This window comes from Chlorocebus sabaeus, chromosome 11 (assembly GCF_047675955.1).
Source record: "Chlorocebus sabaeus isolate Y175 chromosome 11, mChlSab1.0.hap1, whole genome shotgun sequence".
Taxonomy (NCBI): domain Eukaryota; kingdom Metazoa; phylum Chordata; class Mammalia; order Primates; family Cercopithecidae; genus Chlorocebus; species Chlorocebus sabaeus.
The window spans coordinates 110331951-110613900 of NC_132914.1; the positions used below are offsets into that span (position 1 = coordinate 110331951).

General features: G+C 50.0%; 7 protein-coding genes across 14 annotated transcripts in view; 3 read left to right on the forward strand and 4 right to left on the reverse strand.

Annotated features, from left to right (window-relative positions):
• Positions 1–2010: 2010 nt before the first annotated feature.
• Positions 2011–36519, reverse strand: DRC10 (dynein regulatory complex subunit 10). The gene is made up of 5 exons (XM_008004820.3): positions 36320–36519; positions 13251–14072; positions 6679–6912; positions 4181–4252; positions 2011–2564 (listed from the first exon to the last, which is right to left on the reverse strand). Exons 2-5 carry the CDS (start codon positions 13977–13979, stop codon positions 2250–2252), a joined length of 1350 nt encoding a protein of 449 aa, XP_008003011.3. The 5' UTR covers positions 13980–14072; positions 36320–36519; the 3' UTR covers positions 2011–2249.
• Positions 36520–36766: 247 nt separating this feature from the next.
• Positions 36767–113270, forward strand: TPCN1 (two pore segment channel 1). 6 transcript variants are annotated; one of them, XM_073021136.1, is made up of 29 exons: positions 36836–36940; positions 39862–39972; positions 42055–42291; positions 74794–74918; positions 81203–81379; positions 82874–82987; positions 83782–83912; positions 84795–84883; positions 87703–87737; positions 88280–88338; positions 88617–88716; positions 91647–91763; positions 91968–92092; positions 92927–92975; positions 93512–93575; positions 95128–95172; positions 99062–99118; positions 99199–99252; positions 100350–100422; positions 101800–101907; positions 102979–103050; positions 103576–103665; positions 104953–105068; positions 105793–105839; positions 106442–106510; positions 106706–106790; positions 107718–107857; positions 108050–108130; positions 110732–113270. In XM_073021136.1, the coding sequence occupies exons 3-29, from the start codon at positions 42180–42182 to the stop codon at positions 110846–110848; spliced, it is 2451 nt and encodes an 816-aa protein (XP_072877237.1). In that variant the 5' UTR covers positions 36836–36940; positions 39862–39972; positions 42055–42179; the 3' UTR covers positions 110849–113270. The 6 variants fall into 6 exon arrangements, 4 of the variants coding, with proteins under 4 accessions (XP_008003007.3, XP_072877237.1, XP_072877236.1 ...); XM_073021135.1 differs by having other exon boundaries at positions 36838–36940; positions 39859–39972; XM_008004816.3 differs by lacking the exon at positions 39862–39972 and having other exon boundaries at positions 36770–36940.
• A 185-nt stretch (positions 113271–113455) lies between these two features.
• Positions 113456–152011, reverse strand: SLC8B1 (solute carrier family 8 member B1). 2 transcript variants are annotated; one of them, XM_073021138.1, is made up of 16 exons: positions 151270–152010; positions 149544–149781; positions 137402–137554; positions 137262–137314; positions 137055–137113; positions 136813–136917; positions 136563–136730; positions 135418–135525; positions 133310–133369; positions 132893–133023; positions 132008–132149; positions 127093–127214; positions 124512–124665; positions 123324–123404; positions 121147–121211; positions 113456–114968 (listed from the first exon to the last, which is right to left on the reverse strand). In XM_073021138.1, the coding sequence occupies exons 2-16, from the start codon at positions 149697–149699 to the stop codon at positions 114771–114773; spliced, it is 1755 nt and encodes a 584-aa protein (XP_072877239.1). In that variant the 5' UTR covers positions 149700–149781; positions 151270–152010; the 3' UTR covers positions 113456–114770. The 2 variants fall into 2 exon arrangements, with proteins under 2 accessions (XP_072877239.1, XP_072877240.1); XM_073021139.1 differs by lacking the exon at positions 127093–127214 and having other exon boundaries at positions 151270–152011.
• Positions 152012–173208: 21197 nt separating this feature from the next.
• Positions 173209–202907, forward strand: PLBD2 (phospholipase B domain containing 2). 2 transcript variants are annotated; one of them, XM_073021140.1, is made up of 12 exons: positions 173209–173532; positions 181571–181664; positions 185423–185581; positions 187225–187325; positions 187535–187749; positions 193176–193273; positions 195580–195740; positions 196323–196421; positions 196687–196758; positions 198051–198203; positions 198855–199017; positions 199585–202907. In XM_073021140.1, the coding sequence occupies exons 1-12, from the start codon at positions 173243–173245 to the stop codon at positions 199750–199752; spliced, it is 1773 nt and encodes a 590-aa protein (XP_072877241.1). In that variant the 5' UTR covers positions 173209–173242; the 3' UTR covers positions 199753–202907. The 2 variants fall into 2 exon arrangements, with proteins under 2 accessions (XP_072877241.1, XP_072877242.1); XM_073021141.1 differs by having other exon boundaries at positions 196326–196421.
• A 1948-nt stretch (positions 202908–204855) lies between these two features.
• Positions 204856–216205, reverse strand: SDS (serine dehydratase). The gene is made up of 8 exons (XM_008004828.3): positions 216078–216205; positions 212069–212223; positions 211626–211665; positions 211221–211360; positions 211029–211120; positions 209667–209894; positions 206411–206535; positions 204856–205673 (listed from the first exon to the last, which is right to left on the reverse strand). Exons 2-8 carry the CDS (start codon positions 212219–212221, stop codon positions 205465–205467), a joined length of 987 nt encoding a protein of 328 aa, XP_008003019.3. The 5' UTR covers positions 212222–212223; positions 216078–216205; the 3' UTR covers positions 204856–205464.
• Positions 216206–234751: 18546 nt separating this feature from the next.
• SDSL (serine dehydratase like) lies at positions 234752–256064 on the forward strand. Its single transcript, XM_008004829.3, has 8 exons — positions 234752–234855; positions 240932–241126; positions 241390–241429; positions 242137–242276; positions 247260–247348; positions 248464–248691; positions 254541–254665; positions 255674–256064. Exons 2-8 carry the CDS (start codon positions 240953–240955, stop codon positions 255865–255867), a joined length of 990 nt encoding a protein of 329 aa, XP_008003020.2. The 5' UTR covers positions 234752–234855; positions 240932–240952; the 3' UTR covers positions 255868–256064.
• Positions 256065–279377: 23313 nt separating this feature from the next.
• LHX5 (LIM homeobox 5) overlaps positions 279378–281950 on the reverse strand; it is a 9771-nt gene continuing 7198 nt past the window's right edge. Inside the window, exon 5 of the mRNA XM_008004831.3 lies at positions 279378–280917. Coding sequence (XP_008003022.1) covers positions 280550–280917 — 368 coding nt within the window. The 3' untranslated portion in view covers positions 279378–280549. The remainder of the gene's footprint in view (positions 280918–281950) is intronic.

Sequence of the window (281950 nt, forward strand, 5' to 3'; positions counted from 1 at the left end):
ACAAAAGGGAAAAAAGAGTCACGAGTGGGCTGGTCTCAAACTCCTGGCCTGAAGTGATCCTCCTGCTTCAGCCTCCCAAAGTGCTGAGATTACAGGTGTGAGCCACCTTGCCCAGCTGCAATGTGCATTTTAAACATATAGAATGTTTAAGCTTCCTGGAACTTTCACAAACAATTAGTTACTTATGTCCAACTCAGTTTTTCCTGAAATATCCATTTCTCTTTTGCCTTCCCATCTTCCCCTTACTTTCCATAGACATAGGCCAGAAATACCTCTCTTTCCTGGCTGGGCATGGTGACTCACGCCTGTAATCCCAGCACTTTGGGAGGGGGAGGCCAAGGTGGGTGGATCACTTGAGGTCAGGAGCTTGAGACTAGCCTGGCAAACATGGCAAAACCCTGTTTCTACTAAAAATACAAAAATTAGCCCGGCATGGTGGCGCATGCCTGTAATCCCAGCTACTCGGGAGGCTGAGGCAGGAGAAATCACTTGAACCTGGGAGGCAGAGGCAGTAGTGAGCTGAGATCCAACCAGTGCACTCCAGCCTGAGCAACAGAGCAAGACTTAAAAAAAAAAAACCAAAAAACTCTGTTTCCTCCCAACTACAGTAAAATCTGGCAATAGCCCGAGGTAACACTAAAGGGTAACTGACACCAGGCTGTGGTGTATGTAAGGCAGTTGGGGGTGGTGAGGACGGGGGCAACTTACTCTCTACCATCTAAAGGGGGCTGCTGCTGCTGAGCCCTAGAAGATGTACAAGCCTGGGATATCTGGATGATTCGATTTTTTTTCCAGGAAAGGGAGAGTGCTGGATTTCTATGTGGTGGCCCTCAGTTTTTTAAATGCTGACAAATAATTTAAAAATAATTGTCCAGGCCAGGTGTGATGGCTCATGCCTGTATTCCCAGTACTTTGGGAGGCCTAGGCAGGAAGATTGCTTGAGGCCAGGAGTTTGAGACCAGCCTGGGCAACACAGTGAGACCCTGTCTCTCTAGCCACCTTTTTTTGTTTGTTTTGTTTTGTTTTATTTAGTCTTGCTGTGTCACTCAGGCTGGAGTGCAGTGGCACAATCTCAGCTCACTGCAATCTCCACCCTCCCAGACTCAGGCAATCCTCCTACCTCAGCCTCCCAAGTAGCTGGGACTACCAGCATGTGCCACCATGCTGGGCCAATTTTTTTATTTTTTATAGAGACAAAAAATAAAACATGGGGTTTTGCCATGTTTCCCAAGCTGGTCTCAAACTTCCGAGCTCAAGTGATTTGCCTGCCTCAGCCTCCCAAAGTGCTGCGAGTACAGGTGTAAGTAACCATGACTGGCCTAAACATTTTTTACATTTAAAAAAAAAAGAAAGTATTTTCTGGTGTTTTCCTGAAGCAGGTCATAAGACTCTCATGTGAGAGGTGCCCTCCCTATACCCTGAGGAAAGTTATATCCTTATTTCTGAAGACACAGGGACACAGAGAAGAATCTAAACACACAGGTCTTGCTAAATTTCCCCCAGCTTACTACCAGTAGATCATACCTTTTCTGCCCTATTATGTATCACCACAACTATCTACTCTTCATCAAATGTAGCGTAAAAGCGCACAGGCTCAACTGTTTCTTCGGGTCTACATTTCCTCATGAAGGCTCCGGTGTCATGTAAAACTTACATTAAATCAATTTATATGCTTTAAAAAAAAAAGTTGTTTTAAATAATTGTTCAGCTCCCTGGAATGTGAAGCTGGGGCTGCTGTGACCTCAGGACTCCCTCTGAGCTTTCACAGTGCTGGAGCGGGGGAAGTTGCAGGCAAATTAATCCCAGAACAGGGTTGGGGGCCGCCTGAAACCTGAGGCCCTGCCCCTCCTGGAGTTCCCTGCCTGCTTCTGTGCCCTCTATGGGCAGCTGGGACCCACACCCCACTGCCCTGGTGGGTGATGTGTCCATCATGGCCATGGCAGCTTCCGGGCTGCAGCTGGGGTCTGGTTGCCCAGTAAGGCTGAAGTAAGGAACCATCATCTCCGGGCTGACATCCCAGGCTGCACGCTCCTCGTGGAAACGCCATCTGTGAGCTGGACACACATAGTCCACAGCCCTGGGTAAAGAGATTTATTCATAGAGCGTTCCCTTCAATGCGGCTTCAAATACTTTTTAATTTATTAAATAAAAACATCATGAAAGCCATGAATCTAGTGCTCTCTATCCCGGTGGCTTCCTGGCCTGGTCTCTGGGAGGATAAAGGTCAGTAGCAGGCTGGGGTGGAGAGCTCATTTCTTGCCTTTGCCCTTCTCCTTGCCTTTCTGCTTGCCCTTCTCCTTGCCCTTTGCTTTGCCCTTGCCCCGCTTCTTCTTGGATCTGAGCAGGGAGCGCACCAGGTATCCCTTCCAAAAGGCCTGGATTAACGTGGCCGCCCGCACCATGCGCACCATCTCCTGCTCTGCCTCCATCCTTTTCTTGGAGTTGATCTCTCGTTCTTCCCGGATCTGCACAAACTCTTCCACCAGCACTTTGTGCCTCCGCTTCAGCTCCTCCAGAGCGATCTTCTCCTCCCTGTGAACAGCTTCCAGATCCTCCAACTCCTCCTGGGGCGAGGGGTGGGGCTGGGGTCACCATGCATAGAGCGCCTCCTCCCACCCTCCTCCCTAAGGCCCCCCACCCTTCCCAAATGGGCTTCTGCCCCAGCGATGCCCCTAAGCTAAGCTGTTCAGCATCTCGGTCCCAGTGAGGTGGATGGGGAGAGGGGATGGGCTCCATCCCAACTCTAGGAAAGACCCCATTGAAATAATTTCAGGAACAGGAAAAGAACACGGGCTTGTGAGTTGGGCAGACTTAGTTTTAAGTCCCAGCTCTGCCACACCTCAACTGACTTCACCTTTCAGGCTTCCGTTTTTCCTCATCTGAAACATGAGGACGATTCCAAACCCAGGGGCTGTTTCTAGGATTAAATGGCCTGATGGACACAATGTACTGGACATGATGCCAGGCACACAGTGGGGACACAAGAAATGGAGGCTGCTGCCATAAAAGCAGTCTGTTCCACAAGACACCAGAGGAGAAGGAACTTTCTCAAGCCTCAAACGGAGTTCCAGAGTTTTTCCTTATGTCTAACCATAGCCTCTCCTGCTGTCATTTACACCTGTTTTCCTTCCTTCCACTGACGTTTACCCAGCATCTACAAAAAGCAGAGCACTGCCAGAGAACACAGAGCTGGGTGGACAAGGTCCCTGCCCTCAACCAACCCACAACCCTCATGCGGCCCAGAGAAATGAGAGTCCCAGCCTGCAAAGCTCCCCTCTCCAGGCCCTGACAGTTGCCCAGGACAAGATTCTGACTTGCCCTCCTCTGAAGAGCACACCTGGCTTTGGCTCACTCTGGCTCGTGTTACCTCCAGTGCTCCCCAGGCTTCTCTGGCCTCTGGGTTGGAGCCATGGGCCACCAATGTTATCCCAGTGCTGGGTGAAGGGTTTGGGGGTGTCTCCATTTGAAGGTTCTCACCCCCTGAGCACTTCCTCCAGGCCAGACCCGATGCTGGGCACACACGCAGCTATGGTGTCTCACCCAATCCCTGCCAGGGTCCCAAGATGGTAATTACTGCCTCTGCTAATCAGATGCAGAAACGGGCTTGGGAAGGTCAAGTACCTTGCTTAAGGCCACACAACTGGCACATCTCAGGTGCTCAATAAAAACTGGCTGAGTGACTGAGTGACGCGGTAGAGGCAGGCTCCCATCTGAGTCTGTGGGGAGGAGCTCCAGCTTGTGGGGGTGCTGGCAGGAGCCCATCCAGAGGAGTATAGGATGTGGACACTAGATGGAGCCATGATCATTAGGCCCAGGGTCAGGCCCTTCTAGCCAGTCGCTTTTTTTTTTTTTTTTTTAATAGAGACTGGGTCTTGCTTTGTTGCCCAGGCTGGTCTTGAATTACTGAGCTCAAGCGATCCTCCCACCTCGGCCTCCCAACGTGCTGGGATTACAGGCATAAGCCACCACACCTGGCCTTGCAGCTTCTGGCTCTTTTCTTTCCCACCTCTCATTCTGCCCCAGGCTGGACAAACCATTTAAACAGAGGCAGGTGTTCCCCGCAGAGAGGCTCAGAACTTTGCCCACTCCATGGACCATCCCAAGGCTGCTCTTCCCATTCATCCCATTCCTGAAAGTCTTGGGAAAAGCACGAAAGAGAGACTTATTCAGCGACAAATACCTGCTTCTCACCCATCTCTGTATCATATTTCTGGATCCAGTTCTCGATTTCCGTTTCTACTTTATATTTCTTCTAGAAAAGATCCAATTTGTCATTGTTTGATGAAATATATTAACAATCAACAGCACTGAGCCCTCTGTGCATCACCAGGCCCTGTGGCAGGTGCTTGACATGCCTCGCCTATTGAATCCGCACAAGGAGGTTCTCTTTTCTCCATTTCACAGGCAAGGAAACTGAGGCTCAGACATGCTATCTCACTTGCCCAAGGTGACAGAGCTAATGGGTGGCAGACCCTGAATTTGAAACCAGCAGCCTGGTTCCAGGACATCCTAGGCAGAGGAAGCAGCAGGTGCAAAGGCCCTGAGGTAGGAACAAGCTTGTGTTGTTTAAAGGACAGAAATCGGCCTGGCGTGGTGGCTTACGCCTGTAATCCCAGCACTTTGGGAGGCTGAGGCAGGCAGGTCACTTGAGGCCAGGAGTTTGAGACCAGCCTGGCCAACATGCCAAAACCCCATCTCTACTAAAGATACAAAAATTAGCTGGGCATGATGATGCACGTCTGTAATCTCAGCTACTTGGGAGGCTGTTTCTTGAACCCAGGAGGCGGAGGTTGCAGTGAGCTGAGATCACGCCACCACACTCCAGCCTGGGTGACAGAGCGAGACTGTTTCAAAAAATAAAAATTAAAAAAAAAAAAAAAAAGGACAGAAATCGAGTCAGTGTGGCTGGAAGGGAGTGGTGAGCAGGGTAGTGGTCCCCAACAAGGTCCAAGGGAAAGGCTGTGTTACAGAGGGAGTGTCAGCAAGAGGAGGCTGTATTCTCAGGAAAGGGTGAGGTAAAGCCACTGGGTGATATAGATGCAGTGGAGGGACCTGATCTAATCTTGTTTTTAAAAGATTATTTCCACCATAAAAAGCAATGAAGCACTGATCCATGCTACAACATGGGTGAACCTTGAAAACACGGTGCTAAATAAAAGATTCCAGACACAACTGCCACAGAGGATTCCATTCATATGAAGTGTCGAGAATAGGTGAATCCACAGAGACAGAAAGCACATTAGTGATTGCAAGGGACAGGGGTAAGAAGAGAATGGGGAGTAACTTCTTAACGGATATGGAGTTTCATTTTGAGGTGATAATGTTTTGGAACTAGATAGAAGTGGTGGAATTGGGGTCGCACAACTTTGTGAATATACTAAATGACACTGAATTGCTCATTTTAAAATGGTTTCATATTATATAAGTTTCACCTAAATTAAAAATAAACAGGCTGGGCCAGTGGCTCATCCCAACCGTTTGGGAGGTTGCGGTGGGAATAGGAGAATTGCTTGAGGCCACAAGTTCTAGACCAGCCTGGGCAACATAGCAAAACCCTGATTCCACGAAAATTAAGAATTTTTTTTCTTTTGAGATGGAGTTTCACTCTGTTGCCCAGGCTGGAGTGCTGTGGTGCGATCTCGGCTCACTGCAACCATACCTCCTGAGTTCAAGCAATTCTCATGCCTCAGCCTCCCAAGTAGCCTGGATTACAGGTGCACGCCACCACGCCTGGCTAATTTTGTATTTTTAATAGAGACAGGGTTTCATCACATTGGCCAGGCAGGTCTTGAACTCCTGACCTCAGGAGATCCGTCCGCCTCGGTCTCCCAAAGTGCTGGGATTACAGGCGTGAGCCACCGCGCCCGGCCAATAATAATAATTTTTAATTAGCCAGACGTGGTGACATGCCCCAGTAGTCCCAGCTATTCACGAGGGCTGAGATGGGAGGATCGCTTGAGCCCAGGAGTTGGAGGCTGAAGTGAGCTATGATCACGCCACTGCACTCTGGCATGGGTGACAGAGTGAGACCCTGTCTCAAAATCAATCAATCAATCAACCTCTTAATCCTACAGAGCAAGAGCACTTAGCTTGGGCACCATGGATAGGCCAGCTTCAGGGGGTCTGGGCTCCCTGGGGAACTGTCCACTAGGATGTATATGTGCATCTGTGCCTTCTTGCTGGGGGAGAGGCCTGTGGCTTCCATCAGATGCTCAAGAGCGTGACACTAAGAGACTGGGGACAAGTATTAAAAAGGGTGCCTTTTACGAGGAAAGAGATTTGGAAGTTGGGTGTGTGCTAGGCCTGGGTCTTGGCTGAGATGATGAAGGCAAATGGTTTTGGGTTTTTTCAAGAGACAAGGTTTCACTCTCTTGCCCTGGCTGGAATGCAGTGGCGCAGTCGTGATTCACTGCAGCCTCCAAACTGCTGGGCTAAAGTGATCCTCCTGGCTTAGCCTCCCAAGTAGCTGGGACACATTGGCTCGGATTTGGGCCTTCCCTGCTCCTGTGCCCTTCCCCTCCACCACACCACTTCCTGAGTAGCTGGTGCAGCCCTGCCCTGCCCAACACTGCTGGACCTCCAGGAGTGATGGGACAGTCCCACCCGTCCCCCGCCCCAGGGGCCCCACCGGCCCATCCTCCCTGCTTCCCGCTTCCCACTTCCCACTTCCCGGGGCACCTTCCTCAGCGCCTGCTCCGCCTCCCGGTTCTCCATGACCAGGTTGTAAAACTGTGACTGCAGCTGCAGGATCTCCTGCTGGATCTTGGCTACCCTGGCCTGTGATGCCCGGAAATCGGCTTTCTGCTGCTTCTCGGCCTCCTGCTTAGTGCGAAGGAGGCTGTTCTCTGAGAACTTGAGCACCTGGTGCAAGTGGTTTTTCAGTTCTTGGATCACAAAGTTCTCCTTTTCCACCTGAGCCAGGAAGAGAAAGGGCTCTGTTAACACCTCCATGCCCAGCCGGGCACAGTGGCTCACACCTGTAATCCCAACACTTTGGGAGGCTGAGGCAGGTGGATCACCTGAGGTCAGTAGTTTGAGACCAGCCTGGCCAACATGATGAAATCCCATCTCTTCTAAAAATACAAAAATTAGCCGGGCATGGTGGTACATGCCTGTAATCCCAGCTACTCGAGAGGCTGAGGCAGGAGAATTGCTTGAACACGGGAAGTGGAGGTTGCAGTAAGTGGAGATATCACACCACTACACTGTAACTTGGGTGACAGAGTGAGACTCCATCTCAAGAAAAACCCTCCATACCAACTGACAGTCACCAGAGGCTGGCACCACTGCATCCTCCCTCGGGGCCAGGCATGCCACCTGGGTTATTATCTCTCTAATCGCACCCCCAACCCCGCAGTGGAGGTCAGGGACAGCCTGATAACAGACAAGAAAGCTGAGGCTCAAGGAGGTGGCTTCATCTGTCTGGGGTTGCCCAGCTCAACGGGGGCCTGAAGCTAGGTTTGTCTGACCTCGAGCCCACGTTCTTGGCCACCACTTTCTATTTCCTTGCACGAATGAAGGGTACAAGCTTGTTGGATTGAGGCCACAGGGGAGGACCGGGACAGCAGTGATCCTCCTCTTGGGGACACAGGAGGGGAGGCCCAGCTGGCAGACACTTGGTGGGGTGCATGAAGGTGTGCGATGAACACAGGCTGCAGGGATCACCACCAGGCTCTCTCCTGAGGGCCTATGCCTGGCTTGTCCCCTGCCTTGGGTGGATTCTCGAACAGGAATTGGGGTGGAGGATGAGACAGTTTTGTAAAGAAGCCCTCAAGGCTTCTTATATACACTAGAGTCTCCCTCTGAGCACAGTGGTGCTATGGCTGCTCACGTCACCTTGGGCTTGGGTCAGCTGGCAGCAGGCCTGCCGGGCATCTGCTCACCTCCTGCACACTGGGGGCAGGGAGGCAGCGCCTTTGGGGCAAGCCCATCCTGCAGGCAAGGCTTGAGGCACCAGGAGCTCGGAATATGACCGGCAGTCAGAGCTCTCTCCTTGTAGACTCCCCACACGTGCCTGATTGGTGTCTCCCCTCATTGTACACTGAGGTTCAATGACATGAAATTTGTCCACCTGGCAAAAATGGCATTTGACCCCAGGTCAGTCCAAGGTGAAGCCCCAAGCTGGTTCTAGCACCTGAATGAGACCAGCACGGCCACCTGTGTCCCTCTGCCTATTCCTAGATGATGCTCCTTCCACCTTACAAGTAACCTCACTGCCCGAGGGCTCAGCTGCCCGTCCTCTGTCCACTCAGCAAGTATACATCATGCCCCTCTTTTGGACAGGCTTACTAGGGACACAGTGGCAGGCTGAAAGAGACAAGGTCCCCTTTTCTTGTGGAGGAGCCAAACCTCTCAAGACCACACATACCACACACAGATATGTTATCCACAAAGTTGGGTGAATGTTACCAACAAAGTCAGATGAATGCTTTAAAGGACAACTTCAATGCGAAGTGCCCAACCCAGCACCAGGGAGGAGGGTAGTGAATAGCTTCCCAGGGCCTTGAACCTCTCATCAGTGGTGGGGGATAGAAACAGAAGGGCCTGTGACAGTGCAGCCTGGCTACCGCCCATGTCTGTTCTCCCCAGAGAGGCTGTGGGGTAGAATGTGGAACATAACACGGCCCGGTGACAGGTGGCAGGTCCTTCCTAGCAGCGCTCTCTGCTGGGTGTGGCTACAAGATGGGCGTGGAAGTTCTGTGTGCCACCTCCACATGTGTCCTTAAGGGGCAGAACCAAGCCCTCTCCTCCCCTTTCCTCCTTCCTGTTGGCTGGACTGGGGGCCACATGATGGGGAAAGCTGGAGCTGCCATCTTGGCCCACAGGCAGAAGTCCCACGTGGGGTCAGCAGGAAAGTCACATCGAAGAAGCCAGACCTCTGACAACTTGGGGAGCAGAGATGCCACACCAGCTCCGGTATTTCCACTACAGAGAAATATATTGCCGTCTTAACTAAGCCAAAGCTATTTTGGGTGTCTCTGTTATAGCAGCCAAATCTGTACTCACACATCATCTCACAGGATTTTTGTAAAGATTTAGAGAGAAAATGTATGTAAAACAAATACACTGTATGTGTCCAATATGACAATTATTATTAGGTTTGGGATCATGCTACCGTTTCTTTTTTTTTTTTTTTTTTTTTTGAGATAGGGTCTTGCTCCGTAGCCCAGGCTGGAGTACAGTGGTGCGATCTCAGCTCCCTGCAATCTCTGCCTTCTGGGCTCAAGTGATCCTCCCACGTCAGCCTCCTGAGTAGCTGGGACTACAGGTGTGCACCACCACACCCAGCTAATTTTGTCTTTTATGTAGAGACGGTGTTTCACCATGTTGCCCAGGCTGGTCTCGAACTCCTGAGTTAAAGTGATCCACCTGCCTTGGCCTCCCAAAGTGTTGGGATTACAGGTGTGAGCCACCACACTCCCATTTCCCTTCTTAAAAATTCTTCTAGCTGGTGTGATATGCCTATAATCCTAGCTACTCAGGAGGCTGAGGCTGGAGGATCCCTTGAAGCTAGGAGTTCAAGACCAGCCTGGGTAACAGAGTAAGACCCCATTTCTTTCCTTTCTTTTCTTTTCTCTTTTCTTCTCACCCTTTCTTTCCTTTCCTTCCTTCCTTCCTTTCTTTCTTTTAATTGAGACAGAGTCTCACTCTGTCACACAGGCTGGAATGTGATGGCACGATCTTGGCTCACTGCAACCTCCACTTCCTGGGTTCAAGTGATTCTCCTGCCTCAGCCTCCCAAGTAGCTGAGATTATAGGTGCCCGCCACCACACCCAGCTAATTTTTGTATTTTTAGTAGAGATGGGGTTTCACCATGCTGGTCAGGCTGGTCTCGAACTCCTGACCTTAGGTGGTCCACCCGCCTCGGCCTCCCAAAGTGCTGGGCTTATAGGCATTAGCCACTGCGCCCAACTAATTTTTTGTATTTTTTTTTAGTAGAGACAGGGTTTCGCCATGTTGGCCAGGCTGGTCTTGAACTCTTGACCTCAAGTGATCCATCCGCCTCAGCTTCCCAAAGTGCTGGGATTATAGATGTGAGCCACCACATCTGGCCAGAGACCCCATTTCCAAAAAAAGAAAAAAATTAGGCATGGTCACATGTGCCTGTAGTCACAGCTACTTGCGAGGCTGAGCCAGGGGGATTGCTTGAGCCCAGGAGTTCAAGGCCAGCCTGGGCAACATAGTGAGACCATGTCTCTACAAAACTTTAAAAAATTAGCCAAGAGTGGTGGCGCATGTCTGTAGTTTCAGCTACTCAAAAGGCTAAGGCAGGAGAATCGCCCAGGAGGTCAAGGCCACAGTGAGCTATGATCGTGCCACTGCACTCCAGCCTGGGTGACAGAGCAAGATCTTGTCTCTAACACTAAAAACTTCTAGAGACCAAATTCCTTGATTAGGTCTCCAGGCCCCATGTGATCTGTCTCCTTCCCCTGCTTTCCCAGCCCATCTTTCCCCTTCCCTCTAGCTCACTGGCATTCTCTGGGTTTCTGAACTAGCCACGCTTATTCCTATCTCATGACTGAGGTACACTCTACCCTCCACCTGGAACAGGGGTTGGCAAACTATGGCCCACAGGTCGAATCCAGCCAGTCACTTGTATTTGTAAGTAAAGTTTTGTTGGAACACTGCCCATTCATTTATATATTGTTTGTGGCTGCTTTCCCCCTATAACAGCAGAGCTGAGTTGAGTAATTGCAACAGACCATCTGGCCCACAAAGCCTAATGTATTTACTATCTAGCCCTTTGTAGAAAAAGTTGCGACCAAGTGCTGTGGCTCACACCTGTAATTCCAGCACTTTGGGAGGCTGAGGTGGGAGGATCACTTGAGACCAGAAGTTCAAGACCAGCCTGGCCAACATGGCAAAACTCTGTCTCTACTAAAGGATACAAAAATCATCCAGGCATGGTGGCACATGCCTGTAATCCCAGCTACTCAGGAGGCTGAGGCACAAGAATCACTTGAACCTGGGAGATGAAGGCTGCAGTAAGCTGAGATCACACCACTGTATTCCAGCTTGGGCATAGACTAAGATTGTCTCAGAAAAAAAAAAAAAAGTTTGCTACTCCGTAGCTTGGAAGGTTCTTCCTCACTGTACTTGCCTGGTTCACGCCCTCGCATTCTTCATATCTTGGCTTCAATGGCCCTGACCCTTTTGGTATAAGTTGAGTTCTCCTGTAACACTCCCTTATAGCACATTGTCCTTCTCAAAACTGTAATTAAATGAGTTTTTAATTCCTACCTTCCTTATTGTGAACTCCATGAGGCTGCAACCACATGGGCTTATTTATAAGACCTGGTACCTAGTAAGTACTTACAATAATTTGTGGAGTAAATGAATTTAAAAAAAGAAAGAAAGAAAGAAAAGCTATTTAGGCCAGGCGCAATCCCGGCACTTTGGGAGGCCAAGGCGGGCAGATCACTTGGGGTCAGGAATTCAAGACCAGCCTGGCCAACATGGTGAAACCTCATCTCTACTAAAAATAAAAAAATTAGTTGGGCATTGTGGCAAGCACCTGTAGTCCCAGCGACTCGGGAGGCTGAACCAGAATTGCTTGAACCCAGTATGTAGAAAATGAAATAAATAGAGGTTCCTCTTCAAAGGGACTTTCCTCCCAGTCTAATTCAGAATAGGTAGTAACCTCTCTTAGAACCAAAATTTACTCAAAGACCTGTGCTAATATTCTTCAATTCAGCTAGCTATAATAAAGAAATCAATAGGCCAGTCGCCATGGCTTACGCCTGTAATCTCAGCATTTTGGGAGGCCAAGGCGGGTGGATCACGAGGTCAGGAGATCGAGACCATCCTGGCTAATATGGTGAAACCCCGTCTCTACTAAAAATAAAAACAAAATAAAAATTAAAAAAATTAGCCAGGCATGGTGGCAGGCACCTGTAGTTGCAGCTACTCGGGAGGCTGAGGCGGGAGAATGGCGTTAACCCAGGAAGCAGAGCTTGCAGTGAACCGATATCGTGCCACTGTACTCCAGCCTGAGTGACAGAGCAACAGTCCGTCTCAAAAAAAAAAAAAAGAAAATAAGAAATCAATATACTCTGTTCTTAGCTCCCACATTTTAGCTTAGATATTTGCCCTGGCATACCTGAACCAGTCTGAGCAAGCATTAGGTGATAGCCTACTCGTCTTCCTTATTTGGAGGTGTTTTTCCCTCTCTCAGCATTCCAGAAGTTACTTCCTCTCTTCCTTTGTTCCCCTCTGCCTTTGCCTCTTTTGGGAAGTTCTAAGCTGCTAGCCAATCGGGTTGAGTACAGAATGTGAGGTCCGTTCCAGGCAATGGAAACTGGACACAGCAGAGGGTGGATGCGTCAGGTTATAAATGACCCTGTCTCTTCTGTTCACGTGTGCTCTCGTGGGAAGACTGCTAGTGAGTGGCACCCTTTCTGCAGAAAGTAAACTAGCCTTGCTGAGAGATCCTTTGTCTCAGTGTTGATTTTGGTGACACCAAGTATGCATTCCCAACACAGGAGGTGGAGGTTGCAGTGAACCAAGATATTGCCACTGCACTTTAGCCTGGGTGACACAGCAAGACTCCATCTTTTAAAAAAAAAAAAATCATGGGGGAGGCCGGGCACAGTGGCTCATGCCTGTAACCCCAGCACTTTGGGAGGCCAAGGCAGAAGGATCTCTTGAACCCAGAATTTCGAGACCAACCTGGGCAACGTAGCAAGAGCCCATCTTTACAAACAATCAAAAAATTAGCCAGCCATGGTGACACACACCTGTAGTCCCAGCTACTTGGGAGGGTGAGATGGGAGGATTGCTTGAGCCTGAAAGATGGAGGCTGCAGTGTGCTGTGATCATGCCACTGCACTCTAGCCTGGGCGACAGAGTGAGACCCTGTATCAAAAAATCAGTCAATCAATTGGCCAGGCGCAGTGGCCAGCACTTTGGGAGGCTGAGGCAGGAGGATCATTTGAGGTCAGGAGTTCCAGACCACCCTGGCCAACATGGCGAAAACCCATCTCTACTAAAAATACAAAAATTAGCTGGGCGTGGTTGTGTATGTCTGTAATCCCAGCTACTTGGGAGGCTGAGGTGGGAGAATCACTTGAACCCAGAAGGCAGAGGTTGCAGTGAGTTGAGATCATGCCACTGCACTCTGCCCTGGACAAAGAGCGAGACTACATCTTAAAAAAAAAAAAAAAAAAATCAATCATTGAGGAAAAACCCAACCAACAAAAAAGATTTGTGTCACTCCTTCAGTAATTTCAGCAGTACTATGAAACAATACCTCTGCATTCCTGTTCTTCATTCTCTCCGCCAATTCATTTTCAAGAGTATCGATGATTTGTTGGTTATTACTATTCTGTCTATTGATATCCTGTATGAACTGGGCCTTATCCCTCGCTTCCATGGGACTAGTGACTAGTTTTTCAAATAGGAAACCACGAAGCTCTATTAGGCTGTCAATAAAATTCTGGGCTTCTGCACTTCTACTCTGCGTCTGCATCTGCAGGAGCCTAGCAGCCTGTGGGTTGCTAAGCAAGAGTCTCAGGACATTCTTGGTGGAGTCTTTGATCTGCTGCGTAAGTGGTGAGAGGCTGGATTTCTGCAGCTCTATGGAAAGGAGGCGGTCTCTGAGCCACCCTTCCTCCTCAGCCTCTTCCTGCTCCTGCAATTGCCTTTCTTTCTCCTTCAGGCACCTGATGTTTTCCAGGAGGAGCTGGCAGAGATCCTCGTGCTCTCTCACTGCCCTCATGATGTCCTCCCCCAGCACCCCCTCCACATCCTCTCTGTTGGATGCCACATATGACAGCAGGGTCACCAGCTCCACCTTGTTGATCGCCTCATCCAGGATGGACATGATCCTTTTGGCCTCAATGGTGGTGAGTTTGGTCCTAGAGGGAACCAAGGGTTTTAGTGGGTCAGCTGGCCTTTTAGATGGGTCTGTCTTTGGCCCTATTCTGGTGACGGCAGGGGCCTGATACAAAGGGGCCATGGCAAGAATGTCTAAAGCCATCTTGTGAGCAGCCCTCTGTGCCTCTGTAGGTCCGCAGAGATGGAGACTTCGGTAGACTACTTGGGTTTCATGCTTTTATTGTCTCTGGCCATCCTGCAAAAGGAAGAGGTAGGTGTGAGTGTAGCTGTGCTGACATCTGTGCGGTTAGTGTGGCTGCAGAAACCACAACTGTTGACATTAAGAGTTCATCTTAGGTCCTCTGTCGCTTTTACACAGAACTTTTCTCTGGAAGCAGTTTTCAGCTTTGAGGGTGTTAGGGCCACAAGGGCAGGAAGACCAAGCCTGGAGGCGTCTCAGGCACATGTGTCAGGCAGGGACTAGCCAGGAAGACAGATGCCATTCTAAGGATTTAAAACCAGAGACTGGTTACCTCAGTGATGGGAGAGTTGAGAGGCCAACCAGGGGAAGACAAAGCCATCCCACAATTGTCAATGGCAGGAAGCCACTACATGAAGAGGTGGTGAGCCTGGGGCCCAGGGTCACCCAGGGGAAGCTTGAACTACAGCCATCAGTTCCCAGAGGAGCTAGAGACATTGCCGGAAATGCAGGTGAAAGAACGGTGGCAGTGGGGGAGGAGAAATACCTTGGTTTCTCTCTTTCTACTGCCCTTGGCCAAAACCAGCAGGAAACCAACTGACAAGGGAGCCTGGGCAATGGAACCGCAGGCGTCAGCCTAAGTCTGAGCAGGACAGGGACAGGGACAGGGCAGACAGTGGTTAAGACTAACAGGACTAGGAATGGCACATTTTCACTGATTTTAAAGTTGTTTTTTTTTGTTTTGTTTTTTTGTTTTTTTGAGACAGAGTCTTGCTCTGTCGCCCAGGCTGCAGTACAGTGGCACGATCTCGGCTCACTGCAACCTCCACCTCCTAGGTTCAAATGATTCTCCTGCCTCAGCCTCCTGAGCAGCTAAGACTGCAGGCGCACACCACCACGCCTGGCTAATTTTTGTATTTTTAGTAGAGACAGGGTTTTGCAATGTTGGCCAGGTTGGTCTCAAACTCCTGACCTCAGGTGATCCACCTGCCTTTGCCTCCCGAAATGCTGAGATTACAGGCCTGAGCCACCACGCCGGCCATTTTTAAGTACTGATTTTAAAAATTGGTGGCATGGATGGTGGTGAAATATAACTTTGAAATACAATTTAAAAAACCGTTTCACTAAATGCGATGTTGCATTCTGAATTGGATTCTGGAGTGGAAAAAGGACATTAGTGGAACTGGAGAAATCCAAATCCAAATCCAAATCTAGTCTAAAGTTTAGTTAATAGCATTGTACCAACATTAATTTTGTAGGCACTCTGTTACCCTGGCTGGAGTGCAGTGGTGTGACCATGGCTCACTCCAGCCTCAACCTACTGTGCTCAAGTGATCCTCCTGTCTCAGCCTCTCAGGTAGCTAGGACTACAGGTGCTCGATGCCTGGCTAATTTTTTAACTTTTTGTAGGGATGAGCTCCACTATGTTGCCCAGGCTGATTTTGAACTCCTAGGCTCAAGCAATCCTCCTACCTTAGCCTCCTAGTGTTGGGAATACAGACATGAGCCACCGTGACGGGCCTAATTTTGTGGTTTTCACAAACACATCAAGTTTATCTAAGATGTTAACATTAGGGGGAGCTGAATGGAGGGCATACAGGAACTCTCTGTACTATCTTTGCAACTTTTCTATAAATCTACATTTATTACAGAGTAAAAAGCTTAGCTAAAAGACTGTTTCAGGCCAGGCCTGGTAGCTCACACCTGTAATCACAGCACTTTGGGAGGCCAAGGCAGGCATATTACCTGAGGTCAGGAGTTCAAGACAAGCCTGGCCAATGTGGCGAAACTCCGTCTCCACTGAAAATACGAGAGAATGCCAGGCATGGTGGTGCGTGCCTGTTACTTGGGTTAATCCCAGTTACTTGGGAAGCTGAGGCATGAGAATCTCTTGAACCCAGGAGGTGGAGGTTGCAGTAAGCCAAGTTTGCATCACTGTACTCCAGCCTGGGCAACAGAATAAGACTCTGTTTCAAAAGATAGATAAGTAAATAAATAACTGTTTCAGAAAAATCTGTAGGGCAGAGATCAGTAATTTATATTGCTTTCATAGTACCATGGCTAAAAGTACTAGATTTTCACAGCCCCACTTGGGTTCAAATCCTTGCTGGGGGTCTCTGGGCTGCTCATTTAATCTTCCAGAGCTTAGGCTTCCTCAGCTGTAAAACAGGAGTCCTCAGGATCAATGAGAAGCTTCAGCACAGGGCCTGCATGCTGTAAAAGTTCAGTAAATAACTAATAGCATTAACACAGGAAAACGAAAATCCCAAATCCAGGACTTTAGTGATTTCTGATGCAACTATCAAACGAACACCTGCTGCCTTGGCCAGGCACAGGGGCTCACGCCTGTAATCCTAGCACTTTGGGAGGCTGAGGTGGGAGGATCGCTTGAGCCCAGAAGTTCAAGACCAGCCTGGGAAACATAGCAAGGCCTCATCTCTTAAAAAAAAAAAAAAAAAGAGAGAACACCTACTGCCCAGGATGTCTGTCCACCCGCCAACACCATGTCTCAGATGGACACCCACCATAACATCCCCATCCCTCACCATGATTCTTCTTCTCTTCCCCCTTATCCTGTTTGTTCTCCAGGTTAAGTATCAGCATATGACATCCCTATATACACCTGTTTATTTGTTTATTGTCTGTCTTTCCCCCCTCTCCTAAGAAGCAAAGCACCAATGAAAGCTGTAAGTTACTACTTACAGGTTACCTGTGCCACTTTTATTTTCATATTATCTGTAGATGTGAGAAATGTTTTGAAGAAAGAATCATTAGGACTTGATGAGTGAAAGAGTTTTGAGTTTGGGTGACTGGTAGAGAAAGATGGGGCCCTTAAGAAACTATGGCAGAAATTGGGAGAGGAAGTTTGGAGGGGAGAACAATGAGCTCACTTTTAAACTCATTGAGCTCTAGTTGCCGTACTGCAGTGGACAATGGTGTCTTGGCCTTCCCATGATCCATTTCCTCTTTTTTTTTTTTTTTTTTTTGACACAGGGTCTCACTCTGTCACCCAGGCTGGAGTGCAGTGGCACAATCATGGCTCACTGCAACTTCGACTTCCTGGGCTCAAACAGTCCTCCTGCCTCATGCTCCCAAGTAGCTGGTACTACAGGCACGTGCCACCATGCCCAGCTAATTATTGTATTTTTATTTGTGTAGAGATAGGGTCTCGCTGTGTTGCCCAGGAGAAGGAAGTGACACTTGAAGCCACAAAGATATCTTCAACTCACCAAACCAAAGAGCACACCAAGAGAATGGCAGGGAATCAAAGAAACACCTAAAGTGACTAAGAACGAAAAAGAAAGGCCAGATCAGGTGCTAAGGATGTTTAGTTCCTTGGCAAGGCAGAATGAATTCAAAATCAGTCCAGGTGTCATGGTTCACGCCTGTAATCCCAACACTTTGGGAGACTGAGGCAGGAGGATTGCTTGAGCACAGGAGTTTGAGGCTGCAGTGAGCTATGATCAGGCCACTGCACTTCAGCCTGAGCAACAGAGGGAGACCGTCTCTTAAAAAAAAAAAAACAAAAAAACAAAACAAAACAAAAAAACAACCAGAAGCCCCTTTGGGAGCAGAGGACTGAGGATTATCTTCAGTCACTTTGGTTCACACACACTTCCTGTTCCCTAATTAATCTCATGAGATCCTTTGAGGCTTTTCCTGAAGACAAAGTTTTAGGAGGCTGGGCATGGTGGTCACACCTGTAATCTCAGTACTTTGGGAGGCCAAGGAGGGAAGATTGCTTTAGCTCAGGAGTTCAAGATTAGCCTAGGCAACAAAATGAGACCTCTACAAAAAGTTAAAAAAAAGAAAATTAGGCCGTCACAGTGGCAGGTACCTGTAGTCTCCGCTATTTGGGGAGCTGAGGCAGGAGGACTGCTTGAGCCGGGGAGGTTGAGACTGCAGTGAGCCATGATTGCACCACTGCACTCCAGCCTGGGTGACAGAGCAAGACCCTATCTCTCCTCTTTTTTTTTTTTTAGCCGGAGTTTTGCTCTTGTCGCCCAGGCTGGAGTGCAATGGTGTGATGTTGGCTCACTGCAACCTCTGCCTCCCAGGTACAAGCAGTCTCCTGTCTCAGCCTCCCCAGTAGCTGGGATTACAGGCATGTGCCACCATGCTAGCCTAATTTTGTATTTTTAGTAGAGACAGGGTTTCAGCATGTTGACCAGGCTGGTCTCGAACTCCTCAGGTGATCTGCCCACCTCAGCCTCCCAAAGTGGTGGGATTACAGGTGTGAGCCACTGCGCCAGGCCTAGATCCTATCTCATAAGTGAAAAAAAAGTTTTAGGGACAGCCATGGAGCTTTCTCAGCCTCTCTGAGGATGAAGGATCTTTGCTCATGGCCACAGGATGAATGTGAACAAGGTAGTTAATGAATGCAGTCCTCTCCATTGTACCCCAAAGCTCTCAGGCATAAATCAAAACGCCTGAATTCTTCAGAGAATGCTGCTGGAAATGCAACATTATATGAAATGTTTCCAATTTGCTTTCAGCCAAATTACCTCTTTTGCTTTAAAGGGCAAACTTGTTTTCTTTGATTATGATGAGACCCATCAGTTCTTGACAGCTCATTTTCGTGAACAAGAAAAAGCCTGTGGAACTAGGATTGAGGGGAAATGCATCTGACTCTGACGACAAAAATGACTGGAGAATCTCTTTTCCTTGAATCCTAATATGATCATTTCAAGTCCTTTTTAATGCCACTAACCTTAATATTTAAATCATTTCCAACTTAAGCATCTCCTTTTAAAATTCCTGCCCTGAGAGTGAAGCAAATTGTTAATGGATGGGAAACTTTAATTGGATATTCCCTTTATTTGTCATTAATTCTGCTGATGAACTTCATAAATGGAAATATATCTTTATCATGCAAATTATACCTCATCTTCATTCAAACAGGCTTGTTGGATATTTTATTACTTTCACTCTTAGAATATTTTGAGGAAAAAAAAAGATTTGAACTAAATTATATATTTTTTCCCCCTGGAGAGAAGGAAAAAACCCAACACTTACAACTACCCTACAAATCCAAACGGGCACGTGGAAAAGTCAGAGGGTGTTAAAAAAAAAAAAAAAAAAAAAAAAACCCGAAACAACTGGAGTGTGGAAGATGGATTTTTCTCTCTCTTTTTAAATTTACTCTTAATTTAGGTTGTGGGGTACATGTGCAGGTTTGTTATACAGGTAAATTACATGTCATGGGGGTTTGGTGTACAGATTATTTCATCACCCAGGTAATAAGCACAATACCTGATAGGTAGTTTTTCCATCCTCGTCCAGATCTCATTTTAAGGAATACCATTTTAACATTAGCTAAGTAAGTTCTTGAGAACTTACTGTGTAGCAGACACTGTTCTGAATGCTATATACGAACTAATTCCTTTAATCCTTGCAAGAACCCTAGGAGGTAGGTGCTATTACCTCTATTTCACAGATGAAGAAAGGGAGACAGAGAGAGGTTAGATGATTCTAGTTAGTTTACAGCTAGGAAGTGACAGAGCCAGCACCCCATTAGCAGTAGTCTGTCCAGTCTCTTGATTTGAAGATTGACTTCTGGCCAGGCGCAGTGGCTCACGCCTGTAATGCCACCGCTTTGGGAGGCTGAGACAGGTTGATCACTTGAGGTCAGGAGTTTGAGACCAGCCTGGCCAACATAGTGAAACCCTATCCCTACTAAAAATACAAAAATTAGCTGGGTGTGGTGGTGGGCACCTGTGGAGGCTGAGGCGGAAGAATTTCTTGAACCTGGGAGACAGAGGTTGCAGTGAGCCAATATCACACCACTGCACTACAGCCTGGGTGACACAGTGAGATTGCGTCTCAAAAAAAACAAAACAAAAAACAAAAAAAACAAGGTCTTGCTATGTTGCCCAGGCTGGTCTTGAACTCCTGGGCTCAAGAGGAATTTTCTTTTTAGCCTCAGAAAGATCTCACTACCCTCCAAACCTCTAGCTTTCTTCGAACTCTGTATGTTTTATCTGAGTCTTTCAAGTTTAGAGAGGGGGAAAGGGAGGGGCTAGAAAGAAGCAATAGATTCATGATGAAACCTGCTATCCGAAGCAACTACTATACAGTAGGTGCTCAATACAGAAATCACTGTTGCGGTTGGGCTCGGTGTCTCACACCTGTAATTCCAGCACTTTGGCAGGCCAAGGCAGGTGGATTACCTGAGGTCAGGAGTTTGAGATCAGCCTGGGCAATATGGCAAAACTCCGTCTCTACTAAAAATACAAAAATTAGCCGGGTGTGGTAAAACATGTCTGTAATCCCACCTACTTGGGAGGCTGAGGCAGGAGAATCACTTGAACCGGGGAGATGGAGGTTGCAGTGAGCTGAGATCGCACCACTGTACACTCCAGTCTGGGTGACAGCGTGAGACTCCATCTCAAAAAAAAAAAAAAAGAAAAAGAAAAAAATCACTGTTGAATAAATGAGATGCCAAACCCAGATTTACCAATAGGCCTGTCTCCTCACTGGGAGATGCTGGCATAATAGGATAATGTTGTTTTGCAAAATATATATGTCCTGAATTGGAGTCAGAAAAGAGAGTCATATTTTCTTTTTTTTTTTTTTTTTGAGACGGAGTCTCGCTCTATTGCCCAGCCTGGAGTGCAGTGGCGCAATCTCCGCTTACTGCAAGCTCTGCCTCCCGGGTTCACGCCATCCTTCTGCCTCAGCCTCCCGAGTAGCTGGGACTACAGGTGCCCGCCACCACGCCTGGCTAATTTTTTACATTTTTAGTAGAGACGGGGTTTCACCATGTCAGCCAGGATTGTCTCGATCTCCTGACCTCATGATCCACCAGCCTCGGCCTCCCAAAGTGCTGGGATTACAGGCGTGAGCCACTGTGCCTGGCCAAGAGTTATATTTTCATGATAAAACTGTAGGCCAAGAATTGGCCTATGAATTGTTTTGCATCCCTTTACTCAGGGCTTGGAATTTTTTAAATAAAAGATTTAAATGTAATTAAGTTTTTACTTTTTCATAGTTGAGTGGTTTCTTTTTTTGCCTTTCTGTGACTAGTTTTGAACTATTACCCAATCCTCCTCTCTCGTTCTTTTTGAGAACCTGTGTTTTACGGTTTATAATTGGTCTGTAAAAGATTCCCAGGCTAGGGCTGCAGCAGTGAAAGCTGGAGGTATTGACAGATGGGACCCTGTTTGTAATGCTGCCTGGGTGGCTGTAGGCTCTAGGATTATCTGGTGCTTTGGAGACAGAGGACACGGGATAGTGACTCAGGTTGGGAGGGAATGTGCCCCCCTCCCCGGACAGATTTCTATGTTGCTGGTTATGATGAAATACTTTCCACTGGCCACAAGCTATATAGCCTTGGGCAAGTCCTCTTGATCTTCTGGGCTTTCATTTCCTCATTACTGAAGTGGAAACTAAAAACACATCTGGAATGCAATTCCAGCATCACACCACTTCCTGGCTGTGTGGCTTTGGGTAAGTCGATTAACCTCTCCAAGCTTTGGTGTTCTACCTGTGAAATGGGGACACAGCACTGTTGTGGGAATGAAATGAAATCCTTGCTCAAAAGTGTTACATTTTTATGACTTTTAGTACTACTTCAAAAATTATATGTTAATATCAAACACTTTAATATTTCTTAAAATAGATTATTCAACAAAATAATATGGTATATGTTTTTGTGTCAAAGGCTTTATAAACAGCCAAAACAGAAGCAGTTTTTACTCCTTTTTACTATTTCGTTTTTAATTTTGCTGGTTTCTACATTATTCATGTTCTCCTGTTAGTGACTGAAGAAGACTGAGTTCCCTTAAATCACTCCCTATTGTCCAGTCTCCCCTCCTTATCAATCAGTTCATCAGGAACTTTAATTCCTCTTTTGGTTACAGTGTCACTTTAGAAATGCTTATTTCTGGTTATATCTAACTGTAGACAGTATCACTTCGGCAGTTTCAGACAGAAAGATTTCCTAGTAGTGAATTTAGATTATTCTACCATCAACTTCTCCAACTTGAAAAAAATATTTAACTACTACACACCTATTAGAATGGCCAAAATCTAGAACACTGACAACTCCAAATGCTGGTGAGGACGTGAAGCAGAAAACTCTGTCATTGTTGGTGGGAATGCAACATGGTGCAGCCACTTTGGAAGACGGTTGTTTTCTTACAAATTTAAACCTGCTCTTACTGTACGATCCAGTAATTGCACTCCTTGGTGTTTACCCAAAGGAGTTGAAAATGCATGTCCACACAAAAACCTGCACACAAAAAATGCTTATGGATATTTATAGCAGCTTCATTCACAACTGCCAAAATTTGGGAGCAACCAAGATGTCCTTCAGGAACTGAATAGCTAAATAAACAGTAGTGCATCCAGACAATGGAATACAGGATTATTCAGCGTTAAAAAGAAATGAGCTGTCAAGCCATGAAAAGACATGGAAGAAACTTAAATGCATATCACTAAGTGAAAGAAGCCAATCTGAAGAAGCTGCATATGGTATCACTCTAACTATATGACATTCTGGCAAAGGCAAAACTATGGAGATAGTAAAAAGATCAGTGTTGTCTAAGGGCTGGGGGAAGGGAGGGATGAATAGGCAGAATAGGGAGGATTTTTAGGGAAGTGAAAATACTATGTACCTTACTACAATGATGGATACCATCGTTATACATTTATCCAAATTCACAGAATGTACACCACCAAGTGTGAACCCTTATCCCTTATGTAAACTATGGAATTTGGATGCTGCTGCTGATGTGTCAATGTAGGTTCATCAGCTGTAACAAATGCACCTCTCTGGTGGGGGAGGTTGATGGTGGTGCAGGCTGTTCATATGGGAATAGGGAGTATATGGGAACTCTCTCTACCTTTCTGTCAATTTTGCTGTGTATCTAAAACTGCTTAAAAAATAATATCTTAGGGTTGCAACCCTTTATGGGGCAGTGAAATCAATTTGCCGACTGGAACTCGTGTTAAAAATAAATGAAACAGGGTCAGGCACGGTGGCTCACGCCTGTAATCCCAGCACTTTGGGAGGCCGAGGCGGGTGGATCACCTGAGGTCAAGAGTTTAAGACCAGGCCAGGCGCAGTGGCTCACGCCTGTAATCCCAGCACTTTGGGAGGCCGAGACGGGAGGATCACGAGGTCAGGAGATCGAGACCATCCTGGCTAACACGGTGAAACCCCATCTCTACTAAAAATACAAAAAATTATCCAGGTGCGGTGGCGGGCGCCTGTAGTCCCAGCTACACGGGAGGCTGAGGCAGGAGAATGGCGTGAACCCGGGAGGTGGAGCTTGCAGTGAGCCAAGATTGCGCCATTGCACTCCAGCCTGGGCGACAGAGCAAGACTCCGTCTCAAAAAAAAAAAAAAAAAGAGTTCGAGACCAAGCCTGGCCAACATGGTGAAACCCCGTCTCTACTAAAAATACAAAAATTAGCAGCGCATGATGGCGGGCACCTGTAATCTCAGCTACCTGGTAGGCTGAGGCAGGAGAATTGCTTAGACCGGAGAGGCGTAGGTTGCAGTGAGCTGAGATTGCACCACTGCATTCCAGCCTGGGCAACAGAGAGGGGCTCTGTCTCAAAAACAAAACAAACAAAAAACAGCCTATCTCAAACCCCTCCTGCTCTCAGGCACTAACGTATAATGTTACTTTATGTCAGAAACCAACCCCCCATGAACAATTTCTCCCTGGATTAACAATTTCTCATTCTTTAGGTCTTAGCTCAATGGCTACCCCTTCTCAGACAGGAACACACAGCACTTTACAACCTGTGGAAACTCTCTCACCTTTCCTGCATGGTACTAATCACGCGTGTAATTTTTTTTTTACAGCTCTATTGAGGTGTAATTTACATTACCATAAAATTCACCCATTGTAAGTGTAAAACTCAATGACTATTTTTGTAAATGAATCTAAAGTTGCCACATCAGTTTTAGATACAATCCTGTTTTAGAACATTTCTATCACTCCCCCAAATTCCCATGAGCTAATCTGCAAACAATCTCTGTTTCCACTCACATTTTTTTGTTGTAGTTGTTTTGTTTTTGAGACTGAGTCTCGCTCTGTTGCCCAGGCTGGAGTACAGTGGCGTGATCTCGGCTCACTGCAACCTCCACCTTCCAGATTCAAGCAATTCTCGTGCCTCAGCCTCCCAAGTAGGTGGGATTACAGGTGCACGTCACCACGCTTGGCTAATTTTTGTGTTTTTAGGAGAGACAGGGTTTCACCATGTTGCCCAGGCTGGTCTTGAACTCCTGGCCTCAAGTGATCAACCTGCCTTGGCCTCCCAAAGTGCTGGGGATGCAGGCGTGAGCCACTGCCCCGGCCTCTACTCACATTTAACTTTCCTGGATAGTTCATATAAATGGGATCATGCAGTATGTAATTGTTTGCATCTGACTTTTTGCTTAGCACAATGGTTTTCAACCTGGGGCAACTTTGCCCTCCAGAAGACACTTGGCAATAATCAGAAGATGCATTTGCTTGTCACAGCTGAGAGAAGCTACTACTGGCATCTTGTGGGTAGAGGCTCATAATACTGCTAAATATCCTACAATTGGCAGGATAGTCCCCCATAACAAAGAATTATCTCACCCAAAATGTCAGTAGAGCTGAGGTTGAAAAATTCTGCCTTTTTTTTTTTTTTTTTTTTTTTTTGAGACAGAGTTTCCCTCTTGTTGCCCAGGCTGGAGTGCCATGGCGTGATCTTGCCTCCCTGCAACCTCTGCCTCCCGGGTTCAAGCGATTGTCCTGCCTCAGCATCCCGAGTAGCTGGGATTATAGGCATGTGCCACCATGCCCAGCTAATTTTTTTGTATTTTAGTAGAGATAGGGTTTCTCCATGTTGGTCAGGCTGGTCTCGAATTCCCTACCTCAGGTGATCCACCTGCCTCAGCCTCCCAGAGTGCTGGGATTTACAGGTGTGAGCCACCATGCCCAGCTGACTTTTTTTTTTTTAAATAGATAGGGTCTTACTCTGTCACCCAGGCTGGAGTGCAGCAGTGCAATCACGGCTCACTATAGCCTCGACCTCCCCAGGCTCAGGTGATCCTCCCACTTCAGCCTCCTGAATAGTTGGGACTACAGGTGCATGCCACCATGCCTGGCTAATTTTTGTATTTTTTGTAGAGATGGGGTCTCACTTTGTTGCCAGGCTGCTCTCAAACTCCTAAGCTCAAACGATTGTCCTGCCTTGGCCTTCCAAATTGCTGGGATTACAGGCGTGAGCTACTGGGCCAAAAACCCTCGACTTAATATGTTTTTGAGGTTCATCCAGGTTGTAGCAATTATTAGTATTTCATTCCTGTATAGAATTTTATTGCTGTATAGCATTCCATTCTATGGAAATATCACGAGTTGTTTATTCATTCACCTGTTGATGACATTTGGGTTGTTTCCAGTTTTGGGCTGTTAAGAGTGATGTTGCTAAGAACATTTATATTTAAGTCTTTGTGTAGACTTATGTTTTCACTTGGGGGGCACCTTCCTAAGAGTGGAATTGCTAGGTTATGTGTTAGTTTATTTTTCATTTGTTTTATTTATTTACTTATTTATTTTTTGAGACAGGGTCTCGCTCTGTCACACAGACTGGAGTGCAGTGGAGCAACCTCAGCTCACTGCAACCTCCGCCTCCTAGGTTCAAGTGATTCTCCTGCCTCAGCCTCCCAAGTAGCTGGGAATACAGGGGCCCGCCAGCATGCCCTGCTAATTTTTGTATTTTTAGTAGAGACGGGGTTTTGCTATGTTGGCCAGGCTGGTCTCGAACTCCTGACCTCAGGTGATCCACCTGCCTGTGCCTCCCACAGTGCTGGGATTACAGGCATGAGCCACTGTGCCTGGCCTATGTTTAACTTTTTAAGAAACTGCCAACTATATTTCAGATTGGTGGTACCAATTGGTATTCTGCTGTACCTACCAGCAATATATGAAAGCTAGTTTGTTTATTTATCTACATGATGATATTTGGGATTGTCTTTTTGATTTTTAAATGTCTACTCAACTCTTTTGCCCATTAAAAAAATTGAGTTGTCCTCTTGAGTTATAAGAGTTATTTTTATTTTCTACATACAAGTCTATTATAAGACACATGATTTGCAAATATTTCCTCCATGTCTGTGTCTGTGGCTGATCTTTTCATTTTCTTATGAAAATATCTTTTGAACCTCAAAGTTTTTCTTTTTTATATATTTTTTTGAGACAGGGTTTTTCACTCTGTGGCCCAGGCTGGAGTGCAGCAGTGCAATCATGGCTCACTGCAACCTCCGCCTCTTGGGTTCAAGCGATTCTTCCACCTCAGCCTTATTTATTTATTTATTTATTTATTTATTTATTTATTGCGATGGAGCCTCGCTCTATCACCCCGGGGTTCAAGCGATTCTTCCACCTCAGCCTTATTTATTTATTTATTTATTTATTTATTTATTTATTGCGATGGAGCCTCGCTCTATCACCCCGGCGGGAGTGCAGTGGCACCATCTCGGCTCACTGCAACCTCCACCACCCGGGTTCAAGAAATTCTCCTGCCTCTGTAGGAACCTAGTTTTTAGATTCCTTCCTGGGCAGGGGTCGTCGCGAGAGACCACTCGACACGGAAGTCACAGCGGAGAGATTTATTGCTAGCGCGCTAGGGTCCTATGTCCGAAGCTGGCCACAGGACCCCGAATGCCTAGTACAGACAGTTTATAAAGGTAAAAACCACAGAAACTCACAAAGCTTGAGGCGCAAGATGATTGGAGCAGGTTATGGTCTGAGCAAGGTGTCTTACTCTGATTAGTTGGTTTGAACCCGCGTGGGGTATTTCTCGGACTTGTCTTTCTGTTTGAGTTCCGGGAATTTTGGGTGGGTGTTTTGGATAGCCACATGGACGTTGGGCAGGTGCTTTAGATGGCCACCTGGTCATTGGGCGGGTGCTTTAGGGCCTGGTGTGGCTTTTCTAAGCTTTTTAAGTTTCTAAGTCTCTAAGTCTCTAAGTTTCTAAGTCTAAAGTTTCTAAGTCTCTAAGTTTCTAAGTCTCTAAGTTTCTAAGTCTCTAAGTTTCTAAGTTTTTGTGGCCTATTTTCATTCCCTCCTCTTTTTGTGCCTTAGAAGCTCAATCTTGAGCCTCCTCTTCTGTCCTGAGGTCCTGGTATTGTTGGGTCAGGACCATAGCGTGTACAATGTTTAATTTATCTTTAATAAAGGCGAGCAAGCGGTTAAGTATACACGGCTCGAAAGTCAGGATGAGCATGAGTAGGATAAGGGGGCCTAAGATAGTGGAGACTAAGGTGCTGAACCAAGGGGACTGGTTGTACCAGCTTTCAAACCAATTTTGTTGAGACTCTCTTTCTTTTCTTCGTTTGTCTAATCTTTCTCTTAGTTTTGCCATAGAATCTTTAACCACTCCTGAATGGTCTGCGTAAAAGCAACATTGTTCTTTGAGGGCTGCACAGAGCCCGCCTTCCTTTAAGAAGACAATTTCTAGTCCTCGCCGGTTTTGCAATACAACCTCAGACAGAGAGGTTAGAGATTCTTCAAGTTTTGAAATAGAGTGTTCTATGGCTCTAAGGTCCTCATCCATGGCTGTCCTAAGTTGTTGCAGATGGTAGCTACCACGTACTAAGGCTGCTGTTCCGGTCCCAACCCCGGCTGCTACCCCCACTCCTAGCATTACAGCGAGGGTGAGTGAGACAGGTTCCCTTTTGGGTCTACTATAAGCTTTCTGTTCATACCGGAGGTCAAAGGAGTCTCCAGAGTGATAGTATACCCGGGGAACAACCTGTACTAACACGCAGTAGTCTGTGCTGTGGTTAAACGCTGCTGTGGATACACAGGGAGTGAGTCCAGTGTTGCAAGCCCACCAGTCTGTCCCGGAAGGGACCAAATAGTGATTGGAACTAGGCACTGTCAGGGTCTGGTCACAGAGATGCTGATGGCTAGTGGGCACTTGGCCTATACAGGTTCCTGTCCCGGAAACCTCAGCCAGGGTCAGTTTTTTATGCTGTTCCCATACACATCCAGTTGGATTAGTGGAGTTGGTGAAATTATTAGTGGAGGCAATGCCCTCATAATAAAGGGGGCCTGTAGCTAGGCATAACCAGCAAGAGGAGGTGGATTCTGGGTTTGTCTGGTTCAAGGCAAAGTAAGAGCCCTTTATGAGATTAAGGAGCCTGTCACCTAAGCCCGGAGAACTCACGGGCAGAGTAGTGCCTTGAGGGGCCTTTGGCTGAGGGCCCTGAGGGGCCTCCGGCTGAGGGCTCTGAGGAGGCTGAGGGGCTTTTTTTTTTTTTTTTGAGACGGAGTCTCGCTCTGTCGCCCAGGCTGGAGTGCAGTGGCCGGATCTCAGCTCACTGCAAGCTCCGCCTCCCGGGTTTACGCCATTCTCCTGCCTCAGCCTCCCGAGTAGCTGGGACTACAGGCGCCCGCCACCTCGCCCGGCTAGTTTTTTGTATTTTTAGTAGAGACGGGGTTTCACCGTGTTAGCCGGGATGGTCTTGATCTCCTGACCTCGTGATCCGCCCGTCTCGGCCTCCCAAAGTGCTGGGATTACAGGCTTGAGCCACCGCGCCCGGCCAGCTGAGGGGCTTTTAATAAAACCTGGTTCGGCCCTATTGCGACAGGGGCTTCGATGGGGCTTACTATTAGCTGAATTCTGATAGGGACCCCAAACAATGGCTTTTGGTATAAATACAGGCCCCATATTAACCCTGATGTCCAGCGGGTATCAAACTTTGCTGCATCTTCAAATTTGATGCGGATTAAATTGCAATGGGCCGAATACCGAGTTCTGGTACAGGGCTGGACATAGGACATGGTTATGTACCAGGGTTTTGTGGCCCATTTCCATTCTCCATCATTAGTAGTTACACAAGACCAACTATAGCAATAGAGGTGGGTATATCCTCCACAGGTGGTTGCCATATTTCCGGTGCGGAATCCGGGGCAGGCATAAAACCCGTTTCGGCTGATTGACACCCTCCTAGCTTTTTCTCTGTCTTCTAGGGTGTCACTGCTGATATGGGTGCCTAATAGGGTCCCGGTGGGTCCAGTAAACCGATTTGGTCTTCTAGGATATTGGTCCCCTGTTAAAGCTATTTTATCTAGGTTGAAGTACAAATCCGGGAACCACGTACCTACTGGGGCTACATGTGAGGTTTCATTAAGAACTTCATGGGTATTAAAATTAGTTACTCTCCAGGTTAGGTTGAAAGGTTGGTGGGGGTTTCTGGTGTCAGCGACGCGGGGAAGGAGGGCTAGTAGTAAGCAAAGGGTTAGGTACGAGAGAGTCTTATCTTGAGGGGGTCCTCGGAGCGACGGAGTCTCCATGTCCCAGGTGGTCCGGGCGTCTCTGGAGCAGCCTTGGCGTGGGATGCGTGGATCCAAGTGGCGATTCCGTCAACCTTTATGGCTGTGGGTGTGGTTAGGAGAACAATGTAGGGTCCTTTCCACCAAGGCTCCAGTCCTTGAGAACGGTGTCGTCTAACGTAGACGGAGTCCCCCACCTGGAAAGGGTGGCCGGTCTGCGAATGTCCTGGCCGGTACAGTTCTGCCAAGGGGGCCCAGATTTGGGCCTGTACTGCTTGTAGTCCTTTTAGCCGGGCCTGCAGGTCAGTCTTAGAGTTGGAGGGAGAAAAGGAGTCAAGCAGGGTTGACAAAGGGGGAGGTCCTCCGTAGAGGATTTCATATGGAGTGAGCCCAAAGCAGTTAGGCGTATTTCGGGCTCTTAATAGAGCTAGCGATAGGAGGCGTCTCCAATCTTTTAAGCCAGTCTCTAAGGTCAATTTAGTAAGGGTCTCTTTTATTGTTCTATTCATTCTCTCTACCTGTCCTGAGCTCTGGGGTCTATAAGCACAATGCAATTTCCAATTAATCCCCAGTATCCTGGCTAGCCCCTGACTTACCTGGGAAACGAAGGCCGGCCCGTTGTCTGACCCAATTACCTTGGGAAGTCCAAACCTAGGAAAGATTTCTTCTAGAATCTTTTTGGCTACTATGTGTGCCGTTTCTTGTCGGGTGGGGTAGGCTTCTACCCATCCTGAAAAGGTATCTACAAACACCAGTAAGTACTTATACCCCGCATAGTGAGGTTTTACTTCAGTGAAGTCCACTTCCCAATAAGTCCCTGGGCGGCTGCCACGGGTTCGTATTCCTGCTGGCACTCGAGTAGCCCCAGCGTTTACCTGCCGGCAGACCTTACAGGCAGACGTCACCTGTTCTATTAGAGTACTAGCCCTAGGGATTAGAAAGTCAGTCTTTTCAAGTAACATTTTTAGTTTTCGGCTGCTCAAGTGTGTCCAGGCGTGCATCTGCTGGATCATAGCCAGGGCCTCCCGCTGTGGGAGGACTGTTTTTCCTCCTTTTTCCCAGTTTTTGGTGTCTAGGTTTTCTATAGCTCCTATGGCTTTGGCTTCCTCCCGGTCTTCTGAGGTGTAGGTGTGTCCAATGGTGATCTGGTCGGTTTCGTTGGGTTCTGTGGCTAAGGTTAGTATTTCTGCCATGGCGGCCTGCCTGGCCACTTGGTCTGCCTGTCTGTTCCCAACTGCGACCGGATCCTGCCCTTTCTGATGCCCGGGACAGTGGATTATGGCCACTTCTCGGGGGAGGAAGAGGGCTTTTAGTAAGGCAACTATTTCAGCTTTGTTCTTGATTTCTTTCCCTTCTGATGTTAGGAGCCCTCTTCTTTCATAAATACTCCCGTGGGTATGGGCCGTTGCAAAGGCATACCGACTGTCAGTATAAATATTAGCCCTTTTCCCCTTCGATAGCTCTAGGGCCTTTGTTAGTGCTATTAACTCAGCCTTTTGTGCAGACGTGCCAGGGGGCAGTGACTGTGCCCAAATGGTGGTGTGGCCATCTACCACTGCCGCTCCCGCCCTCCGGGTACCTGAGTCAAGATAGCTGCTGCCGTCTGTGTACCAAGTGTGGTCCGCATCTCGAAGTTCTTGGTCCTTAAGGTCTTCTCGCGTTCCGTGAGTTTCTGCCAATACCTGCCGACAGTCGTGTGGGCTTGGCTGGTCTTCTGGTACCGGCAGCAGCGTAGCAGGGTTTAGGGTGACCGGAGGGCCAAACTGGACACGGTCTGGGTCCAGTAGGAGGGCTTGGTAGTGGGTCAGGCGGGCGTTGGTGATCCACCGGTCCGGGGGCTGCCGCACTATGGCCTCTAGAGCATGTGGGGTAATGACAGTTAGTGGCTGCCCGAGGGTTAATTTGGCAGAGTCCTTGACCAGCATAGCAGTGGCTGCCATGATACGGAGGCACGGGGGCCATCCAGCTGCTACAGGGTCCAGCTTTTTAGATAGATACGCTACCGGTCTTTTCCAAGGCCCCAATTTTTGGGTCAGGACTCCTTTGGCAATTCCTTGCCTCTCATCTAAGAAGAGGGTGAAAGGTTTTGAGGTATCCGGTAACCCAAGGGCTGGGGCAGAGAGGAGTGCTTTCTTTAGAGTCTCAAAAGCCAACTGATGTTTCTCTTGCCAGGTAAAAGGGGTGCTTCCCTTGGTGAGGGTATAAAGGGGGGCGGCCAGTTCAGCGAAACCGGGTATCCACAAGCGACAGAACCCAGCAGTTCCCAGGAATTCACGCACCTCTCTGGGATTCTGGGGCAGTGGAATGCGAGCCACAGTCTCTATGCGCCCAGGGGTGAGCCACCTTTTTCCCTCACTCAGTATGTACCCCAGGTAGGTTAACTTGGTCTGACAAATTTGTGCCTTCTTGGCGGATGCCCGGTATCCTTTTTCACCCAGTTCCTGGAGTAGATGCCTAGTACCTTGCATGCAGGCTTCCTTTGTGGGGGCCGCCAGGAGGAGGTCATCTACATACTGGAGCAAGGTCACTTCTGGATGCTGGGTCCGGAAGTCGGTTAGGTCCCGGTGGAGAGCCTCATCGAAGAGAGTGGGAGAGTTCTTGAACCCTTGGGGAAGTCGGGTCCAGGTCAATTGGCCTGAGATTCCTCTCTCAGGGTCTTTCCACTCAAAGGCAAAGAGTTCCTGGCTTTGGAGGGCCAGGGGTAAACAAAAGAAGGCATCTTTTAAGTCCAGTACTGTATACCAGCTGTAGTCTGGTTTTAAGGTACTGAGCAAGTTGTAAGGATTGGGGACCGTGGGATGGATATCCATAGTTCTTTTGTTAATTTCTCTCAAATCTTGGACGGGCCTATAATCCTGGGTACCAGGCTTTTTTACTGGCAGAAGAGGAGTATTCCAGGGTGAGCGACAAGGTCGCAAAACTCCAAGTTCTAGAAATTTGATAATGTGCTGCTGAATACCCATATGAGCCTCTTGGCTCATGGGGTATTGTTTGATAGACACAGGCACCGCCGTGGGCTTTAGATCAATTATAATTGGGGCTTGACACTTGGCTAGCCCGAGTCCTCCCGTTTCTGCCCAAGCTTGGGGAAAATCTCGTAGCCAGACATCTGGGAGGCCAGTGACGACCGGAGCATCAAAAAGCCGGTGTTCGTCTCGTAGAGACACAGTTAAAATTTGGATGGGCTGGCCGTCTTGGTCTAACACTTGGGCCCCTTCCTCAGAGAAGTGAATTTGAGCTCCGAGCTCGGTCAAAAGATCTCTCCCTAGAAGGGGGTATGGGCATTCGGGCACCACCAAGAAGGAATGTGTTACCATTCCTTGTCCAAGATTAACTGTCCGGTGGTTGGTCCACTTGTGCAGTTTTCCCCCTGTTGCCCCTTGAACCCAAGAAGTACGAGAAGACAGGGGCCTGTTTGCCTTTGTCAACACCGAATGCTGGGCCCCTGTGTCCACCAGGAAGGTGGTGGGGTACCCCCCTACAGAGAGAGTTAACCGGGGCTCGGGGGGGGCTCCAGAGCCTTGACACCCCTATTCGCTGTCCTCACCTAAGGTGAGGACAGGGGCAGGTTTTTTCTGGTCCCCAGGACGCTTGGGGCAGTCCTTGATCCAATGCCCTCGTTCTTTGCAGTAGGCGCACTGGTCCTTGTCTACTTTTGGCCGCCTCCGCTTCTCCCCCTGTCTCCCTGGCCCTTTCTCTGTTACTACTGCCGCCAGGATTTTTGTTAAATACTTATCTCTCTTTTTATCTCTCCGATCCTCTCGTTCCTCCTGTTCTTTCGCTAGTCTGGCTTCCCTTTCCTCGGGAGTTTCTCTTTTATTATATACTTTTTCTGCCTCTCTGATTAATTCCTGTAATCCATAGGTCTGGATCCCATCTAATCTTTGGAGTTTCCCTTTAATATCTGGTGCTGCTTGGTCTATGAACGACATGGCCACGGTAGCCTTATGTTCTAGAGCCTCTGGATCAAATGGGGTATACATTCGGAACCCTTCCAGAAGTCTTTCCATAAAGGCTGCCGGGTTTTCGTCCTTTCCCTGAATTATGGTCCTTACCTTGGCCAAATTGGTGGGGCGTTTCCCTGCCCCCTTGAGACCCGCCAACAGAGCCTGGCGATAGATTCGGAGACTCTCCCTACCTGGTGCTGTCTCATAATCCCAGTCCGGGCGGGTGAGGGGAAATCCCTCGTCTATTTCGTTGGGGAGCTGGGTTGGAAGGCCTCCTGGCCCCGGCACATTTTTCCGGGCCTCCAGGAGGACTCGTTGCCTTTCTTCGGTGGTCAGAAGGACCTGCAAAAGCTGTTGACAATCATCCCAGGTAGGCTGGTGGGTGAGGAGAATGGATTCTATCAATGAGGTTAAGGCCTGAGGGTCTTCAGTCCACCGCAAGCGGAGACGAGGTGTTGGTGGCGGCGTTCTAGGGGTTAATTTGGGCGGGGTTGGAGAGGGAGGCGAGGTCGAGGAAGGGACCAATGAGGGGGCTGGAGAAAGAGTAGGGGCCGAGGGAGTAGTGGGAGGGATTGGGGATAGAGTAAGGGACGAGGGTGAAGCGTAAGGTGGAGGCCTCAGGAGGGGGTTGTGAGGAGGAGGAGGAGGCGGAGGGTCAAAAAGGAGGAGGTCTTGCTGAGTTCCATCAGGGAGGACTGGCTTAGGAGGATCCGGAGTCTGATTCTTTGGGGCTTCCACGGCAAGGAGGGTAGATTGGGACGGGGAGGGGGAATGGAAGAAGGGTTTCACCCAGGAAGGGGGGTTTCGGACCAAATCTTCCCAGGTGATTATATAGGCCACTTGGTCCTGGTGTCCTTGTGGCCCAGGATTCATCACTTTTGCTTTAACCTGTAAGATAATGGAGAGGTCAAATGTTCCGTCTTGGGGCCACCCAACATGGAGGGTTGGCCATTCAGACGAACAGAAAGTTTGCCATCGTCCTTTACGGACTTCCACGGAGAGATCGCGGGCTCGCGCCCGGACGTCAGGGAAGTGGGTCAAAGTCAAGGCTAAAGGAGTTGTTAGTGTCTGTCTCATAGTTTTGTCCAGAAAGTCACGCACACACAAGGACGAAATGACAACAATATACACAGTGACCAAACAAACACAGAGGAGCCGCGCGGCCGGAGAGTGGCGCCACAAGTTTACAAAAGATTCAGACGGCAGGGGCGACCTGCCTACCGATTTGAGGAGGCCAACAGAGTCGTCAGCTTTCCTCCCAACAACTGCCAGGGCGTCCCCCGGGGCGCAAGGGGGAAGGTACCAGACACGTCTGTCCCCCTTCCCCACTTGATTATTCAGACGGAGTACTCCTCAGAGCTAGCCGGCAAGACAGACAGAGCGAAACGAAAGTACCTGACAGAGTCCGTTCGTCCGGTCATCAGTCGGTGGCCCGGGCCAATTGGGTCTCTGCCGGAGGGGTCGAGGGTCCTCGGGCGACCCCGATTCCCGGCCAACGCACCAAATGTAGGAACCTAGTTTTTAGATTCCTTCCTGGGCAGGGGTCGTCACGAGAGACCACTCGACACGGAAGTCACAGCGGAGAGATTTATTGCTAGCGCGCTAGGGTCCTATGTCCGAAGCTGGCCACAGGACCCCGAATGCCTAGTACAGACAGTTTATAAAGGTAAAAACCACAGAAACTCACAAAGCTTGAGGCGCAAGATGATTGGAGCAGGTTATGGTCTGAGCAAGGTGTCTTACTCTGATTAGTTGGTTTGAACCCGCGTGGGGTATTTCTCGGACTTGTCTTTCTGTTTGAGTTCCGGGAATTTTGGATGGGTGTTTTGGATAGCCACATGGACGTTGGGCAGGTGCTTTAGATGGCCACCTGGTCATTGGGCGGGTGCTTTAGGGCCTGGTGTGGCTTTTCTAAGCTTTTTAAGTTTCTAAGTCTCTAAGTCTCTAAGTTTCTAAGTCTAAAGTTTCTAAGTCTCTAAGTTTCTAAGTCTCTAAGTTTCTAAGTTTCTAAGTTTTTGTGGCCTATTTTCACCTCAGCCTCCCGAGTAGCTGGGATCACAGGCATGCACCACCATGCCCAGCTAATTTTTGTATTTTTAGTAGAGACAGGGTTTCACCATGTTGGCCAGGCTGGTCTCAAACTCCTGGCCTCAGGTGATCCGCCGCTCGGCCTCCCAAATTGCTGGGATTGCAGGTTGAGCCACTGTGCCCAGCCCTCAGCCTCATTTAATCATCACAAGAAACTCTCTATCTTCAGTAGGTACAAAGAGATTACATTTTAAGGACGGAGATGGGAGATAAATTCCAAAGTTAGGACAAAGGCAAAAGTGGTATAATAAAAATTACCTAATTTATTTATTTATTTGGGACAGAGTCCTGCTCTGTTGCCAAGGATGGAGTGCAATGGCGCGATCTTGGCTTACTGCAACCTCGGTCTCCCGGGTTCAAGTGATTCTCGTGCCTTAGCCTCCCGAATAGCTGAGATTACAGGTGCACCACCATGCCCAGCTAATTTTTGTATTTTCAGTAGAGATGAGGTTTCACTATATTGGCCAGGCTGGTCTAGAACTCCTGACCTTAAGTGATCTGCCCGCCTTGGCCTCCCAAAGTACTGGGATTACAGGCGTGAGTCACCGCGCTAGGCAAAAACAACAACAACAACAACAAGAACAAACAAATAAAAACTACCTAATTTAAACACTTAAGTGAGATGGCCCGCTCACCGAGGAACGTATGGTCGTTGGGTGGAATGGGAGGGGACTTACAAACCCCCCTCCCACCCACAGCTCCCCTGTTTGACTTGAAATAAGTTAACTACGATGTGACTCTGCTTGACTGGTGTCCTCGTCGTTTTAGGGATGAGGGAGTGGGGCCACGAAGTGGGCAGGTAGAAGGGGAAGAATGGAGGCCGGCTCCCTGCAGGCTGTGGAGCGAGAGGTCCAGACTGAGGCAGAGGCTGAGGGACGGGGTCCTGAAGCTGAGACGGGATCGCAGCGGTGGCTACCAATTTCTCAGGGAGCCAAAGGACATCGGGCTGAACCCCATTCCACATCTCCCCCGATCCGCGACCCTTTCCCACCTGGTTACTCACCCGCTCTGACGGCTCCACGTTTCCCTAGCCACAGTTACCGCCGCGGTCCCAGCGTTGCGAGGTTACCCGCCAATCTCAGAAGGCGGGACTCTGTGTCTGACTGACCTTTCTTTTCACCATTCAATTTCTTGTTCCGCTCAATTGTCCCCACCTCCTGAAGTCTGACCAATCAGAAGCACTTCCATTTTGACCTTCCACCAATGGAAAGACTTGGGACTCCCTCTGGGTTGGACTCAACGAGTAAGGCGGGGGAGATGGGAGGAGAAAGGGGCGTGGATTCTTCGTCCCGCCCCTTCTTAAGGAGGCGGGCAGGGAGTACTGCCTCGGCTGCGGGCGAGACCTGCGGAAAGACGTGAGAATTGACCAATCAGAGCTCATCATGGTAGCCCAGTTAGCCAGTAGGACGCTGTGAAGGGGAAATGGGGCGGGGCCAGCGGGGTTGAGAGGACGGTAGGCGGCGGATGCGAGAGCTGGCGCAGCTACCCTGGTGGCGGTGGCTGAAGTGGCAGCGGCTGCGGCGGCTGCAACAGCTTCGGGCTCGGGGTTTTGGCGGCGGCGCCGGCGGGCTGGGCTGCGTGGTGCGGACCCCGGCGCGCGGTCCGGGTTGCCGGGGCGGCGCGTGTAAGAATCCGAGGGATGCGAGGACTTGGCCAGAGGGAGAGGGCAGGGATCAGGGTCAGAGGGCGCGGAGTAAGGGGTTGCGGCGCGACACTCTGGTGTGGGAGGTGGGCTGAATGGGTCCAGAGGGAGCGCGGGGAAGTCTCCGCCGCGCTTCTCTCCGTGCAGCCCGGGCCGGGGCTTTGCACCCTGTCTCCTCGCCCCCGACTTCTTGGGGCGACCCTCACGTGGGCGCCCAGCCAGGGGCTGGGAGCACGCGGAGCTGGAGCCAGCGCTCCTGCCTCCTCCTTGCTCCCTCCCTCTCTCTTCTCCGTGGCGCCCTCAGGTGACCCGGCAGGAGTCTCGTGCCCGGGACAGCCTGACCCGGGCGGACAGCGGGATGGCAGCTGGCCCTCTTCCCCTAGGCCCTTTCCCCAGGGCTGGCCATTTGGGTCCGCTGTAGAGGCAGAAGCAAGGCCCGTGGAGGGAACACTGGACCAGGACTCAGGAGTCCCGGGTTCTAGCCCCGCTCCTGCACTGTGTGACCTTGGGCAAGTCTCTTCCCCTCTCTGGACCTCATTTTTGTCTCGCTGGACAAATGACGTGTTTGAATTCAAAACAGGGTACTGGTTCTAGTCGTAGGTGTATATAGGGTCATGGTTAAGCAGGAAGGTTCCCTGATTCAGACTACCTGGGTTGAAACTTATAAGAGGCAAGTTAACCACTCCAAGATTCAATTTCCTCATTCGTAAAGTGGGGATATTAGCTAAGATAGGATTTTTCAACAGCAGCTCAATTAACAACATAATCCCCCGACTCCACTCACCAGCAATCCCCTCACTCCCAAGTTGTGACAAAGATGTCTCCAGACATTCCTGATGTCCCCGTGGGGGCAAAAATCACCCCAGTTGAAAGCCAATGGGCAAAGACAATACAGGCAGGCAAGCAGTCGTGTATTAAACAGTTAAACAACCGTGTCCAAGCGTTTGAATGCGAGGACTTTAATCTGTGGTGGCAGATACCATGAAAATTATGCATGGACCGCCCCCCCCGCCTCCTTTTTTTTTTTTTTTTTAGCCCATCATTAATGTTAGTATATTTTATGTGTGGCGCACGACAGTTCTTCCAGCGTGGCCCAGGGAAGCCAAAATGTTGGACAGCCGTGAGTTAAAACATAGAAACCACTAGCCATTATGATAATGGTAACATTAAGAAACCTCTTCTCTGTGAGTTAATAAATTCTCCTGCCTTCAAAGTAAATATGGGAGATAATTGTCAAAGCTGAGTAATGGATACAAGGAAGTCCACATATATATTCTCTGCACTTTTGAGTATGTTTGAAAATGTCTGTGGTAAAAAGTTAAACCAAAACGACAATACAACCATCATTCTTAAGACTGCCAAATAGTAGTGTCTCATCTGGGATTTCCTCTTCTGCCTCTCCACTGCTGAGATTTAAAAGCAAAATAAATCCCCAGATCTGGAGGAAACTTAAAAAAAAAATCTCACAGGAAGTGTGCTGGGCAGAGAGCTACCGGCTTAGCGGCAAGCAGAACGGTGTTTACTTTCGCTGCCTTGTTTCAAAAAGTTGTATCGTTCCCTGTGGATGCAGGCGGATTTGCTCAGCGTTGTTCCAGTGACTCGAGGAAGAAGTCAGTCACTCAGTTGCCATTGACTAGGTCAGTTAGGAGGCAAAATGGGTTGATCCCAGAGCCCACTGCTTGAGGAAGGAACTTGCTGCTGTTTGCAAGTTCAAAGGTCTGCAGTCAGATCTGCTGAGTGTTTTTTTTTGTGTGTTTTTGGTCTGTCTCAGCGGAAACGGGAATGTGCATAAATAGAAGCTGTAACAGGTTAGCTTGGAGTGTTTTACTTATTTAGTTATTTTTAAATTTTTAGTTTATTTATTTTTTGAGATGAATTCTCGCTCTGTCGCCCAGACTGGAGTGCAGTGGCATGATCTCAGCTCACTGCAGCCTCTGCCTCCTGGGTTCAAGTGATTCTCCTGTCTCAGGCTCCCCAGCAGCTGGGATTACAGGCATGAGCCACCCCAACTGGCTATTTTTTATATTTTTAGTAGAGACCAGGTTTCACCATGTTGGCCAGGCTGGTCTCGAATTCCTGACCTCAAGTGATCCACCTGCCTCGGCCTCTCAAAGTGCTGGGATCACAGGCATGAGCCACTGCACCCAGCTGCTCTGAGTGTTTTAAATTGAGAGTTAAGTATGAGCATTTTTACTGTATTAAAAAATACTCATCAGTTAAAAAAAAATACTCTTTTCCCCTTCCTGGGACACCTAAAGGTAAGAGAACAACTCCTATATAAAAATGGTATAAAAATGACACATTTTAGAAGTATGTTTCTAACTGTTCCTGAGAGGCTGCGTGGTAAAGCTGAAGTGAAAGATGTGTTTTAAATCTGTATATATGGGCAAGTACATATTGGTGATTGGAGCTAGATGCTGCCTAAATGCATGGCCCAGACTTCGAGGAATTATAGTGTAATGGCTAGGAATACAGGTTTGGAGTCACACCATAGTTGAAAGCTTGGCTTTTTTTTAGCTGTGGGTCCTTGGGCAGGATACGTAATCTCTCTGTGCCTGAAGTACCCACCACCCCCATCCTGTAATGGGGGGATAATAGGCCTGCCTATCTCATGGGGCTATAAAAAATTTTCAGTTAACTTTTACTTATGAAGTGCTAGTAGGGTCCCTCGTACATAGTAAGCACTCATTAAGTATTAACTATTATTATTAGTAGTATTTTTTTGAGACGGAGTCTCACTCTGTCGCCCAGGCTGGAGTGCTGTGGCGATCTGGGCTCACTGCAAGCTCCGCCTCCCGGGTTAACGCCATTCTTCTGCCTCAGCTGGGACTAGAGCTGAGTCCTGTAGCTGGGACTACAGGCGCCCGCCACTATGCCCGGCTAATTTTTTGTATTTTTAGTAGAGACGGGGTTTCATCGTGTTAGCCAGGATGGTCTGGATCTCCTGACCTCGTGATCCGCCCGCCTCGGCCTCCCAAAGTGCTGGGATTACAGGAGCGAGCCACCGCGCCCAGGCGAGTATTAACTATTATTTTAATGGTTGTATTTTTTGTCATTTTATTTTATTTTATTTTATTATTTATTTATCTGAGATGGAGTCTGACTCTGTTGCCCAAGCTGCAGTACAGTGGCACCATCTCAGCTCACTGCAACCCCTGCCTCCCGGGTTCAAGTGATTCTCCTGCCTCAGCCTACAGAATAGCTGGGATTATAGACGCATCCCACCACACCCAGCTAATTTTTGTATCTTTAGTAGAGACAGGGTTTCTCCATTTTGGCCAGGCTGGTCTTGAACTCCTGACCTCAAGTGAACCACCCATCTCTGCCTCCCAAAGTGCTGGGATTACAGACGTAAGCCACCGCACCCGGCCTTTTATTTTATTTTATTTTATTTTTTAGAGACGGGGTCTTATTCTGTTGCCCAGGCTAGATTGCAGTGGTGTGATCATAGCTCACTATAACCTCCAACTCCTGGGCTCAAGTGTTTCCGCCACCTCAGCCTCCCAAGTAGCTAGGCCTAAAGGCGTATGTCATCATGCTCAGCTAATTTAAATTTTTTATTTTGTAGAGATGGAGTCTTGCTACCTTGCCCAGGCTGGTCTTGAACTGCTAGGCTCAAGCAGTTCTCCCACCTTGACCTCCCAAAGTGCTGGGATTACAAGTGGGAGCTACTGTGCCCAGCCTATTTTTTTCTTTAAAGTCTTTACAAAACTTACAAGTAAATGTAAAGAGAAGTGGAGGTAGAACATATTAGCCTTAATCTCACTCTCCAGACAGAATTACCTTTAACTTTTCAGTATTTGTTCTTGCAGGGTTCCCCCCTCCGTATTTTAAGGCTATTATACTGTAATAGTTCTTTTATTCTATTTTTTAAAATTTATTTATTTATTTATTTTTTTTTTTTTGAGACAGAGTCTCACCCTGTCGCCCAGGCTGGACTACAGTGGCTTGATCTCGGCTCACTGCAACCTCCGCCTTTTGGGTTCAAGCAATTCTCCTGCCTCAGCTTCCTGAGTAGCTGGGATTACAGGCACGCACCACCCCGCCCAGCTAATTTTCGTATTTTTAGTAGAGATGGATTTTCACCATGTTGACCAGGCTGGTCTCGAACTCCTAACCTCAAGTGATCCACCCGCCTCGGCCTCCCAAAGTGCTGGGATTACAGGTGTCAGCCACCGCAGCCGGCCTAATTCTTTTACTTTTTAAGAGACAGGGTCTCGCTCTGTTGCCCAAGCCAGAGTGCAATGGTGCAGTTGTAGCTCACTGTAGCCTTGAACTCCTGGGCTCAAGTGAGCCTCCTGAGTAGCTGGGACTACAGGTGCATGCCATCTGCCCAGCTAATTTTATTTATTTATTTATTTATTTTTGTATTTTAAATATTTATTTTTTCTGTGCGTATGCTTACCCAACTGGCTTTTTTTTTTATTATTTTTTTTTTTATAGAGACAGGGTCTTACTGTATTACCCAGGCTGGTCTCAAATTCCTGGCCTTAATTGATCTTCCCACCACAGCCTTCCAAAATGCTGGGGTTACAGATTTGAGCCACCCCACTGGCCAATTTTTTTTTAATTGAGATATAATTTACCGTTTTATTATTATTTTTTAAATTAAGATATAATTTACCATTTTATTTAATTGAGATATAATTTACCATTTTATTATTTGTTTTGAGACAGGGCCTCTGTCACTTAAGCTGGAGTACAGTGGCACAATCTCTGCTCACTGCAGCTTCCACCTCCCGAGTTTAAGCAATTCTCATGCCTCAGTTTCCCGAGTACCTGGGATTACAGGCACCCACCACCAACCCCCAGCTAATTTTCTGTATTTTTAGTAGAGACAGGGTTTTGCTGTGTTGGCCAGGCTGGTCTCGAATTCCTGGCTCAAGTGATCCACCCACCTTGGCCTCCCAGAGTGCTGGGATTATAGGTGTGAGCCACTGCGCCTGACCCTAATTTACCATTTTAAAGAGTATACTTGAGTGGTTTTTATTCACGAGGTTGTGCAACCATCACCACTATCTAATTTCAGAATAGATTAATCAGTCATGGCTGTATTTTAATAATTATCTTTTGTTTTTTTAATTCCCAAACCCTAGATGATGCCTCTAATGGAGGAATTTCTGAGCAGCACCCCTGGCCCAGTGGCTTTGAAAGGGAGCTCAAACCAGAGACTATTTCAAGCCCTGGACATCATATCCTGAGGGCCACAGGAGAAGAGAACATGGCTGTGAGTTTGGATGACGACGTGCCACTCATCCTGACCTTGGATGAGGGTGGCAGTGCCCCACTGGCTCCCTCCAACGGCCTGGGCCGGGAAGAGCTACCTAGTAAAAGTAAGATGGTGGGTTGGGCTGCGGGGAACCCAGCTTTTCTGTTTCAGAGACTGAGAGGTGATAAGCGCTTTGTAGTCTGATAGTTGGGGTGTGTAACTTGTTGCCTGGCCCCACGTTTGAGCCCCAAGTTCTGATACAGAAACTACTCCTTGGGAGACTGTGGGTTTCTCCTTCCACACCCCCAGCTTGGCAGTGTTTCTGGGGGCCTAGCTGCCCTTCTTCATGCTCTCATTCCCTTATCCACCTTTCTGCCTTGCACCTGAGGTACCTTGGCCTGCCTGTGGATGCTTGGCGGGGACCTCAGGCCAACCTGCTTTGGCTGCCTTCCCTGCCCCATTCCTTGTTAAAAAAAAGAAACAGATTTCAACACCAGCCTCCGTCTGTCCTCATCTGAAACCGTTGGCAGGAAAGCAGCACTGCCCATATCTCTTTGCTCCATCTCAGTCCCCCCTTGCCCAGGACAGCGGGGAAGAGGGCGAGTGTTTTGTCATGATCTATTGATTTGAGGGCTTGGGGTTTTGCTTTGTCTTCCTCTGAACCAAAGCCTAGCACAAAGTGAACCCAAGTGCGGCAAGGAGCTTTAAATTTTTTTAATTTTAAATGTGTTTCTGGCAGAATGAGAGGCCTTGAAAACCTTTCTGGTTTTCATCCCGAAGCCATTTGTTTCAGTTGCTCAGGCCTTGGGCTCAGGAGAGGCTTAAAATAACTCGCCTTTTCTGGAGGGTCCTAAGACGTTGGGAAACAGTGCTTTAGAGTCTGCTTAGCAAATGGATGTTCCACCATCTGCCAGTGCTCCCCAGCCAGACAGAGATGTTTGGGGCCAAGGAGAGACGAGCCAGGCTCTCCCGTCTCCTTTGTCCGGGGAGAATTCGTTGAGTTGCAGGGAGTTCGGTGGCCTCCCCTGGGAACTGATGAAGGAGAGCAGTGTTTCCAGTGTTGTGAGTGTGGTGGGGAGCCCTGGCTGCCTAGAAACAGGCTTCTCTTTGCTTCACTGTGTTCACCCTCATCTAGGGTGGCAGAGCTGGGCTGCCCAGGAGGATTTGAACATAAACCTGATTCTTCCCCAAGTGCCACTCAGGGATGAGAAAGCAGTGGTTCCGATTTCAGACTGTCTGTTTGCTTTCTGAAATCCCTTTGCAAGGCTAGGCAGTATTTTCTCTATTTTATAGAGGAGGAAACTTTGGGTCAGAAAGGTCAAGTAACTTGTCTGAAGTCATACAGCCAGGAAATGGTTGAGCAGAGATTTGAACCAGCATCATCTGATTCCAGAATTTCCTTCCCCTTCTCCTCTTCCTTCCTTTATTTCTTCAGCTGCTCCTCCCTCTCCTTTTTTCTTCACCACCCTTAATAAATGTGAGTGCAGGCCAGGCGTGGTGGCTCCCACTTTTAATCCCAGCACTTTGGGAGGCCAAGGCAGGAAGATCACTTGAGCCCAGTGATTTTGAGTTCAAGAGCAACCTGGGCAACATAGCGAGACCTTGCTGTGCAAAAAAATTAAAAACTTAGCCGGGTATGGTGGTGTATGCCTGTAGTCCCAGCTAATCAAGAGGCTGAGGTGGGAGAATTGCTTGAACCCAGGAATTCGAGGTTGCAGTGGGCTATGACTGCACCACTGCATTCCAGCCTGGGCAACAGAGCAAGACCCTGTCTCAAAAAAATAAAAGGTGAATACAGGCCTTTAGCATTTATATTGTCTCCTCATATAACCCCAATATAGGGTTGTTATTATTATCTGTATTTTGCAAAGGAAGAGACAGGCTCAGAGAGGTTAAGTAACTTGTCCAAGGTCACACAGCTAGCAAGCAGTAAAGCCTGTCTGATCTTTCCTCCCACACCACAGTGGAAGGTGCTTTGGGGAAAGGGATGAAAGTGGTTGTGGCTCAGTTGCAGCTTTAGAGAGGAATGCTTCCTAGTGAGAGAGAGTGGTTGGCCTACTAAGGGTGTGACTTGTGTCTGGAAATAGCCAGGCTCAAGATTCTAAATGGGAGTCCTGGCTGTCATCATGAGTGTCACTTTTAAGTCCCTCCAACATGCCTGATACGATGGTGGGGTGTCCAGCTTTCCTGTGGGATGAAAGTGACAAGAGAGCAACCCAGTCCTGTGTCAAGATCAGGCTTTGAACATTGATGAATAGGAAATAGGCCAGAGACACAATAAGACGCCCCTTGGCTAGGCCACTAGCGAGGCTGCTTTTATCTTGGCAAAGTTAGTGGCTTACTTTGGTTTGTTTCTCAAGAATAAAGAAATGTATAACCAACTGCTGGGGTCCAGGGACATTGTGTTTCCTGCACAGCACATTAGCATCTTAGTTTCCTCTCTCAACTTCTTACTGGGTTGTTTTTTAAAACCTCAGTGACTCGGTATAATTCACCAAGCTTGACTGGGAAGAAGAGTAGGACCTGTGCAAGTAAACAAGAGATTTCAGAGGAAGCCTGCTCTGCCTTAGCGTAGGAGGCCTTTGCTATTTTGTGCTTGGATTTTGGCCTTGACCTTCTACCCCAGTGTCCCCCTGCCCCTGCTGTCTGAGGAGCAGTCCTTCAGTCCTTTTTTTTGAGACAGAGTCTCGCTCTGCTACCCAGGCTGGAGTGCAGTGGCACAATCTCGGCTCACTACAACCTCCGCCTCCCGGGTTCAAGCAATTCTCCTGCCTCAGCCTCCCAAGTAGCTGGGATTACAGGCATCAGCCACCACGCCCGGCTAATTTTTTTTGTATTTTTAGTGGAGATGGGGGTTTTACCATGGTGGCCAGGCTGGTCTTGAACTCCTGGCCTCAAGTGATCTGCCTGCCTTGGCCTCCCAAAGTGCTAGGATTATAGGCGTGAACCACTGCATCCGACCCTGAGGAGTCCATCTAAAACACAAGCCCACCCTGGTGGTTTCCCTGTTTTAAAGCTTCCTGGGACTTTCCCATCCCTCTGGGGGTGTTGGGGAGGGCAAGCTCTTCAGCTGGCAGATGAAGCCTTGCTGTTCTAGTGCCTTCTTGCTTGACCGGTCCCATTTCCTGCCTCAGTCCACAGCATCATACTGCATTTAGTTTGGTGAATCCCCTGTGCATTCTTAAACCTCCCCACCTTGCTGGCAAGTCGGTCTAGAATCCCTTTCTCAGCCTCTTGTTTGCTCGTGGCCTCTAGTTCTGTCTGGAAAATCCTGCTGATAACACCATCTCTTTGAAGCCTTCACTGAACTTCCCCTTCCTGACAGAGCTAATTACTCACTACCCTTTTCTGCTTCAGTATCTTGATTAGGCTTCCATTATTACAAGTAGATTATGGTGGAGTAATTACACATTTAACCATCTGATCACCAACTAGGCCCTGAAATCCATTCATCTTTTTTTTTTTTTTTTTTTTTTTGAGATGGAGTCTCACTCTGTCGCCCAGGCTGGAGTGCAGTGGCACCATCTCAGCTGACTGTAACCTCCACCTCCCAGGTTCAAGTGATCCTCCCACCTCAGCAGCTGGGATTACAGGCATGCGTCACCATGCCCAGCTAATTTTTGTATTTTCAGTAGAGACAGGGTTTCACCATGTTGGCCAGGCTGGTCTCAAATTCCTGACCTCGAGTGATCTGCCCGCCTCGGCCTCCCAAAGCGCTGGGATTACAGGCATGAGCCACCATACCTGGACCATTTATCTTTGTATCACATAGCTCAATGCCCACAGTATGTGGGTACTCAACAAATCGTGGTCAGAATCAATGTACTTGGATTTCTGGGGCCTCGCAGCTCATGGGAATGGCAGTCAGTGTGAGGACCCGAGTTAGAGGTGGGCAGCCTCCCTCCTGCCGCCTCTTCTCACCATTGCTTTGAGTCCCATTGCTCTCAGCACAGCTGAGTGTCCTGGTGGCTGCCATCATTGACCTTTGTCTTTGGTTGCTGTAAACCTTTGAAGTACTAAGGAGTTGGCAGAATGCAGATGCAGGCCATCCTCGGAGTTGGCAGTGACATGAGCATGGGCTACTGGGAACGAAGCAAGCTTTCTAAGGCTGAGTCACCATCAAGCCTGGCATTTGTTTTGGCCTAGCAGCTGCTGAGACCTTCTCAGCACTGTGCCTCCACGCTCCATGTCTGCTTGGGCACCCCTAACAAAACACCATGAACTGGTGGCTTAAATGACAGAAATCTGATTTCTCATGGGTCTGGAGGCTGGAAGTCCAAGACCAAGGTGTCAGCAGGTTTGGTTTCTTGCGAGGCCTCTTTCCTTGGCTTGCAAATGGTTGCCTTCTTGCTGTGTCCCCACGTGATTGTCCCTGAGTCTGTGTGTCCTCTTCTGATAAGGACACCGGTCCTATTGAATTAGGGCTCATCCATATGACCTTGTTTTACCTTAATCACCTTTAAAGGCCCTTTCTCCAAACACAGTCACATTCTGAACTACTGGGGGTTAGGACTTCAGCCTATGAATTTGAGGGGGACACAGTTCAGGCCATCACACTCCTACCCCTTCTTCAGAGGCAGGGGCCGAGGAATCTGGTTGTGCTGCCTATGACCTTTAACCCTATGTGAGGGCCTTATCCCTGTAGGAAATTGGAGGGTTTGGGTTTTTCTCCTTATATGGGCAATTGTGGATTTAATCCAAGACTCAGACATCTTTGGGCTCTAAGCGTGGCTGCTGCAGTGCTAATGAATGACTCACAGGCAGCACGGTGTCAGGTTGATAAAGGAGGCAGGTATGAGCAGAGGTATTTAAAGCCTGGAAACTAGGAATAACCTTGAAAACAGTCAGCGGGGCCACTGTTAGAGCGGTTTAGAGACAGACCACAGTCCACACCGTGTAGCAGGCGGTGGTCTCACCCACCATATTCAGGGAATCAGGACGAGTCTGAACGTAGTGGGCAGTCCAAGGAATTTCCCAGGGTACCTGTGGTCAGACTCAGCTCTGCCTTCTCCCTGCCTTTAAAGCCAACCGCTGCCTAAGATGGGCTGGACCATGTGCCTTTTCTGAGTGAGGGAAGGATTGGGCTCGGTGGGGCTGGCTGAGGTCTGAGCAGGATGCTCGGTCTCTGCTTTGGTACCAGGTTGTTTATGGTTTTCAGGTGACAGGTCCTGCAGCTAAGGCCCAAGGTCACAGCGCAGAAAGCCTACCCTCTCCCTTCTTCACGTCAATGCCTGGCACACCATCAGGAGTTCACTAAGACCCAGTGCAACCTCAGCAATGTGGAGGATCCCTGCCCCCTGGCAGGGGCCCCCATGTTGCACCCTGGTCCCCTTTTCAGGGTCTTCATGCAACCAGGGCGAGTTGGCACCAGGCTCAATCAAGGTGGGCCAGAGCTATTGGCTTCAGGGCCGCTGTAACTAGGAGGAGCTGGGAGAGATCCTCACCGGCTGGCACCAGAGGATAATCCACCCCGAGGCATGCACTCTGTCACTGATATCTGTGCTGTGGCTCTGCCTCTGACCAGATGGCCCCAGCATACTTGCCAAAGAGTGAAGAAGCCCAAGGGGCTTGCACAGCTTTTGTCACTTGTGATACCATGGTGGATGGAGTGGTTGAGCTGAGTATAGTGCTTAGCTGCTCCAAGCCTCAGCCTGCTCATCTGTAGAATGTGACCATGATGGCATCCACCAGTAGAGTCGTTGCGAGGGATTGAGTGAGATCATTGTGATCACATGGTCAGTGCTCAGCTGGTCATAGGCGTTATCATGCCAGAGACTGGGCTTTCTTGGAATATCCTCCATGAGCATAGGTCCTGAACCCAGGCCATGATTCAGATCCTTCTTGCCTCACTCCTGGCACAGCAGGTGGCCCCTGCCGAGCTGGGACGCCTCCATGTAGCAGCTGGAGACCAAGCAGCAATTTGATTTTCACAGGCTCCCACCGAGCTTGGGCATTTGGCTCTGCTGGAGTCATTCCCCTGGCTTTTACAGGGCCTCGCCAAGGCAGAGCGCTGGGTGTCACCAGACCAGCAGTGGCACCAATTAAAATGAGTAAGCATCCAGCATGCTGGGCAGGAACCTTGCAGCCGAGCCTTGGAGCTTTCACTTCCTCAGCCCTCCGCTTCTTCATTGGAGGGATCCTGTCTGTTGCCTTAGGCCCCCTGCCATGAGATGCCGTCTCTTCCCGTCCCCCTTTCCCCGCACATAAGACGCTGCCGCTCTAAATGGCAGTCGTGGCAGCTGGATGCAGGCTGGAGCACCTGCCACGCTCCTCCCCGCTCGCCTTGGGGAGGGCTGAGTTCATGTTTGCTCTGAGAGCGCTTCATGAGCCAGAACCGTGAACTTCTCAGCTTCCCCATTGGGGAGGGAATATGGGAGGGCTTGGATGGCTCACAGCAGCGTGCCGCTGGGGGCATCTGGTTGCAGTGCCCTCTGCAGGGAGGTTTCAAATGACAGCAAGGTAGCCCAGGAACAAACCTGGAGTGACATCAGTCTTGAAACGGCCCCCATGCTGCCTTCCTGCTCCAGGAGCCCCGGGCAGCTCTCCAGTCTTGCCCTTGGCTGGAGTGAATCCTCTGGTTCAGGCATCCTCTGACTGTCACCCTTCTCCCCACAGGCAGGTATGCCTGGGGAGGGTATGTGCCTGGGTCAGAGTATGTGCAGTCATAATCATGGCCTGTGGGTGTTGAGCCCTTGCCGTGTGTCAGGCGGTATCCAAAGCACTTGTTTTTGTTTTTGTTTTCGTTTTGAGATGGAGTCTCGCTCTGTCACCCAGGCTGGAGTGCAGTGGCGCAGTCTCGGCTCACTACCAGCTCCGCTTCCTGGGTTCATGCCATTCTCCTGTCTCAGCCTCCTGAGTAGCTGGGACTACAGGTGCCCGCCACCACACGTGGCTAAATTTTTGTATTTTTTTTGGTAGAGACGGGGTTTCACCATGTTAGCCAGGATGGTCTCGATCTCCTGACCTTGTGATCTGCCTGCCTCGACTTCCCAAAGTGCTGGGATTACAGACGTGAGCCACTGCGCCCAGCCCCAAAGCACTTTTGTGCTGCTGTCTATCATTTGGTCCTCCCTCACAGCAGATTTGGGAGGCCGTTACTTTCAATATCATCATAGAGAAGAGGAAACGGAGGCTCTCAGAGGTTGAAACTTACCCAAGGTCACGAAGCCACTTTGACTTCCTTGGAACCCATGTCTACTGACTCCAGAACTAGTCTCTTACCTAATATGCCCCCCACCGTGAGGTAGAGCTCTGTGGAAGAGGTAGCATTTTAGGCTGAATCTCTTTCTTTCCCAAAAGGAAGTTGGTTTCTATCTTTATCCTTTTTTTAAATTAAACTTTTATTTCCTCCAAGGCAATTATTCTAAATGGAGTTCCATACCTGGAGCTCCCTTTCATATTGTAAAAATAGCACAACTGATGGTGTTTCATTGTGAAGCTGTGTTGGATCATCCCAGAGAAGCTCCGAGACAGGGGAAGTGAACACCACACTACAGAGGACAGCCACGCTCTCACCATCTGCGGAAACTAGGCTTTTCCCCAGTGCACGCCTTTCCCCGATTCTTCTCTGCATAGAGACATTTGGTTGCTTTTTCCATCATGGTGGTTAGAACAAGAAAATTTGGGTGGAAAATGGGAGTTCTCAGGAGTCAAGATTTGGGCCTGGGAGAGGAAGGATGAGGAGGAGGAGTTTGGAGTGGGGCATGAAGGTAAACTCCCAAGGCCAGGTGGGCTTGCTGAGGGCAGTGACCCCTTGAGGTTGTTGACTCCCAGTGGCACGTGACCCTATATCCGGACCTACCTGGTAGAAGTCCCTGGACTGAGCCAGATATCCAAATTGGAGCCACTGGTGCTTGTGTTGCCTTTTGTACCGGATACCCGTTACGCCTTGTTTACTTTTTGTTGGAGATATTTATCTCCTTGTAAAAAGTGCAGTTCTTTCCCTACCCCAGTCATGAGGCTGTGACTCAGAGGAGGTATAAGGTCGTAGCATAAAATCTGAGAGCTGGGCCACCACGTGGCCTGCCGGGCCATGGGCATGCTGGGGACCGTGTGCACTCTCTGAAGGGACACTGTGACTTACTCTGGCTAATCGCTGTCGTATAGGATCACAGGCTGATTGCTAGCACATTTGCCAGTTTTTCAAAAGAAATTAGAACCTATATTTTTAATCAAAAGTCTTTTGATTCGTAAATAGTGGCAACCAATTCATACATGTCTTCAAAGTAGCCAGCTGAGTGAAATCTGGTCAGTAGGCTGCCCCTGCTCTCTCTGACATAGAACGTACCGATTCACCCTCTGTTTTCTGTTCAGAGAAGACTACTTCAAATTAAGGAAAAGAGTACAAAACCAACCAACAAACTCTCCATGGCCCCTGAGGTTATCTTCCTCTTCCAGTGGCTTCCAGTGGGAATCAGAACAGGTCAGGCTGTCTCCTCTTTGCCACTAAATGTTTTACCCAAAGAAAGACCAGATTTCATTTGACTTTGGAATCAAAGCTGGGGCTGGGGGGTGGAGGTGTCAAGCCAGGCCAGGCAAAGAGAGATTTGAAGTCAGGGCAGGTGGGCGCATCTCCCAGGAAACCCTGCGTCATTCTTTCCTGGTGATTCTTTCCTTCTTTGTTATGGTTCACATGAGTCTAGGGAGTACTCATTCTACGTTCTTCCTTCTTATCTTCATCCTACGCCATTTTGGACCCCTACCTTTTTTTAAAAGTGATTTGATTCGGGCTGTGACCCTTTTTTTTTTTTTTTTTTTGAGACAGAGTCTCTCTCTGTCACCCAGGCTGGAGTGCAGCAGCGCAATCTTGGCTCACTGCAAGCTCCACCTCTCGGGTTCACGCCATTCTCCTGCTTCAGCCTCCCGAGTAGCTGGGACTACAGGCGCCCGCCCGTGGTAAAAAATTACCATGCCCTGCTAATTTTTTTGTATTTTTAGTAGAGATGGGGTTTCACTGTGTTAGCCAGGATGGTCTCGATCTCCTGACTTTGTGATCCACCCGCCTTGGCCTCCCAAAGTGCTGGGATTACAGGTGTGAGCCACCGCACCCAGCCGGCTATCACCTTTTTTTGTTGTTGTTAGGTTTGACTTTGAGATGTGTAATAAAGATTCACGTGAGCATTAAAAGTTTTTTTAAAAAGTAATGGTTTTTTTTAAAAAGGAAAAAAACAGTGGTTTAATAGCTAGTCTTCTTTTTTCTCTAAATTGTCGCTTCCTTGTCAACTGAAAAACTAAGTCGAGTTATTAAAATGGCTGCACATTTAGGACTTAGAACAGCTGCCCTGAAAGTTAGAAGAAGTGCGTCAAATGTAGTTACAGCTTGGTCTGGTTGGCAGTGAGATGTGTATAGAACATGCTGCTTTTGTGGTGTATAACTCTAGAAGGGTTTAGGGGAGGTGGGCATGGCTTCCCAAGAAGGTGGAAGATGGGGGCAGGAGGAGATGGCATGGGTCTGCTTGGTGAGGGGTTGGGGTAGCATCCAGATTGGCTTTAGAGATTGGATTAAGCTTGAGTGTGCTGAGGGTCTAAGGAGATAAACAGGAAGTGAGAGACTCTCCCAGAAGAAAGGAACAGGGGAGGAAAGGTGTACATGTGCTGGAGTGGGTGGCACCTGAGTCAGAGGGTTGGGGTAAGAAAGGTTGGATCCAAATCTTGAGAGTCTTCTTGCTTGCACTCCTAGAGCCATACTGAAGAGGAGCTGGATCTTCATCCTGGGATGGAGGAAAAGCCCCAGGGCACTTTAAGCAGGGGAATGACCATTGTTTTTCAGGAGAGTATCTGAAAATTCATTCATGCTGCCCTGCCAAGAGCAGTTGGCAATGATGGCAAGACCAGGCAGTGTGGAGGTGGCCCAGGGACACGGGGTACCCGTTGTGTTTTTGCCCGAACAGTGTTTTAAGAGGCAGCGTAACCAAATAGTTGCTATGCAGATACAGCTTGGCATCTGAGTCTGCGTGCCCAAGCCCCCCATGTTTGTTACCTGCCTGGTGCCTGTAGGCATTTGAGTTTGTAGCCCCTGGTTGACTTCTGACGGTACAGCCCTTTGGCTGGAGACCACACAGCTCAGCCAGGGGAGTAGCAGAAGATCAACTATGGACAGGTGTGACTTAGGAAGAGGTGGGAGTTTGGGGTGCTGGGGAGAGGGACTGAACATCCCAGGGAGGGGAAATGGCATAGGCTGAAGTAAGGAGGGGGTTGCAGTGAGTCGAGATTGCCACTGCACTCCAGCCTGCCTGGTGACAGAGCAAGACCTTGTCTCACCAAAAAAAAAAAAAAAGTAGGAACTCTTCTGAGACTCTCACCCTGGACAGGGCCAGAGATTAGCATGCTGGGGGCAGATTGGATTTGGGGTATTGTTACACGAACTCTGGGGTCAGACCCACTGAGTTTGAGTCCAGTCCTCCCTTCTCCTGCTGGGACTTTGGGCAGATGATGTAACCTCTCTAAGCTTTGATTTCCTCATCTGTAAAATGACACTAATATTAGTGTTACCTTTTAAGACTGCTCTAAGGTTTATACAAGATAGCATGTCTCACACAACTAGCACAGTGCCTGGCTTATACCAGAATAAGCATTGGGTGGATGTCAGCCATTATAATTAGGGTCAGGGGTCAGAGCAGGCATATCCGTTTTATGGAGTGCCTAAAATGCCAATGGCAGAAGTTTGGACCTGGTTAAGTTGGGCATGGGAGCTGCTAAATGTGTTTGGGCCAGAAAGTACCTGATGACAGAGCATCATCCTGCTGACATCTTGCCCCCTCAGGATGCTGTCTCTAGCAGCTTTGATACACCCTGAGCTTAGCAACCCTGGAGTGGGTCAGCCCTGAATAGGGGTTACTTTTCCCCCTGGAGATTGGGAGGTGGATGGAGAGGAAACTGCCAGGCTGTTCTGCAGTAGTAGGAGCCAGATTTGGCATTTTTCTCTCTGTGTCTGTCTCTCTGACCAGTCACTGAACTTCCCCAGGTCCTGGAAGCTCAGCTCAGTTCCTACTTCTTTTTTTGTTTTTTCTTGAATCAGAGTCTTGCTTTGTTGCCCAGGCTGCAGTGCAGTGGCAGTCTCAGCTCACAGCAACCTCCACCTCCCAGGTTGAAGCAATTCTAGTGCCCCAACCTCCCCAGTAGCTGGGATTACAGGTGTGCACCATCACACCCTGTTAATTTTTTTGTATTTTTTAGTAGAGACAGAGTTTCACCACATTGGCCAGGCTGGTCTCAAACTCCTGACCTCAAGTGATCTGCCCGCCTCAGCCTCCCAAGGTGCTGGGATTATAGGCGTGAGCCACCATGCCTGGCCAGTCCTTACTTCTTAAAATGCACTCAGGAAGCATCTGGACAATGCTGAACAGATGAGGACTTCCACAGGCTCACCTGGCCTGGCGCCCGGCCCAGGAGGGTGCTCTTTGATGAGAAACATCCCAGCGGTATTGGGCACGGAGGAAGCAGCTAGTGAAAGAAAAGCAGGGCTGATGGGAGGAAGATGTTTGACTGTGCCCAGCCCTGTCACACGTCTCCCACTTTGCCCTTCCTAATCCCACCACACCCAGCTCTTAGGATCAGAAAGTACGTTGAAGTTCCAGGGCCACTCTCCTGAATAAAAAAGATGTGGCTGTTTCCGGCAGATAAGTTCCTGCTTTGTTCCAGTGCACTGACACATTCTCCTGAACAACCCATCTCGGGTTGATCAGGAAGTTCTTAGTCTGTTCAGACAGGCAGCCTGCCTCTCATTTTATCATCCTCCTTCACGATAAAGCCCTGATGTTCTGCCTTTCCCACTTAGTGGAGAAACCTATCCTCATAGCCACACTTCTGGTATTGAGGAATTGGCATCTTGGAATACAGCTTGGGTATTTGGATAACAAATTATTAAAAATATTCTGATCTCTTTGCCCACATATTTAGCTGTAGAAGCAAGCAGAGAGCATCATATTACTCCAGCAGCAGTGCCACTTTTTTTCCCTTAAAAAACATGATTTAGGGGTTCAGGGAACCTCCTAGTTTTGGTGGCTTCCTGCTTCAGTGGCATTTGGAAGACTTGCAGATATCTAGACTTGCAGATGTGTCCTGTGAGTGCCACGTGGGTGTGGCCCCTGCCTGGCAGCAATCTAGTAGCTGTATATTAGAGTGTCCTTTTTTGCTACCTTAAATGACCAAGTCTTCCCCAGAGCCATTCGTGCTATCTCTTGCTATCCACCTGCCTCAGCCTCCCAAAGTGCTGAGATTACAGGCGTGCGCCACCACGCCTGGCCCTTCCTGTTTTCTTTAGCTGAAGGCCTTTAGAGCCTTCCCTAACCCTTGAGAATAGTGGTTGTGTTTCCACAGCCTCTCCTTCTCCATGTATGCTGTTTACACCTCATTCTCTGCTCTTCACTGCACAGAGACCCACTCGCTCCCCAACACTGGGATGTAGTCGATTTGATGATTGAATCAGAGTTTGCTTTGTGCCATGATAGATTGTGAGAAAATGGAGTTTTGATGAATTAGGTAATTTAAAATATGGGTGGGAGCCAGGCGAGTGGTTCACCCTGTAATCCTAGCACTTTGGGAGACCAAGGCAAGAGGATCTCTTGAGGCCAGGAATCTGAGACCAGCTTGGACAACATAGTGAGACCCCATCTCTACAAAGAAGTTAAAAAAATTAGCCAGGTGTGGTGGTGCACACCTGTAGTCTCAGCTACTTGAGAGGCTGAGGCTTGAGGATTGCTTGAGCCCAGGAGTCTGAGGCTGCAGTGAGCCATGATCACACTACTGCACCCCAGCCTGGGCAACAGAGTAAGACTCTATCTCTAGAAATACATATATACATATATATTTCAAAATATAGATGGGAGGGCTAGGTTTGGCAGATAATCCTTTCATAGTGTGAATCATAGCCACTCTGTTTATCCAGCATCAAGCAGGGTTTTGGGAATCCTGGTCCCCCCAGTTAGGGCTTACCTGGTTTATGAGTTTCTTTCTTGTGTCTCGCTGATGCCTATTTGAGGTGACTAGGCAGGGCAGGGCAGGAAGGTAGAGGCCTAACCTGGTGTAATGCCTGGGTGTTAATGGCTGTTGTTTTAGGTGCTGATGTTTTACACAACTGTGCCTCTTTCTGGTAATACAAGTTTTGCAAAGGCAGGGACCATGTCTCTTCTACACATACTCTGGGCACAATAATAGACATAATAGAAGTTGCATATCTGGGAGTGAGTCACTGGTTTCCAAAAACATCCAGGGTCCCAGGTGACTGTCACAGCTAAACCAGCCCCTGGAGCCATTACAGGGTGACAAGGAGATTGATTCACATGTGATCAGATCGGAAGTAGCCCAGCAGGGCATGGCGTTGCTGCCCCTAGGAACAGCCTACTTTTTGGATGTTTAGATCTCTGCTTCCAGCTTTGAACTCCCCAGGAGCCCACACATGTCCTGTAATCGCCATATTAGCCCCGGGTGCTCAATCCCCACCTTCCTTCCGTCTGAGCTTCCCCGTCGCCTCCCTACCATTTGTAGACTACCCGTCTCTCTTTTTTATCTCTCTTGTTGTTAGATTGGGATTTTACTATTTTTTTTCCTAATTCTTTTAGCACTTGCTGAAAACCAGCTTGGGCAGAGCAACCTGTGCTCAGTGCTGGCTAATGGCTTGGAGCTGCTCCAAGCTGCCGGCTGCGCTGCCTTTCACTTGTGGGTGGTCGTCGACAAGCGTGATGTCTTCTCTCTGTGACTCTCAAGGGGCCTGTCTTCTTGCGGGCTCGGCTGTTCACACTTGGCTGGCCTGCCTGGTTGTTTGGAATTGCAGTTTTTACTGCACAGCCTGGAGCCAGTCTGGTAGCTTCAACAGGGCACAGATTTTATGAGTGCTAAAGTCCACTCAGCCTCCAGCCTAGTTGGCCCATTTGATTTTGTTGCATGTTGTTTTTCTCTATTTCCTCTTGGAGACCAGACACCGTCCAGAGTGTATGGAGACACAGAAGTCTAGAAATGGAAGTGGCTCGGGAGATTGTTAGACTGTGATGAATGTGTGTCTGCTGAGGAGTGATGGTACCTGCTGGTGTCTACAACAGTTAAACATTTTCTGAGTGTCGCTCAGTCGACTGCAAAGGATGGGGTTGAATTTCTGGCATCATCTCTTGATAGCTGAACATCCTTGAATGAGGAGCTAAGCTTGTTTTTTCCTAAGTTGCAGTTTCTTCATCGGTCAAATCAGTATATGAATGTCTGTAGTCAGTCTCAGCCCTTGAGTAAGTAATTGAAGGACTTTCTGCACCGAGGATGTGAACCTTTCCTCCGTTCTACCATTCCTGTTGTGTTGCAAGGAGAATTAATTGAAAATCAAGTAGCTCTATCTCCTGCTCATTCTTTTCTTTTTTTTTTTTTTGGAGACAGAATCTCACTCTCACCCAGGCTGGAGTGCAGAGGCACAATTTTGGCTCACTGCAACCTCGGCTTCCCAGGTTCAAGCAATTCTCCTGCCTCAGCCTCCCGAGTAGCTGGGATTACAGGCATCTGCCATCATGCCCGGCTAATTTTTGTATTTTTGTAGAGATGGGGTTTCACCATGTTGGCCAGGCTGGTCTTGAACTTCTGACCTCAGGTGATCCGCCCACCTCAGCCTCCCAAAGTGCTGGGATTACAGGCGTGAGCCACTGCCCCGGCCACTCCTGCTCATTCTTTAGGGTGGCTTCTTGATTTCCATTGTATTTTCCTTTATTCACAATGCTTCTTTGGGGCTGCTTTCCACACCGACAGAAAGGTAAACTGAAGCAAAAGGAAGGGAAGGCTAAAAGCAGTGCCTGGCCACTGACTGCATAGGAATTTGGGGCCCTGGAGAAGTGGCAGACCTAGGCCATCAAGCTCTCTGTGGGATGTAGCCATCCCCCAGCTGTCACTTCCCCAAGGTGCCCGTGCCTCATGGTCGCCTCACCCCTTGTTGCTCTTCTTCTGAACAAAGCTGCCTGCAGCAGCAGCAGATCCAGGTGCTAGGGCGTGGCCAGCGTTCATGGAAGCTGGGGCCAGCCAGCCTGCAGGTGTTCCTGGTTAAGGGCTAGAGCGGACGTTTGATCTGTGCTGAGTGGATGCCATCAGCTGACACATCAGTGACCTTCATGCAGCTTGAGTCTCAAGCCAGACTTGTTCTTCCGAGCACTGGCTTTCTGCTGACCTCTTGCAGGGGAACCAGAGAGCACCAGTGCACAGTGAAAAATGCCTTTAATCTCCATTTACTCTTCTCCGGCTCCCTTCCCTGTCCCTGGGTGTTTCACAATTAGCATTTCAGATGTTTCCAAGTGAATATGGAACAGATGTTTGCACAGGTGCTGTACTCTTCACTGGGTAAACAGTGGCGTTTGCGTGCCTCTGCGTGTGTGTGTGTGTGTGTATGTGACAGCAGGAAGCGTAGGTCCTTTACAAATGTTTTTTAAAGCATCTGAAACACTTTACACATGACGAGTGCTCAATAAATACTTAGTAAGTGAGTGAGCAGTGGCAGGGAAGGCCCTTTGTTTCATAATAAACCCAGTGGCATGGGAGCAGCAAGTACAATTCCAAGTTGGGTCTTGAAATTCATGGACTAAAGAAGAAGTCATGTCCTGCCTCACCAAGAAATTACCCATGGACATCTGGCAAACCATGGGGCATGCCGTAAGGATGAGACATAGTTCTCCATCTCAGGAAGGAGGATTAAACAATAAAAATGACCGTGGCGGCCCCTGGCAATTTAATCTGCCTCACGAACACTAGCTGGCCATGGCTCTGCTGGGAAAAGGAACTTGTGGTTTTGCCTGTGCAGAATGTTTGCAGATGGGTTAGGGAGTTAGCCAGGACTGACCTCCTTGGTTGTGTCTTTCCAAGTAGCACACCTGGTCAGGTTGCTCCACACTGTTAGTCCCCAGTGGCTCAAGTCCAGGCCCTTAGGATGGCTTTCCACCTGGCCTACACCCCCAGCCTTGTAGAAATAGTGGAGGGAAAGGCAAGGGCTTGGCTGCCAGTCATTTCCTCCCTCTATGACCTTGGGCAAGTCACTCAGCTTCTCTGGGCCTTAGTTTCCCCCTCTGTAAACTGGGGATAATAATCAAGTCTTGTTTGTAGGGCCTTTGTAAGCTTAGAATAATTAATTAACATAAAGCCCTTACCGTGTCTGGTGTGTGGTAAGTACTGAGTGCGAGCCGCGGCTGTTACCATTGTCCACTGCATCATCCTGGTCATTGGTCTCTGGCATTTTAAGCTTCAGAATTACGGAACCCTCTGCAGTTTTCCAGACGTGCCCTGCTGTTCAAGTCTCTGTGCTCTCTGAATGACCATCCTTGTTTCCGGAATGTGCCACTCACCCCATCCTTGTCCACCCTGTGAATACCTCCTCATCCCTCAGCCTTGAAATGCCAGCCCTGGCATCCCCTGAGTTCCTCCCTGCCACTGGCCACCAGCCCCCGTGGAGGGCCCTTGTCATCCCAGCCTGTTTTAGATCTCAGTGCACCAGAGTCACGATCCTTCGTCACCCACTGATGGAGAGTTCCATGAGGGCGAGGGCCATGGTTTCACCTTTTCTAATCCAGCACCTAGCACAATGCCTGGTATACAGTAAGTGCTGAATAAATGTCTCCTCAAATTAAACCACGTGTTTGTATATAGGCGGTCAGCCTTTTAAAACTACGTCTGGCTGGGCGCAGTGCCTCACACCTGTAATCCCAGCATTTTGGGAGGCTGAGGTGGGTGGATCACTTGATATCAGGAGTTCAAGACCAGTCTGGCCAACATGGTATAACCCCATCTCTACTAAAAATACAAAAATTAGCTGGGCATGATGGTAGGCACCTGTAGTCCCAGCTACTCGGGAGCCTGAGGCACAAGAATCACTTGAACCCGGGAGATGGAGGTTGCAGTGAGCCGAGATCGTGCCATTGTACTCTAGCCTGGGCAACGGAGCAGGACTGTGTCTCCAAAAAAAAAAAAAAAAAAAAAAAAACTACTACATCCTCCCTTTTTCTTCGCAAAATTACCATGTGATTTATTAAGACTAGAGGCCGGGCACAGACTCATGCCTGTAACCCCACTCCATGGGAAAGAGTGGCTCATCCCTATAATCCCAGCACTTTGGGAGGCCGAGGTGGGCGGATCACATGACGTCAGGATTTCAAGACCAGCCTGGCCAATTTTGTGAAACCATGTCTCTACTAAAAATACAAAAAACTAGCTGGGTGTGGTGGCGGGCGCCTGTAATCCCAGCTACTCAGGAGCTGAGGCAGGAGAATCACTTGAGTTTGAGAGGCGGAGGTTGCAGTGAGCTGAGATTGTGCCACTGCACTCCAGCCTGAGCAACAAGAGTGAGACTCCATCTCAAAAAAAAAAAAAAAAAAAAAAAAGATTAGAAAGGTGTTCTTGAGGCAATGTTTGCGACCTTAGGATGTCTGCTGTGAGTTCCTCATGTGGACAGTTAGGAAGTGGGCATCTCAGACTGCAGTCACTGCCCCTAGTGGTTTTGATGTGCTCATTTCCCAGCCCCTCTCCCTGCCTACATTCTTCACTGTCCCCCACCTCCCATGAGCCTGTTTCTGATCTGCACCCCTCCTGCCTTTCCACGTCATTCGCACTCCGTTTATAGAATTGCTCTCTGCTTCCTTGCCCCATCCCCGCCAGTTCCAGGCTCCCTGGGCCTGACCTCATGGATGACAGCGAATCCCTCTGGACTTGGCCACTTAGGTCCCTGTCAGGTGGCCGGAAACAGAGACTTTCACACCAGAGTCCCTCCCTCTAGAACAGGGCTTGACCCATGGTACTGCCCCGTTGAGCCTTTCTTTTTTCCTTTTCTCCTTTGACTTAAGCCTTTGGCAGGACAGATTTTGGGCTGGAGGCCAGCAATTCAACTGGGAGGGCTCCATGCCAGTTCTTGCCTTTCTGGAGGTCAGTGTATTTGCCCAGGGCTCTGCTTGGGTTTGGAGCTTTTACTAACATGTGTCGATAATGCGGGTCCACCTTCTACGCCGTCTTGCAACCAATTATCAGAGAGAGAAGGCCTGAGCAGGGGGATGTGCATTTTGCTTTCTTTCGGCATAGCATCTCATGCTAGATTTTTATCTGGGGGCCTTTGAAGAGCCAGCCGGCGCAGAAGCACGGTGGCGACGCTGTGCCTGGAAAACTCATCAGTGTCACTCTGGTTTATTTTCCTCTTTGAGCTCTTTCCCATGGAGTGGGGCTCTCAGTGACAACTGGCAAGCAGCGGGGCGGTTGCTTGTTGTCATTCTGGTAGGCACTGGTTTCCGGAGGGCTCCGAGTGCTTTGTGGGTATTCGCGTTTGTTTCTGCGATGCCTAGAGCACGGTTGGCACTGGTCCCAGTTTCTGGATGAAGAAACTGAGGCTCTGGGGATTAAGATCATGAACTGGGGGGAGGGGAGGCGGCATAGCTGGAGTGAACTTGGGTGTCCAGGGTTCCGTTTTGTCTCGTAGATGGTGTGTGAGGGTGTGTGTATGTGTACATTTGAGAATGTGTGAGGTTGTGTGTGTTTAAGAAAATGAGAATGAGGCTGGGCACGGTGGCTCATGCCTGTATTCCCAACACTCTGGGAGGCTGAGCGGGGTGGATGAATTGAGCCCAGAAGTTCAAGACCAGGCTGGGGAACATGGTGATGAAACCCTGTCTTTACAAAAAAATACAAAACATTAGCTGGGCATGGTGATGCATGCCAGTAGTTCCAACTACTTGGGAGGCTGAGGTGGGAGGGGATTGCTTGAACCCAGGAGGTAAAGGCTGCAGTGAGCCATGATTGCACCACTGCACTCCAACCAGGGCAACAGAATGAGACCCTGTCTCCAAAAAAAGAAAGAAAGAAAATGAGACTGAAAGGAGAGAGGTTAGAAACGGGGTAGGCCCCTCAGTATCACCCTTCCCGAGAACAGTCATTCTCTGCTTTTTCTGATCAGAGCTTCCTCCCAGGAGGGGCCCTTTATCCAAAGCAATCTCTGGCCCAGGCACCAAAGAAAGGCCCCAGTGGTTTACGCAGCCCAGGCTGCCTCCTGCGCTTGCTGGGTGGGAGGTGGGTCGTGGAAGCCTTCTCCTCCTGCCCACTCTTTCCTGCTCCTCTCCAGTGCATCTTTATGGCCGGCATATGGAAACTGTTTCTATTTATCCGGCACCACCAGGAAGCTGTTGCATGCTGTGCTCCAGCAAACGGAAACCTTGGATTCCCCCACAGGGTCATTTCCAATGTGGCGTGCAAATCAGCCAGCTGTTTCATGGGTGCGTCTGGGCCCTGTGACATCAGCATGGGGGAGTGTTACCATGTATGCAAACAGGTTATTCTGGTTTGTCCGCCTGTCCTGTGCACCAGGATGTCTCTCCTGCTTTGAGTCAGGGTTTGGGTTGTTGTTTTGTATTCTCCTGCCTGTCAGTTCAGCTGTTTCTTTCCACTCCTTCCCCTCCTCTGAGTGGTTTTATGTTCTCTCCTCCGGGCTGATTGCCAGGATTCAGGGAGGGAAGTTAAGGGGCTGGTGCCACATAAATCTTTAGTGGCCAAAGTCTGCGGGCCTGAAAGACTGTGCCTGTCCTCTTGGTCTGGTTTTCCCAAGAGAGCTGTCTGCCCAGGGCACCAGAAGGGCAGGACAAAATGTTTCCCTTCGTGGAACTTTCCCCAGAGGCCCAGAACAGAGATGCAGAATACAATCTTCCTGGTTGCCAAGAGTGTTCCTGCTCAGCCTCCTCTGGTCCTTTCTGAAACCTGCGTGTGGAGCTTGCTGGCTGCAGGAGGCAGGGAGACTGCAAATCCTGCCCACCTGCCCATGCTGCTGCTCATCTCCCTCCCTCCCATGTCTGGCCCGGTTGCCTTCCAGGAAAGGTGAACATGCAGAGGCAAGGGCTAGCTGCCGGCCTTCTGGAGGAGGCAGTGGAGGCCAGCTCCCTGACAGCCCCACGGTGAGGTCATCCTGTCTCCTCGAGCTGGGCCCCTGCGGTGTGCCCCGATCGATCCCTGCCTTTCCGGCTGGCCTGGAAGAACCCATTCTGCCCTGGGCAAGAACAGTGCCAAGGTCAGAGGCCACAGGTGTTGCTTCTTCCGTGGTCTGTAATGAGCACCGGTTGGAGAGGGCCAGCACCGGCACACAGAGGAAGGGGCTGGACTGGGGTGATGCGGGGTGAGCCTGCCTGGTCACTTTGTTGGCTAGGACACTTCCGGTGTTTTCTGTGCCTGGTACTCCGAAGATGCGAGTGCCAATCATTGACCAGGAGGTTCTGCCCAGGGTCTGTGGGCAGTAGGAGGTCAGAGCAAGGCACCAGGCCACTAGAGCAGGTGGGTGTGAACAACTGTTGGCATTCAAGGCTGCCCAGGTAGAGGTCCTGCAGCCAACCCAGTGGGCACAATGGGCTTCAGTGGGGCAGACTGTCTTCTAGCTTCACATATAGTGCTGACCTCTCAGGGCAGCTTGGGGCCCCTGCACGCCCTCTTACTTCCCACACGGAGGGTATTCATTTCGAGGAAGCTGGGCCTGCCGGGATTGGTTCCCCAGCAAGCAGGGGCTCATTCTCCCAGACACCACTCCATCTGTACTCACCGGCTCACACCCTGACTCACCAGGACTTGGCTATCAGCCCTGTCCCCTTTGATCTGCCCCTTCTGCCCCCTGCCTTCCCTCTTTCCTGGGCCTGAAATGTCCTCCTCAGGAAGCTGCCGAGCCTTGGAGCATACCTTCTGCGGGAACAACGCAGCACTTGGGGTGGGAGCATTTCCACTGCCTCTCTGGCTACTTCTGTAACCTCATAAGTGGGGAAGAGGATTAGACAGCAGACAGGGCAGGGGATTAGCACCCCACAAGGTGGCCCAGCTCCACCCAGCCCCTGCCATGCCCTGGACTTGGCTGGCACAGCTGCACTGCTGCATGAAGGCCACGTACGAAAGGAACAGAACGGAACTGTGGCTCCTTGCCTTCCATTTGCACCCTTTCTATAATCCCTAAATATGCACCCCAGTCGCTCGTGCCTGGGTGTGAAGGAGGCCCTTTGCGATCACCTGTGGCTTTCTTGAAAAGCCCCTGAATGGCCAGTGTCACCTCAGGCCTTTCGTCCCTTTCTCCATGTGGAGAAAAGAGTGATTGTGCTTTGCCTTTTGGGACCACATGAGCACACCAAGTCCTGTTTTCTGAGGTTGAGTGGTTAGAAGCACAGAGCAAAGTCTGCCCTGGGAGGGGGAGAATTCGCTATTCTTTCACCTTAGCTCTTGAGTCTTATTCTTCCCTGTCCCTTTCAAGGTTCTACCCTGAATTACTCTTACACAAAACAGCCCCTCTTCAGCAGACCGGTAAAAGAAGGGTTTTTACAAATACAAACTTACCACGTCACACCCCTTCCTAACACCCTTTGGTAATGCCCACTGCACCCCCAGTAGAGCCCACCCTCTTGCCTGAGGCCTGCCAGGCCCCATGGATGGCTCCTTGCTCTCCACCCTCCAGGCTGTGGCCATCCTTAAGTGCCCCACGGGGGTGTGTGGAATCTTCAGGGCAGGCAAGGCCTTCTATTTCACTTCAATTCAGACATGTTTGCTGACCCCTTACACATTGTATCCAACGCTGTTCTGGGGCCTGGGAACACCACAGTGACCAAAACAAAAGTCCCTGCCCTCTTGGAACTGACATTCCAGGTGGGGAAACAGGCCCACAAGTAAACAGATACCCTGTCAGGTGGTGACAGCCCCAGGAGGAAGCCTCAGCACTTTGAGGGGATGGAGTGATGTGGTCTCACCTTGTAGGGGAGGCCAAGGGTAGCCTTTGATAAGATGTTTCGGTGGAAACTGGAAGGTGTGAGGAAACAGCCAAAGACTGGGGAGGCAGAGGCCCCAAGGCAGAGTTCCAGACACGTTTCAGAACAACAAGGAGGCCAGCATGGCAGCAGCAAGGGGCAGGCGGGACGAGGTGACTTGGAGAGATCATGGGTCAGATTCCACGAGATCTTCCGATCAAGGGAGGCTGGGGCATGTTTCGGGCAGAGGAGTGATACCATTTGGCTTAGTGTTCTTGAGGATTATTGTTATATTAAACAAAAAAGTTTGCCTAAAAACCCACACACATGTGCACGCAACAGAGGATTTCTCTGACTGGTGTCAAGAATAGGCCACAGAGGGTAGAACAGAGAGGGACACAGAGAAGGGATTGTGTTGGTCCAGGGGAGAGGTGGTTTGGGTCACAGTGTGGCAGAGGAGCTGGTGAGAGCAAGGTCTCGTGAGCCAGGCACAGCCCCTATTTGTGGGCCTTTCAGCTGATTGTGGGAGGGGAGGAGCCTCCTGATTCCTGAGGCCCCTCCTGCCGCAAGATTCTCTGTTGGTGCAGCTGTTCCATGCAGCACCGGTACGGCCAGGAAAATGTGGTCTCAGTCACCCCAGGGCCTTCTCCTGCCCCCCAGTCACTTGTGGCCTGTAAGAGTGCATCCCAAGAGCCCTGGCCAGTGGAGGGACCATCTGTGCGAGAACCAGCCACGTGTTCTCTTTGATTTGGGTCATAGGTGCTAAGCCTGTCTCCCACCTGTATGCTGTCCATCAGAAGAGACAGCGGCCACTGTACCCCACGGCAGACAGTGGGTCAGCGGAGCTATCCCCTACGTTTCTCTAGTGAGAGATGAGTGGGAGATATTTGTATGAAGGAAAGCTCTGGATGGGGAGCCAGGAGGCCTGGGTGCTAGACCTGGTGCTGTAACCAGTTGGCCCTATACCACGGAGACATCCTGTTCCCTGCCCTCAGTTTCCCCGTCTCTAAAAGCTGGGCATTGAATTAGGTGGTCTCTAGGATCTGCTCCTGACCTGACAGTCGTTGCTCCTGAGACAGCAGCAGAAAGTGCCTACAATGCATGCAGGAGAGCTATGTAGCAGGGCTTCCCACACTCTGCGGCAGAGGACCTCTACTTCCATCAAACACAGCAAAAACGAAGTACTAGGAAAAGGAAGTGCCGCACAGTGCCACCTGCGGTGATGGCCTCTACACGCTGGCTCTGGTTCCTGGATGGTGCTCATCCCCAACCATCGCATACCATTCATGGACTGTGCAGACCACGTGGAATAACACCGCCCGCAGTTAGAGTGGTTCCAGGCACAGACCTCATTTATTCTCCAGCTCCATCACTTTCTAAATGTGGGAGCCCCTGGACAAACTGACCAATCTCTGTGCTTCTGTCCCATCACCTGTGAAATGGGGATACTGATGGTATCCACTTCCTAAGGTTGTTGCGAGGATGAAGTTATTTCACATATAAAGTGCTGAGAGTAGTGCCTGCCTCACAGAATTTGCTCCACATGTGTTTGTGTGTGTTCTTTTAGCTGAAGCTGAGCTGATGAGACTGGGGCTAGATTTGGGGGCTGCAGTTAATCGGGAGGTGGGAGAGGGACGCATGCGCTTAAAAAAAAGATGCCATTGCCCTCCCTAAGCAGTGAGGAAGTGTTTGTGGAAGGCTTTTGGAGCCATCAGGATCTAGGCAGCTGGGCCCTGCTCAGACTGTGTGTGGCACTGCCAATCCTCTGGGGCAGCTCCGCAGTTTGGAGCTCCTTCTGAAGCCATCTGCACCCACCTGCCTGCTCCCCTTGAAGTCACCACATACCTGTAAACATTTAGATGCCACAAGCTGCAGGGGCAGCTAGTCCACTGCTCACTGGCTGGTGAACCTTTTTGCTGTTGAAACTTCCATGACTAGTAGCTACAGAGCCTCTTTTTGAGGCCACGTGGTGATGGGGTACTCCACTCCCTCTGCAGACAGGTGCCCCTGGAGGGCAAGGGCTACCTAGTTCCTACAGTCCCCACTAAGGGTCCAGCACCTAGGAGCTGCCCTTGGGCAGGGACAACCCTGGGAATGTCTGCTAAACAAAGGAGTAGTTGAACAGGCCAGTTGTTGGTCTTAGAATATTTTCATTAAGAATTATTTCCCAGCCAGGCGCGGTGGCTCACACCTGTAATCCCAGCACTTTGGGAGGCCAAGGCAGTTGGATCACTTGAGGTCAGGAGTTCGGGACCAGCCTGGCCAACATGGTGAAACCCCGTCTCTTCCAAAAAATACAAAAATTAGCCAGGCGTGGTGGTGCACGCCTGTAGTCCCAGCTACTCAGGAGGCTGAAGCACGAGAATCGCTTGAACCTAGGAAGTAGAGGTTGTAGTGAGATGAGATTGTGCCGCTGCACTCCAGCCTGGGCAACAGAGCAAGACTCTGTCTCAAAAAAAAAAAAGAAAAAGAAAAAATGCATAAAAATTTAAAAATAAAAATAAAAGTATTATTTCCAGCCAGGTGCAGTGACTCACACCTATAATCCTAGAACTCTAGGAGGGAGGGCGAGGCAGGTGGATTGCTTGAGCCTAGGAGTTTGAGACCACCCTGAGCAACATGGCAAGACCCCATCTCTAAAAAAAAAAATAAAAGAAAGAAAAAATTAGCCAGGCATGGTGGCACATGCCTATAGTCCCAGCTACTCTGGAGGCCGAGGTGGGAGGATGGCTTGAGCCTGAGAGGTTGAGGCTGCAGTGAGCCATGATAGTGCCCCTGCACTCCAGCCTGGGCTCAGTAAAAAGAATTATTTCCAAATGGAGGCCAAGGACAGAGGATCGCCCAAGTCCAGGAATTTGAGTCCAGCTTAGGCAACATAGTGAGACCCTGTCTCTAAAACTAAAAATTTAAAAAAAAGGAAAGAGACTTATTTCCAACTCACAGATTATATTTAGGTTAAAATAACAAATACTTAGGTACCCAGTTCTAACGAAGCATGGCACTGACTTCTGTATTTTAATCCATCAAACCTGACAAAGTTAAAGCCCTCTCTGATGGTCCATCATTTCTAGTTATTAGAAAGCCCTTTCAGATCTAGCAGAAACACCCTGTGAAGTCCATTCCTGAGTTCTCGTTCCACCATTGGCAGCACTGCCACGTGTCTGCCCTCACCCACCAGCCACGTATGGTCTGTGGCCATGGGCTCACGTTTTGTCTCTGTGGCGCTCACTGTCCCGTGGAGGGGGCTCCAGCCAGCCCCCTGCATCCTTGGCACTCCATGGTCACCTGTTGCTGTCTGCGGCCAGCCCTGAGGCCCAGGCCCCAGCCACTCTGCTGTTAGGAGTTTGGTACAGGAATAGGGAAAAGGGAGAGGGCTGTAGCAGGAGCCGGCTCTAAAGATCCTCTCCTGTTGTTCCAAGGAGTCAGTCTTTTTCTGCGGGCAAGCCATGGAAGGATTTTAAGTAGCAGAGTGACACCATCAGACTTCGGCCTTACCCGATTGATTCATCCTGCCTCAAGGGGCCCAGGTCAGGTGGTCAGGAAAGGCCTGGACAGTGAGAGCGAGTCCAGGTTGCCGCAGGCTTTTAGGTGAAAGACAAGAGGCCCCAAAGACCTCTTGAGTAGAGATGAGAGGGAGGAGGAGGAGACCTTTCCAGACCTGGTGAGTTACAGGCCATGAGGAGTGAAAAAGAAGATGGGATTAAGATTTCTGGCTCTGGGGACTGTCCTCCCAGGGCAGCCAGAAGCCAGGTCCTTCCAGTCTCGGTGGTCCTTGTGGATTTCAGCTGAATGGAACTGTCCTTTGTGGCTTTGAAGGGTTATGTATCGGGGAAGAGGGACTATCTCTCACCCAAACCAGGACACCTAAAGATAGCAAAGGTTACCTGCTCCCCGGAGAAACCTGTTGCTGGGAGTGTCAGTGAGGCTTGTTAGCAAGGAATGGCCTGCACCATGGGATGCGTTGGGCCACCTGGTCCCAGGGGTGCGGTGGTATAAGTGGTGAGGGATGGGGGAGCTGTTGAGGAGGACCAGACGTACTCTCCCCACCAGGAATGGGTTGAGAGAGCTCCTGAGCACAAAGAGGAAGTTCCTGTCAATTCAAGGAGACCCCTGTGTGAGAAGAAGGGTGGGAAGGCTCCAAAGGGGGTCTTCACGGCAGCGGCTTACATAGACACTCCTGTCTAGTGTCGGGTAGGAGGATGGCACTAATGGCTGCTGCCATCTGTGCCAGCTAGCAGCTACCTGCCCCACTCCATCATTGTTATTTATATTACCTAGGACTCTGCTGTGTTGCCGGTGCCAGCCCCTGCTGGGGCATATGGAGGTCATGGAGGAGCAGCTACCTGCCCCACTCCATCATTGTTATTTATATTACCTAGGACTCTGCTGTGTTGCCGGTGCCAGCCCCTGCTGGGGCATATGGAGGTCATGGAGGACAGGGCATGGGCGCACGAGGACGCAGCTCCATCCGGCTGCTCGCCTGTGGCTTTTTCTGCTCAGGAGTCACGTTTTGGCTGGTGCTTCCCTGATCCATGGGAGCAGATTGAGGAAGGTGGTTTGACCTTCTCCTGCCTCTGCCTAGGGCTTAGTTCTTTCAGAAATGAGCATTGGGATCAGAGTAGGGAATGCTGCTCTGTTGCTATTGGGAAGACAAGGGTCAGAATTACCAAGTTCAAACTGCCCCCAGATGTCCCACCTCCTACTTGGAACTCCACTCTAGTGATGGAAATGTTAGTGTATTTTTGGTCCTTTTGGCACTAACTACCCTGTCATTCTTTTCGAGTTTCTGATTCTTGAGAGGCAAGTAGTCTACTGTTTGGGAGCTAGGCAGCCTAGTTTGGGATCCCAGCCCTGCTTCTCACTAGCAGCATGACCTGGGGAGGTTACTTAGCCTCTGTGCACCTTAGTTTCCTCAAGTCTGAGGTGGGAATAATATTACCTACTTTGCCGGGTTGTTGTAAGAACTAAGTGGGTTAATAGATAGATACAGGGTATTTAGATAGGTATCAGTTATCTGTTGATAACAATATTACCTTCTTCCCAGGGTTGTTGTAAGAACTAAGTGGGTTAATAGATGCAATGTATTTAGATAGGTGTCAGTTATCTGTTGCCCTTGTAACAAATCACTGCCCCAACAGAGTGCCTTAAGATGGCAACATTTATTTTGCTTGAGTTTGCAGTTTGAGCAGGGCTTGGTGGAGCTGCCTTTTTGCTGTTGTATGTAGCTGGGGCTGGAGGATCTATTTTTGAGATGGCTCCTTGATGTGGCAGAGAAGTTGGTGCTACCCCTTGGCTGGGTGCTCAGCTGGGCTGTGAACTGGGGCCTTGAGTCTTCTCTTTCCACCAGCTGCTTGGGCTTCCTTACAAAATGGTCGATCGGTTCCACAAGTGCCCCAAGAGAATAAGGTGAAAGTATTTTTATAACCTCAAAAGTCATGAGGTTCCCTGTTCTCTGTTAGTCACAGCAGTCATGAAGGCTCACCTGATTTCAAGAGGAAGAGAGACAGCTTCTATCTATGTATGGAAAAGTGGCAAGGTTCCAGAAGAGCGTGGTAGGTGAAAGATAATGCGGTGGCCATTTTTGGAAAATAAAATCTGCCATAGGATAGGTTTTGGCATACAGTAAACCTCAATAAATGTTCGCTACCAGTAGATTAAAATCATCATCTGCATTCCTCATTCCTGACTCCTCTTCCTTAGAGCGGGTGGTAGTACAGCATAGTGGTTAAGTGCATCTGCTCTGGAGGCAAGCTGCTAGGGGCCAAAGCCTGGTTCAGCCCTTACAGCTGTGTGATCTTGGACAGATTGCTTAACCTCTTGACAAATTTATTGAAAGATACAAACACCAAAGCTTTCTCAGTAAGAATAGAAAACCTGAGTGGCCCTATATGTACTGAAGAAGGTTAATACGTAATAAAAACTTCCCTAGAAAGAAAACTTCAGGCCCAGATAGCTTTCCTGGTGAACGCTATACATTAGGGAAGAAATAATATGAATTTGTCCCAAAGTCTTCCAGAAAATTGAAAAGGAGGAAATATTTTCTAGCACATTTTATGAGACCAGCATTACCTTGATACCCAAACCAGCAAAGACATCACAAGGAAAGAAACATCAGACCAACATTCTACGTGGATATAGATGCAAAAAATTTAAACAATTTTAGCAAATGCAATAATATATAAAAAGGATAATACATCATGACTAGAGGGACTTAGCTCAGGAATGCAGGATTGGTTTAATGTTCAAAAACCAATCATTGTAATTCACTATATTAACCAAAGGAGAAAGAAAAACCATATACAGACTGACTATCCCTTATCCAAAATGCTTGGGGCCAGAAGTATTTCTGATTTTTAATTTTTTTCAGATTTTGGAATATTTGCATTATACTTATTGGTTGAGTATTTCTAACCTGAAAATATGAAATCCAGAATGCTCCAGTGAGCATTTTCTTTGAGTGTCATGTTGGTACTCAAAGAGTATGGAATTTTGGAGCATTTGGATTTCAGATTTTCAGATTAGGGATACTCAAGCTGAAATCATCTCAAAGTAGACAAAGTATTTGACAAAATCCAGCACCTATTCATGGTAAGATCTCACAACAAACTAGGCATAGAAAGGAATTTCCTCAGCCTGATAAAGGGTATCTACGAGAAACTTCTAGCTTACATCATACTGAGTGGTGAAAAACTAAATGCTTTTCCCCTAAGATCAGGAATGAGACAAAGATATCCCTTCTTATCATTTTTGTTCAGTATTGTAAGGGAGGTTCTAAACAGTGCCATAAGGCAAGAAAAACAAAGGCATCTGGATTAGAAAGGAAGAAATAAAACTGTCCTTATTCTCAGACAACATGATCTTCTGTATAGAAAAGCCCATGACATTTACAAAAGAGGCTACTAGACCTTTTAAGTGAGCTTATCCAGGTTGCAGGATAGAAGGCCAATATATAAAAATTAGTTGTATTTCTGTATACTAACAACAAACAATTGGAAATTGAGATTAAAAGGCAACTTCATGTACAGCAGCATCGGAAATATGAAAGGCTTCGTGATAAATCTAACAAAAGATGTGTCAGGTCCATATACTGAAAGCTACAAAACATTACTAAGAGAAATTAAAGAAGATCAAAATAAACTGAGAGATATACCATATTCATGAGTTTTTAAGATGTCTCATTGATAGATTTTTTTTTTTTTTTTTTTTTTGAGACGGAGTCTGGCTCTGTCGCCCAGGCTGGAGTGCAGTGGCCGGATCTCAGCTCACTGCAAGCTCCGCCTCCTGGGTTTACGCCATTCTCCTGCCTCAGCCTCCCGAGTAGCTGGGACTACAGGCGCGGCCACCACGCCCGGCTAGTTTTTTGTATTTTTTTAGTAGAGACAGGGTTTCACCGTGTTAGCCAGGATGGTCTCGATCTCCTGACCTCGTGATCCGCCCGTCTCGGCCTCCCAAAGTGCTGGGATTACAGGCTTGAGCCACCGCGCCCAGCCCCATTGATAGATTTGACATAATTTCAATCAAATCCCAGCAGGCTTTTTTTAAGTAGAAATTGACTATTCATTTATTTGTTTGTTTATTTATTTATTTATCTATTTTGAGACAGAGTCTCATTCTGTAGCCCAAGCTGGAGTGCAGTGGCGCAATCTTGGCTCACTGCAGCCTCTACCTCCTGGGCTCATGTGAGTCTCATGCCTCAGCCTCCTGAGTAGCTGGGACTACAGGTGCGTGACACCATGCCTGGCTAATTTTTGTATTTTAGTAGAGACCAGCGGGGTTTCACTTTGTTGCCCAGGGTGGTCTCGAACTCCTGAGCTCAGGTGATCCACCTGCCTTGGCCTCCCAAATTGCTAGGATTACAGGCATGAGCCACTGTGCCTGGCCTGTTGTTATTGAGACAGGATCTTGCTCTGTCACCCAGGCTGGAATGCAGTAGCATGATCATAGCTCACTCTAGCCTTGACCTCTCAGGCTCAAGTAATCCTCCTACCTCAGCCTCCTGAGTAGCTGGGACTATAGGTGCAAGCTACCATGCCCAGCTGATTTTTATACTTTTTGTAGAGATGAGGTCTTAGTATGTTACCCAGACTGGTCTTTAACTCTTGACTTCAAGCAATCCATCCACCTCAGCCTCCCAAAGTGCTGGGATTATAGGCACATGCCACCATACCTGACTAATTTTTTTACTTTAAAAAAATTTTTTTTTGTAGAGATAGGGTCTCACTATATTCCCCAGGCTGGGTTTTTATTGATTGATTGATTGATTGGACTCCTAGACTAGGGACAAAGAAATTGACTAATTCTAAAGTTTATATGGAAGTTCAAAAGAACTGGGCTAGCCAAAACAACTTTGAAAAAAATGAACAAAGTTGGAGGATTAACACTACCTGGTTTTTTGGTGTTTTTTTTTTTTTTGAGACAGAGTCTCGCTCTGTCCCCCAGGCGGGATTGCAGTGGCGCAATCTCCGTTCACTGCAAGCTCCACCTCCTGGGTTCACGCCATTCTCCTGCCTCAGCCTCCCGAGTAGCTGGGACTACAGGTGCCTGCCACCACGCCTGGCTAATTTTTTTGTATTTTTAGCAGAGACGGGGTTTCACCATGTTAGCCAGGATGGTCTCGATCTCCTGACCTCGTGATCTGCCCACCTTGGCCTCCCAAAGTGCTGGGATTACAGGCGTGAACCACTGTGCCCTGCCAACATTTACCTGATTTTAAGACCTGTAAAGCCACAATAATCAAGGCATTGAGGTATTGATGTGAAATCTTTGTTTTTGTTTTTCTTTTTTAAAGACAGTGTCTTTCTGTGTTGTCCAGGTTGGCTTGAACTACCAGGCTAAGGTGATCCTCCCACCTCAGCCTTCTTAGCAGCTGGGACTACAGGCTTACACCACTGTGCCTTGATGTGGAATCTTTTTTATTTTAATTTTTTTGTAGAGACAGGATCTCACTGTGTTGCCCAGGCTAGTCTTGAACTCTTGGGCTCAAGTGATCCTCCCCGCCTTGGCCTGATGTGAAATCTTTATGACCAGGGGTTAGGCAAAGATTTCTCAGATATGATATCAAAAGTGTTAATCCATAAAAGAATAAATGGATAAGTTGGCCTTCATCAAAATTTGTAAAACTTCTGTTTCAATGACCTTTGTAAGGCGCTGTTAGAAAAGAATGAGAAGAGAAACCACAAAAGGGAAAAGATTTGCAAGTCATCATGTATCTGATAGACTTGTATCCAGAGTGTATAAAGGAGCTCTCAATTTAATAATAATAATAAACAAAGAAAAAGGTGAAAGATCTGGACACTTCAAAGAAGATACACAAATGGTAAATAAACATGTGGAAAGATGTGCAGCATTATTGTTAGGAAAATGGATGTGCCTGGTCCTGGTTGCTCATGACTGGCAATTCAAGATCAGAAGGACCTTTTGCAACCCAGCAGGCCTTTGAGCCCTGTCAGTTTCCTGTCCCTTGCATGGTTGTAAGCCTTACACATTTGCTTCCTGCCAACTGTGCAAATCCCAGTATCAAAACATTAGTTTTTTGGTTTTTTGGTTTTTTTTTTTTTTGAGACGGAGTCTCGCTCTGTCCCCCAGGCTAGAGTGGTGGCGCAATTTTGGCTCACTGCAACCTCTGCCTCCCAGGTTCAAGTGATTCTCATGCCTCAGCCTCCTGAGTAGCTGGGATTACAGGCACCTGCCACCATGCCTGGCTACTTTTTGTATTTTTAGTAGAGTTGGAGTTTCGTCATGTTGGCCATGCTGGTCTTGAACACCCGACCTCAGGTGATCCGTCCACCTTGGCCTCCCAAAGTGCTGGGATTACAGGTGTGAGCCACCGTGCTCAGCCCAAAACATTAGATTCTTTATCTTCCTTCAGGTGGATCATTTACAATGCGGATTTACAGATTTCTCTCAGATTCACTTCTTCCCAATGAATACATCATTTCTTGGTGCCGTTGTTTACTGTGTGTATCAGTAGTCTCAGGATTATTGTGACAAACCCAACTCAGACTCAAATGGGATCTCTTTATCAGCTTGGATTTTGGAAATTAAGGGGTAGATTTCAGGCACAGCTGAATTCCAGAGGTGCAGCTGGTGTTAGTGTTACCTCTTGGTTATTGTTTTGTTCTCTGCTGACTTCCTTCTCAGGCAAGTTTTCCCCATGCGGTGGCAGAGGCAGCCGCGAGCAACAACAGGGAAAGAGCCCCTCCTTCCTAATTGGCCCAGGAACAGTTTCAAGTTCAGCTGTCACCGGCCGGACTTGGGTCAGCAGCCATGCCTGAACCAATCCCTGGGCCCAGGGGAGACGAGGGGCTCATTGCCAGGCCCAGGTCACCTGCCCGGGAGCCAGGGGTGGAGTCGGCCAGAGCCAAACAATGTGGACAGAGAGCAAGGAGGGGATGTTCTACCCAGACAGATGGCCCAGTGTTGCTGGGGGAGGAGGGCGTGGCTGTCAGCAGGGAAGAGCAACAGATGGCCCTGCACCAGGGAACAAATCCAGTTGTTTTTAATTTTTAACTAAGTAGGATGTTAATATGCTTCCAAAAGTCAAAGGATTCAAAAAGGGTCCATCTACACTATTCCTTATAGCCCTTGTAGGACGACTGATTTCATTGACTTCTCATTTTTCTTTCCTGTGTTTCTTTTGGTAAAGATAAGTTGATGTATTTATGTTTCTTTGTTTCCTCCCTTTTGTACACATTAGAGAGCATACTATTTGTACTCTTTTGTACTTGCTTTTTTCACTTATCAAGAGAAAGGAAAACATTTGTAACCAGCTGTGCTAATTCTTGCCGTTATCAGTACACAGCATGGAGGTTGATTTGAAGATGACGGGATGTCCATGTGAGCATGTGAAGGGACTGCCAGGCTTTTCTTCTGCCGAACGGTGTCTTTATGCCCTTAAGCCTGGGTGCCAAGTGAATCTCTCTCCTCTTCCAATGCAGATGGCGGCAGCTATGCCATCCACGACTCCCAGGTCCCCAGTCTCAGCTCTGAGGGCGGGAGTTCCCCCTCCAGCCCCGCACACAACTGGGAGATGAATTACCAAGAGGCAGCAATCTACCTCCAGGTGAGTATCTCCAGTCAGGCCCTGGCGGTTCTCTGCACCTATTGGTGGGGTGGGGCAGCCAGGACTCTGTTAGGTGCCCAGAAATTCAGTTCCAGTGGCGGTTCATGCTGCTGCTGCTCGTGTGTGAGCTTCAGGTTCGTAAGATGGGCTGGCTGACCTGACTGTGCTCATAGGGGAAAACTGCCGTGCACCAGCTTGTCTTCAGGCCCCTGTTTGGGGCTGTGCTAACCCCCACAATTTCTGGAGTCTGTCCACTCGGCCTTCCCTGCCACCCTCCCTCTTCTCAGGGCACACTGAGAGGCCACATTCTCAGGAGGGAATTCTTTACATACTGAATGCTGTAGCTTTATTCCTGTTTAACTTGTTGCTGCTTTCCTGTTTGCCATTTTAGAATTTTTTTTTTTTTTTAATATTTTTGTGTGAAAGGTGAAAGTAATACATGCTTATTACAATAAATTTAGATACAAAAAAGAATGAAGAAACATTCGCCTAAGGCAGTCACTGTCAACATTATTTCCTTCCAGGTTAAAAAAAAAAAAATGTGGCCGGGCGCGGTGGCTCACGCCTGTAATCCCAGCACTTTGGGAGGCCGAGGCGGGCGGATCACAAGGTCAGGAGATCGAGACCATGGTGAAACCCCGTCTCTACTAAAAAATAGAAAAAAATTAGCCGGGCGCAGTGGCGGGCGCCTGTAGTCCCAGCTACTCGGGAGGCTGAGGTAGGAGAATGGCGTGAACCCGGGAGGTGGAGCTTGCAGTGAGCCGAGATTGCGCCACTGCACTCCAGCCTGGGCGACAGAGCGAGACTCCGTCTCAAAAAAAAAAAAAAAATGTGCTATAAGAATAATATATCTGTTTTCCAAAAAAGTCATATGGTATGTGCAATTTTAGATTCTGCTTTTTTTTTTTTCTTTTTTTCTTTTTTTGAAGACAGTCTTATTCCATCACCCAGGCTGGAGTTGGATTGTAGTGGCTTGATCTTGGCTCATTGCAACCTCTGCCTCCCGGGTTCAAGCGAGTCTCCTGCCTCAGCCTCTGGAGTAGCTGGGATCACAGGCACGTGCCACTATGCCTGGCTAATTTTTGTATTTTTAGTAGAGATGGGGTTTCGCCATGTTGGCCAGGCTGGTCTTGAACTCTTGACCTCAGGTGATCTGCCCACCTCAGCCTCCCAAATGGTTGGCGTTACAGGCATGAGCCACCACACCTGGCTATTTAAATAGCTTTAAATTATATCAGGTAAATTATCCTAATTTACTTAACCTGATAATCTTGAATATTTTCCCTTATTGTAAATTATAATCCAAGGACAATCTATACATAGCACCCCCACCCCCTTACATCTAGGATTATTTTACTAGGAAAGTAAAAGAAATGGGAAGTCTAAGAAATGGAATGACCGGGTAGAAGGAATCAACAGTTTTTAGGTCCTTGATGTTTATCATGGAATCCTCTCCACAGGAAGTATTGCCTCTTTACTGACGGGCCCACTGGCGGTGACATTTTAACCTTAATCTTGCCAATCTTGTCACTGTAAGATTTCAGTTTCTGGTTTGCATTAAGAGTTTGGATGAGGAAATAGACTTTTTCTTAAATGCATTCACATCATAATTTTCCCTAATCTTTCTTACCTGAATCATTTCTCCACTGCAAGTATTTGTTTTGTCATTTAAAAAAGATTTAGTGAAATTCAAGTCTGGGCAACATGGCGAATCCATCTCTGGAAAAACTACAAAAATTAGCCAGGCGTGGCACGTGTACCCTCTAGTCCCAGCTGCTTGCGAGACTGAGGTGAAGGTGTCGCCTGACTCTGGGAAGTTGAGGCTTCAGTGAGCCATGTTTGTGTCACTGCACTTCAGCCTGGGTGACAAAATGAGACCCTGTCTAAAAAAAAGAAAAAAGATGTAATGAAATTTAGACATTTGTCTGATGGTTGTTCAATCGTCTGTTTCTCATACGTTCATGCAGCATCATATACACCTAAACGATTGTGTTTTGTTTCAAGTTAAGGCAACAGAATGTTTTAGGAAAATTGTCCCAAGCTCAGGCATGCTTGTTAATGATCTAGCGAGGATGTCTTTTGCACATCGCCTTCTCTGAGGCTAGATAAGAGCGTGGGATTGGTCAGAACACAGACTTAGAATAGCTGAAGCTCTAAGGATCCTGATCATTCCTCCTTTTCCTAAGCAGGTGAGGACATTGGTAATGAAAATATGAGACTTTAGGCCGGGCGCGGTGGCTCGTGCCTGTAATCCCAGCACTTTGGGAGGCCGAGGCGGGTGGATCACGAGGTCAGGAGATCGAGACTATCCTGGCTAACATGGTGAAACCCTGTCTCTACTAAAAATACAAAAAACTAGCCGGGCGTGGTGGTGGGCACCTGTAGTCCCAGCTACTTGGGAGGCTGAGGCGGGAGAATGGCGTGAACCCGGGAGGCGGAGCTTGCAGTGAGCTGAGATCACGCCACTGCACTCCAGCCTGGGAGACACAGCGAGACTCCGTCTCAAAAAAAAAAAAGAAAAAAGAAAATATGAGACTTTAAAGGGCACCTGCTAATCTTTGTAACAAGCCTCTGAGGCTGCAGTGATCATCTCCCACTTTACAGATGTGGTGACTGAGACTCAGAGGGGCCAGATGATGCCCAAGGCCACTCAGCTAGGGAGTTGCAGAGCTCCACATTTAAACTGTTTAGCCTCCAGATGATATTTTTTATTCTGTGTGCTGTTGCATCACTTATGAACTGACCATGTGCATCTCCTTGAAAATGGGCCATGTATTTGTGGAAAAAAGCAGTTATGGAACAGCTGGTGTTGTATGATCATTTTAAATTGATGTCATACAGCAGCATATGCATGCGGGTATGTATGTGTACAGGTATCTATACATATCTGGAAAGTTGTTTATATATTAAAGATGATTATCTCTGGCTGATGGAATTTTTACTACCTTACAAATTTAAATCGTTTAAATTATTTTACCAAAAATGCATTTTTTTTAAAAAAAGTAAGAAAAACTTGGATTTCCTTGAACAGTCACAGTCATTCACAGCTGTTCCTGGAGGATGAGATGGCCTGTTTTTGTTGAGACAGACTCTCACTCTATTGCCCACGCTGGAGTACAGTGGCGCGATCTCGGCTCACTGCAACCTCCTTCCAGGTTCAAGCGATTCTCCTGCCTCAGCCACCCAGGTAACTGGGATTACAGGCACCTGCCACCACGCCCGGCTAATTTTTGTATTTTTAGTAGAGACGGGGTTTCACCATGTTGGCCAGGCTGGTCTCAAACTCCTGACCTCAAGTGATCCACCCGCTTAAGCCTCCCAAAGTGCCGGGATGACAGGTGTGAGCCTCTGCCCGGCTCAAGATGGCCTGCCTTTCCACACTTGCAGCCAGGCTATAGGTCCTGCAGTGAGCCAGGTTGCTGGTGTGTGTGGATAATTGGCCCTCGCTGCTTTGAGGGTGTCCGGTGCCTGCAGTTTCCCCTCTTCCCACATTTTACCTGTTACCTGTTAACTCACTCATCCTCTGGAGCCACGTGCTCAGCAGTCCTGGTGCCTTTGAAACAGTACTCATTTCTATGTGGACTTGGACCCCAGGGAGCAGACAGCAAAGGCCTAGAAGTCGCTACAACTGGCCTTCCTTATTTTTCCAAATCTAGTTTATGATCAGCAGCCAGGAAACAGGGTCGATGTTCTCTTGAGTTTTCTTCAGAATCCAGTGCCATGGGTGATATTTCCATCTGTTGGTGGAGACCTCATTCCCCTCATGTCTTCTGGGACGATTCCAAGTCCTAGAGTTAAAATCTGAGCCCCCATGTCAGTGGTTCTTCTAGCGAGACCTTCATTCCTGGCTATTTGTTGGAAGAAATTGCCCAAGAAATACATTTTTTTTTTTTTTTTAGTTATTGAAACCAGAAGCTTCCCAGGCCACTGTATGTGGCCCCCTGCCCACTGCCGTGGCCATGGAGGTGGTAGTGAAAACCACAGCCCTGCACAGAACACAGAACCATGTTCAACTTACCCTCTGTTGACTGCCAAGGTGTTTGCTCCCTTTGACATGCCTACCCCTGCCAGGTTTGCTGCTGGGGCTGCGGTTTGCCTCGATTTTTTGCTAATGAGGAGAGCAGTTTATCCAGCTTCAGGGAAGTGACTCACTCACAGTCACTCTGCAAACTGCAAGCAGGGCCTTTCCCAGAATAAGTTTGTGAGAATGGGCCGAGCATGGTGGCTCACACTTGTAATCCCAGCACTTTGGGAGGCTGAGGTAGGCGGATCACTTGAGCTCAGGAGTTCAAGACCAGCCTGGGCCACATGGTGAAACACCATCTCTACTAAAAATACAAAAATTAGCCAGGTGTGGTGGTGTGCACTTGTCATTCCAGCTACCCAGGAGGCTGAGGCAAGAGAATTGCTTGAACCCAGGAGGCGGAGGTTGCAGTGAGCTGAGATTGTACCACTGCATTCCAGCCTAGGTGACACAGGAAGACTCTGTCTCAAAAAAAAAAGAAAAAAAATATTACATAACATATAAATATATCAAAATATCACATTGTACCCCATATACAATTATTATTTGTCAATTGAAACAAGGTAGGGTATGGGGAATCCTGAATTAAGTAAATGTATAGTAGCAATACGCCACTGTGCAGCTCCTTTTTTTTTGGAGACAGGGGCCCAGGCTGGAGTATAGAGTATAATAGTGTTCAAGTGATTCCCCTGTCTCAGCCTCCCAAGTGGCTGGGACCACAGGCACATGCCACCATACCCGGCTAATTTTTGTATTTTTAGTAGAGATGAGGTTTCACCATGTTGGCCAGGCTGGTCTCGAACTCCTGACCTCAGGTGATCCATGTGCCTCAGCCTCCCAAAGTGCTGGGATTACAGGCATGAGCCACTGTGCCTGTTCTGGGTAGCTCTTGAAGGGCGTTAAAGGGTCTGACTAGGCAGGGTTATTGGCTTCCTTTTTTCTGGTAATGTTCATATAACATGATAATAGCAAATACCTGTAGTGAGCTGACTGTGTGGCAGACACCACTCTAAGTGCCTTTCAAATGTCCTCACTTTCCTTCTTCACAACAGCCCCGGGAGGAAGCACTAATGTTAGTGCCTTTACCGTTGAAGAAGCTGAGCCTCAAGGGCGAAGGAACCTTCCCAGCATTCCTCAGGGAAGGAGTAGAAAGCCAAGGTTCAGCTCATGTGGTTCCTCTCAGGCTCTTTACACTGAGCTCTTTTTTCTTTTTCTTTTTTTTTTTTTTAGACAGAGTCTCGCTCTGTTGCCCAGGCTGGAGTGCAGTGGCACGATCTCGGCTCACTGCAAGCTCCGCCTCCCGGGTTCATGCCATTCTCCTGCCTCAGCCTCCTCAGTAGCTGGGACTATGGGCGCCCACCACCACACCCGGCTAATTTGTTTGTATTTTTAGTAGAGACGGGGTTTCACCTTGTTAGCCAGGATGATCTCGATCTCCTGACCTCTTGATCCACCCGCCTCGTCCTCCCAAAGTGCTGGGATTACAGGCGTGAGCCGCCGAGCCTGGCCTCTGAGCTCTTTACACTCTGCTGGGCACTCCTAGAGGGAGAACTTGGCCTCTGAGGGGACTGGACATGCCTGTTTCTCTTTACCTCCTCCTAGGACCTTTCTTCTTTTTTTTCTTTTTCTTTTTCTTTTTCTTTTTTTTTGAGACCAGATCTTGCTCTGTGATCCAGGTTGGAGTACAGTGTCATGATCTTGGCTCACTGCAGGTTTGACCTCCCGGGCTCAAGTGATTCTCCCATCTCAGCCTCCTAAGTAGCTGGCACCAGGGGTCTCACCTTGTTGCCCAGGCTGGTCTCAAACTCATGGGCTCAAGCAATCCTCCTGGGAGCCTCAGCCTCCCAAAGTGCTGTGATTACAGGCATGAGCCATGGCACCCAGCCCCTCCCCTCTTTTTTAAGAGATGGGGTCTTGCTGTGTTGCCCAGGCTAGACTTGAACTCCTGGCTCAAGGGATCTTCCCGCCTTGGTCTCTGGAGTAGCTGGGATGTCACTACACCTGGCTGTCTCAGGACCCTTTAGTTCCTCCAAGTGGTTTTTAAGAAGCAGCAAGTCTCTTGAGCCCATCAGCAGGCAGGAGTGAGACTTGACCACCATGAGATTTGCGAAGATCATTTTGATTTCCCAGCGTCTTCTGTCTCTGGCTTGAATCTCTCCTCGCCTGCCTGGGTCCTTCCTTTCCTCCCCTGCCCATGGTTCCTCCTTGGCGCTGGACAGGTCTCCAGGCTCACATGCCCACACTGCTCTCATCTTTTCAGGAAGGCGAGAACAATGACAAGTTCTTCACCCACCCCAAGGATGCCAAGGCGCTGGCGGCCTACCTCTTTGCACACAATCACCTCTTCTACCTGATGGAGCTGGCCACGGCCCTGCTGCTGCTGCTGCTCTCCCTGTGCGAGGCCCCCGCCGTCCCTGCGCTCCGGCTCGGCATCTACGTGAGCACACATGCTCCTCACATGGGGGGCTGGGAGCCACGGCTTTCAGGGCAAACGACAGAACCCCAAAAAGGAACATACTGGGAGGACAAACACTGCAAACAGACTTAAAACAGAGAGATACCAGGCGGTCATAGAGGCCTTGGGAGCCGAAATGCCTGGGTGTCCCTGCTGGAGTGAATGGCCTTCAGCCAGTCTCTCTGGGATTCTGCCCACCAGTACATTCCAGGGAGGGGAAGTGTCCCAGGCCCTGCTCAGAACCAGTGCCCACACCTTGTCTCTGGGTGGGGAGGGCACCCAGTGGATAGTCCCACTACTCTGTCTCCAGCCTCAAAGGAGAAGGCATTTGGGTGTGGTCACCATGGGAGGCGGAGATGTTTCCTGGGCAGCTCCAGCCCCTCAGATGTCCCCACACCTAGGCCCAGCCATCATTCAGTGGGGGCCAGAGCAGGTGTGGAGCTGTGCTTGTTCCCTTCTCAAGGAGTGTTCGGGAGGCATGGAAGCAAGGAAGGAAGCCTGTGCCTGTTGAGTTAGGAAGCACTCATCCAGCCTGGCCTCTGAGGCCCTCCATGACTCAGTTTTCCTTCCTGTTTCTCCTTCTTCGTGCCCGAAAGTCACAGCTCCAGCCAGTCTGTGTTTCTTCCTCTGCACACCTCCACCACTCTGTCCCCTGTGCTGGAGTCCATCTTCCCGTCCCTTCACTCTGTCAGTTCCTGCCCACTGGAATGTCCACAGGCCCCGAACCTCCCCACCCCCGGGAGGAGGAGCTCTCTCATGTCTGTTTCCCGGAAGCACTTGACTTCCCTGCTGGGAAGGTTTTCCAGCTGAGGGTTTTCCCTGTCTTGTCCTTTTGTCCAGAATGAGGATGAGAGTTTTAGGGGCTGCTCTCTGCTTGACAGTCCTTGTTTTTTTGACAATCAGATTTTATTTCTTAAGTTCTTAATTGATGCTTTCTTAGTGTCTTTCATAGATTTTTTGTATATTACATGAAATCCCTCTTAGAACAAGGCTAGATATTAAATTTTATCTTATCTTGTTTTTCTTACTTTTTTTTTTTTTCTTTTTGAGACTGAGTCTCCCTCTGTTGCCCAGGCTGGTGTGCAGTGGCACCATCTCGGCTCACTGCAACATCTGTCTCCTGGGCTCAAGCGATTCTCCTGCCTCAGCCTCCTGAGTAGCTGGGGTTACAGGTGTGCGCCACCTCGCCCAGCTAATTTGTGTTTCTTACAACTTACAAACTTCAGGCTCCTTCCTGATTTTTCATCATTTGGACCAGCATGTCAGTTTCCTGGATATCAAGTTTATGTTTAGTTGTTCTGGGGAAGGCTCCGTGACCAAGGCTTTGTCTTTAGGCATGCAGGGCCAGGTTTTTGTAACTCTGGTGTGTGTTGGGAGGATGTCCTGGGGTACTTCCAGGTCCTGGGAGGATTGGGCAATGAGGAATGGCCGTGGGCTGGGCTGGCTATGACACATCCCCACACCCTCTGGTCTCAGGTCCACGCCACCCTGGAGCTATTCGCCCTGATGGTGGTAGTGTTTGAACTCTGCATGAAGTTACGCTGGCTGGGCCTCCACACCTTCATCCGGCACAAGCGGACCATGGTCAAGGTGATGTGTCCGCCCATCTGTCCCTCCCCTTGCAGCCTTTTCTCCCATGCACCTTCAAACCTGTCTCTTTGGTACAATTCAGAATCCACCATGGACCCAGTCCATGCTTAGAGGTGTCACCCTAGGGTCCTTGTCCTGACCACGCCCTCAGCCTTGCCGGTGCCCTAGATGTTGTGGTGATGCCAGCAGTAGCTAATGTGATGGGGTGTTTAGTACCTGCCAGGCACTGGCGCAGTCACCTTGGAGAGAGGTGCGCTGTTCTCCCTGTTTTACATTCATCTGGAGACATGGGGTTCACACCCAGCTCTGCCCACTGCGCCCGGGCTCACCTGTCCCTAGTGTTGTGCGTTTTTTATCTGTGCCGCAGAGAGTGGCGTGAGTAGGAGCACGTCAAGGTGGCACTTTGTAGTGTGTGGAGCATGTGTGCTACTCTAGGAGAGTGTAGCCAAGTAAGCGGAGCTGAAGAGGAGCTGCAGGCCCCGGGATCCCTGATGTGAGTAGGGAGGGCTGATCGAGGGGGCCTGGCAGAGTGGCAGTTTTGCCTCCTCAGTGGATACCAGCAGTCATGCTTCCCTTCAGCTCATTCTCCTGGTGCCACACACCTGAGCCAGCAGCTGGAGTTTTTTTCTTCTGGGGCTGCCTGATGTTGGCAGGAAGTGTGAGAGAGGGCTGGAGAGAAGAAGAGGCCTCCTGAGGCCAGAGTGGGCGCTGCCTCTCCAGCCCCCGATTCTAGGTAATGCAGGATGACGGCTGGGCTGCAGGGCCTGACGGTGCTCCATGCCTGCTACCCGCAGACCTCGGTGCTGGTGGTGCAGTTTGTCGAGGCCATCGTGGTGTTGGTACGGCAGATGTCCCATGTGCGGGTGACCCGAGCACTGCGCTGCATTTTCCTGGTGGACTGTCGGTATTGCGGAGGCGTCCGGCGGTAAGGCCCGGGTTGGAAGCTGGGCAGACAGTCACTATCCTGGCATGGCCTGACCTCTGGGCTGGTGGGGCAAGAGCTTGTGAGTCAGTTAGTGATGACGTCGACCCTGCATGCTGGTGGGAGTACACACACACTCACTCTCCCTCTGCCATTCCACCCACGCACAGGAGAAGGCGATATTCCTGCCGCAGTGTAGGTTTGCGGCCTCTGGGTCCAGGGCTTTTTCCCATCTTTTCTGCAGCCTTCCAGAGCTGCTTCCTCGCTCTATGCGTGTTATCTACCCAAATGCAGGCAGCTCAGCAGCATCCATGTGACACAAGCAGACTCTCCTGCCATCTCCACTGAGGCTGTGGGACCAAACTCAAACCAGACCAAGCCTCAACTGAGATTTATTTTGGGAGATGCAATCTGGAAAATTTCTTGGCTGGTCTACTGTTGCTGAGAGTGGGCTTGTAATTCATTCTTTGTGCCCATCTGCAAAGCTAGAAACAGGACTTGTCCTTGAAACAGGCCCAGTGTCCCAGGACTAAGTGGCCTTGAAATGTCTTCATGCCTTCCACATCCTGCTCATGGAAACTGACCTTTGCGCCCAAAGTGATGCCCTTGACCTTCTGTTCTGTTCCCTGTTTGCAGGGCACTTGCCTCCTTGGGCCGTCACCAGGTGGAGGTGGCTGTGTGCTACACCTGCCCCAGTTCTTCCCCGCCACCCACTAAGTGGGGGTCTCAAGCCACTTTAGGAAAAAATGAAGCATGATGTCACACCAGGGTATGGCAGGGTTTAGTATTTCGAGTCAGAAGCACTAGGCCCCATCTCAACAAGGAGGAGTCCCAGACAGCCCGCCCCAGCTGGCACCTCCTCTGAGCTGGCCCATCTCTCCCCAGCAACCTGCGGCAGATCTTCCAGTCCCTGCCGCCCTTCATGGACATCCTCCTGCTGCTGCTGTTCTTCATGATCATCTTCGCCATCCTCGGTGAGTTCCTACTTCTCAGGCCTAGGCGCACTCAAAAAGCATGTTCACAGTGGATGAAGAATTATTTTGGGCCTGGCACAATGGCTCACGCTTATAATCCTAGCATTTTGGGAGGCCGAGGTGGGCAGATAACCTAGGTCAGGAGTTTGAGGCCAGCCTGGTCAACATGGTGAAATCCAGTCTCTACTAAAAATACAAAAATTAGCTGGGCGTGGGTGGCACACGCCTGTAATCCCAGCTACTTGGGAGGCTGAGGCAGGAGAATTGCTTGAACCCGGGATGCCAAGGTTGCAGTGAGCTGAGATCGTACCACTGCTTTCCAGCCTGGGCAACAACAGAGTAAGTGAGACTTTGTCTCAAAAAAAAAAAGAGAAGAAAAATTATTTTGACAGTGCCTTAGTCCTTTTGGACTGCTATAACAAAATGCCATAGACTGCATGGCTTATAAGCAACAAAAGTTTATTTCTTCCTGACTGGGTGGCTTATAAACAACAGAAGTTTGTTTCTTCCTGTTCTGGAGGCTGTGAAATCTGGAAGTCCAAGGTCAAGGGCCAGCCGTGGGTGTCTGGTGAGGGCCTGTTCCCTGATCCATAGGTGGTGCCTTCTGGCTGTGTCCTCACGTGGTGGAAGGTGACAGGCAGCTCTCTGGGACCTCTTTTTTTTTTTTTTTTTTTTTGAGACGGAGTCTCACCCTGTCACCCAGGCTGGAGTGCAGTGGCGCGATCTCGGCTCACTGCAACCTCCGCCTCCCAGGTTCAAGTGATTGTCCTGCCTCAGCCTCCCGAGTAACTGGGACTACAGGCACCCACCACCACACCCAGCTAATTTTCGTACTCTTAGCAGAGACGGGGTCTCATCATATTGGCCAGGCTGGTCACCAACTCCTGACCTTGTGATCTGCCTGCCTCGGCCTCCCAAAGTGCTGGGATTACAGGTGTGGGCCACTGTGCCCAGCCTCTGGGACCTCTTTTATATGGGCACTAATCCCATTCGGGGGGACTTCACACTCATGACCTCTTCACCTCCAACAGCCCCCACCTCCTAACACCCTCAATTTGGGGATTAGATTTCAACGTAGGGATTGGGGCGGGGAACACAAACATTCAGACCAGAGCAGGTAGTTTCAGAAATTCAGAAAGATTTTAAAAATACGCCAGGCATGGTGTCTCATGCCGATTGTCCCACCATTTTGGGAGGCTGAGGCAGGCAGATCGCTTGAGTCCAGGAGTTCGAGACCAGCGCGAGACCCCATCTCTGCCAAAAAAAAAAAACAAAAACAGGAATTAGCTGGGCATGGTGGTGTGTGACATGCTCCTGTGGTCCCTGCTACTCAGGAGGTGAGGCAGGAGGATCACCTGAGCATGGGGAGACAGAGGTTGCAGTGAGCTGTGATGGTGCCACTGCATTCCAGCCTGGGTGACACAGCAAGACCCTGTCTCAAAATAAATAAATAATAATAACATGAACACCCATGGACCTACCATCCAGTTTAGGAAATGAAGCCTTAGAATAAAATGGAAGGCACGTTTGTGACCTTTAGTGATCATGATTCCCGCTTTCCACAAAGGTACCTGCTGTCCTAAGCTTATCATTCCCATGCACTTCTTTATATTTTGTTTCACATTTACGTTTCCCCAAGTGACAAAGAAATGATAAAGCTTTACATACTTAAAAAAGTCTCTAAGTGGTTATATAATATGAGTGTCCACTTCTACACATTACTCTTTCGCTCAATACTGTGTTTCTGAAATTTATTCCTGTTGATACATGTAGATGCCGTATATTCATTTTCACTGGAGCGGAGCAAGTATGCCAAAGCTTGTTAATCTGCTCTTCTGTTGGACGTTTTTCTTATCACAAATCCCACCGCAGTGAACACTCCTGTGTGTTTCCTGGTGCTCACGCTTGAGAGTTTCTCAAAGGCACTTGCCTGGGCCCTGAGAGACGGCAAGCTTCAGCTTCACTGGGTACAGCAGGGTCACAGGCTGCTCATTCAGGAGAGCTTGGTTTTTCACATGGGGCTGACTGTGATAGCCACAGAGTCACAGGGCGTAGACCTTGGAAGCCCTGGCACTCAGCTGGGAAAGCCAAGGTCCTTTCACCAGGACTCCGCAGATGGCGAAGACAGTGGGACTCCAGAGCCCTGACTCTGAGGCTAGAGCCAGGCCCCACCCCTCCTGGCCCTCATGACTGCTTTGTCCTGAGTCATGGCTCTCACTTCCTCCCACCCGCCATCCCACTCTTGGTAGAATTTTGTTTGTGCTTCTCCAGGGGTAGGGCTGATTTCCCCTAAGGGCAGAGTTCCTCCCTTTTCCCACTCAGGATTTCAGGGACTCAGGGAGTGGTCCATTCCTGAAGGGAGGAAGTGAATGGCATTCCCACCCTGGGACCCTGGCTGCAGGGGAGCAGCGGATCCCTTTGGAATTTTACTCAGCTGTCATGATCTCAGAACCTGAGATTGCAAAACAGCAGCCTGGATTCCAGATCCAGCCAACAGATGGGTTTTTGTTTGGTCTGAAAACTTGGAGCCAGCATTTTAAAATTAGATTTTACACAAAAATACAGACTTCCCCTCTTTTGAAAGAACAGAGCTGATAGTGCCCAGCACATTGCTGTAGAGCGGCAAGCGTCTGGTGCCTGCAGCCCTGCTCCCTTTCAACACAGCATGTGTTCTTGGGGTGCTGTGGTCCCCAACAGTCCCTGCTGCTCTTCCTGACCTGCTGCATTCATTTGCCTGTATTTGTCCGGTCCTTTTCACACCAGGTTTTGGGACCTCTGCTCTAATCCTTTCGTTTATCTGTGTTTCCACCCGCTTCTAGGTTTCTACTTGTTCTCCCCTAACCCTTCAGACCCCGTAAGTAATTGGCACATTTGTCTGTCTCTTCTTTTATGGAGGACTTTTCCCTCAGACAGGGTCACCAGCGTGACCCTGTAGCCATGTGGGAAAGGGGGGCCCTGCCTGGTTTCTCATCATAGCTTGTGTGTGCACCGCACGTGGGAGTTCCCGTCACTCAGACTTGACCACTTCCTTCCTTGAGAGCTGGGGATCCCCTTTTCTGTCCTTCAAAGGGGTGCCACCAGGATCAGGTTTGGACCGTTGAAATATTTTGGCAGAGGAGTAGTGGCGGAGAGCCAGACGAATGGCCCAGACATGTGATTCCCTAGAAAAAAGTCCCCCCAAGTCAATAGTCTGCTTCTGCCAGAAACATCGGGTGCAGGAAAGGGGAGGCCTCTGGACTGCGTATTTGCTCTTTCCTCTGCCTCCCTCAGGGATTCCTTGAGAGATGCAAGAGCGGGCGTGGCAGGGTGCGCCAGGTGGCCCATCGCAGCCTGTTCCTGGCAGCCGTGTGCTCTTGGCTGGTCCCGACCTCTCCTCTGCCCCCTCTTCCCTTGCAGTACTTCAGCACCCTGGAGAACAGCATCGTCAGTCTGTTTGTCCTTCTGACCACAGCCAAGTAAGTGCAGACTCTGCCTTGCCTTTGGTCCTCTGCTGCTGCGCTGGGGTCTCCTCCTCTTTTCTGCAAAGTATATTCCACATCCCAGCACAGGCAGGTGCTGTGGTGCCATTGGGAGATGGGGTTGGCCCACTGAGCATGAAGCCCAGGGGTGAGAGTAGGGGAACCAGGGTTGGAGGCTGGGAAGGCGAACAAGGAGCTGTCCTCTGCAAGGCATGTGCTCTGAGAGGATGGAGACAGGCAAATACAGCACGCCGGGTCACCCTCTGCAAATACAGTTTCCCAGATGTGATGATGCCCTCCTACTCCCGGAACCCCTGGTCCTGTGTCTTCTTCATCGTGTACCTCTCCATTGAGCTGTACTTCATCATGAACCTGGTGAGTGACTGTGCTTCAGGCTATATGCTGAAGCAGCCTGCTCCTACCCACACAGCGCTGGGCGCCATGGGAGTGGAGAAGTGGGGACTGCTTTCCGCCTCTCAGGGCAGAACGCTGGGGCAGGAAGTCCCAGATTCACAGTCAGGTGCGGTGTTGCAGGGAATGCCCTGTCAGGACTTCAGGAGTTCAGCCAGTTGCTGGGGGTGGTGTCCTCACCAGGGCAGTGCTGCTGCTGCTGATAGTGCTGGATGTTAAACCCAGGCGACCCTGGGACCTTTGCATTCTTACATCAGAAATAGACAGTTGACCCTCAGTGTCCACAGGGATTGTTTGCAGGACCCCTTGTAGGTGTGAAGATCCACAGATGTTCAAGTCCCTTGTCTAAAATGGCAGAGTATTTGCAGATAACCTATGCACATTCATCCTCTCATATATTTTAAATTATCCTGCATTACCTATAACACCTAATACAATGTAAAAGCTATGTAAATAGTTGTTATACTGGGCTGGGCAGGGTGGCTCACGCCTTTAATCCCAGCATTTTGGGAGGCCAAGGTGGGTGGATCATTTGAAGTCAGGAGTTCAAGACCAGCCTGGCCAACATGGTGAAACCCTGTCTCTACTTGCGAAAATTAGCTGGGTGTGGTGGTGGGCGCCTGTAATCCCATCTACTCGGGAGGCTGAGGCGGAAGAATTGCTTGAACCCAGGAGGTGGAAGTTACTGTGAACCAAGATCATGCCATTGCACTCCAGCCTGGGTGACAGAGCGAGATTCCGTATTAAAAAAAAAAAAATTGTTTTACTATATTGTTTAGGGGATAATGACAAGAAAAAGAAGGCTGTACATGTACGGTACAGATGCAACCATCCTTTTATTTTTGGAATATTTTTGATTTCCAGTTGTTTGAATCCATGGATGCAGAACTCACAGATATGGAAGGCCAACTATATTATAATAACTGTAAAAGCTGGCATTTAGTAAGCCTTAGCCACTTGGCACTATGCAAAGTGCTTTACATATAAGGATGAAATAATTTAATAAATAAACACAACCCTGGAGGTAGTGAGTATGGTTCTCGAAGTGCAGATGAAGAGACTGAGGGTCAGAGTGACAGTGTGATTTGCCGACGGCTGCGTAGCTTGGAGTGGCCAGGCCCATTCCAGAGCCCTGTTCCTAACCACTCTGTTCAGTTGCACTCATATGCCAGAAATGTCTTGTGTATTTCTACCTCATTTATCAGGAACCATCAGAAAATCCGGTATAGAACACGTTCTGTGAAGGAGAACGTAAAGCGCCTGTGCTCAAAGAACTTTGAGGGTATTTGTGGAGGCGCAGACAGCCGCCAGGAATGTCCCAGCCATCATAGATCACATCCGACACCAGGCTGTTAGGCTGGTGCTCAGACCACACATCCATGGCAGGACTAACGGGAAGAGGCTTCCGATCGAGTCTTGTGTTTATTTTTATGCTTCCGCAGAGCATTCTCACACCAGTCACCACAGTCAGGCCCAGTATAGAAATGAAAATCATCTTCTCTAGGTAGACATGTGAAATCTAAAAAATTTTAAGTCCTTTTTTTTTTTTTTTTTTGGTGAGATGGAGTCTCGCTCTGTAACCCAGGCTGGAGTACAGTGGCGCAGTCTTGGCTCACTGCAACCTCTACCTCCCAGGTTCAAGTGATTCTCCTGCCTCAGCCTCCTGAGTAGCTGGGATTATAGGCATACGCACTTGCCACTACACCTGACTAATTTTTGTATTTTTAGGAGAGACAGGGTTTTGCCATGTTGGTCAGGCTGGTCTCAAACTCCTGACCTCAGGTGATCTGCCCGACTCAACCTCCCAAAGTGCTGGGATTACAGGTGTGAGCCACAGCGCCTGGCCAAAATTAAGTCTTAAAAAGGAGAAAATATATTCTTGTTTTAATTCCTCGAAACCAAGAAGAAATATGTTGAGTACTTCTTTGTATTTGATTTAATTTGTAATATATTTAGAGCTGTGAGAATTTAGGGCAACAGTCAACAAAGTACGGCCTGCTGGCCAAATTTGGCCCACAGCCTGTGTTTGTAAATACACAGGGACACAGTCATGCCCATTTGTTTATGTATAGTATGTGGCTGATCACATGATATGACCACAGGTTAGTAGTTGCAGCAGAGATCATTTGACCTCCAGAGCCTAAAACAGTTGCTGTTGAACGCTTTACAGAAAAAGCGTGCTGACCTTTGATCCACAGGGAAAAAATGGGGGACCAGTTTGAGGGAAAGGACCAGAGAGTTTCCCTTAAAACATTTTTAAAGACAGAGAAAGTGTTTCTAAAAAGGATTCTTTCAAGTTCTTCCCCCACCTTCCATCCCCCTCTGATAAGCTAACTTTGGTATTAGCCAACTCTAGAACGTTATTTCCTTGCTTGCAGAGCCTCTCACTCCCCCTTTTCCTGGGCCACACGTGAAGCAGTGAAGGAGAAGTACAAAGAGGGCAGGAGGAGGAAGGGTACTTCTGGCTCGGAGGTCAGGAGGGCAGTGGGCAGGCAGCCTCCTCCTGCCACTGGCCAGAGTCAGACTGGGCTCGGAACCCAGATGCGCCCCTCTTGCTACTCTATCCTCCCCTGGCTTGCCCCTGCCCAGCCTGGGACAAGCTGGAACTGGGGAAGGGAGTGTGGGAAAGTGGAGGGGAACCTGGGAAAGATTGAGTAACAATGCCTTCATGTATCTGAAGAGGGAAATTTACAAGAGGAACAAAGGGCTTGCCTCTGTTGAGACTTGGGAGACCGACTTCCTACCCCATGAGGTGCAGGCAAAAGGGTCTCCCCAGGGCCTCTCTGGGTTGGCTGGATGAGAGCCCTGCCTAAATGATGAACCCATGCCCCCCTGCACCCCCTGCGCCAGCCACTCACGGCCCTGAACCAGGGCTCTGTGCTTCTCTCCCACAGCTTCTGGCTGTGGTGTTCGACACCTTCAATGACATTGAGAAACGCAAGTTCAAGTCGTTGCTACTGCACAAGCGAACCGCCATCCAGCATGCCTACCGCCTGCTCGTCAGCCAGAGGGTAGGAGCCATGGGCCAGGGAGGGGCTTGGTCCCTGTCCTCCCTCTCTTGCCCAGAGCAGCCCCTAAGCATGGCCAGGCCAGCAACTTTGGAAACCAGGAACCCTGCCCTTGGAAGAATGAACAGAGCTGGAGTGGATCTGGAGTGGGTGCCCCAAGGGAAAGGGAGTAGTCTGGGTTCCACACTGCTCCTCCCTCTCCCCCAGAGGCCCGCCGGCATCTCCTACAGGCAGTTTGAAGGCCTCATGCGCTTCTACAAGCCCCGGATGAGTGCCAGGGAGCGCTATCTTACCTTCAAGGCCCTGAATCAGAACAACACACCTCTGCTCAGGTAAGAGCAGGTGCCTGGTAGGGGCAGCGTGACCAGACAAGGCGTTCATGTCTAGAGTGAACCAGGGCATGTGAAGGCCGTGGAGGTGGGCAGGCCTATAGGCTTGTCAGAGACTTCAGTTTCCTCCACAGAGATGTTTATCCATGTGGACTTACAGACTGGATTCACCAGGATTCCTTTTGCAAGTGACAAAAGTCCAACACAAATCCAATTCAAACTGACTTGAGAAAAAAGGAGCTCATGGAGTGGACTGGCCCAGCTGCTGGCCCTCGAACCCCCAGTGGGGTAGGATAGTCCCATGTGAGCCAGGTGGACAGAGAGGGGTGAATATACTTCCCCCATCCCCTGCACACACCTGGCTCGGCCGCAGAGAACTGACCCTAGATCTCCAGGGGCAGGATTGGTCTTCCAGGCTGTTGATGACCAAGCCCTGTCCACAGCAGCCTGCTGTGGAGCTGAGAACAAGCCCTGTTTGAGCTGAGCTTGAGTCCCAGGTGTTACATTAAGGCCCCTGCTAAAAGGCGAAGTTTCTGTCCTCGTAAGAATCCTAGTACTCCAGCAGCTGCCTCTCCAGGGCACTGACACTGTCCGTAGTTAGTGCAGTCGATGGAGACTAAGTGGATTACATATTCGTAGTACCTCAGGGTCAGAGGAGATCCAAACAATCGCAGGTAAAGGATCCCCCAGCACTGCTGTGCTGGGACTCACACGGTGTCCCCTCCCTTCCTCCTACCCTCACCCTGTAAAGGTGTCCATAGGCAGGCAAGTAAGAGAAGCAAAGCTCAGTGGAACTATGTTCTGATATTTTGTCCCTTTTTATTTTGCTTTTGGCAGCCTAAAGGACTTTTACGATATCTACGAAGTTGCAGCTTTGAAGTGGAAGGTGAGTTCTCCTCTGAGACCATAGAAGGAGTAGACAGACAGGTCCCCAGGTGGGGCAGTGAGAAGCAGGGACACCCCAAGATCGAGCTCTCTCCCTGCTACAGCAGCTCAACCCCCAGCTTGGCATGGTACACTTCAGGGATCACAGGTGGCCCCCAGCCCCCAAATCTGCCCTTACATTTGTGACATAGTGTCATGGTTAACAGCACCCAATCTCACTTAGACCCCATTAGTCACTGTGTGACATCAGGCAGGTTGCTGAGCCTTTCTGAGCCTTGTTTTGCCTGGGAAGTGGCATAATGATAATCCCTACTGACAAAGCTAATTTCAGGACTATACTAAAATAATGCCTCTGCATGGCACATTGTAAATGCTTGGTACACACTGGCTGGCTGTGTTGTCAGATAGATCCCTGAAGGTTAACATTGTTCCCCAGTTTAGCAGGGTGAACAGGAAAGGAAGCCAGCATCCTGGCTCCAGGGCACGGCTCTGGTCCCTGGCCCTGACACCCTCCCTCTTGGTCCTGTTGTCTACCAGGCCAAGAAAAACAGAGAGCACTGGTTTGATGAGCTTCCCAGGACGGCGCTCCTCATCTTCAAAGGTAAGTGGGTTTGAATATGGCAGGTGTTGGCAGCTGGGGGCTGATGGAAGTTTTCAGAGACCGCAGAGGAGCATCTGAGGAGAGGTTCAGACAGGTGTGTGTGTGTGTGTCTGAATGTGTGTGTGAAGAGACAGCGTGATTACCCCAGCAGGGAGGTAAGCGTGGTAGGAAGCAGATTAGGAGAGAAATGGGTAACTTAACCCAACCAAAATGGGTAACTTAACCCAACCAAGACATTTGGGGAATTTTTCTTTTTTCATACAAAAGCAAAGATATTCATTGAAGAAACTTGAAAGTGAGATAATTAGAAGTAAATGGAAATTTACCACCCAGATAACCACTGTTAATTCTCTCATGTGTTTCCCTCCGTGCCGTTTTTCTATGCATTTTTAAAACAATAGGGTGACATTATATATTCTATTCTGTTATCTACCTTTTCATCCAATTTTTTATATATATATATATATGTATTTTTTTTTTTTTTTTTTTTGAGATGGAGTCTTGCTCTGTCGCTCAGGCTGGAGTGCAGTGGTGCGATCTCAGCTCACTGCAGCCTCCGCCTCCCAGGTTCAAGTGATTCTCCTGCCTCAGCCTCCTGAGTAGCTGGGACTACAGGCACTTGCCACCGTGCCTGGCTAATTCTGTGTGTGTGTGTTTTTAGTAGAGACAGGGTTTCACCATGCTGGCCAGGCTGGTCTTGAACTCCTGACCTCGTGATCTGCCTGTCTTGGCCTTCCAAAGTGCTGGGATTACAGGAGTGAGCCACCATGCCCAGCCCCAGTAATATATTTTTACCCTCCTCTTATGACAGGATATATACTTACTTTGCATGACCCCTTGAATAACGCTTGTGTAGTGTAAAGTTTGAAAATTTGAAATTGGGTGCTTATATTATTAACCTGACAATTGCCCGTTAATTTCATGCCAGTTTCAGCAGTGGTCAGCAGAGCTTTGCCTTGCTCTATCTCGATTCCAGGTTGCTCAGCCTCTCCCCAGAGCAGCTGCAGTCAGTGCAGTCTTGTCTGGGGTTCTGAACAGAAGTGTGGGTACCACTCTTTGAGTAGGACCCTCCTTTCTTAACCTCTGGGCTAAAGACCATGCTTACCTGCATGCACAAAGAATGTGGTAGGTGGTCGCACCTGCCCAGAAGGAGATAATAATAATAAAGGATACGGGGCCCGGCACGGTGGCTCACGCCTGTAATCCCAGCACTTTGGGAGGTTAAGGTGAGCGGATCAAGAGGTCAGGAGATCGAGACCATCCTGGCTAACACGGTGAAACCCCGTCTCTACTAAAAATGCAAAAAATTAGCCGGGCGTGGTGGCGGGCACCTGTAGTCCCAGCTACTCAGGAGGCTGAGGCAGGAGAATGGCATGAACCTGGGAGGCGGAGCTTGCGGTGAGCCGAGATCACACCACCGCACTCCAGCCTGGGCGACAGAGCAAGACTCCGTCTCAAAAAAATAAAATAAAATAAAAAATAAAAAATGAAGGATACAGTAGGGGAAACAAGTGCATAAATTTACATTTTAACAAGTCTTTTCTTCAAATAGGCATTAATATCCTTGTGAAGTCCAAGGCCTTCCAGTATTTCATGTGTAAGTATGAAATATCTCCACTCTAGGCCACTTTCCCCCTGAGTCCTTTGCTGTTCTAGAAGCAGGAGAGGCAAGAGATTGGTCCTAGAATCTTGTGTTTGACTTTTTACTGTGGGGAATTCTCAGCATGTATAAAATTGGAGAAAACATTACCACACGCATCCCCGTGCCCGTCACCCATCTGTATCCTCACTCCGGCTCATCATCCCCTCTAGCCCTAGATTTTTTGGAAGCAAATTCCAGAACTACAGAGTTGATTGGTCGATATGTCTCTTGAGTTTGTTTTAATCTCTAGGCTCCTCTTCCTCCCCTCATGCAGTATTTAGGTGAGGAAGCAGGATTTGGGTTTTGTGTGTTCCTCTGTTGCCCTTTCCTGGAATTTGGTAGTTCTATCTAGAGCTATGCTGTGCAGTGTGGAAGCCATTGGCCACATGCGGCCATTTACATTTAAGCTAATTAAAATGAAAAAATCAGCTTAGCAGTCACATTCCAAGTGCTTAATAGCCATAAATGGCTAATGACTACCAATTGGATGGTGCAGATAAGAAAATTTTCATTGTCACGAAAATTCCCTTGGACAGTACTAACCTAGAGGCTTGATCCAATTTGGTCTTTCCAAGGAGCTCTGGTTCCTTTTAGTAGGAGATGGTGTTAGAGACACAATTCGAGGCGTTGAGTGCTTGTTGCTTGGGTTGGTCATTGTTTCTAGGCCTTCCCATGGACAGAACTAGGGTTTTGTTTCTTTAAAGATAAACTGTTGTGAGTTCATGCTGATACTTCACATTCAGGCCTGCAGGGATTTTAAGATTAAGAATCTAGATGTGTAAGACTGATTTCATGAATCTTACACATCTAGATTCTCAATCCTTTTTTTTTTTTTTTTTTTTGTGAGACAGAGTCTCATTTAGTCTCTCAGGCTAGCGTGATCTCGGCTCACTGCAACCTCCACCTCCCGGGTTCTAAGTGATTCTCCTGCCTCAGCCTCTCGAGTAGCTGGAATTACAGGTGTGCGCCACCACGCCCGGCTATTTTTTTATTTTTAGTAGAGATGGAGTTTCACCATGTTGGCCAGGCTGGTCTCGAACTCCTGACCTCAGGTGATCCATTTACCTCAGTCTCCCAAAGTTCTGGGATTACAGGCGTGAGCCACGTGCCCGGCCTAGATTCTCAATCTTAAAATCCAGGTTGTCTTTGAAGACAATCAGACACCAACAAAGAAGAAAAATATCCAGGTTCCTAACTACACTGGCACAGTTATTCATTTGCTTTATCTCACAGTCCCAGGATAACAACTGCAATCCAATCCCAATGATATAATTCCTAGAAACATCAGTCTGGGGATGTACATTCAGATTACTGTGGGGTTTTTGTTTGTTTGAGACAAGGACTTAGTCTGGTGCCCCAACAATGGCACAGTTATAGTTCACTGCAGCCTTGACTTCCCAGGCTCAATCCATCCTCCCACCTCAGTCTTCTGAGTAGCTGGGACCACAGGTGCGCACTGCCACACCCGGCTAATTTTTTTATTTTTTGTAGAGTTGGAGTATCCTCATGTTGCTCAGGCTGGTCTTGAACTCCTGGCCTCAAGCCATTCTCCTGCCTTGGCCTCCCATAGTGCTGGGATTACGGGTGTGAGCCACTGTGCCTGGCCTTGTGTTTTAAGGTCACCTGGAATAGTTCCTTTCCATGTGGACATGTCACCAATGGGATATACATTTGGATTTTTTTATGCCGTGTTATTTTTTATTTTTTGGGATTGCTTTTGACATTTTATTTTATTTTATGGCCAGGCATGGTGGCTCAGACCTAAAATCCCAGCACTTCAGGAGGCTGAGGTGGTTGGATTGCTTGAACCCAAGAGTTCGAGACCAGCCTGGGCAACATGGTGAGACCCCCATCTCTACAAAAAAATACAAAAGTTAACTGAGTGTGGTAACTCACACCTGTAGTCCCAGCTACTTGGGAGGCTGAGGTGGGAGGATCACCCGAGCCTGGGGAGGTTGAGGCTGCGGTGCGCCGTGATGGCGCCACTGCACTCCAGCCTGGGCAACAGAGTGAGATCCCCCATCTCAAAAAAAAAAAAAAAAAAACCCAAATTTTGTTTCATAATTACGTAAATTAGGACTGGGCATGGTGGCTCATGCCTGTAATCCCAACACTTTGGGAGGCCGAGGCAGGCAGATCACTTGAGGTCAGGAGTTCGAGACCAGCCTGAGCAATGTGGTGAAACCCCATCTCTACCAAAAATAGAAAAAAGTAGCCATGCACACCTGTGGTCCCAGTTACTTGGGAGGCTGAGGCGGGAGGATCGCTTGATCCTGAGAGGCAGAGGTTGCAGTGAGTTGTGATGGCGCCACTGCACTCCAACCTGAGTGACACAGCGAGACTCCATCTCAAAAAAAAGCAAAAAAATTATGTGAAATACATGGTTCCAAGTCAGATCTACAAAAAATACATATATTGAAGGAAATTTCATTTCTATCCCTGTCACTTCCCACAGTGGGCAACTTTTATTTATGGCTTCTTCCATTGTTTAAAACCTGTAAGTTGGATGCATATCAATATCTCTGTCTTAACCAATAGCATATTTTATGCACTTTTTTCTGCCACCTGGCTTTTTGCAGTTAACAATGTGCCCTGGAGACCAATTCATGGTAATATGTAGAAATGAGGTTGGGTATGGTGGCTCACACCTGTAATTCCAGCACTTAGGAAGGCAGAGGCGGGTGGATTCTTTGAGCCCAGGGGTTTGAAACCAGCCTGGGCAATGTGGCAAAACCTCAGCTCAACAGAAAATACAAAAATTAGCTGGCATGGTAGTGTGCGCCTGTGTTCCTAGCTCCTTAGGAAGCTAAGGTGGGAGGATCGCTTGAGCCCAGGAGGTGGAGGTTGCACTGAGCCAAGATCACACCCCACTGCACTTCAGCCTGGGTGACAGTAAAACCCTGTCTAAAAAAAAAAAAAAAAAAAAAAAAAAAAAAAAAAAAATTAATATGTAGAAATGTACCTCGTTTCTTTTCTTCTCTCTTAGAGAGAGGGTCTGTGCAGTGGCACAAGCATGGCTCACTGCAACCTTGACCTCCTGTGTTCAAACGGTCCTCCCACCTCAGCCTCCTGAGTAGCTGGGCCCACAACTACCACACCTGGCTAGTTGTTTTTATTTTTTGTAGGGATGTGGTCTCCCTGTGTTTCCCAGGCTGGTTTCGAGCCGCTGGGCTCATGCAGTCTGCCTGCCTCAGCCTTCCAAAATGCTGGGATTACAGGTGTGAGCCACTGTACCCAGCCTGTGTTTGTTTTTATGGTTAAAGTATGCCACTTTATGAACGTATCATAGTCTGTTCAACCACTCCCCTACTGATGATCATTGAGATTGTTGCTACTGTTTTGCTATCACAAATAGTGCTGCAGTGAATAGCTTTCAGATACATCTTACATTTTTGCTAGTGCATCATTGGGATGGTTTCTGGAAAGTGGGATCGCTAGGTAAATGGCTTAATGCATATGCAGTTTTTCTAAAGAGTTCATGCAATTTTTTTAAATTAGAAGTCTCTAGGGGAAAACACATGTTTTCAATACTTGAATGCCTTGTATATTGTCCATTTTTTACACCAATTTGGAATAATCTCTACATCATAACTGGTATTCACACAGTGACAGAGGGAGTGTATTTAGAAATTTGTAGCTGTTTCTAGGTGAAAACACTGGTTGATTTAGCTCCCTTGGTAAGAGCACAGAGCAGAAAGACGTTCCCTATCAAATGGGTGTGTGGAGCAGCCCTGTTCTCCCCATCCCGTAGAGCTCCAGAAAGTTAACCAGGGACGGCAGCTGTGACCTGCAGATTTCTAAGCCCCCGTTATTTTTCTGTCTTTTACGGGCCTGTGTATTTCAGACTTGGTGGTGGCAGTCAACGGGGTCTGGATCCTCGTGGAGACGTTTATGCTGAAAGGTGAGCCCTGCTTGGGGACTGGCCGTGTCCTGGCCGGCACACCCAGCTTGCCTGTGAGCTGCTACTTCTCTGCCTTACAGGTGGGAACTTCTTCTCCAAGCACGTGCCCTGGAGTTACCTCGTCTTTCTAACTAGTAAGTTTCTGACATGGCTTTGCTGGACTGCTTGTTTTAAAATTGTCTGGGAGAACTTTTATTCAGTATAGAACCTCATGGTTCTTCTCTAAAACAGGAAGCTATAAAGAGACGGAGTATTTAGTCGGATTCCATGTTGTCCCTGTTTAAAACTCTTTCGTGGTTGTCCACTGCCCTCTGGATGGAGCCCAGAATCCTAGGCGTGTGTGGCCCTCCACTCGCTTGCCAGCGCCGTGTCCCCTGCTGCACACTGTTGCCCTCCTCAGTGGCCTCTGCTGCCTGCTGCTCTCGCCTGCCTCTGGGCTGTGCACAGGGGTTTCCTCTGCCTGCTGGCGTCTCCCCCAGCCTCTTCCTGACTTTCCTGCTCCTTCTATCAAGTCTGAGCACACTGTGCTGTCATTCCCTGTTGGTGTCTTTTCTCCCACCGAGCTGATAAGCTCTCTGCCCCAAGGGGTGCCCTGCACTGGTCACTGTTGCACACCTGGTACCCAGTGCAAGGCCCAAGATGGAAGGGGTGGTCAGGACACACCTGTTGGATGGACAAATGGTTAGCAGAGCCCTGCCCAGAGACGGGAAGGGAGGATTTCTCTCTCTCTTTTTTTTTTGGCAGGATCTTTCTCTGTCGCCCAAACTGGAGTGCAGTGGTGTGATCATAGCTCACTGCAACCTCAACCTCCCGGGCTCAAGGGATCCCAAGTAGCCTCAGCCTCCCAAGTAGCTGGGATTATAGGCACACAGCGCCACCATGCCTGGCTAATTTTTGTATTTTTTGTAGGGGTCTCACTATGTTGCTCAGGCTGGTCTCCAACTCCTGGGCTCAAGTGATCCTCCTCTCTTGGCCTCCCAAAGTGCTGGGATGATAGGCATGAACCACTACGCCTGGCCAGTTTCTTTTAAGCAGATTATTCAGTTGCCCACCATCTGGGCCCTCTCATGGAGCACCTGCTCTCACGGTGGGACATGAGTGAGGCCTGGGCTCAGCCTGGAGAGCACATGGCCAGCAGGAAGGCTGCAGACTGTGGAGGAGCCTCAAAAAGGAGACCGAGCAGGGGGAGGATGTGGCGGGGCTGCTGCCGATGGACTCCTTCTGTCCGCAGTCTATGGGGTGGAGCTGTTCCTGAAGGTCGCCGGCCTGGGCCCTGTGGAGTACTTGTCCTCCGGATGGAACTTGTGAGTGGACAGCATGTCTCTGACGCAAAGCTGAAACTCTGATGGTGGCCCCAGACCCTTCTCTGCACACCCCAATCCCGGGCCATATCTGGAATTGCAGAGGGAAGGTCTGAGGACGGGCCGAGGCCTGTGTCTCCCTCAAGCAGCCCTGCCCCCAGCCCAGGAACTCCCCAGGGTCCGGCCCTTGTCTGAAGCCTCTCAGACCACCCACGCCAGTCCTTCTGGAAATGGCCTCTTGAGGTGCCACAGGCTGGTTGGCTCTTCCTGAGTCATTAAACTTTTTTCTCTTCCATAAAAACCACAATGCCCACAGAGAAGAATGCGCCCCCACTTTCCTTGATCAGCAGTATTGAGACCTACGTGGCCCTTCTGCCTGTTCCCCAGAGCGTGGGAGGTCACTTCCCTGCCCTGTTCAAGTTAACTGGCCTGTGAAGTCAGGCTGCACTCATGAGGTCTTGGGCCGAGAGGGCGAGGGGGTTGACACGCAGTGTGGGCCGCGAGGGCGAGGGGGTGGACACGCAGAGTGGGCCGCGAGGGCGGGGGGTTGACACGCAGTGTGGGCCGCGAGGGCGAGGGGGTGGACACGCAGAGTGGGCCGTGAGGGCGGGCAGGTGGACACGCAGAGTGGGCCGCGAGGGCGGGGGGGGTGACACGCAGAGTGGGCCGCGAGGGCGGGGGGGTGACACGCAGAGTGGGCCGCGAGGGTGGGGGGGTGACATGCAGAGTGGGCCGCGAGGGCAGGCGGGTGGACACGCAGAGTGGGCCGCGAGGGCGGGGGGGTGACACGCAGTGTGGGCCGCGAGGGCGGGGGGATGACACGCAGTGTGGGCCGCGAGAGCAAGGGGGTGGACACGCAGAGCAGAGTTGGGAGGAGCTGACAGCACATGTGTGCCCTGTGTGTCTGGAGAGGAGAGAGGGTCCTCTGGCTTGGGGCAGGGCAAGCTGTTCTAATGGGAATCTCACTGGAAGGGCCTGCTCTCTTCCCTCAGAAAGTTCCTTGGGGTCAGGCTGGTCCGCAGTGTGTAGCCAGATGTCTGTTGAGCGGAAGACGAGGCCTGTCTCCAGGGCTGCGGATGCCGGGGCTTCTTTCCTCCCTGTCGTTAGACCAGCACGGGGCCCTTTGGAGGGGGTTCCTGGGCATTTCTGGCCCTGGGGTCAGAGCACTGAGGCCTGACTCCCAAGACGCATGCTGGGACAGGGCCTGGCCACCTTGAAGCCCCAGGGTGGCAGGAAGTTCTTCCCGCAGCCGGCTGGTTCCTGTTGGTGTTGCTGTGTCTGGGCTCCGTGGGAGGGTGGCTGTGCACGGTGCCAGGGAGGGGAGCAGGCGCAGGGAGGCTCAGGGCCACAGGGTGGACCTTGGCCTCTCCCCTCCTGCAGGTTTGACTTCTCCGTGACAGTGTTCGCCTTCCTGGGACTGCTGGCGCTGGCCCTCAACATGGAGCCCTTCTATTTCATCGTGGTCCTGCGCCCCCTCCAGCTGTTGAGGTGATGGGGCAGGGCAGAGCTGGAGAAGGAGAGGGAGAAAGAGAGGGAGGGCGGGAATGCCCCAGGATTGGTCTGGGAAGTGACCCAGAACGAGCCAGAAGGTTCATAAGCCAGAGTCATAGATGTCACCCCCTGCAGAAGTGCCATGGGGTCACCATCCCCACCCCTGAGGGTATGCAGGCTGCCTGTGCCCATCCCCTCACTGCACCAGGCACCTCTGGGCAGAGAAGCCCAGCCCATGACTCGTGTGCACCCCACCCGAGGTGGCATTGCACCAGCCACAGGAGCCCATGTGCTCAGTCACAGATCACAGAGCCACAGGTCTGAGGCTTGGAAGGGCCTTTCAGGGACCCCTCGTGCTTTTCTGGCTCAGCCTCTAGTGGAGAAAAGTCCTGTGTGGGTCCCAGTGATTTCCCAGGGACACTGGAGGAAGTCCCAGGCGAGCCTGCCCCACTGATGGTGTCTCTTCCTAATGAGGGGTCCCGAGGTTCTCTGCCCTCAGAGCCTGGGTTTGCCTCCTGACCCTCCAGCTGCAACCCCATCCACGTCCACCCCATCGTCTCCCAAGGCGGGATGGGCAGGGCAGGTGCCGGGAGGGGTGGTGGCGTCTATGGAGGAAAAGCCTACCGCTTTGGCGTGTGGGGGTGGCCTGGGGCTGTCCCTGAGTGTCCGCCTCCCTCCCACTCCCTGCCACCCTTCTTCACTGGTGAGCTCCGTTGCCCCTACTCCCCGGGGCACACAGGCTTCTCCCCCATCTTCCCCGGGAGCCAGGCCTTGCTCCTGTCTGAGCCTGCAGCTCTACTGCAAGGAGACGCAGCCTGGCCCTGCTCCTTGTCGTGGAAAGGCCCCACCCAGCCGGTGTCCTGGGGCCGCCACTGTCCCTTCCTTCATGCATGAGTCACCTGAGCCAAGCTCAGGGTTGGTGGCACCCAAGGGAGTAGACGCAGGTGGAGGAGATGCCCTCGCCTGTCTTCAGCATGTGGCATGTGGAAGGCGGGGCTGGCATGTTCTGAGGGCGGGGGCTGAGGCATGTGCCTGTGTGTGGAGGTGACGGGCGTCCTCCTCACTCAGGCTGTTTAAGTTGAAAGAGCGCTACCGCAACGTGCTGGACACCATGTTCGAGCTGCTGCCCCGGATGGCCAGGTACTGCCAGCCCCCACCCCGGCCTGCAGGTCCAGGTGCCATGCAGTGGTGCCCCGTGGGGGCGGGAGCCGAGTGGCAGTCGGGGGAAAGGAGTTCCACAAAGGACTGCAATCGAGGGCCTGACAGGGCTCCAAGGAGCCTGGAATCTTGACCACCACAGGTCTCCTGGGCACCATTTTTCTCCACTGACCTGTCTGACATATTTAGTAGGGAGGGCAGGGAGCTGTCAACTTGCTTACCACCTGTGTCTACGTTCACAGGTAAGGGGTCACCTGTGAGTCTACTTTCACAGGTAAGGGGTGAATCTCTGGGAAAGGGGCATTTGTTCATAGCGTCCTGACGTGAGCCGTTTTTCACCCCAGAGCTGCCCCACGAGGCCCCTTCCCCGCAGACACTTTCCAGTTGGTGAACCGACCTGGGGCGTGGCCCCACAGTCAGCCCCACGGGTCCGAGGAGGCCGGGGCTGTGGAGGAGTCGTTCCCCCTCCTGCCGGCCCCACATCACCCTGCCCCTGTCGCCCCACAGCCTGGGCCTCACCCTGCTCATCTTTTACTACTCCTTCGCCATCGTGGGCATGGAGTTCTTCTGCGGGATCGTCTTCCCCAACTGCTGCAAGTGAGTAGGCGGTGCCCGGCCCCACCCAGCCCCAGGCAGTCTGCGTTTCCGGGACAGAGGGCTGGCCAGGGCCAGGATTGGTGTCCTTGTGGCCTTGGGGTCCTCAGGGATGCTCCTCTCTGAGCAACCACCTTGCTTTGCTTTCAGGGCTTAGTTGAGTGCAGTGAGCTAAACAAGGGTCCTGGACTCAGGGTCCCTGTTCCCCATCCCCCAGATAGGGTCGGGAGCCATCAGCTCACCCTCTGTCGAGGGCTGGAGACCACCCCCGAAGTAGCCCCGGTCCCAAGGTCAAATGCCATGGCTTCCTCCCACTTCTCTCCTGGAGTGGCTGGGGACCTGGGCCAAGACCAGTCTTCTAGGGATAGCATCATAGGATAAGACAGACGGACACGTGCAAGAAGGTCATGGTGCTCAGGGATGGGGAACAGAGAGTGAAATCTCCCATGACCACTCCCTTTCTCCTGAGCCGCCACAGTGAAATCACTGCACACCGCCATTCATTCATCCTCAGTTCAGAGTCCTCTTACATTTGGTCTTTACAGCCTCAAGCACCGATGAGGAAACAGTTTTACAAAGACACTGGTAGCTTTGAGACCCAGTTTGAGTGTCAAGCTTGGTCTGGAACCAGAAGCCTATAGCAGTGAGTCCCAGACTTTAGAGCACATTGCAGTCACCAGGGAGCTTAGTGCAAGCTCGAGACCTCACCCGTGCATCTGATGCGTGCATGTGGGAGGAGGCTCCCTGGTGGCCCAGACACTAGACTTCTATAAATATTAGCATGGATATTAATAGAACAGCCATAAAGGATTAGAAGAAAAGTGGCAAATATGAGCTCCTCAAAACAGGGCCAACCTTTTCAAATACTTGCTCAGGCCAAGTATCAGGGAAGCCCCAGTAGGGAATTCCTTCCCTGGGGCTGTGGCCTAGTGTCCAGCCTCAAGAGCAGATCCTAGACGGGGCAGGTGCAGAGGAGGCCCTTGCCTCTCCTCCCTCCCCTGCAGGCAGTGGTGCGAGAGAAGGCCCCGCCTGCAGCAGAGAACTTCCAGGTGACAGAGGTGGGTCAGGCTGGCCAGGGGCTCCCACCAAGCCCAGCAGGCAGGAGTAGCCAAGGGCGTTCCTCCAGCGGGGACCCAGGCATGAGGTGGAGAGGGTTAGGCAGGAAACGAGACTGCGGGCAGAACAGAAGGATCCTTGGCCAGACTTTGGTTTGTTTCAGAGTTCTGTCCTCTCTGGAGGTGACCGATCGCCTTGTGACCCTCCCTCCTTTCTCCCTTGTGCTCCGGCCAGCACGAGTACAGTGGCAGATGCCTACCGCTGGCGCAACCACACCGTGGGCAACAGGACCGTGGTGGAGGAAGGCTACTATTATCTCAATAATTTTGACAACATCCTCAACAGCTTTGGTGAGTGGGAAAAATCACAGGGGGCACATTCCCTGGGGACCCCGCCCTTGTCACCACGGGTCCCAGAGGTGTTGTAGCAAAAGTGTCTGGGCCTCTCCCTCCAGCACCGAGGGCCACACTTTCTGGAAGCCTCCCTGGCCCAGGTGGAGGACATGGTCTGCCCAACCTTAGCAGTGAAGTCCAGGCTGGATCCCGGAGCTCACTCAGTTGCCTGATTCCACTCTTTCCTGATACTTTCTCAGTATTTGGGGAGGAGAAGAGCTGCAAGCCTTAGCTGGGCGGGGTCCCCTCATCACAGTGCCACTTGCAGAATGGGACCCAGCCACACCAATGCTGCTGCAACTGCACTGCCCCCTGGCTCAGGCTGCCCACAGCCCTCTGCCCACCCCCATGAAGAGGCGAACACAGCCAAACCGCCTCTCCAGAAAAAGGGTGTGCCCCCATGACACCCCAGATCTGCACCCAGTAAGATCCAGATGGTCTCGTGTGGCACAGGCTGCCGAGGCAGAGGGTGTGTCCTCTTGGGGCCGGGCCACAATGTCCTGTGGAGCCGGCGCCCTAGGAGTGCCTTGCCTGGTCCTTCCTGGAGCTCACAACCCAAGCGGTCGTATGGTGACCCCCTCATCTCAGCACACGGCACCCAGGATAGCTGGCAAGAGGCCACTCGAAGTTGACTTTGAAGTGGGGCCTCATCAGAATGCTGCTTTCTCCCTTCCCCTGGCAGTGACCCTGTTTGAGCTCACAGTTGTCAACAACTGGTACATCATCATGGTAAGAGCTCGGGCACCTCTGGGGGTGTCTTCCCATCAGTCCTGGGGTCGACCCTGGGTCTCCCCCGAACCCAGGGTATATCGTTCTTCCCATAGCCGCAGGGCTGGGGGTCTTGAGTCATGCTGTGTTGGTGTTCAGCCACAGGATGGCTGGGCCCCAGAAGCCACCCCTCCCAGCATTGGCTGGACTCGGCTGTCACTCCCATCTCCCTGCATGTTCCCAGCAGCCAGGAGATGCCACTTAGACTCTGGGTCTCTGTCCTGTCTCGCCCACTGTAGGGATGACATTTCCCTCTAGTGACAATGCGGCGAGCATTGCTGATCTCTTTATTCCATTCCTTAAACTTTCCCGACTCCCAGCCCTACTGGGATAAAGGCTGCCCTCGTTCTGGATCCAGCCGTCCAGGGGAGCAGCCAGGGCTTCTTCAGCAGTCAGGAATTAGTGTTGGGCCCAGAGGGGCAAGCTCCCTCTCCTCCGTCTCTCACAGCCAGCCACCAATCAGGGTGGGGTCTACGAAGAGCCGGGGCCATGGAGCAGCCTGTATAGACAGGGACCTGCCCTGCATGGGCACCCCCTCACTGGCTGCTTCCCTTGGCCTCCAGGAAGGCGTCACCTCTCAGACCTCCCACTGGAGCCGCCTCTACTTCATGACCTTTTACATTGTGACCATGGTAGGTCCCGGACCACAGAATGCTCTTTGTCCTTCGTCTTCCACATCACCAGCTGCCCCTGCTCTTCAGGCTGCAGCGTCAGGGGGTGGGGCTGTGTCCCCTATGGCCGGGCTCTGTTGGGCGTGGGCTGCGCAGCCACAGACACTCACCCACCCTCCTCCCCTGTCTTGCCCCTCCCTCCCTGTCCCTGGCCAGGTGGTGATGACGATCATTGTCGCCTTCATCCTCGAGGCCTTCGTCTTCCGAATGAACTACAGCCGCAAGAACCAGGACTCGGAAGGTCTGCAGGGATGATGCCTTGGGCATTTGATGTCTGCCGCCCACCCAGCTCTGTCTGTCTGTCTGGGTGGCCGTCCAGCCAGCCATCAGGCTGTCATTTTTCTGCTGTCTGGTTGTCCAGCTTATCTATCTGGCTTGTCTTTCTAGATCTTGTATTTGTATTCATTTTCAAATATTTAATGTCAGAAGACATGATCTAACTTTAAAAAAAGACAGTGCATGTCATAGTTGGAGAAAAATCAGGAAGTAGAGAAAGGCTTATGTGGCAGCAGCAGCCCGTGCCCTGCCTTCCCCCTCCCATCCTCCAGAGGCTTCTCCCTCTTAGCTATTTCTTCTGTTAGTCATCTCCACATTTCTCAATAATAGGTTCACATTACGGTTCTTGATTTAAATGGTGTAAACATTGTTTACAGCACAGGCGAATCGTATTCCTGCTGCAACTGGATGGTGCTGGCTTTAGTGACTGCCTGACTCTTTCCAAATTCAAAACTGTCCGCACTTGATTGCTTGAGCCCAGCAGGTCATGGCTGCAGTGACCATGATCACACCACTGCACTCCAGCCTGGGCAGCGGAGTGAGACCCTGTCTCTCAAAACAAACAGAATACCCCATCCCCACACCTGCTACTACTCATCCTCAGATCTCTGTCGTATCAGACCGTCTGACCATTTTTTCTGTGTTTAGAGGCCCCTTCCTGAAACCCTCTGGCCCTGTAACAGCTGCTGGCTAGACCTGCACTCCTGACATCACAGCAGAGGGAGGGGAAGGGAAGGGAGGGCCGAGGAGGAGAGCAGGATGCCAATGCAGTGTTGGTTTAGAGAGGGAACCTTAAGACCCCCTGTGGAGGGGGGTCAGGGAGGTACGAGACCCAGCCAGGTTGGTGGCTCCAGCCCCAGGCCCTTCCCACACCTGCCCTCCCTCCCTGCAGTTGATGGTGGCATCACCCTTGAGAAGGAAATCTCCAAAGAAGAGCTGGTTGCTGTCCTGGAGCTCTACCGGGAGGCACGGGGGGCCTCCTCGGACGTCACCCGGCTGCTGGAGACCCTCTCCCAGATGGAGAGATACCAGGTGAGGAGCCCAGGCCCTGGTCCGAAGGAGGGAGGCAGGTTTCACCATGGTGTGATCCCTTCCCTCAGATATTGGTAACATTTTTGAGTGACACAGTTGCAAAAGCCGGAGAAGTGGGAGAGGCCAGCTGTGGCACCAGGGGTGGGACCTGAACATCTGCAGCCCAGCCCTGCAGCCTCTGCTCTTCCTTAGCAACGTTCCATGGTGTTTCTGGGACGGCGATCAAGGACCAAGAGCGACTTGAGCCTGAAGATGTACCAGGAAGAGATCCAGGTAGGAGCCTGGCTGACCACGCTGCTAGTCCTCCCCCGAGCTACGTCCTGGGAGGGGCAGGGAGCTGCTCCCCAGCCCTCTGAGGAGAGGGAGAAGGCTGGTAGAGAGATGTGGATCGTCCATCGGGACCACTGCTGGGGTTGTGTGGGACCTGAGTGGGGCCCACTTAGCCTTAAACCCTTGACACGTGCACAGCAGAGGCAGCTCTCCCATTTGCCTGCCGCCATGTCCCTGCCCCTTATGAATTCTCCAGAACCTTGTCTCCATCTCTTATTCTGAGTCAGCTGCAAACTCAAACATGTGTAGCAAGAAACAGTGAGCAAAGAGGAAAGAGCAGTGACGGTGGTGAACTGGCAAGGATGTGCCTGTCCAAAGGGGACACAGCCTCCTCCCAGCTCCAGCGAGTGCTGCCCAATAGGAAGGTCTACTGTGGCCAGGCTGCTTGGTGTTTTGTTTTGAGATGGAGTCTCGCTCTGTCTCCCATGCTGGAGTGTAGTGGCGTGATCTAGGCTCACTGCAACCTCCGCCTCCTGGGTTCAAGCGATTCTCCTGCCTCAGCCTCCCCAGTAGCTGGGATTACAGGCATACACCACCACACCTGGCTAATTTTTGTATTTTTAGTGGAGATGGGGTTTAGTGGCCAGGCTGGGACTGCTTGGAGTTTTTCATAATTGGGTGTTTGCTTTTTTTCTTTTAGAGGTGGTATCGCTCTGTCACCCAGGTTGGAGTCCAGTGGCGCGATCATAGCTCACTGTAGCCTCCAACCCCTGGGTTCAAGTGATCCTCCCCACTCAGCCTACCCAAGCAGCTGGAACTACAGGTGTGCACCGTGACACCCTAATTATCTTATTTTGTAGCAGTGAGGTCTTGCTATGGTCTCAAACTCCTGGCCTCAAGCGATCCTGCCACCTTGGCTTCTAATTTAAGAAAAGGCAGGCCAGGCACGGTGGCTCACGCCTGTAATCCCAGCACTTTGGGAGGCCAAGGCAGGCAGATCACTTGATGCCAGGAGCTCAAGACCAGTCTGGCCAACATGGTGAAACCCTGTCTCTGCTAAAAATACACAATTTAGCCAGGCCTGGTTCTGTGCACCTGTAATCCCAGCTACTGAGGAGACTGAGGCAGAATTGCTTGACTCCAGGAGATGGAGGTTGCAGTGAGTCAAGATCATGCCACTGCACTCCAGCTTGGGTGACAGAGCAAGACTCTGTCTCCAAAAAAAAAAAAAAAAGGCAGAGTCAGATGTTTTTCTTTTTCCTTTTCTTTGCACAATCTCCCAATCTCTACATATTGGCAGCTAAGGAAAATATCTCACAAAGCACCATGTAGGCTGGCACTTGGCACTGTGCCTTCCAGACCATGGGCCACCAGCACATGAGCCCTGCAGGGTCTTCTCAACCACCTCAGGGTTGCCAGGGCTCTGGGGAGCCTCTCCTACACCAGCTGTGGTGGCTTTGCTGTGTTTTCTGGCATTTTAACAGCTTGAAGCCCTTCTGTTTCACTAAAACGGTGACAATCAGGGTCCACACCTGAAAAGCAGGCGGTGCCATCCCCAAAGCAGCTTACACATTCTCTTCAGGAACACAAGAGACTCAGGCAGTGTTCTCTGGGCTGATGTGTAGTGGCTCACTGAACTTGGTATCACAGAGACATGGAAATAATAGAAGCGTTTGACCTTGGGCAAGTCACTCCATGCCTGTCTGTGCGAGCGGACAACTGTGCAGCAGCAGCCACTCAGGTGTGGTCGGAGGGAGGTGTGCTGCCCTCGGCCTCTGCCCTTCTGCCTGTCCATCTGCTCCAGGCCTCAGTTTTCCCCTCTGTAAAACAAGGGGGTCAGAACTAGGCCATCTCGAAGCTCTAAAAGTCTATGGTTCAGTCTTTTAAAAAGTAGGGTAGGGTATGGTGGTGCGTGCCTGTATTCCCAGCTACTTGGGAGGATGAGGCGGGAGGATCACTTGAGCCCCGGAGTGGAAGGCTGCAGTGAGCCGTACCTCGCCACTGCCCTCCAGCCTATGCCACACAGTGAGACTCTGTCTCCAAAAAAAAAAGGAAATGTGGGGTATACTTCTTAATTCCTTAATTAATTACCTGAATACCTCAGTCCCTGAAAATGTCAGAGGTTATCATCATGGCCTTGGGTGGTGCACTGTTGGATGTTTTCAGAATGACTTCACATTCCTGTTGGAGGGTGAAAGTTAGGTGAAGTATTAGCACAATACAGCTCTGAGCCTCGGTATCTCAGCTGTGAAATGGACACAATTCCTGCCAAGCTCAAAAGGGGTCCCTCAGGGGGACCCTTTAGTGAAGGGTTATGCTCACAAACAAGGGGCAAGGGTTGTTCCTGCTTGGACTTGTTGGAGAGCTGCTGTGTGCAAGCCTCCAGACACTAGGGAAAGATTTCATTGTCATTTTTGCCTCTGGGGCCATATTCAAAATTCCCAGCATTTCTGGGCCTGTGACAGGGGAGTTTCAGTACCAGATGGGTGAGGCTGGCAGCCCTGCCCCCTCCAGCCTGGATGCTGTGGGCTGTGTGACCTTGTGGGGTGGGCGGGGCACGGGGTGGGGTGCAGCCCTCAGCGCCCCCTCTGCTCTCTTCTCCAGGAGTGGTACGAGGAGCATGCCAGGGAGCAGGAGCAGCAGCGACAGCTCAGCAGCAGTGCAATGCCCGCCACCCAGCAGCCCCCCAGCAGCCGCCAGCGCTCCCAGACTGTTACCTAGCCCAGTGCCCGAAAGCCATCTCTTCTATGCAATAACACAATAGTATTACTCTACTGCGATGTACGGAACTGCGGTGTGTGTACACATACTCACGTATATGCACATATTTATATACAGGAAGAAAGAAGACAGACAAGATGGGGCTTAGTTTATAACCACCTTGCCCTGTTTTCCTTAACTCTAGAAGCCAGTTTGGTGAGGGGTGGGGTGTGGCCACCAGGTCTGAGCTCTTCCTACTGTGGAAGGCTCCAGAAGCCCCTTCACAAGGAAACCCCTCACCTGGATCCAGTCGACTCTGCGGGGCTTGCCCCCCATGTGGGCTGGCCTCCATCGGCCATGTCCAAAGCCGTCACTGCTACTGCTTCAGGCTCACGTGCCCCCAACCTGATGGCACCCCCACCCCCTCTCCCTGCGGGCATGCCACAGGTTTCTGGGTTTTGCTTTTGGGACAGAACCACTTAGGAAGGAAAGAACTCCTGGTCTCCAGGGTGGTGTTTCAGCTTCTGTGATAATGTCATGCAACACTCTTCGGGGACCAGTGCCCGGGATCTAATGGGAAGCGGAATTGGGGTGACTGTGCCCATGTGGCCAGAGCTCAGTTAGCCAGTTCCAGGCGGCCACAGACTACACTGACCAATCTCCTCTCTTGGCTCTGCAAGCCTCCCACCCAGCCTTCTCTGGCTTAACCCTTTACTGACAAAAATCCTTCCACAGTGGCCTCCTTGGGGACCCAGACCCTGGAGGAAGGGGCATGAGGCAGGAGGTAGGGCCGATGTCTGTAACCCAGACCACTTCCTGGAATGGGCTCTTGACCAAATCCCTTTTTTGTGATTTACCCATTCAAGCAAAACAACATTTTGATTAATTAAGGATTGTGCTAAGCTGATACCAGGTCCTTCACACATGTGCACTAGGAACAGGAGCGAACAGCACAAGGAGACGCTCCCTGTGGGACGCAGCAGCCCTGTGGCCGTGGCCCAGCTCCCAGCCACGCTCCCTGGCTCTGCTCACACCAGAGAATGCAATAGCAGGAGCTGTTGGTGCAGAAGTAGGTTCAGATGAACCCTCAGTTAACGTCACCACCCCCCTCTCCCGCCACGGTACCCACAGAGGCAGGGTCAGTGCAGAGGTTGCTTTGGTTCCGCTTTCCTGAGCCACAGAACAGAGCACAGCACAGGTTCCACAGCAGGAGCCGCAGCGGCAGCACGGAGGGTGCAGAGGGCAAGGAGTGTGCTGCCGGGCATTCCTGGCCGCCCCGGCCCTCTGGTGCCTGCTTTCTGTGACTTCAGAAGGAAGGTGGACAGAGGCTCCCTCTGGCCTTGTCCTTTTCCCAGCCACAGAACGGGCGAGGTGGTACCCAACCCCAGGGGAGCAGTACCTGGACCCCCAACCTCTGCTCACCTCCAAGGCCAAGCTGGATCCCATAGCCAGCATGGCATGGTTCTCCCCTTCCCCTCTTCCCAGGTCAGGGGAGTTGGAGAAGTGGTGGGTGTTTGTTTTTAAAGCACAGCCCTTTGGGAAAATCACAAATTATTGAGAATCACTGTGATTCCCCCAGGAGTCAGACTGACTTTGTCCTCTTCCTCTCTGGAGGGCCATGGGCCATCACCGGGAGCTCCACCTCGAGCCCCAGGCCAGAACCCCCTCCCTTTTGCAGAGAGGGAACTTGATTGCACAATTGGGTGCCTTTTAGCTTTTGTGTGTTGAAATGGGCATTTTGGAAGCAAGGGTCAAGGGACAGCTTCTAAAGGTGTGAGTCTCTGACCTGAGCATCTGGGCCTTGCCTCAGCCCTTTCTCCCCAAGGGTGGAAACCTGGAGGGGCCAGCAGCACCCCGGGGTCTGCCCAGGGGAGTAGAGGCCCCCAGGTGGGAAGGCCTATTCCAGGAGGAGGGGGATCTCAGCCCTGTTCAGAGCAAGTTAATGTGTCCATCCGCCCAACCCTGTCCTGAGAAAGGACCTGGTTTTGGCCAGGACCCGACAAATGCCTAATGGCAGCAGTGTTAACAGACCAGAGGTGGGCGCCCTTGTCACTGAGGCCAGGGACAGCTATCTCCAGGTTATGCCTCGCCCCACCAAGCAGGGAGTTGGGGTCCCCCCACAGGCTGTGAGCTCTGTGGGCCCTGGGATGTGATCTAGCTCAGATGCCCTCTCGTCCTTGATGTCACAGTTGAGTACACCCAAGTGACACTCACTGGCAGCCAGGGGCACAGCCTGGTGGTGGCGGCAATAGAACCGTGCTCCTCCCCAGCTCCTCGCTTCCCCTCCCACAACCCCAGCCTTACTCCACCATGCGGACAATCATTTTGTACGGATCACGGGAGCAATGCTGTACGGTTTTGTACATTGGTGATTTGTTTCCTAGAAAACCCACTATGTCTCTGGATTTCTGGCATATTAATAAAAGAGCCTCTGCTTTGTAAACACGGTCGCTGCCTCTTGACTTCCGTGGTTTCGGGTATTGTCGGGAGAGTGGCCCCATCCGAGGCCATGGCCACTCCTGATCCTGCCCCAGCCCCACCCTGAGTCGGGCCCTAGGCTCAGCCACTCAACGCTGGCCCCAGGTGAGGAAGAACTGGTGATAGTTGAGGGTATCATTTTCTCTACACTTGAAATTTTGAATTTTTTTTTTATTTGGAAAAAAGACAGTTGAATCCCTTTTCTTTACCAGCATAAGGCAGTCAGGCAAACCTAAGAGTTGCTTATTTCGGCAACATAAGGCAGGGTCACTGCGTGACAGTAAGAAGGCACGAGGTCCCCTCATCTGTCCTTTCCCAGCTCACAGGCCTTGGAACCCCACCCAGGGTCCCCCCTGAGAGAGGCACAGGCACGGTCCTACTGACTCCTGCTTGGCAGCTGGAGAAGCCCAAGTTCCAGCACAAACAAAGGAGTTTGTGGACAGTCAGGGGCAGAATCCTGGAGGGAGTGCCTGAGCCGCCATCCCATGTGGCAGCTGCTGGCGTAGCAGTGCCTCGGGTTGACGTCGTTTGGGGAGCAAGTGGGTTCAGTGAAGTGTATTGCCATGAATGGCACCCGCTGCTTTTGGCTTTATTAACGTGGCAAGGAGAAATTCAAAATTAAATATGTCTCGAATTCTGTTTCTGGCAGATGGTGCAGCTCTGAAGCTCAGCCCTTGGCGGCCTGATTCCCAGGGGTCCAAGCCACCCTTGTTCTCTGAGTCAGGGTTGGGTAGCCACTTGTGCCCTGAGAAGGTGCCAGAAGGCCTGAAGCCCAGGCAAGGGGAATGGGCAGCGCTTGTGTCTCAGGGGTACCTCCAGCATGGCCTGGAACACACCCAGCTGTCCCCTTCCCCCAAACTCCAGACCTTCTCAGAGGGGTTCTGGGGGTCATTCAAGGGGGCCTTCTAGCTTCTCTCTGGAACCCTTTGTCCAGAGCAAAGCCCAGTTTCCAAGGTCCCCACGGCAAGACTGTTAGATGCTGGCAGCAAGAGGTACAGAGCAGGCCGGGCGCTGTGGCTCATGCCTGTAATCCCAGCACTTTGGGAAGCCGAGGTGGGTGGATCACGAGGTCAGGAGATCAAGACTGTCCTGGCTAACACGGTGAAACCCCATCTCTACTAAAAATACAAAATAGCCAGGCATGGTGGGGGGCGCCTGTAGTCCCAGCTACTTGGGAGGCTAAGGCAGGAGAATGGCGTGAACCTGGGAGGCGGAGCTTGCAGTGAGCTGAGATCACACCACTGTACTCCAGCCTGGGCAACAGAGCAAGACTCCGTCTCAGGAAAAAAAAAAAAGTACAGAGCAGTTCTCTCAGCTCACAGCAGTGACCTCAGATCTCCAGCAGCAAGGGACACGTTCTCGTGCCCACAGGGGCCTTGCAGAAATGCTCCAGTCCCTGGGCCTCCCCCAGCAGGAGGGGCGGGGCTCCTGCCTGCAGTGAGGCCATAGCACTAAGCAGCTTCAGTCACGTGCTTTTCAGGCGAATCACTCCAAATTCAGTGAGGAGGGCCACGACAAGGAAGTTCAGGTAGAAGAGGAGCAGGCAAATGCCGTAGACTCTGCTGAGCTGGAAGCACTGCAATGGGACTGAGACCAGGGAGAAGACGAGGCTGAGCCCCAGGGCGCCTGCCAGGACCCACACCAGCAGTCCATCTGGCTCCAGCTGTGGAAGAATGAGGGGAGAGAGGCTGGGTCACTGCCCGTCACAGGCCCCGCCCCATCTGCAGCTAACATAACAATGCACCCTCAGCAATAATGCAACCTCAACAATGCACCCTCAACAACAATGCACCCTCAACAATGCACCCTCAACAACAATGCACCCTCAACAATGCACCCTCAACAACAATGCACCCTCAACAACAATGCAACCTCAACAACAATGCACCCTCAACAACAATGTACCCTCAACAGCAATGCAACCTCAACAACAACACACCCTCAACAACGCACCCTCAACAGCAATGCAACCTCAACAACAATGCACCCTCAACAACAACACACCCTCAACAATGCACCCTCAACAACAATGCAACCTCAACAACAATGCACCCTCAACAACAACGCACCCTCAACAGCAATGCAGCCTCAACAGCAATGGAACTTCAACAGCAATGAACCCTCAACAACAATGCAGCCTCAATAACAATGCACCCTCAACAACAATGCACCCTCAACAACAATGCAGCCTCAACAATGCACCCTCAACAACAATGCTGCCTCAATAACAATGGAACCTCAACAACAATGCACTCTCAACAACAATGCACCCTCAACAACAATGCAGCCTCAATAACAATGCAACCTCAACAACAATGCAACCTCAACAACAATGCACCCTCAACAACAATGCAGCCTCAATAACAATGCAGCCTCAACAATGCACCCTCAACAACAATGCAGCCTCAATAACAATGCAACCTCAACAACAATGCACCCTCAACAACAATGCACCCTCAACAACAATGCAGCCTCAATAACAATGCAGCCTCAACAATGCACCCTCAACAACAATGCAGCCTCAATAACAATGCAGCCTCAACAACAATGCACCCTCAACAACAATGCACCCTCAACAATGATGCACCCTCAACAGTGATGGAACCTCAACAGCAATGAACCCTCAACAACAATGCAGCCTCAACAATGCAGCCTCCACAACAATGCACCCTCAACAACAATGCAGCCTCCACAACAATGCACCCTCAACAACAATGCAGCCTCAACAATGCAGCCTCAACAACAATGCAACCTCAACAATGCAGCCTCAACAACAATGCAGCCTCAATAACAATGCAACCTCAACAACAATGCAACCTCAACAACAATGCACCCTCAACAACAATGCAGCCTCAATAACAATGCAGCCTCAACAATGCACCCTCAACAACAATGCACCCTCAACAATGATGCACCCTCAACAGCGATGGAACCTCAACAGCAATGAACCCTCAACAACAATGCAACCTCAACAACAATGCAGCCTCAACAATGCAGCCTCCACAACAATGCAGCCTCAACAATGCACCCTCAACAACAATGCAACCTCAACAACAATGCACCCTCAACAACAATGCACCCTCAACAACAATGCAACCTCAACAATGCACCCTCAACAACAATGCAACCTCAACAACAATGCACCCTCAACAACAATGCAACCTCAACAACAATGCAGCCTCAACAATGCACCCTCAACAACAATGCAGCCTCAATAACAATGCACCCTCAACAATGCAGCCTCAACAACAATGCAGCCTCAATAACAATGCACCCTCAACAATGCAGCCTCAACAATGCAGTCTCAATAACAATGCAACCTCAACAACAATGCAACCTCAACAACAATGCAGCCTCAACAATGCACCCTCAACAACAATGCAGCCTCAATAACAATGCAGCCTCAACAATGCACCCTCAACAACAATGCAGCCTCAATAACAATGCAGCCTCAATAACAATGCACCCTCAACAATGCAGCCTCAACAATGCAGCCTCAATAACAATGCACCCTCAACAATGCAGCCTCAACAATGCAGTCTCAATAACAATGCAACCTCAACAACAATGCAGCCTCAATAACAATGCACCCTGAACAACAATGCATCTTCAGCAATGCAGCCTCAACAATAATGCAGCCTCAACAATGCACCCTCAACAACAATGCAATCTCGGCCGAGCACAGTGGCTCATGTCTGTAATTTCAGCACTTTGGGAGGCTGAGGCAGGTGGATCACCTGAGATCAGGAGTTCAAGACCAGCCTGGCCAATACGGTGAAACCCTGTATCTACTAAAAATACAAAAATTAGCCAGGCATGGCGGTGTGCTACTGGGGAGGCTGAGGCAGGAGAATCACTTGAACTCAGGAAGCGGAGGTTGCAGTAAGCTGATATCGTGCTACTGCACTCCAGCCTGGGTGATGGAGTAAGACTCTATCTCAAAAAAATAAATAAATAAATAAAAATAACAACAACAATGCAGCCTCAACAATGTTTGAGGGCACCAGCTGGGGGCCAGTTGGGGAAGACTGGCCTGCAGCAGCCCGGCCTGCCCTGGGGGATGGCAGGCCCCACCCTAAAGTTACCCAGACATGGTCCCAGAAGTTTCCAGACTCAGAAGCAGCAGGGAAAGGGAACCTTCTCTTCCAACTTCAGCCAGGTCCACCTGCCTGGGTGCCTCTCCCCTGCCTCGAGTCAGATGTCATTATAATTCCCTCTGTTTTTAACACTGAACTCTAGTCAATGACACGCACAAGCGGATGTCCACCACTTACTGTGAAGTGCATCAAGAAACAACATGGATGTGTTAGGCCAGGAACAGTGGCTCACGCCTGTAATCCCAACACCTTGGGAGGCCAAAGCGGGCAGATCACTTGAGGTCAGGAGTTCGAGACCAGCCTGACCAACATGGTGAAACCCCATCTCTATTAAAAATGCCAAAATTAGCCAGATGCGGTGGCACGTGCCTGTAATCCCACCTACTTGGGATGCTGAGGCAGGAGAATCACTTGAACCTGGGAGGCGGAGGCTGCAGCAAGCCAAGATTGCACCACTGCACTCCAGCCTGGGTGACAGCAAGACTCCATCTCAAAAAAAAAAAAAAAAAAAAAAAAAGAACAGATGGAGGCATAGACAGACAGGCATGGACAGACAGACGACAAAGCAAAGGCAGCCAAACGTAAACAGTAGAGCCTGGGTGGTGGGAATATGTGTGTCTATCATATAAGTCTTTTAACTGTTCTATGTTTGAGTTTTCATAATAAAATGGAAAAAATCTTTATGAGGCTTTTTTTTTTTTTTTTTTTTTTGACTTGGAGTCTCATTCTTGTCACCCAGGCTGGAGTGCAATGGCACAATCTTGGCTCACAGCAACCTCCACCTCCCGGGTTCAAGTGATTCTCCTGCCTCAGCCTCCTGAGTAGCTGGGCTTACAGGTATCTGCCACCATGCCTGGCTAATTTTTTTGTATTTTTAGTAGAAATGGGGTTTTACCATGTTGGCCAGGCCGGTCTTGAACTCCTGACCTCAAGTGATCCACCCACCTCGGCCTCCCAAAGTGCTGGGATTACAGGCATGAGCCACCACGCCCAGCCCATAAGGTTTTTGAAAAAATGGCAGCTATAAGTATCTATTGCGTGCCTGCTCTATGCCAGGCATTGTGCGAAGGGCCTAACAGACACTGTCGTCATTGATCTAACAATAGTCTTGTATGGTGGGTACTAGGATGGACTCCATTTTACAGAGGAGGAAACCAAGACTCTCAGACTTGACTGACTTGTCCAAGGTGCTCAGCAGCACTGGGCCTGGCACCTCAGCCTGACTCTGAACTTGGAAGGATGCCGCCTTCTGGGTGAAGGAGGGGATGGATGAATGATACAGGAGTGGCAGCAGCAGAAATGAACGAGCGAGAGCCAAAGTGTCAGGCACAAGGCAGGCTCCTCTGCGGGAGAAGGAGGAGCTGACCGCAATTCCCGTTCTCTAGAACTGGGGAGGAGCCTCCAGATTTCAGCTGCAGGTTTTAATATATGCAGTCGGGTAAGTAGTGCCCCACCCCCAACAAAGTCACACCCATCCAGAAGCTCAGCATGTGGCCTTGCTTGAAATAGGGTCGTTGCAAATATAATAAGCTAAGGGTTTCAAGATACAATCACCTTGGACTTAGGGTGGCCCCTAAATCCAATGACTCATGTCTCCGTAAGAAGAAGAGAGAGATGGCCATGGGAACACAGAGGCAGAGACTGCAGTGATGGGCCCACTGGGCAAGGAACGCCCGGAGCCACCAGCAGCTGGAAGAAGCGGGGAAGGATCCTCCCCCGGAGTTTGGAGGCAGCACTGCCCGGCTGACGCCTTATTGCAAACTTTTGGCCTCCAGAACTGTGAGAGACTCAATTTTTGCTGTTGTCAGCCCCCTGGTTTGTGGTCATTTATGACAGTGCTAGGGAACTAACACAATCTATGGTATACGTGTCACACATGGTTGCTGACACATTTTCAAGCAGTACAGAAGAGTAAAAGGGATTGAAATGTCCCCTCCCCACTTCTCTTCCTTCCACACTTAGCAGGCATCCAACACACAGGAAGACAACACGAGGTACTGTGCAGGGTGTTTCCAGGCACTGTGGCCTTTCATCTTCCCAGCCACGTGCATCCTTCTCATCTCCAACCCACAGATGAAGAAACTGACAGAGTAAGTGACAGAGCCCAAATCTAAGTGCAAGCTCTTAACCAATGCCTATCCTCCCTCCCCATGGGGTACCATATTACACACACCTGTGGACACACACCCCTCCAGACATGTGCATCAATTCTGAAAACAGAGGTGAGGCCGTACAATAGGTGAGTGTTTCAAAGCGACTTGTGGTTTTCAACCAACGGTACACCATGGACATCCTTCCATGTTGATGTCTCATGCAATTTAACGGCAGGAGCATTTCCTAAACTCAGCACAAAGGCGGTGAACACACACAGACGCACACACAGACACACACATTTCCTAAACTCAGCACAAAGGCGGTGGGCACATGTGCAGGCACACATTTCCTAAACTCAGCACAAAGGCAGTGGACACACACACTCACACACACACACACACACATTTCCTAAACTCAGCACAAAGGCGGTGAACACACACACACACACACACACACACACACACATACACACACACCCCCCGAGAAAAGAGGAAATAGGTCCCCTGAGGGGCCAACCCTAAAGCCTCATTACCTGGAACTGCCCTAGAATCTACCATGAAAGGGAACCTATTAAACCGATAAAGAGGGTCAACAAAGTTTGCAGAGGGTGTTTACCTTTCAGAAAAGAAAACTTTTCAAGCCCTAAGTAGCTGTTTGCTTGTGGGCATGACCAGTGTGAAAGAACCGGCCTGCCCCCAGCTAATAGGCTCTGCTGAGAGCCTATTCAACAACTTGTGCCTCATGCCTCTGGGAGAAACGGGAGACTTTGTTCAGCCTCATAACACTCCAAGTGCTTTCCCACCGCGAGGCTTAAAACCAGCCCCCAGGCCATCTCTTCCTCCCCAGCCTACGTCTTCCTTGCTGAGCCTCCCGACTCAAGTCCTCCAGAATAGAGATGCAGGGACGGGACTGCCAGCTTGTGGCTCAGGGGTCCAATCTGCCTCCCACTCACAGGGTTTTGTTTGCATGCGAGGCAGATTTTCAAATAGAAAACAATTCACCTAGGAATCCTGATTTCTTCTCTAGAGGACCTGGAATATCTGGCCACATGCTACCCACCCAAATCACCCACACATTTCTGTCACCTCCCCTGTGGGCAGCGCTGGGATATGGTGCTCAGCCCGGCCCTTCCCCCTGCATGCTTATCCAGGAAGCTCAGCTGGTGTCATCAATCTCATTTTACAGGGGAGGAAATTGAGGCCCAGAGATGTCCTAACTCCATTTTTTTTTTCTGAGATGAAGTCTCACTCTGTCGCCCAGGCTGGAGTGCAGTGGCGCGATCTCGGCTTACTGTGATCTCCACCTCCTGGGTTCAAGTGATTCCCCTGCCTCAGCCTCCCAAGTAGCTGAGATTACAGGTGTGCACCACCACACCTGGCTAATTTTTGTATTTTTAGTGGAGAGATGGGGTTTCACCATGTCGGCCAGGCTGGTCTCGAACTCCTGACCTCAAGTGATATTCTGCCTCCGTCTGCCAAAGTGCTGGGATTATAGGCATGAGCTACCACACCCGGCCCTAGCTCACTCAAAGTCATACAGCCAGGGACTTAAGTGATGGCAACCAGATCCAAACCCAGGGCCTTCCTGCCCCTTACCATGTCAAGCTACATCTTGGTTATATACACTTGTAAACTTACAAGGAATACTCACCTTCACCTCTGTGTGGCTCCGGGAGATCTGGAGCAGGCAGCCCAGCCCCACGCCCACGAGGATGTCTGCAGCCCAGCTCAGGAAGCTTTGCTGGAATGGCCTGCACATAACCCAACCACATAGCCCTTTCCTCCTACTGCGTTCACCTCCGGGGCTTGGGATGCCACGGCAAGAATGAACTTGGGCCAGGCGCAGTGGCTCACACCTATAATCCCAGCACTTTGGGAGGCCGAGGCAGGAGGATCACTAGAGGCCAGGAGTTTGAGACCAGCCTGGGCAATAGAGTGAGACCCATTTCAAAAAAATTTCGTGGGGGTTGGACGAAGACAAGTGCAGTGGTGTGAACACGGCTCACTGCAGCCTCAACCTCCTAGGCTTAGTGATTCTCCCACCTCAACCTCCCAAGTAGCTGGGATCACAGGCATACGCCTGGCTAATTTTTTAATTTTTTTGTAGAGACAGGGTCTTGCTATGTTGCCCAGGCAAATCTCAAATTCCTGGGCTCAAGTGATCCTCGTACTTCAGCCTCCCAAAGTGCTAGGATTACAGGTATGAACCACCGTGCCCAGACCTACAAAAAAATGAACTTACTTGGCTTTCTTTATGCCCAACTCCCCCTTTCCCCAAACACCCTATCTGAGGAGACCCTATTCATTTAGGCCTTTAACAAGATGGGCGTTGAGTACATGTTGCAGTCAGTCTCTAAGGATCAAACACCTTAGGGTGCCAGGAATGCTTGGCCCATGTAAGCACTCAGTAGGTGGGGAAACAGAGACCAGGAGAGGTGAAGGGACTGCCCCCAGTCCCTAGAGGGACTGGTGATGGTCCATGAGCCAAGGCCATCTCTAGGGGTCGTTCTGGGCTCCCTCCTTCACAGCCAACCTGGGAGGTCAGGTGAGGCTGCAGCCCGAAAGCCAGAAGTAGGCCTCAGTGGGCACAAAAGGGCCACCAAGGGTCCTGCTCAGCCTGGGGGCACAAAAGGGCCACCAAGGGTCGTGCTCAGCCTGGGAGTTAAAAGGGCAGGCATCACAGTCCCTGTAGTCAGCTTGTTTTGCCAGCCAGCTGCTCACACCACAGCCCCTGGTGAGGCTCTGTCATCATGGAGCCTGGAGAGAGTGGCCCTTCAGGTGCTTTGTGATCATCTTTCTTTCTTTAGCAGCCAACAATATCCACTGCTGGCTGAATGCCTTCCGTGTGCCAGGCACTGTCTGGAACCCACGACCATCTGGTTTCAAAGCTCTTTCTCTTCATAGCCCCAGGCTGGCTATATCCATCCTTTCTATATAGACCAAAAGCTGGCAAACATCAGCCCTCCGGCCAAATTTGGTCCACTAACTGATTTTATAAATAAAGTTTTATTGGAACAGAGCCATGGCCATTGACTTATGCATTGTCTGTGCCTGTTTCTGCACTACAGCAGCAGAGTTGAGTAGCTGCAAAACCGCCTCCATGGCGCCCAAAGTCTAAAATATTTATTCTTTGGGCCGGGCGTGGTGGCTCATGCCTGTAATCCCAGCACTTGGAGGCTGAGGCCAGCAGATCGTTTGAGGTGAGGAGTTTGAGAACAGCCTGGTCAACATAGTGAAACCCAGTCTCTACTAAAAATACAAAAATTAGCTGGGCGTGGTGACACGCGCCTATAGTCCCAGCTACTTGGGAGGCTGAGGCAGGAAAATTGCTTGAACCCAGGAGGCAGAAATTGCAGTGAGCCGAGATCGTGCCACTGCACTCCAGCCTGGGTGACAGAGCGAGACTCCGTCTCAAAAAAAAAAAAAAGTATTCTCTGGCCCTTTAGAAAAAGTCTGCCAACCCCTAGCATAGACCATGACATGTCCCTGTGAGCAAGAGAGAAAGGGTCTTCCATAGAACATGTAAGCTCATCCTGTGGGCGCCTGCTTCTCACACCACTCACTGCCCTAACAATAACAGCTGCTGTCTGCTGAGCCCTTACCAGGGGCCAAGAATTTCATTCACCTCATTGGATCCTTACAACACCCCCTAGGAGGTTAACACTCCCCAAATCCCTATTTTAAAGCCTTGGAGGCTGAGGGCCAGGCAGCCACGTTACCTGCCCCAGGTGTTACACCAAGAGCCAATCCTCAGGGTGGGGCACGGAGCACTCCCCACCCATGGCTGTGACACCAGTGCTAAGGCCAAGAACAGACCACAAAGGATACTGAAGATGATACCGCCAAAGCAGGCGGAGAACGCCATCCGCGGGTAGCCCTGGCGGGCCAGCGTGAAATCCGAGAAGGCATCTGCGCAGGAACAAGAGGGGCCTGCAGTGGTGAGTCACTTCCCCCACCCTCCCTGGTCATCCACGTCTTCATTCTCACCCACGGTCATTCAGGCAACAAACATAGATGGATGCCCATGTGTGCCTGGGCACTAGCTGGTGGGGTGCTGTGTGAAGGGGCACAGCACCTGGGAAGACACACTTCCCTCCTTAATTCCTTTACCCCACTCTTTCCCACCAGCAACAACTTCGCAGGTGTGAAAAACGCGGCTACCAGCTGGGCACAGTGGCTCACGCCTGTAATCCCAGCACTTTGGGAGGCCAAGATAGATGGATCACCTGAGGTCAGGAGTTCGAGACCAGCCTGGCCAACATGATGAAACCCCGTCTCTACTAAAAATACAAAAATTAGCCGGGTGTGGTGGTGGGCGCCTATAATCCCAGCTATTGAGGAGGCTGAGGCAGGAGAATTGCTTGAACCTGCGAGGCAGAGGTTGCAGCAATGAGCCAAGATCACACCATTGCACTCCAGCCTGGGCAACAGAGCAAGACTCCATCTCAAAAAAAAAAGAACAAAAAAACAAAAAAACCCACAGTTACCAATTTTTCAAAGTCTCATCTGCTGCTAACATGCACAGCACCTCCACATGAATTAGAAGAAGATGCTCAAAAAGGTGAGTGCAGGAGGGGCTAGATTTCAGCTCCTTCATCCTCTTGTCTGGATGCTCTAGAGCAGTGCATAAACTGGCCAACCGTACCTGGCTGCTACAGCTAGGCAAGGGTGTATGTATATAAGTGTGAATGCCCGCATGTCACACACCCGTGTACACATCAAGCATGGCTGGCTGCAATGGGATCCACGTCCTGCCTGAACTCTGGGAGCCACCGAGCATCCCCGCATCAGAGGGTGGGGAAGCGGCAGGGGCCTCTATAGAGTTTCTTGGTCCAACTGCAGTCAGGACCATCTCACCCCAATGCTGGCCACTCCACAGTGACAGGGGACACTGCACAGGTGCAGAGGGCAGACACCCTGGACACCCCTGCCCGGATGCGACTCTGGCTGGGGGAGGAAAGAGCTAAGATGTGGCCGCACTGATCCCCCACTCAACCCCACCCAGCCCTGAGTCACCTCCAATGCTGTTCCCCCAGGCCAGCAGCGTGAGCCCCAGCACGGTGTTGCTCAGTCGGAAGACCACGCCCAGGGACCGCAAGATGTTCACCACCTCTGTGGCGGCCGCGTTGATCCACAGAGCGCTGGTCAGAAAGCCCAGGAAAGCAAAGAGCTGCGGAGGGAATGGTTTGCTGTGGGACCAAGGCCAGCCCCAACAGGGACACAGCCTCAGTTCCTCACCTGTGAAAGGGGTAACAGAATCTACCTCATGAGCTTATTATGAGTATAAAACACGTCACTATAAGCATTGGTGCCTGCACATAGTTAGTGCTCAATAAAACGTTGAGTTCAATATTATTTTCTTTTTTCCTTAACAAACTCCCTTTCAGGCCACGCATGGTGGCTCACGCCTGTAATCGCAGTACTATGGGAGGCTGAGGCGGGCAGATCACCTGAGATGAGGAGTTCAAGACCAACCTGGCCAACAAGGTGAAACCTTGTCTTTACTAAAAATACAAAAATTGGTCGGGCTGGTGTCACACACCTGTAATGCCAGCTACTCGAGAAGCTGAGGTGGGAGAATCGCTTGAAGCCGGGAGGCAGAAGTTGCAATGAGCCTAGATCGTGCCAGTGTACTCCAGCCTGGGCGACTGAGTGAGACTCTGTCTCAAAAAAAAAAAAAAAACAAAAAACAAAACAAAACCAAAAAATCTTCCCTTTCATATACTAAAAAAAAAAAAAATACTATTTTGTCTGGAAAGGGTTCCCTATCACTTTCATCAGATTTCCAGTCTATGAACCAAACACCACCCCTCATCCCCAAAAGTATCCCTGTACTCCTAAGCAGTCACTCCCCAGCCCCAGCCCGCCAGCCCAGCGCGACCACCACTCTGCTCTCTCTGTCTCGGAATGTGCCTCATGGACATTTCACAACAACGGAATCCCACAGGGTGTGAGCCTCTGCTTCAGTCTTCTCTCACTCAGCATCATGTTTTCAAGGGTCATCCATGTTGTGGCACACATCGGTACTTGAAAAAATAGTGAAAGACAATTTTCCCTAAGTAGTAAAAAGCAACTTCCCTAAATGATCCATTTGCTGAAAATTCAACACCCTTCGGGTGGTACATTCACTGAGAGTTTCCAAAAGTAAAAACTAAAATTTAAAAAAATCACTAAGTACTAAAAAATGAAAATTCTAAATAAACTTTTTTTTTTTTAGGATGATGTCTCACTCTGTTGTCCAGGCTGGAATGCAGCGGCGCGATCTCGGCTCACTGCAACCTCCACCTCCTGGGTTCAAGCGATTCTCCTGCCTCAGCCACCCAAGTAGCTGGGATTACAGGTGCCCACGACCATGTCCAGCTAATTTTTCTATTTTTAGTAGAGACAGGGTTTCAACATGTTGGCCAGACTGGTCTAGAACTCCTGATCTCAGGTGATCCACCCGTCTCGGCCTCCCAAAGTGTTGGGATTACAGGTATGAGCCACCAAGCCCAGCCAAAATAAAAATATTAAGTAAACATTTTTTTTTTTTGAAACGGAGTCTCACTCTATCACCCAGGGTGAAGTGCCATGATGCGATCTCAGCTCACTGCAACCTCTGCCTCCTGGGTTCAAGTGATTCTCCTGCCTCAGCCTCCTGAGTAGCTGAGATTACAGGCGCCTGCCACCACGTCCAGCTAATTTAATATTAAGTAAACTTTTAAGGAAAAAGTCTCTGGACAAACTCCCTAAATATTCCTTAGAGTGCATAGACTAGGGAAAATGGAAAAAGACACCCACAAAGGCCATACCATACTATCCCTGGAATGTCTTTGGAAACCCAAGGCTAGGCGCAGTGGCTCACGCCCGTAATCCTAGCGCTTTGGGAAGCTGAGGCAGGAGGATTGCTTGAGGCCAGGAGTTTAAGAGTAGTCTGGGCAACATAGTGAGACCTTGTCTTTATAAAAAACATACAGAAATTAGCTGGGTGTGGTGGCTGGTGCCTGTAGTCCCATCTACTCGGGAGGCTGAGGTGGGAGGATGGCTTCAGCCCAGGAGGTCGAGGCTGCAGTGAGCAATGATTGCACCACTGAACTCCAGCCTGGACAGCAGAGGGAGACCCTGTCTCGAAAAAAAGGAAATCACATATTGTAGGATTCTATTTATATAAAATGTCTGTGATAGGCAAACCCACAGAGACAGAGAGTGGAGTCGTGGTTGCCAGAGGCTATGTGGGGGGTGGGGAAACGGGGAGTGACTCATGGGCATGAGGTCTCTTTTTGGGGTGATGAAATTCTCTAAAATTGACTGTGATGATTACACAACTCTGTAACTATAATAAAAAACATTAAATTGTATACTTTAAATGGGTAAATTGCATGGTATGTGAATTACATCTCAACAAAATTAAGCTATTACCAAAAAAAAACCATAAAAACAAAAAAAACAACCCTGCGCAGAAACAAAAACTCTCAAAAGCAGCTTTAAAGTTCAGTTACCTGTCTTTGTGCGACTCCTGATCAAACTGGTCAAAGTGCCTCAAAGATGCAGACAGGACATCTGCGTGGGAGACCTCAGTATCCCTCTCCCCCCATCTCAGAGAGCCCGGGCTTCTTACCCAGTGAAGCCTGGGGGGCTGGCTGTCAGATGTGGCAAAAAAGGTCACTGAAGCCAAAGCTGTGCCTGCGATCACCACCACAACCCAGACAGGAACGAGGCCGCCTATCTCATAGACACCATCTGCAAAGGGACAGAAAGGGACCTGGTACCTTCCCAGCTGCCTCAACACCCACTTACAACGGACTGTTTGGATGTCAGGTAGATGCTTGCGATCTGCCCAGCCCTGTCCTAGACACTTCAAGGGGACAGAAAAATTAAAAATGCAGCCCCTGCCCTCAAGTTAGTCACATTTGAAAGACAATAGAGACACACAAAAATGACTCTCTCCAGCCTGTTGCTGTGGAACTAGGATAGGAATGGCTAGAACCACTAACACCATCACCCTCTTCCACCTCTGTGGCAGACATCACTAATCAAGCACAATACTTCCATGCAACTGCATTTCCAGGCAGCCCCCTCCAGCCAGGCATTACCAGTGGATGGCATTGCTCCATGAGATGAACCTGAGGGTCAGACCCAGCCTCCCCACTAAGAGGTACCCAAGTAAGTCTACTCTATCATCCAATCCATTAACAAATATGAAGGTTCCAGAGGCTTCATATTAAACACCAAAGGGAGATACCCTAAGGTGAGGAGAACACTCTAGAATTCCCCACACATCACCCTTTTCACCACTAGGAGTCGGTACTGGTCTTAAAGACAATGAATGGTTCAAATGCTCATCTACCTGCATCAAGACCCTTCGTTTGTTCTTTTTTTAGTCTAGCTCATGGCTCCCAAATGTCAGTGGGCTTAAGAATTATGTGAGAAGGCCGGGCGCAGTGACTCATACCTATAATCCCAGCACTTTGGGAGGCCACGGCATGCAGGTCTTGAGCCCAGGAGTTCAAGACCAGCCTGGGCAACATGGTGCGACCCCACCTCTACAAAAAATACAAAAATTAGACTGGGCGCGGTGGCTCACACCTGTAATCCCAGCACTTGGGGAAGCTGAGGTGGGCGGATCACCTGAGGTCTGGAGTTCGAGACCAGCCTGGCCAAGGTGGCAAAACCCCGTCTCTACTAAAAATACAAAAATTAGCCGGGGGTGGTGGCACACACCTGCAGTCCCAGTTACTCAGGAGGCTAAGGCAGGGGAATCACTTGAACCCAGGAGGTGAAGGATGCAATGAGCCAAGATCGCGCCACCACACTCCAGCTTGGGCAACAGAGCAAGACTCTATCTCAAAAAAAAAAAAAAAAAAAAATTAGCTGGGTGTTGTGGTGGGCACCTCTGGTCCCAGCTACTTGGGAGGCTAAAGTGGAAGGATCACTTGAGTCCTGAGAGGTGGCGGACTCCTGGGCTCAAGCCATCCTCCCACCTCAGCTTCCTGAGTAGTTGGGACTGCAGGTGTGTGCCACTGGACCCAGCTCCTGAGATAATTTTGCCAGCATGGGATTTTTACCTCAGTGCTGGCTTTGGATCCAGATGCCTGGGTTGGAAGCCCTTTCCATGTATTTGCCACTCCCGTGCTAGAGAAATTTTAGGAGGTGGCTGGGGCGTGAAGACACTGAGGATCTGAGCTGAGTGTTAAGCAGAGAGGGGTACAAGGACTCTGTGGGAAGAGGGGAGTTGGGTAAGATGGAATCAAGCAGACCTGCGCCAGGAATAGCACAGAAAAGGCTGTAGGAGGCAGCTGGCTCAGAGTCTCAGAGGCCTTGGCCGGGTGTGGTGGCTCACGCCTATAATCCCAGCACTTTGGGAAGCTGAGGCTGGCGGATCGCTGAAGGTCAGGAGTTCAAGACCAGCCTGGCCAATATAGTGAAACCTCATCTCTACTAAAAATACAAAAATTAGCCAGGGGTGGTGGCACCTGCCTGTAATCCCAGCTACTTAGGAGACTGAGGCAGGAGAATCGTTTGAACCTGGGAGGTGGAGGGTACAGTGGACCAAGATCGCACCACTGCGCAATGAGAGCCATGGATTTTTCCCAAGAGGTACTGGGGAGCCATGGAGGTCTTTGAGTGGAGGAGTGACCACAACATATGAAAAGCAGCACTTTACAAAGATGGCTCTTGGGAAGGCCTAGAGACGGCGAAGTTGGAGGCTGCTGCTTGGGAGGCTCACCTTGAGTCACAGCACCCCCTCGGGCTGGGAGCCAGTCCAGGGGTTTCCTCCAGACAGTGCTCAGCCCAGATGGGGTCAAGAGTGCTTTAGCCGGAACCAGTCTTTCCCCAGGATGCACCTGCTACCACTAGATGGTGTTAAGGTCATGTGGTCAAGATACTCTATGCTGCAGAACCATCTCTCAGGAAAGGGATTCCTTCTTCAGTTCTATCATTGTATCAAGGAGAAAGTTTCCATTTGGTGCTAATAGGACTTGAACATCTCAGACACCTGCTATTCTCCCTAGTACAGGCTTCCAGCTTATGTCTTGAATCAGGAGGACCGAGTAAGGCGGTTTACTTTCTTTTTTTTCTTTTTTGAGACAGAATCTCGCTCTGTCACCCAGGCTGGAGTGCAGTGGTACAGTTTTGGCTCACTGCAGCCTCTGCCTCCTGGGTTCAAGTGATTTTCCTGTCTCAACTTCCCAAGTAGCTGGGATTACAGATGCCCATCACCATGCCTGGCTAGTTTTTGTATTTTTAATACAGACAGGGTTTTGTCATGTTGGCCAGGCTGGTCTTGAACTCCTGACCTCGAGTGATCCTCCTGCCTCAGCCTACCAAAGTGCTGGGATTATGGGCGTGAGCCACCATGCCCTGCCGGTGGTTTACATTTATTGTGTTTATTTTTGCAGCTACCTTAAATTTATTGGAAATGATGCAATTCTACTACAGTTTCCTATTGATGCAGGTGACACAGTTTCCTTTTCAATAAATTTGCCTTTAAAAAAAAAAAAGTCCGAAGCTGGGTGCAATAGTGCGTGCCTTAGTCCCAGCTACTCAATGGAGCCCAGAAGTTCAGGACCAGCCTGGACAACATAACGAGCTGATTTAAGAAAAATATAAAATGTGGCCAAGCGCAGTGGCTCACGCCTATAATCCCAGCACTTTGGGAGGCCGAGGTGGCTGGATCACCTGAGGTCAAGAGTTCAAGACCAGCCTGGCCAACATGGTGAAACCTCATCTCTACTAAAAATACAAAAATCAGCTGGGCATGGTGGCAGGTGCTTGTAGTCCCAACTACTCAGAAGGCTGAGGCAGGAGGATTGCTTACCCCAGAGATGGTGGTTGCAGTGAGCCGAGATTGTGCCACTGCACTCCAGCCTGGGTGACAGAGTGAGATTCTGTCTCAAGAAAAACAAAGAAAAATATCAAATGTAATAGTACTGAGTAAGAGAAAAATTGGGAAGACGGTCTGTGAATGACTGATGTGTGGGAATCACTCTTTTAAGAAGCCACAACACATACAAAAATTAGTCAAGCGTGGTGGCAGGTGCCTGTAATCCCAGCTACTCGGGAGGCTGAGGCAGGGGAATTGCTTGAGCCCTGGAGGTGGAGGTTAGAGTGCGCTGAGATCGCGCCACTGTACTCGGGCCTGGGTGACAGTCAGACTCCATTTCAAAATAACATAACATAACATAACATAACATAACATAACATAACATAACATAAAAATAAATAAAGATGTCACATCGCTTGTGAAAGCAAGTCCCTGGATTTGCCCTGGCCTGAAAGGCAAGGCTTCCCCGCTCCGTAGAGAATGGATGAAGAATGGAGGACTGTGATGAACCAGACGGCCCTAGCAGGTGGCCCTTTTCGGCTCTGAGTCACTACCAATCACCTCTTCTCCTATCTCCTTCCCTCTATGCCTGCATCCTCCCACAAACCAGGGGAGAAATTCACAGGGAATGTGGCAAGGAGGCTGTTTCATCCCGATGGAGTTTCATCCTGACTCTGTTATAGCGCACAACACCACGCCCAGCCAGGCATTTGCACCAGAGTCCTATTCCCACCTCCAGGCAATGCCCCCGGGCTGAGGGGGAGGAGCCTAGATGATAGGAAACAGACAGCATGAGATACTAAAGTTAGACAACAGGAAGAAACCTGGGTAGCAGGAGTTAGAAGACGACAGACAAGCCTGAGCATTTCCTTGGCCAGAGCAGGGCAAGAAAGAAAAGGACATTCTGGGGCAGATGGGAAAATTCAAATGCCAGTGGGGAGCAGCCAGGTCACACAAACGAGGGAACACAAACGAGGGAAGGAAGCTCAGCCCGGAGCACCCAACAGGCAATGGAGGGGACTGTGATGATTCAGGCCGCAGGCACCCCATAGGGGGTGCCCCTTCTCTGCTCCATCCAGTTTTGCCTTCAGGAATGTGGCCCAGATCTTGAGAAGCCAAAACCCAGATTTTAATGTAAAATCCCCCAATTTTTAAATGCAGGCAAACAAGCCAGAGGACTGGATTTGGCCCTGGGGTCACCTGTTTTGCAGCCTCCATCTGGGGCCAGCAAGATTGGATCAACGGACTGCAGGCGGTCCCCTGGGTGAACTTTCAGGCTGGTGTCCCTTATGGCACAAGCACATAGTAAGCGCCTGCTGTATATCCAGGTTTCTGCCTCTAGCCCAAACCTCCCTCATGTGGTTGAGAAGAAAACTCCACCGTGCATGGTGGCTCATGTCTGTAATCCCAGCATTTCGGAAGGCCAAGATGGACGGATCACTTGAGGTCAGGAATTTAAGACCAGCCTGGCCATCATGGTGAAATCCCGTCTCTACGAAAAATACAAAAATTAGCCGGGCACGGTAGTGCACGCCTGTAATTCCAGTTGCCCGGGAGGATGAGACAGGATGATCACTTGAACCCGAGAGGCGGAAGAAGGCTGGAATGAGCTGAGATCGTGCCACTGTACTCCAGCCTGGGTGGAAGAAAACTCCGCAACGTGGGAAGGAGGTGGAAGGTGGGTTGGCCCGGGATAGGGGATACTCACAGGTCCCCGACTGCAGGGTCAGGACCACAACCAGGGGGCTGATAACCAGATGCAGACAGTTGAGGGGCCGTTTCCAGTTCCGGTCATCCTTGTCTGGGTCCACGACAGGGACTGTGAGAAGCAGCAGGAACTCCACGGGCAGCTGTCAAGGGGGCAGAGGTGGGAGAGTGTCGGCAGGGAAGCCTGAATCCCAGATGCCACAGACAGAATTCAGTGACTCAAGAGCTCAGCCGTGTGTTGCTGAAGCATGGACTGTGTGCGGGTCCCAGGCTAAGTGCCCGGTTGCCTCTAGCTACTGGGACAAATGACCACAAACAGAGCGACTGTCAACAGCACAAATGTATTCTTGGACAGTTCTGGAGGGCAGAAGTCCTGAAGTCAAGTTGTTAGCAGGGCTGTTCCTTCTGGAAGCTCTAGGGGAGAATGAGGGTCCTTCCAGCTTCCAGGGGCCGCCTGCCTTCCTGGCCCACATCATTCCACCCTGTGCTCCTGTCGCCACTTCTCAGTCTCTGACTCTGACCCTCCTGCCTCCCTCTTTCCCTGTGCCAACCCCTGTGATGACACTGGGCCCACTGGATATAAGCCAGGCTCATCTCAAGATCTTTAATCACATCTGCAAAGGCCTTTCTGCCATAAAGGTAACATATTCCCAGGTTTCAGAGGTTAGGATATGGATGTCTTTGGGGGCCACTAGAGGGCAGAGCCCCAGGTCAAGTCATCAGCCAAGCTCCATGCCTCAGTTTCCCCATCAAATCCTAAGTCATGTATTCTGAGAGGGTCTCAGTGGACCCCATGCCCTCCCCCTCACAGAGCTGGAGAGGGTAGCGTGACCACTGTCTTGCCGCTCTCACAAGGCTGTGAGCCTGGCTCCAGGACCCCCCCTACCTTGAAGACCTTGAGGGCTTTCCAGTATGCTGACTTCCTTCTCCACTTCATGTAATCCAGGGGATTGAGGGCCCGGGCCAGGATCTGAGCCGTGGTCTCCTGGTAGAAGAACAGCGGCCGGTACTCGTCACCTGTGTGCAGGGGGTCGGGTGGTGAGGTGTGCCTGCAGCTGACTTGGTCTCCAGGAAACCTTCCCTGCTCCATCCCACCAGTCCTCCCAGCCCTAGGGGAGGAGGCAAAGCCCAGCCCCCAACAGAGGGCAGACAACCCTGGCCCTTGGCTCACCTGAGCTGCAGTGAGAGGTGGGGCCAATTTGGAGCTTCATTCCTGGAGCCCAGGTCTTGGAGGGACCCATCTTTCCACCCCCAGCCTTTCCCTGTTACCCCCACCCCGGCTGGGCACAGGGCATGGACTCACCGTAGTCATAGCTGTTGCTATTAGAAGATACCCGGTCCTCCTCGGAGTCTGAGAGGATCTCTGCAGGAGAGAGGCCCAGCTACATACAGAACCCAGACCGTTCTCAAGGGAGCACACTGGGACAGAGCAAGTTTAGGGGTGCAAGTGTTCAGGCTATCTTATTTACTTAGTTATTTGGGACAGGATCTTTGTCTGTCACCCAGGCTGGAGTGCAGTGGCATGATCATGGCTCACTGCAGCCTCGACCTCCTGGGCTCACTCTATCCTCCCACCTCAGCCTCCCGAGTAGCTGAGACTATGCCCAGCTAATTTAAAAAAATTTTTTAGAGATGGAGTCTTGCTATGTTGGCCAGGCTGGTCTCAAACTCCTGGCTTCAGCAGTCTACCTGCCTCAGCTCCTAAAGCGATGGCATCACAGGCATGCACCACTGCGCCCAGCCATGTCCAGGCCTTCTTTATTTTGGATTTCTAGCAGTCTGAATACATGCTCAGGAATTCTTACACAGTGAAAAAGTCTAACTCATCAAACATGGCCAAATGTAAGCATGCAGCTATAATGCTAAAATTAATAGGGCCATTCAAAAACACAACTCAAACATTTATTGACTTCAGTGCTGTCCTTTTCAGAATCTGGAACCTATACTATTTTTCTCTTCTCAGGAGGCCTGTGGATGCTGAGAGGCCTGGGACCTGTAAGGAGGGGCCTGAAAGAAAAATGGCCCACCTCGAGTGAGAAGTCAGTCAGCTGTAGCCCTGATTCTGCCTCTGAGTACGTTGCATGTGTGTTATGTATCTGTATTCATGTATTTGTTTGTGTGTGTGTGCATGTATTTGTATATGTGTGTTGTATAGGTGCATGGATTTGTGTATGTGTACCATGTGCTGTGTATTTGTGTGTGCATGCATTTGTGTGTGTTGTGTATGTGTGTATGAATTTGTGTACGTATATGTTGTGTATTTGTGTGCATTTATGTTTGTGTGTTGTGTATGTGCATGCATGTATTTGTGTTGCATGTGTGTGTGCATGTATGTGTTGCATATGTGTGTGCTGTGTGTATACATATTTGTATATGTGTGTGTTGTGTGTATGCACGTATTTTTGTGTGTTGGAAGCGTTATGTGGACACAAATATGTGTGTCCACATATTTGTATATGTGTGTGCACGTATCTGTGTGTCGAATGTGTGCTCATATATTTGTGTGTGTTGTATGTGCATGAAAGTTTGTATGTGTTGTGTATCTGTGTGTGTGTGCATGTATTCATATAGTGTTGTGTGTACGTTTGTGTGTGTACATGTTGTGTATGTGTGCATGTATTTGTGCATTGCATGTGTGTGCGCATCTATTCGTATGTGTGTTGTGTATGTGTGTGCATGTATTTGTATATGTGTATGTGTATGGTTTGTATCTTTATATGTGTGTGTGTATATTGTGTGTGTGGGTTGTATATGTGTGTGCATGTATTTGTATATGTGTGTGTTGTATATGTACACATATTTGTGTGTGTGTATTGTATATGTGTGTGCATGTATTTGTGTATGTGTGTGTTGTGTATGTGTGCATGTATTTGTCTATGTATATGTTAGGTGTATGTGTGTGCATGTATATGTGTGCACAGATATGTGAGTCGTGTATTTGTGTATGTGTGTGCGTGTATGTGTGCATGTATTTATATATGGGTGTGAGTTGTGTATGTATGCTGGGTGCATGTGTGTGTGCGTGTATTTGTGTATATGACTATGTTTGAATATTACTGATTTCTTTGTATTTACTTTTTATTTCTCAGTGTCCCTGTCATGGCAGCATTTGGGTTTTACCCTGAAAGTGGTGGGATCCATCAGAGCAGGGAGCAGCGGCGATTCTTAGAGAGATGGCCCTGGCAACTGCATAGAGGAGGAAGGAGTGCACTTGAGCCAGCCCGCGATGAGGAGGCTCATGGGCACTAGTGGAAGCATGGAGGCGGGACCTCAGCAGAATGAGTAGAAAAAGCATGAAGAGGAGATGACTTTTGCGGGGACAATGGTCTCAAGAGACCCACGGTAGCAGTGAAGGGCACAGAGGCTCCCAGTCCCCACAGATCCTCTCTGGAGTCCGATGTAGACTCTTACCTGGAGTAACTGGCATGGAGTAGACCAGGGATCCTCTCCGTTGCCATCGGTAGATCCAGGTGCAGAGAATCACAGTGACCACATAGAACACATACAAGCCCAGGTAACCTGCAGATAGGGTGATGCAGGCCGTCACCAAGTGGTGTCCTGGCTGCAGGCCCAGAGAACAAAGGCTGGCAGTAGTTCTATCTATCACTGGTGCATTTTAGCGGTGGCCATCTGTGTTAGCCCGGCCTGGTACCGGTGGGTAAATGGTCTTTTCCTTGAGCTCCCCACTCCTTGCTCCCACCTTCCAGGACCATCTCCCTTCCTGTCTCCCTTACAATTGAGGAGGTAACGCCAGGCACACAGAGTGACCTCCAGGACCCCATTCAAGTGCTAAGGGTAGATGTCCCACTCTGTGCTTCCAGGGCACAGCTCCCACTGTTGCTGGCCCCTGGGTATCTCGCAATTCAGTGTCCCTTGTTGGTTTCGTTATCCTTCTGCACAAATTGTCCCTCCATTCACACCCCTTGAGCCATCTGAATGGAACATGTATGCTGCCATGATCCAGGTGGCCCCAGTTAGCATCCCACCTGTACTGCTTGTTAAAATTGGAAATTATGAAAAAAAAATTTTTTTTGAGACAGAGTCTTGCTCTGTTGCCCAGGCTGGAGTGCCGTGGCACAATCATGGGTCACTGCAGTCTCGAACTCCTAGGCTCAAGGGATCCTCCTGCCCTAGCTTCTAGAGTAACTGGGGCCACAGGAACGCACCACCACCATGCCCAGCTAAGTTTTTTCTTTTTTGTAGAGATGTAGTCTCACTATGTTGCCCAGGCTGGTCTCAAACTCCTGAACCAAAGTGATCCTCCTGCCTTAGACTCTCAAACTGCTGGGATGATAGGAGTGAGCCATCACGCCTGGCCAAAAAATTGTGAAACTTTTGAATACTTCCTCCCCAGCCCCCAGCTCTGCAGGGCCTCTTTGGTTATGTGACCCACATGTTCCCATTTTTGCTCAAGCCAGCTTGAGGAGGGTTTCTGTCACTTGTAATCAAATCAAGCCCCCCACTGACCACCCCTCACATCTCTCTGTCCCAGGCACCTCCTAAACCTCCTGCCCATCAGCCCTGGGATCTCCCTCCTGAGCCCCACAGCTGCTCACCCAGAGCCCATGCCATCGTGATCCTGCCACGGAAGAGCATGATGAAGGTCAGGAACACAGCCACCATGTAGAAAACGATGTCCCTGAAGAAGGGCCTGGAGGCAGCCATGAAGGGGTGTAGGATGGTGATGCCTCCGGCCACCACCGTGGTAACCAGCACGCCAGCGCCTGGGGAGAGGAGGCCAGAGCTCAGTCACCCTGCGTCCTCTCCTGCTGCCTCCCCCACCCCCCTCACCGGGGCTGCTCTCACCAAACAGTGCCCCAAGGGCCAGGCCGGCTGTGTGCGGGTCGGAGAAGGCCACCAGGGCACTGAAGATGTCAGGTGCACCATTCCCAAATGCCAGGAAGGTGACGCCATGTGGGGAGCATGTCAAGGCAGGCCAGGATCGCAGCTGCAGCCCACCCAGGCCTTCCCTGGGCCACGAGCCACAACCCTCTCCCCCAGCCTCCCCACCACTGCCCTCCCTCCAGGGTGCACTGGACAAAAGGATACTGCCACGTTGTGGGAGAGCTTGAGCGTGGTGGAAATGGCCGACAAGTTGGGGCAGAAACTACGGAGAAAAAGCAGACAGGAAATATTTCCATAGTGACTGGCCCCGGACCCCTATCCTTCCCCCAAACCCAGGGTGAGCGGATGTCAGCCTCCTGGGACCCCTCCTCCCATTGATAAGCCAGACCGGGGCCCAGAGCCAAACTCACAACTTGGCCGCGGTGACTCCCAGAATCAGAAACAGGTAGAGCAGCCAGGAAACCTGGGTGAGGAGCCGGCGGGGAGGAGAGAGTCAAGTCCAGCTGGGGACACCAGCCCCTCTCACCAGCCCCCCGGGGCAGGGCCTCACATAGAGGGTGACAGCCAGAGGGAGGAGGTTGGGAGGGAAGTGGCAGAAGATGCCTTCCAGGTAGTCCAGGTAGCCCCCATCACTGTGGCAGTCGGGGTTGGTCCGGATGAAGTCACAGCGGTCAGAGACATTCAGGGCACACACCTTGCGACACTGCAGGAAGACAGGGAGGGGGACATCAGGGGCAGAGACCTCCCTGAGGACTGGACTAGGCCCATCTAGGCAGCTAAATATAATGTCCCTTCAGCCTGGTCTCCAAGGCCACCATACCCTCTGGGTGCCAACTATGTATGCACTTTTAATTTAAAAAATAAATGTCTGCTTGAAATTGACACAAGTAATTCATGAATACATATATATATATATATATATATATATTTAAATACATAAAGATTTCTAAATTCCGCTTTCTTATCCCTGCCCTCCGTAATCCCCCCTCTCCAGTGGTCCCACCATAATTAGTTTGAAGCACATCCTTACAGACATTTCTCAGATCAATTACATTTGTATATATACCTTATTATACACTTTGTTTTGTTTAACAGAAATGGATCCATCCCAAATCTCTTGTTTCTATAATTTGCTTTTACCATTACATATATATAGATAATGTTAATATACCTTAATACACATAATAAAATTCGAAACATACTATAGTGATTTCTATATGCGAAGCATAGTGCTAAGAGCTTAAAATGTATCTCAATTAATCTGTACAATAATTCTATGATGACTAGGGGCAGTGGCTCATGCCTATAATCCCAGCACTTTGGGAGGTTGAGGTGGGAGGATTGCTTGAGCCCAGGATTTCAAGACCAGCCTGGGCAACATAGCAAGACTCCATCTCTGCAAAAAAGAATAAATAAAAAATTAGCTAGGCATGGTAATGTGCACTTATAGTCCCAGCTACTCAGGAGACTGAGGTGGGAGGATCACCTGAGCCCGGGAGGTTGAGGCTGCAGTACCGTATTTAGCCTGGGGAATAGAGTGAGATCTCGTCTCAAAAAAAAAAAAAAAAAAAAAAAAAAAATGTGTCTCAATTACTCTGCACAACAATCTGCAAGGAAGGAACTATTATCATGCCCATTAAACAGATAAGGAGACTGAGACAATGTCCGTGTGCACTCAGTGGGAGGGTCAGGGTTGGAACCCAGGCAGTTTGAGCTCTAGAGTCCATTGTTCTCCCCTGCCTCCCCGCAGAGTCTTTTACTGCAGCAGAGTATTTTGTACTATGGGTGATATATCACTGAGGTAAACATTTCCCTTCTGGGCATTTGGGGATGCCCAATTTTTCAATATAGCCAATGAACTTCCTCACACATTATTCTCTGAGTACATGTGAGAAAAATGTTGTCAGAGAGGATCTGAGAAGTAAAAGTGCTGAGTCAGAGGGTATCCTGATCTGGGTTCCTCCAGAAGCTGACTTAGAGACAAAGATTGAGAGGGACATAGCATGTTTGGGAGAGCTAAGGAACACAAACGTAAAGAAAGGGAAGTGGGCCCGGGTGCAGTGGCTGATGCCTATAACTGCAGCATTTTGGGAGGCCAAGGCTGCAGGATCACTTGACCTCAGGAGTTTGAGACCAGGCATGGCAAAACCTCATCTCTACAAGAAATACAAAAAAATTAGCTGGGCTTGGTGGCATACACCTGTAGTCCCAACTACTCAGGAGAAGGAGGTAGGAGGAGCACCTGAGCCTGGAAGGTCGAGGTTGCAGGGAGCTACGATTGTGCCACTGCACTCCAGCCTGGGTGACAGAGTGAGACCCTATCTCAAAATAAAAAAAATAAAAGAAATAGAAGAAAAGAAGTGGTACAGAGAAGGGATAGCTGCCAATGAAGGCTGGGTTGAGCCAGTTACCACCACCACGAGCTTAATCAGGAGGCAAGGGAGCTGGAGTATTTATACACCAACTCCCATCAGCCACTGGGTGAGGACTGCTAGATGGAGGTTTTAGTTCCCCAGCACCTCTAGCCTACTATGCTTATAAGTGGTTCTAGAACAATAAACTGGCAACTGGAAGTCAACAAAAGCCCAACAAAATAGTACAGTCCAAAAGAAATGGTCAAGACCCTGACAGGGGATCTTGAACATTGCTGGATTTTGCCAAAATGCCCTGGCTAAGCTCTACCTATATACACTCCCACCAGGAATGGGAAAAGCAATTCTCATAAGCCTGCGCCAGCACTGGCTATGAGCAGCCTTATTCAGATTAATGTGATAGGAATGTCATTGTTCAACTGCAAGTCTGGCCAGGTGTGGTGGCTCATGCCTGTAATCCCAGCATGTTGGGAGGCCGAGGTAGGTGGATCACTTGAGGTCAGGAATTCATGACCAGCCTGGTCAACATGGGGAAACCCCGTCTCTACTAAAAATACAACATTTAGCTGGGCGTGGTGACATGCACCTGTAGTCCCAGCTACTCTGGAGGCTGAGGCAGGAGAATCACTTGAACCCAGGAGGCGGAGGTTGCAGTGAGCCAAGATCATACCACGGCACTCCAGCCTGGGTGACAAAGTGAGACTCCATCTCAAACAACAACAACAACAACAACAACAACAACAACAAGTTAAGACAGTAAAGTTTAGGTTGTGTGTATTTCATTATAATTTTTTAAATGCTTTGTCAAACCACAGTTCCATCTCCTCCACAAGCCCTCTCTGAACTCCCACCAACACCAGACTGGAAGTGAGATTTCTTATCTCTGAGCCTCTGGCCTTCTCACCAATTTTTGCTAAGAGCTCTGCCCACCATACAGTATCCCTTGAGCAGAGACTGAAACCCCCCAGCCCTGCGCCAACCCCTCAATCTTTCTACAGTGCCCCGTCCTCAGAAAGCACATGCCAGTGGGGAAGACAAAATCCGTGGCCTGGTAAACTGGCTCACACCTGTAATCCCAACACTTTGGGAGGCTGAGGTAGGAGGATCGTTTAAGCCCAGGAGTTTGAGACCAACTTGGGTAACACAGTAAGACCCCATCGCTACAAAAAAATTAAAAAATGAGCCAGGGATGGTGGCACACGCCTGTGGTCCCAGCTACTTCAGAGGCTGAGGTGAGAGGATTGCTTGAGTCTGGGAGGTTGAGGCTGCAGTGAGCTATGATGGCACCACTGCTCTCTGGCCTGAGTGACAGAGCAAGCCCCGTCTCAAAACAAAAAAAAACTTTTTTGAGATCAGGACAACCTGAGCTTAATACCCACTCAGCCACTCAGATCTTTTTTTATTTTTTGAGACAGAGTCTCGCTCTGTCGCCCAGGCTGGAGTACAATGGCACAATCTCGGCTCACTGCAACCTCTGCCTCTCAGGTTCAATTGATTCTCCTGCCTCAGCCTCCCGAGTAGCTGGGACTACAGGTGCCCACCAACACGCCCGGCTAATTTTTGTACTTTTAGTAGAAATGGGGTTTCACCACGTTGGCCAGGCTGGTCTCGAACTTCTAACCTCAAGTGATCTACCCGCCTTCGCCTCCCAGAGTGCTGGGATTACAGGTATGAGCCACCATGCCCAGCCCCTTTTTCTCCTTTGAGACAGTCTCCCTCTGTCACCTAGGCTGGAGTGCAGTAGTGCAATCTTGGCTCACTGTAACCTCCACCTAATGGGTTCCAGTGATTCTCCTGCCTCAGCCACCTGAGTACCTGGGACTACATGCAAGCATCACACCTGGCTAATTTTTGCATTTTGGGTAAGGATGGGGTTTCACCGTGTTGGCCTCGCTGGTCTTGAACTCCTGACCTCAAGTGATCCACCTAACTCAGCCTCCCAAAGTACTGGGATTACAGGTGTGAGCCTCCACGCCCAACCAGCTCCACTGTCTGCAGCAATTCCCTTCCTCTCTTTGAGCTTCAGTCTCATTTGTAAAATGGGACTAATTATACCAACCCCATTGATAAAGGAATCAAATGAGATTACAGGTGTCCAAATTTGCCCTCCTCAGAGACTGTCCATGTAAAGTAGCCATTACCCCTATCTGCACTATTAACACCCAGTTTTCTGCACTCACAGAAGTTATCACAATCTTTATTTTGTTCATTTCCTTGTTTACTGAATTTTATTATTTTAGAGACAGGGTGCTTTGTCACTCAGGCTGAAGTGCAGTGGGGCAATCATGGCTCACCTCAGCCTCGAACTCCTGGGCGCATGTGATCCTCCTGCCTTTGCCTCCCAAGTAGCTGGGACTACGGGCATACACCACCACACCCAGTTAATTTTTTTTTTTTTTTTTTTTTTTTGAGACGGAGTCTCGCTCTATCGCCGAGGCTGGAGTGCAATGGCCGGATTTCAGCTCACTGCAAGCTCCACTTCCCGGGTTTATGCCATTCTCCTGCCTCAGCCTCCCGAGTAGCTGGGACTACAGGCACCCGCCACCTCGCCCAGCTAGTTTTTTGTGTTTTTTAGTAGAGACGGGGTTTCACCGTGTTAGCCAGGATGGTCTCGATCTCCTGACCTCGTGATCCGCCCGTCTCGGCCTCCCAAAGTGCTGGGATTACAGGCTTGAGCCACTGTGCCCGGCCTTTTTAAATATTTTTTTGTAGAGATGGAGGTCTCAATACGTTGTCTAGGCTGGTCTCGAACTCCTGGCCTCAAGCCATCCTCCCACCTCAGCCTCCCAATGTGCTGGGATTATAGGCATGAACCACCAAACCTGGCCTGAATTTTTTTTGTCTGCATTCTTGTATTTGCCCTGAGACTGGCCCATAGTAGGGGCTTAATACATTTGAGTTAATGGTTGCTTGAATGACTAAGTGATTTCGTGTAGTCTTTCCAACACTGCTGTGAGGCAAATGGAATGATTCCCCTTTAACACATGGGTAAGCCAAGGGTCAGCAAACGTCGGCCCCTGGACCACATCCAGCCCGCCATCTGCTTATGCACAGCCTGCAAGCCAAGAATGATTCTTACATTTTTAAATGGTTGGGAGACATTAAGTCAAAAGAATTTTCCATGACATGTAAAATTATATAAAATCCAAATTTCCATGTCCATAAATATTTACTGGGGCATAGCCACACCCATTCATTGACATACAATCTGTGGCTGCCTGGGCACTGCAAGAGCACTGAGTAGTTGTAGAAACCATGTGGCCCACAAAGCTGAAAATATTTACTGTCTAGTTCCTGTGTTTTTCTTTTCTCTTTCTCTCTCCTTCCTTTCCTTCCTTTTTCTCTTTCTTTCTCTCTCTCTCTTTTTTTCTTTGACGGAGTCTTGCTCTGTTGCCCAGGCTGAAGTACAGCGGTCAGATCTCAGCTCACTGCAACCTCTGCCTCCTGGGTTCAAATGATTATCCTGTCTCAGCCTCTGGAGGAGGTGGGATCACAGACATGTGCCACCACGCCTGACTAATTTTTGTATTTTTAGAAGAGATGAGGTTTCACCATGTTGGCCAGGCTACTCTCAAACTCCTGGCCACAAGTGATCCACCAGCCTCAGCCTTCCAAAGTGCTGGGATTATAGGTGTGTTCACTGTGCCCAGTCTCTTTTTTTTCCTCCCTTTTTTTTTTTTTTTATTTTTCAGACAAAGTCTCACTGTTGTCCAGGCTGGAGTGCAGAAGCATGATTATAGCTCCCTGCAGCCTCAAACTCTTGGGCTTAAGGAATTCCCCTGACTTCAACCTCCTAAGTGGCTGGAGCTACAAATGTGAGCCCACACTCGGCCCTAATATCTGGCTCTTTACAGAAAAAGTCAGTGCCCCAGGCTGGAGTGACGGTGTGCACATCCCAACCCAGGCTTGGGAATCTCCATCAACTATTCCCACCAAAAAATGCAGAAGCAAGTCTCAAGTTCCTGTCCTGAGATTCCCTTATCCCATCCCCAGCTCCCACCCAAAAGCAAGTCAGCTGGGCTCCTTCCATACTGCTGGGGGGAGGGTTTCAGTCTTGCCCTAAGCCTGGGCTTGTGGCTTTGCTGGGGCCCAGGAATTTCCCAGGGAGATAAAGTCACCCAAGGGGGTTCTGATAAAGAGGGTCCTGCCCAGCACAAGGAGGGAGGACACCAGATGGGGGCCAGGGAAGCAGGTGGGCTGCCATTTCCTCCTCTGGGAAGAACAATAATCATCATATTGGGAGGCGGTACAGCTCCCCCTACGGAGCCTCCTCTCTCATGAAACTGCCTGGTTGAAATTCTAATTTGCATCCTTCGAGGTGAGTGATCTTGGGCAAGTAAATTAAGCTCAGTTTTCTCCTCTGAACAATGGGGGCAATAACACCCACATGCCTAGATAAGAACAGGATAAGGACATGGAGGCCAGGCATAGTGGCTCACATCTGTAATCCCAGTGCTTGAGGCCATGAGTTTGAGACCAGCCTGGCCAACATGGTGAAACTCCATCTCCACTAAAAATATAAAAATTAGCCGGGCGTGGTGGCGGGCGCCTGTGTTCCCAGCTACTCAGGAGGCTGAGGCTGGAGAATCACCTGAACCCAGGAGGAGGAGGTTGCAGTGAGCCGAGATCACACCATTGCACTCCAGGCTGGGCAACAGAGTGAGACTCTGTCTCAAAAAAAAGAAAAAAAAAAAAAAATAGGCTGGGCACGGTGGGTCACACCTGTAATCCCAGCACTTTGGAAGGCGAAGGCAGGTGGATCACCTGAGGTCAGGAGTTTGAGACCAGCCTGATCAACATGGTAAAACCCTGTCTCTACTAAAAATACAAAAAGTTAGCCGGGCATTGTGGTGGGCGCCTGTAATCGCAGCTACTTGGGAAGCAGAGGCAGGAGAATCGCTTGAACCTGGGAGGTGGAGGTTGCAGTGAGCCAAGATCACACCACTGCACTCCAGGCTGGGCAACAGAGTGAGACTCTGTCTCAAAAAAAAAAATAGGCTGGGTGCGGTGGGTCACACCTGTAATCCCAGCACTTTGGGAGGCAGAGGCAGGTAGATCACCTGAGGTCAGGAGTTCGAGACCACCCTGACCAACATGGTGAAACCCTGTCTCTACTAAAAATACAAAAAGCGGGGTGTGGTGGGGGGCACCTGTAATCCCAGCTACTTGGGAAGCTGAGGCAGGAGAATCGCTTGAACCTGGGAGGTGGAGGTTGCAGTGAGCTGAGATTGCACCATTGTACTCCAGCCTGGGCAACAAGAGCGAAACTATGTCTCCAAAAAAAAAAAAAAAAGGTTGCATTATCATCATCTAAGTCTAAGTTTTAATTAATTAATTATTTATTTATTTTTGAGACAGGTTCTGTCTATGTCACCCAGGTTGGAGTGCAGTGGCATGATCACAGCTCACTCCAGCCTCAACCACCCAGGCTCAAGCAGTCTCCTACCTCAGCCTCCTCAGTAGCTGGCACCACAGGTGTGCATCACACAAGGCTAATTTTTAAATTTTTTGTTGAGAAGGGGTCTCACCATGTTGGCCAGGCTAGTCTCAAGCTCCTGGGCTCAAGCGATCTTCCCGCCTTGGCCTTCCAACATGCTGGTGTTACAGGGATGGGCCACCAAACCTGCCCAAAAATTTTTATCTTTTTTTTTTTTTTTTCCTGAGATGGAGTCTTGCTCTGTCGCCCAGGCTGGAGTGCAGTGGCCGGATCTCAGCTCACTGCAAGCTCCGCCTCCCGGGTTTACACCATTCTCCTGCCTCAGCCTCCCAAGTAGCTGGGACTACAGGCGCCCGCCACCTCACCCGGCTAGTTTTTTGTATTTTTTTTTGTAGAGACGGGGTTTCACCATGTTAGCCAGGATGGTCTCGATCTCCTGACCTCGTGATCTGCCCGTCTCGGCCTCCCAAAGTGCTGGGATTACAGGCTTGAGCCACTGCGCCCGGCCATTTTTATCTCTTAAACAATGCTTGAATTCATCCCTTCCTTCCATCTCCACCACCACGAAGAAAAATTGCAGAGGTTGTCATTCGGTCTCCTATCCCCAGTCTTACCAGAGGGGCTCTTTCTAAAGTGCTCCCTCCTCCAGCTGCTGAAGAGCCCTCCTTTGCCTGTTTTTGGTCCCTGTGTTCTGCCCTTGTCAGTCTCCAGTAAAGCTCATCTGGTCAGCTGTCAGGTCCTGGAATGCCCAGACCCTCCTGGCATTGGTCCAGCTTTTGTACATGCTGTTCCTTCTGCCTGGTGCCACGACTCCTTTCGCTCTAGTTAATCCACGTTCACCATCCAATTCTTGGTTCCCAGGATACTTCTTGCAGGAAGCCCTCCCTGACTACTCCCAGCCTAGCTGGCCCTCCCAGTTACTTTTAATTTTTTTTCCTTTTTTGAGATGGAGTCTCACTCCATCACCCAGGCAGGAGGACAGTGGTGTGATCTCAGCTCACTGCAACCTCTACCTCATGGGTTCAAGAGATTCTCCTACCTCAGCCTCCCGAGTAGCTGGGATTACAGGTACCCACCACCATGCCCAGGTAATTTTTGTATTTTAGTAGAGATGGCTTTGCTATTTTGGCCAGGCTGGTCTCGAACTCCTGGCCTGAAGTGATCCACGTGCCTCGGCCTCCCAAAGTGCTGGGATTACAAGTGTGAGCCACTGCACCCGGGCAGGATCATAGACTTGTTTAATACATCTGTCCCTCCCACCAAAGTCTCGCACAGTGCCTGGCAGAGTAGGCCCTCCTAACAGTTGTGCTGCACACTGCTGGGAATCATGTCACTCATTCAGTCTTCATCAGAGACCCAGGAGGTTGGCACAATTGTTTCCACTTCACAGATGAGAAAACTGAGGCACAGAGAGGCAAAGTGGCTTGCCCAGGAGCACACAGCCCACCACTGAGAAGTGGCTCCAAACTCAGCTCCACCTGCTCAAAGTTACCTGCTACAGCTCCTGAAGAAACTGCCCAACTGGGCAGGGGCAGCCTCCATTTCCTGTCCTCTCACTATCTTCCTCCCCTCCCTCCTCCCTGTCCTCGGGGTCAGCCAGGGAGGATGCGGGGTGTCACCCCATCTCGCTGATGGCAGAGTGAGTCAGCAAGGCAGCTCCCCGAAATCTGGCCTCCCAAATCACATCATTGTGCAGTCTGTCTCACTCTGCCCTCCCCGAGCTGCACAGCCCTCCCCCAGGTCCCTCAGGACCCCTCCCCAGCTCCCTGCTCAAGAGAGCAGAGTAAGGTGGGATTGCTCCGCGTGTAGGGAAGAGGGGGTGACTTCACTTCCTTCCAGTTCTTCCCACCCTCTTTCCTTCGTCACTCACTCAGTCCCAGGAAACCCAGAGAGGTGCACACAGGGGTCAGGCAGGACAGGAAAGGGTAACAGACTCAATGCCTTGGAATTCTTATAAAAACTTATGTTAGATTATATCCTCCTGTGCTCTAAAGCCTCCCATGGCTCCCACCTTCCTCTCACTGACAGCCAAGTCTGCAGTGGTTCCCAGGGCCCTGTATGATCTGGCCCGTTCTCTCCTGCCTGGTCTTCCTTCTCCCTTGTTCACTGTTCCAGCCACTCTGCAAAATCTGTCATTCTGCTCCTGCCCCAGGGCCTTTGCATCTACTGTTCCCTCACTTCCCCTGGATCTTCATAAGCCATTCAGGTCTCGGTCAAAATGTCCTGTCCTCAGGGAGGCCTTCCATGATAGCCTAAGCAGAGCAGCGTCCCCCTCCCCCTCACCCCGTGGAATGATTTGTCAACTTGCTTCTCACCCATGACCCCACTAGAGTATAAGCTCCAGGGGGGCAGGGACCAGTCTTCTCTGCTTCCTGCTATCCCCTCAGCACGTGGCACAGGCCCTGGCACACAGTAGGTGCTCAATAAATATTTGTTGCATAATGACTACTTGAAAAGGACCTAAAGTCAGGGGCTGGAAGGGCCTTTCCCAGCCTGCAGGCTCCCTGGATGGTGGGGACATCCAGAAAGGCAGCTGTCCCATCTGTCCTGGGAGGTGGTGGACTAGAGGGGAAGGGGATGGATTTAGCATGAAGCAGCCAAGAGTTCTCAACCTGGCTCTGCCACTTTCCTCCTGGCCACCTTCACCTCCCTGAACCTCAGAGCCTTCATCTATAGCACAGACATCATCACTCCCACCTCACGGGGTTTGGGGGGGACTTGTGAGCACAGGGCTGACGTAAGTGCTCAATAACTTGGAGAGATTATCTGGCACAATGATCTGGTATGATCTCTCAGTTTTCCTGCCCCCAAGGAGCACGCTCCAAGAGGGGGTACTCAATTTTATAACCACAGTAACCACAAACCACTTTCCCATCTGTAAAATGGGCTTAATTGCCTGTTGCCTGCTTCAGAGGGTGGACTTGAAGGCACTTTGCAGCCTCATAAAGTTGCTGTGGGCGTTGAGCCCATCGGTTTGAGTTTGGGATTCCTGCTGAAGAAATGGCAAGAACTCCAGCCCCTGGCAGTTACAGGGGACTCCAGGGGGTCATCTTGAGCAGTCCCCTGCTTTTGTTCCTTCACTCCAGATCCGCTGTGACCTCCTCTTCTCCCCTTACAGACATCAGAGCGGAAAGATGTAAGTTCTCTGTAGCCCGTCTCAATGGGCTGTGCCCTCCCTGGCCTGGGAGGAAGGCCTCTTGCCTCTAACTCCAGCGTCGTCACTGGTCCTCCCTCAGTGCTCCCCATCCAAATCATAGCACCAGCAGACCCTCAGCTGATCAGGCCAGAAACCTGGAGCCACCCACAACTGCTTTCTCCTACCACTGGGAGAAAGAGAGAGGCTGGCAGTTCAATACCAGCCTGGCCAACATGGTGAAATCCTGGTTCTACTAAAAGTACAAAAAAATTAGCCAGGTGTGGTGGTGTGCGCCTGTAATCCCAACTACTCGGGTGGCTGTGCATGAGAATTGCTTGAACCTGGAAGGCAGAAGTTGCAGTGAGCTGAGATCGCCAGCCTTTGCCTCCAGCCTGGGTATGGAGTGAGACTGTTCTCAAAAAAAAAAAAAAAATTTGAGTCAGTGGACTGGGAAAGGCAGACCCACCCTTAATCTGGGTGGGTACAATCTAATCAGCCACCAGCACAGCCAGAATAAAAGCAGGCAGAAGAATGTGGAGAGACTGGACTGGCTTGGTCTTCCGGCCTGCATCTTTCTCCCGTGCTGGATGCTTCCTGCCCTCGAACATCAGACTCCAAGTTCTTCAGCTTTGAGACTCTTGGACCTTAAGCCACAGACTAAAGGCTGCACTGTCGGTTTCCCTACTTTTGAGGTTTTGGGATTCAGACTGACTTCCTCGCTCTTCAGCTTGCAGGTGACCTATTGTGGGACCTCATCTGAGATCATGTGAGTCAATATTCCTTAAAAAACTCCCTTTATATATACATCTATGCTATTAGTTCTGTCCCGCTAGAGAACTCTGACTAACACAGATTTTGGTACCCTCTGCTTAAAATCTTCCATTGGCTCCCCACTACCGCAAAACAATTCTCACCTCCTAGCCGCAGCCTGTAAGGCCTTTTGTAATCTGCCCGCCATTACCTCTACATCCTCCTCTCTTAACATTCTTCTCCTCACTTGCTCTGTTGCATCCATTCTAGCCTCCCTGCTGTTCCAGGAACACACTAAGCTTGTTTCTGCTCCAGAATCTTTGTACTTGCTGTTCCCTTTGCCCAGAATGCTCTTCCCTGGGGTGTCTATGTAGGTGGTTTCCTCTCTCCATTCAGTGGCTTGCCTCAAAGATCACCTCCTCACAGAAGCCATCTGTGACCGCTCAATCTGAAATATTTGGAAATGCTCACGCCGTCCCCCCATACCACTTCAGCAATTGTATGCGGGGCACTTAGCACGTCACCACCTGAAATGTATATGCTTACTTCTCTTTTTTTGTTGTTGAGACAGAGTCTTGCTTTGCCGCCCAGGCTGGAGTGCAGTGGCACAATCCTGGCTCACTGCAACATCCACCTCACGGGTTCAAGCAATTCTCCTGCCTCAGGGTTCTGAGGATTACAGGCGTCCGCCACCACGCTCGGCTAGTTTTTGTATTTTTAGGAGATACGGGGTTTTGACACGATAGCCAGGCTGGTCTCGAACTCCTGGCCTCAAGTGATCTGCCTGCCTCAGCCTCCCAAAGTGTATACATTTACTTCTTGATCTGTCTATTCAGGAGACTGTCAGCTCCTTGAGAGTAGTGAGTTTTGTCTATATTGTTCCCTGGTATATCCCAGGCTGTGGTCAGTGCCTGGCACATAGCAGATGCTCAACAGATATTTATCGATTGGAGGAACACAGCCCCATCCAACCCCAGGTTCCTATCGGGATACTCACGTCTACCACGGGGGTCTGGTTCACACCTGAAGCTGGAAACTGGGGGCTAATGTGAGCCCCTGTAGACGAGTCCCTAGCCCCAGACACTGTCTCCGCCATTAGCAGCACACAAAGCACACTCAGTGCCCAGCGCAGATCCAGCCATCTGCCGGCCATCCGCCCTCACGGGGCCTGGCCCTCACTCTCCACTTCCCTTTCTGCAGTAGCTCAGTTCCAAACAGCTGGCGGCTCCGGTGGCCTGCAAGGTGGGAGTGAGAAGGGGGGACAATGTCACTGAAAACCCATGGGCCCAGCAAAAGGGGCCGGAAGACTTTCTCAGTTAAGGAACTGCCTTCCTGCCTCCCAGCAGCAAAGGAAAGCTGATGGAGAAACCGTGTTCTGCATAGTCTCACTGGAGGGACCCAAGGCCCTGCCCATTCAGTGTGCAGATCAGATACGCCCTTCTTCCTGAGCCCCCATGAAAACTACCCTGTCCCACCTGACCCCCAGCCTGAGGCCAGAATGTCAGGGCTGCAAGGGACTAGGGACTTGAACCGAGATTCAGAGCCTCAGGCTTCTGGGGCCAGCTGGGTGACATACATGTGGGAAATGGGCAGTGGGCGGGATTCAGAAGCCCTCAAAACAAAACAAAACAAAACAAAACAAAAACTCTACTTCTAGGGGTGGACGTGGCCTCTAGGCCACCAGTTTGAGACCTAGAGAGGCTTGCCCACGACATTTTATGGAGCCCACTAAGCAATGCTGTTGTTCTGTGTCTTACAAGGAGCCAAGCTTTACACGGATGACCTCATTCTATCCTCATAACATGCCGAGAGGGGGTAGCATTGCCATTCCATTTCACAGATGAACTAACTGAGGCACAGACAGGTGAAGCCAGGCTTGTCTCCTCCCTGCACCACGCCTCCCTCATCCAGTCCTCAGAACAAGTCTGGAAATGTCGCCCCCGCACCCTGCACAACAGGGACAGGGGCTCAGAGGAGTTTTGTTTGTTTTGTTTTGTTTTTTTTGTTTTTTCAGATGGAGTCTTGCTCCGTCACCCAAGCTGGAGTGCAGTGGCACAATCTCAGCTCACTGCAACCAATGCCTCCCGGGTTCAAGTGATTCTCCTGCCTCAGCCTCCTGAGTAGCTGGGATTACAGGCACACACCACCATGCCCAGCCAATTTTTGTATTTTTAATAGAGACGGGGTTTCACCATGTTGGCCAGGCTGGTCTCGAACTCCGAGCTTCAAGTGATCTGCCGGCCTGGACCTCTCAAAGTGCTGGGAATACAGGCATGAGCCACCATGCCCAGGAGAGGAATTCTGTAACCCGCCGAAGGTCACACAGCAAGAGGGTCACAGAGCCCACAGCCCCTCCGACAGGGAACTTAAGGGCAAGAGGGAAGTGAGTTGCTCAGAGACAGCTTGTTAGCAGTGGGGCTGGGCTGGTCACCACCATGTGCCTCTTCCCTCAAGCCTAGGGCCAAAATGGCTTCAATTTATTTCAAAGGAATTAAACTGGAAAAACAAAAGTCCTCAGCAAACTAAATATCCTGTTTTGGCTTTTTCATGTGTTCTACGGTGAGTATGTCTTATTTTTGCAATCAGGAAACCAAACCCCATAAAACGGTTTTTTTCTTTAAGTCTGCACAGGTGTTTCTCAATGTACTGGCGGCCTGAGGGGAGGGAGAGGAGGTAGGGAGGGGGAGATCAGAAAGGCCCCTGTCCCAGCCACGGTTCCTTACCTGTCCACGGAAGACACGGCCCTTCCTCTTCTGTGGTTCTCCTGAACCCCTCCAAGTGGAGTCCGAGTTACTCTATTTGGCACCAAGTTGAAACAGGACACCCCTGGTTTCAAATTCGTCTCGGTCACTTACTATCTGTGTGGCCTTAAGGAAGTCACTTCACCTCTCTGAGCCTCTTATTCCTCATGTGTAAAATGGACACAAATGCTGGCCGACGGGGTATACAATAAGAGCTCAATAAATGCTCGCCTCCCTGGTGTCCCCAATACCTGAAGATCAGCATGCGTCTCGTCCCTCTTTGCCACCGATTTATTTTACTGATTCACTAGTGAGCATTTACTGAGCGCCCTCTGTACACGTGGGCCTATGTCTAGCGCTCAGATGGTCGCCGACCTGCTAAGGGTCTGGGGCGGGAAATCGGGGCTGCGCTTTCCAGGGAAGAGACCTCAGGAACATCTCCGTGCTCCGTTTCCCGATCCGGACGGAGGTTGAGAAGTCGAACTCGGGGCGCCCGGGTCCTCCGGCCTTGCGGGGAGGCGGCTTTTTCTTACTCGGGCCGGGCCTGGGACCCGCAAACTCCGAACCTCGACGTCGCAGGTCCTCGCAGCCTTCCAGGTCCCTGGCCGCCGGCCCGACCTTCCGCCAGCGAAGTCGCCAGTCCGGGCGCCCCGCCTGCTGCAGCTTACGGGCTCCTACTCTTCCCGTCCGGGCCCGCCCCGGCTCGCCCTGCCCCGGTCCCGGCCACGCCCTCGGGACACGCCCCTCGGGACACGCCCCAGAAGACTCGCCCCGCCCCTGCCCTTAAAGGTACAGCTCCCGGGGAGCTTCCCAGGGTCTTCCCACTCTCCACCGTCCTCTCCCTCTGCTTTGAAACTGAGATACAAGCCAATGGGTAAGGACTGCAGGAAGGCGGAGAGGGACAGTTAGAGGGTGAAACTAGGAGGTTCATTTCCTGAGACCAGAGGGTGTCAAGCTGCTCCTGGTAATTAATGGTGACAAAGAGGATTTGAGAAAATCCCAGCTGGAGAAAGCCCCACCCTGCCCACGAAAGTTCGGGCGGTTTCACCTGAAATCCTTCTGAGATCCTAACTGGGTTCATCATTCCCCTCTAGTAGCATAGCTTTTTTTTTTTTAATTTAAATTTTAATTTTTTAAGCCAGGGTCTCACTCTATCGCCCAGGCTGGAATGCAGTAGCATCTGTCACGGCTCACTGCAGCCTCAACCTCCGCGGCTTAAACAATCCTCCCACCTCGGCCTCCCAAGTAGCTGGGACTACAGGCAAGTGCCACCACGCCCGGCTAATTTTGTTCATTTTTTTGTAAAATGTTCTCACTATGGGCCGGGCGTGGTGGCTCATGCCTGTAATCCCAGCACTTTGAGGGGCAGAGACGGGCAGATCACGAGGGCAGGAGATCAAGACCATCCTGGCTAACATGGTGAAACCCCGTCTCTACTAAAAATACAAAAAAATTAGCCAGGCGTGGAGGCACACACTTGTGGTCCCAGCTACTTGGGAGGCTGAGGCAGGAGAATTGCATGAACCCGGGAGGCGGAGCTTGCAGTGAGCCGAGATTGCGCCACTGCACTCCAGCCTGGGCAACACAGCAAGACTCCGTCTCAAAAAAAAAAAAAAAAAAAGCCTCACTATGTTGGCCAAACTGGTCTCGAACTCCTGGACTTATACAATCCTCCCGCCTCAGCCTCTCACGTAGCTGGATCTCAAGCGATCCTTCCGCCTCTTCCTCTCAAAGTGTCAGAGCTGTGTAAACCAGAGCAACTCCATCTCCAATGGGGCTGGGTAAAATGAGGCTAAGACCTACTGGGCTGCATTCCCAGACGGTGAAGGCATTCTAAGCCACAGGTTGAGATAGAAGGTCAGCACAAGATACAGTCATAAAGACCTTGCTGACAAGACAGGTTGCAGTAAAGGAGCCGGCCCAAACCCACCAAAACCAAGATGGTGACAAGAATGACCTCTGGTTGTCCTCACTGCTGCACTCCCACCCGCGCCATGACAGTTTACAAATGCCATGGCAACATCAGGAAGTTACCCTATATGGTCTAAAAAGGGGAGACATAGATAATCAACCCCTTGTTTAGCACATCATCAAGAAATAACCGTAAAAATGGGCAACCAGCAGCCCCCGGGGCTGCTCCGCCTATGAAGTAACCATTCTTTTATTCTTTTACTTTCTTAATAAACTTGCTTTCACTTTACTCTGTGGAATCGCCCTGAATTCGTTTTTGCACGAGATTCAAGAACCCTCTCTTGGGGTCTGGATCAGGACCCCTTTCCTATAACAAAAGTGCTTGGATGACAAGTGTGAGCCACCACGACCACCTTTTTTTCTAATATTTAAAATTTGTATTTAATTTTTTCCCTTTTCTTTTTGCTAATCTCTGTATCGTTCCAATTTTAGTAGATGTGCTGCAGAAGGGGGCACACAGCATCACTTTTAAAAGAATGTGGCAAACGAATCAAGACTGAGGAGTTAGTGATCTGCTGGTGGATGTATTAGTATCTCCCCCTATTTCCAGTTTCCCAGCCTCCTGGGGAAGCTCTGTTCATTCTGCCATTTCTTCTGCTGGGGGGATGGGGAAGTGGGAGGAGGTGGGCATGGGGGCTGGACCTGGGGTCCTTAAGGCTGGAGTGTGTCCTCCCAGGCCACTCCTGCCTGCAGCCCCGCTTCTGCCATTATCGTGCATCTAATTCCCCCATCTCTCATCCTCAGGGTAGGACCTGCTTCCTCGTCATGGACAGGACCCGGGCCCAATGCCAAGCCTGGCATTCAAGGCCCTTCAGCATCCAGCGCTAGCACACCTTTCTGAAATCATCTTTCACCCCTACCTCCACCTCCTGCCCAGAAGTGCTCCCTGTTTCCTGAATGTGTTGGCCTATTGCTCACAGCCACCTGCCTCTGCTCCTTCCGAGCCTCCTGTCTTGATGACACCCTTTTCTCTTTTCCACCTGACAAACTCTTACTCATGTCATCAGGCTCAGCTCAGAGGTCACCGCCACTAGGTGGTCTTTCACCCTCCTCCCCACCCCTCCATATGGCCACGGGGCTCCCCGCCTTCAGAGTCTGCCTCTAACTCCCACCTCTGGGCAGGTGACATTGTGACCTGGAACATGATGTTTGGAATCGCAGAACACCAGGTTTCTATAGGACCTTCTCTAAACACTTAGAGCATCTCTTTGAGCCTCAGTTTCCCTCTTGGTGAAATGGGGGTGATACTAGTACCAACCTCCTGAGGTCCTTCCAGGTGTTTTTCCTTATCTTTTTTGAGACAGGGTCTCCCTCTGTCACCCAGGCTGGAGTGCAGTGGTGTGATCTTGGCTCACCGCATCCTTGACCTCCTGGGTCAAGTGATCCTCCCACATCAGCCTCCCAAGTAACTGGGACTACAGTCGTGTGCCACCATGCCTGGCTAGTTTTTTAAATTTCTTTTTTTTTTTTTTTTTTTTTTTAGATGGAGTCTCTCTCTGTCGCCCAGGCTGGAGTGCAGTGGTGCAAACTGGGGTTCACGCCATTCTCCTGCCTCAGCCTCCCGAGTAGGTGGGACTACAGGCACCCACCATCACGCTCGGCTAATTTTTTTTGTATTTTTTAGTAGAGACGGGGTTTCACTGTGTTAGCCAGGATGGTCTCAATCTCCTGACCTCATGATCCGCCTGCCTCAGCCTCCCAAAGTGCTGGGATTACAGGCGTGAGTCACCGCGGCTGGCCCTGCCTGACTGGTTTTGTTCATTTTAGAGACAGGGTCTCACTATGTTGCCCAGGCTGGTCCTGAACTCCTGGGCTCATGCAGTCCCCCCACCTTGTCCTCCCAAAGTGCTGGGATTACAGGCGTGAGCCACCATGCCTGGCTGAAGTAGGACACTGTGAAGAGCGCCAAACCAGCATGCTGGATGCTGAGCCAACACTCCCTCAGTGGAAGGGTTTATTGTCCCTATTAATTATTCCATTGTTGGCTGGATGTGGTGGCTCACACCTGTAATCCCAGCGCTTTGGGAGGCTGAGATGGGCAGATCACCCAAGGTCAGGAGTTCAAGACTAGCCTGGCCAACATGGTGAAAACCCATCTCTACTAAAAAATACAAAAATTAGTTGGGCATGGTGGCACAAGCCCACAATCTCAGCTACTTGGGAGGCTGAGGCATGAGAATTGCTTGAACCTGGGAGGTGGAGGCTGCAGTGAGCCCAGATGATGCCACTGCACTCCAGCCTAGGTGACAGTGAGACTCCATCTCAAAGAAAAATTAAAAAAAAAAATTATTCCATTGTTACAACAATGCATTAAGTTACCTTTCTGTGTCCCCCACAGACTGGGAGCACCTTGAAGCAGCACCAGGCCAGGTTCATCCCCATGTCCAGGCTGCCAGCACAGGGGCGTTCACAGCTAGTGTCTGTGTGTCACAATGTCCAAGCCTGCTCCAGGGTCAGCTTTTCCCCAGGTCCTCTGCTGCTTAAGAAGTAACTCCAGAATTGCTGAGTTTGAAACAGAAGTCCTCCTTCCCCAAGGGGCCTGACCCTGGTAGCTAGGGTGAGGCTTAGATATCACCACTCTGGGTCAGCAGAGCAGATGGGTTACTACCTCCCTGTCTCCCAGGACTGGGGTAGAGCAGCTGGCAAGGGGTGTTGGGGGAGAGTGTGAGTATCTGTTGAGAGACTCCTGGAAAGATCCAGGCAGAGAGAGGAACCCCTGGGGACAGAGAAGGAAGATAGATGGGGCCTGGGATAGCCCCTGGTTCACCCCTGCTCTGGTAAACAGTGGTTAGGGTTAGGGCCTATTCCCCAGGCTGAGAAAGGCCATTTTAACATGGTAGGAGCAGCCTCAGAAGTCATCCAGATCCGAGTTCAAGTCCCAGCTCTGCCAGTTACGGTTATTTGACCTTGGACCAGTTATTTTGTCTTTTTGAGTCTCAGTTCCTCACCTGGAAAATGGGGATGAAAACAGCACCTATAGGGCACTCATTGGGCTGTAGTGAGGATTGAGATTTTATATGTAGGCTGGGCACAGTGGTTCACACCTGTAATTCACACTTTGAGAGGCTGAAGTGGGAGGATTGCTTGAGGCCAGGAGTTCGAGACCAGCCTGGGCAACATAGCAAGACCCTGTCTCTACTATTATAATTTTAAAGAGCAAGGAGATTATATAATAAAACCCATAGCATAGTGCCTGGCATTTGTTAAAGCTGAGTAAATTGAAGCTGCTGTTGTTATTATTTATTATTATTACTGAAAGTTAAAGGACCTGACACAGTGTCTGGCAGAGAGTAGATTAAATGTCGATCTACCACTTGAGCCCGGAAGGTCAAAGTTGCAATGAACTGTGATTGTGCCCTTTCACGCCAGCCTGGGTGATAGAGCAAGACTCCCTCTCAAAAAAAAAAAAAAGGAAAGAAAAGAAAAAAAGTTGAGAAGAATTTTGTGCTTATATCAGTTACCTATTGCTGCATAACAAAACATGCCAAAATTTAGAGGCCTAATACAATAGCATTTCATTATCTGGGTTTCCATTGGTCAAGAATTTGGGAAGTCAGGAGGCCAGGGCAGGAGGATCGCTTGGCCTTAAAACAACATAGGGAGGACAGGCGTGGTGGTTCACACCTGTAATCCCAGCACTTTGGGAGGCCAAGGAGGGTGAGTCACCTGAGGTCAGAAGTTCAAGACCAGCCTGGCCAAAATGATGAAACTCCATCTCTACTAAAAATACAAAAATTGGCTGGGTATGATGGCAGGCACCTGTAATCCCAGCTACTCGGGAAGCTGAGGCAGGAGAATCACTTGAACCTGGGAGGCAGAGGTTGCAGTGAGCTGAGACCATACCACTGCACTCCAGCCTGGGCGACAAGAGCAAAACTCCAACTCAAAAACAAACAACAACAACAACAAAATCAACATAGGGAGATCTTATCTCTTATATACTTTAAAAAAAAAATGAGGGAAGGGTTCAGCTAGGCAGTTCTGGCGCAAATCTCTCCTTTGGTTGCCCAGATGTTTCTCGTTCTTCCTGTCGCCTCAGGGCTTCTACATGGGATTTTTCCCTGTGAGCTGGTTTCTGGGCTTCCTTAGAGCATGGCCATCCCAGGGCAGACATACTGCTTACATGGCATCTCAGGGTGCCAGTTCTGGGGTTCCAGGCATCAGAGCAGAAGCTGTATTGCCCTGTATGACTTCATTGTGGAAATGAGACTGTGTCACTTCCTGTCACATCTTCCATCGTCACAGGCCCAGCCAGATTCAAGGAGAGGAAATGTAGACCACTCCCCCCAACCCCCCCAGTGGGAGGTTTGTCACAGTCTCATCAGAAGAAGAGCATATAAGGCTGGGCGCGTAGCTCATGCCTATAATCCCAGCACTTTCGGAAGTCAAGGTGAAAGGATCACTTGAGGCCAGGAGTTTGCGACCAGCCTGGACAACATACCAACACCCCCATCTTGACAAGAGATACAAAAATTAGCCAGGCATGGTGGCACTCACCTGTAGTCTCAGCTACTCAGAAGGCTGAGGTGGGAGCATCACTTGAACCCAGGAGTTTGAGGCTGCAGGGAGCTAGGATTCTGCCACTGCACTCCAGCCTGGGCGACAAAGCAAGATCCCAAATACAATCTGCCTCCATGCCTTCCTCTACAGAGGTGACCCATGGTGGGGTGTTAGGCAGCATGATGGGCAGCAGAGGGGAGCTGTCTTTAGGGGGTAGGAAGAGCCAGGACCCTCAAATCCCACTGGGTGGACATTTGCCTACAGCATCACATGTGGGCTGATCCTGTCCTCAGAATCTCTGAACAAACCCCAAATCAATCAAAAGCAAATTACTATTCGTGTTGTGTTCGTTCGTGACAGAGTCTTGCTCTGTCGCCCAGACTGGAGGGCAGTGACACAATCTTGGCTCACTGCAACCTCCAATTCTCGGGTTCAAACAATTTTTGTGCCTCAACCACCTGAATACCTGGGACTACAGATGCCTGCCATCATGCCTGGCTAATTTTTGTATTTTTAGTAAAGATGGGGTTTCGTCATGTTGGCCAGGCTGGTCTTGAACTCCTGGCCTCAAGTGATCTGCTCGCCTTGGCCTCCCAAAGTGCTGGGATTACAGGTATGAGCCACTGCACCGGCTGTAAATAACTATTGAAGACTTACGTTTATTTTGAGTATGCACTTGCTTGTCTCATTTAATAGACCAATGGGGTGAGAGCTACAATGATCTCCAGTTCACAGATGGGAAATTTAAGTTCAGGGAGATGAAATGGCCTGCCCCAGAGGCACCCACTGAGAAATGGCAGAGACTGGATTTGTACCTAGGTCTGAGTGACCCCAACTGAGTCCCCCTCACCACCACAAGGAGAGCGCCCTGCTGCACCTGAAGGTACGGCCAGATCTGCCCGACATTGGCAGTCCTGTTCAGGAGGCCCAGGGTGCGGGTGGCAGCTCTGGGCACAACACAATTGCCTGGGGACATTGTAAGCAGAAGTAGTGAGGCTTCAGGGGGAACTCAAAAGAGGAAAGAGAATCAGAACTTTCAGTGTTAGTCTAAGAGGCCCAGAGACTTGGAAGTTTCCTTAACACAGCACAAGTCTCACCTCCAACAATGCTTGTTCTCTCCCAATCATGGCAGCTCTGGAAAACGTTCATGCAGCACCTGCTCGAATGCCCCCAGAGACAGGGTGCTCGTTACCTCTCATGGCAGCCCAACTAACAGGAGCACACAGGAGCAGTTGTGAGGGAGTTTTTCATTGTCATTGCCTGCAGCCATCTCCATTGGAATAATCTTCCTGGAGAGTGACTTAGCCATTGGGTGCCACGGCTCACGCCAACACTTTGGGAGACCAAGGTTGGAGGATTGCTTGTGCCCAGGAGTTCCAGACCAGCCTGGGCAACAGAATAAGACTGCTCTCTGTCAGAGAAAGGAAGAAAGGAAGGAAGGAAGGAAGGAAGGAAGGAAGGAAGGAAGGAAGGAAGGAAGGAAGGAAGGAAGGAAGGAAGGAAGGAGGGAGGGAGGGAGGGAGGGAGGGAGGGAGGGGAGGGGAGGGAGGGAGGGAGGTGACTTGGCAATTGATAAATGTCAATCTTTTTTTTTTTTTGAGACAGAGTCTCGCTTGTTGTTCAGGCTGGAGTGCACTGGTGCGATCTCGGCTCACTGCAACCTCCACCTCCCAGGTTCAAGCGATTCTCCTGCCCCAGCCTCCCGAGTAGCTGGGATTACAGGTGCCTGTCATTACACTCGGCTAATTTTTGTATTTTTAGTAGAGATGGGGTTTCACCATGTTGGTCAGATTGGTCTCAAACTCCTGACCTCAGGTGATCCACCTGCCTCAGCCTCCCAAAGTGTTGAGATTACAGGCGTTAGCCACCGCACCTAGCCATAAATGTCAATCTTAAGAACCTTGAAAACACATGTACACGTTGCACCACCAATGTTGCTCTTGGAGCTTTTCTAAAGTAAAGACTTAAGCATCAGCATGTTTACCCCAGCAATCTTCACAATTGTGCAACAGTTGAAAACAACGTAGGTGTTCAGCAACAGGGGTTGAGCAAATAGTTCATGGGACCTTCTATGAAATATTTTGCTATGCAGCCATTTAACACCCTGTTTCAATGACATTAAAACCACACAAAGTGGCTGGGCGCAGTGGCTCATGCCTGTAATCCCAACACTTTGGGAGGCCAAGGCAAGTGGATCACATGAGGTCAGGAGTTTGAGACCAGCCTGGCCAACTTGGTGAAACCCCATCTCTATTAAAAAAAAAAAAAAAAAAAATACAAAAATTCAGCCAGGTGTGGTGACTTTGCCTGTAATTCCAGCTACTTGGGAGGCTGAGGCAGGAGAATTGCTTGCACCTGGGAGGCAGAGGTTGCAATGCACTGAGAGGGCCATTGCACTCCAGCCTGGGCAACAGAGCAAAACTCTGTCTCAATTAATTAATTAATTAATATTAGCCAGGTGTGGTGGTGCATGCCTGTAATCCCAGCTATTCTGGAGGCTGAGACAGGAGAATCACCTGAACCTAGGAGGCAGGGGTTGCAGTGAGCCAAGATCACGCCACTGTACTCCAGCCTGGTCAACAGAGGAAGACTGTCTCAAAAAGAAAACAAAAACAAAAACAAAAACCAACAACCAATAAACAAACTACACAAAGTGGCGGGTGCAGTGGCACAAGCCTATAGTCCCAGCTTACTAGAGAGGCTGAAGGAAGAGGATAGCTTGAGCCCAGGAGTTCAAGACCAGCTAGGGCAAAATATTGAGACCTGTATCTCTTTAAAAAAACTACACAAAGTATATATAATAAATAAAAATCACATTTGAGACTCATTTATACAGTATAATCCCAAGTGTGTGTGCGTGTGTGTGTATATATATTTACTTTTCTTTTATCTTTTTTTATTTTTTTGAGAGAAGGCCTCAAGCCTCCCAAACCATCCTCCTACCTCAGCCTCCCCGGTAGCTGGAATACACCAACTCCCAAAGTGGTGGGATTACAGGTGTGAGCCACCTCGCCCAGGCTTTGAGTACTTTTCTATGGGCTGTTACCATTGTTGCCATTCACAAAATCATTAAATCAGTTTTGGGAAGACTCTGCACATTAGAGCATTTCTCATTTTGGGGTCTCCTATATGTAGTGGATAAGAATTAAGTCTTTGGGGCTTGGTGTGGTGGCTTACGCCTGTAATCTCAGTGCTTTGGGAGGCCAAGCTGGGTGGATCACCTGAGGTCAGAACAGCCTGGCCAACATGGTGAAACCCCGTCTCTACTAAAAATACAAAAATTAGCCGGGCGAGGTGGTGGGCACCTGTAGTCCCAGCTACTCAGGAGGCTGAGGAAGGAGAATCGCTTGCACCTGGGATGCGGAGGTTGCAGTGAGTGGAGATCGCACCACTGCACTCCAGCCTGGGCTACAGAGTGAGACTGTGTCAAAAAAAAAAAAAAAAGAAAAGAAAAGAATTAAGTCTTTGGATGAACTAAACCCAGTTTCACTACTCACTTCAGTTTGACCTTGGACAAGTCACATGTCATCTCGTCCATCTTTAAATGGGACTAGGGATTTCCTGGGTCTCTCGGGTTGTTGTAAAGACTAAATGAGGAAGTACACGTAAGGTCCTGGGACACATACATGCTCAATAGCTAGAGGTTAGATATTGTTCTCAGGGGTGGAACCTACGGGAACACAGATTGCTCAGTGGTCAGACACAGCACACCCTGGGCGGCTGGTCACATGTGAGGCACAGCAATGACCACAGGGGGTCATATGATCTGAAGGAAGGGAGGGTCAAAGGCCATGCCCTGGGGTGATGCTGTTACAGCAGTGGGACGCACTTAGCACTGAGTGGGTGGTTGCTGACGTGGGTCTGCATGGGATATGGTTTGGCTGTGTCCCCTCCCAAAATCTCATCTTGAATTGTAATCCCCATAATCCCCATATATCAAGGGAGAGACCAGGTGGAGGTGATTGAATCATGGGGGCTGGTTCCCCCGTGCTGTTCTCGTGATAGTGCATGAGTTCTCATGAGACCTGATGGTTTTATAAGTGTTTGGTAGATCCTCCTGCATCCATTTCTCCTTCCTGCCGCCCTGTGAAGAGGTGCCTTCTGCCACAATTGTAAGTTTCCTGAGCCTCAGCCATGCCGAACTGTGAGTCAATTAAACCTCTTTTCTTTATAAATTACCCAGTCTCTGGCAGTTCTTTAAAACAGTATGAAAACAGACTAATGCAGGGTGCTTTCTGCCTGGGGAGCTCTATCTTCTCAGCCTGCCTGGTGGCCTTGGATGGTGGGGACCTCAAAAACTGGCTGGAAGTGGGGGTGGCCCCTGGACAGGGACTGGGGAAAGGAGGTAGACAGGCCAACATCTTGAGACATGAAGTCTGCCCTTTGTTGCGACTGCAAGCATGCTGAAGGTCTAAGGAGGTAGCACCTAGGGGCCAGTGTGGAGAGGCTTTCATTTCTTCCAGGCTCAGAGAGGGAAGGTCACTTTCCTAAGGTCACACAGTCAGCAAATAACGGAGCTGGATTTAGAACTCAATTCTGTCTGACTCCACAACTCCATGCTCCTGCTGAGGTCAAAATAAAAATACAGTGATGACTCTCTGAATTTAACATTTTATTTGGGAAGCAAGAATTGCAATTTGGGGCATACACATAGATTGGGTGGTTTTCAGTATGTCTGAAGAACAAAGAAGGTTGGATGTTTTATAAAAAGGAGAAAGGGGCTGGTCCTGGTGACTCATGCCTGTAATCTCAGTGCTATGGGGGGCCTAGGCAGGAGGATGATTTGAGCCCAGGAGTTTGAGACCAGCCTGATCAACACAGTGAGACCCCACTCTACCAAAAATAAAAATAAAAATTAGCCAGGCATGGTGACGCACACCGGTAGTCTCAACTATTTGAGAGGCTGAAGCAGGAGGATCGCTTGTGTCCAGGAGGTTGAGGCTGCAGTAAGCTATGATCACACCACTGCAGTTCAACCTGAGAAACAGAGCAAGACCTTGTCTCAAAAAAAAAAAAAAAAAAAAAAAAAAAAAAAAAAAAAAAGGAGGGAAATGTATTGTCTTGAAAAAAGTTCATTGGCACTAGCAAAGTTCTGGGGAGCTGGAAGCTGTGATTGGTGCATTACGGCTGTGGGTAAAGCTACTCTTAGAGTTGCAGCAGGGTGTTTCAGTAGCTATGAGACAAAACTGGTCTTAGAGTAACAACAGGCAGTTTCAGCAGCTGGGCTTCTGCAAAATTTCATTCTTGGAGCAGGTGTGATGTGCTCTGAGTGCCTTCTCTGCCTGGGTATGGCAAGAATGACTCACTTTGTATATAATCAACTGTCACACTCCAAACCATCACCCCACACCGCTACCTGGTGAAAATGCTGATTGCCCTTGCTCCTGGCTGGTGATTTACTTTTATTTCTAATTTTTTTTTTTTTTTTGGAGAAACACAGTCTCATCATCTTGCCCAGCCTGGTCCTGAACTCCTGGGCTCAAGCAATCCTCCTGCCTCAGCCTTCTAAAGCACTGAGATTCCAGGTATGGAGCCACTGTGTCCAGCCTGTTTGGTAATTTTGTTTGTTTGTTTGTTTGTTTGAGACAGTGTCTGTCTCTGTTGCTCAGGCTGGAATACAGTGGCACAATCTTGGCTCACTGCAACCTCCATTTCCCAGGTTCAAGCCATATTCATGCCTCAGCCTCCCGAGTAGCTGGGATTACAGGTGCCTGCCACCATGCCTGGCTAATTTTAGTGTTTTTAGTAGAGACAGGGTTTCACCAGGTTGGCCAAACTGGTCTTGAACTCCTGACCTCAATGATCTACCTGCCTCGGCCTCGCAGAGTGCTGGGATTACAGGCGTGAACCCCTGCAGCTGGCCAGAAAATAATTTAAGTTTTGATCATCAAATGTGGGAGCAATGCAGCTCTTGACCACCAGCACAGCTGAGGACCGCTGTGCATCCCTTGTCTGGGGGAATCTGGTTTCCTTTTACCCTCCAGGAGAGGCTGAGGAAGGAATGATTTTCGGGGAGCTTCCAGCAGTGCCGGGGCCACTGGGCCAGCTGGGTCGGCTGGGATTTGCCTCAGCAGTCCTCAGATCACAGCCTGTCCTCTGCCCAGCTATGACTCCCCAGTGTCCCTGGCCATCTCCAGAGGCCTCCACCTACTCCTCCAAGGCCGGGCCCCTCCCTCCTTCCCTTGCTCCCTCTGTTCCTGACCTCCAGGGACATAGACGCCTACCCAACCTTGCCCAACACCTGGCCCTGGCCTTGTCCCGCCCCAGCTGTCAGTTATCTCATCAGGCCTCAGAGGAGGAGACAACACCTCCCACCCCAAAACCCCAGCTCCCTGCACTTCCCCAGCTTTCATTCGTGAGTGTGCAGGAGGAGAAGGGGAGGGAAGGAATTATGTAAAGATCGTGAAAGAAAATGATGCAGCTACAGCTAAGGCTTTCTAAAGTGGAGTCGGGAGACCGTGGGAGGATTGCACTCACACCTGCTAAAGGTCAAATCGCAGAATGTGCCACTCGGTTTGGCTAACAACTGAAGTCAGAATCCACCTCAACATCTCTTAGCTGGGAATACCCTAATGAACTAACCAATCAGAATGGGCTTGCGATGGAAGATTTCCGCCCAGCCAATGAACTGCCTCCGAAAACAACTTTTTGTGGAAATCCCTTATAAAAAACCTCTCCTGACCTCGCCTCACGGGATGCTATTCAGGGCTGCCCTGAATAGCCCTCTCTGATTCAGTGTATGCGAGTCATATTTCTTTGTTTCCTATATAAATGCTATTTCTTTTGACCTCCGTGTCAATCTCTCTTTTACTTAATGGTATAGACCTGTTTTTATTCTTTCCTTTCTTTTTTTCTTTTTTTTTTTGAGACAGAGTCCTAGGCTGGAGTACAATGTTGAGATCTTGGGTCCCTGCAACCTCCACCTCCCAGGTTCAAGCGATTCTCCTGCTTCAGCCACTCGTAGCTGTGATTACAGGTGCCACCATGCCCAGCTAATTTTTTGTATTTTTAGCAGCGACAGCGTTTCACCATGTTGGCCAGACTGGTCTTGAACTCCTGACCCCAAGTGATCCGCCTACCTCGGCCTCCCAGAGTGCTGGGATTACAACAGGCGTGAGCTACCACGCCCGGCCCCTAAAGGTTCTTTAAAACTCCAGCTGAGGCCGGGTGCCCTGGCTCACACCTGTAATCCCAGCACTTTGAGAGGCCGAGGCGATCGGGTCACTTGAGTTCAAGAGATGGAGACGATCCTGGCCAACATGGTGAAACTCTGTCTGTACTAAAAATACAAAAATTAGCAGGGTGTGCTGGTGTGCGCCTGTAGTCCCAGCTACTTGGAAGGCTGAGGCAGGAGAATCCCTTGAACGCAGGAGGCAGAGGTTGCAGTGAGCTGAGATCATGCCACTGCACTCCAGCCTGGCAACAGAGCAAGACTCCGTGTCAAAACGAAACAAAACAAAACAAAAACCCAGCTGGGTGTTCAGGGCCCTGGCTGGTGCATGCCTTGTGTGGAGCAGCACCCGTCATTTCAATGTACTCAGCCTGCTCTGTTTTAACTCAGCACTTGTTCTTATCCAACATTGCATCTCAGCTTGTCTATGTGCTTATTGTCTTTTTGCATCGTCAGAATGAAAAAGCTCTGTTCATTCTATACATATTTAAGGAGCACCTACTGTGTGCCTGGTCCTGGTCTAGACACTGAGGACACAGCACTGCATATCATAGTCCTAAACCCCTGCCTCATGGAGTTCAGACTCAATTTTGGGGAAACAGATAATAAAAAAATTAATAAACAAGATAAGTAAAGAGTTAGATGGTGTTAGATGCTATGGAGAGAATAAATTATGGCGGGTAGAGGGTGGTAAGGTGTGCCACTTGGGAGCTAGGGGAGAAGACTCAGTTTTAAATAGGGTGATCAGGGCCAGGCTTGGTGGCTCACGCCTGTAATCCCAGCACTTTGGAGGCCATGGTGGGAAGATTGCTTGAGGCTAGGAGCCTGGGAAACATAGCAAGACCCTTTCTCTAAAAAAAAAAAAAAAATTTTTTTTAAATTAGCTGGGTGTGGTGTGTGTGCTGTAGTCCCAGCTACTTGAAAGACTTTGGTGGGAGGATTGCTTGAGACAAAAAGGTCAAGGCTGCAGTGGGCTATGATTGACACTGCATCCCAGCCTGGATGGCAGAGTAAGACCATATCTCTAAAATTATAATAATAATAGTAATGGAGTGGTTAGGAAGGGCCTTCCAAAGATGGTAACAGCAAGTACAAAGGTCCTGCAACAGAACCATGCTTGGGATGTTTTAAGAACATAAAGGAGGCCAGGGTAGATGGAACGGAGTAAGTGATAGGGAGATGATGGCAGTTGAGTCGGAGAGAAGGAAGAGGAGATCCGATCTGTAGGCTCCTGGGTTATGGTAAGGACTTTAGTTTTTAGAGCTATGGGGAGCCATGGGAGGGTTTAGGGCAGGGGAGGTATATTATCTAACTTGAGTCTAACATGATCCCTCTGGCTGTCATGATGAAAATTGATTTAGCGTCCATGACAATTCTCAGCTGTATCAGTCATTACTACAACTGGAAAATGGTTTTCTTTTCTTTTCTTTTCTTTTCTTTTTTTTTTTTTTTTTGAGACAGGGTCTTGCTCTGTCACCCAGGCTGGAATGCAATGGTGTGATCATAGCCTGCAGCCTCGAACTCCTGGGCTCAAACGATCCTCCCACCTTAGCCTCCCCAGTAGCTGGGACTACAGGAACACATCACCACACCAAGCTAATTTTAAATTTTTTGTAGAGACAGAGTCTCAAACTCTTGGCCCCAAGCAATCCTCCTGCATCAGACTCCCAAAGTGCTGGGATTACAGGTATGAGCCACTGCGCCTGGCTGCAAAATGATTTTTCTAACTCTGTCATTTTCTTTCTTTCTTTGTTTTTCGAAATGGGGTCTCACTATGTTCCCCAGGCTGGTACTATCATTATTTTGATATTGATAGTTGGCATTCTCCAGAAAGGAAGAACAGAGTCATCCTGGGGTCATTCTCTCCCTCTACCCCCTGGCCAATCACTTTCCTTTTACTTATTTATCCTCTGTTAGCACTCATAAGTTTTTATTTAAGTCAGTGTTTCTAAATGCATTAGTGTTGTTACTTTTATGCTCAAACTGTCCCAATTTTAGCCAGTGGGAGCTTCTTCAAGTTGGTTGCTGGCCTTTCTGACACATTCCCATCATTCTTTGAGCACCTCCTTGCTTTGGGGCAAAACAAGATGTTCCAGGCCCACTTTGCACTTTCTCCGACCCTGGAGTCAACCATTTCTCCTAGAGCCCTGGATCCCTTGAGTGGAAATGAGGATCTGGGCATTGGATGCATTCAGTTTCTTTTTATGTTCTCTTTTCTTTCTTCCTTCCCTCCCCTCCTCACCCCTTCCCTCCCTCCCTCTCTCTTTCTTTTCCTACCTTCCCTTCCTTTCCTTCTTTCTTTTTCTTTCTCTCTTTCTCCCTTCCTTCCTTCCTTCCTTCTTTCCTTTCCTTCCTTCCTGTCCTTCCTTCTTTCCTTTCCTTCCTTCCTTCCTTCCCTCCCTCCTTCCTTCCTTCCTTGCTTTCTGCCTTTCTTTCTGTCTTTCCTCTTTTCTCTTTCTTTCCCTCCCTCCCTCCCCCCCTCCCTCCCTCCCTCCCTCCCTCCCTCCCTCCCTCCCTCCCTCCTTCCTTCCTTCCTTCCTTCCTTCCTTCCTTCCTTCCTTCCTTCCTTCCTTCCTTCCTTCCTTCTTCTCTTTCTTTCTCTTTCTTCCGAAATAGTGTCTTACTCTGCTGCCCAGGGTGGAGTGCGGTGGCGCAACCATGGCTCACTGCACACATGACCTTCCAGACCCAAGGATTCTCTTTCTTTAGCCTTCTGAGAGGCTGAGACTACAGGTGCATGCCACAACACTGGCTGATTTTTTTTTTTTTTTTTTTTTTTTTGGTAGAGACAAGGTCTCACTATGGTGCCCAGATTGGTCTCAAGTTACTGACCTCAAGTCATCCTGCTGCCTCGGCCTCCCAAAGTTCTGGGATTACAGGTGCGAGCCACTGCACCCGGCCTGCACTCATTGTTTCTGGGGTGTCATTGCCCTGGTGTCTCTCAGTGGACAGAGCCAGGAATGACAGATATGTTTCCAGATTTTCACACGTAAATATGAAAAGTCGTGAGTTCCCCCTGATACCTCCAATTCCAGCCTAATATCACAGGATTCTTCCTGGGCTTGTAGCTTTGCATGTTTGTATTTTTCTTTTCCTATGGTGATACACCTGGATCCCAAATCAGCACTATATTTATTAATTTGCTTAATCCTAAAATACAAGAGAGTGGTTTCAAACTTGTTATACTACTGTGGAAAAAACAAACCTATGACATAAAATTTAAGATTCAAGCTGGGCATGGTGGCTCACACCTGTAATCCCAGAACACTGGGAGGCTGAGGCAGGCAGATCACTTGAGGTCAGGAGTTCAAGACCAGCCTGGCTAACGTGGTGAAACCTCGTCTCTACTAAAAATACAAAATTAGTGGTGGGCACCTGTAATCCCAGCTACTTGGGAGGCTGAGGCAGGAAAATTGCTTGAACTCAGGAGGCAGAGGTTGCAGTGAGCCAAGATTGCACCATTGCACTTTAGCCCGGGTGACAGAGCGATACTCCATCTCAAAAAAAAAAAAAAAAAAAAAAAAAAAGAATTTAAGATTCAGTTGTCCTTCCTTCCTCCCTCTCTCCCTCCTTCCTTCCCTTCTTCCCTCCCTCCCTCCACTCCTCCTTCCCTCCATCCATTCCTACCTTAGATTGAAAGTATGCAGATGAAGAACTGTGTTAAAAAGTCACTTGGGGCCAGGCGCGGTGGCTCACACCTGTAATCCCAGCACTTTGGGAGGCCAAGGCGGGTGGATCACCTGAGGTGGATCACTGATCTCGGTGAGCTGAGATCAGTCTTAAAAAAAAAAAAAAAGATAGTTGGGTTATTTCTCCCCAGACCCCCCATCCCCTTTAGTGTGTTTGTTTATATTTATTTAAATACAGTCAGGTTTATTTGTTTCTCTTTGTGTTCATCTTTAGGGGTTTTCTCCATTCTGTTGATTTGAATGGATTTGTTTGTTTGTTTTCAGAGACAGGGTCTCACTATGTTGCCCAGGCTGGTCTTGAACTCTTGGGCTCAAGTGATCGTCTCGCCTCAGACTCCCAAAGTGCTGAGATTACAGGCATGAGTCACTGCGCCCAGCCTCTTCATTCTTTTTTTTTTTTTTTTTTTTTTTTTTTTTTTTTTTCAGATAGCGTCTTGCTCTGTCCCCCAGGCTGGAGTGCAGTGGCATGATATCGGCTCACTGCAACTTCCGCCTGCCGGGTTCAAGTGATCCTCCTGCCTCAGCCTCCCGAGTAGCTGGGACTACAGGCGCCCACCACCATGCCCGGCTAATTTTTGTATTTTTAGTAGAAACGGGGTTTCCTCACATTGGCCAGGCTGGTCTCGAACTCCTGACCTTGTGATCCGCCTGCCTTGGCCTCCCAAAGTGCTGTGATTACAGGCTTGTAATTACAGGCGTGTAAAACTGTGTCTGGCCTCATTCTTTTTTACAGCTGCATAGTATTCCATTTCCCAGCTGCTGTGTGGTTTATTTAATGAAGCTTCTATGTATGGGCTTGCGAGTGTTTCCAATAGTATAACATTACAAACAATGCTGCAATAAATAACCTTATGGATAAGGGATTGCTGGGTCAGAGGTAGATGCCCATGGTGTTTTGTTAGACATTACTATTCCTCCCTTCTGCATTCCCACTAGCAACGTGCACGTGCCTGTTTCTCCAGGCTCACCAACAGAGTATGTTGTCAAGCTTCTAAACTTTTTTTTCTAATCTCATAGGAAGAAATGATATCTCAGTGTAGGTTATTTAAAGGTTTTGTTTCTGAAAACATGTATTCTTTATCTAGTTTCTCCCAGTGATAACTACTTATGTAACCAGAGTATAAACATCAAAATCAGGAAATTGACTTTGATATGGAAATTTTTTTTTTTTTTTTAACTTTAAAAAATTTTTTGAGACAGGGTCTCACTCTGTTACCTAGGCTGGAGTGCAGTGGTGCAATCTCAACTCACTGCAACCTCTGCCTCCCAGGTTCAAGCAATTCTTGTGCCTCAGCCTCCCGAGTAGCTGGGATTACAGGTGTGTGCCACCATGCCCAACTAAATTTTTTTTTGATTTTTAGTAGAGACAGGGTTTCACCGTCTTGCTCAGGCTGGTCTTGAACTCCTGAGCTCAAGTGATCCTCCCACCACAGCCTCCCAAAGTGTCAGGATTACAGGCATGAGCCACCGAACCCGGCCTGATGTGGTACTTTAAATTACAAATCCCAGCACTTTGGGAGGCCGTGGTGGGAGGATCGCTTGAGCCCAGGAGTTTGAGACCAGCCAAGCAACAAAGTAAGACTCCATCTCTTCAAAAACTCAAAAAAAAATTAGCCAGGTGTGGTGGTGCATGCCTGTAGCCCAGCTACCTGGGAGACTTAGGTGAGAGAATCACTTGAGCCTGAAAGATTGAGGCTGCAGTGAGCTATGATTGCACCACTGCATCCCAGCCTAGACGACAAAGTGAGACCCTGTCTCAAACCCAAGAAAACAAAAATAAAGAAACTAAATTGCAGACCTTATACAGATTTCAGCAGTCTTTACATGCACTCTGTTTTCACTGTATATTTCTTCTCCTCCTTCTTCTTCTTCTTCTGGGCAGAGTCTTGCTCTGTCACCTAGGCTGGAGTGCAGTGGCATGATCTCGGCTCACTGCAACCTCCACCTCCCAGGTTCAAGTGAATTTCCTGCCTCAGTCTCCCCAGTAACTGAGACCACAGGCACATGCCACCACCCAGCAAATTATTTTGTATTTTTAGTAGAGATGTGGTTTCACCATGTTGGTCAGGCTGGTCTTGAACCCCTGACCTCACATGATCTGCCTACCTCGGCTTCCCAAAATGCTGGGATTGCAGACATGAGCCACCGCACCTGGCCTCTTCTTTTTTTAATGGTTAAGTATAGAGTTTGTTTTCACCCGAAGCTTGAGGTTGGGCACTCAGGAGCATCGCTTCACGTTACCCTGAATGGTACATGCTCTCTCATCATGTATTTCTCTGAATGTTTATTTTCAGTGTAGCTTTAATTTGCATTTCTCCTATAGTGAATGAAGCAAGCATTTTTCATAAATATAATGGTCACTTCTACATCTTTGTTCATGAATTATTTGCTGATGCTTTTTGCCCATGTTTTCTATCTGGTTTTCACATTTTCCCTCTCAAACCTTTTTCCTTCCTTCCTTCCTTCCTTCCTTCCTTCCTTCCTTCCTTCCTTCCTTCCTTCCTTCCTTCCTTCCCTCCCTCCCTCCCTCCCTCCCTCCCTCCCTCTCCCTCCCCTCCCCTCCCCTCCCCTCCCCTCCCCTCCCCTCCCCTCCCCTCCCCTCCCCTCCCCTTCCCTTCCCTTCCCTTCCCTTCCCTTATTCCTTCCCTTATTCCTTCCTTTGACAACATCTTGCTCTGTCGCCCAGGCTGGAGTGCAACTCACTGTAGCCTCGACTTCTCGGACTCAAGCAGTCCTCCCTGCTCAGCCTCCCAGTAGCTGGGACTAAGGCAGGAATTAAAATAATAATAATAATAATAAGTACTACATGTATTCACTCCAAGAGAAGTAACAGCTAAGGCCCAGAATGTGGCAAGGCAAGGGTTAAAAAAGAAGAACAAGCTGTCCGAAAAGCCAAGACCAGAGGAATGGGTTCCAGACACCTCCCCCGCACCCTGCCGCCTGCTTCTGGAGCAAGGTTGAAGGAAAAAAAAGAGAGAAAGACAAATTCTTTTATTGTTATTCCTTTCCTTGGTCTCTTAAGCATGACTATGTTTTACAAACGTCTCTATTTAGCCAGTTCTTGTTTTTCTTTTGACGCAGCTACAAGGCCACCAGCTATACAAGACCACATGTTATGCACTATATGATTAACTACTTTTGTAAGTCTGCTTATAAAAACCCCACAATATCTTTGCTCTAGGCTCAGCTTTTTGGATGTGAATCCACTGAGCCAGTGTGTACCTTAAAATAAACATCCTCCTGTTCTCTCATATTGGTCTCTCCATTCCTCAGTTTCCCGCAACAGGACTACAGGTGTGCACCACCAAGCTCAGCTAATTTTTATATTTTATACAGACAGTCTTGGCAGGTTTCCTAGGCTGGTCTCACACTGCTGGGCTCAAGCATTCCTCCCACCTTGGCCACCCAAAATGCTGTGATTACAGGCATGAGCCACTCACCTGGCCTTCCCTCTCAAATTTTAAGAGTTCCTAATATATTAGGGATATGATATATGTTGCAAATACTTTCTCCCAGTCTGTCAGATGTCTTTTGACTTTGCTTATTGAGTTTTTTTGGACACGAAAAAGTTAAAAAAATTATACAGTCAAATGTATTAATCTTTCATTGCATCTAGGTTTTTTTTTGTTTTTGTTTTTGTTTTTTTTGTTTTTTTGTTTTTTGAGACAGGCAGGGTCTCATTCTGGTTGCTCAGGTTGGAGTGCAGTGGTGCAATCTCAACTCTGCAGCCTCGACCTCCAGGGCTCAGGTGATTTTCCTATCTCAGTCTCCCGAGTAGCTGGGACTATAGGCACACCTCACCGCGCCTGGCTAATTTTTTGTATTTTTGGTAGAGACGGGGTTTCACCATATTGCCCAGGCTGGTCTTGAATTCCTGAACTCAAGTAATCTGCCCACCTTGGCCTCCCAGAGTGTTGGGATTACAGGCGTGAGCCACTGCGCCCCACGGCATCTGGGTTTTGAGTAGTAGTTAGACAGCTTTTTCCCACACACATGTAAAAAAGTGCACTTGAAGGACAATACGAAAAGTTGGAATAAAGACTCTGCATTAGATAACTGTATTAAATAAATGGCAAATACCATTAAATAAATCTGGCCAAATGCGGTGGCTCACGCCTGTAATCCCAGCACTTTGGGAGGCTGAGGCAGGCGGATCACCTGAGGACAGGAGTTCAAGACCAGCCTGGCCAACATGGCGAAAGCCCGTCTCTACTGAAAATACAAAAATTAGCTGGTCATGGTGGTGCACGCCTGTCATCCCAGCTACTTAGAAGGATGAGGCAGGAGAATCGCTTGAACCAGGGAGGCGGAGGTTGCAGTGAGCCGAGATCGTGTCACTGCACTCCAGCCTGGGCGGCAGATGGAGATTTTGTCTTGTCTCAAAAAAAAAAAAAAAAAAAAACAGTTGGGGAAAGTGTGCTAAACTGGGTTTGCGTAGGTGGAAGAGGCAGCCGGGCCCTTTAAGGTGGCTCCCGCCCAGTAGGCCTCCCCTCACCCCAGCCCCTCCCACCCCGGAAAAACTCGGCCCAAGCCCGGCCCACCCTCGGCCCCGCCCACCCTCGGCCCCGCCCACGGCGGGGCGCAGTCACGTGACCCGGGCTGCGGCGCGCGGCATTGAGCCGTCATGGTGGGCCAGATGTACTGCTCCTCCGGCAGTCCCCTGGCCCGGGCCCTGACGCGGGCGCTGGCGCTGGCCCTGGTGCTGGCCCTGCTGGTAGGGCTGTTCCTGAGTGGCCTGGCGGGGGCGATCCCGGCGCCGGGCGGCCGCTGGGCGCACGATGGGCCGGTCACTCCAGCCTCCCGCAGCCGCTCGGTGCTCCTGGACGCCGCAACGGGCCAGCTGCTTCTGGTGGACGGCCGCCACCCTGACGCCGTGGCCTGGGCCAACCTCACCAACGCCATCCGCGAGACCGGGTAAGGGTTGGCCTGTCCTCACGCGGGGCCATCGCGGGAGGGGAGTGCGTGGCGCCAGACCTCTCCTGTTCCCAGGACCTGCCTCTTGCCAGGTGGGAGCGCCCGTTTCTCTGGGGGTCAGCTACTCCCGAGGCTGCAGCACCGCCCTGTACACCAGGTCCCCTATTTGGGAAGGGGCCACTGCGCCATCCCTCACCTCATGGGGCCTGTCCCTTGCCTTCGGCCAGTGGTGACAGTACTTCTGTCCCCAAGAGGCCAGTTCCCCACCACCGAGGTCGCAGTGCCCGTATCTGGACCAGGTCTATGGCTGGTGAGTAACTTCTATCCCCACGGGGACCAGCTTTCTTCCCCAGACTTTGCTCCCTCACCCCATGGAGGCCAGCCCCTGTCCCCAGGCCTGAGGGATGATGAGAACTCAGCAGGAGGCTAACTCTCACCTCCTTGGCTGTGGCTTGCTCGTGGGTGCCAGCCCCCTGCCTCCCTTCCAGTGCCAGGGCAGCAAGACTGAACCTGGGTTCCAGGCCAGTCCAAAAGCAGAGGGTCCCTAAAGTCACATAGACCCATTTAGTACCTTGCTAGGGCTCTGCTCCTCCCTTGTCTTCTGTGTCCTAGTCCAAGGGGAAGTCCTTGGCTGGATGCTGTGTTTGGCAGCCATGCTCACCATCTTTATTGCTGGGATGCAGGCAATTCTGATGTGTGAGTCTCACCTAACTCCTCCGCCTGTCTGGGCTCCCGTTTCCCCATCTGTGGCCCAGATTTTGAGGATGCGCTCTAGTTGGGTGATCACATGCTGCAAGTTCTGTACAAGGGCTTGTGTCCATTCATTTATTCATCATCCTGATGGTTGGCCTTAGGGACACAACTGAGCAAGGTGGGGGTTCCTACTTAGTGGGAAAGACAGAGCGACAGAAGGGAAATCAGAGTCAGTGGGAGTGGGAAGGATCAGCTTCAAAGCCTTGTCAGCAGGGCCCAGATGCTGGCTCCAGGCTGTGCTGGCGGATCTTAGGGAACCCAGGGTGCATCCGTCATATCCTAGTGCCCAGATGATGCTAGGGAACCCTAGCACTAGGATATGCGCAGGATGTGGTTTGTGCTCAGACCACTGTGCCCCCTGCAGCAGAAAGGGCCTCCTCCCACTGCAGCCCCTATCCATTTTGCTGGCATGCATTGACTTCTGCAGGTGTTGGGGAGACACAGGATGCCGAGGACACCCCCATTCTGGTGGCACTTGGGCGGTACATCAAACAGGTGTGAGATTTGGGGGAGATATTAGCTGCAGACACAGGGTCGCTGGGTGGGGGTCAATCTGGGAAGGCTCCCAGAGAGAGGAGGCCACAGAGTGAGCTGGCATCTGTGGAGGGAACTGAAGCTTTATGGCTGGCCTCGGGGGCCTCCGGGACTCTGGGATCTGGTGACCCATTATTTGCTGACTCACTCATGTTTTTGGCCCTGCATAGCAGAATCAAGAGGGCATGACAGAACTGTGCAGGAGAGGAGGGGCAGGAGCGACGCCCAGCATGGGCAGGGGGCTTTGGCCTCTGGAGGCCCCTGCTGGGCTGTGTTGCTCTTGACTATGGTAAACATGGAAGTGGAGAGAAGGCTTCCTTGATTGTGCTGGATGGAAAGTTCTTCCAGGCTCAGCCCCTCTGCTGTGTGACCTTGGGCAAATCCCTTCACCTCTCTGAGCCTGTTCCCTCATCTCAAGGTAGGGCCAAAAGGGTCATGGAAATTCACTGGGATCACAGAAAGCACTGTTTGTTTATTTTTACTTGTATTTTATTTTTTGAGACACAGTTTCACTGTGTTGCCCAGCTGGAGTGCAGGGACACAGTCTTGGCTCACTGCAACCTCCGCCCCCTGGGTTCAAGCGATTCTTATGTCTCAGCCTCCCGAGTAGCTGAAATTACAGATGCGTGCCACCACGCCTGGCTAATTTTTGTATTATTAGTAGAGATGGGGTTTCACCATGTTGGCCAGGCTGATCTCGAACTCCTGACCTCAGGTGATCTGCCCATCTCAGCCTTTCTGGCTTGTTTTCGGCACCCTCTCTCGTTCCCTCCTCTTACGCTCACATGCCCCTTTCCCTTTGAGTTTGCCAGCACTTGAGGCTCTGATGTGGGGAAAACCATACAGCGAGCCCCATTTTATAGGCAGGAAACTAAAGTCCTCAGAGACAGCTGCTTGAGGACTCAGGGTCAGATGAAAGAAAGTCATAGGGGGTGTCCTGGCTCCTGATCAGCAGAATTTCTGATCTGTGGGGACTCTGTGTCTTATTTCCGAGGGTGGGGGCAGGGATTTGATGCCTCTGTTCACTCAGAATTGGGATCCCTCCTCCTTCCTGGTGAAATCCCCAGATTTTGCCACTGGGGATCCTGGGATTATCAGGATAAATTCTCCCTACTCCATAATCCTTTGTCTTTTTATTTTTTAAAAAAAGGTTTTTTTTTGTTGTTGTTGTTTTTCTTTTTTTTTGGAGACAGGGTCTCTGTTGTCCAGGCTGGAGTGCGGTGGTGTGATCACGGCTCACTGCAGCCTTGAACTCCTGGGCTTAAGAAATCCTCCCACCTCGGCCTCCCAAGTAGCTCAGACTATAGATATGCACCCCCATGCCTGGCTAATTAAAAAAATTTTTTTTGTAGAAACAGGGGTCTTGTCATGTTGCCCAAGCTGTTCTTGAACTCCTGGGCTCAAGTGATCCTCTCACCTTAGCATCCCCAAATGCTGGAATTACAGATGTGAGCCACTGTGCTCGGTACCTTCTTTCAGTGGTGCCATATCTGACTTTGGGCCAACACCCCCACACAGCCTGGAAACATTTAGGATTTGGTGCTTGGAGATCAGAGGTGTCCCTAGGAGCAGAACCTGCCTCAATCTAGCTCTGGCTTTGGTCCTGGGGAAGCTGTATCCTCCAACCTTACTTTGTCTTCCTTCCCTGATCTGATCCCACTGACCAGCACCTTATCGATGAGGCTGCTTAAAGTAAATCACCATTCCATTGAGAGAGGCAGTGAATCAAAATAAGAGGGAATTAACAAATTAGTAAATGGGGAAGCATCCCAAATCCACCAACCAGCAGGCAAAACCAGCCCAGTAAAATGGATAAATAAGGCCCAGCTGTTTCTTTGAACAACCACAAGAGATGAATCTATACCATCGAGAATGAGAAAGGAGGCCGGGCGCTGTGTCTCACGCCTGTAATCCCAATGTTTTGGAAGACCGAGGCAGGAGGATGGAGAGAGACCAGGATTTTGAGACCAGCTTGGGCAACATGGTGAAATCCTGTTTCTGCAAAAAATTTAAAAAGTAGCTGGGTATAGTGGCGCATGCCTGTGGTCCCAGCTACTCGTTTGAGCCTGGGAAGTTGAGACTGCAGCCAGCTGTGATTGTGCTACTGCACTCCAGCCTGGGCAACACAGTGAGACCCTGTCTCAAAAAAAAAAAAAAAAAAAAAAAGCTGAGATAGGAGTGATAGACGCAGATACGGGGGGCATCCCACATAATGGAGAGCGTCCAAGGCCATACTATACTGCAGAAGTAGGGTGCTGATATTTGTGAGCTATTTGTGGCACCCTGCTCATATCAGTGGTCCGACTTTTTCAAATGTGGCTTCTTTCAAGAGGCACCTTGATTAGACTCTTGAGTCATTTTCGAGACATTAGCTGCCCCTGGCATGAAATTGCAGTGTGGCCCATAGATTTTCCAGGAAAAAAAAAAAAAAAGATTGAGGAAACAGATCTACTGCTGCCAACTTTTTGTCAAGCAAGTGCATTAAAAACAAAGCAGAGCAATATTTATCAACCCCTGTCAGTGTTTATCTCATAAAAGATTGGCAATTTTAGAGCAAACAAGCAGAAAGGACATACTCTCTGAATAAGGAGTAGTCTTCGTTTGATTTATTTTTTTTGAGATAGTCTGCTCTGTTACCCAGGCTGGAGTACAGTGGCATGATCTTGGCTCACTGCAACCTCCGCCTCCCAGGTTCAAGTGATCTTCCTGCCTCAGCCTCCCTGGTAGCTGGGATTACAAGTGTGCGCCACTATACCCGGCTATTTTTTTTTTCTTTTGGTAATTTTAATAGAGACAGGGTTTCACCATGTTGGCCAGGCTGGTCTTGAACTCCTAACCTCAAGTGATCTGTCCACCTCAGCCTCCCAAAGTGCTAGGATTACAGGTGTGAGCTACTGTGCCTGGCCGAAGAGTAGTCTTTAATAAGTACATCTAGTTATAGATGCGCTCTAAAGTGTTCTCGCCAGGCGCAGTGGCTTGTACCTGTAATGCCAGCACTTTGGGAAGCCGAGGCAGGAGGATTGCTTGAGCCGAGTTTGAGACCAGCCTGGGCAACCTGGTGAGACCCTGTCTCTGCAAAAAATATAAAAAATTAGCTGGGCATGGTGGTGCGTGCCTGTAGTTCCAGCCTCTCAGAAGCTGAGGTGGGAGGATTGCTTGAGTTCAGGTGAGGCTATAGTGAGCTGTGATCACACCACTGCACTCCAGCCTGGGTGGCAGAGTGAGACCCTATCTCAAACAAAACAAAACAAAAGAAAACAGAACAAATTTCTAGCAGTTTAGAAAGAGGGGATGGGATATGGGAAGTAAAAACCTCTCCCTACCATTCTTCCTAGATATAAACATTTTTAGCTTTTTTTTTCTTTTTTTTTTTTTTGAGGGGGAGTCTTGCTCTGTTGCCCAGGCTGGAGTGCAGTGGCCGGATCTCAGCTCACTGCAAGCTCCGCCTCCTGGGCTCACGCCATTCTCCTGCCTCAGCCTCCCGAGTAGCTGGGACTACAGACGCCCGCCACCGCACCTGACTAATTTTTTTGTAGTTTTAGTAGAGACAGGGTTTCACTATGTTAGCCAGGATGGTCTCAATCTCCTAACCTTGTGATCAACCCGCCTCAGCCTCCCAAAGTGCTGGGATTACAGGCGTGAGCCACCGTGCCTGGCCTTTTAGCTCGTTCTTCCAGAAATTTCTATGCATAAAGAGGCCTAAACCTTCTTCCATATATATAAATGTAGAGGCGTATGTGGTGTGTGATGCATTTACATATGGGCTTAGCCTGTGCCTACCATTTGGACTTCTCTACTTTTTTTTGAACTTCATCTCTGACCTCTTTGCTCATCAGCACATCAGCCCACCACGGCGTGTGTGATTATTGTATCAGGCCCCTAACGGTGGGCGTTTTGGGAAGGCCCATCTTTTCTGGCTTTGGAGAAAAGTCCTGCTGTGAAGAAGGGCCCTTATGCCCATCTCTGCAGGGCTGTATGAGCATCCGGCCAGGGAATGGGTTACTAACCGCTGCCCGTCTCCGGGGCCTCAGTGCCGAGGCCTTGGCGGAGCCCACCCTTGCTAGAAGGGGCAGCTCTCACCAGGTGTGCCCTGGAGGAGGCCACTGGCCACTCAGTTACTACTGGGGCTCGCGACTGCACAGTTTTTTTGGTTTTATGCAGTTTGTCCAAGGTCTCTTTTAATCCACTGCCAGCTTTTATCATGAGGGATCTGCAGATTGGGCCCTGTTATAATCTTCCTCCCATCATCACATTCATCAGGTCTCCTCAAACTCCTACCTTCTCAGATTTTTTTTTTTTTTTTTTTTAATGAGATAGCATCTTGCTCTACTGCTTGGACTGGAGTACAGTGGTACGATCATAGCTCACTGCAGCCTCGACCTCCTGGGCTTACACAATCCTCCCACCTTAGCCCCAGCCTCCTGTGACTATAGGCGAGCACCACCACACCTGGTTAATTTATTTTGTATTTTTTATAGAGAGGGGGGTCTCACTTTGTTGCCCAGGCTGGTCTCATACTCCTGGCCTCAAGTGATCCTCCCACGTTGGCCTCCTAAAGCACTGGGATTACAGGCATGAGCCACTGCGCCATCCCCTCTCAGATTCTTGATGAGACAAATACTTGGTGAGTGCATAATATGTGTTCTCTTCTGGCACATGCCACAGCAGTCTTCTGAAGGGGGAGTCACTCTACCCGTTTTACAGATGAGAAAACCGAGGCCCCGAGAGGTAAAGCAGTTTGCCCAAAGGAACACAACCAAGAAGGGATTTACCCAGGGATTCAGACCAAGTCGGAGGGACCCCAAACCCAAACTCTTTGTCTTCCATTGTCCTTGAAATTTAAAATCTTAGTTTTTTTCTGTCCTTATCTGTGATACGTGAATCATTAGCCCGAGGTTCATGGCTGTCATCTGCATTTGATAAGAACTATACCTCCTTGTCCCCAACACTCCCCCGCAAACCTGAGTTGAGTTAGAGGCGCAGAGCATGCACTCAAGAATGTTAGTCTCAGCTCTGCTGCTCACCTGCTGCGTGACCTTGGACAAATCACTTCATCTCACTGTGTTATGTGGGAGCCTCGGTTCCCTACATCTGTAAAATGGGGAGAATAAAACCCACGTCGTAGGGTTGTTGGAATAATTTTTTTTTTTAGACAGAGTCTTACTCTGTCACCCCGGCTGGAGTATAGTGGTACAATCTTAGCTTTGTGTAACCTCCCAGGTTCAAGCGATTCATGCCTCAGCCAGCAGAGTAGCTGGGACTACAGGCACGCACCACCACACCCAGCCTGGGAGGCTGGAGGCTGCAGTGAGCCAAGATCATGCCACTGCACTCCAGCCTGGGTGACAGAGCAAGATGCTGTCTCAAAAAAAAAAAAAAAAAAAACCCAAAAAACCGTGGTACAGTGGCCTTAAGCTACTGTAAAGTAGCTTAACAAAGTGCCTATAATCCTAGCACTTGGGGAGGCTGAGGTGGGCGGATCTCTTGTGGCCAGGAGTTCAAGACCAGCCTGGCCAACATGGTGAAACCCTGTCTCTACTAAAAATACACAAATTAGCTGGGTGTGGTGACTCACACCTGTAATCCCAGCTACTCCGGAGACAGGCAGGAGAATCACTTGAATCCAGGAGCCAGAAGTTGCAGTGAACTGAGATCATGCCAGTGTCCTCCAGCCTGGGGAACAGCCAGACTCTGTCTCAGGGAAAAAAAAAAAAAAAAAAGTAGTCTCAGACCCCATCGCAGAACTGATGAGAATCTGCCTTGTAACCAGGCCTTCAGGTGACCTGCATATGCAGCAGAGGTTGAGAAGCGCTCCTTCAGAGGAGTGGGAGCCAGCCTGCCTGGAAGTGAATCCTGCCCCTGCCAACTCTGTGACCTTTCAGGTGTATCCACTAGTACTGGGCAGCAGTGCTGTGTGATAAAGCAGCCCCAACCCAAGGGCTTCAACCAACAACCTTAATCCTCATGGATTCGTGGGGCTGCTGAGGCAGCTGTACTTCATGTTGCAGCTCTACAGACCTGGTGTGCTTGTATGGCTCTCATATCCCTGGGACCAGTGGGCTGGCTGGGGCTTGTTCTTCCCATGGTGATGGCAGAGGCACAAAGGGGCAAGTGAGGCTTCCTGAAGGCTAATCTTATAACCAGCATGCTGTCACTTCCATCCACATCCCATTGGCCAAAGCAGGTCATGTGACACAACCAGGCCCAAATGAAGGAGCAGGGAAGGATACTTGGCCATTGGTGGAGGACGGTAGTCTCCTGGCAAAGGGCATGGACATAGGGGTGGGGGTGGCATGTGACATAAGTCTGTGTGTTAATTTCCTCCTCTTCTGCAAAAGGGACAAGATGGGGACGATAACGTTGCCTACCTTATAGGATTATAGGATTATCACAGGGACTCAATGAGTTAATAGACATGAAAGTGACTAGAACATGGCTTGGCACAGAGCTAACATCTCATCCTCAATGGATGTTAGCTGGTGTTATTGTGGGTGAGGGAATGTAGATGGGTCCTGCATTTTTGGGGGAGGCTGTTTGTCAATATCTACAAAATCAAAAATGCATGTGCCCTTTGAGCCAGTAGTTCCTCTTGGAGGGATTTAATCCTGCAAGCTCACAAAGATGGACAGACGGACATTCAAGTGAGAGTCTACTGACCACTGTATTGTTTTCGTAGTATAAGCCTGGAGATGCCGTGTGTCTAGCTGGGGGCCTCTGCCACTGACGGATTGTCCCCTCCTTCCCCCTCCAGGTGGGCCTTTCTGGAGCTGGGCACGAGTGGCGGATACAATGACAGCTTGCAGGCCTATGCAGCCGGCGTGGTGGAGGCTGCTGTGTCGGAGGAGGTAAGGGCCAAGGTGGGGACATGGGGCTCCCACCCTCCCCCACCCCCACCAGTGTGTTCCCCAGCGTGCTTTTGAGATGTGTGCAGAGTAGGCCCCCCAACTCCTGCCATAGCCCTCCATCTATTTGGGGGAAAAAAGTGGACACGTATTCTTTAGAAAATTACATTAGGGGCCAGCCACTGCGCCTGGCTCTCACCCACTTCTAATATTGTCTGACTTCTTTTTTTTTTTTTTTTTTTAAATTTTTTGAGACAGAGTCTTGCTCTGTAGCCCGGGCTGGACTGCAGTGGCCAGATCTCAGCTCACTGCAAGCTCCGCCTCCCGGGTTTACGCCATTCTCCTGCCTCAGCCTCCGGAGTAGCTGGGACTACAGGCGCCCGCCACCTCGCCCGGCTAGTTTTTTTTTTTGTATTTTTAGTAGAGACGGGGTTTCACCATGTTAGCCAGGATGGTCTCGATCTCCTGACCTCGTGATCCGCCCGTCTCGGCCTCCCAAAGTGCTGGGATTACAGGCTTGAGCCACCGCGCATGTCTGACTTCTTATAAAGCTCAATAACAAGTAAAGCAAAATAATACGTTGTTCAGGGACTCAACACATGCAGTAAAAGTAGCTTAACAAAAGTAACGGAGTGGAAACAACTGGAATGCCCCGCTGCCGATGAATGGATACATGAAATGTGATCTATCATACAATGCAACATTATTCGGCTGTAAAAGGGAATGAAGGACTGACACATACCAGAACATGAAAGAACCTTGAAAACATGCTAAACGAAAAAAGCCAGTCACAAAAGGGCACATACTCTGATTCTATTTATATAAAATGTTCAGAATAAGCAAATCTACAGAGACAGAAAGCCGACTAGTGGGTGCCAGGGACTTGTGGGGAGTGAGGAGTGACTGCTGATGGATATGGGGTTTCTTTCTGGGATGATGAAGAGGTTCTGGAGTTAGAGAGTGGTGATGGTTGCATATCGTTATGAATACATTACAAACCATGAATTGTACTTTTTTTTTTTTTTTTGAGACAATCTTCCTCTGTCACCCAGGCTGGAGTGCAGTGGTGTGATCTCAGCTCACTGCAACCTTTGCTTCCCAGGTTCAAATGGTTTTCCTGCCTCAGCCTCCCGAGTAGCTGGGATTACAGATGTGCACCACCATGCCCACCTAATTTTTGCATTTTTAGTAGAGGTAGGCTTTCACCCTGTTGGCCAGGCTGGTCTCAAACTCCTGACCTCAGGTGATCTGCCCATCTTGGCCTCCCAAAGTGCTGGGATTACAGGCATGAGACACTGTGCCCAGCAAAATTGTGCATTTTTAAATGGTGAATTTTATGGTATGCTGACTATATCTCAATATAAATGAATGAATGAAAGGGCTCGAAAGCTACCACATTTAGGGTGGTGGGTGCTTCTAGGGGTAGAGGAGGCAGGGGCTTAGGGGATGCTCAATGGTATCAGTAACATTCTAGGTTTTAGTTTGGATGTTCATTTTATTATCATGCTTCATAACTTAGAATATGTTATATATTTTTTCTGTGTATCAGATAGTACCTAGTGTAATTGTCTTTTTCTTTTCTTTTTTTTTTTTTTTTTTTGAGACATAGTCTCGCTCTGTCACTGAGGCTGGAGTACAGTGGCGCAATCTCAGCTCACTGCAATCTCTGCCTCCCTGGGTTCAAATGATTCTCATGCCTCAGCCTCTGGAGTAGCTGGAATTACAGGCATACACCACCATGCCTGGCTAGTTTTTACATTTCCAGTAGAGATGGGGTTTTGCCATGTTGGCCAGGCTGGTCTCAAACTCCTGACCTCAAATGATTTGCTTGCCTCGGCTTTCCAGAGTGTTGGGATTACAGGTACGAGCCACCTGGCCTAGGCTAGCCAGACATGCTAACAGGCACTGATGATGACTTTACAGAGACAGCCTGTCATATGTACCTCACAGTAAACACCTGACGTTTTCCAGGGAATGCATAAATTACTGACTTTTCCGTTGATGGCCTAACCAGCAGCCCAAAGGCAGAGCACCTGCCTGTAATCCCAGGACACTGGGAGACTGAGGAGCGAGGATTGCTTGAGCCCAGGAGTTGGAGGCTGCAGTGAGCTAGGATTGTACCACTGCACTCCAGCCTTGTGACAGAATGAGACCTTGTCTCAAAAAAACAAAACCAAACCACACAAAAAACAAAACAAGAAATAGGCAAAGCTGTGGAGTGACAGCTGTCTCCCATGCTGCAGATGGAGGCATGCATTGGGTCACCCAAGTTGGAAAATAATTTGACATCAACTTATGGAGTTGAACCTGCATGCGCCCTAGGACCCAGCAGCCCTGCTACTTGGGTGTATACCCTAGAGGTGACCCACAGATGTGCATGAGGTGCTCATAGGAGCCCCAAAGTGGGAGTCCTTAAAACACCACCGGCAGGTGAGTGGCTAACCAGTTGGAGGTACACAGTGCAGCGTGACAGAGCAGTGGAAATGAATGAATCTGAGATGCCTGGAGGCGAAGGGGAAAGAGCGCATCACAGAGGCCAGCGTCCAGTGGGACACCGTTTTATAAAACTCACGCTGCTCCTTCTGCCACCCAGTCACAGCTGTGGGTGGCCCTCTGGGTCCTTAGTGTCTGAGGAAGTGGTCAGATGCTGGGCCGGGGCTGTTTTGGGTGCTCAGTGGTGAATGAGACATGGTTCAGTCTCTCAAGGGGCTCACAGCCTCCTGGGGACACTGAGGCAAGGGCACAAGTGGCTCTCATGTCAGGAATCCCAGGCCCATGTGCCAGGCACTGTGCCCACAATGTCTCACTGAGCCTCCACCCTAACCCTCTGAGGGAAGCATGTGTACCTCCCTTGATGGATGGGCAGGCTTGGGCCCAGAGAGGTGAAGCTGCTTTCCCGAGGTCAGCCAGCCTGTCTGCAGAGGAGGCACCATTCAACCTCAGCTCTGTCTAACCCGCGTCTGGCTCCTAACTGGTGTGCCCTGCTGCCTCCCCCTCCAGCCTGTGGGCTTCTTGTGGGTGGTAATATGTCTTGTCCCCAGCTATGTCCCCTGATCCCAGCCCAGAACGTGGTATAGGACAGGCAGTGGGGAAATGCTGTGGAAGTCATGCAGTCCTGCATGGAGGAGGTGGTGTCTTAGTGGGCCTTGAAGGATGAACAGGATTTGGATGTGTTTCAGTGAGATGGTGATGGAGCAGCAGTCATGAAGCCATCAATCCTGAGACAGTGAGTGCTGCCACTCACTCATGGGGATGACCAGGCTATGTGGTCTTTTGTCCCCCAGCAGGCGAGCCTGGACTCATGCAGGTGGCATCTCGGTGGGAAGTGCAGAGGGCCGCATGAGGTCTGGGTGAAACTGGCACGGCATTCTCTTGCCCAGTGGAGTCAGCAGGGGTATTGCTGTTTTGTTCCCTGCTATGTCTTCAGTGCTTAGAATGGAACATAATAGGTGCTCAGATAAAACATTCATGGATTGACTAACTGAACATGCATATAGATTGGGGTCCCCAGTAGCAGAGGTAGTGCCATCAGTTATAGGCTTTGCAGGCTAAAGGCTCTCAGGGCAACTTCCAGGGGCCTGGGGTCCCTAGCAGGGGCAGAGCTGGGCAGGGAGAGGAGCCTCCAGGGACAGGACAGTGTGAGCAAGGGCTCAGGTGGCCACACCAGCAGCCTCCGCTCTGGGGCAGCCTGGGTGGGGGGCTCTCAGGGAAGAGAGCACCCTAGCTGCCCACCCCCACCTCGCCCACCCCCTACCCCGCAGCTCATCTACATGCACTGGATGAACACGGTGGTGAATTACTGCGGCCCCTTTGAGTACGAAGTCGGCTACTGCGAGAGGCTGAAGAGCTTCCTGGAGGCCAACCTGGAGTGGATGCAGGAAGAGATGGAGTCAAATCCAGACTCAGCTTACTGGCACCAGGTGAGTCCAGCTGCCACGCTCGGTGGGAGGAGGCTTCCAGCTGGCCAGCCATCCTGTCCCCTGCTGTCCTGGCCAGCCTTGTGGCATGTCCAGCTGCCCAGCTGCCCCTGTGTCCATCATCATCTCCATCCCTCCTAGCCGACCTGCCACTCATCCATCTGCCCAGTCTCCATCTGTCCACTTGCTGGAACTCCATCCATCCATCCTAGCCTACCTACTGTCAAAGAATGATCAAAAACAAATAGTCAATTGTTAGCACGGTGTTTTACTTGCATACATATGGCGTTTTACTTGTATACTTGCTTGGTAGATTGATTACGTTGGATGCAAGTAAAGACGGTATGAGAAAGAGGGGAAGGGGAAAACCAGAAAGTCCCCAAAAGTCTGGACATGGTGAACTTTGTTTTTCTTTCCTTGAGCGAGCTGCTGATCAGCTGGCTGCTAACAGAGAGGCCCAGGCAGGCGCTCTGCCTTTGGGCCACTGGCTAGGCCTTCACTGGAACAGTCAGTTATTTATGGATTCCCTGGAAAATGTCAGGTGTTTACTGTGAGGTACACACGACAGGCTGTCTCTGTAAAGTGGCCATCAATGTCTGTTAGCATGTCTGCCTAGCCTAGGCCAGGTTTGCACCATTTTCCTCTGTAGAACTTCTCACGGTGCGCCCACCCACCTACTCACACTGTAAGACAGGCTTTTCTACCACCAACCCACCTACTTGTCCGTTCCGCACAGCCACCACCCATGCATCCATCCATCCATCCATCCATCCATGCATCCATTCATCCACCCATCCACCCACTCACCCATCTACCTATCCATCTGTTCACTCACTCATCCGTCCATTCATTTACCCACCCATTCATCCATCCATCCATCTATCCATCCATCCATCCATCCATCCACCCACCCACCCACCCACTCATCTACATATCTATCCATTCACTCATCCATCCATCCATCCATTTACCCACCCATTCATCTATCCATTCACCCATCTGCCCATCCATCATCCGTCCATCCACCCATATATACATACATACATCCACCCACCCACCCACCCACTCATCCACCTCCCGCCTGTCAACCCACCCACCTACCCATCCATCCATCCATCCATCTACCCACCCATCCATCCAACAACCCACCCATCCATCTTGCAGATGCTTACTAAGTGCTCAGTGTACCTGACCAAGGCCCCATGAGGGCCACAATGATAGTACTTCATGGTTATAGGGTGTTGAGGCAAAAGAATGACAATGGGGAGAAGTCAGATGCATGAGACAGGTACCCGAGGCAGCAATACAGTCAGTACTGAACTCAGAACAGGAGCAGTTGGCAAGAGGCCAGGCTAGGCTTGGAGGCGTCCTAGAAGAGATGACTTTTAAACTAGGCTCTTAAGTGGGGCTGATTTGGGGTTAACACAGGGCAGAGACATAGAGTTAATTTCTTGAAAGCAGGAGAGTGCTCATCATGGAGGGGTGGGTGGTAGTTTGGGGCAGTCAAGGCTGGCTGGAGTCTGGAGGGTACCCCTGGGCCTCCTGCTCTGTCTGAACCCCCAGGCCAGAGCCCCTCCCATTGAAGGAGAAGGTGTGAGCCTGGAGGAGAGGCCTCACCCTCCCTCTGCCCCTGCCCCCTCCCCTAGGTGCGGCTGACCCTCCTGCAGCTGAAAGGCCTGGAGGACAGCTACGAAGGCCGTGTGAGCTTCCCAGCTGGGAAGTTTACCATCAAACCCTTGGGGTTCCTGTAAGTGCCCCCCCCAGAGTGGACAGGGTGGGAAGAAGGGCCACACACTCATAGTCGGACAGACCTGGGTTCCAGCGTCAACCCTGCCACTGCCTGGCTCTGTGGCCTTGGAGCAGTCAGCTGACCTCCTAGAGCCTCAGCTTTCTCCTCTGCAAAATGGGTACAAAACAGCAGGCATGGTAACCCTCTGGTGCCCTGGCCCTCCTCAGCCTGCTACAGCTCTCTGGGGACCTGGAAGACCTGGAGCTGGCCCTGAACAAGACCAAGATCAAACCTTCTCTGGGCTCCGGCTCCTGCTCCGCTCTCATCAAGCTGCTCCCTGGCCAGAGTGACCTCCTGGTTGCCCACAATACCTGGAACAACTACCAGCACATGCTGCGTGTCATCAAGAAGTACTGGCTCCAGTTCCGGGAAGGCCCCCAGGGTAGGTGGGTGTGGGTGTGTCTGGGTGATGAACGAGTGGGTGGGCACGCACGTGGGGAGTGGTCCTAGGAGTTGTGGGCCTTGGAAACCCTCCCAACATACAGAGTCACTGTAGGGACGTTCCAAGAGTTCATCTTGTTTTTGTTGTTTTTCTTTTTGAGTCAGGGTCTTGCTCTGTTGCCCAGGCTGGAGTGCAGTGGCAGTCGTGGCTCACTGCAGCCTTGACTTCCCAGGCTCAGGTTATCCTCCTGCCTCAGCCTCCCAAGTATCTGGAACTACAAGTGTGTAGCACCACACTCAGCTAATTTTTTTATTTTTAGAGATGGAGGCTCACTATATCGCCCAGGCTTGTCTCAAACTCCTGGGCTCAAGTGATCCTCCTGACTTGGCCTCCCAAAGTACTGGGATTACTTATGTGAGCCACTGCACCCAACCCCCAACCAGTTCATCTTGTTTTACATGTTTATTGCCTTTTTTATTTTACCTATTGCTGCTTACCAAGTTACCCCAACATTTTAAACAACAGCAGCTTAAATAACCACTGTGTATTTTTTTTGCTACTACCTCTATGGGTCAGCAGGGTGGTTTTGGTTTTCTGGGCTGGGCCGGGCTGATCTTGGGCTAGGCTCACTGATGCATCTGCAGTCTGCTGGCAGGTCAGCTGGGGTGGGCTGGCTGGCTTGGGATGGCCTCTTCTCCTGCCTGGGGTTGATTGTCAGCCAGGGTGATGGGGACAGCCGGGCTATGTGGTCTTTCATCATCAGCAGGTGAGCACAGGCCTGTTCATGTAGCATCGGGGCAGGATGTGGTGAAGGCCTCTTGAGGCCTTGGTGAAACTGACACAGCATTCTTTTCTTTTCATTTTGAGACAGAATCTTGCTCTGGTGCCCAGGCTGGGGTGCAATGGCGTGATCTCAACTAACTGCAACCTCTGCCTCCAGGGTTCAGGCAATTCTTCTGCCTCAGCCTCTTGAGTAGCTGGGACTACAGGCGTGCATCACCATGCCCAGCTAATTTTTGTATTTTTAGTAGAAACAGAGTTTTCCCATATTGGCCAGGCTGGTCTTGAACTCTTGACCTCAAGTGATCTGCCCACTTTGGCCTCTCAAAGTACTTGGATTACAGGTGTGAGCCACCACACCTGGCTTGACACAGTATTATTATTATTATTATTATTATTATTATTTTTGAGACAGAGTCTTGCTCTGTCACCTAGGCTGGAGTGCAGTGGCACAATCTCAGCTCACTGTGACCTCTGCCTCCCACGTTCAAGTGATTCTCTGCCTCAGCCTCCCAAGTAGCTGGGATTATAGAAACGTGCCACTGTGTCCGGCTAATTTTTGTATTTTTAGTAGAGATGGGGTTTTGCCATGTTGGCCAGGCTGGTCTTGAACTCCTGACCTCAGGTGATACAGCCACCTCGGCCTCCTAAAGTACTGGGATTAAAGATGTGAGCCACCGTGCCTGGCTGACACAGCATTCTTTACCCAAATCAAGTCAGGTGGCCAGCCCAGACTCCAGAGATGGGAGAAAAGGCTCCACCATTTGCTGTGAGGAACTGCAGAGTCACATTGCACATGGCTTGGATGCAGGCATGGGAAGAATTAGAGCTGTTTTTGCAAACAACCAATTACAAAGAGTGCATGAATGCATTCTTCCTGTTAAATGTGAAAACTGGCTGGGCACAGTGGCCCATCCCTGTAATCCCAGCGCCTTGGGAGTTTGAAGCAGGAGGATTGCTTGAGCCCAGGAGGTCGAGGCTGCAGGGAACAGTGATCACGCCATGACACCCCAGCCTGGGTGACAGTGCAAGACCTTGTCTCTAATAAAGAAAAAAATAGTTTACAGTCAAGGTCAAAGTCCTCTATAGTGCCATATCCTTCATCCCAGGCCCCAGCATCAACCCCAGGGATACCACTGCCAAATGTTTGCAGTACCTCCTTCTTAGCCAAATGTAAAAACTTGATGGGACCAGGAGGTGGGGAAGTGTCCAGCCTTATTCATTGCTAATGGGAGTATGCATTGGCACAGGTACTTTTAAGAAGAATCCAGCTGGCATCTAATAAATTTCAAAATCTGTCACTCCAGTGATCCAGCAATTCTCCGACTCCAGTCTGTCCCTAGAGAGACATTTCAGCTTCTGCATGGGGAGTGTGTATAAGCAAGTCTGCTGTCACAGTGGTTTGGTAACAACCTAATGTCCATTCGTTGAAATTTAAGTAAACTCTAAATTGACATTTATACAGGAAATCGTGTACACCGTAAGTGTCCAACTTGAATTTCTTGCATATGGAACACCTGTATATAGCATCCATCTGGAGAAACAGAACATTCCCTGCCCCTAGAAGCTTCTCTCGTATCCGTTTCCAGACACACCCCACCCCAGCATCATCTCTATCCTGATTTCTGTTTTTTTTTTTTTTTTTTTTGAAACAGAGTCTTGCTCTGTCACCCAGACTAGAGGGCAGTAGTGCAATCTCGGCTCACTGCAACCTCCACCTCCTGGGTTCAAGCAATTCTTCTGCCTCAGCTTCCTGAGTAGCTGGGGTTACAGGCACACACCACCACACCCAGCTAAGTTTTGTATTTTTAGTAGAAATGGGGTTTCACCATGTTGGCCAGGCTGGTCTTGAACAGCTGACGTCAAGGGATCCAACTGCCTGTCCTGATTTCTCACAGTGTAGGTTAGGTTTGCCTGGTTTTGAATGTCATGTGAACGGAATTGTGTAGTGTGTGCTCATTTGTTCTGCATGTCTGTGAGATTCATCTGTATTACTGTGTGTAGCTGTAGGTCTATCATTCTCATTGCTGTTTACCCATTAAAATTTTAATAGCTTTTAAAAACTGCGTAAGTCATACAGGTATGTTATAGAACATTGGAGAATCCACCAAAACACTCTCACAATGAAAATCACTCGAACACTCCGCAACCCGAAAGAGAAAATTTCTGCGAACATTTGGTTATGTTTTCTCCTAGACTTTAAAAAAGGTACCTTGCCTGGCACAATGGCTCATGCCTGTAAACCCAGCACTTTGGGAGGCTGAGGCAGGTAGATCACTTGAGGCCAGGAGTTCAAGACCAGCCTGGCCAACATGGTGAAACCCCATCTCTACTAAAAATACAAAAATTAGCTCGGTGTGGTGGCGCACACCTGTAATCCCAGCTACTCGGGAGGCTGAGGCCCCAGAATTGCTTGAACTGTGAAGGCAGAGGTTGCAGTGAACCAAGATGGTGCCACTGTACTCCAACCTGGGCAACCGAGTGGGCCTCCGTCTTAAAAAAACAAAAAATTTTGCAAGGGTGGGCCTCATGCATGGAATGGGGTGCTATACCCATCATTGTAATATTATACAGAGTAGTTTCACTGCTCTAAAATGTTTGCTGAGTTTTTTTAAAAGCATAGTTAAGATTATACCATGCGAATTATTTGCAACTTCCTTCTTATGACCACTAGGCTGCCTTGGAGAGTTGCTGGTACTGCCTTTTGGTCCACCACGTGTTTTGTTTTTCAAATTATTTATTGATTTTGAGATAGGGTCTCGCTGTGCTACCCAGGATAGTCACAAACTTCTAGCCTCAGGTGATAGTCCTGCCTCAGTCTCCCAAAGCACTGGGATTTCAGATGTGAGCCACTGCGCTGGGTCCCACTGTGCTTTTTTCCTTTTCTTTTCTTTTCTTTTCTTCTTCTTTTTTTTTTTTTTTTTTTTATTGAGACAGAGTCTTACTCTGTTGCCCAGGCTGGAGTTCAGTGATACAATCTTGGCTCACTTCAACCTCCACCTCCCAGGTTTAAGCTACTCTCCCACCTCAGCCTCCTGAGTAGCTGGGACTACAGGCATGCACCCCCCTGCCTGGCTATGATATGGGGTTTCACCATATTGGTGAGGCTGGTCTCAAACTCCTGGCCCCCTGACCTTGGCCTTCCAGAGTGCTGGGATTACAGGCGTGAGCCACCGTGCCCAGCGTAGTGGTCCCTTTCTTTTAAAGTGCAAAGACTTAATATAGAATAGATAATTCAGGCTGGATGCCGTGGCTCATGCCTACAATTGCAGCACTTTGGGAGGCCGAGGCTGGTGGGTCACTTGAGGTCAGAGTTCGAGACCAGCCTGGCCAACATTGTAAAACCCTGTCTCTACTAAAAATATAAAAATTAGCTGGACATGATGGTGGATGCCTGTAATTGCAGCTACTCAGGAGGCTGAGGCAAGAGAATCACTTGAACCCAGGAGGCAGAGGTTGCAGTGAGCCAAGATCCCCCCACTGCACTCTAGCCTGGGCAACAGAGCAAGACTCTCTCAAAAAAAAAAAAAAAAAGAAAAAAAACAAACCAAAAAAATCACACAAAGGATAATTCAGAGAGCTACACACAGAAGTCTGGAGCACTGGAGGGAAGAGGCCTGGGTAAATCCCTGTTCAGCTATTTAACTGTTTGGCCTCTGCTAAGTTACTTAGCCTTTCTGAGTCTCAGATTTCCTTATCTGCAAAGTGGAGATGATAATTCCCTACCCCCATATGCAGGGCGGTTGTAAGGAGTCAATTTACAAGATCACAGGGGTAATAAGCTTCCAGCATAAGCGTGAGGTCACGGTAGTCCTGCCGGAGACAGTGCGTAAAACCAGACTAGTACTTGTCAAGGGATAGGCTTCAGGTAGAAGGAATTCTAGGGCAGGAGTGAGGGTACCTGCAGGGGGTGGGCCTGTAATCGCAGCTACTTGGGAGGTTGAGGCAGGAAAAGCACTTACAACTGGGAAGTGGAGGTTGCAGTGAGCTGAGATCGCCCCACTGCACTCCAGCCTGGGCAATGAGAGCGAAACTCTGTCTCAAAAAAAAAAAGAGTCCAGTGAACAAAATACCTGTTTGTGTATCTGACTGTATATATTTAACACACACGCACATATGCACACACACAGAGTTGTCCCTCAGTTTTGGGGAGGGAGTTGGCTCCAGGAGCCCTTGTGGAAGCTCAGGTCTCTTCTGTAACACGGCCGACTGTTTACCTATAACCTATGCATATCCTCCATATCCTATAATCTCTACTTATAATACCTAATACAATGTAAATGCTATGTTAATAGTTGCTATACTGTATTTTAAAAATTTATATTCTCTTTTAGTGTTTTTCTTTTTAATCATGTTTTTTTCTTAGTATTTTTGGTCCTCAGTCAATTGAATCCAAGGCTGTGGAACCCAAGGACGTGGAGGGCCAGCCATAGAAGTTTGCTACTGGCTTTTATTTTTACTTGCACACATATGCACTTTTCTATGCCCGGTGACCTCAGTTGCTAAATGTCAAAAAGGACACAGTGGGGGCTTCGTCAGAGGCCTGCCTGTGCCCCACCTTGAGACCTGAGTCTTGTTAGGTAGGGTGCAGGGGCCTCCACCTGGGCCTGTCTGATCAGCATCCCTGGCTCGCTCTCCCCGCACAGGGGACTCCCCGCTGGTTCCCGGCAACAAACTGGTCTTCTCCTCCTACCCCGGCACCATCTTCTCCTGCGACGACTTCTACATCCTGGGCAGCGGGCTGGTGAGTCCCCTTCTCTCGTCTCCTCCGTTCCTGGGGTGTTTGTCACACAGCGGCTCTGAGCCGGCAGGATTGATTCCTACAGCAAGTGGGGACCAGGCTGCAGCCCAGTGCTGGGTGCCATGTAGGAGCCAGGGGTGCAGCGGAGGACCAGGTGGACGCTGCCCCACCTGCCTTTCAGAGCCCAGACTCACCCTTCCCCTGCTCTGGGGACTTGGACCACCACAAGGGCGTGTTTAAATGTAGACCCCCAGGCCCCGCACAGGGCCCCCAAAACCTGCAGATGGCCTGGGACTCTGCATGTAACTCTGGTTGTCAGGAAAGGCTGGACTTGGGGATGTTTGGGACTATCCCTGACCTCAGTGACCTCACTTGTTTTTGTGTATTCAGGATGGCTGTGCCCCCGCATCCCCAACGCTTCTCTCTCCTCCCGCCTCCCTCTTGCTTTCCTCAGAGCCCCTCTGACCTGACCAGGTTTGCTGAATAGAGGCTGTTTACAGTGTGTTGTTTTCATCTTTTTTCCTGGCTGGGGTCCAGACTTGTTTAGAAATCTGTCCCTGGCACTCCTCGCTGAGAAAGTGAACCCTTTGATCTCCAGGGCAACGCTACAGAGGAGAAAAAACATCACTCTAAAAAACACCCTTAGCACAGAGAACGCCAGCTCCCTGCGGGGATGGGAGGGGCAGGGACTCTTCTTCTTGTCTGATCCCTTGCTTTTCTCTGAGTGTGGAACGAGGCAAGAGAGGGCCAGGCAGTGGGTGAGGTAACCCCCATGCTGTGGCCCAGGTGGGGAAGGGGACTGAGGCAACTGGGGAGGGACACATGAAATGGTTGCACCTGATTACCAGGAAAAGGTCCAGGCAGGAAACTTCCCTTCCATCAGGGTCCCTAACTGTTTTTGTGCCATAAACCCCTTGGGCAGTCCAGGAAGCTGGTGACCCTCTTCTCAGAATAGTGTTTTAATTTTTATTATTAACTTTTTTCATAGAGATAGGATCTCGCTCTGTCACTCAGGCTGGAATGCAGTGGTGTGATCACAGCTCACTGCAACCTCCCACCTCCTGGGTTCAAGCGATCCTCCCACCTCAGCCTCCTGAGTAGCTGGGACTATAGGCACATGCCACCATGCGCAGCTAATTTTTAAATTTCTTGTAGAGATGAGGTCTCACTATATTTCCCAGGCCATTCTCGAATTCCTGGGTTCAGGAGATCCTCCTGCCTCAGCTTCCCAAAGTGCTGCGATGATAGGTGTGAGCCACTGTGCCTGGCAGAGTAGTATTTTTAGATGCATAAACCAAAATGTGTAGGATTATGGAGGAAACCAATTACAGTGAAATATAGTTATCAAAACATAAGTAAACTTTTAGTATATATGTGCTGCTTTATTAACACACTGAATAATAAGATCCATAGCAGGTGTGATAAATACCGTAAGTTAGAAGAAGCAAGGTGCATGCATGATACTTTAAGGTATGTACAGCCTTGTAATCTGATGGAAAAACATCTGTGATTTCTGATAGTGACAGTCCCAGTGACTGCTAATACCATTGTGGTGTGTCAGTTAACAGTGAAAGGAAATACCAAATTTCAGGATTTTTTTTTTTTTTCAGAGATAGGATCTCACACTGTCATGCAGGCCTGAGTGCAGTGGCATGATCACAGCTCGCTGCAGCCTCTATCTCCCCGGCCTCAAGTGATCCTCCCATCTCAGCCTCCCAAGTAGCTGGGACTATAGGTGCCTGCCACCATGCCTGGCTAATTTTTTTATTTTTTGTAGAGACGGGTTTTGCCGTGTTGCCCGGGCTGGTCTCGACCTCTTGGGCTCAAGCATTCTGCCCCTCTTGGCCTCCCAAAGTGCTGGGATTACAGGCCCGAGCCACTGTGCCCAGCCCTTTTTTTCCTCTTTAAAGAGAAAAAAAAAAATCACATTTATAGATATGCTATCTTTTAGCTGTTTTCAGCTTTTTGTTGTTGTTGGTGATGGTGGGGTTTTTTGCTGTTGTTTTTTGTGGGGTTTTTTTTGTTGTTTTTTGTTTTTTGTTTTAGATAGGCTCTCTGTTGCCCAGGCTGGAGTGCAGTGGCACAATCTCAGCCCACTACAACCTCCGTCTCCCAGGTTCAAGCAATTTTCATGCCTCAGCTTCCCTAGTAACTAGGATGGCACTCCATGCCATTGCCATGGCACTCCAGCCTAGGCAAGGGTGAGACTCCATCTCAAAAAAAAAAATTATGAGCCATGACTGATGAAGTACTGCCACTTGGTGGCAGCATGCCTAGGCTCTGCAACGGTCCCCTTGACCTTCCCACAGGTAACACTGGAGACCACCATTGGCAACAAGAACCCAACCCTGTGGAAGTATGTGCGGCCCAGGGGCTGTGTGCTGGAGTGGGTACGCAACATTGTGGCCAACCGCCTGGCCTTGGATGGGGCCACCTGGGCAGACATCTTCAAGAGGTTCAACAGCGGCACGTGAGTGGGCTTCTGGCCCTGTGGCTTCCCCTGCACCAAGAAATAGACCAACCTCCCCTTTAACACTCAGACCCCCAGGGACCAGATGTGGCACCCAGGCCACACACCCCACGCCCTCCTTTGTTTCATACATGGGGAGACTGAGGCTAGGAAAGGAAAGGATTTGCCCCTCCCCTGCAGGCTCCTCAGCCTAGGAAGGAGTGCCTTCGTGGCAGTACAGGAAGAGCACTTGGAACCTGAAGACTCTCAAGGGGACATTGGGGAGGGCTGTTTGAGGAGGTGGACGTGGGTGGGTGGCAGGGCCTGTGAGCCAGAGACACTGGAACTGGGCAGTGCAGGTCTTACAGCATCCGGCAGAGCAGCTGACCTAGGGAGCCATAGAATATTCTGGAACAGTCAAGCAGCATGACGAGAGAGGAGTTTGTGGATACCTGGTCATGCTGCAGTGTCAAGGTGTCAGTTGAATGGCCAGACACCCCCAGGCCCACTTCCTGTGATACCTAGCTGAGTGGGACACTGTGGGGCAGGGAGAGCTGGGGAGGTGGCCCCAGGCTCCGTTCAATCCTCCTTCCCCCTGCCCAGCAGGTATAACAACCAGTGGATGATTGTGGACTACAAGGCGTTCATCCCGGGTGGGCCCAGCCCCGGGAGCCGGGTGCTCACCATCCTGGAGCAGATCCCGTGCGTATCCTGGGAGGGAGGGGTGGGGGCTCGGGGCAGAGGGGACTGCCAGGGTGAAGGCCCAGAGCCATGCTGGCACTGTGCAGTAAGGGAACGATCTCAGGAGGTTGTGGTTGGAAGAGAAGGTGTCCCTGGTGGGGGCTGAAGTTCAAGACTTAATCCTTCCCCCAGCCAATGGGGAGCCATCAGGGCTCCCCGAGCAGGGCAGTGCCCACAGGAGCCCCTTTTCTGATCACCTCCACCCCATCTCTCTTCTCGGTCTCAGCGGCATGGTGGTGGTGGCTGACAAGACCTCGGAACTCTACCAGAAGACCTACTGGGCCAGCTACAACATACCGTGCGTGCCTTCTCACCCCGCTCCCCGTCACCCTCCAGGGCATCCACCTTACTCCTTGCCCAGCTCCTTCTTAGGCAATATTTTTAAACCCACAGAACGAAGAATCCCAGCCTACCCCCTCTTCTGGCCAGGAGAGCCCAGACAGTTTGGCAGTGTAGTTGCGTGGCTTAGGTCAGCGTCCATGTGACCTCTGGTTCTAACACCCAGAGCAAGGTGGTGTGGGATGGCCAGGCTCAGGGACTGACCCCTGCCAGGGTCTGTGACTGGATCTGCCTTACTGGGCTGTACAGCCGTCACCTCCTGAGGCTTACTTACGTTACCTGCATTTTCTCATTTGACTCTTAAAACTGCCACATGTGGTCACTAGAGTTCCTGTTCCCATCTCACAGATGATGAAACTGAGGCCCTGAGAAAGTACCTCACTTTCCCAAGTTTCCCCTGTTGGCGAATGGTGAAGGCAGGATTTGTTTTTTGTTTTGAGACAGAGTCTCACCCTGTCACCCAGGCTGGAGTGCAATGGCACAATCTTAGCTCACTGCAACCTCCGCCTCCTGGGCTCAAACAATTCTCCTGCCTCAGCCTCCTGAGTAGCTGGGCTTACAGTCGCCAGCCACCATGCTTGGCTAATTTTTCTATTTTCAGTAGAGACAGGGTTTCACCATGTTGGCCAGGCTAGTCTCAAACTCCTGACTCAAGTTATCCACCTGCCTTGGCCTCCCCAAGTGCTGGGATTACAGGTGTAAGCCACTGCACCCAGACTGAAGGCACGATTTGAAGCCATGTCTTTTGGGCCCCAGAACCCAAGCTCGGCCACTCCACCAAGCCACCCCCCAGCACAAATAGAAAGACATTATTGTTATCCCAAATGGCATAGTTTTTTTTTTTTTTTTTTGAGACAGAGTCTCGCTCTGTTGCCCAGGCTGGAGTGCAATGGTGCAATCTCGGCTCACTGCAACCTCTGCCTTCCGGGTTCAAGTGAGTCACCTACCTTAGCCTCCCGAGTAGCTGGGATTACAGGCACATACCACCGTGCCTGGCTGATTTTTGTATTTTTAGTGGAGATGGGGTTTCACCATGTTGACCAGGCTAGTCTTGAACTCCTGACCTCAGGTTATCTGCCCCCCTTGGACTCCCAAAGTGTTGGGATTACAGGCATGAGCCACTACGCCCTGTCTGAATGTCATAGTTGTAAGTGATAATGTCCTGGTGTGACTGCCCCTCCCCTCCCTGGCCACAACCTTGGCTGAGTGAGGCCAGTGGGGGTCATGGGTGACCGTCCTTGTCCCCAGCAGGTCCTTCGAGACTGTGTTCAATGCCAGTGGGCTGCAGGCCCTGGTGGCCCAGTATGGGGACTGGTTTTCTTATGACGGGAGCCCCCGGGCCCAGATCTTCCGGCGGAACCAGTCCCTGGTACAAGACCTGGACTCCATGGTCAGGCTGATGAGGTAGGTGCTGGTTGGGTGGTGGGTTGGGGAGAGGGAGGCCGCAGGAACACAGAACTTCCTATGTGCTCTTTGTACCAACTCATTCAAACTTTGCCACCAGCCCCAGAGGGCCAGCAGGGGTGGTCAGACGTTGGACACCAGTGCAGCAGCTCGGTGGCCGCGCTCCACTTGGGTCCTGTCACAGTCCCCATAGCTAAGGGAGGATGCTAGACATCTCCTGAGTGACCTGTACTGCTGGGCACTATGCTTGGTACCAGAAACAACAGGTAGAAAACCTGTGCCCCACTGTCCTGTCTCTTGGGTGGTGCAGAAATCCATCAAGTTCTTGCACTGGTGTCAATGTGTAAAGATGGCTGTGTTCCAAGAGAGGCTATCCGGGGACAAGCGGGTGCCTCACCTGGCTGGGGCGGTGGCATGGAGTTCTTCCCTGAGGATGGGTGCCTGAGCAGAGAGCTGAATAATGGAGGCAGAGTGACTTAGGTGAAGGGTCCGGGCCCCAGGCAGAGGAACTGTCGGGGGCAATGTGCGGTGGGAGGGGCTCATCAGGCTGAAGGCTGGCGGCTGTTAACCGGGCTGCCCGTGAGGATTTGGGCCCCTGTCTTAACCTCTCCTTCCTGGGATGACTGATGTTCCCTCCTTTTCCCCATCCAGGTACAATGACTTCCTCCATGACCCCCTGTCACTCTGCAAAGCCTGCGACCCACAGCCCAATGGGGAGAATGCTATCTCTGCCCGCTCTGACCTCAACCCGGCCAATGGCTCCTACCCTTTTCAGGCCCTGCGTCAGCGCTCCCACGGGGGCATCGACGTGAAGGTGCTGCCTCCTCCCTAGGGCCTGGAGGCTGGGGGCCTGAGGGCTGTGGGTGGGGGGAGTCACCATCACCAGTTTTGGGGAGGAGACAGGTTGGGGCAAAGCTGATGGCGGGGCAGGAATCACAGTCGGAATTGGGCTGTGGTTGGGGTCACAGTAAAGGTGACAGTATGGGCTGGGCATGGTGGCTCATGCCTGTAATCCCAGCACTTTGGGAGGCCCAGGTGGGCAGATCACTTGAGGTCAGGAGTTTGAGACCAGCCTGGCCCATATGGTGAAAACCCGTCTCTACTAATAATACAAAAATTAGCCGGGCATGGTGGCGGGCATCTGTAATGCCAGCTACTCAGGAGACTGAGGCATGAGAATTGCTTGAACCCGGGAGGCAGAGGTTGCAGTGAGCCGAGATCATGTCACTGCACTCCAGGCTGGGTGACAGAGCAGAGACTCAAAAAAAAAAAGTGACAGTGCAGAATTGGGCTGTGGGGTCAAGGTCAGGGTAGGAGGCTGGGCGCCTGGATTGGGGCAGGCCAGGGCCCCTGCTCAGCTGCGGCTCTGCCCTGTCCCCAGGTGACCAGCATGTCGCTGGCCAGGATCCTGGGCCTGCTGGCGGCCAGTGGTCCCACGTGGGACCAGGTGCCCCCGTTCCAGTGGAGTACTTCGCCCTTCAGCGGCCTGCTGCACATGGGCCAGCCAGACCTCTGGAAGTTCGCGCCTGTCAAGGTTTCGTGGGACTGAGGCTCTGTCCCTGCTCTGCTGCTTTCGCCCCTGCTGACCCTCGGCAGGGCCACCCTGTCCCAAGGCCACCGGACTTCCAACCCCAGCCCCTTCTGGGGGCTTTGTTCTCTGATCTGGGGTCTGAATTATCTCCTCTTAGGGTGGGGCACGAACCTGATGGGGCTCAGAACTGACTCCCTCTCTCCCCCGAGGTGGGTGGGCACCGTGGCGTCTCCTCTGTCCCCGCCGTGCATCTCCCACTCTGTTTCTCTCTGTTTCCTGCTGCTGCTCTCTCGATCTCATTCCCACCCCTGGGGCCCCTTCCTCGTGCTTCTCCTTCCTGAGGGCTTGGGAAGGTCCTGGGGTCAGACTCTGGGTCTCCCATGGGGTGGGAGGAGCCTGTTCCAGCACCCTCCTCCCAGCTGCATTCCCACGGGTGGCCCTGGAGCTGGTGAGTTTTGTCTGGGCATTGTCTCCGGCTGGCGTTGCTCCTCCCAGCTCTGGCCCCTCTGCTCCCTCAGGAAGCAGTCCCTTCGTCTCCCTTTCTGGACAGCTTCCTTGAGGACAGAAACTTGAAAACAAACACAAACCAAAGTTTCTGGCCATCTGTGGCTGGAGGGTTCTGAATGTCCTCTCTCCATGTCAGGCAGAGGGTCAGCCCCCATGCTTCTGCCTCAGGCCCCCACCCCACCCCAGGCCTGTCCCTCACCTCAGGGCCATGCCCACAGTGCCCTGATGGAGGAACCAGACTGCAGGCTGTGCCACCATTAAACAAGAGTGGCTCTGGCCCCATGCTGTGCTTCTTGGGGTGGCAGGGAAGCCGGGGTCAGCGCCTTTTTTCCTCTCAGGTTTGCGTTCTGTGCCATCATCCCCCATGCAGCCTCCTGTACAGCCCTCTGTCTGTCCTTCTGTCCATTCACTCATCTGCCAACATACTCACCCGTCATCCATCTGCACAGCCTCCCACCCACACATCCATCTTCCATCCATCCACCCACCTACCTATCCATTTATCATCCATCCACCCCGCCACCCACCCACCCATCCAACCATCCAATCATCCAGCCAACCACCCACCCACCCATCCAACCATCCAATCATCCAGCCAAACACCCACCCACCCATCCAACCATCCAATCATCCAGCCAACCACCCACCCACCCATCCAACCATCCAATCATCCACCCTGCCACCCACCCACCCATCCAACCATCCAATCATCCACCCTGCCACCCACCCACCCATCCAACCATCCAATCATCCAGCCAACCATTCAGCCATCTCCATCTGTCCATTTTCTTTCTTTTCTTCCTTTCCTTTCCTTTTTCCTTTTCCCCTTTCCTTTCCTTTCCCTTTCCTTTCCCTTTCCTTTCCCTTTCCTTTGCCTTTCCTTTGCCTTTCCTTTGCCTTTCCTTTCCCTTTCCTTTCCCTTTCCTTTCCCTTTCCTTTCCTTTCCTTTCCTTTTTTTCTTTTCTTTTTCTTTTTTCTTTTCTTTCTTAGGCAGTTTCACTCTGTTGCCCAGGCTGGAGTGCAATGGTGCAATCTCTGCTCACTGCAACTTCTGCTTCCCGGGTTCAAGTGATTCTCCTGCCTTAGCTTCCCGAGTAGCTGGGGTTACAGGCATGAGCCACCATGCCTGGCTAATTTTGTATTTTTAGTAGAGACGGGGTTTCACCATGTTGGTCAGGCTGGTCTTGAACTCCTGACCTCAGGTGATCCACCCATCTCGGCCTCCCAAAGTGCTGGGATTACAGGTGCGAGCCCCCGTGCCTGGCCTCATCTGTCCATTTTCCATCCACTTACCCACCCACCCCCCCCCCCCCCATTTATTCATCCAGCCATTCACTCATCCATCCACCAATGAGATCAGACAGGGAGGGAGGTTTTTATGTATTGATCTGTACACCACAGCATGGCTTACGAAGTTCTTACCTATCTATTTATTATCCATCCACCCACCCATTTATCTACCCACCCATTCATCCACCCACCCATCTAACTACCTATCCATCCATCCATCTATCCATCCACCCATCCACCAACTCATCCATCCATCCGCCCACCCAGTCATCTACCCACTCACCTATCCACCCATCCACCTATTTGTCACCCATCCACCCATCCATCCATCCAATCACCCATCCAACCATCAATCCAACCATTTTCATCTGTTCATTTTCCATCCATCTACCCGTTCACCCATTCACTCCTTCTTCCACCTACCTATCCATTTATCACCCATCTACCCGTCCGTCCACCCACTCACCCATCCATCCATTCTTCTAACCATTTATCCACCCATCCAACCATTTCCATCTGTTCATTTTCCATCCATCTACCCACACATTCACTCATCCATCTACCTACCTATCCATTTATCATCCATCTACACACTCACCCATCCATCCATCCTTCCGACCATTTATCCACCCATCCAACCATTTCCATCTGTTCATTTTCCATCCATCTACCCATCCACCCATTCACTCATCCATCCACCTATCCATTTATCACCTATATACCCATCCATCCATCCATTCATCTATCCACCTACCCATTCATCCACCTACCTATTCGTTTATCACCCATTCACCCACACACGCATCTGTGCAGATTCATTCATAACCATCCATTCATTCATATCCATCCATCCATTCATTCATCCAGATGTTTATGGAGCACCTATGTTCTGGGTCCTATTTGGGAGCCTTGTTAACCACCAAGACCTTCCTAAGCCATATTGTGGTGTACAGACTGATACAAAAAAAGGCTCTCTCCGTGTCTGATCTCATGCAGCCTGCCTTGGAGACAAGACTCTCCCAGTGTTGTGTACTTGGAGAGAGGAAAGCACACAGCCCTGGAGTCAGAGACCTGGGTTTGAATTCTGTCTCCACCTCTTACTAGCTAGCTATGGACTCAGCCTCTCTGAGCCTCGATTACCTCATCTGTGAAATGGGGTAATGGTGTGAGCAGCGTTTCCCTGGGGGACGTGATGCAGCCCATACGGGGCCTCATGCAGTCAGCATCTCTTCATTAGCAAACACTTATTGAACCCCTAGTACATGCCAGGCACTGTTATGAGGTCCAGGGGATACTTTATAACAAAAGGGACCAAAGCGTCCCTGCTCTTGTGAAGTTTACATTGGGGAGATAGTAAAAAAAAAAAAATAATGAAATATGCAGTGTGTCAGTGCTGGTAAACGCGTGGAGAAAATAAAGCAAGGTTGGGGTATGGGGTTGGGAATTGACTTGTGGTTTTATCTTATTTTATTTTCCTTTTTATTTATTATTTTTTTGAGATGGAGTCTCGCTCTGTCGCCAGACTGGAGTGTAGTGGCGTAATCCTGGCTCACTGCAACCTCTGCCTCCCAGGTTCAAGTTATTTTTTCTTTTTGTAGAGACGGAGTCTCACTGTGCCAACTAGGCTGGTCTTGAACTCCTGGGCTCAAGCGATCCTCCCGCCTCGGCCTCCCAAAGTGCTGGGATTACAGGCATGAGCCACCACGCCTGGCCAACTTGTGGTTTTAAAAACTAACTTTCTGCTGGTACATTTCCCAATTCTTCAGAGTGTTTTCATACCTGAGTCTCTCTTCCTTCTCAGGACAGCCCTGTTGGGAGAGGCTGGGGTTATCATTTATGTTTTACAGATGAGGAAGCAGGCTTGGGGCAGGGAGGTAATGTGCCCAAAGTCTGAAGACCTGGGCCCATCAGAGCCAGGATTGGAGCCCAGCCCGCCTTCCTCATCTCCTTGTGATGGTGCAGGTCCTGGTGAAACAGGCCACACCTACTGTGCTCCAGCCACTGAATCTTCACAGCCACTCCTGAGGCTGGGGCTTCCGGGAGACCCATTTTACAGATGAGCGAGTGGAGACCCAGGTGGTGGTTCTCACCCAGGATCACTTTCTTATTCCCTAGAATGATTCCAGCTGCTTTCTGTTTTCCAGGAGGTGGGGGTGGTCATGAAGCCAGGCTGACTGCACAGAGCATAGGGGGGTGGTCATGCAGATGGTCCCCGACTGGGACATCAGCTAGCTCAGCAAAGGCGGGACCCACCTTTCCAGAGGCAGATGTGAAGGTAGTGCCTCTTGACTCTGAGCACTGTGAGTTTCCCACAATCCTCAGCTTCAAGATGGCTGCTGCAGGCACCTCTATTGCTGCTGCCTCCCTGAAGGGTAAGGCTCTGGCCAGCTGGTCACCCCCTGCCCACAGTGCCCCGGTGCCTCCTCTAGCAGGCTGGGGCTTTGTGCCAGGCTCAGGCTGGACAGTGGAAGCTGGAGGCGGTCCTATTCCAGGCAGGCTTTGGATCACTCAGATCTGTGTGATTTTTTTTCTTTTCTTTTTTTTAAAGACAGAGTCTCACTTTTTTTTTGCCCAGGCTGGAGTGCAGTGGCGCAATCTTACTCACTGCAACCTCTGCCTTGTGGGTTCAAGCGATTCTCCTGTCTCAGCCTCCGGAGTAGCTGGGATTACAGGTGGACACCACCACGCCTGGCTAATTTTTGTATTTTTAGTAGAGATGGGGTTTCACCATGTTGGCCAGGTTGATCTTGAGCTCCTGGCTTCAAGTGACCCGCCTGCTTTGGCCTCCCAAAGTGCTGCGATTACAGGCATGAGCCACTGTGCCCGGCTCTGAGTGACTCTTAAACTTTAGTTTGAACTTGGGGTCATCCAAAAAGTGCCTTGAGGGTGGGGTTCCCTCCATGCTCTGGAACCAGCTCCAGTAATTTCTCTTTGAACTATGATACGGGCTTCAGCACATTCTTTCGTTGGAAGAGATGGTTCCATGTTTGAGGAGGGTTTGCATGACATTGACTTCAAGTCCAACCACCCCTTCCCTCTCCCAGAGATGGTTGTCCAGTGTCAGCTCACACACCCCCAGGGGAGGGGGCCTCACTTCTTTACTTCCATGGGGTCTGTGATGAAATAATTCTGTGATGAAATAATTCTGACTTACCAGGAAGGACTTCCTATCAGAATGAAGTTGGCCTCCTCAGCTGCTTCTGCCTTCAGCGGAGGCAGCCTTTGTCCTACCCCAAGTCCCTCTTCGGTGGTACAGGGATGCCCCTCTCCTGGCATACAAGACCAGCTGGAGTCAGACTCCTGGCCTCACTCTGGGGCCCCAGTTGAGAACTGGGGCTGAGAGCAGACTTAGGGTCTGCTTATTAGAAGACCCCAAGGTCTTCCTTCTAAGGAAGGAAAGCAGGAAGGAAGACAGCTGATGACGGGAAAACACACAGGATCTTTGTTTCATAAATATATTTTATTTTTTCAATGAAAAAGTTTGCATATTAGAAAAATTTGTAAGGGTCAGGGGTGGGCTTCCTGGGAGGATGGCTGAGATGGTTCCTCAACCCTGGAGGGTGGCCCTGTTTACCTTCCCTGGGAACAAGTTCTCAGGCAGGGTCACAGCTTCGAGGAATTCCTCACTGCTGTGATTCAGGTCTCTCCCATCCACCCTCCTCTGGGGACCTGGTGTGTTACTTGTGGGCACTTGTCACGCCAGCAAGTTGGCTAAGGATGGGCACAGAGCAGTCACACAGATACCAAAAAGGTCCAGTTCATAGCCTTATTGACTGCCGACTTTGGCATCTGTATAGTGGGCTCCTGATAAGAAGTTAACCTGCACCCGGGCTACAGGCACTCAACCAAACATACATCGAGGCACTGGATAAAACTCCAGCCCCTCCAGGGGTCTCCTCGGCTAGGAGAGGACAGATCGGAAAGGGTCCGTCATCACTTGGGCAACCCATTTGTCATGCCCAGCTGTTCCTTGAGCGCCCGCAGCTGGGCCAGGCTGATGTTGCTGCCCCCACAGACGATGACCACGAGGGATGGCAGCGGGGCTTGGAGATTCCCCTCCCGTTGGAGCTTCTGGATCACGTGGCTGTAGACGGCAGCCAGGGCTGCCCCGCAGGCGGGCTCCACCAGGATCTTCTCATCATCTGCCGGAGAAGGGGAGTGACAGGGGTGTGGCCTGAGTTTCCCAGGGTGCACAGGAGCTGACAGGCCATTGGCAGGACTTGGGAATACTGAGCCAATCAGTTCTCAGCCCTGGCTGCAGATGCAGGTCCTGGACCGCACATCCCGTTATCACCCTGAATTGGCCCTTCCAAGCCTGAGCCAGGGCCTGGGTTTCGTTATGAGTGCTAACACTGATAGAATGAGTGTGGTTGCTTGAGCACTGTGTTGAGAAGAATTCTGAGACATCATCTGAGCAAGAGTTCCATGGTTGATTAGCCAAGTGTGCAGCAGGCACAGAAGCATAAATGGTACTATTTTTTTCTCTCTTTTTTGCCATCCCTGCCCTAGACTGAACCCAGAAAGAGTCCAACCTAGTTACAGACCCACCTCTGAATGAATCCAACTCTGAGCCCCATGTTTTCCTTTTTTACTCTGGCTACCAGGAAACTCAGAAGCATTATTTTAAATACTTATTGTTTTCTGCTGCTATTGTTATCAGGCTTACTTTTCTATTTACTTTTCTATTATGTGTGGCTTTTGCTCTTCCATGTCTACACTGCATTGTATTACCTTCCGTTAATGGAAGGTTCTAGGCAGAGATGGAAGACAGAACTGTGGAGAAAATTTGGGGTGAGTGGGATCCCCAGTGGCACACCAAGTGGACAGCCACTTAGCTCCTGAGTCAGCAGGTCAGGTCACGAGAGATCCTGGCACATACCCACGAACTTCTCAATGGCGGCTACAGCCTCCTGGTCCGAGATAACTTCAGAGAAAATGGGGTGTTCCTGAAACAGCTTCAGGGCCTGAGCCCCCACAGTCTTCACACCCAGGGCCTTGGCAACACTGAGAGAAGTGGGAACCCAGAAGAGGATGGGAGTGGGGGAAACAGGAGAGAGATGGGGGCAGGGAGGGAGAGAAAGAGATGGATGTGAGACGGAGAAGGCAGTGAATCCATGGGCAAGGGGGACAGGTGTCACCTCTGCAGCCATAAAGCACTGAAAAGCCTCAGGGATCCCCGAACCAAGTGGGGTATTCTAATAAGGTGAGAGTGTTTGAATTGGCATCACATAGTATATTCTTTATTATCACTATTTTTAATTTTTTTGAGACTGGGGGGTGTCACTATGTTGCCCACGCTGGGTTTTTTGTTGTTGTTGTTGTTGTTGTTGTTTTTTGATGGAGTGTTGCTCTGTTGCCCAGGCTGGAGTGTGCAGTGGCACGATCTCGGCTCACTGCAATCTCTGCCTCCTGGGTTCAAGCAATTCTCCTGCCTCAGCCTCCCAAGTAGCTGGGACTACAGGTGCCCAACCACGCCTGGCTAATTTTTGTATTTTTAGTAGAGATGGGGTTTCACCATGTTGACCAGGCTGGCTTCAAACTCCTGACCTCAGGTGATCCACCCACCTTGGCCTCCCAAAGTGCTGGGATTACAGGCATGAGCCGCCATGCCCAACCCCAGGCTAGTCTTGAGCTCCCGGGCTCAAGTGATCCTCCTGCCTTGGCAGAGCATCATATTCTGATCAACACTAAGTCAGGAGCAAATGCCTAAGAGGACCCTTGTTGTTCCCTGATAGGACTCCCTGCCTTTGCTCTGGGTTGCAACCTCTACCTGGTTAACCCTCATAAGGCTTAGTACCCACTCTGCCTGCCCACATCCTGCTCTGTCCTTCAAGGCTTAGGATTAAGGCCACCTCCTCCAAGGAGTCCTCCTGGGAGAGTACTGAGTCCCACGGCCCTATGTGGAATTCTCAAATGGTACTCCCCTATAGTAACAAGCACCCCTGATCACTTTTTGAGAAAGCATTAGGTGCCAAGCACTTCACAAGCATTATTGAATTCACACAAGAACTCTGTTGTTAATTGGTTTGATTTTGGGAAGGGGAAACTGAGGCAGAGTATACAGTCATTTGCCCAAGGTCACACACCTAGGGAGTGCTGGAGCTGGGCTGCAAGCAGGATCTGTATAACTTCAAGACCTGCGCTGGTAACCAATGTGTTGGCGCTGTCCCCAGCCCTCCGGGGTGACCATTGGCTCTGTTCCCAGCTCAACTGCCCCCCTCTCCCTTCCCCAGGAGCATCTTGAGGGCCTTGGCCACCTCAGCCCTCAGCAGCACGTGGTTTACAGTAGGCACTCAGCCATGACGTCTTTAGTCCCTACAGTGTGGGACACAGAAGCTCCAGATGCCAGGCTCAGAAAGCCGGAAGAAGTTCTTATCTGGCTGGATTCAGTCTTCCCTATCTGTAGTGGAGACTATTGTCTGCCCTGGTGTCTTTTCTAGCTGCACATATGATCACCTGGTATAAAGACATTTCCCAGCCTCTCTGGCAGCTGCATTGTGGCCATGTGACTACGTTCAGGCCAACAAAAGGTAACTGGAAGTTTTGTGTCTGTCTTTGAAGGTTGGGGCATAGCCTTCTGCCCTTGCTTCCCCCTCCCTGCCACATGGAATGTGGGTGTGATAGCTGGCACTCAGGCAACCATTTTGGACCAAAAGGCTACATGCTAAGGATAATGGGGGGGAAACAAACTCAATGGACCCGGGGCCCTGACTTTTCATGGTAAAGTTCAATCTCATCTAAGCCACTGTTATTTGGGGCTTCTGTGTAATGGGGCCAAAACCTAATCCTAATTAAATACTATCTATCGGTCAGGCATGGTGGCTCATGCCTATAATCCCAGCACTTGGAGAGGCTGAGGTGGGCAGATCACCTGAGGTCAGGAGTTTGAGACTAGCCTGGCTAACAGAGTAAAACCCCGTTTCTACTAAAATACAGAATTAGCCAAGTGTCATGGCACTTGTACTCCAATTGGCACTTGCACATGCCATTGCCCTGCAGCTTGGGCAACGAGAGCAAAACTCCGTCTCAAAACAAACGAACAAAAACTATCTATCAAAGGTTTGGGGCTTGGATATGAACTCCTTAGGAGCAAGACTTGGGTTTATGCGCCACTCTCTCCCCAGATCAGCCAGTGTCTTGCACACAATAGGGGCTCAGTAAATGGTTGGCAAAGTAATGAGGTATGTAAAACCTTGCCACAGAGGACTCAGTAAATGATTCCTATTCGTCCGGCCTTCCTTCCTTCCTTCCTGCCTCCCTCCCTCCCTCTCTCTCTCTCTCTCTCTCTGTCTCTCTCTCTCTCTCTCTTTCTCTCTCTCTCTCTTTCTTTCTCTCTCTCTCTCTCTTTCTTTCTTCTTTCTTTCTTTCTTTCTTTCTTTCTTTCTTTCTTTCTTTCTTTCTCTTCCTTTCTTTCTCTCTCTCTTTCTTTTTCTTTCCTTCTTTCTTTTTTTCTCTTTCTTTCTTTCTTTCTTTCTTTCTTTTTCTTCTTTCCTTTTCTTTTCTCTTACTTTCCTTTCCCCTTCCTTCCTTCCTTCCCTCCCTCCCTCCCTTCCTTCCTTCCTCTCTTCCTTCCTTCCTCCCTTTTTCTTTGTTTCTAGACAGGGTCTTGCTCTGTCACCCAGGCTGGAGTGCACTGGCATGATCATGGCTCACTGCAGCATCAGCCTCCTGGGCTTAAGCACTCTTCCCACCTTAGCCTTCTGAATACCTGGGACTATAGGTGTGTGCTACCACGCCCAGTTAGTTAAAAAACAAAACAAAACAAAAACAAAAACAAAAAAAACAACTTTTTTAGAGGTGGGAATCTCTCTGTGTTGCTCAGGCTGGTCTTGAACTCTGCCTCAAGTGATCTTCCTGCCTCAGTCACCCAAAGTGCTGGGATTACAGGCACAAGTCACTGTGCCCAGCCTCATATGAGGCTTTTCATGTGAGGAAGTGTGACGTGGTGGAGTCACACAGACTTGGGCTTGAGTCCAAGCTGTACCACTCACTGGATGTGACCCTGGGCAAGTGATCACAGCCTCCATTTCCTCATCTGTAGAACAGGCTAACATCAGGATCTATCTCGAAGCCAGACCTAAAGGGGACTCCCCAATGCTTGCTGGACACCTGAGGGAGGCACCCCAGCTGCTCACCTGGTGATTTTGGGCAGGGAGACGAGCTTGCCTGCGGTGGTGGCGGCGTGGAAGCTGTGGGCGCCAAAGGTCTCCATGGCGATGACAGGCACGTCCCCCCAGCCCACCTCCTGCAGCCCCTGGACCACTCCACACAGCAGGCCCCCACCGCCCACTGACAGCGCGATGGCCCCCGGCTTTTCCCACAGTGCCTCCTTCAGCTCTTTCACGATGGAAGCGTGGCCTTCCCTGGAGGGTGGGGAGAGGGGGTGGCGGGTCAGGGCTAGGCTTCCTGGAGACACCAGCTCAGGTTTGCACCAGCCTCATCCCAGCTGATGGGGCCTGGAGCTACTTCCCTCCCCACCCGCCACCTCGGCTTCCAGCTGCCAGCATCTGTGTCTCTACCTGAGGACTTTCTCTGGCCACCTGAGCTACCTGCAAACAGAGTCAGGAGATGGTAGCCCCTTAGAGGAGCCCTCAACCAACGGCTACGGGTCGGCGAACAAACTCCCCTGCTCCTTCTCCCAGGGAGAGGGAAACTGTGGCCCACCTTCTATACTGGCTCCCAGGGTCCCCAAGGGATTAAGCTCCAGCCACCCACAGTGGCCACCTACCCTTGAAAGTCCCCTTCCTGACATTTTGGGCTGGACGATAGAAAAAGAAAAAAGAAAAAAGCAAGCCCCCTGCCTTCCCTGGCTCACTTCCCCACTCCCCCACTGAATCACCTCCCAAATAAACTCCTTTCCCTGAAACCTTTGTCCCCGGGTCTGCTTCCCGGAGGACTCAGTTGCTGACACTTGGACACCTGTGTGCTTGCATGTTCAGCCTTGGGTGTGTTGTGGGTGCAGCCGTGGAGAATGGGCATTTGGTGCACATGTGTGTGAACCTGCTGCTGCACCTGGGTGTAACATGTGAACATGTGTGTTTCTTCTTTCTTTTTTTTCTTTTTTTTTTTTGTGAGACAGAGTCTCACTCTCTCACCCAGGCTGGAGTGCAGTGGTGCGATCTTGGCTCACTGCAACCTCCACCTCCTGGGTTCAAGCGATTCTCCTGCCTCAGCCTCCCTAGTAACTGGGATTACAGGCATGTGTCACCACGCCCGGGTAATTTTTGTATTTTTAGTAGAGATGGAGTTTCACCATGTTGGTCAGACTGGTCTCAAACTGCTGACCTCAAGTGATCCTCCCACCTTGGCCTCCCAAAGTCTGGGATTACGGGTGTGAGCCACTGCGCCCCGCCTCAGTGTGCTTCTACATGGTGGTGTGTGCACACATGTGCAGCTGCTGTGCATGAGGATGCAATGATATGCATCATAGCAATGCCTGCCCGGTGATATAGAGCAGTGGCTGCCACCCCCACTGAGTTACCTTGAACTCCACATACCAGATAAGGGGGTCGTCAAAGGGGGGAATGTAGACCCAGCCTGGGTTGTTCTTCGCTAGGGCCTTGGCCAGCTCAAAGGCTTCATCCAATAACTGCAAAACCACAGGGGAGATGGGAGGGGGTGAGGCACAGGGGGGACCCTGTCCAGCCACCAGGTACCCTCTCTCTGCCCTGCCCTAGGTCGGCACTCACCTCACCCACCACCTTGACTGTGGCACCTTCATTCTTGAGGCGCTCAATGGTGAGAGCAGGTGTGGTGCTGGGCACAACGATGGTGGCAGGGACGCCCAGTTGCCTGGCTGCATATGCAGCTGCCATGCCTGCATTTCCCGCTGCCAGGGTCGGGGGTGGAGAGGGTGTCAGTGCGGGAGCATCTGGGAGCCCAGGCAGGACTGCTTACCCTCTCCTGGGGGCTCTGGAGATCCCCCCTCACCTCCCCACCCTGGGTGATTGCTGGCCTCCCCCTGGAATTCCAAACTGCTGGCTGCTGCCAGTGTTTTCAATGGCACATTGCTGGGGAAGCCAGGGCTCAGAGAAGCGGAGTACCTGACCCCAGGACACACAGCAGAGGACAGGATGGGGAAGCAGGTCACTTACCCGAGGAGCAGACAAAATGTGCGCAGCCTTGCTTGGCCCACTGTGGAGACAACAGGAGAGGCACTCAGGCCCACCTCCCAGTCATTGCCTGTGCTCTTCCTGTCCACCTGGAAAACCTGCCAGGATTCCAGTGGACACAGACCTTTCCTTCACTCGGAATTTGTTCTACCTTGTCTGAGACTGCACCTCCCCTCTCCAAAGAGACTGGCTCAGGAAGGGGTGGAGGAAAACAGGCGACTGATGGCTCTGGGATCAGTCCTGAGGGACCCTCCTGGAGGGGCACCCCTCCACCAGAGGAAGCCCTAATGGTGGATGCTCAGTCATTGTGGGGAGTCAGTAGGCTTATCCCACAATGACTTTAATTTCACACAGCACTGGCCCTGCCCTGGTGAGGAAGGAGGACCTGCCACCCCTGTCCAGACGATGCTGACCCGGTCCCGTACCCTCTTGCAGAAGTGCCCAATGCCCCGGATCTTGAAGGAGCCAGAGGGCTGGGCACTGTCCATCTTGAGGTAGACGCTGGTGCCGGCCACTTTGGACAGGGCCATGCTGTCACGGATGGGGGTCCTCACATGCAGGGGTTCTCCAGACATCATTACTGGCAGAAACGAAGGAAACCCAGAGGGTTAGGAGAACCAGCCAGAGTGACCCCTTCCTTCGCTTCCCAGCAAGCCAAGCAAGGCTCAGACAGCATCCTGGAGACCTGGGCTCTAATCGCAAGTGGGCCACCTACTCGCCATGTGACATCAGACAGGTAATCACGCTTTGGCCTCAGCTCTGTCATCTGTAAAATGGGGACAGGTATCACCCTCCGCTCCTGACTTCTCACACATTTGCTGGGAGGCTGAAAAGATAACACTCAAACCTTGTAGCTTTCAAAATGCATGAGGTGAGGCTGGGCACAGTGGCTCATGCCTGTAATCCCAGCACTTAGGGAGGCCGAGGCAGGTGGGTCACAAGGTCAGAATTTCAAGACCAGCCTGGCCAACATGGTGAAACCCCGTCTCTACTAAAAATACAAAAAATTAGCCGGGTATGGTGGTGTGTGCCTGTAATCCCAGCTACTTAGGAGGCTGAGAAAGGAGAATCGCTTACTTGAACCCAGGAGGCGGAGGATGCAGTGAGCAAGATCGCACCATTGCACTCCTGCCTGGACGACAGAGCAAGACTCTGTCTTGAGGAAAAAAAAAAAAAGAAGAAAAAAAAGAAATAGCCAGGCACGGTGGCAGGCACCTGTAATCCCAGCTACTCAGGAGGCTGAGGCAGGAGCATCACTTGAACCCGGGAGGTGGAGGTTGTAATGAGCCAAGATCAAGTCACTGCACTCCAGCCTGGGCAACAGAGTGAGACTGCTTCTCCAAAAAAAAAAAAAAAAAAAAAAAAAAAAAAGTCTATCTATCTATGTGAAAATTCAGGGACACCCACACACATATTCACACACACATACTCCATCCACACACACACACACACAATCCACCCCCACACACAATCCATCCACCACACACGATCCATCCACACACACACACAATCCATCCATACACACACATATAGTCTACATGTTTCTTTTATTTTAAAAATTTTTTTATTTGAATTTTGTTGTTGTTGTTCACATGTTTCCATGTGCACAGAGCATCTTGGAAAGCACGCATGACAGGCTGGCCAGAGTGGGGCTTTTGAGGAGAGCTGGCCCTCAGGATCATAACACCCACCTTTTGCATGGTTTGAATGTTTTACCATGTGCCTCTATTACTTACTTAAATGCATACATTAAAAAAAAAACCTGGCAGCTGGCTCTTCTGACATGCAATTCCAAGTATCTTGGCTTAAATGGACAATCCCAGGACCCAGTAGAATGCCTGACTCATAGTAGATGTTCAATAAATATTTATTTAAAAAAAAGAAACCCTAACTTTTGGGAAGCCCAAGATTCAGTTAGGAAAAGCTCTTTCATAATTACTAATTTTGTCATAATTATTATATCATTGACTAATCACTTAGCTTTTAAATTTTATTTATTTATTTATTTATTTATTTATTTATTTATTTATTTATTTATTTATTCTGGTAGAGGTGGGGTCTTGCTATGTTGGCCAGGCTGGTCTCCAACTCCTGGTCTCAAGCGATCTGCCCACCTCAGCCTCCCAAACTGTTGGAATTACAGGCATGAGCCACAGCACCTGGCTTGCTGTTGTTTTAAGTCACATTTTGGGGTAGTTTGGTACACAGCAACAGGAAGCAGACTATTAACATGCCCAAAGTCACACTGCGAGTGAGGCAGGGAGGCAGGATTTGAACTCACCCAGGAGCAGTTGGCTCCAGGGCTCAGGCTTTCTCTGAGACCCATGGGCGTGGCTCAGGCTCCCACTTCTGGGATGGGCTCTCGGGGATGAAGCAGTTGGGGTGGCCTGGGGTCTAGCCACAGCCACATCTGCCCACCCAGCCTTTCCATCTCCCCCACCTTCCGCGAGAGTCCCAGGCGGATCTGATTCTCTTCAACTTGGGCCCGGTCAGAAGAGATCAGCAGGCGTTGGCTGAGGGATGTTCTGGTTCTCCCTCCCACCACCATCCCCCCTCCCGCCACCATCTCAGAAGGCCAGGCAACGGTGGCTAGCCAGAGACCCATCTCCAATGCCACCTCATCCAGCCCCCTGTCCCGGGCACTCCTGAACTGGACATCCATCCTGCCATCCCAGAATGAGCCAGACATCCCTTGGTCAGAGGGAGAATGAGGGGTGGGGATCCCAACTGCCCCCCCAGCCTTAGCATTCCCTAACTAGGTCACCGCTTGTCTATCTGAATTAACTGACATTCAGGGCCTGGGAGGGGAACTTGAACAGACACCCTCTCTCTGCTGGATCTCTTGAATAAAAGTCAGAGACTGGGGTACACTTCAAAACAGGACGTCCCCAGATCAGAATGAACTTTCAGCTCCTGGAGCTTAATCCCCAAACAATGGGATCCTGGTTTTTATTCATTTATTTGTAGAGAATCTCCCTCTGTCGCCCAGGCTGAGTGCAGTGGTGCGATCTCAGCTCACTGCAACCTCCGCCTTCTGGGTTCAAGCGGTTATCCTGCCTCAGTCTCCCGAGTAGCTGGGATCACAGACGTGCACCACCACGCCCGACTAATTTTTGCATTTTTAAAATGGAGACAGGGTTTCACCATGTTGGCCAGGCTGGTCTCGAACTCCTGACCTCAAGTGATCCACCTGCCTCAGCCTCCCAAAGTGCTGGGATTACAGGCGTGAGCCACCGGACCCAGTTCTGACTGACTTGACAGTAAAGGCCGGTGTAGGTCACCAAGGCCTGGCCTCAGGGACAACCGGGGTGGGAGTCGGAGGAGCCGGCCATGGAGACCCTTTTCAGGTGGATTTGGGGCGCCATTTATCCCAGGCGGTGCCTTCAGGTAAAAGGCCAGGGCTCCCTCTGCAGGCAGCCCCTTCTCTGCCGCGGCTTTCCGTGCAGCGAGCATCTGTGAACTGCATCCAGCCTGCCAGTCCCACCCTGCCCCAAGGATCAGAAGACTTCAGAAGACGTTGTGCCTGGGGAGGAGGAGGGAGGCCCTGAAGCTGCTGTCTGCCCACTCGACTTCGGCAGTCGGAAGCCGCCTTCCCTCTCACTTGGTTCGCAGTAAGCATTCAGTCGGTATGAACTGTTATGAAATCTGGGCTAGGCACCTTAAGTGCAGGTCATCCTTTCACCCTCACAACCACCTGAGGAGGAAGGCGCTACACTCATCCCCATTCTACAGATGTGGAAGCTAAGGCACAGAACGGGACACAAACTCACAGTGTTTAGGCCCAACTGGCTCTTCTTAAAAAATTTGAGACAAGGTCTTGCACCCAGGCTGGAGTGCAGGGGTGCAATCATTGCTCGCTGCAGCCTCAACTTCTTGGCCTCAAGCGATCCTCCCAACTCAGCCTCCCCAGTAGCTGGGACTACAGGCATGCACCACCATACTCTACTAATTAAATTCTTTTTTTAGGTCAGGAGTTCGAGACCAGCCTGGCCAACATGGTGAAATCCCATCTCCACTAAAAATACAAAAATTAGCCAGGCGTGGTGGCACACACCTGTAGTCCCAGCTACTCGGGAGGCTGAGGCAGGAGAATTGCTCGAACCCAGGAGGCGGAGGTTGCAGTGAGCCCAGATTGTGCCATTGTATTTCAGCCTGGGTGACAGAGTGAGACCTCTGTCTCAAAAAAAAAAAAAAATTTTTTTTTTTTTTTTGTAGAGATTAAGGGGGTCTCACTCTGTTACCCAGCTCAGTCTCGAACTTGTGGCCTCAAGCAACCCTCCCGCCTCAGCCTTCCAAAGTGTTGGGATTACGGGCATCCAACACCATGCCCAGCCTTGACGGACTTTTTCTATGCCTCCCTCTTCCCCTGGGAAACCACAGGCTAGCCCAGGACACTCCAGTCCTGAGGTGGGAATGAGGGATGGGGCCACTTACCTGACAAAGGTGATGGGTCTGAGCAGCAAACAGAGCCAAGCCAGCGAGGGAGGGAAGGATCAACTGAGTAGATAGCCCACGAAGAGAGGGGGCTGAGGACGGGTGGGCAGTCTTCTGAATGGTCCCAGGGGCTACCCAGTCCTGGGCTTTATTCCCCTGGCACCTCCAGGCAGCCAATGGGGCCCTGGGGCTGGCTACACCCTCCCTCCCCGCCGCCAGGATCCACCCCCCTGGCTCGAGGCCACTGGGGCTCTCAGAAGGGAGGGGGAATCTGGCCAAGCTTTCTTCTTTGGCAGCTTCCTCCTGCCTTTCCCACAACCCATTCCTCCTCCCTCTTTCCACTTCCTCTTTCTGTCCTCAGTTTTGTGAAAGGAAAATAAAAATTGGGACCCCAACTCACTATGCCAAAAGAAAAAGAATTAAGCTAAAAGCTGAGTCATGCAAGAAACTGCCTATCCTTTAGTTCCTAAGCAGATAGCTTCAGATGAAAGGTTAAATATTGGCCCGGCATTTTGGGAGGCTGAGGCGGGTGGGTCACTTGAGGTCAGGAGATCGAGACCAGCCTGGCCAACATGGTGAAACCCCATCTCTACTAAAAATACAAAAATCAGCGGGGCATGGTGGCACGTGCTACTCAGGAGGCTGAGGCACAAGAATTGCTTGAACCTGGGAGGTAGAGGTTGCATTGAGAGGAGATCTCACCACTGCACTCCAGCCTTCACAACAACAACAACAACAAAAAAGGTTAAATATCCCCACAGGTCGCTACTCTATGTTCACGTTATCTTATGTAAGCGTGGATTTATTGAGATCAAGACAAATACATAATTGACTATTTCCCTATCTGCCCCTCTTCTCTTGCAAACTGTGGATTTGGTAATGTGACCATACCTTCCTTCTTTCCCCTCCAGCTTGCTTTTCTCATTTAAATACTGACACCCTAAAGTCATCTCGGGAGAAAAGCACAGACCTGTCTCCCAGGTGTGTTCTTAACCTTGGCAAAACAAACTTCTAAATGGATTGAGACCTGTCTCAATCTTTTTGACTCTTTTTGACTTACAGATTGGAGACTCATGAAAGGGACCCTGGGTGGAGGCGGCCCTGACCTTTGACTAATTTCCTATTGGTGCTTTGTACCAGCTTGAGCTATCTTTTTTTTTTTTTTCCTTTGAGACAGGGTCTTGCTCTGTCACCCATGCTGGAGTGCAATGGCATGATCTCAGCTCACTGCAACCTCCATCTCCTGGATTCAAGCGATTCTCCTGTTTCAACCCCTCAAGTAACTGGGAGTATAGGCATGTGCCACCACACCCGGCTAATTTTTTGTCTTTTTAGTAGAGATGGGGTTTTACCATGTTAGCCAGGCTGGTCTTGAACTCCTGATCTCAAGTGATCCACCTGCCTCGACCTCCTAGAGTGCTGGGATTACAGGCGTGAGCCATCACGCTGGCCTTGAGCTATCTTGATTGCCCCCCAAAATAAGACAATTTGCTCAGGCCTGGGAGCTCCCCACCTCTGGAGAACTCCTGATCTCCCAAAATTGGTTGATATCTAAGGTTGATTTCTCTGAACAGCTCCTTTTCTGCGTTTTACTAGTTTTCAACAAGGAAGGTGAGTTTTCCTGCTTCCAGGATGATGGCAAGTAGGCAACTCCTTTCTGGAATTTCACTTGTGTCGGGCAGGGATGGCAAGTGTGAGTTTTCCCTGCTTCTAGGATGGTAGACAGCAGTCTTCAGCCTGGCTCCCGTGACTAGAAGTTAGGATTAACAACCAGCTGGTCTTAATTTCGCCTTACTTTTAGAGCACTCAGTAATTGCATAAATTGCTCGACTGTTTGTTTCCTTTGCTTGACTGTTCTTGTTCCTGTTGTTTTTGTTGTTTCGGTCTGTTTTCCATCGGATTGGACCAACTCCACTTGACTTGGTCAAATCTGAAGGAAAGTTTCAAATTATGGCGAACAAGGTCTTATGAATCGGCTAAATTCCCGCAGCTAGGAAAAAAAAAAAAAAAGGAAAAAGAAAAAACAGCTAGAAAAAGAAAAAAAAAGAGAGAGAGAGAAGGATTTTGATTACCTGAGGGGCGTTATTTATATAACAAGGCCATCTTTTGCCAGCCAAGCCAAATTGATAGAGGCTACTGGCTGTCACCTCACTCTAGTTCGGTAGCTAAGATTCTGTCCCTTTTTCACCACCGTGGCCTGGGCTTGGTTCCTAAATCAAGTCCTTTCTGGTTTGATATTTGTGTTACTTTTGAAATATCAGCAGTTTGTCCCTGCTAAAATATGGTAATGAGATTTAAAAGGATTTTTTAAAGAGCTCAGTGGTTAAAAGCTTAATTAAAGGCCATATCCAAGATGCGTGTGTGTGTGTGTGTGCGTGTGTGTGTATTTATTTATTTATTTATGGGACCTTAATGCATTTTTTTCTCTCCTAGGATCTGGTTTTTTTTTGAGATGGAGTCTTACTCTGTCGCCCAGGCTAGAGTGTAGTGGTATGATCTCAGCTTACTGCAACCTCCACTCCCTGGGTTCAAGTGGTTCTCCTGCCTCAGCCTCCCAAGTGGCTGGAATTACAGGTGCACGCCACCACATTGGGCTATATTTTTTGTATTTTTAGTAGAGACATGATTTCACCATGTTGGCCAGGCTGGTCTTGAACTCCTGGCCTCAAGTTATTCACCGGCCTTGGGCTTCCAAGGTGCTGGGATTACAGGTGAGAGCCACCCCACCTGGCCAGGATCTTGTGTTTTGAGAAAAAGTTTTATTTTTTCTTTTTCTTTTTTTTTTTTTTTTTTTTTGAGACAGAGTCTGGCTCTGTCGCCCAGGCTGGAGTGCAGTGGCCGGATCTCAGCTCACTGCAAGCTCCGCCTCCCGGGTTTACGCCATTCTCCTGCCTCAGCCTCCGGAGTAGCTGGGACTACGGGCGCCCGCCACCTCGCCCGGCTAGTTTTTTGTATTTTTAGTAGAGACGGGGTTTCACCGTGTTCGCCAGGATGGTCTCGATCTCCTGACCTCGTGATCCGCCCGTCTCGGCCTCCCAAAGTGCTGGGATTACAGGCTTGAGCCACCGCGCCCGGCCTATTTTTTCTTCTCAGTTGACTGAATTCTGTTTTCTCCAATTTACTTCTGCCTGTCTCCTTTCTCTCGCCACCCCCTACAGCTCGAGGAACCTAAAATAATTTCTGACACTTTGGGATTCCTTAAGGAAAACAGAGAAGGTGCCAGACTCCTTTTTGGGGAGAAACCTCTGTTTTTCCTTATGGATCCCTAAGAGTATAAACAGGTAAGTTCCTCTCAGAACTTCAACTGCTTGCTTTTGTAATGTGTTACCTGATTTCTTTTTTGACTAAAATCGTTATTACAATGGGGGCTACTCTTGGATGTTTAAAATAAGAGAGGGTCTGGATGTGGGCCTAGTTATATAAAACAAATTTTTTTTAAAGATAAGAGAGGATATGATTTAGACACTTAGAGAAATGTCTTTGCAACAAAGTGCACTGTAAAAGCATCACGCAGCATAGGTCCACCATGTCATTCTCTTTGGGGACCCAGGATTCACTGTGGGCTCTGCCCAGAGCTCCGAGTTCCAGTTAAAAGATAGAAACTAAATTTAAAACTACCTATCTAAATAAAATAGATTTATTTAGCAGATTTCTATAACTTTATGTTTGATTTGCTTTTTTTTTTTTTTTTGAGACTCTGTTGCTCAGGCTGGAGTGCAGTGGTGCGATTATGGCTCACTGCCGCCTTGACTTCCCCGGCTCAAACAATCCTCCCACCTCAGCCTCCCAAGCTGGTCTTGAATGCCTGAGATGGGAGGAGGTCAAGCCATCCTCCCATCTCAGCCTCCTAAAGTGTTGGGATTATAGGTGTCAGCCACCATGCCAGCTGTGGCATCCATTTTAAATCTCTCTAACACACCCAGACTCTCTTTCCTCTCTTTCTGTACTTTGAGATAAACATTTTGCTATCTGATTTTCATTTAAGAGTTGTTTATTTAGTATGTAAATTTAGGGCTCTCTAGCTGGCAGTTGCCTAGGGTAATGAAACAGGTTATCCAGAAATTAGAGGTTGGGCTGAGCGTGGCGACCAGCACTAATTCCAGCACGTTGGGAGCCCGAGGTGGGAAGATGGCTTAAGCCCAGGAGTTCAACACCAGCTTGGGCAACATAGTGAGACCCCATCTCTACAAAAAATAAAAAATTAGCTGGGTGTGGTGGCCTGCACCTCTAGTCCAAGCTACTTGGAAGGCTGAGGTGGGAGGATCACTCGAGCCTGAGTGGCTGAGGCTGCAGGGAGCCATGCCGACACCACGGCACTCCGACCTGGGCAACAGAGTGAAACCCTGTCTCAAAAAAAAAAAAAAAAAAAAGGAAAGAAAAGAAAAAGAAATTAGAAGTCTTAAATAGGAGGAAAAAAAGGAAGTCTTATGAATTTATAAGATCTCCCTCTGTGTCTAATACATGTATATATATGTGTTGTATATCTAATGTTACTACTAAAAATAGATAAAAAGAGCTTTAATTAAGTGATTTAAAGAAAAAAGTACTTAAATCAGATACTTTATCAGAAAAATAGACACTCTAAGCCCAAATGCTTTCTCAGGTTCACAAAACTTGGGACACCAATTCACTCTGCCAAAATTGAGCTGGAAGCTGAGTCACGCAAGAAGCTGCCTTTCCGTTCATTCCTAAGTAGAGAGAGCTACAGCTGAAGGTTAAATATCCCCCACAGCTACTCTGTGTTCACCTTATCTTACATAAACTGCCGATTCATTGACTTAAGACAAACACAGACCTGACCAATCCCCTACCTGCTCCTTTTCTCTTGAAACATGTGGATTCAGTAGTGTAACCGTACCCCTTCCAGCTCCCAGCCTGCTTTTCCCCTTTAAATATTGAAGACCTAAAATCATCTATGGAGAAAGGCATGGACCTCTCTTCTAGTCATGCCCTTGCCCTTAAACTTGGCAAAATAAACTTTTAAATTGACTGAGAACTGCCTCAGATACTTCCCTTTTTTTTTCTTTCTTTCTTTTTTTTTTTTTTTGAGATGGAGTCTCACTCTGTTGCCCAGGCTGGAGTACAGTGGTGAGATCTCGGCTCACTGCAACCTCTGCCTCCTGGGTTCAAGCAATTCTCCTGCCTCAGCCTCCTGAGTAGCTGGGATTACAGGTGCCCACCACCATGCCCAGCTAATTTTTTGTATTTTTGGTGGAGACAGAGTTTCACCATGTTGACCAGGCTGTTCTCGAACTCCTGACCTCAAGTGATCTGCCCACCTTGGCCTCCCAAAGTGCTGAATTACAGGCGTGAGTCACTGGACCTGGCCTGATAGGTCTTGATTTATAGTTTCTTCACTTGCAAATGGGGACAATATCTACTTTCCAAGGACCGTTAGGAAAATGGAATAAGGATTGTGTGAGATAATGCACTGAAAGTTGCTAGCATGTGCTTTTCACGTAGGAAACAGTAACAGTAATAGAGCGAGAATGTTTAACAGCCACTGAGCCCTCAGCAAGTACCAAACCACAGAGGAGGCAGGTACTGTTATTATCCCCATCTTACAGAAAGGGAAACTGAGGCACATGAGATTGTCATTTGCCCAAGATGACCCAGGCAATAAGAGGGAGGAGCTGGCCTCAGAACCCAGGCAGTCTGCTCCCAAACCTGCAATCCAAAACAGGCTGGACGTGGTGGCTCACTCCTGTAATCCCAGCTCTTTGAGAGGCTGAGGCAAGCGGATCACTTGAGGTCAGGATTTCGAGACCAGCCTGGGCAACATGGTGAAACCCCGTCTCTACTAAAAATACAAAAATTAGTGGAGTGTGGTAACGGGCACCTGTAATCTCAGCTACTCGGAAGGCCGAGGCAGGAGAATTGCTTGAACCCGGGAAGAGGAGGTTGCAGTGAGCTGAGATTGCGCCACTTCACTCTAGCCTGGGTAACTGGAGTGAGACTCTGTCTCAAAAAAAAAAAAAAAAGTTTCTTACCCCATAAATATACCCTATAAGTATAGACACCTACTGCATACCCACCAACATTTTTTAAAATTAAAAAAAACTAAAAACCTCCAAGCAGAGCAGTTCTGTATCGCCTTCCCGCCTCATCATTTTATGACCTTTGGCATGAAGGGGTGGGTGGGTAAGACCCCAGGGGACCAGGGTTCACATCCTGGCTCTGTTGTTTCCTAGCTGTGTGGCAATGGACAAGCTATTCTGCCTCCTGGAGCCTCAATTTGCTGATCTGTGAAATGGGAATGATATTGGTACCTCCCTTCTAGGCTTAGGTGACTTGATAATGCATGTGTGAGAGGGGCCTGGGATTGACTGTTTGTTAAGTTAGCAGCCATCGTCGTCATCACTATTATCATCATCATCATCACAGAACTGGAAAGTCTTGCACCTGAAAACTTTCCATGCCCCATGCCAAGCCTCTTGTTTATCTCCAGCTGTGTGGAGATCTGTCTGTCCACAGGGCAGCACACACATACACATACACACACACACCATACACACGCACAGAGGTCTGGCTGGCTCTCTCCCTGTCCCCCTCAACAAAGCTCTCTTGTCAGGCTGGCCAGGCCGAGAATATTGATGAGACAGAGGGCAACCAGGGTACAAACAGCCTGCTCAGCCGTTGTCCTCTGTGGGACAAGCTGTCCCCTCTCCCTGACCTTCCATGGCGCTCCCAGGCTCCCTCCCCAGTGGGGCATCATCCATGGGCAAATTTTGGGGATAAGGGGTGACAAACCTAGGGAGAGGCGGGGATGGTGAAGCTCATGTGGAAACAGAGCCTCCCTTGTGTGCATCTGAGTGTATACAGCTGGCGCTCCCATTGCTGGAGCACCTGCCGGTGCCTGATCCCATGCCTTATGTTTTCCAGGTGGGGTTTCTCATAAGCCCCAGACAAGCACGGGAATGGGCATTTTGATTCCCATGGTACAGGTGAGGAGTAGGCTCAGAGGTGGGTGAAAGTGTCCCCAGGAGCAGCAGGTGGCGAGTGGCAGTGCAGGAAGGTCAGCTCAGGAATCCTGAGTCCTCTGAGGACACACGGCCGGTGGAAAGGGTTGAGCAGGCAGAGGGTGGGAGAGCTTGCCTGCCTGGTCACATTCAGAGGTCCCAGATTTAGGGTTTTGATGGTATCTCTACATGAGGTTACCCACAAAGTCAGGGAGTTCAGACTGAGGGAAGACAGCTATTCGCTATCTTACAACGCCAAATTAATTTACACTCCAGTGTCATGATTGAATATAGGGGAGGAGATGGATTTGGAGTTGCAAGTGACAGGGACAAGATGACGAACTCTCTAGACCTCTGCATGTTGTTCCGTTTGCATCACCAATAATGTATCAGGCTGGGCGTGGTGGCTCACACCTATAATCCCCGCACTGTGGGAGGTCAAGGTGGGAGGATCACTTGTGCCCAGGAGTTTGAGACCAGCTTAGGCAACATGTGAAACCCTGTCTCTACAAAAAATACAAAAATTAGCTGGTGTGGTGGTGTGCACCTGTAGTCCTAGCTACTTGGGAGGCTGAAGTGGGAGGATCACTTGAGCCTGGGAAATGGAGGCTGCAGTGAGCCGAGATTGCACCACTGTACTCCAGCCTGGGCGACAGAGCAAGACCCTGTCTCACTTAAAAAATAAAAAGTATCAGAGCTGAGTGTGGTGGTGTGTGCCTGTCTACTCAGGAGGCTGAGGTGGGAGGATCGCTTGAGCTCAGGAGTTCAAGATCAACCTGGGCAACATAGCAAGACTCTATCTTAAAATAAAAAAAGAGAATGCATCAGTGTTGTGATCTGAAAAACATCAAATTAAGAAAATGGATGATATAAGAACCAAAAACGGGGAAAAAGACAAAATACATATCACTATCTTTGATATTCTGTTTGGGAATATGCTTTTTAAAATAACTACTTGATTGAGATATAAATCATGTACGAATACAATTCACCCATTTAGAGTATTTATTTCAGAACTTTTTCATCACCCCAAAAAGTCTCTCCCTATCCTTCTCTCCCCAGCCCAGGACCCTGGCAACCAGTCTGTTTTCTATCTCTGTGGATCTTCCCTGTTCCTTTTCTTTGAAATGGAGTCTTGCTCTGTCACCCAGGCTGCAGTGCAATGGTGCAATCTTGGCCCATTGCAACCTCCACTTCCTGGGTTCAAGCGATTCTCCTGCCTCAGCCTCCCAAATAGCTGGGATTACAGGTGTGCGCCACCGTGCCAAGGTAATTTTTTATTTTTAGTCGAGACGGGGTTTCACCATGTTGGCCAGGCTGGTCTCGAACTCCTGACCTCAAGTGATCCTTCCACCTTGGCCTCCCAAGTGCTGGTAATACATGTCTTTTTGGTGTACGTGGAATCACACAATGTGTGGTCTTTTGTGTCCAGCCGCTTTCACTGGTGTCACGTTTTCATGATTCATCCACATCACAGCATGTACCAGTCCTCCATTCCTTCTCTTGAATCAATATTATTCCATCCTATGGATAAGCCACATGTTGATTATCTGTTTATCAATTCATGGACATTTGCTGTCTGAGTACATATTAATTTTTTCTTTTTGAGACAAGGTTACTCTATTGCCCAGGCTGGAGTGCAGTGACATGATCACGGCTCACTGCAGCCTCAGCTTCCCAGGCTCAAGTGATTCTCCTGCCTCAGCCTCTCAAGTAGCTGGGACTACAGGTGCGCACCACCACACCCAGCTAATTTTTGTTTGTTTTTTGTAGAGATGGGGTTTCACTACGTTGCGCAGGCTGGCCTTGAACTCCTGGGCTCAACGAATCCTCCCGCCTTGGCCTCCCAAAGTGCTGGGATTACAGGCATGAGCCACTGAGTCTGGAAACATCTTAATTTTTAAATATACAACTATAACAACAAAAAACCCTACACATGCCGTACATATGTGTTTCTTTGTCCCGTCACGTGGATGGGCTGATCGAGAACCTAAGAGGGCTAGGGACTTGTCCTAGGTCACGCTGGGGAGAATGGGGGCAGCACCAGCCAGAGTGGCCACGTGATAGGGGCATTCTGACCAGTCCATCAGCTGCTGGAGTGGTCTCAGGGAAAGGCTTGAACCTCAGAGGGATTAGTTCATACCTGTGACTGTAGCATCCCAGGCTTGTTCATTTCCAGACAGCAAGCAAGTCACTTTCCTGAGAGGCTATGTAACCTTGTGGTGAACAGCATGGGCTGTGCAGTCAGATAGGCCCAAGTTCAAATCCAACCTCTGCCATCAACTTGCTGTGTGACCTTGGACAAGTCACTTAACCTTTCTGTGCTTTGGTTTCTTCAACTAAGAGTAGTTTCCACCTGTTGTGAGGCTTGAGTAGCTTAATTGATGTAAAGCTGTAAGGACAGTTCCCAACACATAGTCAGCACTCAAGAGGCGATGGCCAGACCAGGCGCGGTAACTCATGCCTGTAATCCCAGCACTTTGGGAGGCCGAGGCGGGTGGATCACTTGAGCCCAAGAGTTGGAGACCAGACTTGGCAACATGGCAAGACCCTGTCTCTACAAAAAATACAAAAAAATTTAGCCGGGCTTGGTGGCAAGTGCCTGTAGCCCCGCTACTTGGGGGGCTGAGGTAGGAGGATCACTTGAGCCCAGGAGGTCGAGGCTGCAGTGAGTCAAAATTATACCACTGCACTCCAGCCTGGGGAACAGAGCGAGAGGCTCTGTTTTTTTTTTTTTTTTTTTTTTTTTTTTTTAAATAGAGATGGTCATTTTGATTTTCTGGTGCTTAAGAGGGCATTAGGGCATTCATGTCTGTAGCTCTGAGTGCTGGAGCACAAGGGTGCAATTCTCTCACCAAGTTTTCATTTAAAGGGTCTTGGATGACTGGGTGAGCCTGTAATCCCAGCACTTTGGGAGGCTGAGGCGGGCGGATCACCTGAGGTTGGGAGTTCAAGACGAGCCTGACCAATATGGTGAAACCCCATCTCTACTAAAAATACAAAAAATTAGCCGGGTGTGGTGGCTCATGCCTGTAGTCCCAGCTACTCAGGAGGCTGAGACAGGAGAATCCCTTGAACCTGGGAGACGGAGGTTGCATTGAGCCGAGATCGCACCACTGCACTCCAGCCTGGGTGACAGAGTGAGACTCCATCTTAAAAAAGAAGAAAAAGAAAGAAAGAAAGAAAAAGAAAAAAGTCTTGGGAAGCAAGAAGGAAAGTGCAAGTCATCTTCTTCTCATTTCGCAGATGGACAAACTGAGGCCCAGCTCCATCTAAAACAAGCCTGAAATCCTAGGAGAAGGATGGTGGATTCCCGCCAGGGAGCTTTGTCAAGTGCCTCTGTCATCTCCACTTCCTGGATCAGTTACATCACACTGTCCAGGGAAGTGTCCTGGGGGATGGCCAGATCAGCGTGTTCTTGGTGGCAGGAGGTGGAGATTCTGACGGTTGTTTTCACAGCTCAGGAGGACAGGCAGCTCTCACCTCTGTTTGCCTCCCTGGCCAGTGCAGCCAGCTCCTGAGTCTCCTGGTTAACTAAGGTCTCAGACCTCAGGCTGAAACTGCTACCCTGCTGTGTGACCTTGGGGTGGTGGTCACCTAAGTTCCCTTAGCCTCAGTTTCCTGCCTGGAGAGATGGGAACGATGATACCTGCTAGGTATTGCGAGGCTTAGAGATAATGGCAGCCTAGGGCCAGGCACCGAGGAAGGACTCAAAGAATAGCAGCTGCTATTTTTAAATTAAATTTAATTAATTATTTTTTTGAGATGGAGTCTCAGTCTGTTGCCCAGGCTGGAGTGCAGTGCCACGATCTTGGCTCACTGCAGCCTCCGCCTCCCAGGTTCAAGCGATTCTCCTGCCTCAGCCTCCCAAGTAGCTGGGAATTACAGGTGCATACCACCATACCTGGCTAATTTTTGTATTTTAAGGGGAGATTAAGAGATTAAAGTTTCACCATGTTGGCCAGGCTAGTTTCGAACTCCTGACCTCAGGTGATCCACCCACCTCAGCCTCCCAAAGTGCTGGGATTACAGGTGTGAGCCAGCGTGCCTGGCCCCAAACGTCTTGATGTCTCTTTCTCTCTTACATGCACTGCAGCTGCTGCAGCAGGAAGGCCAGGTGACCTGACCTTCAAAATACCCAGAATCCGACCACTTCTCACCAAGGTCTGCTGCTGCCACCCTGCTTCAAGCCCCTGAGTCCTGTGCCTGCACCCTTGCAGTGGTTCTGCACTGGGGTCCCTGGCCGCTGATTCCCCACACAGCAGCTGGAGGCATCCTATTCAGCCGGAGTCGGGTCACGTTGCTGCTCTGCTCAAGAGCCTCCCATGGCTCCCACCTTACTTGGAATAAAAGCTGATGTCCTGACGGTAGCCTCCAAGGCTCCGTGTGATGTGGCTCCATTCTCTCTCTGTCTTCTTCCTCCCTGACCATCCCCTCCCTTCATTCTGCTGCAGTCACACTGGCCCTTCTGCTGTTTCTGCTGCACTCGGGGTACCCTCCTGCTTCAGGGCCTTTGCAACTGCCCTTTCCTGCCTGTCTCCGTCTTCCCCTAGATATCAGGGTGTCTCACCCCCTTACCTCCTGTAAATATTTGCTTACATGTCACTTTCACAGAGAGGACTTCCCTGGCCCCTCTATCAAAAACCACACCGCCTGTTTTTGTTTTTTTCGATAGCACTTGCCATTATCTTACCTGCCATTTTCCTGGTTAGTGCCTGTTCCCCACCTCCAACCGCACCCCACCGGACTGTGAGCTCCAGGAGGACAGGGTTTTTGCCGGTTTTTTTTCTTGCGAATTCCCAGTGCCTAGAACAGTGCCTGGCATAAGGTAAGTGCTTCAATAAACATCGGTTAATTCATTACCAAGGGAAATGAACAAAGGAAATATCTGAGAAGCATAAGAACAAGAGGAAAAATGCTAAATGATCCCCCCTGCTGTGCAGGCATGGGGCTGGGGAGCATTGCAGTAGCTCTGAGAGTGGGCTCTTGTAATTGTGACTGATGAGCCCCGGGAGACCTTGCTCAAAGTGCAAACAGTGGCTGGGGGTGGTGGCTCATGCCTGTAATCCCAGCACTTTGGGAGGCGGAGGAAGGTGGATCACCTGAGGTCAGGAGTTCGAGACCTGCCTGGCCAACATGGTGAAAATCTTTTTCTACTAAAAATACAAAAATTACCTGGGCGTGGTGCCACATGCCTGTAATCCTAGCTACTCAAAAGGCTGAGGTAGGAGAATTGCTTGAACTCGGGAGGCGGAGGCTGCAGTGAGCCGAGATCACACCACTGCATTCAACCTGGGCGACAGAGCGAGACTCAGTCTCAAAAAAAAAAAAAAAAAAAAAAAAAAATGTATTCGGGCATAGAGCCCCTCTCTTCCAGAGGAAAGGCCCCCTGATATCTTTCTGTTAGCCCTCATGCCTGCTCTAAGCCAGTCTCTGTTTCCACCACCTGCTCAGCTTTCTTACTACCCAGTTTTCACACATTCATCATTCTAAATGCAAAAGCACCCTAAATGTTCTAAAGACCCAGTGCTTGATAAGGCCCCTGGGACGTTTTTTGCCTCCTATCCTTCCTTTTGCAAGACCTGTGCTTTCTGCACACACTCCACTTTTTTCAGCCCCTGTGCAAGTAAGGCTCCACCCCAAACTCCCTACTCAAGGACAGCGGTTCTCAAAGTGGGGCAATTTTGCAACCCGGGTGTGGGCATTGGCCAATGTCTGGAGACATTTTGGGGTGTCAAACCTGGGGTGGAGGGTGCTATTAGTATCTGGCGGGTGGAGGCCAGGGATGCTGCTATGCACAGGACTGGAAGATGTAACATGATCTCCTGCAGTGCACACAACTGCCCCTCACACCAAAGAATGATCTGGCCCCAAATGTCAGTAGTGCTGAGATTGGGGAATATGGGGTGAGTCCACCTCCAGGTGGGGCACTTGTCATCAGATACCAGTAGAGTCATGAGTCCTGGGTCTGGAGGGCCGGGGGGTCAGTCAATTACCAGAATGCAAAAGTCTGAAAAACGTCTCAAAAGACCAATCTAAGGTTCTATAATAGCAATATTTCTAAGGGAGTAATTGGGGAAGTCACAAATCTTGTGACCTCTGGTCATATGACTCCCCCCCTTTTTTTTCTTTTTGAGACAGGGTCTCACTCTGTTGTCCAGGCTAGAGTGCAGTGGTGCGGTCACAGATCATCGAAGGCTTGAAGTCCTGAGCTCAAGGGATCCTCCTGCCTCAGCCTCCTGAGTATCTGGGACTACAGCTGTGCCGCCACACCCAGCTAATGTTTTTTTTTTTTTTAGTAGAGATGGGGTCTCAGTATGGTGCCCAGGCTGGCTTTGAACTCCTGGGCTCAAGCAGTCCTCCCATCTCAGCCTCCCAATGTGCTAAAGTTATAGTCGTGAGCTACCACTCTCAACCTCACATGACTGTTAAACAGTAAGGGATTACAGAGATTACATTTAGATTTTAGCAGAATTCAAGCCCCTTTCATAATCTTCATTTCATGATCTTTTATTAGTTTTACAAAAGTGATTTCAGTCCCTGAGCAAGGAGGGGGTGAACTTTGCTGGGTTTTTTTTTTTTTTTTTTTTTGAGACAGAGTCTTACTCTGTTGCCCAGGCTGGAGCGCAGTGGCGTGATCTTGGCTCACTGTAGCCTCCACCTTGTGGGCTCAAGTGAGCCTCCCACCTTAGCCTCCTTAAGAGTTGGGACTACAAGTGTGCATCATGCCTGGCTAATTTTTATTTTTTGTAGAGACAAGGTCTCACTATGTTGCCCAGGCTGGTCTTGAACTCCTGGCCCAAGCAATTCTTCCATCTCAGCCTCCCAAAGTGCTGGGATTACAGGTGTGAACCACTGTGACGGACTTTTCTTCAAAGTTAAACTATAAATTAAATTCTCATGGTGGGCCAGGCATGGTGGCTCCCGCCTGTCATCTCAGCATTTTGGGAGGCCAAGGTGGGAGGACTGCTTGAGGCCAGGAGTTCGAGACCAGCCTGGGCAACATAGGGAGACTCTGTCTCTAAAAAATAAAAACAAAAATAAAATTAGCTGGCAAGCACCTGTAGTCCCAGCTACTCTGGAGGCTGAGGTGGGAGGATTCCTTGAACCCAGGAGATTGAGGCTGCAGTGAGCTGAGATCGTGCCACTGCACTCTAGCCTGGGTGAAAGAGTGAGACCCTATCTTGAAGAAAAAGAATTCCTCCCATGGTTGGCTTGGCCTACACCTGGGAATGAGGATGGCCAGCCTGTGAGGCTAGAAGCAGGCTGGAGTCCACAACCTGCAAGGCCAGGAGCAGGCTGGAGTCCGCAGCCCGCGAGGCCAGAAGCAGGCTGGAGTCTGCTGGGCTGGAATTCTCACTGTCAGACTCTTTGCAAAGGCAGTTTCAGCCTCTGTGAATTCTTTCAGCTCAGACCCTGTGGCTATGAATTTCTGTCTCTTGGGACAAGAGCATCCAGGTTGGAGGTGGGGTCCCTGGAAGATTGGTCCCATGGCCTATTTGCTGGGCAAGCTGAAGCAAGTTACTTAACCTTTGTGCCTCAGCTTCTCCCTTGATCACCGATTCCTTTCCTTTTCAAGGGCAAGAGGGCAGAGGGAAAGTTCCTCTGTATAAAGGTTTCAAACGTAAACACTGACAAGGGGCCGACCAAGGGGCAGTTCGGTGATGCGGCTGCAGTAGGGAGAGGTCGGGACAGTGAGACGTGTAGAGCCTCTACAGAGGACGGTGTGCCCCAGCTCCAGCCAGGGGGAGTGTGACCTCCCAGTGTGAGACCCTCTCTGGTCTCCAGTGATGTGTCATCTTGGCCAGGGTTGATAAGTCTGAGAGCTTAGCTGAGATGCTGTGTTGTATTGGGTGTTGGGAGACCTGCACCCAAATTCTGGCATAGTTATTACTCACTAGCTGGGGCTGCCTGAGCCTCAGCTCTTTCGCCATTTAGTGGAACTGAGCCTTCAGCCTTGGGAAGCGTATGACGAAGAGTCCAGGGTTAAATCCGCAAATCGGGAAAGGCTAATCTCAGGCGTCAGAGACTTCGTCCCTCTTCTCCACGCAATTCCCTTGCCCCGGGAACAGGAAGGTCAGCCGGGGGTGAGGATGGTGTAATGAAGCTTAATGAATAACCCAGGGGACTGGCCAGGGTGGGTGTTTGGCGGCCCAAGGTGTCAGGAACAGGGGCTGGCTGACGAACATGGCTCTGGTGGGGATGGGTCAGTGACCTGGCCCACCTCTCCAGCCTCATCTGCTCTCTGATGCAGCCACATGGCTTCTCCAGCCCATTCTCTTCCTCACCCAAGGAAGAGAGCTGGAGCCTGGTCCCTCTGGGTCTGAGCCCTGGCTCTGCCACTGCTGTGTGACCTTGGGAAAGCCATGTGGCCTCTCTGGTCCTATTTCCACAATGTAGGGTTTATTATAATACTTACTTTTCCAGGGAGTTGTTAACATTCTGTGATATAATGACATCATGGTACTTCGAACATTCATGTGCCACCTTTGCAACTTTTGCCATATTTTCCCGTCACCTCTTTTATAATCATAATACAAAACACTAGCAGCTGGGCGTGGTAGCTCACGCCTATAATCCCACCACTCAGGGAGGCCGAGGCGGGCAGATCATTCGAGGTCAGGAGTTTGAAAGCAGCCTGGCCAACATGGTGAAACCCTGTTTCTACTAAAAATACAAAAATTAGCCAGGTGTGATGGTGCAAGCCTGTAATCCCAGCTACTTGGGAGGCTGAGGCAGGAGAATCCCTTGAACCCGTGAGGCGGAGGTTGCGATGAGCCGAGATTGCACCATCGCACTCCAGCCTGGGTGACAGAGTGAGTGAGACTCTGTCTCAAAAAACAAAACACAATAAAACAAAAGCAACAGCAGCGAACACAGAGCACTAACTACTGTTCTAATATTTTACCTGCATTAATGCATTTGATCCTCACATTGACTGTACTAGGGAAGTAGTATTTTATCCCTATCTTACATTTGAGGCAACAAGGCACAGAGAGGTTAAGTGACTTACTCAAGGTCACAAGGTCACACAGAACGTGGCAGAGCATGTATTTGTATCAGAGCCTGGCTGTAGGTCTGTGTTTTAACTACTAGGCATGCTGCTTGTTCATGCCAGAAACTACTACTACTAATAATTTATATATATTTATGTCTATATAAAAAATATATTTATATCTATATATTAAAAAATATATATTTATATCTATATTTTTAGGACAGAGTTTCGCTCTTGTTGCCCAGGCTGGAGTGCAATGGCATGACCTTGGCTCACTGTAAATTCCACCTCCCCGGTTCAAGTGATTCTCCTGCCTCAGCCTCCCGAGTAGCTCGGATTACAGGCGCCCACCACCAGGTCCAGCTAACTTTTTGTATTTTTAGTAGAAATGGGGTTTCACCATGTTGGCCATGCTGGTCTTGAACTCCTGACCTCAGGTGATCCACCCACCTCGGCATCCCAAAGTGCTGGGATGACAGGCATGAGCCACCGCGCCTGGCCAATTAACGTATTTTTTAAGGAGGCTCCATTTTTAAACTTTAATACCTACCTTAGCTTCTTCCTAAGCCATCATGCCCATGAAACTATGGGTCTGATATTTTACATATACATACACACACATATGTATACACACATATATATACCTACATACATGCACATATCTTTCCTAATGCACACAGAAATAAATCACCAACTATTAAAAAACCTTTGGGGGCTGGGTGCAGTGGCTGTTGCCTGTAATCCCAGCATTTTGGGAGGCCAAGGTAGGAGGATTGCTTGAGGTCAGGAGTTCAAGATCAGCCTGGGCAGTGCAGTGAGACCTTGTTTGTAAAACAAACAAATAAACAAACAGTGTGGGATATACTGGACAGCACGCATGTGCTGGTATACAGTAGACATGCATTAAATGCAGCTAGTCTGCTTCTTGTCAAAGCCTGAGCTGTGTGCTGAGTCTCTACCTACTCTACCTGATCTTGCCCCACCCCCTGCTACCCTATGGGGACTTTCTGCCCTCTGTCATCTTAGGAGGTGTTAGAGTTGCCACCGAATTGGGTGTCTTCCTCTCCCCTCCATGCTGGGGGCCACTTCAAGGCACAAACTGGATTGTATCACCTCTGTGTCCCCAGTGCCCAGTCCAGGACAAGGCACCCGACAAGGATGGGTGTGTGTCCAAAGCGAGGATAGGTATTAACTTGCCAGAGTCCACATTAAGGATCACGGCCAAGCAGCTCCATCTAACCCGAAGTAGCTGAGAGTTAATCATTAAACCTGGGGAGATCAGAAACAGCCCAAGAAGGGCTGCCAGGTCTTCCTGGACCCACTTTCCCCATGGGGAAACTGAGGCCCAGAGATGGGCATCACCTGCTCAGGTTCACCCAGTGAGATGGTGCAGAGACAAGACATTAATTTGACCATGTCATGCCCCCTACCTAAAGCCTTCTGTGGCTCCCTAGTGCCCCTGGGTAAGGTCCAAACTCTGAATTGGTACAGGCGTCCCTGTGGACTCTGATCTCTGCTCATGTCTCCAGCCCCAACCCCACTTGCTTCCCCACCCCTGCCTTCTCCCTCCCAGTCCCACTGGATACCTCCCCGACCCTGGAACAATCCATGTTTTCCATTTCCAGACCTTTGCACTCCCTGTGCCTGACTCCTGGCTCCACTCGGACTTCCCCTCCTGCAGGAAGCCTTCCCAGCCCCCTAGGGCCAGGCAGGGTGCCTGCTCTGGGTTCCACAGCTCTGCCCCATCCTGCCAGCTGCCAACATCTGATAGCACTAATAATTACTCTCTAACATCCCCGAGGGCTTTGTGAAGGCAGGGGACATGCTATTTGGTTTGAGGCCAAAGGTCCAGGGATTGGCACGTAGTAGGTGTCCAATAAATATTTATTGAATGAATGAATGATCAGTCATTCATTTGAGTAGCAAATAATTGCTTGGGTTCTCATGTCGTGTGTAAAATATTTGAGACGGGGAGGTGCTTCAGACAAAAATATACCTTTCCCATGTGACAAATAATAATTGTTTCCCTGGCTGGGTTCGTGGCTCATGCCTGTAATCTCAGCACTTTGGGAGGCAGAGGCAAGCAGATCACCTGAGGTCAGGAGTTCAAGACCAGCCTGGCCAGCATGGTGAAACCCCGTCTCTACTAAAAATACAAAAATTAGCCGGGCGTGGTGGCGGGTGCCTGTAATCCCAGCTACTCGGGAGGCTGAGGTGGGAGAATCACTTGAATGTGGCGGGTGGAGTTTGCAGTGAGCCGAGATCGCACCACTGCACTCCAGCCTGGGTGACAAGAGTGAAACTCCGTCTCCAAAAAAAAAAAAAAAAAAGTTTCTTTGTCCTTGTTTTCCCATCTCAGACCTAAGCTGACCCAACAGTGGCTCAGGGGAAGTGGATGGCATCTGGGACAATCGCTAGACCTAAAATGAGAAGATATGGAGATGTCTACATCCCGGAAGAGATGGCCCAGGGCCAGGGGTAAAGGCTGTCTCTGCCCCTTGCTGGCTGGGAAGCTTTGGCCAAATAAGTTCCCTTTTCTGAATTTCAGTTTGCTCATCTGTCAAATGAGACAGGGTGGTGCATGAGTCAGTCATAGGCAGTGCCCAGGAAAGCAGTGAGGGTTGCTCTCATCCCCTCTCCTCCTCCATCTTCCCCTGGAGGCTTAGGGTCTGGAGCTTTCTCTTTAACAAAGGAGGAGGGGCCAAGGTTGCCGGAAGCTGCCTGAAGCTGGACAGAGCTGGTTCCTGGACAGAGCTGGTTCCCGGGCCGGCTGGAGGGCAGGAGCTGGGGCCTCGCTGGTCTGAGATAGTGGGGCAGGGAGGTAAGAGGTCTGGGGCCAGCTGGGGCCCCTGGAGCTCAGTGTGTGTGTGAATGAGAGGCTGCAGGAGTTTGGGAGGCTTTGGGCAAAGTCCAAGCTGAGCAGGTGGGAGTGAGAGGGGCTGAGCGTGGTCTAGGCCCTCCTGGGAATGTCGATTGAATTCAGGGTGCTCTGCTGGAGAAAGTGTTGTGCTGGGGACCCTGAGGGGTGACAGCAGGTTCTGCCTGCCAGAGGGGCAGGGCTGGGCATTCTACCAGCCAAGGGGCCAGCCCGAGGTGTCCCAGCCCTGGCACCAGGGATTTGGCTGTGGAGTGCCACCAAGGTGGCCTCTGGGGAAAGACTTCGGGGACAAGGGAGGTGGACAGCATTGGTGGTCCTTACCTCAACTCATAGACGTGACAGGTAAGGCCCAGTGACAAAAGAGACTTAACCAAGGTTGGCATGACTGGGACTTGAGCCTGAGCCCCCTGCTTTCCCCTGGGTTGTTCCACAGCAGGGAGGACCCAGGTCCCCCATTTCATCCCTGGTGGCTGCCATACTGGACAAGAGCTCTGTGTCCCCCGGCCAAGACAGCTCAGTGCCAGACCTCAGGTCCCTGATGGGGTCTGGGGTTGATAAGGCTGTTGGTAACTTGGGGCTTTTTCATTTAACTGATTCCTGCTGTCCTCTTGTGAGTCAGTATAACCAAGAGGGCTGGGGAAGCCTGGAAACTGAGCCAGGAGCATTTGGTTCCAAAGGACAATTGGCAATAAATACTAAATGCCTGCAGCTTTCATAATAGCAATGATAACACTACTATGTTAGAGAAAGTATAGCATCGCGGTTAATGGCAGATGCCAAAGACACTGCCTGGTGTGAATTCTGGCTATGCTGTTTCTAACTGTGTGACCTTGGAAAAGTTACTTAATCTCTCTGGGCCTCAGGTTCACTGTCTATAAAATGGAATCAATGGTGGGTTAATGGCACGCCTGTTGTGAGCCAACAGGTGGCTCACACCTGTTATCCCAGTGTTTGGGAGGCAGAGACAAAAGATTGACCTGAGGCCAGGAGTTCAAGACCAGCCTGGACAACTCAGCAAAACTGCATCTCTATAAAAATTAAAATATCAGCTGGATGCAGTGGTGCATGTCTACAGTTCTGGCTACTCAGGAGGCTGAGGTGAGAGGATTGCTTGAGCCCAGGACTTCAAGGTTACAGTGAGCCATGATCGCGCCACTGCACTCCAGCCCAGGCAGCACAGTGAGACCCTGTCTCTAAAAAACACACCAAAAAACAAGAAAGAGGAAGGATTATGGAGTAGGGAGCGTTCATCCTGACAATCCCAGGATCCCCAGGGGCAAAATCTGGGGATTTCACCAGAAAGGAAGAGACCCATTTCCAAGTGGACAGACACCCAGCGTGGGTGCCCTCCATGCAGGCTCATTGAATCCTCACAATAGTCCTGCCATGTACAAGCTCTTCTTGCAGTTTGTTGTGTGGTTGGTTTGTTGTCATTTTTTGGGTCTTACTTTTTATTATTATTTTTTGAGACGGAGTTTCCCTCTTACTGTCCAGACTGGAGTGCAATGGCGCGATCTCGGCTCACAGTAACCTCACCTCCCAGGTTCAAACCATTCTCCTGCCTCAGCCTCCCAAGTAGCTGAGATTATAGGCATGTGCCACCATGCCCGGCTAATTTTGTATTTTTAGTAGAGACGGGGTTTCTCCATGTTGGCCAGGCTGGTCTTGAACTCCCGACCTCAGGTGATCCACCCGCCTCACCCTCCCAAAGTGCTGGGATTATAGATTTGAGCCACTGCACCCTGTCTCAGTTCTTAGTTTTAATGGTCACTTCCTCTAAGAGGTCTTTCCTGACCTCCATACCCAAAGTAGGTCCCCTTGTTCTTCTCTTTAGGACTCACTGTATGCCTGTTTCCCTCTTAGCAGTTTTCAACATTTCTGATTATTTTGTTTGTCTATGCAGTTATTTGTTCAGCACCCATCTCCTCATCAGACTATAAGTCAGCTCCAAGGTTGATGTCTATCTTGTCCACCGTGGTATCCTCAGTTGCTAGGTCAGGGCCTGCACCTTGTAGGTGCGCTGTAAACATGCTAAAGTAAGGGTGAGCAGGTCACCATGCTCAAAGCATGACACAAGGTATCAGTGAGATAATGTCTCCAGAGGACTCAGCCAATGACTGGCACATAGTACGGACTCAACAAATGACAGATGTTATTCTCTCTCTCTCTCTCTTTTTTTTTTTTTTTTTTTTTTTTTTTTTGAGACGGAGTCTGGCTCTGTCGCCCAGGCTGGAGTGCAGTGGTGGGATCTCAGCTCACTGCAAGCTCCGCCTCTCGGGTTCACGCCATTCTCCTGCCTCAGCCTCCCAAGTAGCTGGGACTACAGGCGTCCGCCACATCGCCCGGCTAGTTTTTTGTATTTTTTAGTAGAGACGGGGTTTCACCGTGTTAGCCAGGATGGTCTCGATCTCCTGACCTCGTGATCCACCCGTCTCGGCCTCCCAAAGTGCTGGGATTACAGGCTTGAGCCACCGTGCCCGGCTTTTTTTTTTTTTTTTTTAAGACAGAGTCTCAGGCCGGGCGCGGTGGCTCAAGCCTGTAATCCCAGCACTTTGGGAGGCCGAGACGGGCGGATCACGAGGTCAGGAGATCGAGACCATCCTGGCTAACACGGTGAAACCCCGTCTCTACTAAAAACACAAAAAACTAGCCGGGCGTGGTGGTGGTCGCCTGTAGTCCCAGCTACTCGGGAGGCTGAGGCAGGAGAATGGCGTAAACCCGGGAGGCGGAGCTTGCAGTGAGCTGAGATCCGGCCACTGCACTCCAGCCCGGGCGACAGAGCGAGACTCCGTCTCAAAAAAAAAAAAAAAAAAAAAAAGACAGAGTCTCACTCTGTTGCCCAGGCCAGAGAACAGTGGTGCGATCTTGGCTCCCTGCAACCTCTGCCTCCCAGGTTCAAGCAATTCTCCCACCTCAGCCTCCCAAGTAGCTGGGACTACAGGTGTGCACCACCACACCCAGCTGATTTTTATATTTTTAGTAGAGATGGGGTTTCACCATGTTGGCCAAGCTGGTCTTGAACTCCTGACCTCAAGGGATCCACCTGCCTCAGTCGCCCAAAGTGCTGGGATTATAGGCATAAGCCACTGCACCTGGCCAATGCTATTCTTACTAATTTACACCACAACCTGTGAGTTGGGGACTGTTTTTATCCCCGTTTTAGAAAAGGGTAAACAGGCACAGAGAGGTTGTGACACTTGCTTGGGTCACACAGCCAGGAAGTCAGAGCTGGTTTCTAATTTTTGTTTCCAATCGACCCCAAAGCCTATGCTCTTGGGGTCCAGGATTGAGCCGAGGCCAAAGCTGGAGTATGCTGCATTTGGGGATCAGTGATGACCCATGGGCTTCTTTCCCCTGATGCCCCAAGCTGAGAGGTGCTCTGGATGGGACTGGGAAGAGGTGGCTCAGGCTGTGCCCTGCCTGAGAGGGCCCTGAGAATTCTCAAGGCTATTCTGACAAGGGCGTGGGGTCAAATTCAGGTCCAAGAGAGCCCGATCTCTCTGATCTTGAACCCCAGCCATGACTTAAGGGTGGACAAGAAGTTTAGGTTTGTGAGTGGGAAGGGGAGGTTGCAGCGCTCCCCCTAGCGGCCAACAATGGAATGGTGGGGATCGGCCGAGTGCTTTTCTGCCTGGAAGAGGTTGGGCTGGCTGTATTTGTTCCTTTTTTTTCTCTACTATTTTTCCTCCCTCTCATTTCCTCCTTCTCTTCTTTTCGCCCTTTCCCACTCGTCCATTCACTCACAGCTCCTTGGCTTCAAACCTCTCAATGGGCTGAGCACAGTGGCTCACGAATGTAGGCCCAGCACTTTGGGAGGCCAAGGTGGGCGGATCACTTGAGCTCAGGAGTTTGAGACCAGCCAACATGGTGAAACCCCATCTCTACAAAAATACAAAAAACTAACCAGGCGTGGTGACGTGTGCCTGTGGTCCCAGCTACTCCGGAGGCTGAGGCAGGAGAATCGCTTGAACCCGGGAGGCAGAGGGTGCAGTGAGCTGGGATTGCACCACTACACTCCAGCCTGGAACAGAGCCAGACTCCGTCTCAAAACACCACCACCACCACCACCACCACCTCCACCTCCACCACCACCTCCCAATGGCTTTCCATTGCAAGTAGAATTTGAATAACAACCAAACTCCTCTCCGTGGGCGGGAGCCCCCTGCCGGCACCCCTGCCCACCTCTCCGCCCTCACCTCCTACCCTTACCTCCTGCCCCAAACCCCTTCTCTCTGCATTGGCAGCACCCCAAGTGCATTTCTCCCTCGAGGTGGTCCTGGCTGCTGTTCTCTGCAGAAACTTTTCCTCTTGGCTCTCTTCCTGTCATCCATTTCAAAGTTCCCATTTCAAGAACCTACAGATGGAGAGAGAGTTAAAAGACCCCTCAGCCAATCCGAATTCACGGATCTGATTTGCATCCTGATTCAAACTGTGAAAAACCCCAAACCACAACCAGCCACAGAATCAGCCACTGATTATATTTAATGTGATGATTTGAAACGTGAACAATTACCAGACACTAGATGATATGAAAAAAATTATATTTTTAGATGTGATCATAGCATTGTGATTACATTTTTAAAAAAATTAGCCTCAGTGAGGTATAATTTACATAAAATAAAATTAGCCCACTTTAAGTATAGAATTCAATGTGTTTGAACAAATGTATGTACAGTCATGAAACCATATGGTTACATATAAAAAAGGAGTTCTTAGGCCAGATGCAGTGGCTCACGCCTATAATCCCAGCAGTTTGTGAGGCTGGGGCAGGAGGATCCCTTGAGCCCAGGAGTTTGAGACCAGCCCTGGCAACATAGTGAGACCCTATCTCTAAAAAAAAGTACAAAAATCAGCTGGATGTGGTTGTGTTCGCCTCTAGTCCCACCTACTCAGGAGGCTGAGGTGGGAGGACTGCTTGAGCCTGAGAGGTCAAGGCTGTAGAGAGCTGTGATTCCAGTACCACACTCCAGCTCGGGTGACAGAGTGAGACCCTGTCTCAAAAACGCAAGTTCTTTACCTCTGGAGATACATGCTGAAATATTTACAGGTGAAATAACATAAAAGAAAAATATAATAGTAATTAAGGGGTAATAATGATACAGGAAGGGGGAGTGGGCACCGATAGGGAAGCGAGTTAGACCATGAATCGATTGCTGAAGCTGAAGGGTTTTTGCTTGTTTGTTTTTGAGATGGAGTCTCGCTCTGTCACCCAGGCTGGAGTGCAGTGACACAACTTTGGCTCATTGCAGCCTCCGCCTCCCAGATTCAAGTGATTCTCCTGCCTCAGCCCTTCTGAGTAGCTGGGATTACAGGTGTGTGCCATCACTCCTGGCTAATTTTTGTATTTTAAGTAGATACATGGTTTTATCATATTGGCCAGGCTGGTCTCGAACTCCTGACCTCAAGTGATCTGCCTGCCTTGGCCTCCCAAAGTCCTGGGATTACAGGTGTGAGCTGCTGTGCCCGGCCAGCTGAAGGTCTTCATATAGTTCTCAATACTTTTGCTACGTTTACATTTTCCATGACAAACGTTTGTACAAAGCTTTCCCCCTGAAGCATGTCTTTCCTGACTGATCTCGCTACGGTAGCGCCCATACCCTCTGCAAGTCACTCCTATTTGAAATTCTGCGACTTTTCCTACTGGGAGGTTTTTATGACTCGTGGGTCCCCAAAACTGGAAATGCCTGGCACATGGTAGGTGCTCAACAAGTATTTTCTGACTGATGAATGAATTCTCCCACTCTCTCACTCATTCCTTGCCACATATTGGCCACTTTCTACATCCCCGACACAGTCACACTTATAGAATGAAAGGACTGCAGGCCAAACGTCTTTGACCAGATAGGGAAACTGAGGCCCAGAGAGATGCAGAGACTTGACGGGGGTCTCACAGCTCGGCAGCTAGATGGAGTAAAGGGCACCTAAACCAAGGGCTTGCTCTACCTTCCCCTCCCTTGTCCCGGTTAAGGGAACTCTTGACGGACACTGCCTGGGTGGTGACCTTCATGTCCTCCTGCAGGCTTTCTACCTGGTCTCCAGAATGGATGGCCCTGTGGCGGAGCGTGCCAAGCAGGAGCCCTTCCACGTGGTCACACCTCTGTTGGAGAGCTGGGCACTGTCCCAGGTGGCTGGCGTGCCTATCTTCCTCAAGTGTGAGAATGTGCAGCCCAGCGGCTCCTTCAAGATTCGGGGCATTGGGCATTTCTGCCAGGAGGTGAGGGTGTGTGGGCAGAAGAGGAGAAGTGAGGTTGTGCAGGAGGGAGGGAAGAGTGAGGGGTGTGGGCTGGGGATGGGTTTGGGCAGGAGGAGAAACATGAACTCGTGCAGATGGGAGGCGAGAGGTGAGGGCAGGGCTGTGGGCAGGGTGAGGGGTAAAGGCGTATTGGGAGTGGGATGGGGAGATTCTAACCTCATTGTACATAGGCCTTCATGACACCTGCTTGGGTTAGCCCTTAACCCCATTCCTTCTCTTCCCAGATGGCCAAGAAGGGATGCAGACACCTGGTGTGCTCCTCAGGTGACCCCACCCTTTTTTGTTTCATGGGGGTCCTCAGGGCAGAGGTTAGGGGAGGAGGAGCTGGCTGGAGCAGCACTAGATGTCCAGGGTTGGTCTCCTCTTAAAGGTACAGCCTCATCAAGGTCATTGATGAGATGACTACTGTGTACATCCCATTCCTAGCCTTCTCCCATAGTTGAGGACTCACAGTGGTAGCAAGTGCCAAAAACCCAATTCATTTAGGTTTAAGCTACAGGCTCTAAGAATGGAAAATTCTTGGGATAAGTGGCTTTCAGGCACAGGGGGATCCAGGAACTCTCCTCTCTGTCTCTCCTCTGGGCTTTGTGCTCCTGTATATTAGCTTTATTTTTAGGTGGGCCTCATGGTAGCAAGATGGCCACCAGGAATTCCAGCCTTACATCCTACCGCCCTCCGAACCCTAGGGAAAAGGGAGCACCCCTTCTCGATGCCTCGACTCAATCCTGGAATTGGTCTTTTTTGGCCCTGCTTGGGTGGTGTCTTCATCCTTGAACCAATCATGGGTTGGGGGATTAGGTTCTGATTGGCTCAGCATAGATCATGTGTCCCCTTCTCCAGTGGAGGAAGGAGTCCATGGGGCATATAAATGTTGGGGAGGAGTGACTCTGAAGGGATATGGAGGGGGAGGGAAAGGCATGTTAAAGGCCAGTGCAGCTCTGCTCACTGCCCCTTTCCTCCTTTCTGCACAGGAGGTAACGCGGGCATCGCTGCTGCCTATGCTGCTAGGAAGCTGGGCATCCCTGCCACCGTCGTGCTCCCCGAGAGCACCTCCCTGCAGGTGGTGCAGAGACTGCAGGGGGAGGGGGCCGAGGTTCAGCTGACTGGAAAGGTAAGGGCCCCGGGAAGGGGAAAACCATCTGGAGTGGGCTGCTCTCCTTCACCCCATGCCACCCCTGTCTCCTTTTCCTTTCGATGAGCTGTGGCTGGGACCCAGTCCTCTCTCAGGATAGCTGAGGGGGGAATGAGGTGGGATGGGTGTGGAGGGCTGGGACCTCCCAACTTGCCTCTGCCAACCCTGAGAATACCCTCCATGTGTGAACCAAGAAAAATGGGAAGCTGGTGATGGACAGGAGACTGTCTGTCTCCTTATATCCTTACCAGCACCTGGTATTATCTACTTTTAACATTTTTGCTGTTAGATAAGACAAGAAGTATCAAGATGATGGCAGCATCAGTTTTCATTCTGAGACCACCCCAATAGAAATGGTATCCTCTGAGAAAGATATCACTGGTTCCCTTTGTTCCCAAGTAAATAGAGAAACAGATACAAAATCTTTCTTCTGGGAAGAAGGAAAAAAAATCATTCAAATAATGGAAAACAGATTTTTAAACATCTTGAAATTAAAACTAAAAGCCAAACTATGGTACCCTAAAGCTGGTCCCAAATACTTCCTGTATATAGTTTCTTCCCTTTCTTCTGTCCTTCCTTCCTTCCCTCCCTTTTTCGTTCCTTCCTTATTTCCCTCCTTCCTTCCCTCCTTCCCTTCTTCCCTCCTTCCCGCCTTCCCTCCTTCCTTCCTTCCTTCCCTCTTTCCCTTCTTTCCTTCCTTCCTTCCTTCCCTCCTTCCCTCCTTTCTTTTTCTCCTTCCTTCCTTCCTTCCATTTCTTCATCCATCTAACCATCCTTCCATACATCACCCTTTCTCCCTCCTCTCTCCCTTCTTTCCATCCATCCATCCATCCATCCATCCATCCATCCATCCATCAGATATTCATTGAGCACATATTCAGTGCCTGCTATGTTAGACATTCTAGAAACACAGAGATAATAAGACATGGTCTTTTTTTTTTTTTTTTTTTTTTTTGAAACAGAGTCTCGCTCCGTTGCCCAGGCTGGAGTGCAGTGGCCGGATCTCAGCTCACTGCAAGCTCCGCCTCCCGGGTTTACGCCATTCTCCTGCCTCAGCCTCCCAAGTAGCTGGTACTACAGGCGCCTGCCACCTCGCCCGGCTAGTTTTTTGTATTTTTTAGTAGAGACGGGGTTTCACCAGGTTAGCCAGGATGGTCTCGATCTCCTGACCTCGTGATCCGCCCGACTCGGCCTCCCAAAGTGCTGGGATTACAGGCTTGAGCCACCGCGCCTGGCCAAGACATGGTCTTTACACTCATAAATTTCAGAGTATTATGAGGAGACACACAGGTAACCAGATGATGGTAACAAAGTGTGAAAAGTGTCGCCACGGGGGAAGCACAGGGCACCGAGGAAGTCAGAGAGAAGACATGTTGTTTGAATCAGCTATCGTTGCTTGGTAATGCTGCATAACAAACAGCCCCCAAATAGCAGCAGCTTATGAGAACATTGCTTCTCATGCTTTGGGTCTGTGGGAGGGTTAGGGTGGTTCTGCTTCAGAATGTGGGGAAGGAGTAAGGTCTGCAGATGTCCCCTGTGTCTTCCCCACCCAGTGGCCACCAGGCACACATTCTTCTCAAGGGCAGTGGCAAGAGGGGTGAGAAGAAACACGTGATGCCTCTTAAGACCTCAACCCAGAACTATTACACTGTCAGTTCTGCCACATGCTGTTGGCCACACAGCTGAGACCAACATCAGTGGGGAGGGGACATGTGCTCCAACCACTCTCGTGAGAAGAACAGCAAAGCCACATGGCAAAAATAAAATTAAATAAATAAATAAATAAACAAGTAAGTAGATAGACAGATAAAAAATCTGGGCACTGTGGTGTACACCTGTAGTCTCAGCTACTCAGGAGGCTGAGTTGGGAGGATCACTTGAGCCCAAGAATTTGAGGCCAGCCTGGGCAACATAGTAAGAACATGTCTCTAAAAACAGTAACAAGCCACAGGGCAAGGTGTGGGTGTGTGATTCTAATAGAGGGAGGGAGTGGAGAATTGGGCAGTGGTCAAACCAATGGGCTGTGCCTTAGATTTGGCGAAAGGATCCAGGAAAGGCTCCTGACGAGGGTCCCCAGGGTTGGGTATTGAAGGAGAAATCTGAGTCCGCACAGTGGAGAAAAGGGAGGGAGTGATCTGAGTGTGAACAGAGGAAAGGGTGTGGTGAAGGCGTGGTGTGGATGAGCACATGCATTCAGGCTGAGCCCAGCGTGGGGCGGGAGATGGTGAAAGATGAGGCTGAAGAGGGGAGAGTTGCTCCATCAGGCAGGGTGGCTTGGAGGCGAAGCTAATGTGTTTCCATCTGAGGGCACTAGGGAAGCATGAAAGGAGTTTGAGCAGGGGAGGGACCTGGTTGGATTGTCACTCTGCCCGCTCTGGGGCAACGCAGGAGAGAAGCCCGTGAGGAGGCTGCTTGGGGCTCTACAGGTGAGAGATGTCAAGCACTACACAGGCGTGAATCTGTTTTTTTCTTTAGTTTTAATTTCAGATTCAGGGATACATGTGCAGGTTTGTTACATGGGTATATTTCATGATGTAGAGGTTTGGGCTCCTAATGATTCTGTCGTCCAAGTAGTCAACATAGTACCTGACAGGTATCTTTTTTTTTTCTTAGACAGTCTTACTCTGTCGCCCAGTGGCACATCTTGGCTTATTGCAACCTCCGTCTCCCAGGTTCAAGCAATTCTCCTGCCTCGGCCTCCCAAGTAGCTGGGATCACAGGCACCCACCACCACACCCAGCTAATTTTTTTTCTTTTTCTTTTTTTTTTTTGAGATGGAATCTCGCTCTGTCACCCAGGCTGGAGTGCAGTGGCGCAATCTCCGCTCACTGCAAGCTCCACCTCCCGGGTTCACGCCATTCTCCTGCCTCAGCCTCCCGAGTAGCTAGGACTACAGGCATCCGCCACCATGCCTGGCTACCTTTTTTTTTTTTGTATTTTTGTAGAGACGGGGTTTCACCATGTTGGCCAGGCTGGTCTCGAACTCCTGACCTCAGGTGATCTGCCTGCCTCGGCCTCCCAAAGTGCTGGGATTACAGGTATGAACCACCGTGCCTGGCTGACAGGTTTCTTTCCTTTCCTTCCCTCCCTCCTTCCCTCCCTCCCTCCCTCCCTCCCTCCCTCCCTCCCTCCTTCCTTCCTTCCTTCCTTCCTTCCTTCCTTCCTTCCTTCCCTCCTTCTTCCCTTCCTCCCTTCCTTCCTTCCTTCTCTCTCAACGGAGTCTTGCTCTGTCGCCAAGCTGGAGTGCAGTGGCGCCATCTCGGCTCACTGCAACCTCTGCCACCTGGGTTCAAGTGATTCCCCTGCCTCAGCCTCCTGAGTAGCTGAGTAGCTGGGTGCACACCACCACGCCTGGCTAATTTTTCCTAGAGACGGGATTTCACCATGTTGGCCAGGCTGGTCTTGATCTCCTGACCTCATGATCTGCCCACCTTGGTCTCCCAAAGTGCTGCGATTACAGGCATGAGCCACTGTGCCTGGCTGACAGGTATTTTTCAACCTCTGCCGCTCTCCCTGTCTCCCCACTTTTGGAGTCCCCAGTGTCTATGTGCCCATGTGTACCCAGTGTTTAACTCCCAGTTATAAGTGAGAATATGCAGTGTTTGGTTTTCTGTTCCTAAGTTAATTCTCTTAGAATAATGGCCACCAGCTGCATCCATGTTGCTGCAAAGGACATGATCTTCTTCTCTTTTATGGCTGGATAGTATTCCATGATGTATATGCACCACATTTTCTGTATCCAGTCCACCATTGATGGGTACCTGGGTTGATTCCACGTCTTTGCTGTTGTGAATACTGCTGTGATGAACAGACAAATGCAGATCTTTTTGGTAAAATTGTTTATTTTCCTTTGGGTAGATACTCAGTAATGGGATTACTGGATCAAATGGTAATTCTATTTTTAGTTGTATGAGAAATCTCCAAACGGCTTCCTACAGGAGCTGAACTAATATGCATTCGCATCAACAGTGTATTTTTGTTTCCGTAACTCAGGGGAATGAGACGCCTCTCTTCAGCCAGATGGGAAATTCCTCGTGGTCAGAGACCATTTCTTGGCTTCTGTCCTGCTGAAGAGTCCCCATGCCTAGAACTGGGCACAGAGTGGGCACTGCAGAGGCCCTGAGGATGAGCAGGGGCTATTTCTGCCCCCCTTGTGACCCTCCGCCCCTCCCTTGGGAGAGGAGGCCATTGTCTATCATTTAGTTGCTGTATCTGGTTCCTGCTGAGATCAGGGGGCGTGGGGTCCCTCTGAAATGCTGTCTTAGTTTGGGTTCTCCCAAAAGCAGGCCCTGAGATGAGAACTGGGGTGCATGTGGTTTATTTGGGAGGTGATTGCAGGAAGCATTGGTAGGGAGTGTAGAAAGGAGCCAGGGAAGGGAAGAAAGCCTGTCAATGGTGTGTGAATGAGCAGGGGACACGAATCTCCACCACAGAGGCCAAGCCAGTGAGAAGAGAAAACTCACTCTGCTGTGGTTGGCTTGGATCCATCATGGTCAGGGCTGGCCCTGTGCGCCGTCTCTCTGGCTGCTTGAACTCAACTAGCAGCCATCAGCTGGGCCATTGCTGGTTTTCACGGATACACTCTATGGTGACCAAGTTGCTATCTGGCGTTTGATTTTAGGGGGCTTCTCCCCTACTGGTTGGCTAGAAGTAGGCACATGTGGCTGACCTTGGAGCTGACCTGCTCCCAGCCTCCCTGGCTGGCCTGGCCTGGTTTTCATAGGGTGCCAGCAGGACAGGTCCCTTGGGTATTGCGGAAAGCACGTGGCATCTGTTTGTCCACCTGGAAGTACTTGTCCAGTTCTCAGGAGGCCTCTGGGCCCACACCAGGTCTGGTCTTATCTGCAGGGGTGTCCCCAGACTACTGGATCCTGGGGCTACCAAGGAGAGCCTGGGCCTCTGCTCCAGCCTCTGTAGCAGTCCCACTCCCAGATCTTCTGAGGGTCCTTGGTTTCTCTGTAGGTCTGGGACGAGGCCAATCTGAGGGCACAAGAGTTGGCCAAGAGGGACGGCTGGGTGAATGTCTCCCCGTTTGACCACCCCCTAATATGGTAAGGCTGATGCTCGTCTCCCCAGGAGTCCAGAGCTGGGAGACTCTCATTGAGTCAGGGTCCTCCCATTGGGCAGAAGGGGAAACTGAGGCCCAGAGGGGAGAAGAGGCTTCAAAGCCGGGCAGACATGGGTTCGGATCCTACTTCTGCCCCCTTGGGAATTGTGGGACTTTGTGCAAAGCACCCCAGATCCTGTGCCTCAGTTTCTATGTGTGTAAAATGGAAGTGATAGTACCAAGTCTCCTTTACTGAATATGTGCTTTGGGACCAGGCACCAGGCTAATGGCTCCTCCTGCATTGTTCCGTTTACCCCCCCGAAAGCCCTACAGGTGGGTGCTATTATCCCCATTTCATAGGTGAGGAAACTGAGGCACGTTGAGGTCAGACAACTTGCCCAAGATCACACAGCTAAGTACGTGGCAGAGACTCAGGGCTGCAGTGCCAGAGCTGTAGTCAGGCCGGTGCCAAGTGATACACTTGTCCGCTCTTAACCACACATTGCCATTGCCTCTTTGCAAAGCTGGGGAGGGAGCTAAATGGGGTCATGTCCTAGAAAGGGCCTGGGAGGTTGATGGAGATGGGGGGGGATGAGCAAACAAATCCATAATAAAGAAAATGAACGAGGCCAGGCGCGGTGGCTCATGCCTGTAATCCTAGCACTTTGGGAGCCGAGACGGGTGGATCACCTGAGGTCAGGAGTTTGAGGCCAGCCTGGCCAACATGGCAAAACCCTATCTCTACTAAAAATACAAAAATTATCTGGGAATGGTGGTGCGCGCCTGTAGTCCTGGCTACTCGGGAAGCTGAGGCAGGAGAATCGCTTGAATCGGGGAAGTAGACGTTGCAGTGAGCCGAGATCGCGCCACTGCACTCCAGCCTGGGTGACAGAGCGAGACTCTATCCAAAAAAAAAATAAAGAGAATGAATGAAGCTGAGCGAAGTAACTGTTGCAGGACTTCCTCTCCCCTTACTGCAGATGGGATGGGGATGGTGGGGAGGGGTTTATGTATATGTGGGGGCAGGGAACCCACCCCTGGTAAATCCCCCCACCCCAGGAGCCGTTGGGGCTGGGGTCCTCCCTTACTCTGCTCCTCCCTCTCACCCCTCCTCCCCAGGAAAGGCCACGCCAGCCTAGTGCAGGAGCTGAAGGCGGTGCTGAGGACCCCACCAGGTGCCCTGGTGCTGGCAGTCGGGGGTGGGGGGCTCCTGGCCGGGGTGGTGGCTGGCCTGCTGGAGGTGGGCTGGCAGCATGTACCCATCGTTGCCATGGAGACCCATGGGGCACACTGTTTCAATGCGGCCGTCACGGCCGGCAAGCTGGTCACACTTCCAGACATCACCAGGTGGGTAAGGGCTGGGGACATTTGTAGGGGCTGGAGGGTGGGGGTACCACTGCCCTAGGGCTTTCCAGTCCCAGCCAGTGGAGACAGGGGGCACCCAAAAGGCTGTCCTTGGTCCTGGGACTCCAACCACAGTAAAGTGGACCTGAGTTAGAAGGCAGTGCTGAAAAAGGAGATGAAGAATATGATTCATTTAAACCTAATCAATTCATAAAACAAGCTTTCATTGACTTATCATTACAAAAGCAATCCATGTGCGTTGCAAATAAGTTTGAAAAGGTAGGCCAGGCGCCATGGCTCATGCTTGTAATCCCTGCACTCTGGGAGGCCAAGACAGGCAGATCACCTGAGGTCAGGAGTTTGAGACCAGCCTGGCCAACATATAGTGAAACCCTGTCTCTACTAAAAAAATTGCCTGGGCATGGTGGTGCACACCTGTGGTCCTAGCTACTTGGGAGACTGAGACGGAAGGTTCGCTTGAGCCCAGGAGTTTGAGGCTCTAGTGCGCTGTGATCGTCCCTGTGAATAGCCATTGCACTCCAGCCTGGGAAACTTAGCAAGACCCTGTCCTCCCCCATACCCTCCAAAGCCAATAAATTTTAAGAAGAACGTGATCATTGAATTTAGGACCCACCCTAATCCAGTACGATTTCACCTTAATTTAACTAATTACATCTGCAAAGACTCTATTTCCAAGTAATGCACATTTTGTGCATTTTTTTTTTTGACATGGAGTCTCACTCTGTTTCCCAGGCTAGAGTGCAATGGGGCAATCTCAGCTCACTGCAACCTCTACCTCCTGGGTTCAAGTGATTCTCCTGTCTCAGCCTTCCAAGCAATTGGGATTATTGGTATGCGCTACCATGCCCGGCTAATTTTGTATTTTTAGTAGACCATGTTGGTCAGGCTGGTCTTGAACTCCTGACCTCGTGATGTATCCGCCTTGGCCTCCCAAAGTGTTGGGATTACAGGCATGAGCCACTGCGCCCGGCCTGGTTGTGCATTTCGGAAGGAGGCATGATTCAACCCAGTACGGATACAATCTCTGCCCGGATTTTGTTAAACACTCATTGGATACTGGGACTTAGGATGTAATGGGATATTATAGCAAGGTGTGTAAAATCAAGACAGTCTTAAGTCAGGTTCCTTAAGCATCTATTGTGTACAAGGTTCTAGGTGGCCAATTGGAAAAACCTCAAGGGGATGATACCTGGACACGAGTCTCCTTCTCTTCTTTCTGGTACCATCTCCACTCTTTCCTGGCCACCTTCCAGCATTGCTGTGCTATCTTTGCCTGGAAATTCTTTCTTTTTTTTTTTTTTTTTAATATTTTTTTTGGTAGAGATGGGGTATTGCTGTGTTGCCCAGGCTGGTCTAGAACTCCTGGGCTCAAGTGATCCTCCCACCTCAGCCTCTCAAAAGGCTGAGATTACAGGCCTGAGCCACTGTGCCCGGCCTCCCTGGAAATCCTTTGTACCATCTTACTTCTAAGCCGTTGCTCGTCCTGACCCTGCCACCTGGAATGCCAGCCCTATTCACCCTGAGGAAATCCTCTTAGACAGCTTGGGCAGCTGTATCCCATCTGGAAGACCCTCGGGGCACCCTGTGTGTGTCTGTGTCACTCTTCTGCTGTGTCCTGGTTTGGGCTACTGCCTGGGGTGGAGGAGCTAGAGGGTAAGGACTGGCTGATTTAGCTCTGAGTCCCTGATACCCATCCTAGAGACTGGCACAGCAGAAGCACTAAGGGAAGTTCCTGGAGTGTGATTTCTGTAGATGACACCAACATCCATCCAGGTGCTCTGACTGGGCACCTGGGTGTCATAGGGGCTCCCCTTGCCCCATTGAGTTCCATCCATCCTATCTCTAGAATTCAGCTCTCTCCCAGCTTTTGTTTCCCTGAATGGGTGTAACAGCTCTCCCCAACCCCTGTGCCACCCTTGTTGCCTTTAAAAAAAAAGAAGGATAACATCTTTATTGAGATCTATTTCATACGCCATTCAGTTTGCTTATTTAAAGTGTACGATTCCGGCTGGGTGCGGTGGCTCACACTTGTAATCCCAGCACTTTGAGAGGCTGAGGTGGGCGGATCACTTGAATTCAGGAGTTCGAGACCAGCCTGGCCAACATGGCAAAACCCCATCTCTGCTAAAAAACATGAAAACTAGCCAGGCATGGTGGCATGCGCCTGTAGTCCCAGCTACTCAGGAGGCTGAGGCAGGAGAATTGCTTGAACTCAGGAGGTGGAGGTTGCAGTGGGCCGAGATCGCGCCACTACACTCCAGCCTGGGCGACAGAGTAAGACCCTGTCTCAAAAATAAATAAGTAAGTAAATAAATAAATAAATAAATAAATAAATAAGTGTACTATTCAATGGTTTTAGCAGATTCACAGTTATACAACCATCATCATGATCAATTTTAGAACATTTTCATCACTTTCAAAAGAAACTTCATACCCTTTGGCCATCACCCACCATGTCCTTTATTCCCCTACCCCAGCCCTACACAATTACTATTTTACTTTCTGTCTCCATGGATTTGCCTATTATGTACATTTCTTCTCCTTCTCTTTCTCTTTCTTTCTTTCTTTCTTTCTTTCTTTCTTTCTTTCTTTCTTTCTTTCTTTCTTTCTTTCTTTCTTTCTTTCTTTCTTTCTCCTTCCTTCCTTCCTTCCTTCCTTCCTTCCTTCCTTCCTTCCTTCCTTCCTTCCTTCCTTCCTTCCTTCCTTCCTTCCTTCCTTCTCTCTTTCTCTCTCTCTCTCTTTCTCTCTCTCTCTCTTATTTCTTTCTTTTCTTTTCTTTTCTTTCTCTTTCTTTCTTTCTTTCCAGAGTCTGGCTGTGTCACCCAGGCTAGATCTGCCCAGGCAGTGGCGTGATCTCGGCTCACTGCAGCCTCTGCCTCCCGGGTCCACAGGGCTCGGATTACAGGCATGAGCCACTGTGCTCAGCCTACCTGGAAATCCTTTGTACTGTCTTATGTCTGAGCTGTTGCTTGTCCTGCCCCTGCCACCTGGAATGCCAGCCCTGCTTACCCTGAGGAAATCCTCTTACACTGGCTGGGCATCTCTTTTAGTAGAGACGGGGTTTTGCTATGTTGGTAAGGATGGTTTTGAACTCCTGACTTCAGGAGATCTGTCTGCCTCGGCCTCCCAAAGTGTTGGGATTACAGGTGTGAGCCACTGCGCCCCAGCCTACCCTGGATGTTTCACTTGAATGGAATCATATACTGCGTGGTCTTTCGTGTCTGACTTCTTTCACTTAGCATCATCATATTTTCAAGGTTCATCCACATTGTAGCGTGTGTCCATGTTTCATTCCCTTTTATGGCCAAATACTATTTTACTGTATGAATAGATCACACTTTGTTTATCCAAACATTTGGATCCTTTCCACTTTTTGGCTATTCATTATTGTGAATAGTGCTGTTATGAACATCCATTTACAAGTTTTCGTGGATGTGTGTTTTCGTTTCTCTTGGGTCTACGCCTAGGAAGGAAATCGTTGATACCTTTGTTACCTTTGAGTCCTTTGCTCTGCCCCCAGCGGGCAGTGTGTCCTTCCTCCATTGCTAATCCACAGAACCCTTTTCTTCCTCCACTTACACCCATCGATGCCTCTCCCAAGCTCTCAGGCTAAAATACAGACCACTCCCCACTCCACCCCAGCCACCGGCCTGTCCTCCAGTCCCTTGAGTGGGTAATGTTTTTCCCACCTCTGAGCCTTTGGACAGGCTATTTCCTCTTCACAGCACACTGTTCCCCCATCCCACTCTTTTTGAGCTCCTGGCCTCAGGCAAACCTCCCACCTGGGCGTCCCGAAGTGCTGGGATTACAGGCGTGAGCCACCACCCCCAGCCACCACCCTACTCTTCTATGGGCTGGTTTATCCTTGTCTCTCACATCTCAGACCCTCTCCACAATACTCCCCTTGGGGAGATGCCCCTTCTGATGTTCTCCTTCATACTAACTTACCACAACGTGCATTTATTGACTGGTTCTTGTGTTTGCTTATTCATCTCTCCCACAAGTCTGTGCTCTTAAATAACCACAGTAGCAATAATAGTATCTGCAACTAACACTTCCATCAAATTCATGAAGCATCAGCCTTGTTCTAAGCACCTTAAATATTTTAACTCACTTGGCTGGGTGCAGTGGCTCAGTCTATAATCCCAGCACTTTGGGAGGCTCAGGTGGATGGATCACCTGAGGTCAGGAGTTCAAGACAAGCCTGGCCAACATGGTGAAACCCCATCTCTACTAAAAATAAAAAATTAGCCAGGCATGGTGGTGTGCACCTTAATCCTAGCTACTCAGAAGCCTGAGGCAGGAGAATCACTTGAACCCGGAAGGCAAAGGTTGCAGTGAGCCAAGATGGCACCACTGCACTCCAGCCTGGGTGACAGAGCAAGACTCCATCTCAAAAGAATTTTTTTTTTTTTTTTAACTCAATCCCCATGATAATCTCATGAGCCCATTTTCAGGTGAAGGAACGAAGGTTCAGAGAAGTGAAGTGACTTTCCCAAGTTCACACAGCTGGTATGGAGCCAAGTTTCAAAACGAGGCAACCTGGCTCCAGAATCTGTGTTCTGGGCCACTCTGGGGTCAGAGGCTTTCCCAAAGGCTCTCCTGGGCCTGAAACACACTGCCCCACTCACAGCAGGTACCAGCAGGTAGTAATCCCAAGCACAGAGGTAAAGACTATGAATTCCAGAGCCAAACTGCCTGGACTTAAATCTGTCTTCTGCTACTGATGAGCTGTGTGCCTTCAGCTAGTTACTTAACCTCTCTGAGCTTCTGTTTCCCTCCCTGTAAAATGGAGCTGATATGTTTTTAACTCAAAGGGTGGTTGAAAAGATTAAAACAATATCCATACATCCAGCACATTGTACACATTTAATAAACATTAGCTATTGGCCTGGTGTGGTGGCTCATGCCTTTAATCCTGACACTGGGAGGTTGAGGTGGGAAGATGATGTGGGTCCAGAAGCTCAAGGCTGCAGTGAGCTAACAATACACCACTGCACTCCAACCTGGGCCACAGAGCAAGACCCTGTCTCAAAAAAAAAAGTATCGATTTAGGTGGGGCACAGTGGCTCATGCCTGTAATCCCAGCACTTTGGGAGGCCAAGGCAAAAGGATCACTTGAGCTCAGGAATTCAAGACCAACCTGGGCAATATAGCCAGAGACCCTGCCACTACTAAAAATAAAATTTAAAAGAAAAAAAATGTATTTATAGTATAGATGTGATATTAATGAATAACATGGAAAAGAATCCCTTTCTATGCTTGGCTTTCTGGGGTCTCTGGAAGGAATGGCTCCATCAGGGTTGCAGAGTCAGAGGCACTGATGCACATTCAGTGTTACTCATTCAATGGACACATGATTTTTTTTTTTTTTTTTTTTTTTTTTGAGATGGAGTTTCACTCTTGTTGCCCAGGCTGGAGTACAATGGTACGATCTCGGCTCACTGCAACCTCCGCCTCCCGGGTTCAAGTGATTCTCCTGCCTCAGCCTCCCGAGTAGCTGGGATTACAGGCATGCGCCACCACCCCAGCTGGTGTTTTGTATTTTTATTAGAGACGGAATGTCTCCATGTTGGTCAGGCTGGTCTTGAACTCCGGACCTCAGGTGATCTGCCCACCTCGGCCTCCCAAAGTGCTGGGATTACAGACGTGAGCCACCGTGCCCAGCAAGGACACATGATTTTTGAGCACCTCCTCTGTGACTTATAATGCTGAGCTCCAACCAGCCCATTGCAGGATAGGAGGGGGTGGCTGGGGCTGGGGAGAAACCTGATTCACCAGCTCTTCCCTGAGCCCCTGGTCTCCCTGCCCCACCCTGCTCTATCCTGCAGCGTGGCCAAGAGCCTGGGTGCCAAGACGGTGGCCGCTCGGGCCCTGGAGTGCATGCGTGTGTGCGAGATCCACTCTGAAGTGGTGGAGGACGCCGAGGCTGTGAGCGCTGTGCAGCAGTTTCTGGGTGAGTGAGCCCTGTCCTCCACCTGGGCTCAGAGACCCACGAAGTCCCTGCGTCCTCTAGCAAGAGTGTATTCTCTCTTATCTGTGTCCTCAGCACCAGGCACTGGCTAGGTGTGCAGTTACTGTGCACTAAGTACACGTCAAGTAGATGGAAGGGGTGAGGGTAAAGAAGGAGTGTGTCCTGCTGATTCTAGCCCCCAGACTTTTGTACATGCTGCTCCTCTCTCTGGCTGGCCCTGCTCCCTATTGGTTTGATGTGACTGAGAGCTATCAGCCATCACAGCACCTCCTCCAAGAAGCCTCCCCTGATCACCCACCCCACCCTGCCTGGGTTGGGGACCTCCAATGTACCACTCCCTGTATTCATAACCTCCTGGTTCTTATCTCTCTACATCACAGATTGTGAGCCCCATGAGGGCTGGTGTGTCTTAGTCATTGATGTGTCCCTAGGGCCTTCCTGGCATAGGGCATGGCAGGTAGTAGGCACTCAATAGATGCTTGTTGATTGAAGGGATGAATGTATGAGTGAATGGAAAGGTGGATAATGGATAGATGGACAGTGGATGGATGGACGGATGGATAATGAAGTGATGGATTGATGAATGGTATAGAAATGAATGGATGGATGGACACATTGATTAATGAACATGTTGATGGATGGACATACAGTCAAATGATGGATAGGGGAGTGGATGGATGGCTATGAATGGGTGGATGGATGGATATGTTGATGGATGTGTACACTGATGGATGGACAGATAGATAGTCTAATGATGGATAGAGGAATAGATGGATGGATAGAGAGATAAAAGGTGGATGGGTGGAGGGATAGGAGGCCAGGCTGATGGATGGGGAGAGCGTGAGACAAGTGATGGATTGCCAGCAGAGCAGATGAATGGCTGACTGGCTGGAGAGATGGCTGCAAGGATCTGCAGTGCCCAGGGCCTGCTGAGCACCAAGTGGTTCTTCTTCCCTTTCCCTCTTCTCTCCATTCCCCTGATCCCGGCAGATGATGAGCGTATGCTGGTGGAGCCTGCCTGTGGGGCAGCCTTAGCAGCCATTTACTCAGGCCTCCTGGGGAGGCTCCAGGCCAAGGGCTGCCTGCCACCTTCTCTGACTTCAGTTGTGGTCATTGTGTGTGGAGGTAACAACATCAACAGCCGAGAGCTGCAGGCTCTGAAAACCCACCTGGGCCAGGTGTGAGGGGTCCCAGCCTGGCCCCAAAGACCCCTGAGAGGCCCATGGACACTCCTGTGGCTGGATGAGGAGGGCTCAGTGCTGGTGGATGGCAGTGGAAGCTGCCCTGTGCAACTGTGCTGGCTGCCTCCTGAAGGAAGCCCTCCAGGACTGCTCCTTTTGACTCTCCGACAACTCCGGCCAATAAACATTTTCTGAGTTGAGTTTGTGACTGCTATGGATCCTATCTTTCCATGTCAATGAGCTCACAGGAGACACACCACAGTCCTGTTGCCACTTCTGTAATAAAGTGACTCCAAGCCCCATCTTAGGCAACAAAGCCAAGACTTGAAAACCTCAGTCTTGAAAGAAATTCAACCATTCTGAGATCTTAAATGGGCTTCCTTTAACTGGCGGACCAGCCCAGGTTGACCAGGTCAGGAAGGAGAGGGAGATGTTCTATCACTTCTCAGGCCCAGGCAGGAGAGGAAAATAACACCAGTCTTCATCCAGTGCTTGTTATATACCAGAAATTCTGCTAAGAACTTTCTATTCATTGTCTTCTTTAACATTCACAAAGGTACTAGGAAGTAAAACCATTATTACCATCCCCATTTTACACATGCGGAAACTGAGGCTCGGAAAGTTTACATAACTTGCCCAAGATCACATATCTAGGATATGTGATCACTTGTTTCACTCTCCATCCATCAACCTGATCACCTATCCCTCCAACTATCCATCTTTTATCTCTCTATCCATCCATCCATTCATCTACCCATTATTAGACTGTCTGTCCATCCATCAGTGTATCAATCCATCCATTCATCCATCCCTAATCCATTCATCCATAATCCATCCATCCATTCATTCATAAGCCATCTACCTATCCATCCATCAGTTCCTCTATCATTAGACTGTCTGTCTATCCATCGGTGTATCAATCCATCCATTCATCCATCCATAATCCATTCATCCATAATTCATCCATCCATTCATTCACAAGCCATCCACCCATCCATCCATCAATTCCTCTATCATTAGACTGTCTATCCATCAGTGTATCCATCCATCCACATATCCATCCATTCATCTATAATCCATCCATCCATCCATCCATCCATCCATCCATCCATTGCTCTATCCATCATTAGACTGTCCATCTATCAGTGTGTCCATCCATTCACATATCCATCCATTCATCTATAGTCCATCCACCCATCCATTCATTCATCCATCCATTTCTCTATCCATCAATAGACTGTCTTTCCATCCATCAGTGTATCCATCCATCCACATATCCATCCATTCATCTATAATCCATTAATTCATCATCCTCTTTCATTAGACTGTCCATTCATCAGTGTATCAGTCCATCAACATATCCATCCATCCATCCATCCATCCATCCATCCATCCATTCATACATTGATACATTCATCCATCTAGCCATCATTAGACCATCTGTCTGTCCATCCACCAGTGTATCCATCAATTGACATCTATCCAGGTTCAAACTGATTTTCAGGGTCACTCTCGATCTGAACTCTCTGTGTGGGGGTGGGTGGTGGTGGAATATTGAGGAAAGGGTAGGTGGGTCTGGACACACCTGTGCGTCATGGGAAGAGGCAGGTTCTGTGCCTGGAATTGGGAACCTCCGACTTCTGGGAAGTCTCTCTTAGAAGGGGATCGAAAATTGTGCTCCTTTGAGCCACAGGGGGGCAGCAAAGTGTCTCCTATGGGGAAGGCTGGCTCCAGGCAGGAGAGACCCTCTCTTGGGTTCTCCTGGTGGCTACCTCTTGTGGGGCCCTCACCCCAGCTGGGCATGCTGAGGTCCACACGATTGTGGCATGCAGGAACCTTTTCCAACCCCTCACCAGCCTGCTGGGAAGCAAAACTCAGAGAGTGCAGGGTCTGTGCAGCATCACAGGCCCTGGCAGAACTTGAATCCTGGCCCCCAGCGACGTCCTCTCTCCTGACTCATGTGGGTTGTATGACCTTGGGCTAGTGCCTTCCCTTCTCCAGGCCTCAGGCAGCACCTCGTGCTGTAGGAGGCCCACTTTCCACTTCCCACCTCTTTTCCTTTGCTCAAGCTGTTCCCTTTGCCAGATGCCTCCTCCTTTTCCTTCTTTGTTTTTTAGGGACAGGGCCTTGCTCTGTTGCTCAGGCTGAAGTGCAGTGGCAGGATCATTAACTCACTGCAGCCGCAAACTCCTGGGCTCAAGCGATCCTTCTGCCTCAGCCTCCCGAGTAGGTGGGACCACAGGCATCTGCCACCATGCCCGGCCAATTTTAAATTATTTTTTGTAGAGATGTGGTCTTGCTCTGTTGCCCAGGCTGGTCTTGAACTCCTGGGCTCAAGCCATCTTCCTGTCTTGGCCTCCCAAAGTGCTGGGATTACAGGCACCATGCCAACCCCTCCTTTTCTGAAGAGCAAGATTTGAGAGCGACCGTGACCTCCCTCTGTGCCCCTGCTGCCTTGGTCTCATTTTCTCTTTAACTCCAGACGCAGCTCTCAGTAGCCAGGGACCACCCCCCTCAACCCCGCCACCCATCAGCTCCAGAAACCCCCAGGAGCCAGCCGCATTTGCTTGGAGTCATACTTTGTGAATTCTGCAAACACAGGAGACATTAAGAGCACCAGTGCTAGACACAGTCAGACCTGAGCCTGGAATCTGTTCCTGCTTAGCAGCCTGCGCATCTTGAGCAAAGGATGCTCCTTCTCAGTGCCTCAGTTTCCTCATCCATAACATGGGTGATTGGAGGATTGTTACTGTGGACACGACATAGCTAGTCTTTCAATAAATGTCCATTCTTACTGTCTCCTGAGCATTCTTCCCCAAACAATGAGAGGAACTAGAATTTATTCATGTGTTGAGCACCTACAGTATGCTATGGTCTTCAGCAGCTGTTTCATTTAATAACCGACGTGGTAGATACTATTATTATCCCCATTTTTGCAGACGAGGAAACTGGGGCATGGAGTAGTTCAGCCACTTAGTCTGGGTCATCCAGCCGTATGGGAGCCCTGATATGTAGAAATCTGAGGCTCATGTGTCTAACCACTCAGGCTCGTACACCTCCTTTCCTTTGCTTAAGCTCTGTCCCCTGACTGCCGTGCCTGCTATGCTTCTGAATCCTACACGTTCTTCACAGCCCAGTGTGAGTGCAGCCTCCTCCCTGAAGCCTCCCTGGATTGGTTCAGCCAGTGATGATAGTCCCCCAACCCATGCTCCTCCAGATGAGCTGCAGAGCCCACCTCAGCTCCAGGTGTTCTGTCTCCCAGCCGGGCCTCCCCACCCATGGTCTCGTGCTGTTGGCTCCCCTCCTGGGAGACTTGTCAGCTGCTGTTTGCTTCTCTCTTGGTCTCAACGAGTTGGAGATAAGAAGCCGAGGGGGCTGTTGACCCTGTCCAGATAACACATGTCAGTTAACTCAGTTTAGCCCTTCCTGGCTGACACCCAAGGAACACCAAGAGCAGGGATGAGGCACAGGGAGAGAGCCAGGAGACAGGGGAGTGTTTGAAGCTGAGGTCATGGCTGCTATGACTTATAGCAGGGACAGGTTCCAAAGGCAGAGGCTCTTCCAATTCTGCCTTTGCCTTCTTGGCCTCTCAGCTGGGGAAATGGGGAGCAGGGGCCTCTCTGTGTTTGTCTAGGCTGCATAAAAACACTGCAAACTGGGCCACCAGGTGTGTGTACCTGCCTGAGATATGCCCAGCCTCCCACCCTAGCTGGGTCCCTCTCCTGAATCTGGGGGCCCCTTTGGCTCCCTGTGGCTTCTAGCAGCTGAGGCTCCCTGTGTCCCCTCCCCAGGATGACCCTAACACCTCTGCCTCCAGGGACCTCACCTCCATCTAGTCCTTCTTCCTAGTTTTAAAGCCAGGTGACAGAGAGGCTTGGAATCTCGCCTTTCGTTCTGAGGTGCTCTCACCCCAGAGCTGGCCCCACGCAGGGCAGGGACATGAGGAGGGGGACCCAGGTTCAGGCCTGCTCCTCCCCAACCCCATCCTCAGCCTTGGCAGGAGCCCAGTTCAGGGCAGAGTAAATGTCCCAGCACCTGCCGAGGATGGTCTGACTCTCATGTGGGGAAGTGATGACTCAGACTGACTTTGTGTCTTGGTCCGTTTGGGCTGCTATAACAAAATGCCATAAATGGGGTGGCTTATAAACAATGGAAATGCATCTTCACAGTTCTGGAGGCTGGGAAGTCCAAGACCAAGATACTGGTCTTGGTGTCTGGTGAGGATTTGGTGTCTGGTGAGGACCTGTGCCCTCATCAACAGCCATCTTCTCACATTGCCCTCCCATGGTGGAAAGATGTCTCTCAGACCTCTCTTATTTTTATTTTATTTTTATTTTATTTTTTAGATGGAGTCTCACTCTGTTGCCCAGTCTGGAGTGCAGTGGTGTGATCTCAGCTCATTGCAACCTCCTCCTCCTGGGTTCAAGTGATTCTTGTACCTCAGCCTCCTGAATAGCTAGGATTACAGGCACAGGCCACCATGCCTGGCTAATTTTTATATTTTTGGTGGAGATGGGGTTTTGCCATGTTGGCCAGGCTGGTCTGGAACTCCTGACCTCAAGTGATCTGCCTGCCTCAGCCTCCCAAAGTGCTGGGATTACAGGTGTGAACCACTGTGCCTGGCCTCAGACCTCTCTTATAAGGCAGTGATCCTTTCATAAAGGTCCTCTCCCCATTACCTAATGATCCCCCAAAGCCCCCAGCTCCTAAAACCATGCGGGTCAGGGTTTCAACTTGTGAATTTTGGATGGACACAAACATTTAGACCACAACACTTTGTATCCTAAGTCCCCTCTGTGGTTGTGTGTGCGCCTGTGTAGTTGTGTACCTGCATGCATGTGTGTTTGTGTCCACGAGTGCATGAATACTTGTGTCAACGTTGATGAGGGAATAAACACAGTAATTGAGGGCTACTTGATTTCCCCCTTAATGTGGTGCTTCACATTGTTGCATTTGGGACTTGTGATGTAATCACTAGCCAGACATCAAACTTGGATGTCTACAGTGAAGCAGCCTGGGGGCTAGACACTAAGGAGTGATGGGGACTGGAGCCAAATGGAGGGCTTATGCTCCGTCTAAAGGACTTAGCCACTACTCAGCTCCAGCCAATTGCAGGCCCAACATAACACATCTCCCAATTTCATAGTGTTCACTCAAAATTAAAGCCATTTGGGAAATACTGTTTGTTCCATTTGCCCATGTATTCATATAAAGGCTCTGACAAGTCCTGCAGGAAAGTCACTGAATCTGGGGGAGGAGTATGTGACCTCGACCTGAGCCAATCAGAGCATTACATTTTCCATGCTCATGGTGATTGGTTCAAGGGTGGGCCAGGAGCCAAGCTGTCCAATCAGAGTGGCCCTCAGGACTTTAGCTGGGAATAGGGGGGCACCCGTAGCTGTTCATTTCTGTAAGCCAGTAAATGTCCCTTTCTGCACACGCCTGGATCTCCTGTCATAGACCGAAAGGATCCCGATGGATGGGGTACACACTTCATTTTTTTTTTTTTTTTTTTTTTTGAGACAGAGTCTCGCTCTGTCGCCCAGGCTGGAGTGCAGTGGCCAGATCTCAGCTCACTGCAAGCTCTGTCTCCCGGGTTTACACCATTCTCCTGCCTCAGCCTCTCGAGTAGCTGGGATTACAGGTGCCCGCCACCTCACCCGGCTAGTTTTTTGTATTTTTTAGTAAAGACGGGGTTTCACCGTGTTAGCCAGGATGGTCTCCATCTCCTGATCTCGTGATCCACCCGTCTCGGCCTCCCAAAGTGCTTGGATTACAGGCGTGAGCCCCTGCGCCCGGCCTGGTACACACTTCATACATGTCTGCTGGATTGAATTGATTTGCTTCGAGCTGCCTGGATTTGAGTCTTATCTCAGGTTGGCCCTCAGCGAAATGAGGGCAATCTTCTCTTTGGATCCACTTTTTATATTTGCTCCCAGGAACCTGGGAGTTCATGCCGTTTGCCCTTACAAGAAGAGCAAAGTAAAACTCAATATCATATTGCTAAGGAGTTGGGCAGCAGTATTTTATGAAGATAGGGAGATTTTAAAAATCAGATTGGGTAAAAGTCTCTTTTGGAAGTGACTGGTGTAAGTAATGGTTAGGGCTGGGGTAACCCAGAGACACCTCCAACATTTAAAATTCAAGCCTGTTAGGAAGACAGTTTCCTAAGTTTCTTTCTTTTTTTTTTTTTTTTTTTTTTTTTTTTTTTTTTTTTTGTGGCGAGTCTCACTGTCACCCAGGCTGGAGTGCAGTGGCACAATCTCAGCTCACTGCAACCTCCACCTCCCGGGCTCAAGCAATTCTCCTGCTTCAGCCTCCCGAGTAGCTGAGACTACAAGAGCGCACCACCACGTCTAATTAATTTTTCTGTTTTTGGTAGAGACGGGGTTTTACCCAGGTTGGTCAGAGTGGTTTTGAACTCCTGGCCTCAAAGTGATCCACCCAGCTTGGCTTCCCAAAGTGCTGGGATTACAGACGTGAGCCACTGCGCCCAGCAGTTTCCTAATTTTCCATCCACCTTAGGGGCTTGGAAAATTACTCTGAGTTGGAGCCTCCTGCCTGAGCTTCCTGGAGGCCTGGCAGAGCAAACATGCTGATGGCGAGGAGCATGGTGAGGTCCAGAGATGGGCAGCTGCTCACTGCAGGATGCCTGGTGTGGGGACCCAAGGGTCTTCCCACTTGCCTGGTGGGATGCTTTGTTCTCATGGGGACAGAGAGCGATTGACCGGGGACCTCCATGTCCAGCTCCTCCAGGGCTTTCTGGGTCAGACTGGACACCTCGTGTCCCATGGCAGGGGGATTTGGGAGATCCATTCTGGACCTGCACACCTATTTCCATTGCTTTGTGTTTCTGGTTCATTTCAGAATGAACGAATGAGTTCAAAATTGGCGCATAATTACCAAGGCTGCAGTAAGGGGAAAGAGAAAGTAGAGGGCAAGATGTTTCCTTTTAAGGGCATTACCCGGATGTGGCACACTTCCCTTCTGCTCACAGCCCATTGGCCAAGACCCAATCACTCAGCTGTAAGAAAGTACGGGTAATGTAGTCTCTAGCTGGGAGGACACTTAGCCAGCTAAAGCTCAGTGTTCAACTTCTAAAAAGAATCAGTTAGGGTTCGGTTCAGTTTGACGATTCAAGAAACACAAGATAAGATCATTAAACAGAATAGAAGTTTGTTTCTGTTTCACTTAAAAGTTTGGAAGTAGGGCTGGAAGCAGTGGCTCATGCTTTTAATTTCAGCACTTTGGGATGCTGAGGTGGGCAGATCACTTGAGGTCTGGAGTTTGAGACCAGCCTGACCAACATGGTGAAGCCCTGTTTCTACTAAAAATATAAAAATTAGCTGGGTGTGGTGGTCCATGCCTGTAATCCCAGCTACTTGGGAGGCTGAGGCAGGAGAATCGCTTGAACCTGGAAGGTGGAGGCTGCAGGCAGCCGAGATTGTGCCACTGTACTCTAGCCTAGGTGACAAAGGGAGACTCAAACAAACAAACAAAAAATAAATAAACAAATACAAGTTTGGAATTAAGCACTCCAAGGCCGGTGTTGTGTCCACTGGTGTCGGGGACTCAGACTCCTTTGCTCTACTTGCATAGCTGTGACTGGCTTCTACTCCCGTGGTCACCTCATGGTCCCAAGTGGTTGCTGGAGAGACAGCCACTGTATGCTAATCCCAGGCAGCAGGAAGGAGGAGGAGATGAAGAAGGGAAACTTCCTTCTCTTTAAGGACACTTAAAATGTTGCTACACACTAATTCTGCTCATAGCTCGTTGGTCAGAACTTAGTCATGTGCCATAACTAGCTGCAAAGGTGGCTGAAAAATGTAGTCTCTATAAAAGTCAGCCATGCTACTGAGCCAAAGTCAGAGGTTCTGCTATAGAGGAAGATGAATAGAACGGGCCAGGCACAGTGGCTCATTCCTGTAATCCCAGCACTTCGTGAGGCCAAGATGGGCAGATTGCTTGAGGCCAGGAGTTTGAGACCAGCCTGGGCAACATGGTGAAACCCCATCTCCATTAAAATTACAAGAATTAGCTGGACATAGTGGTGTGCTCTACCATACTACTCGGGAGGCTAAGGCACGAGAATCACTGAACCCAGGAGGAAGAGGTTGCAGTGAGCCAAGATTGTGCCGTTGCACTCCAGCCTCGGCGATAGAACAAAATTCTGCCTGAAAAGAAAAAACCAAAAAACCAAAACCAAAAACAACGACAACAACAACAAAAAAACCAAGAATAGAATGGATATTGAGGATGACAAGAAGTCTTTGCCATACGGAGCAAATGTGTAAGGGTATAGGTTAACCTGCTATAATAAAAAGATCTAAAACTACAGTGTTATTTCAGGGCAGGGAGGCAGCTCTGCTCCACAAGGAAATACTGGGAACCAGGCAGGTTCTTTCTATTCTGTTGCTTCACCGTATCTTGAAATGTTGTTCTCATGTGTCTGGTCAAAATTGGCGCATAATTACCAAGGCTGCAGTAAGGGGAAAGAGAAAGTAGAGGGCAAGATGTTTCCTTTTAAGGGCATTACCCGGATGTGGCACACTTCCCTTCTGCTCACAGCCCATTGGCCAAGACCCAATCATTCAGCTGTAAGAAAGTATGGGTAATGTAGTCTCTAGCTGGGAGGACACTTAGCCAGCTAAAGCTCAGCGTTCAATTTCTTTTTTTTTTTTCTTTTTTTTTTTTTTTAGACGGAGTCTCGCTCTGTCGCCCAGGCTGGAGTGCAGTGGCTGGATCTCAGCTCACTGTAAGCTCCGCTTCACGGGTTTACGCCATTCTCTTGCCTCAGCCTCCCCAGTAGCTGGGATTACAGTCGCCCGCCACCTCGCCGAGCTAGTTTTTTGTATTTTTTAGTAGAGACGGGGTTTCACCGGGTTAGCCAGGATGGTCTCGATCTGCTCACCTTGTGATCCGCCCGTCTCGGCCTCCCAAAGTGCTGGGATTACAGGCTTGAGCCACCGCGCCTGGCCTCAGCGTTCAATTTCTAAAAAGAAGACTTGGGACTAGAGGGTAACTAGCAGTCTCTACTACAATGAAGAAGGAAGGAGTGGATGAGTGAGTGGCTGTGGATGAGGAGGTGGGACTCCAGGTGAGCTAAAATTTCTCTGCTCTGGGATAAGCTGCCTGGAGGACCAGCTCCGGACTGATCTCTGTTTGATTGGGTAGCCCTGGGAAGGGCCCTGGAGGCTTAGACCAGGTCATGTGGTTTGCATGAAAAGGCAACAAGTTTGGATAAATTAAGAAGGTGAAGTCAACACAACTCAGGAATTGATTGGGAAGGGGGTGGGCCAAGGGTGGCCTCCAAGTTTGGCTTGGGCAACCATCTGTGTAGATGTCTGAGACGGGGGATCCAAAAGGAGGGAGTAAAAGGGGTTGGAGAATGAAGAGTCTAGGGATCCATCTGATCATTTATTTAGCAAATATTTATTAAGCACCTACTCTGTGCCAGGCATACATACAGGATACAGCAAAAGCCCTGGCCTCAGGAAGCTTACATTCTAATGGAAAGAGACAGACAATGGCAAAGCCCCAAATAAAAATACACTGTGTCAGATACTGATAGGGGGTTTGAGGAAAGATGAGACAGGATAAGGGGAGAGAGAATGGCAAGGAAGGGGTGGGGGGCTATTTATTGTGTTGGAATATTTTCAACAAATCCTAAACATTACACTGTTTTACTCCTCAAGTATATCAGTATGGATCTCTAACAGATAAGAAAAAAAAAAAATTCCTGCCTGAGCAACATAGAAAGACCCCATCTCTACAAAAAACACAACATTTTAGCCAGGTGTTGTGACTCATGCCTGTAGTCCTCAGCTACTTGGGAGGCTGGGGCAGGAGGATCACTTAAGCCCAGGAATTGAAAGCTGCAGTAAGTTGTGATTGTGCTACTGTACTCCAGCCTGGGTGACAAAACGAGATCTTGTCTTAAAAAAGAAAGACAAGATTGGGTGCGGTGGCTCACGCCTGTAATCCCGGCACTTCGGGAGGCCGAGGCTGAGGTCAGGAGTTTGAGACTAGCCTGACCAATATGGTGAAACCCTGTCTCTACTAAAAATACACAAATTAGCTGGCTGTGGTGGCGCACACCTGTAATCCCAGCTACTTGGGAGGCTGAGGCAGGAGAATTGCTAAGACCGGGGAGGCTGAGGTTGTAGTGAGCTGAGATTGCATCACTGTACTCCAACCTGGGCAACAAAAGCAAAACTCCATCTCAAAAAAAAAAACAACAAAACAAAATCCAGAAAGGGGGGTTGGGGGGGTGGTAGGAGAGTGGAGAGAGAGGGGGGGGGGAGAGAGAGAGAGAGAGAGAGAATTAGTTTGTTGGATCAGAATCTAAATAGTCTTCATGTTGCGTTTTGTTTTTGTTTTTGTTTTTGTTTTAAAACAGAGCGAAGGTCTTGATATATTGCCCAAACTGGTTTCTAACTCCTGGGCTCAAGTGATCTTGCCTCAGCCTCCCAAAGTGCTGGGATTACAGCCACGAGCCACCGCGCCCGGCCCATGTTGTGTTTGATTGCTCCGTTTCTTACATCTCTTAATCTATTACAGTTAGCTGAGAGAGAGAGTGATCAAAAAAGGCCTCTTTGAAAAGGTGAAGTTCGAGCTGAGACTGGAAGGAAATGAAGGAGGAGGCATGTGGGTCACGCAGGGGAAACAGCATGTGCAAATGTCCTGGGGTGGGAATGTTCGAGGAGGCCAGGGTGGCTGCAGGGAAGGGGTGAGGGGAGAATAGTAGAAGATAATAGAAGACAGACAGAGCACAGGGGAGGGGTCAACAGAAAGGATACCGGATCATGAAAGGCCTTGCAGGGCTTTGGTTCTTCCTAAGCATGAGGGAAGTCCTGGAAGAGTTCAGCATGAGACATCTTCCCTGCCTGCCTCCCTTCAGCCTTGATTTCCATGTCCTGTCCTGGGCATCCTTTGCCTCTGCAGTGGACATTACTGGTGCCCTCCACTCCTGGATTCAGATCCTTTAACCAGGTAGGTGCAATCATCCCCCAGCCGCTGGGATGTGTTGGCTGCTAACAGACTTCAGCTGCACCCCGTCCAGAGAATTACCCATGGGGGTCCTCTTGTCCAGAGATGTGTGGGGTCACAGCTGCCTGCGGGTGGCCCACAGCCAGTGACTGGCTAATATAGACATATATTAATAAAAAATACAGACAGCCCCTCCTGGGCTGGGTGCAGTGGCCCATACCTGTAATCCCAGAACTTTGGGAGGCCAAGGTGGACAGATCACCTGAGGTCAGGAGTTCGAGACTGGCCGACATGGTGAAACCCCATCTCTACTAAAAATACAGAAAATTAGCCAGGCGGTGGCAGGCACCTGTAGTCCTAGTTACTTGAGAAACTGAGGCACAATACTCACTTGAACCTGGGAGGCGGAGGTTGCAGTGAGCTGAAATTGTGCCACTGCACTCCAGCCTGGGTGACAGAGCAAGACTCTGTCTGGAAGAAAACGAAGAAGTAAGAAGAAAGAAGAAAGAAGGAAGAAGGAAGAAGGAAAAGCAGATCCCCTCATTTCAAAGTGGGGCAACCCCATGGATACCATTCAGGGTCCAGACTCCACCTGAACTTGTGTCTGAGCCTGGCTTCCCCGCGTCTCTCTATTCTGCTCCTCTCATTCATTCTACTGGGAGCGCCCCCGCCTTAGTAAGCCACGTGCCCAGAATCCCCATCTCAGCCTCTGCTTGTAGAAAACCCAATGTAAATGAACACTCTCTACCTTACCCCTGTCCCATTGGCCTCTCTCTTCCCCGGTGTTTGTGCTTTTTAAACTCCACCAAAAATGTCACGGGCAGGTTTCTTGCTTTGCTTCCAAACTCCCTGATAAATTCCGCTGGCTGGGCAACCCCAGGAGAGGTTTTCTGGAGCAAGAAACCCCATAAATCACCCCACTGCCACTCCGGTGTGGGCAATATCTTATGTAAAAAGGTGTTTCCTGGGAGCGCCACAGGCAGGAGAATCCTATTACAAGCCGCCCCATTAATTATAAAGAGTCAAGTCGACCCTTTCCTGCGATTTTTTATCTTAAGTCTGAAAACTGATTACCTTCCCCAATCCTTCCCCTTCCAAAAAGATCTAAAAAATAAAATAAATGTTTGAAGAACAAATACCAAACTTTCTCCTTTTAGGGTAGAGCCAGCAGAGAGAGAGGCGAGTGAGAAAAGACCTTTTTTGTGTTCTTTTAAGGTAAAAGTGAATGGGGACTTAGCCTGCCTGTGGCATATTTCTTTGACTACCTCAGCTCTTGGAGGTGGGTTCTATGATTTGACCCATATTACAGATGAAGAAAACGGAGGTTAAACTGAAATTACATGGTAGGCCCATTCTTCTGAGATGGTGAGATGGGCAGAAAATAGGCCAGCCAGGTATATAAAAATATGGGTTCAAATCCCACCTCTGCTCCCTACTAGCTAGGATCCTGAGCAGGTGCATTCACCTCTCTGAGCCTCAGTTTCCTTTGCTGCTTAATGGGGAATGAAAGCATCCCTCGAAGGCTTCCAGGGAGAAGATGCACCATTGTGTAAACAAAAGACACCAACAGACTTGTCCCTCACCTGAGGGAACCAGCAGCCTCCCCCGGCCTCCCTGCTGCTAGTCTTCAGGCTGGTACCCCCAATTGCATTGCCACCCGGAAGCAGAGGTCAGGGTAGTCTCTTTTGTTTGTTTGGTCAGAGCCTTGCTCTGTTGCCCAGGCTGGAGTGCAGTGGTGCGATCATGGTTCATTGCAGCCTTGGACTCTTGGGCTCAAACAATCCTCCTGCCTCAGCCTCTGGAGTAGCTTGGACCATAGGTGTGCAACACACCCACCTCCTAGCTTATTACAAAATTTATATACATATAATATATGTAATATATATTATATATAATATGTTATATGTAAATATACAATATATAACATATCTAATATGCAATATATATAATATATGTTATGTATAATACATACAATACATATAATATATGTAATGTATTATATTATATATGTTATATATAATATATGTGATACGTATATATTATATATGTATTTTGGGGGAGTAGGCATGGTGACTCATGCCTGTAATTCCAGCACTTTGGGAGGCTGAAGTGAATGGATCACTTGAGCCCAGGAATTTGAGACCAGCCTGGGCAACCTAGCAAGACCCTGTCTCCACAAATAATAACAAGATTAGCTGAGTGTCATGTCACATGTCTATTGCTCCAGCTATTTCAGAGGCTGAAGTGGAAGGATTGCTTGAGCCTGGGAGGTTGAGGGTGCAGTGAGCTGTGATTGCATCACTGCACTCCAGCCTGGGCAGCAGAGTGAGACCCTGTATCAAAAACCAAAACCAAAACCAAAGAACTATTTATTTTTGTTACTCAGCTTTTGGTGACCCCGGTACATTTTGCACTCAAGGTGAGTACCCCACTTGTACTCTGGGCCATCCTTGCCAAGTACCCCTCCTGTCACCCAGTTTCTCGCTCTCATCACTCTCTCTTCCTACCATGATTTGAAGTTATTGCTCCCTTTCTCCTTTGGTTGCTGTCTGTGTCCCCTCACAGAATATTAGCTCTGTGGGGACTGGGACCAAAGTCTCTTCTACTTACGTGGAGCCCAGGAAGTCCAGGGAGTGCCTGGTGTACACTAAGCCATTAAAAAATGTTTGCTGAATAATTGAATGAATGAACAAATGAAGAGAAAGTTCAGGAAGTCAGGCATCATCTTTCTTTTTTCTTTTTTTCGAGAGACAGGGTCTTGCTCTGTAGCCCAGGATGGAGTGCAGTAGAGTGATCATAACTCACTGCAGCCTCAACCTGAAATCAGACAAGTCAGAGGTCTGCACAACTTGGCTCCAGGGTCTTTGGTGCACTTTCCACCCACAAACTTCAGATGAAGAGACTGAGGCCCAGAGAGGGTAAGTAACCTTGTCGCAGTCACACAGCACAAACATGGCAAAGCCAGTGCCAAACTGAAAATCCCATGGGGCTGTGTGGTTACTACAGAGAGAGCTCCAGTGACCTGGAGTGGGCCAGCTGGGGACCAGCTGTCTCTGAGTAGGCATATTCCTGAAATATCATCCCCAAACCCATATTGCCACCTAGGGTTTTGCCAGATCCCCATGAGTCATCTTTTTTTTTTTTTTTCCTAGAGAGGCAGGGTCTTGCTCTGTTGCCCAGGCTGGCGTGCAGTGAAGTGATTATAGCTCACTGCAGCCTGAACCTCCTGGGCTCCAGAGATCCTCCCACCTCAACCTCCCAAGCAGCTGGGATCACAGGCATTCACCACCATGCCAGGCTGATTTTTACATTTTTTTGTAGAGATTGAGTCTCACTGTGTTGTCCAGGCTGGTCTTGAACTCCTGGGCTCAAAACATTCTCCCGCTTCAGCCTCCCAAAGTACTGAGATTACAGGTATGCAACATGGTGCCTGGCCTCATGCATCATCTTTACTATTCCCTCATTCGCATTTTTCTTGAAGCTTTCAATACTGTTAGAAAGAAAATGGTATCCCCACTCTAAATGGAGAAACAGTATCACTTCCCAGAATTAGATACTATGTATGGAAATAGATACAATGAAAAACAAAACTATATCGTTACATAGTTACTAGCTTCTGCCCACCAAGTCTCCAAGCCTGAGCCTATGGTCGCCTGGATAAGCAAGCGTTATAGGGCACTTAAGACATGCTAAACCCCAACAGAGATTTCTCCTTAAAACAATCAGAAGTGCTGAAGGAGAGCTGGAAGGAGAGTGACTTCCTCATGGAATGTTAGGCATCTCTGAAAATACCTGGTTCTCCAGGGGTATCCATCCCACACTTCAGGAAACCCTGCCTTGGTGGGAGCATCACATAATGAGGCTGATCTTTATTTCGGGGACCACCCCTGCCAAAAAGAGGGTGCAAAGCAAACTCTTCAACAATATCTGCAGTCAGAAGCTAAAACCAGACAACCTGCAACTGGTATTATAACACAGACTCTCAAACACTCTTTGTTAGGCATGGGGTTTTGTGTTTAGCTGGGCTTGAGTCTTCCTTAAATCCCAGAGTATAACAAAACTGTATTTTGTTTCCTTCAGATTTTTGTTTGTTTGTTTGTTTTTGGAGACAGAGTCTGCTCTGTTGCCCAGGCTGGAGTGCAGTGATGGGATCTTGGTTCACTGCAACTTCTGCCTCCTGGGTTCAAGTGATTCTTGTGCCTCAGCCTCCTGAGTAGCTGGGATTACAGGTGTGCACCACCACGCCTGGCTAATTTTTGTACCTTTAGTAGAGATGGGGTTTCACCAAGTTGGCCAGGTTGGTCTTGAACTCCCGACCTCAAGCGATCTGCCTGCCTCACCCTCCCAAAGTGCTGGGAATACAGATGTGAGCCACCATGCCTGGCCTTTTCTTCATTTGTTTTCTTTTGTTTTGTTTTGAGACAGAGTCTCTCTCTGTCGCCCAGGCTGGAGGGTAGTGGCATGATCTCAGCTTGCTGCAACCTCTGCCTTCTGAGTTCAAGTGGTTCTCCTGTCTCAGCCTCCCAAGTAGCTGGGATTACATGCGTGCACCACTATGCCCAGCTAATTTCTGTATTTTTAGTAGTGACGGGATTTCAGCATGTTGGTTAGGCCGGTCTCGAACTCCTGATCTCAAGTGATCCACCTACCTCAGCCTCCCAAAGTGTTGAGATTACAGGCGTGAGCCACTGTGCCTGGCCCTTCTTCATATTTTAATGATGTGAAAACATAACATAAAAGTAACTATTTTAAAATAAACAGTTCAGAGGCATTTAGTGCATTCACAAGGCTGTGCAGCCACCTCTTCTGTCTAGTTCCAGAGCATTTCATCACATGGAAAGGAAACCCTGTATCAACTTAGTAGCCAGTCCCTATTCCCCCTCCCACTACCCCCGGCAACCACCAATCCACTTTCTGCTTCTATGGTTTTACCTATTCCGGTATTTCCTATAAGTGGAATCCTATAATGTGTATTTTTCTTCTGACTGACTTCTTTAAATCAAAATAAAATTTTCAAAGTTCATCCATGTTGTATCAGAATGTATCTGCATTTCATTCCTTTTTATGGCTGGATCATATTCGATTGTATAGATATACCACATTTTATCTTTAATTAGTTAATTACTTACTTTATTATTATTATTATTATTGAGACAGAGTTTTGCTCTGTTGCTCAGACTGGATTGCAGTGGCACGATCATGGCTCACTGCAGCCTCGACCTCCCAGGCTCAAGCAATCCTCCTCTCTCAGCCTTCCGAGTGGCTGGGACCACAGGCACGAGCCAGCATACCCAGTGAATTGTTGTGTTTTTTAAAATTTTTTTATAGGGATGGGTTTTTGCCATGTTCCCCAGGCTGGTCTTTATCTCCTGGACTCAAGCACTCCCCCTGCCTTGGCATCTCAAAGTGCGGGGATTACAGGCATGAGCCATCATGCCCGGCCCACGTTTTATTTATCTGTTCATCTCCTGATGATGCACTTATTTTTATTTTTATTTTTTTTTAAGACAAGGTCTCACTCCGTCACGTAGGCTGGAGTGCAGCGGTACAGCCATAGTCATTGCAACTTCAACCTCCTGAGCTCCAGTGATGCTCCCACCTCAGCATCCTGAGTAGCTGGGACTACCACCATACTTGGCTAACTTTTACATTATACATTTTTAATGGTTTTTGATAGAGATGGGGTCTCAGTATATTGCCCAGGCTGGTCTCAACTCTTGGGCTCAAGCAATCCTCCCACCCAAGCGTCCCCAAGTCCTGAAATGACAGGCATGAGCCACTGCACCCAGCCACATTTCTTTTTTAAAAGATGTCAGATTATTCTCCACTAGGCCTTGACCTCTTACTATGTGTCAGACCCGGTCTTTTTTTGTTTTGTTTTGAAATGGAGTCTTGCTCTGTCACCCAGGCTGGAGTGCAGTGGTGTGATCTCAGCTCACTGCAGCCTCTACCTCTCGGGTTCAAGCAATCCTGTCACCTAAGCCTCCCGAGTAGCTGGGATCACAGGCACACACCACTATACCTGGCTAATGTTTTTTGTATTTTTAATAGATATGGGGTTTTACCATGTTGGCCAGGCTGGTGTTGAACTTCTGATCTCAAGTCATCCACCCACCTCAGCCTCCCAAAGTGCTGGGATTGTAGGCATGAGCCACTGCACCCAATTCCCAGTCTTATCTTCATAGGCCCCATAATTTTCCATTAGGCAGCATGAGTAATCTTGAAGTATATTCTGAAAAGTAATAAACTACATGTTTGTCCAAAAGGCTGTGAAGTTAGTCTTATTTATTTATTTATTTTTTGAGATGGAGTCTCACTCTGGTCCCCCGGGCTGGAGTGCAATGGCACGATCTTGGCTCACTGCAACCTCCGCCTCCTGGGTTCAAGCGATTCTCCTGCCTTAGCCTCCTGAGTAGCTGGGATTACAGGCGCCTGCCACCATGCCCAGCTAATTTTTGTATTTTTAGTAGAGACGGGGTTTCACCATGTTGGCCAGGCTGGTCTTGAACTCCTCAGGTGATCCGCCCGCCTCGGCCTCCCAAAGTGCTGGGATTACAGGCTTGAGCCACCGTGCCCGGCCAAGTCTTTGTTTTAAAAAATGTTTTAAGCACTTCCTCAAAGCAGAAAAAAGAATAGATAATAATGACAGCATCCAATGAATGGCCATTGTTATTATTACTATATTATTTTTTATTATTTCATTTTTGTGTTTATTACTATTGGCCAGCTCTCTGACAAGCACTGTGTTTAGACTATGACACATATGGCCTTATTTAACCCTTACGATGAAACTTGAAGTCAGATGTTTTTGTACTCTTTTTATAGGGCCTGCAAAGCTGAGGCTCAGAGATACTGTGTGCCTAATGTGAGGTCACACGGTCCCTGGTCTCAGGTTGGGATGGAGACACAAACACGATGTGGGTTGAGGTGTTACAATGGAGGAAGACATGGACAGGAATACTGCAGGTGCCCAGGAGGGCATCATTAGCTCAGCCAGCTACTTCCTCTACACTTACTCAGCTAGACCACAGAGCTGGGGATCTCAGCTGTTTCCGAACAAAGAAAAGTTACACCATAAGGTTTTCCGGCAGTGAAAAAGGGATCGTGGAGAATCTGGGTGTGATTTCCAAGTCACTGCTCCAAAAATGAAGCATGCACACAGGTTCCTTAGGAGTTGTGCAACCTGTGGTGTGCAGTTCTGGAGTGGGGCCTGAAACGATGCATTTCTAACCAGCTCCCAGGTGATGCCACTGCCGGTCCGCGGACCACACTTTGAGTAGCAAGAGGTTAGTAGATATGAATTCTGATCCCATCTCCTCTGTAAACTCTTTGTGGGACTTTCGGCCACTCTCTTGCCCTCTTTGAGCCTCAGTTTCATTCCCTGGTCAATTCTCTGAAGAATAAATGAATACCGGCTGTGGTGTCACTTCCTGAGTGCTTGCCAGAAAGCCACGAACACCTGCTGGGGTGAGACATTTCCTCCCCAAGCCCCCAGGAACCCATCAGCAGGTGCTGGGGGCAGGGGAAGGTGAGGATGGTTCTGAGCTCTGGCACAAAATTCAGAAAGAGGAAGCCAGAGGTGGTGCTGGCCTGGAGAAGCGGCTGGAGAGGCTTCCGTTCATCACAGAAATGGCCCATTTGCAATGATCGGTTACCCAGGTGTTAATAACGCTAATGGCATAGGAAGGGTAAACTTGGTCACTTGGCTGAACAGAAGAAATATGCAGAGAGGTGCTCGAGTTTCCATAAATCAGCCGTGTGCAGCACTACGAGGGAGGCAGGACTTAAAATTCCGGTCAGGAGAAGGGTAGTCTCATAATCCAAGCTGGAGAGGTAATTTATTCTGTTTATATCTTTTTACTGCACGACAAGGCTTGGAAGTAGGCACCCTCCACAGCCATTCTGCATTTTAAATATTAGTCCTAAGCACAGTGGGTCAGCCCTGTGCTCTGTGGGGTGTATATCTCGGGGCAGGAGGACAGGGACAGACAGGGACAGGGACAGGAGGAGAGCATGCATGACGGGGTTGGAGTACATGTGGTTTAGCTGTCTGGTGTTGGCCAGAATTATAGCCTAGGGGCAGCAAGGGGATAGGCAAGGTCCCCCTTTTTCCAGTGCTGGAGGGCACTGGCAGGAGAGCCTGGCTTGCCTCTTTACCTGTATGCCCTGGGATGTTTTTTTTCTCTCAGAAACCTTTTATTTTTAAGAGATAATAAATACAGGCGATGAAGATAGAAGGAGATGAGCAGATACATTAATGGAGGAGGAAAGGGAGGAGGGCGAACATGGAGAAACCAGACGTCCTTATGTCTTCTGACCTTGGCAATGATCACGAAGACCTCTGCTCTTCTGGCTAGCTTTGTTTAACCTGGGAGGGGGTTTTAAGCAAAAGCCTGTGAGGTTGCTATCAGTAAGAACTAGTATTCATTAAGCCCTTTTTTAAAGAATCCCTTTTTATAGCAGCTGGATTGTATTAATTCATTCATTCTTTCATTCAGTCATTCATGTAGTTACTAGACTCTGCACTGGGCTCTGTCCTGGGTCCAGGGATAATGTGGGCTCTTGCAGCAAAAGTTCTCGATTCAAAACCTGGCTCTGCTACTCGCTGGCTGTGTGACTTTGGTCAGCTCACTTCACCTCTTGGGCCTCAGTCTCTCCATCTGCAAAGTGGGAAGAACAAAGTTAATCTCGAAGGGACATTGTGAGGATTGAATGAGAGGCTGGCCAATGGGTTTGGAGACAGGTGGCATCACGTTGAGCACTGGTCCTGCATGTTTGGGAGGTGCCAGAATCTCTTGGGGAGCTAAATGTGAAGCATCTTGGGCCCCAATCCAGAGGACAATTCCAGCCATTAGTGGGGGGACCCAGGGCTACGATTTGTAGCAAGCATTGTCCTCCGATCATACTTTGAGAAAACGGTTGTGGATGCTGAAGGACAAATGTCCCTTCCCAACTGCTCCCCTTCCCCATCTAGCCTTTCTCAGGAACTGCCTCCTTAACGATGTGCACCCGGTATCACGGCTGTGCACCTGCAGGGACACTGTGCCAGGCTCGGGGTGGGAGAATGTCTCCTCCTGGAGCCCCTGGGCCCAGTAAGCCCTTGGGGAATTAAAATGAGCGCACAGGAGTGGGAGTGAATTTGGTGTGAATCAGGCCCTCTCTCTCCTCTTGCTACCCTCCATGGAAGCTGGCATGTGTGTGTGTGTGTGTGTGTGTGTGAGAGAGAGAGAGAGAGAGAGAGAGAGAGAGGGAGGGGGGGAGGGGGGGGGGGGAGAGAGAGAGAGAGAGAGAGAGAGAGAGACACGGAAATGGGGATGTCACCCAGGCCCTAGATTTCCTGAACCTTGGCCACAGGCTGAGTCACTTCTTTTCCATCGTCACCACACCCGGTGTAGGAAATGATGTTGTGAGTCCATTTCACAGACGAGCACACTGAGGCCCAGAAAGGGGACATAGTAACCAGAAAGGTGACATAGTGAGCAACTTCCAGTTCCTCAGTCAGGTAGTGTCCTGGATCCCAGAGCCCCTGCTCTGTTCTGCCTCCATCCCATTCCCAGGGAACCTAGGCTGCCAACCCTCTTCACTTGTGTGAGTACTCGAGGAAGGAACGATGGGGAGTGTGTCCACAAGTACTGATCATGCAGAAATCATGGCGCCCCTCCTGGAACCTGGCTTCTGGAGCCACCCTCGGAGATCTTGATGGGCCACCCCAGGGTTATTTAAGTCTCCTGACACTAAAAGGGGGCCTCTTCCTCTCCCAGTTCTCCCAGACTGAAGCTGTGAGTATTCAAGGGGCAGGTATATATCCTATGTACATGTGTGTTAGCATGTGTGCAAGGACATGGTGTGTGGGTTTGTGTGTGTCCACAGGGGTTAGACATATTGTAGGTGTGTGCATTTGTGTACACAAGCCTGTGGGTATCTGTTAATGTACATGTGTGTGCACGTGTATGTAGATGTGTGCACCTACCATTGTGCCCTTGTATTTGTGTCTCTGTGTGCATGCACAGCTGTGTGTCCATGTGGCTGCTTTGTGTGTGTGTGTGTGTGTGTGTGTGTATCCATATGCCTGTGAACATGCATCTGTATATCCTTGTGTTTTGGTTGTGTACATGTATTTTCATGTGTAAGTATGCATTGTGTGGGCCCGTACGTGTCTGTCTGGTGCATGTTTGTGTGTATGTGTGTGCCTGTACCTGGAGGAAGGGGCAGAGGGCTTGGTTCTACTGTGGCTTCTCATCCTGCAGCCTCACTCTGCTACCTTCACTGATGGACACCTCTGGGTCTAAGTGTCCTATCTGGGTAGGGGCTGGAGGTCCCCGGACACCATGGAGCATGAGCATGGAGCATGAGTATGTGACTTGGAACACCTATGGGGGCTCTTCCTCCTACAGCTTTAATCTCCCCTTTCCCTCCTCTTAACCTTTCTTCCTTCTCTTCCTCTTCTTTGCTTCCTTATTCCTTCTTTTTCTCCTGCCTCCCTCCCCTTTTCTTTCTCTCTTTCACACCTCCTCCCCTCCCCTCTCTCCCTGACCTCTATCTCCCTGTCACAACCCTGTTTGAGGAAGGGGTGAGTCCTCTCCTCCCCCTAGCTTCTCTTCCCCCATATCACTCTGGTGCAAGTTCTAAGTGAGCCCCACTGCAAAGTTCACACATGCCCAGAAAGCATTCAGGGACCCGCCAGAGATGAGGTCCACCTTGCAAATTCTCTCTTGGCCTCTAGAATCCATTACAATTAGGGCACCATAGAGAAGTAGAAACACAACCAATACGTGGGTTTGAATCTCAGCTTTGCCACTTCCCAGCTGTGTGACCTTAGGCCAGTCCCTCAGCCTCTCTGAGTACCCTGAGGGGTCCAATAATACCTACCCTGATACATGTCCAAGGATTCAGCTGCAAGGATATTCTGATGTGGTTTAAAGTGGTGAAACACTGGAAACAAACCCAAATATCCAACAATAGAATTGGTTAAAAATAAAACAAAAACTATAGAAGGATGGCTCAGCCGTTGAAGAGAACTTTAAGCAGTGACTACACAGAATGACATAGCTCTGTCTCTGAAGATCTGTTTATACATCTGGAAGCTATTGCTGAGTGAACCAGAGCAGATGACCGCATATTGAGTATAGGGTATGATCTCAAGTTTCAAAATGGAAAAACAACAACAACAACAAAAAACAAAACAAAACAAAAAAAAAAAAACAAGAAAAGAAAAACATCCAAAAGAAAATGCATCAACTACATTTCTATAGTGCTTGGGATTCTGGGTGGTGACATTTTCTTCCTTTTGTTTATCTGAGATTTCTAAATTTTCCACAAGTAAGTAGCATTGATCTGATAAAGACAAATGCGCTCTAAGGAAAGAAAAGAAAAAGGCGAGCCACCTTGTATGATTCTTGTGAGGAACACATAAAGAAGAAGGGCAGAACAGTGGGGCTCTGAGCATGCGCCTGTCCCATGGTGGTCTGCTCCCCACCTTCCGCTGCTGCAGCTACAGTGGGCCAGTTTCCCTCACCCCAAGCTCGGGTGAAAAGTGATCCCAATGCAGGACACTCTTCTATTTATTTTTACCTCTTTCTCCTGCTTTTCTTTTTCTTTTTCTCTCTCTTTTTTTTTTTTTTTTTTGAGACAGAGTCTTGCTCTGTCACCCAGGCTGGAGTGCAGTGATGCAATACCAGCTTACTGCAACCTCTGCCTCCTGGGTTCAGGCGATTCTCCTGCCTCAGCCTCCCAAGTAGCTGGGATTACAGGCGCCCGCCACCACACCTGGATAATTTTTGTACTTTTAGTAGAGACAGGGTTTCTTGGTCTTGAACTCCTGATCTCTGGCGATCCACCCACCTGGGCTTCCCAAAGTGCTGAGATTACAGACGTTTGAGTTGGAAGGGAATGTAGAAAGAACTCTCTCCAACTCCTGCTTTTGCAAGTAGGGAAACTGAGTCGAAGGAGAGTGACTTGTTTTAGGTAGTGGCCTTAGGCCTCCTAAATCTCACTGGACACTCTTTCCCTCATGCCTTTATCTAAAGACAAGCATGCACTGCACAAGATTTGCAGAGCACAACAGCCTCACTTTGGGGAGGAGGGGCACTTCAGTCCTAACATAGCCTTACAGACAACCAGCATCAGCTTACCAGCCTGCTCTTTTTTTGGGCCACCAGAAATTACACCCGGGAATAGTTAGGAGTGAAGTTGTAATTCTTCTGATGTGCTGGCAACAAACAAATCACACAGTCATTCATTCATCAAACATTCTGAAGTCCTACTGTATGCTGGGCAGGCCTGTGTTAGAGCAGGGTACTACATAAAGCATGGGGAGATACGGTGCCTGGCACATAGTAGCTGTCAAAAGAGGACAGCCCCTTTCATGAACCTAGGAGTCACTAGAAGAGCTCCCCCTTTGGGTGAGCAGAAGTTTTTGCATCCATCAAGGGTTTAATGTCAGAGACAGAACCAGGGAAAGGAATGGTTTCATTACCTCTGAGTCATTATCAAGGTAGGGACAAAAAAAGAAAACCACACAGCGCTGAGGGAAAAAACATTTTTTCTTTTTATTAATCTTTCTTTTTAAAAAAAGTTGATTTTTTTGTTTTTTTGTTTTTTTTTTTTAGGTAAACCTCTTTCTGCTTCCCCTCCCTCACTCTGCCCTACCTCCTCTTAAAAATATAAAAATGTCCAACCCCGGATAACTAGAGTACAATAAATAAACAGTAAACACAAAAACATACTTTATTTGTTTCTTCTTTATACAAAATAAGGAAACTAGAAGCGTTCAACTTCCAAAAAAGTATTATATTGTACATCCTGACGGCCCAGCCTCCAGGCCCCGGGCAGGGAGGGTGGTCTGTGGGTCTGAGCCCAGCAACCCTGGCGCCTCACCCAGGGGGAGAGCAGGATGTGCGCGTGTTCGAGTCCGGCCTGCACCCTCGGGCTCAACATAAACGTCAAAGTAAGGAAGATCGGGAGGTGGACCCGGCTGGCCACGTCCTGACCCACAGCCCCCTTCCTAAAGAAGCTGACCTTGAGTCTCAAGATTGGCCACCAGGGAGCGCCAGCGTGCAGGTGGCTCGGTCTCCCTTCCGGTGGCTCCCGGTTCACACGAGTTCCTCGCTCGCTCTCCGTCTTCTCCCTCTGGCTGACGCTCTCTCCATCTCTCTCTTCCTCATCTTGTCCCCTTTCCTCTCCCTCTTTCAATCTCTCTCCTCCTTTTCTTATCTTTTTTTTTTTTTTTTTTTTTTTTTAAGACGGGGAAAGCACAGCGAGAAATAAGGTTACAAAATGCCTCTCGGATTGCAGAGAGAGGGAATAACACCGTCTCCGCCTCTTGGCCTCACCCTCTCTCAGTCCAAAAAGGTGGCGGTGGCTGGGTGGGTGGGTGGGGGCCCCGGGAAAGTCTAGAGCGTGCTCAAAATCTCTTGACCCTCCGGAGTATTGACTTTGGTCCCAAGAAATTGCTCGCGGTTGCCGGGAGAGTGCTGGCGGTGGGCTGAGGCCCCTGGAGAGCCCGTGAAGTGGAGATGGGGGTCGGCCCCCCTCGGCGTCCAGCCGAGGAGCAGCTGCCAGTTGAGTGCGGACCCGAGAGAGAACCCCCGAGGAATACCCACGTCTCCCACCGTGTCCGCGTCGGGCGTTTTGGTTTCAGGAGGTTGCTTCGGGGCGGGGCCCCCGGGGACCGAGCGCGGGGGGCGGCCTGGCGGCCTTACCACACGGCGGCCTCGTTGAGCTCCGGGTTGGGATGCGACAGGGGTCCGCTGTAGCCGCTGGTGCCGCTCATGGGGAAGGGCGGGCTGGGCCCGCCGCTGAACACCTCGCCGGGCATGGGGTGCAGCGCGCCCGGCAGGCCCGGCTCGGGGCTCGGCGTGTCCGGGTGCGAGATCATGTCGGTGAACCTGGGGTTGTCTGCGGCGTGCGGGCCAGCGAGCGGCGGCTCCAGCGCGCCCAGCGGCGTAGAGCCGGGGCCCGAGGCCGCCAGGAAGCTGGAGTCGGCCGGGGACTGCGCCTGCGAAGGCGGGCCGTGAGCGAAGAAGTCGTAGTTGCTTCCCGGAGCATAGTAGTCACCTTGGTAGTCTGCGGGGGGTAAGCGGGAAGGAGACAGGGCGCGGTGAGAGAAGGTGAAGAAGGCGGAGGGGACCCGAGAGGGCCAGAGAGGGGAGCGCGCGACACCGACCGAGGTTAGAGAGACCTGCGGAGGCCGGCGCCCCTAGAGACAGTGGACGTCGCAGACCCACGGGGAAGGTTGGGGAGAGAGACAATGAGAGATCTCGAAAGGGCAAGAGACTCAGACTGCCAGAGACTAGACACAGAGACGGGAGAGACTCCGATATCGTGGGAGACACACGCGGCAAAAACTCGGAGGCTTCAAATTCACGGGTTCCCTGACACCTAGAGATGGAGAGAGACAGCGGCGGCCAGAGACACAGAGATACAGAACGATTCCTGAGTGTCTTAGAGTCGGTGAGAGACACAGAGATGCGGGACAGCGAGGGACAGACGGAGAGATCCGCAGAGGGGCAGAGAGAAAGGCGGAAAAGAGACCCAGAGACGCAGAGTCTGCGGCTGAGACCCCACAGCCACAGACACCGGAGGGTCGCGGAGGAGTCGAGAAGACGCAGAGAGAGGTGAGACGGCCGAGGTGAGAGACACGCATGGAAACCCCGGGGACCGCAGCAAGGGTCAGGAGTGAGCCTGAAGATGGAGAGAAGTCGATGCGCCCAGAGAACGCAAGACGGTGGATCAGAGATGAGTCCCAGGAACCTCCAGAGAAGCGGAGGCTGACAGGCCTGGGGAGAGGAACCTGGCAGAGACCAACCAGCGGACAGAGCAGAGCGCGAAATGGATCAGGGCCGCGGTCGGAGCTCAGAGGGACTGGTGGGTTGGGCCGGGCGGGAAGACCTTGGAGCCCTAAATTGGGTCCCTGCGCCCCACCAACCCAGTCCAAGTCCTTTGCCTCGCCAAGTACTGCCCCCTCGTCGATCCCGGTGAGACCGTTTGTACCGGCCTCACTTAGCCTGAGACAGAGAAAACTGAGCTCCAGCGACTTGGGAGAGGGGGAGGACACGAAGATGCTGTGGGTCATGCCCAGAGCTCCGCCGGTGCCTTG

What these genes read in the sequence shown, in the direction of transcription:
- DRC10 (XM_008004820.3), bottom strand. Translation starts at nt 13,979, where the DNA reads ATGGCTTTAGACATTCTTGCCATGGCCCCTTTGTATCAGGCCCCTGCC. An exon ending in CGGAGCAGGCGCTGAGGAAG is followed by an intron (nt 4,253 to 6,678) that starts GTGCCCCGGGAA and finishes GATCTTTTCTAG; the next exon opens with AAGAAATATAAAGTAGAAAC. An exon ending in CAGAGATGGGTGAGAAGCAG is followed by an intron (nt 2,565 to 4,180) that starts GTATTTGTCGCT and finishes CCCTCGCCCCAG; the next exon opens with GAGGAGTTGGAGGATCTGGA.
- SDSL (XM_008004829.3), top strand. Translation starts at nt 240,953, where the DNA reads ATGGATGGCCCTGTGGCGGAGCGTGCCAAGCAGGAGCCCTTCCACGTG. An exon ending in ACACTTCCAGACATCACCAG is followed by an intron (nt 248,692 to 254,540) that starts GTGGGTAAGGGC and finishes TCTATCCTGCAG; the next exon opens with CGTGGCCAAGAGCCTGGGTG. An exon ending in CGCTGTGCAGCAGTTTCTGG is followed by an intron (nt 254,666 to 255,673) that starts GTGAGTGAGCCC and finishes TGATCCCGGCAG; the next exon opens with ATGATGAGCGTATGCTGGTG.
- SDS (XM_008004828.3), bottom strand. Translation starts at nt 212,221, where the DNA reads ATGATGTCTGGAGAACCCCTGCATGTGAGGACCCCCATCCGTGACAGC. An exon ending in TTGGGCACTTCTGCAAGAGG is followed by an intron (nt 211,666 to 212,068) that starts GTACGGGACCGG and finishes TTGTCTCCACAG; the next exon opens with TGGGCCAAGCAAGGCTGCGC. An exon ending in CGCCATTGAGAAGTTCGTGG is followed by an intron (nt 205,674 to 206,410) that starts GTATGTGCCAGG and finishes CTTCTCCGGCAG; the next exon opens with ATGATGAGAAGATCCTGGTG.
- PLBD2 (XM_073021140.1), top strand. Translation starts at nt 173,243, where the DNA reads ATGGTGGGCCAGATGTACTGCTCCTCCGGCAGTCCCCTGGCCCGGGCC. An exon ending in AGGCTGCTGTGTCGGAGGAG is followed by an intron (nt 181,665 to 185,422) that starts GTAAGGGCCAAG and finishes CCTACCCCGCAG; the next exon opens with CTCATCTACATGCACTGGAT. An exon ending in ATCAAACCCTTGGGGTTCCT is followed by an intron (nt 187,326 to 187,534) that starts GTAAGTGCCCCC and finishes GGCCCTCCTCAG; the next exon opens with CCTGCTACAGCTCTCTGGGG.
- TPCN1 (XM_008004816.3), top strand. Translation starts at nt 36,781, where the DNA reads ATGCGAGAGCTGGCGCAGCTACCCTGGTGGCGGTGGCTGAAGTGGCAG. An exon ending in AACAACACACCTCTGCTCAG is followed by an intron (nt 92,093 to 92,926) that starts GTAAGAGCAGGT and finishes TGCTTTTGGCAG; the next exon opens with CCTAAAGGACTTTTACGATA. An exon ending in GGCGCTCCTCATCTTCAAAG is followed by an intron (nt 93,576 to 95,127) that starts GTAAGTGGGTTT and finishes TTCTTCAAATAG; the next exon opens with GCATTAATATCCTTGTGAAG.
- SLC8B1 (XM_073021138.1), bottom strand. Translation starts at nt 149,699, where the DNA reads ATGGCCGGCAGATGGCTGGATCTGCGCTGGGCACTGAGTGTGCTTTGT. An exon ending in GCTCTCCCACAACGTGGCAG is followed by an intron (nt 136,918 to 137,054) that starts TATCCTTTTGTC and finishes GCTCCCCACATG; the next exon opens with GCGTCACCTTCCTGGCATTT. An exon ending in CACGATGGCATGGGCTCTGG is followed by an intron (nt 135,526 to 136,562) that starts GTGAGCAGCTGT and finishes CCCTATCTGCAG; the next exon opens with GTTACCTGGGCTTGTATGTG.